Below are 288358 nucleotides of genomic sequence, written 5' to 3'. Positions count from 1 at the left end.
TTACCTATCAAGGCACATATTGGAGTTGATGCTTCCTGCTCCTCCCCCACCTTCTCTCTCTCACTCTCTCTCTCTCCTCTCTAAAATGAATAAATAAAAATAATAATAATAAAAAGAAGCAACACAGGCAGACTTTAGGAGAAAGGCCTTCTGGGACCTGTGGCAAGAAGGACCCCAGGACAGCAGGCACAGGGGGAAAGGAGGGCCTCAACCCCCCAGAGCAACTTCCCTAGCCAGGCAACAGCATCCCCTCTGGAAATGACAGGTGCTCCTGCCTTCCAGCTGCCTCCTATTGGGGCCTCTGGGCCTACGGGGTCTAGGAAGTATGTCATATCTCCCCATGAAGGTTCCAACCTCAGGGCCTTCAACCCAGTAGGAGGCCCTGGCCAAAGCCTCTTCACAACTAGCTCCTCCGAGTCCTCTGGCTATCTCCCCTTCCTCCAGCAGGGGTTCAATAGGGACCTTGCCAAAGGCACGACCTTCAGCTCTCCAAGAGAGAACAGAGTCCGTTGTCCTTTCAATCATCTCTCTCAATGATTCCAGAAGGCAGTGCAGCATGGCAGCCCCACAGGCCTTGGATCAAATGCCACCAGCACACTGTGCAACTCTGCAAGGCACTCGGCTTCTCTGAACCACAGTTCTCTCCTCTGTAAAGTGACAATAATAGTAGTACCTGATGAGATTGCGGTGCAATTCCATGATTGCTGTAAGGGCTTGGAAAATGATAGCTATTATTTTAGTGGGTGGGAAAATCTGGGAGGAGGAAGCAGAGTCAGAGACAGCAGGCTACAGAGCAAAGAGCACAGGACTGAGATCAGAAAATCTGGATTTAAATCTAGTTCTGTTTCTTAATAGCCAAGTGTCCTAGACAAATCGCTTGATCACCACACAGTGGTAAGGACAACCTCTCTCACAGTGCTGCATTAATAATGCACGGGAAAGCACAATGTTCAAGGACTGCCACAAGTCAGGCATCATTTTACAGATTCACAGAATGTTCGAGACTGGAAGTAGCCTTTGAAATCATCCTCACAATGTCATGTGCAGGCTTTATTTAATGTCTCATCCCCCTAGGATAGAGAGTGCCGTCTAATCAAAGCTCAGTAAATGTTTATTTTTGAATGAATAGAACTAGCCCAACCCTCTGCACTTAATAGAGGGAACAGTCTTGAAGCATGAGGTGACAAGACATTTGTGGAAGAGCTGAGGCTGGTCCCAGGTTTTCAGTTTCTTACCTCTTGGTTCATTATAGAAAACGCCATCCTCAGTACCAAGAGCATCACCACAACCCATTTTCTGTGTCCAAGGTTGTTGCATTCAGTGTGGGTCATTCATCTCCAAATATGACCCTCTGAGAAGCAAGGCTAGTCAGGGTCTTTAAGAGGCTCCTGGCAAAGTCCCAACTCCTCCCTCCCAAAACCAGTCTTCAGAGAGCCCCAAATCACCCTGCCAATTGAGCCTAAGTTTTGGATTAAAAAATTGTCATTCCCACCTTACCTGAAGTTGATGGGGTTTATGGGGTTGCTATGGTCCTGGTGAACTACCATTCCTTTCTCAAACACCAGGACTTGTGAAATGATAGAAATACGGTTGCCTGAATGGAATTTGGAGAAGCAGAAAGAGGGAGCAGTTGGCTACAGAAAATAAAAAGGCACCCATTTTGAAAGTCACAAAACATCCTCAAATCAATGACAGATTCCCAACTGTGCCCTGAGGCAGATCAGCCGTCCCCAGGAACTCAGGCCCCTGCCCAGCCCCCATGTCCTTCCGCCAGTAATCACTTCAAGCCCTCCGCCTGTCAGGCACCAAGAGTTAATAACAAACCAGGCAACTGGCCAAAATCATGCCAATACCTGCTGTTAGGTATAAGCTAAAAATTGTTGCCAGCAGCTTCCAGTTTCAGTTAAAATTACAAAAATAACTGACCCTAATAAAACAATAGCGTAGCCTCAAGCCAGTTACAGCCAGTTTGTAAAAATAACTAACTCGACATGAATCATGATAGTTTCTGTTAGTTCTAATCTCAGGCTGGAAGGAATCTTCATCCCCAAAGGAACAAAGGAACCACCAAGAGAACGTCCACTGGACGGATGAACAAGACTAACTGTATACCAGCAACCCACACCAACCATTCCCCGATTCAACCTCTCCCCTACCTTTGCTCAGGGAGATTGTGGTCCTTAAGACACGACCTCCTGCAGCTCAAACGAGCCTCAAATAATATTCTTCTTGATCAATATTGCTCTCCTGTGACTTCTTTCTGGCTGTACCTAACACCTGCCAGGCCACAATAATCAAACTCTCACCTCTGTGTTTACAGGGACTTCTAAAACACAGCTCTACGGGCAAATTTAATGAGGATATGAAAATTGAACCATATTGGTTGTGTGTGGTTGTTTTTTGTTTATTTTTATACTTTTTGTTTGAAAAAGAAATCAATGTGTTATTCCACTTATTTATGCATCCATTGGTTGATTCTTGTGTGTGCCCTGACCAGAGATCAAACTCACCATCTTGGCATATTGGGTCAGTGCTCTAACCAACTGAGCTACCTGGCCAGGTCTATTGGTTTTATGTTGTTGCTACTTTGGAAGAAGTATACCGCCCATTTTTGGAAGCTGGGAGACCAGCTATGGCATTTCAAAAGACTGAGCTCTTTCTACCCCCAGGAAGCTTATCAGGCCTTTGTCCCAATATCTAGGCCAGTGCTCATCAAAGCATAGCCAGAACTGACTGTATCAGACACCTGAGAAGCTTGTTCTGGGTCCCGCTCTGCTACGGAATTAGAACTTCTGGAGACAGAGCCCCAGGTTCTTCATCCCCTATCTTCCACGGAACTGAAGTTCGATTACTGGTCCTCACTCCCCTCACCCAAGTGTTGGTTCTGGATCACTAAGAGCCAAAGGAGGAAGGGATGGAGGCATTGATGCATTGAAGTTAGAAACAGAAATGATTCGGCCCTGGCCGTTTGGCTTAGTGGTAGAGCATGGACCCAGCATGTAGAAGTTTCGGGTTCTATTCCGGTCAGCGCACACAGGAGAAGAGACTGTCTGCTTCCCCCCCGCCTTGTCCCCCCCTTTCTCTCCCAGAGCACTCAGTTGATTGAGTGCATTGGCCCCAGGCACTGAGGATGGCTCTGTGGAGCCTCTACCTCAGGAGCTAAAAATAGTACAGTTGTCAGCATTGGACCTTGACAGGGTTGCCCGGTGGATCCCCGTGGGGGCGCATGCAGGAGTCTATCTATCTCTCCTCCTCTCACTTAAATTAAAAAAAAAAAAGAAACAGAAATGATTCCATGTCAAATGTGGTTGGAGTCCCAGAGCCTGGGGAGGCGAGCGGCTTCTGCAGGGCTGTCATGAGTTTCCAGTGTGCCACTCACAGGCAAGACTTCAGTTTAGGTTTGCTTTCATGGTGCCTGCCAAGAGGGGATGCTAAGAGATTTGGAGAGCCAAACTGAGAATACCACACTGAGCATAAAGTCAAGAAAGAAGAGCACTGTGGGGCATCTCAGGAATCCATCCAGAGTATCAATGCTCAATGCATGATGTGGACTAGCATGGGGGGGGGGGGGGTACTTGTGTTTTACACAGAACAATAGGTCCTGGCCGGTTGGCTCCGTGGTCGAGCATCGACCTGGCGTGCGGAAGTCCCGGGTTCGATTCCCGACTAGGGCACACAGGAGAGGCGTCCATCTGCTTCTCCACCCCCCGCCCCTTTCCTTCCTCTCAGTCTCTCTCTTCCCCTCCCGCAGCCGAGGCTCCATTGGAGCAAAGATGGCCCGGGCACTGGGGATGGCTCCTTGGCCTCTGCCCCAGGTGCTAGAGTGGCTCAATGGGCAGAGCATCGCCCCCTGGTGGGCGTACTGGGTGGATCCCGGTCGGGCGCATGCGGGAGTCTGTTTGACTGCCTCCCCATTTCCAGCTTCAGAAAAAAAAAAAAAAAGAACAATAGTGATAAGGGAGACCATTCTCTAAGTCTCATGATGTCATGACTAATTCGAAGGAATAGAAGTCTCCTGCTCAGGTAGGGCTGGGTTAAGATTTAGTTTTCTTTAAAAAAATAAAGAAATGAGTTATTTTTTGCATCTTAGTGTCACAGAGAAATATGTACCCATCACAGAGATAATATTTGTACCCCAAAAAATCATGAACTGCATTTTAGCTTGGCTTATGTGAGGTCATCATGAAAGCTGTGAGTTCATGAAAGAGGTTTACTTGAACCTGACTTCTAGCTCCCCAGTATGAACTTGGAAGTCCAGACCCACTTCTTGGTCTCTCTTTTTTTTAGAAAATTAAATCTAGCAGGCTGACATTGATGAATAAGAGTATGTAGGTTTTAGGCAAACATTTCTATAGCATTTGAACTGTTGATTATGTTGTATATCTATCACCCAAAGTCAAATCATTTTCCATCACCATGTATTTGTCCCTCTTTACACCCTTCCCCCAACTCCCTTGCCCACATCCCCATCTCCTTGGTAACCACTCCACATTTATCTATGCCCATGATTCTTTGTTTTATATCCAACTTAAGTGTGAAATCATATAATTCTTAGATTTTTCTGATTTACTTATTTCACTCAGTTAATGTTCTCAAGGTCCAACCATGTTGTTGTAAATGGCAATATATCATTTCTTATGGCTGAGTAGTATTCCGCTGTATAGATTTCTTTATCCAATACTCTACTGAGGGACACTTTGGTTGTTTCCATGTCTTGGCCACTATGAATAACACTGCAATGAACATGGGGGTGCATGTGTCTTTATGTACCAATGTTTTTGAGTTTTGAGAGTAGATACCCAGTAGAGGGATTGCTGGGTCACATGGTAGATCTCTTCTTAATTTTTTGAGGAACCACATTTTTTTTCATAATGATTGTACTAATTTGCATTTTCACCAGCAGTTAATGAGGGTTCCTTTTTTTCCCATAACCTCTCCAATATTTGTTATTACCTGTCTTGTTCATAACAGTCAATCTAACAGGTGTGAGGTAGTATCTAATTGTAGTTTTGATTTGTATTTTTCTACTAGCTAGTGAAGATGAGCATCTTCTCATATATCTGTTGGCCATTTATATGTTCTCTTGGGAGAAGTGTCTGTTCAGTAGACCCACTTCTCAATATGTGGATGTATGTGTGTTTGTCTTCACTTGCTCTTTGTGTAAGGTGAGTCTAATTTTCACATTAAAGAAAAGAGCCAACCAGGATTGAACCTGCTATTAAACAAGTACAAAATTCTTTCTATGACAGCGTTTCTCAAAACACATTCTATGGAACATGAATCTTGTATGATGCATATAAAGGTATATTGGACAAATAGATATAGATAACATTACATACTCTATTCCTCTCTGCCCAAGATTTACAATGCAATATCAACAGCTCTGGGAAACTTTTTAGTGAAGAAAAGTAGTTGTATTTCCAGTCAAGATGGAAAAGTAGGTAAACACTGCTGTGCTCACTTCATCTAATGATCACATCAAAATTACAACTGAATTATAAAACAAGTAACCTGAAGAACCATCTGAAAACTAGCCAAAGAGTTCTATGATTAAAGATATACAGAAGCAGCCACATCCAGGCTTGTAGGAGAAGTAGTGATACAAAAGAGACAGCTATACCCCCATGTATGGCAGTTGAGAATCAAAAGAGATATCTCGTAAAGACACATGCAGCCCCATGTTTATTGCAGCATTGTTCACAGTGGCCAGGACATGGAAACAACCAAAAAGCCCATCAATAGATGACTGGATAAAGAAGATGTGGCACATATACACTATGGAATACTACTCAGCCATAAGAAATGATGACATCGGAACATTTACAGCAAAATGGTGGGATCTTGATAACATGATACGAAGCGAAATAAGTAAATCAGAAAAAACCAGGAACTGTATTATTCCATACATAGGTGGGACATAAAAGTGAAACTAAGAGACATTGATAAGAGTGTGGTGGTTACGGGGGGGAGGGGGGAATGGGAGAGGGAAAGGGGGTGGGGAGGGGCACAAAGAAAACAAGATAGAAGGTGACAGAGGACAATCTGACTTTGGGTGGTGGGTATGCAACATAATTGAACGACAAGATAACCTGGACTTGTTATCTTTGAATATATGTATCCTGATTTATTGATGTCACCCCATTAAAAAAATAAAATTATTTTAAAAAAAAGATATCTAAGTTGCAGAGGTCCCCACTTAAGAATGAGAGATCCCAGCCCCACAGTGAGCTCCCAACCCAAAACACCAGTGCTGAGAAAAAGAGCCCCCTGGACGTCTGGCTGTGGAAATCAATGGGGCTTCTGTCTGTCTGGGTAAGATGCAAGGCTGCTAGAAACCCAGGTTTAAAGGGCCTGCGCACAGACTCACTCACTTGCAAGTACTCACCCTGGGCTCTGACAAAGGGACAGCAGCTCAGGGGGTGCCAGTGATATACAAGGAGTAACTGTGTTGTGTGGCTTTAAGGCAAGGGCTGGAGGAAAATCTGCCATTGTGACTAATTTGAGCCCTTCTCCCACAAAGCCAGCAGGCAAGCGCTATCTTTCAGGTGTTTCCACACAACAAAATCTGAATCTGCATTAGCCAGGTGAACACCAATCACTCCACGTTGATGATGCCCTGAGACCCCACCCTACGAAGTTGTGTACCACTAAAGGCTCTTTCTATAGTAGGCAGCTTGCCTTGGCCCTTACTGAAGTCGTTCTTAAATACTCTCAGTGTGCCTCTTGCTGAGTGGTACCTGGCCTGGCACCAGTGCCAAGTCTAAATCTGCATTAACCTGGTGAATATCACTCCACACTGGTGACTCTCCAAGACCTTTTATCAGCCAGTTTGTGTACTGCCTGAGGTTTATTCAGTGGCTAAACCTTCCCAGCAGGGGACAAGCAGTGGCAGGCCTTGGGGTGAACTCTCAGCAAGGTGGGTATGGACGGATCATACCTCAACATAATAGAGGCCATATATAGCAAACCCACAGTCAACACCATACTCAATTCAAAAAAGCCAAAAGCGTTTTTTAAATTAGAAACAATACCACATTGTCCACTCTCACCACTTTTATTCAACATAGTAGTGGAAGTCCTAGCCACAGCAATCATATAACAAAAAGAAATAAGAAGCATGCAAATTGAAAAGGAAGAAGTAAAACTGTCATTTTTTTGCAGATGATATGGAACTTTATATAAAAAACCAAAGGAAACACCAAAAACTACTAGTACTAATAAATGAGTTCAGTAAAGTAGCAGAATACAAAGTCAATATTCAGAAATTAGTTGCATTTTTATACAAAAATAACAAACTCTCAGAAAAAAAAATCAAGAAAACAATCTCATTTACAATTGCATCAAAAAAATAAAATTCCTTGGAATAAATTTAACCAAGGAGGTAAGAGACCTGTACTCAAAAAATTATAAGACATAGAAGATAAAAACTGAAGAAGATACAAATAAATGGAAGCATAGCATATACTGTATCCATGGATAGAATTAACGTCATTAGAATTTTCATACTACCCAAAGCAACATATAAATTCAAGGTAGTTCTATCAAAATACCAATGGCATTTTTTACAGAACTAGAACAAATAATTCTAAAATTTATATGTACCATAAAATATCTCAAATAGCCACATCAATCTTAAGGAAGAAGAAAAAAAGGCGATCTGATATCAAACTATACTACAAGATGATAGCAATCAAAACAACATGGTACTGGCATAAAAGCAGATGCATAGACCAATAAGACAGAATAAAGAGTTCAGAAATAAATTCAAGCCTATATGATCATTAATCTATTACACAGGAGGCAAGAATATACAATCAGGTAAAGACAATCTATTCAATAGTGTTGGGAAAGTAGACAGATACATGCTGAAAATGAAACTAGACAAACTTCTTACACTGTATACAACAATATACTCAAAATGAACTAAAGACTTAAATGTAAGACCTCAAACCATAAAATTCCTAAAAGAGATGATAGGCAAACTCTTTGATATTTCTCTTAGCAATTTTTTTTTGTATATCTCCTCTGCAATAGAAACAAACAAAAAATAAAATAAACAAATGGGACTACATTAAACCAAAACTATTTTGCTCATAAAGAAAACCATCAACAAAAAGAAAAGACAATACTAAATGGGAGAAGGTATTTGCCAATCATGCATCTGATAAAAGGTTAATATCTAAAATTAATAAAGAACTCAGACAACTCAACACAAATAAAACAAACAATCCAATTAAAAGTGGGCAGAGCAGGAAGAAATACAAATGGCCAACAGATATATGAAAAGATGCTCAGCTTCATTAGTTATTAGAGAAATGCAAATCAAAACTACAATGAGATACCACCTCACCCCTGTTAGATTAGCTATTATCAACAAGACGGATAATAGCAAGTGTTGGAGAGGCTGTGGAGAAAAAGGAACCCTCATACACTGTTGGTGGGAATGTAAAGTAGTACAACCATTATGGAGGAAAGTATGGTGGTTCCTCAAAAAACTGCAAATAGAACTACCTTATGACCCAGCAATCCCTCTACTGGGTATATACCCCAAAACCTCAGAATCATTGATACGTAAAGACACATGTAGCCCCATGTTCATTGCAGCACTGTTCACAGTGGCCAAGACATGGAAACAACCAAAAAGCCCTTCAATAGAAGACTGGATAAAGAAGATGTGGCACATGTACACTATGGAATACTACTCAGCCATAAGAAATGATGACATCAGATCATTTACAGCAAAATGGTGGGATCTTGATAACATTATACAGAGTGAAATAAGTAAATCAGAAAAAAACAAGAACTACATGATTCCATACATTGGTGGAACATAAAAATGAGACTAAGAGACATGGACAAGAGAGTGGTGGTTACCAGGGGTGGGGGGAGGGAGGACACAGGAGGGAGGGAGGGAGAGAGTTAGGGGGAGGGGGAGGGGCACAGAGAAAACTAGACAGAGGGTGATGGAGGACAATCTGACTCTGGGTGAGGGGTATGCAACATAATTTAATGACAAGATAACCTAGACATGTTTTCTTTGAATATATGTACCCTGAATTATTAATGTCATCCCATTAACATTAATAAAAATTTATTAAAAAAAAAAAGTGGGCAGAGAACTGATGGACATTTCTCCAAAGAGGACAGATGGCCATTAACATATGAAAGAATGCTAATGTCACTAATCATAAGAGAAATGCAAATTAAAACCATATTGAGATATCAGCTCACACCTGTCAGAATGACTATCATTAATCCAAAAACATGTTGGTAAGGATGTGGGAAAAGGGAACCTTTATTCACTATTGGTGTGATTGCAAATTGGTATAGCCACTATGCAAAACAATATAGAAAGTCCTCAAAAAATTAAAAATAGAACTATTTTATGACTCAGCAATTCCACTTCTGGAATTTATCTGAAGAGATCAAGAACATTAATTTGAAAAGGTATATGCACACCTATGTTTATTGTAGCATTATTTGCAATACCCAAGATATGGAAACAACCTATGTACTCATCAATAAACAACTGGATAAAAAATTTGTGGTACATATATAAAATGGGATATTACTCAGCCATAAGAAAGAATAAAATCTTATTATTTGCAACAGTTTGATGGATTAATTATTTTAAGCATACTGAAGAAGACAAATACTATAAGATTTCACTTATATGTGCAATATAAAGAACAAAATAAACAAAGAAAAGATATATAGAGAACAAACTGATGTTTGCCAGATGGGAGGAGGTTTGGGCAGCTGGGTGAAAACAGAAAGGATTAAGAAATACTGACTGATAGTTACAAAATAGTTACAGGGATGTAAAGTACAGCATAGGGAATATATTCAATAATATTGTAATAACTATGCATGTTACCAGATGGGTACTAGAATTATGAGGGTAGGTCACTTCATAAATTATGTAAGTGCCTAACCACTAATGTAATGAATGTTAACTATAATTGACAAATAAAAAAAGGCAGGAAATAACTAGTGCTGAGAAGGATATAGAGAAAAAGGAACCCTGTACACCATTGACAGGAATGCAAACTTGGTATAGCCACAATGAAAAACAGTCTAGAAGTTACCAAAAAAATTTCAAAATAGAACTACCATATGATACAGCAATCCCACTTCTGTGTATATATCTAAAAAAACTGACATCAGAATTTTAAGAAGATATCTATACCAAGTAGGTACTGAAAATATCAGGGGAAACACTTTGTAAAGTATATGCTATACAGCTGAAACTAATACAAAATAATGTAAACTGTAATTAAAATAAAAATAATGATTAAAAAACATAATAAAAGGAAAAGAGATATATCTATACTCTTATGTTCATGAAAGCATTAGTCATAATAGATAAGCTATAAAAACAACAGAAATGTCTACGAACAGATGAGTAAAAACAATGTGATAATAGTCCTTGCTGGGTAGCTCAGATGGTTAGAGTTTCAACCCAATATGCCAAGGTTTCATGTTTGATTGTGGTCAGGGCACATACAACAACAACCTAAGGAATACATAAATAAGTAGAACAGCAAATCAATGTTTCTCTCTCTCTTCCTTTCTCTCTCTCTCTCTCTCTCTCTCTCGTCAATAAAAAAAATTTTAATATGATCTAGACATTCAACTGAATGTTATATATGCCTTAAAAAAGAAAATCCTGGCATTTACAGTAACATGAATGAAACTGGAAGACATTATGCTAAATGAAATGACTCAGTCACAAAGTACAAATACTGCATGATTCCAAAGAAATAAATTACCTGGAGCAGTGAAACACATAGAAGCAGAGAATATGATTGTGGTTGCCCAGATAGATCTGGGCAGGGCAGCAGGAAATGGGGAGTTGCTGTTCAATTGGTATAGTTTCAGTTGTACAAGATGAATTAGTTTTAGATATCTGCTGTACAATGTCGTGCTTATAGTTAACAATACCATATTATGCACTTAAATGTGTTGAGGGTAGATTTAATGTTACATGTTTTTATAGCAATAAGAAAAAAACCTTGAGAGAGAAAAAAGTAAAGTAGTGGGCATTTGTTTGGCCTGCCAATACCCCTTTCTTTCTTCTTTTGTAACAGAATTCTTTTTAAAAACTTTTTCTCAAAGACTTAATGTATTTATCTTAGAGAGGATAGAGAGAGAAGGAGGGAAGAGCAAGAAGCCTCAACTCCAATATGTGCCTTGACCAGGCAAGCCCAGGTTTTCAAACAGTGGACCCCAGGATCCAAGGTTGACGCTTTATCCACTGTGCCACCACAGATCAGGCTGTAACAAAATTCTGGTTTTCCTTTGGGGATCTACTTCCTCCTTTCCATCCACCTTAACCCTACATTTCATGTGGTCTTGTTCGTTGAAACCAGTCAGTGACTATGCTATCTCACCCTCAATACACACACACACACACACACACACACACACACACTTCAACCTACAGGACTCCAGCAAAATATGATATCCAACACCAAAGTACACATATACAGATTAGTGAAGCTAAGTCTCTCAGATCTCAGCCTCATTAGAAATAGTTTATCAGTTCCTATTAATGTACTAAGATTCCTAAAACTTGGCCATATTCTGTAGTTTCAGAGATTTTTACCATTCAAATTTTCCCTTAATTCCTGTAAACTATCTAAAATTAATCCAATAATTAGCCTATCTCAGTTTCTGTTACTTGCAACCAATGAACTTTAGATGAGGTAAGAAGCCTATTTCACACATACAAAAAAAAAATGAAGTTGGGCCTTACCTTATACCATATACAATAATTAATTCAAAATAGATCAAAGATCTAAACATAAGAGTTAAAACTATAACACTCTTAGAAGAAAACAGAACCTTTATAACATCGAGTTTAGCAATAATTTCTTGGATATGACACTAAAATCACAGGCAACAACTTGACCAGGTGGTAACACAGTGGATAGAGCATCAACCTGGGATGCTGAGGACCCCAGTTTGAAACTCCAAGGTTGTGAGCGCAGGGTCATCCAGCTTGAGTGGAGGTCTCTGGCTTTAGAGTGGGGTCATAAACATGACCCCATGGCCTCTGGCTTGAAGCCCAAAGTTGGTGGCTCAGCTGGAAACCCCTAGTCGGGACACAAATGAGAAAGCAATCAATGAACAACTAAAGTGCTGCAACTACGAGTTGTTGCTTCTCATCTCTCTCCTTTCTTGTCTTTCTCTGTCTCTCTTCCTCTCATGCGCACATGCTAAAATAAAATAAAATCGCAACAAATAAATAAATTGAACTTCATCAAAATTAAAAATGTTTGCCTGACCAGGCAGAGGCACAGTGGATAGAGTGTTAGACTGGGATGCAGAGAATCCAGGTTTGGAACCCCAAAGTTGCTGGCTTGAGCGTGAGCTCACCAGCCTAAGCATGGAGTTGCTGGCTTGAGTGTGGGATTATAGAAATGACCCCATTGTCGCTGACTTGAGCCCAAGGTCACTGGCTTAAACAAGGGTCACTCTGCTCTGCTGTAGTCCCCAAGTCAAGCCATATGGGAAAGCAATCAATGAACAAGAAGGAACCACAACAAAGAATTGATGCTTCTCATCTCTCTCCCTTCCTGTCTGACTGTCCCTATCTGTTCCTCTCTCTGTCTCTGTCACACACACAAAAAAAAATACAAATATTTGTGTATCAAAAGACACTTTAAGCAAAGTGAAAAGGCAACCCACAGAATGGGTAAAAATATTTCCAAATCATATGTCTTATAAGAGATTAATGCTCAAAATATATAAAAAAACTCTTACAAACCCAAGAACAAAAATCAAATAACCCAATTTAAAACAGGCAAAGAACTTGAAAAGACATTCCTCTGAAAATGGTATATAAATGCCCAATAAGCACATGAAAAGATGCTCAACATCAGTATTCATTAAGGAAATACAAATCAAAACCAAAATAAGATGTCTCTTCACACCAAGTAGAATGGCTAATTTAAAAAAAAATCAGAAAATAGAAAATGTTTTCAAGGATGTGGAGAAATCAGGACCCCTGTACATTGCTGATAGGAATGTAAAATGGTGTATCCACCACAGAAAATGGCATGAGGTTTTCTCAAAAAATGAAAAATAGAATTATATGATCCAGCAAAAATAAATTGAAAACAAGGACTCAAACAGATATTTGTACACCCATTTTTCTGACAGCATTTTTCACAATTATCAAAGGTAGAGGCAACCCAAGTGTTCATTTATCTGTTTACCCATACAGGCTGGATGATGAAGAATGCTATTTTTAGGAGTTGAAAGTGAGGATGTCTGACTCATTAAAAAATTAGGTTGATAGAGAGTGGCAAGATGGTGATGGAGTAGGCGGACATATCAACTTCCACCTCCCAGAACCAAAGTGGATTACAACTTAATTTTAAGAACCATCATCTGGAAAAACCAACTTTAGACTAAACTAAGAGGACTCTTTAACCGAGGAACACCGAAGAAGCCACACTGAGACTGGTAGGAAAAGCAAAAACACTGAGAGGGCTGCCCAGCTCCTGAGAGCGAATGGCAGCCCAGAGAGACTTGCGTGGTGGAAAATGAGTTTAGCAGAGAGGGGAGGGTCCTGGGCCCCAGGAATAAAGCCCCAGCCTGCAGCCCCAGAGCCTAGAAGAAGCATATGGACAGTATTTAGCTGCGAAACAAGTCAGGATACGGTTTGTGAAAAAGACACAGATTTCGGCCCTGGACGGTTGGCTCAGTGGTAGAGCATCGGCCTGGCGTGCAGAAGTCCCGGGTTCGATTCCCGGCCAGGGCACACAGGAGAAGCATCCATCTGCTTCTCCACCCCTCCCCCTCTCCTTCCTCTCTGTCTCTCTCTTCCCCTCCTGCAGCAAGGCTCCATTGGAGCAAAGATGGCCCGGGCACTGGGGATGGCTCCTTGGCCTCTGCCCCAGGTGCTAGAGTGGCTCTGGTCACAACAGAGCGATGCCCCAGAGGGGCAGAGCATCGCCCCCTGGTGGGCAGAGTGTCGCCCCCTGGTGGGCGTGCTGGGTGGATCCCGGTCGGGCGCATGCGGGAGTCTGTCTGACTGTCTCTCCCTGTTTCCAGCTTCAGGAAAAAAAAAAAAAAAAAGACACAGATTTCTCAGACCCAGGATTCTTCTTAAAGGTATCGCGCAGAAAACCTCTTTCACAACCACTCACCTGGGACTCTGAGGGATGGGGAGAGAGGAGAGGACCAGAGTAGCAGGAAGAGATTGTAATCTAGGAGGCACAGGCCACCCTAACCACTGGGCTGAGTCACTCCCCAAATCTGAAGTGAATATTTCCCCTGAAACCAGCAATACCAGGAAAGGGAAGCAGGACACCAGCCAAAAAAGCCCTTCCGCAGCACTCAGAGCAGAGTCACTTAGAAAGAGGGAACCTTCAGGAATATAGTATTGAGTGCTAGGGTCTGAGCTGCAGTGCCCCCTCCCACACTGCAGAGGGCTCACCAGAGGGCAGGTGGCAGTGGGACATGAAAGCACAATCCCATCGGCAGGGGCGAAGCCAGGACAGCCACCACTGAGGCCCAGCATGAGCTCAGTCTCACCCAGGATGGGCGGAAGGGGTGCACAAAAGCAGTGCAGTGGGCTGCGGGCCCACCTGCAATCCCACCTGCAGGGGAGAGGCAAAAGCCTGGGAACTGCAGAGACCCGAGGCAAGCACCCGCACACAACCCCACCCAGCCCGTAGAGCCAGGGCTTGTGGCCCAACTCGCAAGCACAGATCTGACTGTGGGGACAGGGCAAAAGCCTGGAAACTGGTAGAGACCTGCAGCTGAGCGCAGGCATGCAGCCCTGTCCAGCCCCAGAGCTGGGGCTTGCAGGCCACGAGGGAGTGCAGCTCCTCCCATGGGGGGGGGACGAAAGCCCAGGAATAGGTTGAGACCTGTGGCTGAGCAAAGGTACTCACCCCTGCCCATGGTGCCAAGGCTTGCATCCCAGGGCGTGGCATGCAGCCCCACCCACAGGGACAGGGTGAAGGCCGAGGCTTGTAGACTCAGGCATATGAACACAGCCCCTCCCATGGAAGAGAGGTGGAAACAGAAACCACAGTGACAGCCGCAGCCAACCAGCACCAGAAACGCCCATACTCAAATGCCGGAGGCAGTGGCAGAGGGGGAGGCAGGCCTGCAGACAGATCACATCTAGGGAACACAGAGGCCACACCCATTGGACTCCAGTGGCCACACACTTTTTATACACAGACAGACTGAGAAGGCAGAGAAAAGCAACCCAAATGAATCAAGAGAAATCCCCAGAAAAGGACTTGTATGAATCAGATATTACCAAATTACTGGATGCAGAGTTTAAAATAATGATTGTTAGGGTACTCAAAGATCTTAAAACAACAATAGATGGTCATAATGAACAACTAAATAAAGAGATAGCAAGTATAAAAAAGGACATGGAAATAATAAAAAAGAATCAGTCACAAATGACAAATACAATATCAGGAATGAAGACCACAATGGAAGGAATTAAAATCAGGATGGATGAAGATGAGGATCGAATCAGCAAGTTAGAGGACAAGATAAACGAAGGCATGAAAGCAGAGCAGCAAAAAGAAAAGAGACCCAAAAAGTCTGAGGAAACTCTAAGAGAGCTCAGTGACCACATGAAGAGAAATAACATCCGCATCAGAGGGGTTCCTGAAGAAGAAGAGAAAGAACAAGGGATAGAGACCTTGTTCAATCAAATCATAACTAAAAACTTCCCTAAATTGGTTCAGGAAAAAGTCACACAAGTTCAAAAAACACAGAGAATTCCATAAAAGAAAAACCCAACGAAATCTACACCAAGACACATCAAAATTAAAATACCAAAGCTAAGTGATAAAGAGACAATATTAAAAGCTGCTAGAGAAAAAAAAAGACTATCACCTACAAAGCAGCCCCCATAAGGATGACATTTAACTTCTCAACAGAAACACTTGAGGCCAGAAGGGAATGACAGAAAATATTCAAAGTAATGCAGAACAAGAGCCTACAACCAAGACTACTTTATCCAGCAAGGTTATTGATTAAAATTAAAGGAGAAATTAAAAGTTTCCCAGACCAAAAACAAAAAAACAAAAAACTAAAAGAACTTATTACAACCAAACCAATACTGCAAGAAATGTTAAGGGGCCTGTTATAAACCCATCAAAGGGAAAAATATATAGCAAAAGAGGAATACAGCTTTAAAGAATAAAATGACAAGAAACAACTACATATCAAAATAATCTTAAATGTAAATGGATTAAATGATCCAATCAAAAGACATAGGGTAGCTGCGTGGATAAGAAAACAGGACCCATACATATGATGTCTACAAGAGACACACCTTAAAAAAAAATGCACATAGACTGAAGGTAAAATGATGAAAAAAATATTTTATGCAAATGGAAGTGAAAGGAAAGCTGTGGTAGCAATACTTATATCAGACAAAATGGACTTTAAAATGAAGGCTATAGTAAGAGATAAAGAAGGCCAATACATAATGATAAAGGGAGCAATCCAACAAAAAAGATATAACCATTATAAATATATATTTATGCACCTAATACAGGGGAACCTAAATTATAAAGCAGACTTTGATGGATATAAAGGGCAAGATCAACAACAATACTATAATAGTAGGAGATTTCAATATCCCACTAACATCACTAGATAGATCCTCAAGAAAAAAAATTGACAAAGAAACAGCAGACTTAAAGGGTACACTAGATCAACTGGATTTAATAGATATCTTCAGAACCTTTCACCCTAAAGCAGCAGAATATACATTCTTTTCAAGTGCTCATGGTACATGTTAGGGCACAAAAATGCTCTCAAAAAATTTAAGAAGATTGAAATCATATCAAGCATTTTCTCTGATCACAATGGCATGAAACTAGAAATCAACCAAAACTGAAAAATACTCAAACACTTGGAAACTAAATAGCATGTTATTAAATAACAAATGGGTTAACAATGAGATCAAAGAAGAAATTTTAAAAATTCCTAGAAACGAATGATAATGAACATACAACAACTCAAAATTTATGGGACACAGCAAAAGCAGTACTGAGAGAAAAGTTCATAGCATTACAGGCATACCTTAAGAAGCTAGAAAGAGCTCAAATAAACAACTTAACCCTCTAACTAAAAGAACTAGAAAAATAACAGCAAGTAAAGCCCAGAGCTAGTAGAAGGAAGGAAATAATAAAGATCAGAACAGAAATAAATGACATAGAGGCTAAAGAAACAATACAGAGGATCAATGAAACCAGGAGCTGGTTCTTTGAAAAGGTAAACAAGATCGATGAACCTTTAGCCAGACTCACCAAGAAAAAAAGAGAGAGGACTCAAAATAAAATTAGAAATGAGAGTGGACAGATAACTACTGACACAACAGAAATACAAGGATTATAAAAAAATACTATGAATAACTGTATGCCAAAAAATTAGACAACCTAGATGAAATGGACAAATTCCTTGAAACACATAATCTTTCAAAAATCAATCTGGAAGAATCAAAAAACTTAAAAGACAGATTACAACAAATGAGATCGAAACAGTTATCAAAAAATTACCAACAAACAAAAGTCCGAGGCCCAATGGCTTCATAAGTTCTACCAACTATTCAAAGAAGAACTAATTCCTATCCTTCTCAAGCTATTTCAAAAAATACAAGAAGATGGAAGACTTCCAAGCTCCTTTTATAAGGCGAGCAAAATTCTGATTCTAAAACCAGGCAAAGACAACACAAAGAAAGAAAATTATAGGCCAATATCCCTGATGAATATAGATGCTAAAATCCTCAACAAAATATTAGTCAACCGGATCCAGCAAGATATGAAAAAAATCATACACTATGATCAAATGGGATTTTTTCTGGGGAGGCAAGGCTCGTACAATATTGGCAAATCAATCAATGTGATTCATCACATAAACAAAAGGAAGGAGAAAAACCACATGATAATTTCAATAGATACAGAAAAAGCATTTGATAAAATCCAGCACCCATTCATGATCAAAACTCTCAGCAAAGTGGGAATACAGGGAAGATATCTAAACATGATAAAGCCCATCTAAAACCCACAGCCAACATCATACTCAATGGGCAAAAATTAAAAGCAATTCCCTTAAGATCAGGAACAAGGCAGGGGTGCCCCCTCTCACCACTCTTATTCAACATAGTACTGGAAGTTCTAGCCAAAGCAATCAGACAAGAAGAAGAAATGAAAGTTATCCAAATTGGAAAAGAAGAAGTAAAACTATCATTATTTGCAGATGAAATAATATTGTATATAGAAAAACCTAAAGTCTCAGTCAAAAAACTACTGGACCTAATAAATGAAATCAGCAAGGTGGCAGGATATAAAATTAATACTCAGAAATCAGAGGCATTTTTATTCACCAAAAACGAACTGTCAGAAAGAGAAATTATGGAAACAATCCTCTTCACTGTTGCAACCAAAAAAATAAAGTAATTAGGAGTAAATTTAACCAAGGAGATTAAAGATTTGTACTTGGAAAATTATAAAACATTGATAAAAGAAATCAAGGAAGATACAAACAAGTGGAAGCATATACCATGTTCATGGTTAGAAAGAATAAACATCATTAAAATGTCTGTATTACCCAAAGCAATCTATATATTCAATGCAATACCAATTTAAAAACCAATGACATACTTCAAAGACATAGAACACATATTCCAAAAATTTATATGGGACCAAAAAAGAACACAAACCGCCTCAGCAATCTTGAAAGAATAAAGTGGGAGGCATCACACTTCCTGATTTCAAGTTATAATATTAAGGCCATTGTACTCAAAACAGCTTGGTACTGGCAAAAGAACAGGTATATAGATCAATGGAACAGAACAGAGAACCTAGAAATAAACCCACAGCTTTATGGACAACTGATATTTGACAAAGGAAATAAGAGTATACAATGGAGTAAAGACAGCCTCTTCAACAAATGGTGTTGGGAAAATTGGACAGCTACCTGCAAAAAAATAAAACTAGACCACCAACTTACACCATTTACAAAAATAAACTCAAAATGGATAAAAGACTTAAATGTAAGCCATGAAACTATAAGCATCTTAGAAGAAAACATAGGCAGTAAGCTCTCCGACATCTCTCACAGCACTATATTTGCTGATTTATCTCCATGGGCAAGGGAAATAAAGACAGGATAAACAAATGGGACTATATCAAACTAAAAAGCTTTTTCACAGCTAAAGACAATAAGAACAAAATAAAAAGGCAAACTACACAATGGGAGAATATATTCAACAATATGTCTGATAAGGGGTTAATAACCAAAATTTATAAAGAACTTGTAAAACTCAACACCAGGAAGATAAACAATCCAATCAAAAAGTGGGCAAAAGAAATGAATAGACACTTCTCCAAAGAGGACATACAGATGGCCAATAGGCATATGAAAAAATGTTCAACATCACTAATTATTAGAGAAATGCAAATTAAAACCACAATGAGATATCACCTCACACCAGTCAGAATGGCGCTCATCAACAAAACAACACAGAATAAGTGCTGGCAAGAATGTGGAGAAAAGGGAACCCTCCTGCACTGCTGGTGGGAATGCAAACTGGTGCAGCCACTGTGGAAACCTGTATGGAGATTCCTCAAAAAAATAAAAATCGAACTGCCTTTTGATCCAGCTCTCCCACTTTTAAGAGTATACCCCAAGAACACCATAGCACTGTTTCAAAAGAGAAATGCACCCCCATGTTTATGGCAGCATTGTTCACAATAGCGAAGATCTGAAACAGCCCAAGTGTCCGTCAGTGGATGAGTGGATTAAAAAGCAGTGGTACAGCCTGACCAGGTGGTGGCGCAGTGAATAGAGCATTGGACTGGGATGCGGATGACCCGGGTTCGAGACCTCGAGGTCGCCAGCTTGAATGTGGGTTTATCTGGTTTGAGCAAGGCTCACCAGCTTGAGCCCAAGATTGCTGGCTTGAGCAAGGGATCACTCAGTCTGCTGTAGCCCCCAAGTCAAGGCACATATGAAAAGTCAATCAATGGACAACTAAGGTACCGCAACGAAGAATTGATGTTTTTCATCTCTCTCCCTTCCTGTCTGTCTGTTCCTATCTGTCCCTCTCTCTGACTCTCTTTGTCTCTGCCACACACACAAAAAAGGCAATGGTACATATATACAATAGAATACTATGGGGCCATGAAAAAGAAGGAAATCTTACCTTTTGTGACAACATGGATGGACATGGAAACTATTATGTTAAGTGAAATAAGCCAGGCAGAAAAATAAAAATATTATATAACCTCACTCATTTGAGGAGTCAATGAACAATGTGAACTGAAGAATGGAATTGAGACAGAGGAGAGATCAAAGGGACCAGAGGAAAAGAGAACAGAGGGAAACGGGCTGATAGGATGGGATAAACCTGAAGGGAAGAGGGAAGGGCGCTATGGGGAGGGGGCAAGAGAGATGTTGAGGGGAGTACAGGGGAGGGGGATGCATTTAGAGCAACACTAGAATCTATGTAAACACAATAAATTAATATCAATAAAAAATTAAATAAATAAATAAAAAAATTAAAAATTAGGTTGATAAATGGTGATGGAAGGAGACTTGACTTGGGGAGATGAACACAGAATACAATACACAGATTATGTATTATAGAATTGTACACCTGAAACCTATGGTTAATTTTATTAACCAATGTCATCCCAATAAATTTTTTTAAAGTGAAGTTGATGGTGACTAAACGGATCAAGGATAAACATTTGTAGATACCTACAATGGAACATTATTCAGTCTTAAAAAGGAATGAAATTCTGATAGATGTTACAATGTAAATGAATCTTGAAGATATTATGCTAACTGAAACAAGCTGGTCACAAAAGGACAAATACTGTGTGATGCTCCTTACACAATATACCTGAAGTAATTAATTCATAGAGACCAAAATTAGAATGGTGTTTGCCAGAGGCTGTTATTTTTTAATAGGTATAGAATTTCAGCTGGGGAAGATGGAAAATGTTATGGAGATGGAGAGCAGTGATGGTTGCACAACAATGTCAATGTGCTTCATAATGCCACTGAAGGCCTTGGCTGGTGGCTCAGTGGATAGAGTGTCAGCCCAGCATATGGACATCCCAGGTTTGATTCCTGGTCAGGGCACACAGGAGAAGTGACCATCTGCTTCTCTCCCTTTTCTCCTTCTCTCCCTCCTCTCCTTTCATAGCCAGTGGCTTGATTGGTTCAAGTGTGGCCCCAGATGCTGAGGATAGCTCCATTGGAGTGCATTGATCTCAGGTGCTAAAAATAGCTCGATACTACAGCATCAGGCCCAAATGGGATTGCCAGGAAGATCCCGGTCAGGGCAGATGTGGAAGTCTGACTCACTATCTCCTCTCCTATCACCTAAATAAATAAATAAAGCCACTGAAGTATACACTTAGAAATAGAATAGTACATTTAATTTATGTTTATTTTATCACAATGAAAAACTTAAGCCAATTTAACTTTCTGTTACCGAATTTTCTTTGAATGTATTCTCCCTTTTCACCAGAACTCACTTGAATACCATGGAGAACAAGAAGCCAAGGGAACATACTTTGGGAAATGTTGGCATGTGACATTGTGGCAGGACCTTAAAGAATAAAATCCCATGGTGGAGTAGGTGAGGGTTTCTCCTAATCTGGGGTGAAACATATTGGGCCCATTATTTAAGGAAGGAAGATGCTAGTATCTCAGTCAGTAAACTAGGATTCAGAGGTAAACCACTAAACTACAGCAGAGATAGGATCAGCTTCACTGAGACTTGGTATCAAGACAGATGTGAGGTAATTCCTGAGTAGGAAAATTTAGGAGAACCCTTTAATCAAGGCAAGCTTTGGAAGCTTAGAACCCAGAAATCAAGGCAAGAGACCCGAAACAATACAGACCCAACATGCGCCTAACATACACCCCTGGGAACCAGGAGCTAAATATTTTCACCATTATAGATTCTACTGTTTATATTCAAGATTCAGATTGCTCAGCAACCTCAAAATTTAATAGTCCTTTTCAAGTTTTTAACCTGTTTTCAGTTGCTAAGGGGAACTCCTTTGGGGTAGAGTTTGGTCCAGTCTTTGGCCAGGGCATTAAGACTGGATTACTCACCAAAATGGTGTACTAAGATAGCCCAGGAAAGATGACAATCTATATAAATAAAAATGTACATGTTTGTTTGTTCAAAATCTTAAATCTCTGAAAATTCTCCACCGATTGCTTTGAAATTTTGATATAATGTTGCATTCAAATATGCATGTGTTTTTATGTTTTTATATACCTACTATTATATAGATGTCACACCTGTGACAGGTAAAAACATGCTTTTTTGAAAAAGCGCCATCTGTTGGACATAAAAGGAACACACGCTATTCTAAATATTTTACAATTCCATTTCAATGTTGTGGGAGAAATATAAATCACACATGGCTGAAGATAGTTTCTGTTGAACACGCAAGAAAAATTCAAATATGAACATGGATTTCACAGCAGAAATCTACAATGAAGCATTGATGATGATTGAAGATTTGTGCTTAGAAATTTCTAACCAAGTTCTCAATTAATTGGGAATGCCATCACTGAATCAATCTGCTGCTGCTTTGTTCGATGTAGGATTGCGTTGTGAACAAAATTACAACACAGGTGATCTTTTGTCATATGTGCAATCAAATATTCCTAAACTAATGCTTGAGCAAAAAGGCATTTACGATCAAATAATGCAAACTGTCAATAATGAAATTGGGAAAATTTTCTTCTTAGATGTGCCAGGAGGAACTGGTAAAACATTCCTAATTAGATTGATTCTGACAGCAATTCAATCTCAAAATGACATAGCCTTAGATCTTGCGTCGTCCGGAATAGCTGCGACATTGCTACCAGGTGGAAGAACTGCTCATTCCACTTTGAAATTGCCATTGAATATGCAATTCATTGAAACTCCCACGTGCAACATTGCCAAAGCATCCAGCATGAGAAAAGTATTGCAGAAATGTAAACTTATTGTTTGGGATGAATATACAATGGCGCACAAAAAATCGCTCGAGGCTCTTGATAGATCATTGCAATATTTGCATGGAAACATCAAACCATTTGAGAATGCATTAGTATTGCTTGCCGGAGATTTCGGGCAAACATTACCTGTAATTCCTCGATCAACACCAGCAGATAAAATAAATGCTTACCTGAAATACTCTACTTTGTGGCGACACATAAAGACATTAAAATTAACTACAAATATGTGTGTCCAGCTGCAAAATGATCAATCAGCTGAGATATTCTCACATTAATTGCTGGAAATTGGGAACGGAAAGATACCGGTTGATCTGACCTAAGGACAAATTTCATTGCCTCATAACTTCTGCAATTTAGTGACATCAAAAGAAGAATTATTTGAAAAAGTATTTCCCAATATTCAAACTAATTTTAAGAATCATGATTGGCTGAGTGAATGAACTATTCTTGTGGCCAAGAACAAGACGTCTACGAACTTAACAATATTATTCAGTCTAACATTAAAAGCGAGGCAGTCATATACAAGTCCGTCGACACTGTTGTGGAAGTAGATGAAGTGGTTTATTTATCCAACAGAATTTTTGAATTCACTCAATCTGCCAGGGATGCCACCACACGTATTGCAATTGAAAATCGGTGTGCCAATTATCATGTTGCAAAATATCAACCAGCCAAAGCTTTGCAACTGCACGCGGCTTGCAGTAAAAAAATTGAGCCACGTCGTAGAAGCAACAATCTTGACAGGACCTTTCAAAGGTGAAGATGTCCTCATTCCTTGCATTCCTATGATTCCAACAGATATGCCGTTGCAATTTAAGAGATTGCAGTCCCCAATTCAATTGGCATTTGCAATCACCATCAACAAAGCTCAGGGCCAATCTTTAGAATTGTGCTGTTTAGATCTAGACACGGATTGCTTCTCACATGGACTATTATATGTTGTGTGTTCTAGAGTCGGCAAACCAGACAATCTCTATATCTGCACAGACAATGAAACAACAAAAAATTGGCCCTGGCCGGTTGGCTCAGTGGTAGAGCATTGGCCTGGCGTGCGGGAGTCCCAGGTTCGATTCCCGGCCAGAGCACACAGAAGAAGCGCCCATCTGCTTCTCCATCCTTCCCCCTCTCCTTCCTCTCTGTCTCTCTCTTCCCCTCCTGCAGCCAAGGCTCCATTGGAGCAAAGTTTGCCTGGGCGCTGAGGATGGCTCTGTGGCCTCTGCCTCAGGTGCTAGAATGGCTCTGATTGCGGCAGAGCGATGCCCCTGATGGGCAGAGCATCACCTCCTGGTGGGCATGCCGGGTGGATCCTGGTCGGGCACATGCAGGAGTCTGTCTGACTGCCTCCCTGTTTCCAACTTTGGAAAAATACAAAAAAAAAAATTGTATACCCACAAACATTGTGAAATTAAACATATTAGAAACGTGTGCTTTCTCTTTTCTTTCTTTTCCATTTAACCAGACTGAGCCACAGCAACACGTGGCTGAGTACAGCTACTTTAGAATAACAGATTAGGACAGTCTTTTTTTTTTTTTTGTATTTTTCTGAAGTGAGAAGTGGGGAGGCAGAGAGACAGACTCATGCATGTGCCCAACCAGGATCAACCTGGCATGCCCACCAGTGGGCAATGCTCTGCCCATCTGGGCCATTGCTCCATTGCAACTGGAGCCATTCTAGCATCTGAGGCAGAGATCAGGGAACCATCCTCAGCACCCGAGCCAACTTTGCTCCAATGGAGCCATGGCTGCGGGAGAAGAAGAGAGAGATAGAAAGAAAGGAGAAGGGTTGAGAAACAGATGGATGCTTCTCCTGTGTGCCCTGGCTGGGAATCGAAGCCAGGACTTCCACAGGCTGGACCAACGCTCTACCACTGAGCCAGCCAGCCAGGGCTAGAACAGTCTCTTACTATACAGCCCCTCCCTACTTCCTTGTAGCAACTAACTTCAGAAAGCTCTTAGTTTTTATCTGAATAAAGAAAATAATAAAAAATAGCTAAAAGTTTTTGAGCTTTCATTATGTGCCAGGGCCCTCACTTTATATGCATTTTCATATTTATTCACCTTAAAAACTCAAGAAATAGATAACCTTTTTATTCATTTACTCAATTTTTTACTCAGTTGAAAAACTGAGCTTTAGAAAGATTAAGCTACCTGCCCATATTACCCACACAGGAACAGGAGCTGGGATGCAGACCTGGGCAACAAGACACCAGAATGCCCCCTCCTCATGGCCATGTCAGCTTGTCTTTTCAGCCACCCTTTCACAAGGCTACACAGTCTGCATCTGCCTTCTCAGTCACAAAAGAGGTGGCTTCTTTGTGTGCACTTCTCTCTCCTTTCCTATACTCACAGTTCAACTGGAAGCACCTGTGAAACTCTAGCGTCCCATGTATGTGTTGAGTGGAATGCTGTTCTGCATAAACACAGGGCAATGGACAAAATCAAACTGGTTTTTTATGAGTCAAAACCTCTTTCATCTTCAAGACCTAAAATAGCAGTTCTCATTGCCCAGTCTGTACAGAAACTCTCAAAGACACAATAAAGGAAATAAAATTAAGAGTTCCTTCTTTTGCTGCCAGAAGAGAGTACTGGCATTTTCCCCGACTGCTTATGGTTTTGTTTTGTTTTGTTTTGTTTTGGGGGGGGGTTGTATTTTTTTTTTTCTGAAGCTGGAAACGGGGAGAGACAGTCAGACAGACTCCCGCATGCGCCCGACCGGGATCCACCCGGCACGCCCACCATGGGGCGAGGCTCTGCCCACCAGGGGGCGATGCTCTGCCCCTCCGGGGTGTCGCTCTGCCGCAACCAGAGCCACTCTAGAGCCTGGGGCAGAGGCCAAGGAGCCATCCCCAGCGCCCGGGCCATCTTTGCTCCAATGGAGCCTTGGCTGCGGGAGGGGAAGAGAGAGACAGAGAGGAAGGAGGGGGGGTGGAGAAGCAAATGGGCGCTTCTCCTGTGTGCCCTGGCCGGGAATCGAACCCGAGTCCCCCGCACGCCAGGCCCACGCTCTACCGCTGAGCCAACGGGCCAGGGCTGCTAATACTTTTAACTGGCTTTATACATTTCCAGGGACAATGATCAAGGCCAGTCCAATATATCAGCAAGTAGGTGAATGTCTACACGCTGGAATCCAAATGGTGAGATGGAAATGGGCACGGAGACACCTCCTACTCCAAAAGATGCACACCTATAATTCTGCCTCAAACATTGTTTAAGCCATTTGTATGCAAATAAGCCTTAATACTCCCTCATATGTGCATAGGCCTTTAGTAACACTGTAGAGCAGGGGTCGGGAAACTTTTTGGCTGAGAGAGCCATGAATGCCACATATTTTAAAGTGTAATTCCATGAGAGCTGTACAACGACCCGTGTACGTTACACATTATCCAATAAAAATTTGGTGTTGTCCCAGGGGACAGCTGTGATTGGCTCCAGCCACCTGTAACCATGAACATGAGTATTAGGAAATGAATGGATTGTAATACATGAGAATGTTTTATATTTTTAACATTATTATTTTTTTATTAAAGATTTGTCTGTGAGCCATATGCAGCCATCAAAAGAGCCACATCTGGCTCACAAGCCATAGGTTCCCGACCTCTGCTGTAGAGATTTGGATACTCTTGAGAGTTTACCAAGCACTTTTACTTGACTCTTCCTGTCATTTTAAAAACCTTAAGGGGTTGGTATCACTTTTCTTATTTTTTTTGTAAAAATTTTCAAGCTCATTAGTGATTAGCAAATCCAGGGCTATCATCTAAGGCTCTTAACTCAAGTCCCTTGTTCTCTGGATGTGAGATATTTGCAGCTATCAACACCTCTTACACAATTCCTGCATTGGTCAAATAAGTTTGTAAATATGATATATATGTTTGCTCGCTTATAGTTTGCATTGGGTGTGGGGGACAGGCTGTAAGCAGCAGGGTCGTTATAGCCTAAGGCTTAGTTTTAAGACTAAGTCTTTCCCACCCTAAGTGACTTTGTATCAGAGATTTCCTTGTTTGTATATGGGATTAAAGGTTTTGATTTCTACACTATAAAATGGGCAGAGAAGCCAATGCTGGAGGAGAGCAGAGAAAGGCCACGTGGAGGGGAGGAGAGGCAGCCAAGATGGCAGAGTGAGGGAGAAGCCAGTTTGTGCAGAGTTTGTGCAGAGAGAAGGAGATGGGGAACAGAGGTGAATAAGTCTGGTGAGGTAGAAACCTTTGATTCTAGGAATACTCAGATAAGTCAGTGGCTTTGGGAGCCCTGAATGGAAAGGGAAGTGTTTTCCCACTGTGTGTATTTCTTGCCCACCAGGTGCAAGCTAGGATTAAAGCTAATGGCCCACCAGTTCTTGGCTCCGTTGTTTTATTACCGTCTGTCTGAATCAAATGCAAACCTGCATGGTCCAGGCGGCTGTGATGGTAGCCATGGCAACTGGCCATACATCCTGCATCTGGCAGAAGCCTGAGCCCGAGGCAAGGTACTTTCGGTAGGTGTACTGCAAACAGCCAAATCTAGAGGATGGCATAGGGAAGAAGATAGTGTGACAGGGCACCTCTCTGAGCTGAGGAGGTGGGCAACTGCCTGACGACTGTGGGGAGCCCTGGATCACAGCATGCACTCTCTGGAAAGGCATTAAACTGGGATCTGGAGCCCTGGGGTCCAACTCAACTGGGTTACTAAATCACCCTGAGCAAATCACACTTGTCAGGGTCTCAATTTCTCTCTGTGCAAAAAGGGAAAAGACACCTAGTATTTCAAGTCCTCTGAAGCTCTAAATTTGAATCATCTTTCGGATGCAGTAGGCCTGAACATAGAACCTTGGGACCGAGGATAATCAATAAACATTATTGTTGCGAGTTTAGCTATGCTACTACTCCATGGTATTACTGCCTCAGTATCATTTTGTTTTGGCCAAGAGACCTGCTGGGGGCCTTAAACTGACACTAGCCCCCTCATGCAAGTGTGTGCCTCAGATAGCAGCCCACAGAGTCACAGGCAAATAGGAGTTCCTGATGTTACTTCACCAGCAGCCCTTGTGGGCAAGTTTCCCCAACCCCCTACCCAACCCTGCCCCTTAGATAAGACCCTCTTGCAGTTTACCTTGCACTGTTTCATTGGAAATGACCAATCCTGCCTCAGCTGGAAACCCCAAAGCATTCCACTCAGTACTCTAATAAAGACATGTACCCTCCCTCTGTCTGAAACCTGTCTTGATCTCCCCTTTTGGCCCCTCAAAACGTGCTGTGTACTTCCTCCTCCGCGTGTGAATAATAAACTTCTCTATTTCAATTTCTCTTGCAGTCTTTTTATTTTTTTATTGCAGCTCTCCGTCTGGCACCCCATACCCCACTTAACAAATGTTCACTTAATATAATCATAATGTTTAGCTACTACCATCTAGGCTGTGACTCAAATAATTCATACGTGACAGTGAAAATGTGCCTCTCAGCCAGTGCTGAGTGAAGTTATATCTAGGCTGCCCACCTGCTTCCTTGGGTTGCATTTTATGGTGTTACAATTCTTATCAAAAACACATCCGGATGCCCTGGTTTCACTTACTTTTTTTCCACCTCAACTCAAAACTACTTTTGCCCAATCATTCCTCAAATAATCCAAGCTCCTCATGCTGCTGTTTCCAGATATTGGACGGAATGGTAGGTTGTAGAGGCCCTGAGCAGGAACATAGAAACCGAGTTCAGTGCCCTGAGGCAAAGGCCACAGTGGCTCCACTGACAAAAGGACTGAACGCAGTTCCGTGCTGTCACAGCACAATAGGGATAGAATTAGCAATTCTCGTTAATCCGTAGGTGGAGACATTTGAGCTATTTTGCTTGCCCTTTAATCTGCTCTAAAGAAATTCCCCTTCCTGACTTCCTCATTCTCTACTCTGCTTCTGAATTCTTCATTCTTGTCCCTGCTTCTTTCTCATTTGTGTGTATCAATAAATACCCGTAAGGTCTGGGGGTCAGGGCCATCTCATGAAACCTGCATAGGGGATTGTGAAGGGGTCTCCCCTAGGTCCCTGGGTGCATGCCATGTGGTCTCCAAGTAGTCATTGTCTCCATGGTGACCGGTCCTATCTCATAATCAAATAGAAGAATCATGAGGTAACTTCCTCTGGATTTTTAAATAAGATTTTCACTCTCCCTTGTTGCCTTTTCCAGCTTGATGTTAACAAAAAAGAAAATACTGCTTTCAACTCTATCTGATTGTGTGTATTAGTCAAGTAATAGCTGACTGACTGAGTTAAGCTGCACTCCTCACAGTTCTGCACCTCGCCTGTTTTCTGATATTCGCACACTTGCTCTTGTTTTGTGTCTGTGGGTACTCCTGATAAGGTATACCGTGCCAACATTCACGTGAGGGCTGTAATTCCCTCATCAGCTGTTTATTTTAAAACATCAGTCATCTTTACTACAACTATTCTCTGCATTTAAATGAGGCTGGTGTAAATATATGTATGCGTATCACATCTATATGTAAGCAAAAGTGTGCATGTATATGTACATGTGTATGTATACCTATATAAAATTGCAAATGTCTTTCAAGAAAGTACCCTCCAACACTGTTTCAAATTACCCACAAGGCAGCCAGATTTCTCCAAGTCAAATAATTGTCATGGTGGTATCTAGTATCTGGTGATAGTAAAGAAAATATTTTTTCTTTTATTTTTCTTTTATTTTTTTATTTTTTATTTTTCCAAAGTGAGAAACAGGGGGAGGGGCAGACAGACTCCCCCACATGCACTTGACCGGGCTCAATCCAGCATGCCCACCAGGGGGCGATGCTCAGCCCCTCCGGGGCGTTGCTCTGCTGCAACCGGAGCCATTCTAGCACCTAAGGCAGAGGCCACAGAGCCATCCTCAGCAGCATGGAGCCTTGGCTGTGGGAGAAGATGAGAGAGATAGAGAGAAGGGAGAGAGGGAAGGGTGGAGAAGCAGATGGGCACTTCTCCTGTGTGCCCTGGCTGGGAATCAAACCTGGGACTTCCACATGCCAGGCCAATGCTCTACCGCTGAGCCAACTGGCCAGGGCCCGAGAGAATACTTCTCAGTTCTCCTGCACTTTGGTTTTTCTAAAAACTTCAAAACAAGTGGTTAAAAACTTCAGTAAAACAGTAGACACCAGCCCACATTTATTTTGACTTAAGTCGACCACAATCTCAGCAAACTTAAATTACCACCTGTGTTGAGTTTCAGAAATGGCATGTACCCCTTGACTACTCTGTTTCCTCGGTAGATACTGAAATAAAAAAGACCACTGACGGCAGTCCCATTTTTGTAATATACTGGAAGATGGAGCAAGATGAGAGTCTAGTGATATTTGAAGTTATTCTAATTGTAGTGCTATACTTTTCCCTTAACTGGAAACCTTCTCTTTCCCACCTCTAACCCTCCCCAAAACACACGTGCGCATGCACACGCACACACACACACACACACACAGGCACACAGGCACACATACACATGCATGCACATACAGAGACATCTGTGCAGACAACAGTATTCCTTTGCTAAAAACCTCAAGTCCTTGGTTTACATACATTTTTCCTTAGCCAGATTACAAGAAAAGCAGATATATAATACTAACTTTCTTTGCCCAGGCTGGTTGGCTCAGTGATAGAGGAGTGTCAGGCCAGCATGTGGATGTCCCAGGTTCAATTGCCAGTCAGGGCTCACAGAAGAAGTGCCCATCTGCTTCTCCACCCCTTCTCCTTCCCTTCCTTCTCTCTCTCTCTCTCTCTCTCTCTCAACCTCCTACAGCCATGGCTCGATGGTTCTAGGAGGGCATTGACCCTGGGTGCTGAGAATGGTTCCATGGAGCTTCCACCTCAGGCCCTAAAAATAGCTTGGTTGTGAGCATTGCCTTAGCTGGGCAGAGCACTGGCCCCAGACAGGGGTTGCTGGGTGGATCCCAATCAGGGTGCTTGTAGAAATCTGTCTCTCTATCTCCCTTCCTCTCACTTGGAAAAAAAATAATAATAATAATAATAATTTCTTATTTCCCCAAGAGTTAGACTGACAATGGTTTAGGGTCTCTCGCTGTCTTATGGTTATTTTCTAGGCAATCACAAAGGTGGAAGTCACACCCTTACTCTAGTGTAATCCTGTTATCAGAGCCTTGGCTAACACTTGGTTCTGCCCCACTCTTCTGCTTCTCTCTCTCTCTCTCTCTCTCTCTCTCTCACACACACACACACACACACACACACACACATACACATTTGCATTGCTGTCTGGCTATTGTTCCATCAGGCCTCGTTGCTTTGTGAATTCACCTTGTACAAAACTTTAAACTGCCAGATATGTACCCTCTGTAAGTCCAATGAGCATGTCAAACGGACTTCCTCAGGGAGGCTTCCCAGTTACGGACTTTCTTCCCTCTGCCTGGAGTGTTACTCAGTATACTAGGCTAGGCGTTCTTGTGGCTTCTCCACTGGTCTCCTCATGGGGGTCTCATACCTTCTGCTCTTGCCAGGTCAGCTCTCCTGGACAATATCCTGAAGCAGCAGCACTCCATTTCTTACACCCCCGTTTGAAAATATCTAAGCCTTCTGAAGCAAATCCAAACTTCTCAGCCTGCAAATCAACATACTCCACAGCTGCTCTCCAACTTATTTTCTGGTTTAGTCACTTTCCATCTCTTAGAATAAATTAAGCGCTTTACATTTAATCCTCTGAGATGGGTATTATCCTTGTTTTTCAGATAAAGAAATTAAGCCTTATAGAGGCTAAGTAACTTGCCCTTAATAACCTGATGTATTTTGTTTTCTAGGGTTTCTGACATAACCATAAACCTGGTGGCTTAAAACAACAGAAATATTTTTTTGCAGTTCTAAAGGAGGCTATAAATCTAAAATCAGATGTCAACAAGCCATACTCCTTTTGAAGTCTTCAGCTGCTGATGGTCCCAGACATCCCAGGTGGTCCTGGCTGGCAGCTGCATCACTCCAATCCTTACCTATGTCTTCACATGTCCTTCTCCATGTGTGACTTCTGAGTTTAAATATCTCTTTGTCCATCTTCTCTAAAGGCACAACTAATTGGATTTAGATCTAGGGTGAGTCCTAAATTCATATGATTTCATCTCAGGATCCTTAACTAATCACATCTACAAAGACCTTCTTTCTTTTCAAATAAGGTCACATTTTGAGGTGGACATGAATTTTGGGGTTGGGGGCACAATTCACCTCAGTATACCCAACAAGTAAGAACTTTAAACTATGTCTATCTGATTCTAAGCCTTGTACATTTCACTGCACTTAAATACCTCCCAGAAAGAAAGTCCTAGCTAAATTGGACTTCTCTCATTTTTCTAAACAGATCTTCCTCTTTCCTGCCTCTCTGCCTTTGCTCATGTTATTTTTCTTTATATAGACCAACCTTTTCCTTTTCCTTTCCTTCAGCCAAACCTACCTGTAGAAATTTTGAGTGGTCTTCAAGATCCAGGTCAATGCCACTTCCTCCAAGGAGACAGCATGATTGCATGAGTCCAGCAAGGATTTCTTTCTCCCACCCAAGTTCTAACTGCCTTATGTCACATGTCTCTGCTGGCCCTTCTATCTTTCTCACATTATAGGAGTTTGTGCAGTCGTCGTTCACCACAGGCCCACTTCCCACTGTCATGTCACAGCTACATCACAAGCTAACCATACCCTAAGATTCCTAATGGCAGAGCCGCCTTCTCCATCAGAGCTCTTTGCACAGGCAGTGGCTCCACAAATTTAGCCGAGTGAAGTCATAATCATCTCTTTCCTTGTATTGAAAAGTTCACGTGGCCCTGGCCGGTTGGCTCAGCGGTAGAGCATCGGCCTGGCGTGCGGGGGACCCGGGTTCGATTCCCGGCCAGGGCACATAGGAGAAGCGCCCATTTGCTTCTCCACTCCCAACCCCTCCTTCCTCTCTGTCTCTCTCTTCCCCTCCCGCAGCCAAGGCTCCATTGGAGCAGAGATGGCCCGGGCGCTGGGGATGGCTCCTTGGCCTCTGCCCCAGGCACTAGAGTGGCTCTGGTCGCAGCAGAGCGACACCCCGGAGGGGCAGAGCATCGCCTTCTGGTGGGCATGCCGGGTGGATCCCGGTCGGGCGCATGCGGGAGTCTGTCTGACTGTCTCTCCCCGTTTCCAGCTTCAGAAAAATACAAAAAAAAAAGAAAGAAAAGTTCACGTATTAGTAACCCAAAATGTAGGATGCTTAAAAACCAAACTTTCCCAGTGCTCCCACTTCCCCAAAATGGAATTTTTACAAACAGCCTAATTTACTTTCCACATCAAATTCAATCATTTAAGTAATCAATTTTTCTTTACTTAAATTTTATCTAACAGCAGCAAACCCAGTGCCTTCTAGGTATAATTCTCCCACAGTTTTTTTAAATTTTTTTCATTATGTCTAATAACACCCCTTTTGGTTTTTCAGAACAGTCAAATTTACTATTCTCAAGTGCTCTGAGGAACAAAACAATATCTTACTTACCGTTCATTGTATTTCCAGCACCCAGCACGCAGCACCCAGCAGTGGCCGGATGCCCGGTAACATCAGAAGATGGCGTGACTCTATGAAGGTGTGAATGCTGCCTGGGTAGGAGTGCTGGGCACTCAGCGGGGATGACGCTGACACTTTTGCATGTCTCACGGTATCCTCACCACACCCCTGTGCAGCCGGCATGACTGCTATTCCCATGTCCCACATGGCAGAACTGAGGCTGAGAGGGTAAGGAAGTTACTCTTGGTCACACCTCTAGTAGGTGACGAAACAAGATTGAAACGCAGGTCTGTCTGACCCCAGAACTGTGGCTCTTTACCAAAAAGCCTCTCAGGCTACAATGCAACCTGCATTGTCCTGCCCTTGCTGAAGCTGAGGGAGCAGGGACAATTCTAAATTCGCCCTTAAGGTTGGGAGGCATGGGAGCTGTTAGCCATTGCCTGGGAAGGTCAACTCTGTGAGAGAGAAGTGTAGATCAGAAATGTGTATATGTAGGGTTAGTGTATGTGTGGTATGCTTGGTGTGCAAGGTGTATGTGCTGTGTTTGCTATGTGTATGTTGTATGTGTGTGCTGCGTGTAAGGTTGTGATGTGTGTGTGTGTGTTAGTGCAGGGATTAAAAGGGCTGTGTCAATAGGAAATTTTTCAATACTAGAATACAGGGGTTCCTCGGGTTACGGTAGTCTCAACATACATTTTGAGTTCACGACACTCACTCCCATAAAAACTTTAAAATTGAGACATTAGTGTTTCAGCTTATGCCGTGAGCATCAACTTTTTTTTAACGTTCATTTTTTTGTCATTTTTTCTGTTACTACAATACAGTGTACTGTACAGTACAGTATATTTAGGTCCTTTTCCTTTTTCTGTGGCTTAGTTGTTTTTCTATTCTAGATTATGATTTTACAACTGTGTTAGCATAGGTAAGTGACTTAAGGCTAGGGTGGTTTCGACTTACACCAAAATTCGGGTTATGTCACTGTCGTAGGAACGGAACTGTCGTAACCCAAGGACCCCCTTATACAAATTCTAGTCACATCTGGGCTCCAGTCCTGACCCAGAGACTTAACATCTGGAAAAACTTGGACAAGTCACTTAACCTTCTTAATATTTTTGCTGTAAAATGGCCTACCAACTTTGCACAGCCTTTAAGAGAATCCATTCAAGGTGAATCTATGAAATTCCCAATAGATACATGCAAGGCACCACACTGAAGAAAGAAGAGAGAGATGAAAAGGAAAAGAAGTAGTGGTCCCTGACTCTAAGGAGTCCCATTCCAAATGTGGGAGGCAAATTCTAATTTATGCACAACGGAAGACAGGTGACAATGAAAACTGACATCTCTTAGAGCTCTTTACGGTACAGCACACTAAAAGATAGGTATTACTAGCAATCCTATTTTGTGGATGAGAAAACTGATGGCTTTAATCTTTACTCAAAAGACACACTCATGTTAAAGAGCTCAGCCAAGATTCACCTCAGGTCTGAGTAACTTGAATCATTACTTATCACTTCCCTATACTGTTTCCTTTTGCAATTCAAATATGTAAAGTACACAGAGATGGGAAGCCTTGCTCTCAACTAAGAAAAAAGAGGAGAAAGGGCCAATAAAGCTGAGCATCAACATCTTTTAAACCTCTGTCGCTTTAGTCAGTAAGGCCCCATGATTGTCACTATTAGTGTGTCTGATGACAAACTCAGTATGATAAAGAGTTACGAGAGAGGGAGCAGGTAAGTGCAGAGATGTGAAAGGGGAACACAGGGACGTTCCATTTCAGCAAAAGGGTTCCACCACCACTGGATAGATGCCACATGACTTAGCGTCAAACCATATTAATGTCAGACAGGGGAATTTAGTTCAAGCCTTGCCTATTTAGATCTCAGGCTGAAAATCATCAGCTTCCTGTTTTCTCTGAATCCTTTATAATTTTCTCTAATGCTTTAGTCAAGCTTAGGACCATGAGCCTTCAGGGAGCAAAGTAAGGTCCATCTGTTCAACCAAATATTTGCCAGACCAAAGTAAAAAAAAAAATCAATCTGGCTTTTACTGTAATTTAGCATTCAGATGACCCCCCATTCTTCCTAACTGTATCTGCCAAAGAAAACTGCCATTACTATGAATCATGGTTCCGAAAAGAGAGATGTCAGGGACATTTTTTAAAATAGATAAAAACTGGGCTACTGCTAATAAAAAGAAATAAAATAATAGGTATATTTCTTTAGAATGTGTTTATTCTAAAAGCTATATCAAAAGATATAATCATAATCATCTTGCTTGTAGAGGAAAAACATTTAAGAATGACTTTTTGAAAGATTTTATTTCTTTTATTATAAGACATAGGCAAAAACTTGCATATTCTGAAAAACATAGAAAATGGTAATAAAATGAACATTTTTCTTAAGAAACATCATAAATATGCTTTATCAAATGTTAAAATGGTTATTATTTTGCAAAATAACAATAAATAGAGCAGAGCTGTTGCATACAAGGGTCAACTCAAAGTACTGAAAGTATTTATGTTTTGTGTATTGTAAAACTTCAGACCTTTGATTGTATTCAAAAAGTTGGCATTTTGAACTCCAGATTATCAATAATTCAGATTTTGAAAATATTTTTATAATGGCCCTATGATTGTAATAATAATAAAACATAAAAGGTGACCTAAATTAAATTTAATTAAAATATATTCCCCTGAATTATGAGACACACAAGACATAATCTTTGAACCCATGATGGTACCTGTATCACTTCCCAGTTCCACAAAGTTTTGGACCCCCAGCTGTGGGCACTGAACAAAACTGTTTGCAAGCTTGACCTTCTACCAAGGTCCATCATTTCCTTTCACAGTATGATGGAGCAGTAACAGTTAAGATGATGATGAGACTAATTCCACAGTCTTAGCTCCATGAATATAACAAAGAGGAATTTCTCCCTCCTTTGAATAAACCTTTTGACACGTTCCTATATTTGTTTTAAGACCCATTGGCCTCAAATTCACTTATCAGAACACTGGGGAAATTTTTAATAATGAAAAGTTCTTTTTCTAGGCATTCTTTTAAGGCTTCAATTCTCTACTATCCAAAAAAAAAAAAAGAGGAAACACAGGTAAACACCAAACACATCCTCTAATGAGCCTGGGTGTTCAAGTAGCAAGGTCAGGCTTTTCCTGTAAATAAATACTGACTCTGGACAACAATCTGTCATTTCTCATGCATTTTCTTGCCCAATAGGCTAACACATTAATTCCCAGGTGCACTAGGGGAAGCCACATCTAACAATATTTAAGGATCCAATCTAATATAGATTATCGGTCCCAATGGACTTCAACGATGTCCCTCAGGTGGACATCCGGGTGACGCTGGGTTCCTAGAGCACAGAGAGGTCGTGGCAGGATTTGGACTTGAGCTTGAAGGCCATGTTCTTGTTTTTAGCCACAATCTTGCCCCAGAAGCGCCTGGCTTTCCTGGGGATGCTCTCCTTCCTCTTCTGGTAGGCCAGCCGTCGCTCGTTCTTCTCCTTACTGTCCCGCCGGAGGCGGACCTGCCGCACAATGCCCTCAAACAGCTCCTTCACATTGTGCTGGACAGCCGCAGAGGTCTCAATGAACTTGCAGTCGAACACTACAGCACACGCTCTCCCTTCTAGGAGGGGGAGGAGGGAAGAAAAATTTAGAAAGGCTGCAGTGTATGATCCCACACAGCGAACAGCCAAACTGGAGGATTCCTGATTTTAGATGGCCCTCACAGTAACTCTGAGTCAGTCACACATGCAATGAGTATGAGAGGCCACTGTGACACATGTCCTCCCAGGGCATAAATAGAAGCAAAGAGTTTCACAGGAAGCAAGAGAGGAGGGCTTTGATCTGGTCCACCAAATTGACTATGAAGCTACTAGTTCATCAAAATAGCAATATTTATTTTAACAGTAAAAACCACAGCCTTAATTTCTTGCACTTTCTATGTGCTGGGAACTGCTTCATATACATTTTTTAATGCTCTCAATCTTGAAAAATACATTATCCCTCTCAGATAGATAAAGAAACTTGGGGGAAAGGAGGTCCTTTAAAGACCTGAGGGAGTTCACACAACCTATGGATAACAGATGTAAATCCAGGCCTGCTTCATTCTCAAGCTCATATTCTTAAGTCTTTCTCCTGACCCAGTCTCCTGAATTGAATATAAGAATCCTACTCCTTGGCTTTCTCTCTTTAAAAAAAAAAAAAGCATTTGGAAATTATGAAAAAATTTTGAGGAATTCACAAATATACAACACAGTTACAGCAAACTATACAAACAAGCTTTTCTGGAAGTCTCAATTGCAAATGTTCCATTGTGTTTAATGATAATGTGTCCGAGGTTTGGTTAGAAAAACAATAATCACTGTAGACATTCATTTTTTAAGAATAAGACATTCGCAAACAAGCTGTGTCTGTTATGCCTTTAACAGGTTTCTTTTCTCCTGAGCAAGCCTGACAATGCAGTATTTTTTTTTCTACTATTGTACCAAATCCAATAAAACATGTCTTAATTGAAATTCAGGAAGCAAAGAGTGTTTCTAGGGTCTATAGAAGTAGAGAAAGCCTGAGTAGAAGTCTTATCCTCAGTGAAATTTTCTCACAGTTCCCCTAAATCGAAGTTACCATCTTTCTTGCATGAAAATGCTGCTTCTACTTCTCTGAACTATTGAGCTCTCCCTGGAAAATAGAAAGGACCAAGAGAAAATGGTCTGGGACTGCCAATAAACCCCTGAGAATATCACCCCTGAAGGAATTCCAGGGAAACCTTCCAGTGTGGAGAGAATGGGATCCTGCAGGTAGACCAGATGAACAAGGGAGCAGCACCCAGCACAAAGATGATGGCTGGGAATGTAGGAGTCTTAAAGAGTATACATAAAACTCCATCACGTATTTTAATGAGTCCCTGGTTCCAACTTCATGAAAGAGGAAGGGAAGAATACCTATTGGAAAGAAAATGCAGGTGACCTGGAAACTGCTCCCATGGTATTAGTATTAGCACCACTCCTCTTACCTGAAATAGACACTTCCCGGCACCGTACCAGGTCACTTTTGTTGCCAACCAAAATTATAGGAATATCCTCTGTCTGCCGGGCCCTCCGGAGCTGGATTCGCAGCTCAGATGCCTTCTCAAAGCTGGCTCGGTCTGTGATGGAGTAGACAATCAAGTAGGCATCCCCAGCTTGCATGCAGTGGTCCTGGAGCCACTCATTCTCCCCCTAATGAAACGAGAAGGTCTTCCATGAGTGAAGCTTGGCCTGATAAATGAGGCATCAGTTTGCAAAGAAACAATACGTATATACTATACACGTATACCTGCTGATATGAGAAAGAAAGAGAACTATTCCAGCCCTGGCCAGTTTGCTCAATGGATAGAGTGTTGACCTGGCATATGGATATCCCAGGTTCGATTCCCAGTCAGTAAACAAGAGAAACAACTATCTGCTTCTCTCCCTCTTCTCTCTCTCCTCCCTTCCCACAGCCAATAGCTCGACTGGTTCAAGCGTTGGCCTGGGTACTGAGTATAGCTCGTTTGGTCCAAACATGTCAGCCTTAGGCACTAAAAATAGCTCAGTTGATTTGAGCATAGGCCCCAGATGGGAGTTATTAGGTGGATCCCAGCTGAAGCACATGCGGAAGTCTGCCTCACTATCTCCCCTCCTCTCACTTAAAACAAAAAAAAAGAAAGAAAACTATTCTAATGTCCCAAAATGCTGCATTGGTCTTGCATGCCTGCAAGACACCTCGTGGCTGTAGAGACTGTTGGCCCATAAAGCACTTATGCCAAAAGGATTTTACTGTCCAACTGAGCTGATAAATTATACAAGGACTCTGTCAAACATTATTTTCACTTTCTATTTAAACTACTAAACATGTGCCATTTTTAACTTCCAAAAAACTCCCTTTCCCTTTCCCAAGTGATAAAACTAAGAATCCTCTTGTAAGAGTGAGGTGAGTTCTCAATGAACAGTCTAGCATATATGCACAGAAGCCCAAGATTTTTAAAAAGCAAATGTTGAAGGCTAGTACTAAGACTGTCAACTTCATATAATGTGGCTTATATCGTTTAAAATTACCATTCGTATTTGTTGGTACTTTCCCTAAAACAAATAAATATACTTTTTTGTATTTTTGAGTAGACTAAGGGCAAATCACTGCAACTTTCCTATTATTCAGAATTCATTGTGAAATGACCTGTTCCTTAGAACAGTCTCATACTTCAGAAGTAAAAGTTTTTAATCAAGAAAATGAGCACTCCTCATTTGGAACACCAACAAGGGCAAGGTCACACTCATCCCAACGGCCTGTTGGAAGGCAAACCTTGAAGGCATTTACAGAGCTCTGGGCTCCACATACCTTATTTTCCCACATGTCCAGGAGGATAATTGTTGCACATTCACCATCAACAATCAATGTTCGCTCATATGTATCTTCTAGAAAAGAAAGAACAGTGATATTGATGTCAGGCACACAGTAACACTTTTATATAAGAGGATCATATAAAAACTTACTAGAAAATAAATATACTAAACATTTAATTGATTATGTAAATATCCAGATAGTCTTAAAGGCAAATTACTATTTTTACCACCTTCAACAATATTCTACATATATTTCTCCAGTACTTACAAGCTGAACACCTAAGTCCTCTGAATCAGTATCATTAAACCACTTACAGTGAAAGTATTCATTTTTATCATTCCTGGATCTTTTATATAGGAAAATCATGTATGAGTATACACTTCCTTTAGAGGTTTTGACTCAGATTCAAGCTCCGATGCCATGAGGAAACACTGACTGCCCAGTGGAACCGTAAGCTTCGTCTGCAAGCCTTACATGGAAGTCCGCTATACCTTGCAGTGGCGTGCTTACTGAACATTCACCGGCAACTTCAGGAGCTTTGAGCTCAGAGACATTTCTCTTTCTTTGCGACATGCAAGAAAAATATCTTGAGACTATTCCTGTTTGGGCTGAAGTTTTCCTCCTTAAAAAAATAGTTTCATTGGTATAAACAGGCTTGTTTTTCTATCTCAAGTGCAGCACTACAGCCTCCAGCTCTACTCTGTAACAGAAACTTTCCTCTCTGCACTTGAGTCCAGACTGCTGAAGGGCGAACACAGTACAATGGGCCAGAGCAGCTTCAGCACAGAAAAATCTGTGGGGCAGGGGATTAACTGAGTTAACCGGAATTTTTGCAAGAAAGATTCCCATCAACTCCATAACTGAACCCATCTCATTCTATTTCCACAATGAAGTTTCCTATTTTGAATTTCCTCTTTCGAAACATAATTTTTACAAATTTTTTAAAAAAAAATAATTTTCTGTTCCTTTTGCCTGGAATCTATTCCCTCAAATACTGTATCCAAAAAGACTTGTTCCCTTACCTCCTTCTGATTGAGGCATTCTCTAACCATATATCTAAACTGCAAAACCTCTTCTCTACTAATATTCCTTACTCCTGTTTAATTGCTCTTTGTTGTGCTTATCTCCATCTAACATGCAATCCATTTAACTTACTTTATTTTACTATATTATGTCCTTCTCTCACCCCAGAATGTTAAGGCATAGATGTGCATCTGTGCTGTTTACTGCTCTAACCCCCAGCACCCAGGACAATGCCTGGCATATTGTAAGTGCTCAGTCAATACTTCTCAAATGAATGAATGAACTGTAAAGATAGCATTGTGGCTGTAAGTACAAGCAAAGCGAAATTAGAATCCGAGGGCCATTCCCTACTAACTATGTGGCTCTCGATGATCTACTTAAAATTTCTGGGCCATCAGCTGTGAAGTGGCATTGATAAAAAGCATCCACACCTTAGGGCTAATGACAATGGCATATATTAGCCTGGCGCAAAGTAGAAATGCAATAAATGTTCGCTGTTATCATCACTTCTTCAGATGGAGGCAGTTGGCTCTTGCCATACTTGGTGTTTCCTGCTATAGGTAAATCCTAGCTTAAAAGAATTACTACTGTGGGGAAGCCAAGACATTTCTTTTCTTTATTGTAGTGAGGGGTTTCTAAAAAGCAATGTTCCTGGTTTAATGTTTATTTAGGAACTAGAATCAGAAAAGGAAAAGAAAGAAAAAAAGTGAACAAGTGAGAAGCAAGTTAACTGGGAATGGCTCTGTCTTTCTGTCAGTTTCCCCACCTCCTTTAGGTACCATTCTTCTAATCAATGGTCATTGTTTCCCACTGGGTCATTAAAAACCTGTTATGCCCATCACGTTTGCCTTCCATAATGTTCAGCATGAGTGGGATCACAGTGGGCTGCACAATTTGGCTTACCGGAGAACGGGGCCTCATGACCTCAAGAGGCAAATTTATATAACCAAATAGCTGGATAAGTCAAAGCCAGAGCAGCACAGATGGAGAGTTGGGGGCTTTCTCTAAAAGCTTTCCCTGCACTCAGCCTACCACTCAAAAGCAGGTACAAGGGACTTGCTTGAATCCCTAGTAATTAAAATAGAACATACTATATTCCAATAGCTAAGGAAAAACAAAACATCTCTTGGTTTAAGAGATATCAGAACAAGTCAAGAAAAAGTGGACTAGACCCTGGCCGGTTGGCTCAGTGGTAGAGAGTTGGCCTGGTGTGCGGAAGTCCCAGGTTCGATTCCCGGCCAGGGCACACAGGAGACGCATCCATCTGCTTCTCCACCCCTCCCCCTCTCCTTCCTCTCTGTCTCTCTCTTCCCCTCCTGCAGCCAAGGCTCCATTGGAGCAAAGATGGCCCGGGAGCTGGGGATGGCTCCATGGCCTCTGCCTCAGGCGCTAGAGTGGTCTGGTCGCAACAGAGCTACGCCGGCCAGATGGGCAGAGTACTGCCCCCCTGGTGGGCATGCCAGGTGGATCCCGGTCGGGCGCATGCAGGAATCTGTCTGACTGCCTCCCCGTTTCCAGCTTCAGAAAAATACAAAAAAAAAAAAAAAAAAGAAAAAGAAAAAGTGGACTAAATAACAACAACAAAGAAATATGGACTAAGGGTTACAGCTGTAAAAGTAGAGCCAAATGGCTTGCCATTCTGGAAGGTTCTTGACAGGTGCATTCTGTCCAAACTTACCTCTACCTGAAAATCACTGTGCTGGAAACTTTGGAACCTAAAACAATACATGTCCACCCTGCTTTGTGCCCATACCTGGGTTTCTATACTGCTTCTGGCTGCACACCCCAAGGAGTAGTCAAACACACAAAGCATCCTACTTGACAGCCTTCTGGATAACATGGAGAGGGCCTGCCAGCAACCAAAACTCTACTTTCTTTTCTTCCTTTAATCACTCACTTTTCAGCTGTTTTACCTGCTAATCAGGTGACAGAGGGGAAATAGGAACTTATAGAAGAGTCCTTTGAAATTCGCCCTGGGTTAAGGTGTGTGGAGAAAGGGTTGAAGCCCACTGATTGCTACCGCTTCTCAGTAACCTGGGTCTGGGGAAGCCATTGCTCCAGTGCTGTCCATGAAAACTAGGGGTGTGCACTCACACTCTGTCCTCAGAGAGGTCATCCTGATGGAGTAGAATGGCTCTATGACTGGGCAATTGTGGTCAGTAGCCATTTCCCCTGGGTTAGTGCACCTTTGTTTTTCCTCAAGTGATCCCCATGGTGCTTGGAGGACCTCCCTGCCCAAGACTGGTTCAAGTGCTATGTTTGGACTGTGCACAGTTGTCTCACACTCTGAAACTGGATCCTGCAGCCCCTCAAAAGTTCTAAGGCTCCAGCATTCCTCTCCCCTAAAACCCTCAACTGCTCTTCATGTTCATAGCCCAAGCGATCCCAAGGAACTCTGGAAGGAACACCTACTCCAAAAATACTGTCTTCTTCCATTAGTGGCTCGTGTCTCCTCTGCATTTCTCAGGGCCCCAGCTAAGAGTGACCAAAGTGAATGGGGATTACAAGCAATGAAAGTGCCAATTTTGAAAGAGAAGCCCTGGGAAAGGAAATGTTAGATTCAGAATCATCTTTATGTTCATTTCATACCTGCTATGTACCAGGCACCATGCTACATGCTTAATGTTATCTCCCTCAACCCTCTTAGTATCCATGAAATAGCCTATCATGAAGAGCACACAGCTAATTCAGTGTCGAAGCTGGGATCCAGAACCACATCATCAGCCTGCAAATACAGTGCTCATTCAGGTACTTAGTGCGTGCATGTATGGTACTTTCTCGCTTATCTGAAAACTTCCAGGTCCTAGTTGTCCTTAGGGTCCAGCTCAGAGACCACCTATTCCATAAACCCTTCTCTGATTTCCGCAGCCAGGAGTAATCTTTTCTTCTCTGAATTCCCACAGCACTTTCCTGGACCTCTTTCAAGACATTTATCACACTCTATCTTGACTTATAGTAGGTGTGTATCTGATCTCCATTGCATATACCGTAAGCATCATTAGGGAAGTAGCCCCAAGACCCTGCATATCCCCACAGCACTTCACCGAGTTCCATGGTAAACGTTCATAACTGTTTAGAAATGAATGAATGGATGAATAAATGAGCAGCACTAAATGTGTACACAGTCGCACAATTATTGCAATATAACCATATAATATCCATCTTTATTAGGAGAAAATAGTGATGAGAGTATTGTGTAAATTTTTTAAGGTTAATGCTGAAGAAAGAACGATGTAGGGTGTGCCTTGGAAAATCCTCCCGTTGGGAAACATAAAGCCAACTAGTGATTCCAACAGCCACCTACAGATAAGGGACATAATCCTATATGGCACAAATTAAGTTACTCAAATAGGACACATTAGATGGTCACCTGAGAAGCTACTTGTCAAAGATTCTCTATTTAAGGAAATAAAGGAAACTACACACACTCCCTAGCCAGTGCCACACACACACACACACACACACACACACACACACCATTAAACAAAGAGGTTTCCCAAATATAGAAGGCTGCCTTCCCAAATTCCAGGTACAAGTTGGTCTTCTTAACCTCCATGCCCACAGAAATACTATCCTCCACATAATACCACTCCACTCCAATTGACAAACATTTCTGAAAGTCTGTTATTCACTAGTTTTTACAATTTCTTCCACTTTAAAAAAAAATACTTTCAGTTAATCTCTTCCTTATGTCAATCCCAAAGCACTTAATTGCTACTTCTTAAGGTATCCATGAATTTTATCCTGCTCTGAATGATAGCCACTGGCACTTGGTGGCTCCCTAAGAGAATATGCTGTGCCTTATTCATCACTGGGAACCACAGAGCCTCAGACAGAGCCAAGCATGTAGCTGAACTCAGCCCAAAATGCTGTTGTACTTAATAGCTAACTCCAAGGGCTGCAGGGTGCAGTGAAGGAACACAGGATTTGTGTTTAACAACTAGGTTTGAATCCTGGCCATACCATAGACTAGCTTTTTTACCCTAGGAAGGTCACTTAACTTCCTAAGCTTCCATTTCTTTACCTGTAAAATATGGATAATAAGTAACAAGTTGATTCAGTTTTCATAAGCATGATCAAAAACATTTATTGGAAGTATTTAGCACCGTATCTGGCACATAGGTTCCCTGTCAATGCTAGAATGAGAACACCACCAAAATAAGGTAATAAACCCACATGTTCTAATCCCAGCTAACCAACTTGGTACTCCTGAGACTCAGTTTACTCATATGAGTACAGAAATTTTGTGAGAACCAAAATAAACAGTAGCAAATATAAGGTACCCAAATAAAGTGCCTTTCCCATTGCAAATGCACACTCTAGATGTTAGTTACTCCCTTTCTTCTATGGCCACGGTCATCCACCAGCCTTCACAAAGAGAAAAGCAATTGTACAATACTGACACTATCTCTCCCTTGATTCTTGTTTAGCTATATAGTCCCTGAGGTTTCAGCGTGAGAAGAGAAATCAGTGTTCTTAAGAGTCATCATTTATAACCCAGTTCAGGAGCATGACTTATGAAGCAGTGAATTCCCTGACACTGGAGACAGTCAAGAACAATAAACCTTTAGTGGAAGTAGGCAGACAGTACTAAGGATGGAAGAACAAGACTCCTATGCAACAAGTGCAGGCCAGAACTGAGTCATCACTAAGGTGCCTTCCTACTCTCTGGAGTTTGTGATTCCGCTGTGAGTCGCAACTGAAGATTAGAGACAGACTATGCCATTTGGGCAAGCACTGGAGGGTTCTTTCTTCATTTCTATAGCTGTGAATAAAGACATGCAACCACCCTGATCAGATAGCTAAGATGAAAGCCATGGCTAAAAGACACTATATGAATACCATTGACAATGAGGGTCTTCATCTCACTTGCCAGAATATAGCACTATGCCTTACCCATATTTGAGGCATACATGCACTTTGGAGACTATGTCACCTCAAATCTGTTTTGGAAATAGGAGGGACTTAAATAATAAATATTTTAAATGAGCTCATACAAGGATAATTGTCTTGAAAAACTGTAAGACTCTATACAAACATATGTATCATTGTTATAATTCAAAATTTTTAAAAATTGTACTATTTCAAATACAGATTTTAAACTATTTTACATCCTCAAAAAAACTCTAATATTTGTAGAAATAAATTGATGAATTGGTTTTTCAAATCAATTTGGTTCTAGGAATAGCCATGAAAAAAAGCTGCATCTACACTGACCTCTGGAAAGGTCCAGGGCAGAGCTGGCAAAAGCTAGAAGTGGGAGCCTGACCCTCTACCTCTGCTCTCTTTAATCAGTGCCCCCAAGTCCCTTTGGAGCTGGAATCTAAGAAATGAGCCTTCTGGCCCAGAGTTTTCTCTATGAGCATTTTCATTTTATTATCACATGGGCTTGTGCCAGGGCTTTTCTGGGGACTTAGCTCCCTAGCCAGTGCCAAGAATTCCTAACCGCAATTCTGAACCCTGCAGATAAATGACCCACCCCCTGGCTGTTTCTGCCTGACCACTGCTGATGGACAGAAGCCCACTGGGGCTGGACGACCTACCTCCCAGCACCTCGCAGTCGCTGTCCATGCTGTCATGCACACCCGCAAAGATGTTGGCCAGAGTGGACTTGCCCACCCCCTGCTCCCCTATGAGCACCACCCGGTAGTAGGTGTTCCCCAACTCAGAGGAAATGACTGAGTCCGTGGAGTCAGAGGACCAACTCCGGCGGCAGTGATCTTCGGGGGCAGCAGGGTGATGGTTGTGCCGGCTGTACTGGTAGGGCTCTCTCTGGACCATCAGATGCCTGCCGTCAGCTGGGATGCTCCAGCGCTGCTGCTGTGGCTGCATGCCCACAGTGCCCTGGCGCATGGTGACATTATTCAGAGTCATCGTTGGGTCCTGGAGAGCGAAGTGATCAAAATGTTAGCAGTAGTAAGCACGAGCAAGCGCTCAGGGGACTTGAACACAGTCATCAGCAATATTCTATTAAGTGGGGTGAGACCCAAGTCGTCCTTACATGAGGAACACCAATGAAACAGTCCCCAAATCAAACAGGCTTTCAACTAGACATACATACACGCATGCACACGCACAACTAGTAACCAGCTCCCCAGGCAGACCGTCACTGGCAAAGACAGAGAAGTACCGTTAGCATCGCCCACTGTCTAGAAGTTTGCTCCATCCTCATGAAAGCCTTGGGACCCCCACTCAGAGCTGACTGAGAAGCAGCAAGAAGTAACCACACACAGCCTTCAGGCTTGAATATCCACTAGTTAATGAAGCTGGGAACCAGTGGGCTAGGTTAGCTGCTCTTGTCTAAACATGACTCTTAATTGTGCTAGCATCCAGCAGGCTTTTGTGCCTTGGTGGGAAACACGTGGCAATGACATCACTCCCTTGGCTGGACTGAACAAGCACTTATTGGAATTCCATGTTTAGTAAAGTTGCCCTGATGCTCCCCAGCTGCCTGAATAAGCTATTCTTTGGTGCGGGGATAAGGAATTTCTGTTTGAGGTTTATGCCTCAGCTCTACCCACTTGCCCACAAATACCACATTTAAAACATCCCAGCTCCAAGCCTTGTCGTTCTGGCAGGGAATTAATTTGCTCACACTCAGACCTATCCGGTTTGCAGAGAAAAGATTTAACTCTTATGAAACCTTCTCCGCTCCCAGAGTCCTTTAATTCAACTCAGATTTCCACCTTCTTGAAGCAAACCAGAGGGCCAAAGACTCTCCTAAAATGACATTCAACAACTTGGCAACAATTTTCCCTTTGCGAGAGCCCCCCTCCCCTGGCACGGAGGTCTGTTCTGCCAGGCTACTTGAAATAAAGCAGATGCATTCTCATTTTAGTCAGCAAGATTCACTCAGGAAAGTTAGAGAGCGCAGACACTCCCCTTCCCACACTCTCCCCACACTCCACACCCCAACACGTCGGCCTCTAGACAGGATGGCCGGCCGGTTTTTAAATCCTATAAGCAGTGCCTCAGTTGACACACCTGCATTCAAACAACAGAAGCATTAAGAATCACTGAGGGCTGCCCTCTGACCACTCGGTCTGTAAGAGGAGGTGACCCTTCTACTGAACTGAACTAAAGAACCTGCTGATAACAAATGGCTCTCTCTGCACCTTAAAGTCTGCCTCTGCCCAGAAAACCACAGCGGCAACAGCAAGTTCCAGGGGCTCAGTTCTCAACTTAGGAAGTTAGGGGCTGGGAACGCCCACTCCCTCCCCAGTCTCTCCCTGGCGGCGGCCGGAGGGTCCCTCCAGAAGCGCCCCTTACCTGGCTCTGCCAGGTGGGCATCCGCGTATCTGTGCGTCCGCGGCGGGTGCGAGCCACGAGCCCGGGCCGCAGAGCGCGGGGTACTCCACGGGGCGCTCGTCCGTGCCGCGCCCGCACCGCCGCCGCCCCGCGGTTTATGGTCCGCCGGCCCACGCGGGGCTTTTCCGTGACGTCAGCGCCCCGGGCGGGAGGACGGCTCTGCAGCAAACGAGTTGCAGCCGCTTCGCTAAATCAGTTACTCGCAGTCATGTGACCCCTCTCCCCTTTTAAAAAATAACGACAGTTTAATGCCGGGCCATTTTATTTTTTATTATCTTTTTTTATTGTTATTTTACCTAGTGGACGCGGGAGGATGGAAAAATACACTAAGTGCTACTTCATCGAGCTTCCCCGCGAAATACTTGCAAGCTGTACAGGAAAGGATGGCGGAAAGTCAAATTTGAACTGGGACCCCAGCTTTGAAAACAAACAAACAGGGATTCTGTTAGCCGGATCTTCTGCGAGAAAAACTGCCTGTGCTCGCCCCTGTCACCTTCTCAACGGAAGGGGTAGGAAGGGGAACCCTGCACTACTTTTTTGTTTCCTTCTCGGACAGGGATCCAGAGAGTGATAAGAAAAGGGGAAAGACCTCGAAGGGGGCAGTTTAGAAAAATTACTTAATTTGGCTCTACCAGACTTCGCTAAATATCAGCGCTCCTGCTCTGGGCCAGGACGCTGAGGCTCCTCAAGCAGGGAATTTCGTCAGGGTCCGAATCAGCAACACCTCTGTGCCAGGAGCGTGGGCAAGAAGCCTGGGCGTGGAGCCAATCAATGCCTCCCAGACATGGGGAGGAGCCCTGAGCCAGACCCTGGGGCCCACCGACCCCCTTCCCACCCACACACACAGATTCCTGTGCATAAAGGGATGGAGTAGTAGTAGATGATAAATACTACTACTACCACCATTTACCAAGTACCTCTGAGTACGTGTTATCTGTAGGTACTGTTAGGCCTCTGCAGTACCTCAGTCCTTACCACAGTTCCGCAAGATGGATATACTAGCACCCCCATTCTATGGAGGAGAAAAAGGACACTTGGCTAGAGAGCTTGCCCAAGGTCACACAGCTCATCTAAGTGGTAGAGTCAGTATTCAAAACCTGGTTTGCCTGACACTTTGCACTGCACCACCAGCTGAAGGATTTCAGTGACCTCTTTTTGGGGACATGGGCACCTCCCAGATGCTGTGTTGGGAGATGACACTGGCCTTTCCAACACTCCCAGCCTCTTTTCCAGCCAGCTTCATCTCTGTTGGCTGGTGGCTCCAGGAAGCAGCCAAAGGCACCAGCATCAATTTGGCCAGACTGCTGTCAAAAGAGTCCATTTTGTCATCCTGCAGGCAATTACCTGCTTTGGGGATTATCCAAGTAACAGCCGCTGATACCCACTGAACCCTACGCTGGCAAAGGTGGAGTCCACAGATTTTAGAGTTCCTTCAGTTCCAGGTGCCCTGACCCAAACCTTCTGTTTAATTTATTCATAAGGAAGCTAAGACCCAGAAGGATGACTACCACTGAGTTAGTAGATGGCAGAGCTGGAACTAGAACATTGGATATCATCATTTCCTGGATGATGCACTGCATTTCCATTAAGTTTTCCTTCTGGGCTTAGCCTGGAAGGGATGGCAACATATGTGGGGAAAGAAAAAGAGGATGGAGGGATTGAGGAAAGAGAACAAGAGATCTCCAAAGAGTGTATTTCTAAAACACAAGAAAAGTAACTTGTGAATTATCTGCATTTCAGAATTATCCATGCTTTCTCCTAGTCTGCCCACTGGTCTCAAAAGAAACATTATGTCGGTAAAAATTAAGCATATCATAGAGCCTCTCAATTCTATAGTACTTTTTCCCATTGATAAAAACCTAACTCTTCACTCTAAAAAGAACTGAATTTTATGCCTAGGCAATAACCACTATGAACTGTTTTTCATTGGTCTGCAGGAGGCACACAAAGAAAAGAAACTAAGCCCTGGCCGGCTGGCTCAGTGGTAGAGCGTCGGCCTGGCGTGCAGGAGTCCCAAGTTCGATTCCCGGCCAGGGCACACAGGAGAAGCACTCATCTGCTTCTCCACCCCTCCCCCTCTCCTTCCTCTCTGTCTCTCTCTTCCCCTCCCACAGCGGAGGCTCCATTGGAGCAAAGATGGCCCGGGCACTGAGGATGGCTCTGTGGCCTCTGCCTCAGGCGCTAGAATGGCTCTGGATGCAACAGAGCGACGCCCCAGAGGGGGGCAGAGCATCGTCCCCTGGTGGTCATGCCGGGTGGATCCCGGTAGGGCGTATGCAGGAGTCTGTCTGACTGCCTCCCCGTTTCCAGCTTCGGAAAAATGCAAAAAAAAAAAAAGAAAACAAACTAAGTAAAGATTGGAGAGGAAGGGTGCATTCAATCCATATTGATTGGGTAAGTACAATAATATTGTTATTGAATAAAAGAAGCTGGCTTCTTAAATTTTCTGTCCCACAAGAAGCCAAATAAGAAAACAACTACTTCAAAAAAGTTTCAACTGAATAACATTTAAGTTTGAGTGAATATTTAGACAAAAAAAATCTGTTACACCCAGCAAAAAGCATATTTGAAAGACAAATTTTATCCAGCGGAGTCCCAGCTACTTTGCCCAGGATTCCACCCACCGGGACCATCTGAGAGTACAAAATTGGAGGGGAAAAAAGTGGATTGGGCATGCTAAATCAATGTTATTTTTGTCTGATTTTTAGATGTACAAGTAAATAAGCAATAACAGAAACTAGATAAATAAATAAATGGATAGAAATTTAGACCTTATTTCTACATGAACTGTACTATACTCTTATTTTCTTCCACTTAATATTTACCCTTCTGTGGAGAAAAGGTAGAATTGGGGGGAGGGGGAATCCGAGAGAACTTCAGCTTTGCTTCCACATAGGTATTTGACACTACCTTGGGGAAAAAAGTGAAATCAGGGCATTTGGACAAGTGGCAAGTTCTTAAGAGGAAAAATTGGCAGAATATTGTAGTTTGATCTATAAATTATTCTGTTCCTATTCTTTCTGCCGCCATTTGAAGGTTTTTTCAGGTTCTAGCTAACATGAAGAAGAATAATGCTAGGAGACAGAACTCAAAGTAACAAAAATAACATTTACTGGACTCTATGCGTGCCTTATCTCAGTTTACTCTCATCATCACTTCACTTACTCATGTTTCATGGAAGAAGATGCCGAGGAGTGAGGCAAAATAACTTGTATGAAGTCACAGAGCTAGTGGGTAGCAGCGCTGTTCTCCCCATGGCCATAGTCTTAACTACTGTTCTATTTAGACTAGGGGATACACTTCAGTCTGGTTCCCATGCTAACAGCACCTCTACCCACTCCTAACTCGCCTCAAAAGAGCAGTTTTTACATGATTGGCCAAAGCCCAGGAACTTCACTAGGACATATTTCACTAATGAGAAAGATTTCTCTACTTAAAGGCATAATCCATGCTCTTTGCACTCTTCTTCAAGTCTTGTGTCCTGGATGAGTTTCCTTTAGGACCCTGACCATAGTCTCTGTCTCTGATACTGTCACTCTTTCTCTCAGCATATGGACCTGAGCAACCAGGTCCCATGAGCTTGTTGACAAAAGAATATCCAAACCTATAGAAAAGTTTTATAAGAATTTGAGACAAATTTTTGAGGAAATGCCAGAAAACAAGATCTCAGTAGATTGAGAAAATGTTCCAGAATTGACCTGTGGTGGCACAGTGGATAAAGTATCAACCTGGAATGCTGAGGTCGCCAGTTCAAAACCCTGGCCTTGCCTGGTCAAGGCACCTATGGGAGTTGATGCTTCCTGCTCCTGCCTTCTCCCCTCTCTCTCTCTCTCTCTCTCTCCTCTCTAACATGAATAAATAAATAAATAAATAATCCAGAGAATGGCAGTTTTGCCATTTCTTTTATGCATTTAGAATCAAAGGAGAAGACATAAGGAGTGTAACTTGAAATACATTGGTGGTAGATTAAGGGGGTGGTGAAGCAAAGCAGGGAAATCTTTAGGACTGCATAAAAACCAAAATGGGGAAAAATATTTATTTTACGTTGGTGGGTGCATAATAGTTAACGTTTACAGTACATAGAGAAGTTATATAGGGAACAAGCTAAAAATGAGGGGTTCTGTGGTCTCATGCTCTGGTGCCTGCAGCGGTGTCATTGAGCAGTCTAGGAAAGAAAATTACTCTACATTTCAAAGGTATGCTATCCTAGATGCGTAAGAACAGTGGACAGGGCTCACAATCTCTGCTAAGGAAGCTACAGGCCTGGGACCTGACTACACACCACGGCCAGTCCAGTTATGAATTTGTAATCAAACCATCCTGTGTGGTCACTTTTGGTCACTGATCTTGTCAGATGGAAGTGTATCCCCTACTCTAAATAGAACAGTAATTAAGATGGTGGCCATGGGGAGGACAGCACTGCTACCCACTAGTTTTGTGACTTCAAAGAAGTTATTTCACCTACTCCTCAGCATCTTCATCCATGAACATTTCCTCTTAAGAATTCATGTAGTCCCCCTGACTCTGTCAAATTTATTACATAAAGCCTTTTTTTTTTTTTTTCATTTTTCCGAAGCTGGAAACGGGGAGGCAGTCAGACAGATTCCCGCATGTGCCAGACCAGGATCCATCTAGCATGCCCACTAGGGGGCGATGTTCTGCCCCTCTGGGGCATCGCTCTGTTGCATCCAGAGCCATTCTAGCACCTGAGGCAGAGGCCACAGAGCCATCCCCAGTGCCCAGGCCATCTTTGCTCCAATGGAGCCTCGGCTGCAGGAGGGGAAGAGAGAGACAGAGAGGAAGGAGAAGGGAAGGGGTGGAGAAGCAGATGGGTGCTTCTCCTGTGTGCCCTGGCCGGGAATCGAACCCGGGACTCCCGCATGCCAGGCCGACGCTCTACCGCTGAGCCAACCGGCCAGGGCCTACATAGCCTTTTCTATTCACAAATTCAAAAAGGCCTGAGAGAAAGGAAAGGGGGTGGGGAAAGAGGAGTAGAGTCTGACAAGGACTATGGATTAGAGCACCAGGGACTCACACAACCATTAATATAATATTACTTTGAATCTCATTGCTTGAAAACTCTAGGCCCAGGTTCTGTACAACTGTAATGCTATCTATCCTAAAAGCATTAGAACCACTCACTTACTCTTCACCATGGCATAACTGCCTCATCTATAAACTCACCCAACCAAGGTCATACTCACTTATTCCAAGTCAATGCTACACAGTGATAAAGGTGACGCCATTCACAGGTCCTGCCTTTTCCAGCAACAAAGAGGAGGATTATAGACTGAGTACTGAATAGGTGGCATGATAAATGGTTTTTAATTGCTTTTATATATATTTCATTGTGATGCCTTTAGGGGCTTACCTGGCCTCAAGGGCATTTGATTTTATGACCCCTACAACAGCTGAAAAACAGAGCATGATTTAGCATAAAGGAAGTTCAAACCTATACCTTTCCTCTTCTTAGCAACGTGATGCTGGGGATGTCACCAAATCCCAGAGACCCTGGCTTCTGTTCTGAGGACTACAGAGCTACTGAGTGTGGTAGCGCTTTGTTAACCACAGAGTACTGGCTCAATGCAAGAGATTATGATTATGACACAGGAGCCAAGAACTGGAGCTTGGCTACCTGCCCTCAGTTTTGCTGCCTGTTAAAACTCCAGTTAAATTAATCCAGCAGCATTCAGGACACATGAAGCAGAGGAAGGAAGGTTAGAAAATGTGCTGATATTGCTGTTAGTAAGAAAAAATAATTAGCAACTAGAATGGTATGGTTAAGTTCTTTGTAAACAAACAAATCCCCAACACACAGTATAGGTCTCCACCAGTCACAAAAGCGCTGGGGAGGAGCTGGGTGTAAAGCAATGTGCAAAGTGTTTGAGCACAAAAAGAACAACCCATTCCCCTGGGAAGTCTAAAGAAGGAAAGAATTACTATCTGGAAAATCATTGCTTTACAGAAGAGGGGGAAAAAGCTCCAATTGCAAAATCAAGACAGTTCTAATTAAGAGAAAACAAGGACTGAAGAAAAGATGGCTAAGAATAACCTCTTCAATATCTAGAGGCCTGTGGGATCTGGACAGACGCCTTCCAGCTGCAACCTCCTTTAGGCCAGCCCCAGCTTCTCATCAGACTCCTGCTGAACAGATCTAATTTTCCATGGAAAAAAATTGTAGCTTTCACCCTTCTTCCAGTCCATTAGTCCAGCCTGCTGCAAGCCTTTAGGGGTCCTTCTAAAATGCTGCAGGGGAAGTACAGAAATGCTGAATATATCTCAAAAGGCCAAGAGGAACCTCCTGGAGAAAGCAGACATTCTCTGCCCAGTTTCTCTCATTCCCTCATTCCTGAACAATAATAACTCCTGAGCCTCTACCTTATGCCAGGGCATGTTCTAAGGTTCGGTGATAAAGTACTTACTCTTGTAGAATATATGGCCTGGAAGGAGAAATAATAAATTAATGAAGTATCACCATATTCATTCATTCATTCACTCATTATCTGAGCATGTCACTCTTTAATGTCAGTATTCTGTAAAAAGAGAATGATAACACTGGACAGGTTATGCAAAGTAAGGTTCAAATAAAAGCCCATTCAGAAATTTAACAATGCCCCAGAAAGAGTTATTTAAGACCAAGTTCCTGTCCTCGAGGAACATAAAGTCTGGTGTTATTTTCCCCAGAAACTACTGTCTACAGGATGCAGGCATTCCAGGAATCCAGGTATACAAAGGTTCGTCATTCATTGTCTTCTCGGTTTCAAGCAGGAAAGAATTCATGGGCAAGCCCGCATAGTATTCAAAGTGAAAGAGAGTTTATTAGTGAAACAGTAAGACAGAGACAGAGACTGCTTGCTCCACAGACCGAGCAGCCTCTCCCTAGTGGGATTTACTTCTTTTATTGAACCTCATTTAATGAGAGGTAGAGCTTTCAATAAGGGGAAGGAATATCCAAAACTTTTCTGGGAAGAGAGTGGACACTTCTCAGAAGAGCCCTGCCAGCCATTTTGCATTCTTATGTGGGCTCTCCATTTCAGATCATGGTGGCATGGGTGTGTCATTTAGTATGCTGATGTATTACAGCAAGCGAATAATGAGGCTGGAGGTTATCATAAAGTGAAATTAGTCACCATGGTGGATCAAACTGGTCTTCTGCTGGTTCTAAAGCCATAATTCTTTGGGGATTGGTCTTCTATCTCCTTGACAGTCCCTGTAGCTCTATTGGTTACAGCCGTTTTGCCACATGCCCTATCTGAGATGTAAGAAATATCCAAACCTATAGAGAATTTTTATTAGTTTATTTAAGCCAAACTGATAATTGCCAGGAAGCAAAATCATAACAGATTGAGAAAATGCTCCAGAGAATGACAGTATTGCAGTTTATTTTATATATTCCAATCAAAGGAAAAGGTGCAAAACGAATTCCATGAATTCACTGGTAGAAGATTAAGGAGGGAAGAGAAAGCAAAGTAGGGAAAGCTCTGAGATTGGATAAGGAGTAAAATGAAGAGACAAATAGTTCTCTTGCATTGGTGGATATAGGATAGTTAACAATGAACATTTATATCCCATAGAGATGGTATTGGGCCAACAAGGTAACAATGAAGGGCTCTTTGATCCCCTGCTCTGGTGGGAGATTATGCCTTGAAGGGTCTGGAAAAAAGGAGGATTACTCTAACATTCCAAAGGTATGTTGTCATAGATGCAAAAAGACAATAGATGTGCTCAGTTAAGGTAAAGAATGATCTTTGTCAAGGAAGAGACTGGCCTGGGACATGACTACCCAACACGACTCAGTTTTAGTTAGGAAATTTTTATTTCCAATCATTCTATGTGGTTACTTTAGGTCTCTAAGGTTTTAAAGCCCACCATGAAGGCCTCCTCTGAGCCTGACAGGTTTAGTATCATGTGGCCCCTTTTTTGTTCACACTACCAAATTCATGAGAAAATCATCCAAGAGCTGCATTTAAAACCTCAGCTCAATGTACATTTGGTTTCCCAGCCAATGCAATATTTTCCCTGGGGTCCCTTTCATCAACAACAGAAAACTCAATGAGCCTGACCAGGTGGTGGCGCAGTGGATAGAGCGTCGGACTGGGATGCGGAAGGACCCAGGTTCGAGACCCCGAGGTCACCAGCTTGAGCGCAGGCTCATCTGGTTTGAGCAAAGAGCTCACCAGCTTAGACCCAAGGTGGCTGGCTCCAGCAGGGGGTTACTCGGTCTGCTGAAGGCCCGCGGTCAAGGCACATGTGAGAAAGCAATCAATGAACAACTAAGAAGTCGCAATGCGCAACGAGAAACTGATGATTGATGCTTCTCATTTCTCTCCGTTCCTGTCTGTCTGTCCCTGTCTATATCTGCCTCTGTAAAAAAAAAGAAAGAAAGAAAGAAAACTCAATGAAGCTATTTAACTCAAAAAGTCAAAACCAGACTGAGACAGAGGCCTTAATTTAGCCAATTACAGTGACACAGAATTCTTCAGTGATAAATTTAGAAAGACGAAAACAATGAACAGTTGGATTAAAGACATGATAGTTAACACTTTACATTCAGGATTATAAATATTCCTGTTTGCCTGACTTGTTTGCCTAATTTCACATCTTCCACATTTACTAGGTCTTATTAAACAATTGAATCATTTCTCCAACACTTAAAAGGGAGACTTTTGGCATTGGTAGGATGCATTAAAGCAGGGGTAGTCAACCTTTTTATACCTACAGCCCACTTTTGTATTTCTGTTAGTAGTAAAATTTTCTAACCACCCACCGGTTCCACAGTAATGGTGATTTTTAAAGTAGGGAAGTAACTTTACTTTATAAAATTTATAAAGCAGAGTTACAGCAAGTTAAAGCATATAATAATAATTACTTACCAAGTACTTTATGTCAGATTTTCACTAAGTTTGGCAGAATAAATCTTTATAAAACAACTTACTGTAGTTAGATTTATCTTTTTATTTATACTTCGGTTGCTCCGCTACCGCCCACCATGAAAGCTGAAATGCCCACTAGTGGACGGTAGGGACCAGGTTGACTACCACTGCATTAAACTCACCCCTACAATGACTATCATCCAGAATTTTTTTGAAAAAGAAAAATGAATCAAGCCCTTTAATGATAAAAAGTTATATCTAGGTTACTATTATTTTTTAAAGATTCCTTCAGAATTTAAAATTTGACAAAAGTCTTTAATTAACAAATATATTATTTTAACCCAAAATAGATTAACAGCATAGATTAGAAATGGTAAAGCTAGTAGATGGAATAACAGTGGCTAACATGTGTGCCAGGCATGGATATACAATATCTAACTTAATCCTCACAATCATTCTGTGAGGTTGGTACCACTATTCTTCCCATTTTGCAGATATGGAAATTGAGATTATGAAAAAAGTTACATGGCTTGGAATTGGCAGATTTAGTCTGTTTAACTCTTATCTACCACTGTGGCCTTTGTGATGATATTTTCCACAGCTCCTAAGGACAGACATGGCACTACCCTCACCCCTTTGGGCAGTGGAAAGTAAATGAACAGAACTGCATAACCAGTGTCTACCATATCTCAGCCATGGTGCCAGCTTATAGTTGACATTTAATTATTACTTAAATGATTTAATAAAGAATGCAATAACTTCACCTAGAGTGATTGAGAGAGAGTTCATAGTAATATTTAATATGAACTTTTAAATGTTGTAATACTCATAACCTGAATGATAAGAGTGTCAACTTACATTTATTGAAATATTTCCATACTTCAGGCCCTGTGAATGTGGGTTTATTTTTATACAACTACTCTATGAGCTCTAGGTACTATTATAATTACCATTTTACAGATGAAAAAGCTGAAATATATAAAGTTTAATTTGCCCAAGTTCCCAATAACTAGAAAGTAATAAAGTAAAATTTTTAACTCCAATTTCTGATTCCAGAGAGCATGGACTTAATTCAGTGGGCTATAGGGAGCCACCAATTCTACAGTTCAACTCAATAAACAGATGTGTAATCTTACCTCTTCAGGAGAGGCATTTTTAGGATCTAGGAATACAGGGTACATAAGAAACAGTCTCTGTACAAGATGGCTAAGAAGAAGAATTGAGAAGTTAACACTATTATTTCTTTTTATTAAGCTGGGTATTTTGAATAGCAATTTACATGTATTATGTCATTTAATTTTTTCAACTCTATCTCATCATTATTAATAGTATCCCCATTTACAAAATAGGAAATGAAGGCATAGTGATATCAAGTAACTTTATCAGGATTACACAGCCTGGTGATGAAGCTGTGATTTATAGCCAAGCAACTTGACTTCAGAGCCAAAACCCTCCTATCCAAAATCATCTAAGCGACATGACAGCACACGTCACAGAGCATGTGTGCAGAACAGTGGGGTAACCAGAGGAAGAGGATGAACTGTGCTTGAGTAGGTTGGAGAATACCTCACAGGAGAAACTTCAATCTTAATTTTGAAGTATGAAGAGAAATTGGCAAGGTGGCATGTGTATGTGCTCACATGCGTGTTCTGTGCACATGCACGTACCACCGCATGAACATGGGCTGGGAAATATGAAGCATTATGTTACCCCTCCAAAGTCCATGTACACATGGCTTTGAGAGGTCAAAACTCAAAAAAGTCAGAGTTTAGAATAAGGAATGGCTTGTTAATTGAGAAGGCACCAACTAAGGAGATGGGAGACCTAATCCTCAAATCCATCTTAAGGAAGGAAGTAGAGAATTCAGACATCTTTTATGTCAAGGGAAAGGAAAACAAGAACCGAAAGAGGTGATTGATGACTACAGACGTCTGGGTTCCAGCAAGGTCTAGGAAGATTGTCCTTAGTCTGTTGACCCTAGGTAATATGATTTCTATCACAAGGTTCCTGAAAATCTTTGATAAACAATATACTGTATATCTCTTCAGATGAGACATTTTCTGGTAAGGGGCTGTTTTTGTAAAACTCAAGCTGCCAGTAGAATTCCTCTAATGATTAGTGAGTGTGTCTGTGTGCAAGACTAAGCAGAAACTATTCGCATGAAGACCATGGTAGCAAAGCAGGTTTGAACAAGATGGAGTCAGAGAGACCAAGCATTTCACTCTATTACAGTCCCAGTTTTAAGAAATAGACAAAGCCAAGACTCAGAAGGGTGGGCATTTGGGTGACTGCAAGTCACCTGGGGCGGCTGGAGAGCATGGAGAGCGGCAGGAAGGGGGGTGAGGAACGGAGCAGGAAGGGGGGTGAGGAACGGAGCAGGAAGGGGGGTGAGGAACGGAGCCAGAGAGGTGGCGGAGGGTCCTCTCAATTCTGAACTGTGGAGGGACAAGTCTCAGTTCTGTTTAGTCCTACCCCACTAAAATTTCCAGCAAGAGCTCAGGTGATGGGAGGAGAAGAAATATCTCAAGGTACAGGAGCAAACAAGAAGTCAGCTGTGTCAGCCTCAGGGCCCAATGGGCATGGGAGCCACGACAGGCTCTTGCACACCCACCTTTTCCCATATATGAGACACCTACAATTTTATGAGGGATCAGCCTCATAAAATGGAGCTAAGAGGCTCAGCAGGCCTGCTGGTTGTGTTTTCCGAGGAAGAGGGGAGGCCTGAGTCACACCAGGAGCAGAGAGACCACCCAGGAGGGACAGCCACACACGGTGCCTCCAGCTGGAACAGGGAGAGATTTCCTGCCCAAACACTCACCTTCTATTCACCACTCCACTTTGTCCTCCTCAATCATGTCACTTCTCTCCATTTCTTTTTACTTACTCTCCACTATTTTTCTGAGCATCCAATACCCAGCATATATGGTTGGTGCTCAGCCAAGAAATTCTCCTCTATACCCAAGGCAAAGCATCACAGTTGGATGGGGAACAGATGTTCTGCCCATTAAATTTTATATCAAAGCTATAAACATTCCTCTGACAAGTGAAATAAGTAGAAGCTTCCGAGAAATTGTGAAGTCATCTCCCTGGGGACTTCAGCAGGAGTGATACACAACCCAGTGGACACTGAGTTTGCCATTTTTCTTTCCAAATTAAAGCACTGTCTGGGGTAGAGAAAAGAAATTTCCTGCAAACAACACTGTTAGGTTTAAATTCAGGGCTCCTTTAAATCCAGAGCCACTTTAAAATACAAATTCTCCTCACCAGACTTCCCACTAGAGCTCAAAACAGAACACTCTCATTCCCCACTGTGAGGTTATAGTTAATTTGCTTGCTGTTCTCTTTTAATGGCTTCCTGGCCTTCACTTTGAAAGGTAGCAAAAAGTTTACCTTTGCAGAAGTGTCAGGGAATGCTTACATTGGGAAGGGACCTGACAATTTGGGAAGTTTAAATCACAATATCTGTAAAAGCCTAGCCACAGGCCCAGAGACGCTGAATTCTGGTAGATTGGTCCCATCCCAAGGGCAGTGAAAACTGTGGGAGGAGGGGGGACTGGCTTGCTTGAAGCCTCAACCCAGGACCTTTGACCAGCCCAGGCTTTCTTTTATAGACAGTTGAGCAGAAAGATCAACAATTTGGAGGAGCTGTGGCGACACTCCAATCCACATCCAAAAAAATATTACCTTGTACCTACAGAGGCAGTGACGTCAGCTTGCTTTTTCCAAGACCCCTGACTAATCTATGATATATAAACCCTGCTTCGTCCCTCCCTGGGCCGACAAGGCTTTGTCTGTCTTGGCCACCCGCACCCAGGCATTTTAAATAAATTTTCCTTTTGGAACATACCAGCCTTGTGTTTTCAGCTGGGCTCTCCCCAGTGCCCACCCTCAGACCTGGGAAGGGGTTTAGCCTGTCAGCTATCTCATACGGGATAAGGCAGTCCAGCTCGAGTCCCTCCAGGTGACCTAGTTGGGGGTTTATGCCAACCTGCCAGTTGCCAAGGGAGACTGAAAATAGGCTTTTCCCCTTCCTTAGTGGACCGGCCCTCCGGTTTCAACCTCTCAGATGATATTCTTATCTATGTTTCCCATTTGAGGGATTCACCCCTGGAGGATTATGAAATTGTATAGTGAAGCTACCATCAGTGTAATTAATACCCTAAAGAATTTTGTTAGGCTTCTGTCCATTTGCATGCTCAGATTATATGAATTTACTATGTGGTTGCGTTTCAGGTTTTATATTCTGGTTTTTTGTACCTCCAAATTGCCATTGAGAAAAGCAATGTATTCAGTCTTTCACTCAAATTTTGATGGAAGGCCGATTAGGTTTGGGGCCAGGTTCTAGGCTCCAGGGTAAACAAATGAAAGCAACACATTCCTTGCCCTCCATAAACTCATAATCACTGAACCCACATTTTCGACTGAAATGTCTGTTCATCAACAAGGCCAAATTCTGTTAACATGGATGGGCAGAAACATAATGAGGCTTAAATTGGGGAAAGAGGGAACTGTGAGCCTGAGAAATTGAGCAGGGGCTCCCCATTCCTACTGCACCAAGACAGCCCCTGCCTTCCGGAGCATTGCCATGTACAAACCAAAGGTAATGAGAAGAGAGTATAGCAGAACTATCCTCAAACAGATACCAATATTTGGTGTTTGAAGATCCAGTTCCATTTGTTCCATTATGTCAGATTCCTCAGGTAGATGTGTTTGTTAGTCCCTTCCAGATTGCAAGAAAATAAGAATGCTCAGCAAGAAGCTAACTGTAAGAGAGAAAAGAACCACTTTGGCAATTGCCCTTCTGGGCTTCATGGAGCATAATTTTATAAAGGTTACCTCACTAGCACTGTTTTCATAGAGACTCTTTATTGCAAAAATTGGACACCACTTCAAGCTGCCTTAATAAAAAACAATGGTGGTGAATATTATAAAAACACAGTTATCTTGAGGCACTAGGGGATTTCTTTGAGTGATCATAGCCAGGAAATGGAAAAGAGAAATCAGAAGCCAAGACTCTTACACTGTCTCCTCCCTCTCTCCACATGGTCTCTCTAAGTCTGCTTCTTGATGTGCATGTGTCTTTCTCTTCTCTCCACACGCCAGCTTTGTCTTTTTATCCTATAGCTTCCTTTTGCTCCAGGCACAGGCAGAGACAGTCTCTCAAACCCAATTCCAAAGTCCCAAGATAGAGCATCTGATTGGATCAGCTTGGATGAAACTGCCATCCTTGGTTCAATCAACTGAGGCCTGGAAGGTGGAGCTTTGGAGCACAATCATGGCTGCCACTAAGGAACCTTAAGAGTGTGAAAGAAGGGCATTCTCAGACGAGAGGGGTTGCTGTGAACTAAGCTATACCACAAAAAAATGTCCACTAATCTTTGAGTATTTTGTCATCTCTCCACAGAATTCTTTCCTTGCTTCCTGTACTGGGGCACTGCTTTATGGTGACACAGAAACTGATAGCCTCTATTGTAGTCACTAAGTTTCTCCCCTCTCTTATTCTCTACCTCATGGCTTCCACTTACTTATCACTGCCACTGTTTCTACTTACTGCCTGCCTCCATGTCTCTTAGCTCCTTTGCCAGTTTCCTGCTAACATTTCTCCTAGTGAATGAAATTCACGCTCTCCAAATGTAGATTGGATTTGATCTCAACTGACCTGTAGCTCTCTTTGAATCAGTCATTAATCCCACCAGTTCATCAATCCCTGGTCCTATGAACTTTGGCCAGGGTAGTGGGGTTAACAAGGCTACAGAACAGAAACAAGAATTAAGAACTGTCTGCTTCTACTTTTCCCAGAAGAGAGGTATGGGCCTGACAGTTTTTCTCAAAAGATACCATGAGCTTCTAGTACTCAAACCATAAAAGATCTGTCCTATCTCCAAATACTCTTTGGACATAGAATGAGCTACTTAAGAATCTCTCTGAACATTTTAAATTTTCAAACAATAGCTAGTTAAGCACTTCTTATATATTTACTAAAATTACTACTATACTACTCAGTGTACTATTATACCCTCAGTTGGTATTTTATAGACTCTATACTCCTCAGTTATCAACTTCTGAGAATCTTCAGGTAAAAAGGGCAAGTAACTGATAGACTGAAGGAAAAAACTGCTCACATACCACAAAATTTTTGTGAGTGCTCTAGTACTACTTGGTGACTCAAGCCTTATGATCTCTGTGATAAGATTGTCATTCTTGTAAAATCCTCTGCAAATTGCTTATTTAAACAAGTAGAGATGGTATCTCCTGCCCTGCATTGAGAAATATGAGCTAATTAACTTTAAATGTTACAATGTTTCAACTTTCCCCATAAGTTTAAAGAAAATATAACACAAAAATGAAGAGGAAAAAATGACACTGAGAACAAAAACTATATCATTGAGAACCAATGGGGCTTTTAGAAAGGGATACATCATGTTCACAAGATATGTAGGATCTTAGAAGATCCTAAATATTTTGATCTCCTAGATACAAGCTGAGCTTCCAATTCATTTATGGTCTAAAACATCCAGTCACTGGTAAGCACCTCCCTATACCAGCAATTTTCAACCTTTTTCATCTCATAGCACACAAACCAGGGGTCCCCAAACTTTTTACACAGGGGGCCAGTTCATTGTTCCTCAGACCGTTGGAGGGCCGAACTATAAAAAAAATCTATGAACAAATCCCTATGCACACTGCACATATCTTATTTTAAAGTAAAAAAAAAAAAAAAAAAAAAAAAAAAAACGTACAAATACAATATTTAAAATAAAGAACAAGTAAATTAAAATCAACAAACTGACCAGTATTTCAGTGGGAACTATGCTCCTCTCACTGACCACCAATGAAAGAGGTGCCCCTTCCAGAAGTGCTGCGAGGGCCGGATAAATGGCCTCAGGGGGTCGCATGCGGCCCATGGGCCGTAGTTTGGGGACCCCGATACAAACTATTACTAAAATCTATGACAAACCAAACAATATATTTTTTGCCAATATGACAAAAAAAATAGGTGTAAATTTGATTCATTCACGCCGGACAGCTATTGTTGCGTTGGCTGTGTCATTTTTTCATCTGACAATCTAAGAAAGTAAATAGGCAGATATTGAATGTTTTAAAAATTCTTGTAGCACTCCAGTTGCAAGTCGCTGCTCTATAGCAAAGAAGCAGATCTCTTGCCATCAGGAGGCTGTCTTATCCAGGACTAGAAACAAGCTAACCCGAGGCGCACCCTCCCAGAACAGGCCTGTCACTGGGGAAAACTCCATTCAGATGTGGTGAGTTTGATCTGACTGGTAACTGCAAAAGGGCAATCTCTTCTATATGCCACTCAAGGAAGATTCCCTTTGATGGAGCTCATCCACATCCCTGAAATATAACGTTCTATTATTGTAATGGAGTGTGATCCAATTTCATACATTCTTTCTACAAGGAGAAACACTGGTCAGAATCACTCTCATGCTCAGGCCCAGAGGGAGGACGTTAGAACAGCTAGGCTCCGAAGTCAGGAGAAGTAACCTGTCCTAAAACTATAGCTCTGTTTCTTGCAATGACCTCAAATCTGGTTTAACTAGTCCTTCCCTGTCACAGGTTCCTCCCTCCCATCTTGTGGTATAAAATAGTTTTTGCCAAGTAGGAGTCTAACATAAACCCAATGGTAATTTCTCTTGAGACACTGGATCTAAATTGAATCAATTCTTATTAGTGGAATCCCAAAGTAGCACATGATATACAGAAAATTTGGACTAAAACTGTAAAGTAGAATATGTAAATGTAAGAAACCAAATGCATTGAATTACCACAGACATAAATATAAAATTCCTAGGTAAATCTTTTAGAATGAAAACACCCTCATAGGACAGTGAGCTCCCCAACAGTAATCATATATTGTGGTGTAACAAACTACCCCAAAACTTAGTGGCTAGATTCAGATGGGTGGTTCTTCCCTGGTCCTATCGGGGCTTATTCATGTGGTAACTATCAGCTGGTAATTCATCAGGGACTGGATGATCCAAAATGGTCTCACTCATATGCCTGGAAATTAGTGCTGGCTCTCAGCTGGAGTCAGTCTCTCTCTTTCCACGTGGTCTCATTACCAAGGAAGCTGGCCTTGACTTCTTCCCATAGTGGCCGCAAAATTCCAAGAAAGCAAGACTGGAGGCTACAAGAACTGGGAATAATACCCAAGCTGAGAACTCCCACAAATATCTTCCTTCTCACATTCTGTTAAATAAAATGAGTGACAAGGTCAACTCACAATCAAGAGTTAGAAAACAGATTTCATCTATTGATAGAAGGAAAGACAAAGTCACGTTGCTAAGGAAATAGTAGGGCACAAGGATGAGAAAAATGTGCAACCATTTATTGTGCAACCAGTCTACACAAGCAGAAACACATATTAATGAGCTCTATTCTCTCTAGTATGTGTATAAGGTTTGGCATACATAGAAGATATTTAAAATTTGTTGTTCAATAAATGCACAAATCTTTGGCAAAATAGTCAATCAGTTGCTAATAGTTGCTAATGAGGTGAAAGATGAGTTTCAAAATTAAAACTGCCAGTACTTTTTAAAAACTACATCATGATCAACTCTACGCTTATGAAACTGTATTTTAAAATCCCTTCTTTCTACTTCCACTAGCATGAAAACTTGTTTTATCCAAATAACTAAGCTTGAATGAAGCTGTTTGACATCCGCTTGAAAAATTGTGCTTGTTCTCTACACTACCTTCTAGTATCATTAAAACGACATAGATAATTCTAGAAATAACTGTATAAACTGCTTGTAAATATAACTCATGTTCTGTTCCTCAACATCTGGAAGCAAACACAACCACAATCTAATTTTTTTTTTTTAATTCAGGCTTACTTATAACTCATCACAAATAATAGTGAACCTATTTTACAGAGTCTAAGAAGGAAACTCAGAAATACTCTTCCTTTAAATTCTTCATTTTCCATCCATATGCCCTTCTCTTTTTATGAAAGAAAACATGTTTATATCTGAGTAATATGTATTATTAGCCTGTTTCCCACTTCTAGAAATTTGGAGGTCCAACTGCTTTTTTTCATTTCACTCTGTCCCTTTTTTTAATTTTTTTTTTTATTCATTTTAGAGAGGAGAGAGAGAGAGGAGAGAGAGAAGGGGGGAGGAGCTGGAAGCATCAACTCCCATATGTGCCTTGACCAGGCAAGCCCAGGGTTTCGAACCGGCAACCTAAGCATTTCCAGGTCGACGCTTTATCCACTGCGCCACCACAGGTCAGGCCTCACTCTGTCCCTTTGAGTTCAAACTGGCAATGTTTCTGCTGGTGGGTCTTCACTCCATTAGGCAAGAGGCTTGTCTACAGATCTTTGGTAGATAATCCCATCTCTGTTTTTGCTTTTGCTGAAATAGCTAAGAGACAATGACCTTAAGCTTTCTCTATGCTTTCTGGTTTGATTGAGAGGATCAGTGAGCCACACTCTTCTAAAAGCGTTTTGAATGGCTGAATACTCTGATCTTTTGATCTTATTGAGGTATTAGCAAAAAGTTGTATAATTTCAGCTCTTTCTTTAGAGCATGCTTTTCTAACAATAAATCTCTCAATTTGTGAATGTTTTTGCAATCTAGGTAGGTTTTAGAGGGCCGGACTATAAAAAAAACTATGAACAAATCCCTATGCACACTGCACATATCTTACTTTAAAGTAAAAAAACAAAATGAGAACAAATACAATATTTAAAATAAAGAACAAGTAAATTTATATCAACAAACTGACCAGTATATCAATGGGAACTATGCTCCTCTCACTGACCACCAATGAAAGAGGTGCCCCTTCCGGAAGTGTGGTGGGGGCCGGATAAATGGCCTCAGGGGGCCGCATGCGGCCCGCAGGCCGTAGTTTGGGGACCCCTGTTTTAGAGGTTCCCAAAACATCCAGTGTTGGATGTCTTCTCTTTAACCATTATCTCTCTCTCTTCTTGCATTTTACTATAAGCAGCAAGAAAAAAAACAAGGCCATACCAAAATATTTTGCATGCAGATCTCCTCAGCTAAACATTTGAGTTCATCATTTACAAGCTCATATTTCTATATAAAACCAAGTCAAAATTCTGCTAACCTCTCTGCCGCTCTATAACAAGGATCCGTGTTCTTCTCGTTTCCAATACATGTTCCTCATTTCCTTCTGAGTCTTCTCCAGAAGCGTCCTTGAAGTCCATATTTCTATTTAATAGTCTGTTTACAACTCTTTAGGCGTTCTCTAAAGTTATTCTTCAGAGTGCTCACTAACGGAGACTTTAATATCCATATTTCTACCAAAGTTTGTTAAAGACGATCTAATCTAGTCTTCTCAAAATTCTTCCAGTTTTTGCCCATTGCTCAATTCTAAAGCTATTTCATAAGTTTTAAGTATTGGTTACAGCAGCATCTCACAAATACCAAAATCTTTATTAGTTTTCTATCGCTTCTTTAAATATTACAACAAACTAAGTGGCTTAAGACAAAACAAGTTTATTATTTACAGTTCTATAGGTCATAACAGGGGCATGGGTCTCACAGGGCTAAAACTGAGATACTGGCAGGGTTAGGTTTCTCCCTGGATTTAGGGAGATTTGCTTTTTTGCCTTCTCCGGCTTCTAAAAGCCACCAAATTCTTTAGTTTGTGGTTCCCTTTCTTCATCATCAAAGCCAACAGTGGTAGGTTGGATTTTTCTTTAGTCAAGCGCTCTGATACTCCTTCATATCACATCCTTCTGTGGCCACACCAGGAAAGAGTCTCTGCTTTTAAAAGCTCACCTAGCTAATACAGGATAGTCTTCCCATCTCAAGGAGAGAAAGAGAGAGAGAGAGAGAGAGAGAGAGAGAGAGAGAGAGAGTTGCCATGTAAGGCAACATTCACAGGTTCTGGAAATTAGGATATGGATATCTTTGAGAGGTCATCACTCTGCTGACCATAAAAAGAAACTTCTGGCCCTGGCCGGTTGGCTCAGCAGTAGAGTGTTGGCCTAGCGTGCAGAGGACCTGGGTTCGATTCCCAGCCAGGGCACACAGGAGAAGCGCCCATTTGCTTCTCCACCCCTCAGCCGCGCCTTCCTCTCTGTCTCTCTCTTCCCCTCCCGCAGCCAAGGCTCCATTGGAGCAAAGATGGCCCAGGTGCTGGGGATGGCTCTGTGGCCTCTGCCTCAGGCGCTAGAGTGGCTCTGGTCGCAACATGGCGACGCCCAGGATGGGCAGAGCATCGCCCCCTGGTGGGCAGAGCCTCGCCCCCTGGTGGGTGTGCCGGGTGGATCCCGATCGGGCGCATGCGGGAGTCTGTCTGACTGTCTCTCCCTGTTCCAGCTTCAGAAAAATGCAAAATAAAAAATTTAAAAAAAAAAAAAGAAACTTCTGTCTTGTCTAAGCCATTATTATTTTGGCCATTGCAATAGCAACCAAAATAGTGTCCTAACTGTTCAGTTTCAAGGTTTTGAGTGATTTCCTGCCTTTTTTAAATGCTGTATACAGTGATGGGTACACATATTTCTGAATATATTAAAACCAATTTACACTTCAAAAGAATAAATTGTATGGTATCTCAATAAAGCTGAAAAAAATGCTGTGTACGAGTCAGGACACAGTAACAGACCACTGAAAAGGAGAGATAATAAACAATATCCTATGTAATCTAAGTGTATCTGTACTTCACTTTATGTAAGAGTTACCTGAGATCATATATATAATTATAATTGCTAGAAACTGAATCATTTTAAATACACTACACTTACTAAGGAGAATCATTTATAAAGTGAAACAATTTGTAAATTAAATAAGTATTACTTAATATACCTTTGAATCCATATTTTTATGTATTTTATTTGACAAAGATAAGACATATTTATTAAATAGCTATTTTTTATTTTTGAATGCTTATAACATACTAAACTCTGTATTGGTATTTTATAGAACTCAAGCAATTTTAAATAGAGTATATAATGTGTGTTTTATTACTAAGAATATTCAACCCTGCTAGAAAAAAAAGAGAGAGAAACAAGGGTTGATGAAACTTATAATTATAATGCAAGTAAGCTATATAAGATATAAGTAAAACTCATAGGAGGTATTAAACATAGATAATGAGCCAATAAGTAGCTTGTGACAATTATGCAGAATGCTTAACATATTTAAATACAAAAGGTAAGTAAATCAGTAACCTGTCAGATCTGTTCAAAATAGTGAGAATAAATAGAATATATGATGGGACAAGCAAGAGTGTTACTTATAGATTAAAAAAGGGAAGAAAAGGCCAAGTCATAAGGTATGATTACACCACCTTTAAGCGGACAACTATGATACCCCCAAATTGGCCAGCCATTGGTGGCACTCATAATGCTCCCCTCCTGGCTGATACATGCACAGATAAAATCCATAGTGATTGGTCAGCTATGGTGAACTACAAGGGTGGTCAGGAGTAGTTGCCCCTATGTCTTGTGATGGGACAAGTATATGTGTTGGTCCTAGGTACCTTCTGTCTACTGTTACTCAACTTCAACTTGGTCTTTGTAACCACACCGGAAAATGTTAACATGGAAGAGAGAGACAGGACATGCAAACATTGCACAGCCCAGGACTCGGGCTGTGTTGTCCTTGCATCCTATCTTAAGTGCATAACCAGCCCCATCTCTCTCTTTGTTCTTGCTGTGTGTTTTTAAATGCTATAATAAATCATATGATTTGAGCATTTCAATTTGTTCAGTAAGCCTTTCTGGGTTCTGGGATAGCTTGTTTGGATTCTTAGAGGTAAACCATTGCATAACAGAATAAAATCAGACAAGGGTGGCAAGAAGAGAGGACTATAAGAGAAAACCGTAAGACAGATTCCTGAACTTCCTCTAAGGGGTTACGCTGTCAGAAGGTAGTGTTCACAAAATACTCAGGATCAAGCTTAACTTTTCCATTCTCACATCCAGTCCATCACAAAGTCCTACTGATATTACTTCTAAATAGTTCGGATTTCATACACTTCTTTCCATTTCTTCTATAATGACCCTAGTCCAAACTACTGCCCTCTGTTGAATTTCACGCAGGGGTCCCCAAACTTTTTACACAGAGGGCCAGTTCACTGTCCCTCAGACCGTTGGAGGGCCGCCACATACAGTGCTCCTCTCACTGACCACCAATGAAAGAGGTGGCCCTTCCGGAAGTGCGGTGGGGGGCCGGATAAATGGCCTCAGGGGACTGCATGCGGCCCGCGGGCCGTAGTTTGGGGACGCCTGTCAGAATTCACAGACCACAGAGTTACTGTTTAAAATAAATCTCAACCTTACCTTCCTCTTCTCAAAGCCTGTCACTGGCTTCCCGTTGCTCTTTGGATAAAGACTACAACCCTTTTAAAATTCCAAAAGTACCTGTGAGACACAGTCCTTCCTTCTCCGTTCCAGTTTCCTTCCATGTTTCCGCCACCTCTCTTTCCAGGCTATTCAAATACTGCACTCACTTCCTTTCAGTTGCCAGAACATGCCCAGTTCTTTCCTCCTTCAACCCTGCATTTAAAACGCTCCTTCCCCACCTCTTTCAAGGTAATTTTTACTCATCCCTCAGATTTTGGCTCGAATATGATTTGCTCAGGGAACCCCTCAAATCCCAAGGCTACATTAAGTCCCTAGCATTTACTCTTGAGCCTTTCTGGACTTTTCCTCCCCAGGAATTGCCACAATTTTAACAAATATTTACTAAGGATATATTGAGCATCCTAAGCACTTGGGCACAGCAGTAACAAAATAAAATCTCTGCTCTCATCCTGTTTACATTCTGCCGTATTAATTAGGTGAGTTTTTCAATAATGTACATCTCCCCCTCCGATCTAGAAGCCCAAGAAGGCAGGCACCATACTGATTTATTCACCATTATCTCTCCAGTGCCTTGCATTGTGACAGGCAAGAGCAGGTGCTTAGTGAATATTTGTTAACAAATACAAGTACCTTTAGAACCAACACTCCCTATGGCACAGATCATACCTTCCTACTAAAATCTGGTTTCTGCCCCAGATTCACATGAGCTTAAGAGAATTTTAAGAATTGCTTCAACAGCGCTGACCCTTCAGAACAATATCTTTCATTGATATAATAATTTATAAAGTGCCTTTTAAAATCTTTATGACGGTCAGGTGAAGAAAACTAAGGCAATATTCTTAGCCCCATTTTTCAGATGTTCAAACCAAAGTTCTAGAGACCTCTTGAAAGTCACACACTAGTAAGGAACAAAGCCAGAGCTAAAGTTTTCAGTCTTCTGCTTTCTATCTTTTTTTATATTTTATTTATTTATTTATTTTGGGGGAGAGAGGGAGAGAGGAAGAGAAAGTGAGAAAGAAGGAGGAGAAGCAGGAAACATCTACTCATATTAGTTGCTTCCCACATGGGCCTTGACCTGGCAAGTCCAAGGATTTCAACCGGCAACCTCAGCATTCCAGGTCAATGCTTTATCCACTGCTCCACCACAGGTCAGGCGGGCTTTCTATTTTTTAAAATAACTATTCTAATCTTCCTCCATTTCCTAAAGTTAAAATTTTATTCAGAATAGGGGGAACATAATTAGTGGTGGGATTCAGTCACTTAGCCCCAGTTAGGCAGAACCGATACTTAGTTTTTTGTTAAGATAGGTGAACCAGTTGTTAGAATGACACTTGTAATCAGGGTTCTCTCTAAGGTGGGCGCTGGGCAGCCGCCCAATGTAGAAATCACAAATTTATATAATTTACTCTTTTTTAACATTCATCTGCACAATAGCATATCCTAAACACCTGTAGTAATGTTCATTCCATTCATAAGTTAAAAAAAAATTAAGTGAGGATACCAATCAGGAAGCAAAATGGAAATATCTTAAATAACAGTTTTATTGTTTTTTGTCAGGTATTAGTTAATATTTTTTCATTAATATTTTAAAACTCATAATGTAATCTAGTTTTGTCTATCTCTTTTATTGGTTTTGTATAAGTATTAAGTGCATGAAATCATAAACTACCTTTAGCTATATCATTTTTTTATACTTAAAACAGTCATTAGGACAGAGAACTTGTTGTTAAATTATTTAAATCCCACCACTGAACATAATCCTTTGAGAATTTTATAAATGAGGGAAGGCAGTTTTCCTTACAATTTACCATCCAGGCAAGCACAAAAGTCAAGGGAGAGCTCTGTCAGCAGAGTTCAACCCAGTTGGCAGAGAATAGCTGAAATACTAGGGCACTTTGTGCCTTGATCTATGGAGTGCCAGATGATAAAATTTGAGCATTAAGTAAATAATAAGTCTTCCTTACATCTTAAACAAGGAGAATTCCCAACTAACTTTCACCAAGAGCCCAGAAGGTACAGCAAAGAAAGCTGTAGCTAAAGTGGAAACCATTTTGGAGCACTCTGAGTTCAAGTTCAGCAGGAACAAAGTGGGTGGGAGACGGAGAACAGAAATCAGCATGATGAACTGAAAGCTATCGTTGAACAGTTGGTGAGTCAGAAGCATCCCCATTTTTACTTTTGGAGAACAAGTGTCAGCTGGAGGACTACTTGGAAAAAAACAAGATACACTTACTATGGAGAGAGACTGATCTCTTCAGGGGGCATCGAACTTGCTGGCCCATGTGCTGGAACTGGTAGTGGGTACCCGGATCATTTGCCTGCCCTGCATTCATTCTCCTTTCTTTTAGAATCCCAATCTTGCTTTACAAAAACCACTCATCTTGAATCGGCTCAATCAATCAAGAAACTGTGGGCCAACACGCCTTCTTCTCTTGGTCAAGGGGTGGACACTTGACCAAAACGAGGCAAATCAAATCATCTCTAACAAATTTACAGAAAGACTAAATGAGGCTCTTTTTCTTTCCCTACCCTGAAGAAACTGTTGGTTCTGTAAACTGCTGATTGTTAGCACCGAGTCAACACCAACAGGAATCTGCAGTTTGGGGTGTGGTAAAGAAGTAATCATTATTCAGTGCAAACAGCTCAATTATGATACAGCCTGGCTGTGAGACCAGCATGACTGTGGAAAAGCTTAATAGTATTACAGCTCAATTATGAAGCAACACACTGTGAAACAGCATGACTATGAAGAGACCCAAGCGTGAGACAGCCTTGGGGCCAGGCCCCTTTCCAGCTAGACAGCTCTGCTCTGGTTTGCTCCACCTGCTCCAGGGAGACATCTTTGGTGTTTCAGCTGGGGAAACCCACAATCTTTAGTGAAAAGGGAAAGTGTGCTCCAAAAGCCAGATGGGAGCTGATTCATATAGATAGAAGTCCTCACCCTGGGTCTCTGATTGTTCCATCTTCTCGCAAATGAGGACTCCAAATCCTCAGAGTTTGAGTGATCCAAAAAGCACTGTTCTGATTGGTCATAATAGAGCTGCTCTGATTGGTCAGTGACAATGCTGATGGGGAACTAGCTGCACAGCTCTAACCGGGCAGAGAGTTGCAGTCCTATTAGTTGAAATACAATTTCAGTAACTCTTATATATTGGCTGGCTCAGATGGCAGAAACATAGTACAGGCAGGCAGTTCAGTACCGGAAGTAGACAGCTTAGTTCAGGTTTCTCCCTAAAGTATAGTTTGCATGAGAGGCCCCTGTTTAGATAATGCTTTTAGGCTCTGATTTTAAATTTGAGCCCAATTAGCCATGAAAACGTTTTGTTTGTTTGTTTGTTTGTTTGTTTGTCTGTTTCTAGCGAGAAAGACAGATAGGGACAGATAGGCAAGAAGGGAGAGAGATGAGAAGCTTTAATTCTTCATTGCAGTACCTTAGTTGTTCATTGATTGCTTATTCATATGTGCCTTGACTAGGGAGCTACAGCCAAGCCAGTAACTCATTGCTCAAGCCAGCGACCTTGGGCTCAAACTAGCAACCTCGGGCTTCAAACCAGCAACCTTGAGGCTCAAGCCAGAAACCATGGGGTCATGTCTATGATTCCATGCTCAAACCAGATGAGCCTGTGTGCAAGCTGGCAACCTTGGGTTTTCCAACCTGAGTCCTCTGTATCCCAAGCCAGTGCTCTCTCTACTGTGCCACTGCCTGGTCAGACATGAAAAGCTTTTCTTAATAAGTATCTTCTTTTGGGGGGTCCACAGTTCCTAAACCTTGGTTGTTGCCTGAAGGTAAAATCCTGGAAATGTTCTGGTTTCTGTGGGTCCTGGCTCCTTTCCTACTCTGATGCTGGTTCTTCCACTTTACCCTGAACTTTATGTGCTACCTCATATATTTCTTGTAAGTTTCCCTTGCATCCTAATAACCATGACTAATATATAAACCCAGAGTCCAGCCCTTCTCAGTGAGCATTTCCCTCCTTGCCTATCTACCATATAGCAAAGGCTGCCAGTCCACACACAGTAGTTTCAGGTTGACAATGACAACTTCCGTTTAAAGGAGACAGACCTACACAATAGTGGGAAACCAGAAGCATAAAATAGAAGAACCAACATGATCAAACATCTGACCTCAAAGAAAATAACTAATTAAGTAAAAAGAAGACAACCTGCCTGACCAGGTGGTAGCGAGTGAATACAGGGGGATCCTGGGACACCAAAGACCCAGGTTCGAAATCCCAAGGTCGCTGGCTTGAATGTGAGCACATCTGGCTTGAGCACAAGCACACTAGTTTGAGCACAGGGTTACCAGCTTGAGTATGGGATCATAGACATGACCCCATGGTCACTGGCTTAAAGCCCAAGATTGCTAGCTTGAGCCCAAGGTGTTGGCTACAGCAAGGAGTCATTGGCTCAGCTGGAGCCCCCACCCACATCCCCAACAAGGCACATATGAGAAAGCAATCAATGAACAATAAAGTGCCACAACTACGAGTTGATGAGTGTCATCTCACTTCATGTTTGTCTCTGTCTCTCTATGTCGCGCTCTCTCTCTGTTTCTTGTAGTGGAAAACCTAAATAGACCCATAAGCAGAGAGGAAATAGAAACAGCTATCAAAACTCTTCCCAAAAATAAAAGGCCAGGACCAGATGGCTGCAACAGTGAATTCAACCAAACATTCAAATATTTTGTATCTATTCGTCTCAAAGTCTTCCAAAAAATAGAAGCAGCAGAATACTCCCAAACACATTTTATGAGACTAATATAACCCTGATACCAAAACCTGGGAAGGACAACACAAAAAAGAAAACTACAGACCATCATCTCTTGAATACAGATGAAAAAATTCTAAACAAAATACTAGCAAATTGAATACAACAACATATTAAAAAAAATAATACATCATAATCAAGTAGGTTTCATTTTAGAAACACAAGGGTGGCTCAACATACACAAATCCATCAACATAAAAATTGGGCCCTGGCCGTTTGGCTCAGTGGTAGAGCGTCGGCCTGGTGTGCAGAAGTCCCGGGTTCGATTCCCGGCCAGGGCACACAGGAGAAGCACCCATCTGCTTCTCCACCCCTCCCCCTCTCCTTCCTCTCTGTCTCTCTCTTCCCCTCCCACAGCCAAGGCTCCATTGGAGCAAAGATGGCCCGAGTGCTGAGGATGGCTCCTTGGCCTCTGCCCCAGGCACTAGAGTGGTTCTGGTCTCAACAGAGCGACGCCCCCTGGTGGGCAGAGCGTGGCCCCCTGGTGGGCGTGCCGGGTGGATCCTGGTCCGGTGCATGTGGGAGTCTGTCTGACTGTCTCTCCCCGTTTCCAGCTTCAGAAAAATACAAAAAAAAAAAAATTGCTTTCCTATATGCAAATGATAAAACTTTAGAAAACAAACTAAAAAAATTCCTTTTACAATTGCAACAAAAATAAAATATCTAGAAATAAACTTAACAAAGGATGTGAAGGACCTATATACTGAAAACTGCAAAGCATTACTGAAGGAAATTTAAAAATACACAATGAAATGGAGAAATATTTTATGTTCATGGATTGGAAGAATCAACATAGTTAAAATGGCATATTAACCAAAGCAATATACAAATTTAATGCAATCCTCATCAAAATCCCAATGTCATTTTTTTAAAGAAATAGAAAAAAAAATCACCAGACTTGTAAGAAATCATAAAAACTCTGAATAGCCAAAGCAATCCAGAAAAAAAAAAAAAAGAATGACTTCAAAATATACTATAGAGCCATAATAATCAAAACAGCATGGTATTGGCAGAAAAAAAGAAACAACAGACATATAGACCAATGGAACAGAACTGAGAGCCCATAAATGAAACTACATAAAAATGAACAAATAATTTTTGACCATGGAGCCAAAAACACACGATGGAGAAAAGACAGCCTCTTCAATAAAAGGTGCTGGGAAAATTGGAAAGCCACATGCAAAAGAATGAATCTTGACTACAGTTTGTCCCCTTGCACAAAGATTAATTCAAAATGGATCAAAGAGGGCCCTGGCTGGTTGGCTCAGTGGTAGAGCATCAGCCCGGCATGTGGAAGTCCTGGGTTCGATTCCCAACCAGGGCACACAGGAGAAGCTCCCATCTGCTTCTCCACCCTTCCTCCTCTTCTTTCTCTCTATCTCTCTCTCTTCCCCTCCCACAGCCAAGGCTTCATTGGAGCAAAGTTGGCCCAGGCGCTGAGGATGGCTCCATGGCCTCTGCCTCAGGCTCTAGAATGGTTCCAATTGCAGCAGAGCAACATCCCAGATGGGCCAAGCATCACCCCCTGGTGGCCATGCCAGGTGGATCCTGGTCAGGCACATGCAGGAGTCTGTCTGTCTGCCTCACCCCTGCTTCTCACTTCAGAGAAATAAAAAATTTTTAAAATTTGATCAAAGACCTAAATAGAAGATTTGAAACAATAAGTTACGTAGAAGAAAACATAGTTACTAAACTCATAGACTTGGCTATAAAGAACTATTTACAAATTTGCCCCTGTAGGCAAAGGAACTAAAGGCAAAAAGAAGTGAATGAGACTCTATCAAACTAAAAAGGTTCACAGCAAAAGAAACTGACAACAAAACAGAAAGACAGCCAACCAAATGGGAGATGATATTTGCAAACAACAGTTTCAATAAGGGTTTAATAACCAAAATATATAAAGAACTCACAAAGCTCAGCAACAAACAAGCAAACAATGAAATTTAAAATAGAGGTCCTGAACAATCACTTCTCCCAAGAAGACATACAAATAGCCAACAAATATATGAAAAAATACATATCTTCACTAGCTATTAGAGAAATGCAAATCAAAACTACAAAAAGCCTGACCAGGTGGTGGTGCAGCAGATAGAGTGACAGACTGGGACGCTAAGAACCCAGGTTCTAAACCCCAAGGTTGCTAGCTTGAGCACAGGTTTATCTGCTTTGAGCAAGGCTCACCAGCTTGAGCCCAAGGTTGCTGGCTTGAGCAAGGGGTCACTCAGTCTGCTGTAGCCCTCCTCCGGTCAAGGCACATATGAGAAATCAATCAATGAACAAGTAAGGTAGCACAACAAAGAATTGATGTTTTTCATCTCCCTTCCTGTCTGTCTGTCCCTATCTGTCCCTCTCTATGTCCTTCTCTGTCCATCTCATAAAAACAAAAAAATTACAATGAGATACCATCTCACACTTGTTAGATTGGCTGTTATCAACAAGACAATAGGTGACCCTGGCTGGTTGGCTCAGTGGTAAAGCGTCAGCCCAACATGTGGAAGTTCTGGGTTCAATTCCTGGTCAAGGCACACAGAAGAGGCAACCATCTGCTTCTCACCCCATCTCTCTCCCATCTCTTTAGCTCTCTCTTCTCCTTCCACAGCCATAGCTCGAATGGTTGGAGCAAAGTTGGCCCTGGGTGTTAAGGATGGCTCAGTGACCTCACCTCAGATGCTAAAGTAGCTCAGTTACCAAGCAACAGAGCAGCAGCCCAGACAAGCAGAGCATCGCCTGGTAAGGGGCTTGCCAGGTGGATCCTGGTCAGAGCACATGTGGGAGTTTGTCTCTGCCTCCCCGTCTCTCACTTAATAAATAAATAATTTTTAAAAAGACAATAGGTAATAACAAGTGTCAATGTAGAGGTTGCAGAGAAAAGGGAACCCTCATTCACTGCTGGTGGGAATGTAAGCTTGTATAGCCATTATGGAAAACAGTATAGTGGTTTCTCAAAAAATTAAGAACAGAACTACCTTATGATCGAGCAATCCCTTTACCGGGTATCTGCCTAAAAATCTCAAAAACATTGGTACATAAAGACACATGCACCCCCATATTGATCGCAGCATTATTCACGGTGGTCAAGACATGGAAACAACCATGTCTTGGATTGGATAAATAAGATTTGGTACATAATATACAATGGAATACTATGCAGCCATAAGAAATAATGACCTAGTGCCATTTGTGATCATATGGATGGACCTTGAAAACATTATGCTGAGTGAAATAAGTAAATCATCAAAATGCTAAGAACTATATGATTTCACACATAGTTGGGATATAAAACTGAGACTCATGGAGAAAGATTAAAGTAAAGCAATTACCAGTGGAGGAGGAGGTAGGGAAGGGCGGGGGAGGAGAGTAAAGAGAGACGAATATGCAGTGATAGAGTGATTTGACTCAGGGTGATGGGTACATAACACAGTCAACAGTTCAAATGCTATGGAGATATTTACTTGAAACTTATGTACTTTTTTTTATAAATAAATTTTTATTAATTTTAATGGAGTGATATCAATAATCAGGGTACATATATTCAAAGAAGACATGTCCAGGTTATATTGTCATTCAATTATGTTGCATACCCATCACCCAAAGTCAGATTATCCTCCGTCACCTTTTATCTAGTTTTCTATGTGCCCCTCCCTCTCTCTCTCCTTCCCTCCCCCCCCCCAACCACCACACTCTGTCCATGTCTCTTGGTCTCGTTTTTATGTCCCACCAATGTATGGAATCATGCAGTTCTTGGAAACTTATGTACCTTTATTAATCAATGTCACCTCATTAGATTTAATTTTCTAAATAAAAATCTTTAAAAAGAAAGTTTTTAAAATATAAAAAATTGAAAATAAAAATGAAAACCTTCTTTATCAATATTTATGCATATTTATAAAGGTTTATGTGTTAATAGCTTTATAGCAAAGTATTAATTTAATACTTTATTGTATGATTTCCTTATGTGCTAAGATTTCATAGCTAAGAATTCATTGTAAAAATCACCAGGCACATCATGAGAGGGGAATCCAATGCAACAGCTAAGACTTCAGGGTTTGAGGCCATATACATGTGGGTTTGAGTCCTGATTGTGTAGCCAAAGCAAGTTATTAGAACTCTGTACACAGTTTTCCTAGCTATAAAGTGAAAACAATAAGATTACTACTTCCTAGGGTAATTGTGAAAAGCAAATATAATAACTCGTGTAAAATTGTTAGCACATTGCCTGGATGGAGCATTGTAAATTATTTGCTATTACTTGAGGAGGAGGCCACAACCTATGTTCATGACCCCACAAAGCGCCTAGTATTCTGCAGATTCTCAGTAAAATAGTAAGTGAAGTGAATCAACCACAGCTACAGGAGAAAGAAAAAGGGGGATGCAGGAGACCTAAATAAAAAGTCAATATGTCACCCCATTAAAATTAATTTAAAAAAATCACAAATGCAGTTAAAAACTAAACTGTATAATCACTTCTGCAATAAAAAAATAACCAAACAATTTAAAATAAAACAAAACAAAAAAGCCAATATGTTCAAAGGGAAGCAATTAAAGAAAATAACCCCAGCTAATATCAACCAGCTACTAAGACTTGCAAACTACCTACAGATTTCTTAACAATTAGCCCTTGTTTCTTGGGTAGATTCTTAGGTTTATTTGATTACCTTAATTCTGGTCCCAGGTCTTGGCAATATTCTTCTGACATTCTCTGCTTCAGTACAGGCAAGCCCAAACACAGTCTTTGAGAATTTTTTATTTCCCCGAGCAGTAACCTCCCTATTGTTAATTATGGAGGATTTTAAAGAAGATACTGTTTAAGGGATAATTCTGTTTAGCTTTGTAAACAGCCTTGAGACAGTAGAACTAGAGGCTAGCCTGTATCAAGAACTAGGTCAGGAAGGAATCACCCTGGGGCTGGGGAGAATTCCAGAATGAGCAAGTTTGATAATGGCCTCTATAAACCCAGACTGTAACATTTCTAGAAGAGAGCATGTATGGCTTGAATTCAAGGATTAAATTAAATTCTGATCTTAATTCAGAAATCCATAATATCTAACATCTTCAGTGAATCTTCACTCATTCATTCATCCATTTATTCAGTATCTGTTACCAACCATGCCAAGTAGTAGAACTACAAAGATGAATAATTTAAGTTAAATTATATACATAAATATTCTTTTTTTTTTTTTTTTTTTTTTTTTTATTTTTCTGAAGCTGGAAACGGGGAGAGACAGTCAGACAGACTCCCGCATGCGCCTGACCGGGATCCACCCGGCACGCCCACCAGGGGGCGACGCTCTGCCCACCAAGGGGCGATGCTCTGCCCCTCCGGGGCATCGCTCTGTTGCGACCAGAGCCACTCTAGCGCCTGGGGCAGAGGCCAAGGAGCCATCCCCAGCGCCCGGGCCATTTTTGCTCCAATGGAGCCTTGGCTGCGGGAGGGGAAGAGAGAGACAGAGAGGAAGGAGAGGGGGAGGGGTGGAGAAGCAGATAGGCGCTTCTCCTGTGTGCCCTGGCCGGGAATCGAACCAGGGACTTCTGCACGCCAGACCCAAAATGGATAAGCCTGCTAAGCCACACGGCACCAAACAGTTTTAATGAGTTTCAGCTCTCTCAGAAATGGAATCTTAAACCAGAAATGCCCTGGCCAGTATTAATTAAGGTAATCTGCCTAACAGACCCCTGCCATTCCCTAAAAGGAAAGTGACCTTGCAATTACCAACTGGCTTTTTTTTTTTTTTTTTTTTTTTTTTTTTGTCTATTATAACTTTCTTGTTTCTGCTCTCATGTGCCTATAAAAGTCTTTCATTTTGTACTGTTCTCAGAGTTACTATTTGCTAGATTGGATGTTTTCTGATTTGAATTCATTTCAGCTCTATTAATCTCTTAAATTTTAAAAGTATGCCTCAGTTTTATCTTTTAACAGGTGCTATCAGTCCAAAAGATGACTAGATATGAACCACAACAGGAATTGGTCTAAAATTCCAAAGATGAATATAATAAATTGAGAGGAAAATTTGCAAACATGACAGATGAAAGCTGACATATAAGAAAGATCAAACATCAATGAGAAAAAGATAGACACAGTGCTTAAGTGGGCAAGAGACCTGAGTAGAGAGCCCTGAAAATGGAAAATAAAAGTGATGTTCAACTTCAGTAATGATCAAAGAATTGCAATTTTATAATAATAAAACCACCATTCTGCCTATCAAATGGGTGAAGATCAGCCAAAGTATGTGGCAGTGTAGGGTAATAGGCCCCTCGGGGGTTCATTGTGGGAGTGTAAACTGGGTCAATGATTTTGCAGAGCTATCTTTAAATAAGTCTCAAGAACCTTTAAATGTTTATATTCTTTGGCCTAATATTCACACTTGTAAGTATTTATCCCAAGAAAATAGAAGATGTAAAAATATTTCTGTACAAAAATATTCATTAGAATTGAAGGCTGCTCTTGTCTCAACACTTTCCTTCCCTAGTCACAGATCCCACCACATCTTCATAGTCAATCGAGGTCCCAAGTACATCTTCACACTAAATGCTGTCCCATTCCCCAAAAGATACTGGCATTTAACATGAATTTCAGATATATATGTAAAATAGAGACATCTCCTTACAATCTTATTTTAAATCATGAGAGACATCTTTTTCAATTGTGTTCAATATTTTGTCTATCTCTAATGAACAGAATTATTTAGAAAGCATAATGTTTTTATAGCAAGATTCTGTCTCCAAAGAAGAGCTAAAGAAAACAAAAACAGAGCTGGGTTAGTTAAGTTTCTATTCCTTTGGAGGTTTGGGACAATAGTGGACTATATTTCCATTTTTAATATGATGCTCCTTCTCAAAACAAAAAAGTCAAACTCAAAAGATTTGATATAAGATGATAGGTAAATTTTAGCCTAGTTAAAAAAATACTTAAGAAATAATACAAAAGATCATTCATACACTCTTTCCAATTATGAAAAATATAAAGGATTTTTCAAACTATGCAAAAAGTGTGAACAGCTTTTTTCATGGATTGTGTTACACATAGCTAATATGAGAGAAGAAAGAAAATGTATTCATGACCTCTGGGACTCTCAGGCCTGTGGACAAGTCCTGCCAGGGGTGAGGACAACGGAGACACAAAGACCCGACTCCAGGGACCAGGTTCAGTGATGCAGATCCACTTTATTCAGGAAGTAAGCTAGCTTATATACATGGGTTCAGCCTATAGGGTGTTACAGCGTGTCCTTCATACTGTGGCTGAAAAGATCAGGGAGCTGCATAGTTGGCATTAAGTCACTTCCTTATAGTGGACGAGCTTCCTTCCTGAGTGTGCCCAGGAGGGTTCTGGGAGCTGGAGTATTCTCACAGCATTGCATCAGCCACAGCTGCTAGGAATGCGCTCTGCACTCCACCCACAAGGCCAAAGATGTAGAGATGCAAGCTGGAAATAAAAGAAAAGGAAGGAGACTGTCTCTAGTTGGGACAGACTGACCATTGCTAACCATCTGTGGACATCAGCTGAGGCTGCCCCAAATACAGCAATCAGAGAGCAGTGCTGTGATTTAAGGTCCTCGTGATGTCTTCCACATACCATGAAGAGGACATGGCGCACCTCTCATGACCCGACTTTTACTTCCAAAGATTTGAAGAAATACATACTCAAACTATGACAATGAGTGAGAGTTACAGCTTTGATTGCCAGCACACCAGGCTAAGCTTAGAGCTGTTTCCAGCAAAGTCTAAACTGTATGTCATCAACAGTCATTACTGAACAGAGGGAATTCTCAAAATTTGGTAGGGGTTTTGGGTGTTAACAACCAGAAAGACCAACAAATTACAAAAATATCCATACCAGGGAACACCTAATCCAGTCTTGGGTAAAGTCATGTTTAAACAGATCCAAAGAAATAGTAGTTAGCTGTGGGTGTCTGTAGAGTTAAATCATTTCTCTCTCTCACTCTCACTCTCTTTCTCTCTCCCTTCTTTCTTTCAAAGCCCAGATATGTTGATATTTTAGCATTAAATAGCATCAGTCCCCTCTCCATTTGTGTGAGTGTGTATATATATGTGTGTATATGTGTGTGTGTGTGTGTGTGTGTGTGTGTGTGTGTGTATATATATATATATATATCTTTCTATTTCACTCCCGGTTACCTGTGAAGTCAATCCTAAGAATTTGGGGAAGAAAAAGGGAAAATTTGGAGTTGAAACCAAAAGTGAACATGTATGACCCTTCTGAACTTCACTATACTAGGTCCCAGATCTTTGGCTTGTAATTGGAACCCCCCATATATGACCAACACTGAAAGCAAAGACGCCATTGTTGCAACTCAGGAAGTGTGTATTATATTGCTTAGCAACCTGTATTGTTTGTGTGACTAATTCCTTGCTTGGACACATATGAGTATAACTGTCTCTCTGGAGATTATAACTGTCATACTTCTACTCTTATGAGATCAGAGAAGAATAAAAATATTATCTGAATAGGTGGCTGCCTGTTGCTCCTGAAACAAAGCAGAGTTCTAAGAGCTTCAGGTGAGATGACTAGGAAGACAACAGGGAGGATAATGAGGATGCATGGAGATGGCAAGTTTCAAGAACAGACTGGAAATAAATCCTATTAAGATCCTTCTTCAAAGGGACAGAGGAGGTCCAGGCTAAGGGTCAGCCAGTGCTGGGATGAGCTGGTCAGTAGAGTCGATAGGATTCATTTCAGACACAATCTCTTGCCACTGTTCCTAAATTGGGCCTTTATACCCAGAAGTTTACTAAGAAGATGTAAAACTCATGATCTATGAATAAGATTAAAAGAAAATATACTGAACTTTATATAAAGCATATGCAGTGATTTACATATATCCTACGTTGCTATTGGTATAAATAAGCCTATAAGCAAGCAATTGCCATTAAAGCCACTAAAATTTGCTCACTTTGCATCACAGGCTGCTCTTTGGCATCTTGGTCTATCTCCTCTCTTGCCCTGACATCTTGTCCATTATCGAGAGAAGCACAATCAAGGAAAGGTACCAAATTCTTTAGATCATTTAAATAAGAGAATATATATAAAAGAGACTGGCACAGAATGTGTATTTAATTAATATTCATTAATCAGTGAAATAACTTTTCTGTTTATACTCATTGTTCCCTCTCATGTGAATGAAGCTATTGCTTGCATAGTTGGGTTTATCTGGCTCTTTTTTTCAAAAACATAAATTTCTTTAAGTTACCAAGACTTTTATAAACAACTTATATAGAGAGAGGTCATTTATTCCTACAGCTTGGTGTCCATGGTGCCTGGCACATAGTAAATACACAATAAAATAAAAAATAAATTAGAACTCTCTTGTGTCCCTGACTTCTTGCCCTGCACTACCTCCCAGTAGTCCCTTATTCTACTTCATACCATTTCTTGATATCTTATTTATTGGATTGATAAAATAGAAATAGGTTCAGAAAGCACTATGTTTACTGCAAAGATTAAATTCTGAATCATATAGGTTGTTTCTTTTCCTGTGACCAGCATTAAGAGAATATTTTTAAACTTTTTCTTTAAACTATATAGTTAAGTAACTAAAACATTATGTAGAATTGGTGTGATTGGGAGACAGGATGTGTTTATGCATTCCAAAAAGTATACAGGTCGACCCAATAGGATAGGGGAAAGTATTAGAACTTTAATCAATTAGTATAGTAGTAAATGTATACAACAGGGGTCCCCAAACTACGGACCGCGGGCCGCATCCGACCCCCTGAGGCCATTTATCCAGCCCCCTCCACACTTCCGGAAGGGGCACCTCTTTCACTGGTGGTCAGTGAGAGCATCCTGTGCTCCTGGAGTACTGTATGTGGCGGCGTTGCAAAGCACAGCATCGCTCATGTACAGTACTATTTACGGTGACATGGGACGCAGGCGTCACGGCTCCGGAAGCGCATCATATCACTTGTTACGGCTAGCAGTGACAAATATGGAACCGGACATTGACCATCTCATTAGCCAAAAGCAGGCCCATACTTCCCATTAAAATACTGATCAGTTTGTTGATTTAAATTTACTTGTTCTTTATTTTAAATATTGTATTTGTTCCCGTTTTGTGTTTTTACTTTAAAATAAGATATGTCCAGAGTGCATAGGGGTTTGTTCATAGGTTTTTTTTATAGTCCAGCCCTCCAACAGTCTGAGGGACAGTGAACTGGCCCCCTGTGTAAAAAGTTTGGGGACCCCTGGTATACAGTGTATAAATAAATAAGTTCTATATTGAAGGGTGCATACCCAAAAACTGTGGTGGAGTTACAACTTACACAATCAAAATGAAGATCATTACATTAAACCATGTAATGTTATAAGTTGTGATTATTCTCACACCCCAAACTTAAAACATTTTAACTTTATTACTTTCGATGTGTAGTGTTATCCATATAAAAACTATATATACAGCTTTTAAAGGTCCAATACTTTCATTATATTTATAGGGGAAGGAGAAGAAAAACAAAAGGGAAGGAATGAGAAGAAAAAACAAGCAAAGAGGGAAGAGAAAAGACCAGGGGTTTAAACTTCTAAAATCTCAAGAAAATAATTTAATTACTTTATGCAACCTGCCATCATTCCTACACCCCAAGTGATAGCCAATGTAGAAAAACGCACAAACAAAACCCAAGTTTTGTCAGCCAATGTAGACAAAACTGGGTCCAAATGGAATCAACAGAAACCAGCTCTGTGTGGTTCTGGCCGTATGTCTGATTTGTGCTCTCTTTGGTTATCCATTCTTTTGTTCCTTTTTTTTTTTTTTTTTTTTTTTTTTTTTTAGATTTTATTATTGGGGGTTTTTTTTGGTTTTTTGTTTGTTTGTTTGTTTGTATTTTTCTGAAGCTGGAAACGGGGAGAGACAGTCAGACAGACTCCCGCATGCACCCGACTGGGATCCACCCGGCATGCCCACCAGGGGCGAGGCTCTGCCCACCAGGGGGCGATGCTCTGCCGCGACCAGAGCCACTCTAGCGCCTGGGGCAGAGGCCAAGGAGCCATCCCCAGCGCCCGGGCCATCTTTGCTCCAATGGCCTTGGCTGCAGGAGGGGAAGAGAGAGACAGAGAGGAAGGAGGGGAGGAGGGTGGAGAAGCAAATGGGCGCTTCTCCTATGTGCCCTGGCCGGGAATCGAACCCGGGACTTCCACACGCCAGGCCGACGCTCTACCACTGAGCAAACCGGCCAGGGCCTTATTATTGGTTTTAAAGAGAGGAGATAGAGAAAGATGGGGGAAGCAGGAAGCATCAATTCATAGTAGTTGCTTTCATATGTGTTTTGACCAGGCAAGCCAGGGTTTCAACTCGGCAACCTCAGCGTTCCAGATCAACACTTTATTCACTACAGGTCAGGCTCTGTTTGTTCATTCTTTAAAAAATCATGATCAAAAGCCTCAAGGTGCCCAAGGCATGTACTAGGCAATAGGCCATTAATTCAAATTTGTTAAATGGCTAAATTACAAAAGACCCTCCTGTTTGAGGAATGTTTTTTGTTAGATATTAAATATTAACATTTTCTCCACTCTATTACTGAAGCTTCTCATTTTCCTACCAAGCCACAAAGGCACAAATTTATGTGCCAGATATATTTTTTATAACTACATAGAGGGTAGGTTATACCCCATTACCAGGGCATTCTTCCCCCAATATTCAGGACTACTCAAGGCCCTTTAAAGCTGCTTTCTAGACACAGTCATCTTCTGAGAAATATTATTCCCTTTCTGTTAGCCAAGTAACCATTATTAATAAACAGTCCACTAATGAGTCAACCCAAGTCCTGTCTGGACAAGTCATGAGAAACTAAGTCACTTCTCAGACTGGTGACCCAAGGGTTCAGTGGCAACATGGAAAAATTGCTTTCTCTTCTTTGTCACTTTAAGTCCAAAGGCTTAGCTAGCTGGAATATGAAGTTAACTAGTACCTGTAACAGATATAAAATTTATTTATTTATTTATTTTACTTTCTATTTTTTAAATTTTATTTATAAAATTAAATTTAACAGGGTGGCATTGATCAATGAGTATCTAGGTTTCAGGCAAACATTTCTGTAGCTTTTGAACTGTTGATTATGTTGTATACCCATCACCCAAAGTCAAATCATTTTCCATTACCATATATATATTTTTTTTTTTTTTTCTGTATTTTTCCGAAGCTGGAAATGGGGAGAGACAGACAGACTCCCGCATGCGCCCGACCGGGATCCACCCGGCACGCCCACCAGGGGGCGACACTCTGCCCACCAGGGGGCGATGCTCTGTCGCGACCAGAGCCACTCCAGCGCCTGGGGCAGAGGCCAAGGAGCCATCCCCAGCGCCCGGGCCATCCTTACTCCAATGGAGCCTCACTGCGGGAGGGGAAGAGAGAGACAGAGAGGAAGGAGAGGGGGAGGGTTGGAGAAGCAGATGGGCGCTTCTCCTGTGTGCCCTGGCCGGGAATCAAACCCAGGACCCCTTGCACGCCAGGCCGATGCTCTACCACTGAGCCAACCAGCCAGGTCCCCATTACCATATATTTGTCCCTCTTTACTCCCTTCCCCCCTACCCTGCCCCACATCCCTTTTCTCCCTGGTAACCACTTCACTTTTATCTATGTCTATGAGTCTCAGTTTTATATCCTACCTATGTGTGAAATCATATAGTTCTTAGCTTTTTCTAATTTGCTTATTTCACTCAGTATAATGTTCTCAAGGTCCATCCATGTTGTCATAAATGACACTATGTCATCATTTCTTATGGCTGAGTAGTATTCCATTGTATATATGCACCACATCTTTTTTATCCAATCCTTTATTGAGGGACACTTTGGTTATTTCCATGTCTTAGTCACTGTAAATAATGCTGTGATGAACATCAGGGTGCATGTGTCTTTACATACCAATGTTTTTGAGTTTTTGAGATAGATACCCAGTTTAGGGATTGCTGGTACAGACACAGAATTTAAATATTTTTTTATTACAAATAAGATTTTTTTTTATTTAAATAAAATTTCAAATTTTATGTCAGTTATGTGCCACTTAATGATGAAGATATACTCTGAGCAATGCATCATTAGGCAATTTAGTCATTATGCAAACATCACAGAGTGCACTTACAGAAACTACATGGAGTAGTCTACTACTGTAATTGTATGTGCTATACTTTTATATGACTGGTGGCACAGTAAGTTTGTTACACCAACGTCACCACAAAAATGTGAGTAGTATGTTATGCTCCATTATAATCCTCTAGGACCACCATGGTATAAGTGGTCTGTTGTTCATTGAAATGCCATCTTGTGCATGGCGGTCTTGTTAAAAATGCTTTCATGATTTTTCAACACTCCATTAAGGTACTTCTTAAAGACTTTTATATGTTCCCCTACCGAACGTCTTACCCTTGGATTTCCACTCTTTCAAAACATTTCCCCTCTCCTCCTACACCTTGAATACTGAGCCATCTGATCCACCTGTCCAAATCTACCCAATCATCACAGCGTAATTCACTTCACTCATGCTCCTGACGCTTTAGCTAATGTTTGCAGCCCACATTGATTTTCCCCTCCTCCATGCACAGCCCGAATCAATGTAAGCCACTTGGGCTGTTTTCCAATGATATAGGGAAATCTTGGATGTGTTAAAAAAATTATGAACACATTTCTTTTCACCATATGACAAAACTCAACATTCAATATCATACTGTGTATAATGCTGTCTATAGTCAATCAGTGTATTTAGAACTTTGACCTTATGGTTGCCTGTTTCTATGTGAATCAGAGATGTGCTACCATGCCCAGTAGAACCTTGGTATGAAGGAAACACAATGTTTCCAGAAACAAAATGTACCAGATATTGGGTTATTAACTTAATCTACCTATATATTAATAATTATTACTGTTTATTGAACTTTTTTTTTTGACAGAGAAAGAAAGTCAGAGAGGAACAGATAGGGACAGACAGGAGAGATGAGAAGCAAAGCAATCTATTAAGTCAATGCAATTTCTATCAAGAAACCAACATCATATTTCACAGAACTAAAACAAATATTCCAAAATTTTATATAAAAACCACAAAAGACCCCAAAATAGCAATAATGATCATGAGAAAGAAGAAAAACATCGGAGGACTCACACTACCTGTTATCAACTATACTACAAGGCCATAGAACTTAAAACATCATGATACTGGTATAAAAACAGACATAAATCATGGCACAAACTTGAGTACCCAGAAAGAAATCCACACTTTTATAGTCAATTAATTTGACAAAGGAGGAAAAAACATACAATGGGGTAAAGACAGTCTATTCAATATATATTGTTGGGAAAATTGGACAGATATATGCAAAAAAAAAAGAAAGAAAGAAACTAGACCATCTTCTTACACCATACACAAGAGTAAACTCAAAATGGATTAAAGCAGGGGTCTCAAACTCGTGGCCCGCCGAACAATTTTGTGCAGCCCGCAGACTAATCCACGAAGTTCAAAATATTTTGGATAAAATTAAGTAAGCCTAGGGGCCTACTTGTATTTTTCATTTCTCTAGCATCCTAGCTAGATATTAGCTTAGTTAACAGCAGTTGTGATGCGAACTACAGTTTCTGGTCGTTTTGTGACACTGAAAAGTGTTGCGTAACAGTTGCCTTTTATAGACCTAGTGCGGCCCACCAAACGGCTGTGATCTTGCTCTGCGGCCCACATGCTGAGTTGAGTTTGAGACCCCTGGATTAAAGGCTTAAATGTTGAACTTGAAACCATAAAAATCCTAGAAGAAAACATAGGCAGTAGAATCTCAAACTTTTTTTTCTTCTTTTCCAAGTGAAAGAAGGGGAGATAGAGACAGACTCTCACAGGCACCTCAACCAGGATCCACCTGGTGATCCACCTGGTAATCCTCGTCTGGTGCCAATTCTCTGCCCATATGGGACCATCTCACATTTGAGCTATTTTTAGTGCCTGGGGCAACACTAAAGTGCCAAGGCACTTGAACCAATCGAGCCAAGGCTGTGGGAGGGGAAAAGAAAGAGAGAGAGAGAGAGAGAGAGAGAAGGGGAAGGGGAGGGGAAAAGAAGCAGATGATAACTTCTCCTGTGTGCCCAGACCAGAAATCAAATCCAGGACATCCACACACTGGGCCGATGCTCTATCACTGAACCAACCGGACAGGGCCTCAAATATTTTTTGTAGTATTATTTTTTCTGATATATAACCTCGAGCAAGGGAAACAAAAATAAATAAATAAACAAATGGGACTCCATCAAACTAAAACATTTTACACAGCAAAGGAAGCCATCAACAAAACGAAAAGACAACCCACTGAATGGGAGAACATATTTACCAATACATCTGATAAGAGTTTAATATTCAAAATTTGTAAGGACCTTAATAAAGCTCAACACACAAAAAAAAAGACCCCAAATGTTCTAATTTGGGCAAAGGACCTGAATAGACACTTCTCCAAAGAAGGCATACAGATGGTCAATAAACACATGAAAAGATATTCAACATCACTAATCATCAGAGAAATGCAAATTAAAGCCACAATGTGATATCACTTCACAGCCATCAGAATGGCTCTCATAAATGAATTGATAAACAAGTGTTGAGGAGGATGTGGAGAAAAGGATACCCTCGTGTACTATTGGTGGCAATGCAGATTGGTGCAGCCACTTGAACTATTGGTACTATTGGTAGAAAACAGTATGGAGTTACCTCAAAAAAATAAAACAAACCCAGCAATTTCCCTTCTGGGTACATATCCAAAGAAACCCAAAGACTAATCTGAAAGAATATACGCACCCTTATGTTCATTTCAGCATTATTTACATATCCAAGATGTGGAAGCAACTTGTGTCCACCAGTAGATGAGTAGATAAAAAAAGCTGTGGTACATTTACACACTGAAATACTACTCAGCTGTAAAAAAAAAAAAAAAAAAGAAGAAGGAAATTTTACCTTTTGCAACAGTGTGAATGTACCTGGAGAGCATTACACTAAGTGAAATGAGGCAGTCAGAGAGAGACAAGTACCATATGATTTCACTTACGTGTGGAATCTAATGAACAAAATAAACTATTCTGTTTGTCATAGAAACTGACTCATATATAGGGAAACAGACTGACAGATGTCAGAGGGGGAGGGGGTTGGGAAGCTGGGTGGAAAAAAGTGAAGGGAATAAACAAAGAAAATCTCAGACACGTGCAACAGTATGGTGGTTACAAGAAGGGAGGGGTTTGGGGAGAAGCAGAAGAGGGGAAGTGGAATAAATGGTGATAGAGAACACTTGACTTGGGCTGGTTAACACACAGTGCCATGTACAGATGATGTGTTGTAAAATTTTACACCTGAAACCTATATAATTTTGTTAACCAGTGTCATACCATTAAATCCAAAGTAAAAATAAAATAAAACATACTATGCATAACCTAAAATATACTATACAATATCTCAATTTGAGAGCAGGTGACCCTGGAATAACAGGTAGAGGTTCGCAGTCCATCAGGCTGCATGACAACAAGATATTCCTTAAATTTTCATCTAGCTTACAAATTTAAGTGATTTCTAAAGCCACATGGACCAAAATTAGGTCCAGCTTCTACCACTAACCAGCATTATGCTCTTGGGAAGTAGTTATCTTTTCTAGGCCTAACTTTCCTCCCTGTGGAAAAAGAAAAGATATCTTTAAAACATTATCCAATAATTAGATTCTTATTATGTATCCTTTTCTATTTGAACATTAATCATTCACAATTTGCTATTGCATCAAATGCTAAGTAATATATATTAATTTTTTCCAATGTCTGCAAATGCTATCTAACCAACAATCTTTACAGGTTTTTCCATACTTTAAAGTTAACTATATGGAAATTAAATATTGGAGGTAAATGACTAGAGAGGAAACTTACAGGTTTTGCATTTTAAACTAAATTTATTAGGCTAGAGAGTTTATAAAGGGCCATGGATAGTTAGCAAGTGGTAGAAAATTCAATTGATCTCAATTCCATCTCAGTACACACACCAAAGCCTTCTTTATTACTCACCATGTTTTTTAAAGCAGTGGTCCCCAACCCCCGGGCCGTGGACCGGAATAGGTCCATGGGCCATTTGGTACCCGTCCGCAGAGAAAGAATAAACAACTTACATTATTTCCATTTTATTTATATTTAAGTCTGAACGATGTTTTATTTTTTTTAAATGACCAGATTCCCTCTGTTATGTCCATCTAAGACTCACTCTTGATGCTTGTCTCGGTCACGTGATACGTTGCCGCTAAAATTAAACCCATAAACTAGCAAAATGAGTGAAAAACAAAATTCCATCGAAAGTTTTTTTGCGAAGTGGAAAAGGGCCAGTGAGGAGACAGAAGAAGAACCTACAACCTCGAAGAAAAAGAAGGCTTCATTTAACAGACAATACCAGGAGTCCCACTTGAAGTATGGATTTTTCGCAACTGGTGATTCTCACGCACCAAGGCCGCTCTGCACAATATGTGGCGACCGGCTAAGTATGAGGCAATGAAGCCTTCAAAACTGCTTCGCCACTTGGAGACCAAGCACCCTACTTTAAAAGACAAGCCTTCTGAATATTTTGAAAGAAAAAAGCATAAACAAGAAGGACAGAAACAATTACTGATGGCCACTACATCAATAAATGCGAGGGCACTGAGAGCATCATACTTGGTGGCTAATCATATTGCTAAGGCTAAGAAGCCATTCACCACTGGTGAAGAATTGATCCTTCCAGCCACTAAAGACATTTGCCGTGAACTTCTAGGAGAGGCTGCAGTTAAAAAGATAGCACAGATGCCTCTTTTGGCTACCACTGTCACACGGCGTATTGAGGAAATAGCAGAGGACATTGAATCACAGTTGTTGGAAAGGATTAATAAATCACCGTGGTACGCTCTCCAGGTTGACGAATCTACAGATATTGACAACAAGGCAATGCTACTTGTTTACGTGCATTATCTTTATTAAGAAGATGTGCATGAGGATATGTTATGTGCACTATCATTGCCAACCAAAACCACAGCCGCAGAACTATATAAATCGTTGGATGACTATATATCAGGAAAACTGAAATGGTCTTCTTGTGTCCGCATATGCACAGATGGAGCTGATGCCATGACCGGAAGGATGTCTGGTTTAACTACTCGGATTAAGGAGGTTGCACCTGAATGAGAGTCTATGCATTGTGTCATTCACAGAGAAATGCTAGCTAGCCGAAATATACCACCGGAACTTAACAGCGTATTGAATGATGTCGTTAAAGTTATTAACCACATCAAAGCACACGCCCTTCACTCGCGCCTGTTCAAGCAGCTTTGTGAGGAAATGAACGCGGAGCACAGATGCCTTCTCTTATACACAGAGGTAAGATGGTTATCCCGAGGGAGGTCCCTGGCCAGAGTGTTTGAATTACGAGAGCCACTGCAGAGATTTCTCTCAGAAAAAAAGGCACTGCTAGCCTGACCTGTGGTGGCGCAATGGATAAAGTGTCGACCTGGAAACACTGAGGTTGCTGGTTCAAAAAAAACAACAACCCTGGGCTTGCCTGGTCAAGGCACATATGGGAGTTGATGCTTCCTGCTCCTCCTTTCTGTCTGTCTGTCTGTCTGTCTCTCTCTCTCTGTCCTCTCTAAAATGAATAAATAAAAAATATTTTTAAAAATGGTCACGATAGTAAATTAAAAAAAAAAGTCACCGCTAGCAGCACATTTCAGTGACAAGGAATGGGTCTCAAAACTCGCTTACTTGTGCGACATATTTAACCTCCTCAATGAACTCAGTCACTTCAGGGGAAAATGACAACTGTCTTCAAGTTGGCAGATAAAGTAGCTGCATTTAAAGCCAAACTGGATTTGTGGGGACAACGCATGAACAGGGGTATATTTGACATGTTTCAAACATTCGCGGAAAGTTTGGAAGAGACTGAGCCCAAGCCTTCATTGTCCCAGCTGGTGCATGTGATCACCTGTGTTTGCTTTTAAAAGTGTTTGAATGCTACTTCCCAACCACAAAAGACCCATGAATTGCCAAGGAATGGATCCACGATCCATTTGTCAACAAACCAGGTGAATCCAGCATGTCTATGCAAGAAGAGAATCAACTACTGGAGATTGCAAAAGACAGCGGCTTTAAAAATATGTTCGAGACTACAACTCTGCCAGTGTTCTGGATTAAAGTCATGGCAGAATACCCCGAGATTGCCACAAAAGCACTAAAAATCCTGTTGCCATTTCCGACATCCTATTTGTGTGAAGCAGGATTTTCTGCAGTGACAGCAACCAAAACAAAATTACGGAATAGACTGGACACAAACAACACACTTCTGGTGTCATTGTCTCCCATTACCCCTAGATGGGACCGTCTAGTTACAGAGAAACAAGCTCAGGGCTCCCACTGATTTAGCGTTATGGTTGTTGAGAGATAGGCTACTATCTCTCATTCAATATAAACATTATAATAAATAACCCTTAACTTACAATATTCATAACAATGCTGAGTTGTATTTTTCATGCATTTTATATTTGTTTTTGTGTTGTATCTTATTTTTAAGGCATGTTTAAACATTACCATAGCGACTGGAAAGTGTTTGGAGGCAGAGAGGATGTTCCTCATGTTATGTTGTTGGTGCGATGTTAAGGGGACGCGTCTAATAAAGTTGCATATGAGTACACAGTGGATTCATGTTTATTTTTATTGTCGTAGGTTCATGATTGGTAGCGAGCCTGAACCTATCATCTTACATATTGATGTCAGACATGAAACGTTGTCAGAAAAACAAATTTAAATACAGCCTGAATAATGAGGACATGCTTGTTCCTCCTTTAACTTAGCCCAATAAATATCATAAGTTCGACAATTATATTTTAAAATACCACAGTTTTTACGCTGGTCGCATAATTTTATTTTGTGCATTTATCCGTCCCACCCTAAAGGCCGGTCCGTGAAAATATTTTCTGACATTAAACTGGTCCGTGGCCCAAAAAAGGTTGGGGACCATTGTTTTAAAGGTTCTAGTTCTCCATAGTGGGTCTCTTATCAGTGGGTCCTAGTATATAGTGGGTGGGGGTTGTGGGATAGGGATCAATGCTCTTTGGCATCTGATCAACCCTCTAAATTGTGTAATTTTTTCTTAACTACTTCTTTTTTTTTTTTTTTTACAGAGACAGAGAGAGTCAGAGAGAGGAATAGATAGGAACAGACAGAAACAGAGAGAGATGAGAAGCATCAATTACTAGTTTTTTCCTTGCAACACCTTAGTTGTTCATTGATTGCTTTCTCATATGTGCCTTGACCATGGGGCTACAGCAGACCAAGTGACCCCTTGCTCAAGCCAGCAACCTTGGGTCCAAGCTGGTGAGCTTTGCTCAAACCACATGAACCTGCGCTCAAGCTGGCGACCTTGGGGTCACGAACCTGGGTCCTCCACATCCCAGTCTGACGCTCTATCCACTGCACCACCGCCTGGTCAGGCCTTAACTATTTCTTTTTTTTTTTTTTTTTGCATTTTTCTGAAGCTGGAAACAGGGAGAGACAGTCAGACAGACTCCCGCATGCGCCCGGCCGGGATCCACCCGGCACGCCCACCATGGGGCCACGCTCTGCCCACCAGGGGGCGATGTTCTGCCCATCCTGGGCGTCGCCATGTTGCGACCAGAGCCACTCCAGTGCCTGAGGCAGAGGCCACAGAGCCATCCCCAGCGCCCGGGCCATCTTTGCTCCAATGGAGCCTTGGCTGCGGGAGGGGAAGAGAGAGACAGAGAGGAAGGTGCGGCAGAGGGGTGGAGAAGCAAATGGGCGCTTCTCCTGTGTGCCCTGGCCGGGAATCGAACCCGGGTCCTCCGCACGCTAGGCCGACGCTCTACCGCTGAGCCAACCGGCCAGGGCCCTTAACTATTTCTTAAGGGTATAATCTCACACATATAAATTTGGTCTCCAGAGACAATGTGATAATATTTGTAACTGATCGTAAAAGCCATTTTTAGTTGCTTTACTGCAATTGTGGGGATGGAAGAACATGGATTTGGGGAACAACTTAACAAGTCATGATCTATATTAATACACTAAGATTTGTATTCATATACATATATAATGCATCCTCATTAATAAGTATAAATACATTAAATGAGATAATATATAAAAGCACTTCAAAAAGTCCTTGGTACACAATAAATACTACATGGGTACTATTTACTAAAAATAATTAATGAGTGGTGTGATGGTTAATTTTGTGTCACCTTGATTAGACTATGGTGATCAGTAGTTTAGTCACTAGTGACTATGGTGACTATTATGGTGATCACTAGTCTAGAGGTTGTGGTAAAAGTATTTTTTAAATATGATAAACAATTATTTGACTCTAAATAAATTTTATCCTCCATACAGTGGGTGGACAGATGACCTTAAGAACAAAACTGAGGTTCCCTACAGAAGAAAGAATTCTGCCTCAAAACTACAACATAGAAACTCAGCCTGCTTCTCCATTGCTAGTTAGCCCTAGAGATTTTAGACCTGCCAGCTCCCACGATCACATTGTCACAGGACAGGACTGGGCCTGGAGCGGGTCTGCCTCGGGCCGGCCTGTAAGGCGTGGGTTCTTAACTTCATGCAGGAAAGATTTCACAACACGAGTCCAGGTGATTTTGACAGTGTGTTTACTAAAGCTGAGGACAGAGAAACAAAGCGAGGAGCAACAGGAGAGAGCCTAGGTGGCTCTCTGCTTGGCTCCCAGCAATGTTACAGGGAAGGAGTGAGCCAAAGCAGGGCTGCTGTTAGCTTATGTCCTCTAGCTTCCTGACCAAGGTGATTTATGCTATTTATTCTCCGGTCAGAGAGGATAAGTATAGACCAGGGGTCCCCAAACTATGGACCGCGGGCCACATGCGGCCCCCTGAGGCCATTTATCCAGCCCCCACCGCACTTCTGGAAGGGGCACCTCTTTCATTGGTGGTCAGTGAGAGGAGCATAGTTCCCATTGAAATACTGGTCAGTTTGTTGATTTAAATTTACTTGTTCTTTATTTTAAATATTGTATTTGTTCCCGTTTCATTTTTTTACTTAAAAATAAGATATGTGCAGTGTGCATAGGGATTTGTTCATAGTTTTTTTTATACTCCGGCCCTCCAACAGTCTGAGGGACAGAGAACTGGCCCCCAATGTAAAAAGTTTGGGGACCCCTGGTATAGACCATTTGTTCTCAAAAGTCCTTGGTTAGGGAAGGTAAAGTCTTACCATTCACTAGTTGGCTATAAATTGATCAAATTATTTGGCCTTGTTTAATTATCTCATCTCAATTTCCCCATTTCCCTTGCCCAGGAATTTTTCTAGCTTTTAACTCTTCTGCCTCAATATGAGTCAACTTCTTAAAATAAAATAGGTTATATTAATAGACAGATGGTAAGACAGACAGATGATAGATAGATAGATGCATAGATACATAGATAGAGACATAGATACACCAGTCCCTAATTGGTTCTGTTTCTCTTGAGAACCCTAATACAGAGTTAAAATGGAACTGTATTAGAAACCACTGGAATTTCTATTTGTTGACAACTGGGAGGTGGGATGAGTTGCCAGAGTCAACAGGACTAAATGACTTGCTCAGCAATCATCAGTCCCTACTACCACTCTCCTCCCACTGCCCTGAGGAATAACTTCTCAGGACCCCAAATCAGCAATGGGATTCAGCCTGTTCACACAGGTTCCACAGAACTGATACTTAACTTTTTGTTGAGTTCGGCAAACCGGTTGTTAAAATGGCACTTATAATCAAGGTTTTCTCCAAGGTGGGTGCCTGGGCAGCCATCCAATGTGGAAATCACAAATTTACATTCTTTACTCCTCCCCCCCCCAAGTGAGAAGTGGGAGGAGGCAGACAAACAGACTCCCAAATGCACCTGACCGGGATCCACCCAGCATGCCCACCACGGGGTGATGCTTGGCCTATCCGGGCCATTGCTCTGCTGCAATCGAAGCCATTCTAGCGCCTGAGGTGGAGGCCATGGAGCCATCCTCAGCACCCAGGCCAACTCTGCTCCAATGGAGCCTTGGCTGCAGGAAGGGAAGAGAGAGACAAAGAGAAAGGAGAAGGGGAAGGGTGGAGAAGCAGATGGACACTATCATAGTCCTGTGTGCCCTGGCCAGGAATTTAACTCAGGACTTCCACACGCCGGGCCGATGCTCTACCACTGAGCCAACCGGCCAGGGCCCTTACTCTTTTTTAACATTTATCTGTGCAACAGCCCATAGTAATGTTCATTCCGTTCATGGGTGAAAAAAATTGCAAGCGAAGACACCAATCAAGAAGCAATATGGAAATACCTTAAATAAGTTTTATTGTTTTTTGCCAGGTATTATATATTATTTTTTCATTAACATTTTAAAACTCTTCTAACAATCTAGTTTTGTATACCTCTTTTATTGTTCTTATTTAAGTATTAAATGCATGAAATAATAAACTACCTTTAGGTATATCATTTTTTTACACTTAAAATAGTCATTAAGGCAGAGAACCGGTTGTTAAATTATTTGAATCCCACCACTGCCCCAAATGTTTAGTCACTCTCCTTCCCTTGCCACTGGTTTTGAGCAGAAGATGAAAGGAAGCAAGATGATAAGAGTCTCATCCAGCATTGGGAGTCAATGCTTACAGGCATGGGGTTTCTTTTTTGGGATGATAAAAAATGTTTTAGAATAAGATAGTGATGATGATGGGTAGGCACATTGTGACTATACTAAATGCCACTGAATTGTTCACTTTAAAATGTTATGTGAATTTTGTCTCCATAAATTATTCTTTACAGGTGAACTTTAAATCAATAAAACAATGCAAACAAACAAACAAACAAAAGGAAATATCTCCACCTTCTTACTTCTGGGAAGGCACTCTGACCCTGCATATAAAAAGCACGAACTCTCCTCTGTGCCTCCACATCGTAAAGCTAACCTGGGAAATACTTCCTGGTGGATTGGCTCCCCTCCGCCTTATCTCCCATAACCACATGTGTCCCAAGTGCAGAAGGACTGGGGCATTTGAGAGCCTTCTTGCCTGGGGTCATGAAACTTCCATTCTGCTTTTTTCACACGTGCTTTCTTGCTGCCTGTCCTGTATGCTTCCTTGAAGATAAGTAAACCTAAAGCTGGATGCAGCTCATTGTGCCTTGGGAGTTTAATGATCAATCTTAGCAATCTGGACAAAATGGCTAGGACAATGAAATCAACTGCATCAATTGTGAAATGTCGCTTCCATTGTTCTGTGACAGTACACACATCTATGGGTAGCAAGCATTTCCATCAAGATAAATGTAAAGATTATAGCAAATATGAAGGATTAGATGTTGAAATGTGCTTCAACTTGCAACCAGTGCTATATTATACATATTTAATCTGTGATGTTACACATAGAGAAAATGTCTTTCATATTTTGTTTTTTTCCAAAAAATAAAAATAAAGGTATTGTTTATTTTGGCCTGCTTTGTTGGGTTTTCATTATATTCTTACTCAAAAGAGATTTATAATTATTTCTATATCCAAAAATATTATAAAAATTAAATTACCAAAAGTTCATGAGGGTTCTCTTTCCTCCACATCTTCTCCAGCACTTAATATGTTGATTTATTGCCTGACCAGGCGGTGGTGCAGTGGATAGAGCGTCGGACTGGGATGCGGAGAACCCAGGTTCGAGACCCTAAGGTCGCCAGCTTGAGCACGGGCTCATCTGGTTTAAGCAAAGCTCACCAGCTTGGACTCAAGGTCACTGGCTTGAGCAAGGGGTTACTCGGTCTGCTGTAGCCCCACGGTCAAGGCACGTATGAGAAAGCAATTAATGAACAACTAAGGTGTCGCAACAAAAAACTGATAATTGATGCTTCTCATCTCTCTCCGTTCCTGTCTGTCTGTCCCTATCTATCCCTCTCTCTGACTCTCTCATCTCTGTAAAAAAAAAATACATATATATATATATGTTGATTTATTGATGCTAATCATTTTGACTGGTGAAGGGTAATAGATTTTGTAATGTTGAACACCTTTTCTAATGTCTATTGGTCATCTGTATGTCTTCTTTAAAGAAATGTCTATTTAGGTCCTCTGACCATTTTTTAATTGGACTGCTTGCTTTTCTTTTTTTCTTTCTTTTTTTTTGTTTTGTTTTTGTTTTGTTTTTTTGTTACAGAAGCAGAGAGAGTCAGAGAGAGGAACAGAGAGGGACAGATAGACAGGAAGGGAGAGAGATGAGAAGCATCAATTCTTTATTGTGGCACCTTTGCTGTTCATTGATTGCTTTCTTACATGTGCCTTGATGGGGTTTAGGGGGGGCTACAGCAGATCGAGTGACCCCTTGCTCAAGCCAGCAACCTTGGGCTCAAGCTGGTGAGCCTTGCTCAAACCAGATGAGCCGAGCTCAAGCTGACAACTTCAGGGTTTCAAACCTGGGTCCTCCGTGTTCCAGACCGATGCTCCATCCACTGCACCAGCACTTGGTCAGGCTGGACTGTTTGCTTTTCTAGTGTTGTCTGAGATTTGGGATATTAACTTCTTATTGGATGTATCATGAGCAAATATCTTCTTCCATTCTGTAGGTTGTCTTTTTTTGTTGTTGATTATTACATTTACTGTGCAAAAACTTTTTAGTTTGATGTAGTTCCACTTGTTTATTTTTCTTTTGTTTCCCTTGCTTGAGGAGCTATGTTAAAGGAAAAAACATAAGTACCAGGAGAAATGTCAAAGAGTTTACTGCTTATGTTTTGTTCTAGTTTTATGGTTTTGAGTCTTATATAATCTTTAATTAATTTTGAGTTTACTCTTCTATATGGTAGAAGAAAGTCATCTAGTTTTATTTTTCTTTGCATTAATCTCTGCAGTTTTCCCAAAACCATTTATTAAATAGGCTGTCTTTGTCCCAGTGTATGTTCCTGTCTACTTTGTCATATATTAATTTTCCATTTAGGTGTGTATTTATTACTAGCTCTCTCCTTTGTTTTATTTATTTATGCCAGTACCATGCTATTTTGATTACTAATGCCTTGTAGTATAGTTTGATATCAGGTAGTATGATATCTCTGACTTTGTTAATCTTTCTCAAGATTGTTGAGGATATTCAGGGTATTTTGTGGCTCCACATAAATTTTAGGATTATTTGTTCTACTTCTTTGAAAAGTGCCATTTGTATTTTGATAGAAATTGCAGTGAATCTACAAATTGCTCCCCCTCTTCTCCTCCTGCAGCCATGGCTCAAATGGTTTGAGAACGTTGGCCCTGGGCACTGAGGATGGCACCATGGCCTCACCTCAGGCATTAAAATAGCTCAGTTGTCGAGCAATGGAGCAGTGGCCCCAGATGGGTAGAGCATTACCCCATAGGGGGCCTGCCGGGTGGATCTCAGTCAAGGCGTATGCAGAAGTCTGTCTCTCTTCCTCCTACCTCTCAATTAAAAAAAAAAAAGAAATATGTATGTGACTCAAGTAACACCCGTCTCACTGACAGCTTTTGTCAGCTCACAGGGCAGACTGATAGAAATAAGGAAACAAAAAGGAAAGTCTGTATACATTGCCAGAAGGCAATAAAAAACTGCTGGCTCTTTTTCCTTCAGTGTCAAACACAGCTCCATGCTCAGCAATTGTTTTTTTTGTTTTTGTTTTTTTTTTGTTTGTTTTTTTACTTTTTTCTTTTTTTTTTTTTCTGAAGCTGGAAACAGGGAGAGACAGTCAGACAGACTCCCGCATGCGCCCGGCCGGGATCCACCCGGCACGCCCACCAGGGGCGATGCTCTGCCCACCAGGGGGCGATGCTCTGCCCATCCTGGGCGTCGCCATGTTGCGACCAGAGCCACTCTAGCGCCTGAGGCAGAGGCCACAGAGCCATGCCCAGCGCCCGGGCCATCTTTGCTCCAATGGAGCCTTGGCTGCGGGAGGGGAAGAGAGAGACAGAGAGGAAAGCGCGGCGGAGGGGTGGAGAAGCAAATGGGCGCTTCTCCTGTGTGCCCTGGCCGGGAATCGAACCCGGGTCCTCCGCACGCTAGGCCGACGCTCTACCGCTGAGCCAACCGGCCAGGGCAGCAATTGTTTTAATATACTGAGATCTATGAGCAAGAAATCAATGATGGTATGGCTAGCTGTGGTGCAGTAGATAAAGTGTCGGCCTGGGATGCAGAGGATCCAGGTTCGAAACCCTAAGGTCGTTGGCTTGAGCGCAGGCTCACCAGCTTGAGCACGGGGTTGCTGGCTTGAGCGTGAGATCATAGACATGACCCCCTGGTCACTGGCTTGAGCCTGAGGTCACTGGCTTGAGCAAGGGGTCACTGACTCAGCTGGGGGCCCCTGGTCAAGACATATATATGTGAAAGCAATCAACAAACAACACGGCGCCACAACAAAGAATTGATGCTTATCATCTCTCTCCGTTTCTGTCTGTCTGTCCCTATCTGTCCCCCTCTCTGACTCTCTCTCTCTCAGTATAAAAAAAAAATATATCGCCTGACCAGGTGGTGGCGCAGTGGATAGAGCATCAGACTGGGATGCGGAAGGACCCAGGTTCGAGACCCAAGGTCGCCAGCTTGAGCGCAGGCTCATCTGGCTTGAGCAAAAAGCTTGCCAGCTTGGACCCAAGGTCGCTGGCTCCAGCAAGGGGTTACTCGGTCTGCTGAAGGCCCGCGGTCAAGGCACATATGAGAAAGCAATCAATGAACAACTAAGAAGTCGCAACGAAAAACTAATGATTAATGCTTCTCATCTCTCTCCATTCCTGTCTGTCTGTCCCTGTCTATCTCTGCCTCTGTAAAAAAAAAAAAAAAAAAAAAAAAAAAAAAAAAAAAAAAAAAAAAAAATTAGGGAAATAAAGGAAGAAAAAGCAGTGAAGTGCTTCTTTCCTTCCCCCCCTTCTTCTTTATTTCCTTTCTTCCTTCCTTCTTTCCCTCTTCCCCTTTCTCCCTCCCTCTTTCCCTCTCTTCTTACTTCTTTCTCTCCTTCCTCCCTCACTTCCGTCACTCATTCATTCTCACTGAAAAGTAGCTGTTTTGTGTCATGGCGCAAACAAGGTGTTGTAGTAATATAATGTTATAGTAATTAAATATATAGAAATGTAAAAAACAAAAATATGGAAGATATAGAAAAGTAATTAAAATGATATTTAAAATAATTATTAAAATTAAATAAAGTTATGCCATTTGGATAGGAATTAATATAGTGGGTGCAGATGTGATAAACAGACTCTGACTTTCAAGCAGGGCCCAGTTAGTGTGTGTGTGTGAAGTTATATCTAGATAAGAAGTGGCTTGGTGTCCTAACTTTGTAAGTTAATGTAAATAAGAACATCTTAAAAAGTGGTTTGATGTAGATTAACATTTCAGTAGATTAACATAAAATGGGTTCCCTGCAAGGAACTCCCAAAAAGGTGGTTTGAGGTGATAATCCTGTAGATTGACACCTGTTAGAAGGTATTGGCCAGAAAAGGTACTAAAGCCGAGGGGCCCTGTGCAGAGGTAGTTACCCAGACTCCAACGTTGATGTGGACTGTCTCCATGCCACTCTGAGCTCTGACCAAAGCCAGCCGAGAGGAGCAAGCCGACGGGGGCCCCCTTAAACTGTACCCAGGCACACCAAAAGGATTTGTGAGTAATAAATTGCCTGTGTGATTATTGCAACTAACTGTGTGTCGGTCGTGTCTTTCTTCCAGTGGCAGTTAGTGTCGGCACTTAACAGTAGCATCCTCATAGCCGCCTCAAGGGTAGTCTCGAAGACGCTGCCAGCCTTGCAGATAAGCAGGAAGGAGAGTCCCACTGCACAGGGAAGTTGAATCATGTTCGCCTGATCAACGTAGAGCTTGGGCTCTACTGGGACACAAGGTCCTGAGATACTAACATGAGTAAAATAAAACTCCTGTCCTCCAAGAATTTAGCCTAGTGGAAGAGGGAGCCAGGTAAACAGTTACAGCAGTTACAGACATGTTAAGTGCTACATAGCGAGCTATAAACTGGGCACACAGAGAAGGCAAAAAAGAGAGGGGAGGACCCGGTTCGATTCCCGGCCAGGGCACACAGGAGAAGCGCCCATTTGCTTCTCCACCCCTCCGCCGCGCTTTCCTCTCTGTCTCTCTCTTCCCCTCCCGCAGCCGAGGCTCCATTGGAGCAAAGATGGCCCGGGCGCTGGGGATGGCTCTGTGGCCTTTGCCTCAGGCGCTAGAGTGGCTCTGGTCGCAACATGGCGACGCCCAGGATGGGCAGAGCATCGCCCCCTGGTGGGCAGAGCCTCGCCCCCTGGTGGGCGTGCCGGGTGGATCCCGGTTGGGCGCATGCGGGAGTCTGTCTGACTGTCTCTCCCTGTTTCCAGCTTCAGAAAAATGAAAAAAAAAAAAAAGAGGGGATTCTTATAAATTGAGCATCTGCCACAGGAAAACATCTGCTTTCTATATGCAACCCAGATGAGAACCTGGTACCCTCTAATATCTATCTGGATTAAATGAATTTGAATCTCCGCCACAAATCCCTGGCTTGTCAAAGTTTAAAGCTATCCTCAATTCGCAAGGGTTCATATGCTTTTCACCTTTTCTGCTTTACGTCACACATGCTACATTTGTCCCATGTCACAAGGATACATTCCCTCAGGAAACTCAGCCTCTTCTGAAATTTTGGAAAGACCTCAGGGTGGGGCAGAGATGAAGGAAGGCCAACTCACACTATAGCAAACAACTAAATGAAGAATTGTTTGAATATCCTCCAGATCCCATTACTGGAAAGTTCTCTTCTCTACCCAGTCCCAGCCTCCCTCCACATTCTCATTTTCCTCTCCTCTCAGACTACCTTTAAATTTCCAAAAATTCCTCCCTCTATCACACTTTAACAGCAACCAACATTCAAGGTCTTGAGAGGCTCACCTAAGTTTTATAGGGTGTTTTTCCAAATAACGACAAGAGGAATTGTGAAACAAGCAGTCCAGATCGTATTTCTCTACATCACTACCCACATATTATTTAAGTTACACAACTACTCTTGAACATATTATTGAACATGGGAAAAGTCAGTTCATATAAGTCAATAACCTATCTCATAGGTTGCTAATGCATGTAAAAGCACTTAGCATGCAGAACAGTGATGAGCATTTAATGTTAGCCATTATTGTTATCATTATAATATTTAGCTGTTTCATCTCTTTTCTACCTATACTTACTACCCAGGTAATATCCAATCTCATGACCATCCATATAAATCCCAAATTTATCTTCAGCCTTGACCAATGATTCTGAACTCAACTCATATACTATACTGCTTATATGACACATCACTGGATATCTAACAGGTATACCAAACAGGACATAATCAAAACTGAATTTCTGATTTTCCCTTTAAACCTCTTCTCACAGTTTTCCCATCTTAGTAACTGGCAATATATTTCCTCCTTAGGCTCACGTCAAAAGTCTTGGGAGTCATTTCTTGATTTTTCTTATATCCAACACTCTATTCAGAAATTTTGGTGGCTCTTCCTCCAAAAATATCCAGAATTCAACCTGTCCTTAACACTTCACTGCTACCCCCTGATCTCAACACTATCACCTTTTTTTTTTTTTTTTACAGAGACAGAGAGAGAGACAGACAGACAGACAGGAACGGAGAGAGATAAGCATCATCAATTATCAGTTTTTCGTTGCCACACCTTAGTTGTTCATAGATTGCTCTCATATGTGCCTTGACCGTGGGCCTTCAGCAGACTGAGTGACCCCCTGCTCAAGCCAGCGATCTTGGACTCAAGCTGGTGAGCCTTGCTCAAATCAGATGAGCCCCGCGCTCAAGCTGGCGACCTCAGGGTCTCGAACTTGGGTCCTCTGCATCCCAGTCCGACACTCTATCCACTGCACTACCGTCTGGTCAGGCACTATCACCTTTCAATGAGATTATTCCAATTGCCTCCTAATTCATCTCCTTGCTTCCACCCCATGTTCCGCCAGTCTGTTCTCATCAAGGAACAGTTCAGATCATGTCTTTCCTCAGCTCAAATCCCAGTGGTTTGCCACATCCCTCAGAATAAAAGCTAAAGCTCTGAAAATGGTCTTTAGTGCCCTATGATATTTGATCTCCCCCTTCATTATCACCTTTTTTGGACTTCATCTCTTAACACTCTTTGAAATCTCTCCACAATGGCCTCAGGCTGTTTCTCAAACATGTCAAACACGTCTTCACTTGGTCTCAGGCCTTTGCATCTGAGGTGCCCTCTGTCCGGAACACTTGTTCAAGAGGATGTCACGGTTCTCAATTCCTTTCGGTCTCTGCATTAAGCCACCCTCTATACATAGTAATCACCATCTCCACTTTGGTATCTGCCTTATTATGGCCTATTTTTCTTAAAACTTAACCATAATGTGCTATAAAATATATGTGTATTATTCTCTGTGTGCTACAATGGAAGCACCAGGTAGGCAGAGACTTTGCCTGTTTTATCCACTGTTTTAAGCACAATTCCTAAGATGATGTTTGATATGCACTATGTACTTGATAAATACTTGTGGAATGACAAAAGAATTTAATCAAAATAAGGAAGGCAAGTTTCAAAAAGGAAGTGTTCACCAATACCTAATTAGAACAGTAGCCAAGATAAAGACTGGAAAGAGTTCACTGCATTTGTCAACTAGGGAGTCTCTGGGAAAGAGGCCTTGAGTGAAGGACAGAGGCCAATAGCTGTGAGGTGACTGTGACCAGGCAGTGGGAAAGGGAGAACTCGCTTCTGAAAACGGACAGTGGTGACAACTGTTCAACACTGTGAATGTACAAGTGGTAATTCTTTTTTTGCATGGTTAATTTTCTTAATGAGTATAAAGCAAAACTTATATTTTAAAAACAAAAAATTCCATGCCATCAGCTCATTTCATTAAATGATTAGTCTGTCAATAAGTATTTACAACTGGATGCATCAATTATACCTAATTAAAATGCTTTTCCTCAGTGATACCCCTCTGAATAGCGCCTTGGGTCAGGCTCCCTGGAAAAGAGACCGAGACAGACTTGCAGGCAGGAGCATGTTGGGAAGTGCTCTGAGGAATACCTGCAAGGGAGGGAGGGAAGCAAGATGGACAGAACAGCTGAACAGCAGTGACGCTTCATCAGAGGCCTGATCCGAAGACCCCGGGAGCTAGAATGGCCCTTCAGAGTTGTCCCAAATCCCTGGATGCCAGCCACCCCTGGGTGAGGCAGCTCCATCCAGCTGAAGCTGTTCTCAGGGAAGGATGTGGCTAGAGTAGTCACAAGCACAGAAATCAGCATCTTGGTCCTGAAGGAAGCAATCTAGGCAGCACACTCTAGCATGTACCAGAGTTGAGACAAAGTCCTAGGCCCTTATCTTTGTAATTTTTTAAGGTTTTTACACCTATATGGGCATACAACACAATCAACAGTTCAAACGCTATAGAGATGTTCACCTGAAACCTATGTACTCTTATTGATCAATGTCACCCCATTAAATTTAATTTCTAAATTAAAAAAAAAAGGTTTTACCTAAAATAATACGATGCAAGATAGATATTGAAAGATGTTTTACACATCAGCTTCATAGATGAGGCCTCTACCTAAGGCCAAGAAACACCATTTTTACTTATTATTAGTTGACTGACAAATTTGGTCCCAAACTAGTTGTTCATAAATTCTAGATGTACAACTGCCCAGGTATGGCACTATAAAACTCTCAGATTTGATAATACATAATTCAGTATTTACTCAACACCTCAAGATAATATTCAGTCTAAAAATATTTTCCTAAAAAACAAAAGCTGATTACAGAAGCCTCAATTGGAGATTAAATTAGTGACCCTTTTTTGTAGACTTCAGTCTTCTAAAGCTTGCTTTGTGCATTAAAACTTTTTAATGTCAAAAATTACTAGAGACATCCTCAACCTGACAGTTAAAAATTCATTCAATGTACAAACATTTGGTGGACATAACTTTATAGATGTCATGTCAGTGCCCCATGAGTCCGAGGTTCAGATGAGGAACTATTGCTCTGAAGTACATTATCCTTCATCTCCTGCTGACCAACCTACTGACTAGCTGCACTCCATCAGCCCAGCAGCAACTGTTACTTCTAATGTCTTTAACATCTGCAATTCTAGTCTCTGATTCTCTTACTCCCTTGAGCTATAGTTTAAATTTATTAAGTTTCTCAATTATCTGACTTTCCTAATCAAACTTTCCTGATCAGATTAGATTTTTCTCAAGATAGGCATTTTACCTTTTTTTATATTCCTTATGAAAATTCCTTAGTGGGTACTTGATAAAAGTGCATTAATTATAGAATTACTAATAAACAATTACATGATGACAAATGTCTTTAATGTTTCAACACTTAAGTATACAAAAAATAAAACAGTGTGTATCAAAACTATAATATAGTTTATAACAAATTTATTACTGTAAATAATTCTATTCATTTTCAAAAATTACGTTTACTGTTATTTCTTTAAAGGCGGAGCAAGAGAGTGTTATGAAGTACTTCTTCATTATAGAGCAGCAGTTTGATTGGTTATATTCTGAAAAAAGAATGACACATTCTCTCTTATTCTTTCAAGAAAAGGATCTTTAAGATTTAAATGATCTCCAGAAAAATGTTTCCATTGCTTCAGCTGTGACATGGAGAGTGGTTTCAGGGAGCTGGATGTCTTGTGAGCTAGACCACGCTGACAATTTCTAGAGACAGGGAATTTTTCCAACGAATCACCTGCATAAGTAGAAGAATGAAAAAATCCTTAAGCCAATCAACATTCTAAATATACATTACTTTTTTTATTTAATGATAAAACGAGTTTATGCAATTTATTACATTTTGGTCTCTGACTTCAAGGACTCTATGGTCTAATGGAAGACATACACATTAAACAAATAATCATCCAAAGAGATATGTTACAGGTCTGCGATCCCTTTTCTAAAACCTTTGGGACCAGATATATTTCCAAAATCAGAATATAATTGGAAAGATCTGGGGAGCACTCCTTAATTAAGCCCGTTAATACTCTGCAGCAAGTCATATGAATAGTATTATGAAATGGGTTAAAGACTATTGATAAATTCACATCAATTTCGGTAAGGTTTTTGCCACCAAATGAGTTTATTGCAAATTTATAAAGATAAAACAAGTTTTAGATTCAAAACTGAAGAAAAGGGACTATGGACCTGTATTATAAACAGAGGTAAAGGTATGAAGTGATATACACGGGACGTAGAAGATACAGGGATCTGAGAACATATAACAAGATAAACTGACTTGTTTTTATTAAGATCTGAAAGATGAGAAGGCAAGAACTATATGGGAAAGGGAAATAAAGCACTCCAGAAAAGTGATATAAAAAGGCTATGAAAGGGAAGGGAAATACGCACAGCTGAGGGACTCAGAGGAGCCTACTGCAGTTCGGGCTGAGAGAGCAAAGGCGAAGAATAATGTGAGAAGAGGTCAGGTAATGCAAGGTGAAGTACACATTCAAGGGCTGGTTTATGCAAAATGCTGTAATCAAATTATGAATGGAAGAGCCTAGCAGTTATTCAGTAAATCTATTTCTCTTTCCTAGGGCACTTAGGCACATTTCCCAGCCTCCATTACAGTTAAATGCAACCACTGAGTCTAGCCTATGCAATATGTATAGAAGTGATCTATGTCACTTCCAGGTCTGGCCTATAAAAATCCCCTCTGCCACATGGTTTCCTACTTCTTCTCTTTCCTCACCTGCTGGCTGGCAGACGCTGGGATCCCAGAAGGGAACTCTAACACCTAAGGGGATGGTAGACCGAAGTGGAAGAAGCCTGGATCACTGAATCACCTCACAGAGGGCTGTCCATCATGTTCCTACCACAGGACCTGCTAGACGAGTGAGAAATACACTTCTGTGGTGGTAGCACTACGCTTCCTGAGGTTCCTGAGCACTTATCCTACCCCAATAACTCACCACTTTAAAGACTTTATACTTTAGCCTAACAGCAATGCAGGCTATTGAAGGTTTTATTTTTTTAACCTTTTAATTATAAGAAATTTCCAATATATATAAAAGTTGATAAGATGGAAAAAAGAATCGACAGGTTTATAGTCCCCACCTTCAGTAACTTTCAACTAAGAGCCAATCCTGTTTTACTGAGATCTCACTTCCTCCATTTCCTTATTATTAAATATATATCATATATCATTTCAGTGTAACTATTTCAATCGCATTTATAAAAGATAGACTTCTCTTTAAATTTTATCACATCTAAAAAAAATTGATGGGCCTGACCAGTGGTGGTACAGTAGACAGAGTTTTGACCCGGGACATGGAATTTCCAGGTTCAAAACCCCAAGGTCACCAGCTTGAGCACAGGGTCACCAGCTTGAGTGTGGGATCATCGACATGATCCTATGGTCACTAGCTTGAGCCCAAATGTTCACTGGCTCTGCTGCAGCCCACCACCCCCTATAAAGGCACATATGTAAAGCAATCAATGAACAACTAAAGTGTTGCAACTACCAGTTGATGTTTCTCATCTCCCTCCCTGCTTGCTTAAAAAGAAAAATGGTGTTCTTAATATCATCAAAAGCCCCTCAATGTTCAAAGTAACTGAGGTTTTAATAAAAGAGATGACAAGATTACTTTGAGAATCCAGCAGACAGAATACCTTCAAAGTATTGACAAAAAAAGAAAAACTATTAACTAGAATTGTACACCTAAAAAAAAATACATTTTGAAAAATCAAAGATTGAGAATGTTAACCACCAATAGGACCTGTTAGAAACAAAAAACAACATAAAAAGACAGTGGAAATCAATAAAAATATGTTAAAAATTATAATAAAAAATTATAGAAAAAAGAAAATCCAGCTTTATGCTATTAATAAGAGAGATACCTAAAATATAAGAATCCAGAAATATTTATGGTAAAGAATGGGAAAAGATACAACAGACGAATACTATAAGAAAGCTGAGGTAACGTGGATAACATGTTAAGACAAATGAAAGCAAAAGCCATTAAGGATAAAGAAATCACTACATAATAAAATAGACCATAATAAAAAATCACTAAGATGATATAAAATATATGAAGCAAATCTGACAGAACAACAAGAAACTTTGTCCACTGTAATAATGCAAGATTTTTAATATCCCTCAGTAACAGATATATCTAACAATAAATTAGGTTATTAATAAAAATGGGCAATTAATATGAACAGATTATTTATATCAAGGAAATATGGCTATTAAATATAGGAAATTATGCTCAACTTCACTCATAATAAGAAAAAAGCAAATTAAGACTAGGCCAATATACGTTTTTTACTATCAGATTGGCAAAATCCAAACAATCTGATCAAGCACTACACTGGCAAAGCTGTGGGGAAGTAATCATTTTGGTACATTGTTATGGGTGTAAATGATACAGCCCCCAATGAAGAGCATTTTAGCAATATCCATTAAAACTACAAATGCATATATTCTCTGACTCAGTAGAACTGATAATTTACCTTATAATTATACTTGGACATATGAAAAAAGATGTATCAAGATAAATATGAACTGGAAAGAACCAAACTGTGTATCTGTGAGAGAGAGATAAATATACAACATTCTATACAGTGTGTCTATAAAGTCATGGTGCACTTTTGACCGGTCACAGGAAAGCAACAAAAGACAAAAGAAATGTGAAATCTGCACCAAATAAAAGGAAAACCCTCTCAGTTTCTGTAGGATGATGTGGCAGCATGTGCGCATGCGTAGATGATGACGTAACACCGTGTATACAGCGGAGCAGCCCATGGCCATGCTAGTCCAGATGTGGACGGTACAGAGGAAAGTTCAGTGTGTTCTGTGGCTCACTAAATTCTAATCCATGACCAAAGTGCAACGTGAATATCGGCGCATTTATAACAAAGCGCCACCACATAGGAATAACATTACTCAGTGAGATAAGCAGTTGAAGGAAACCGGCAGTTTGGTGGAGAAACCCCGTTCTGGTAGGCCATCAGTCAGTGATGAGTCTGTAGAGGCTAGGCTATACGGGATAGCTACCTAAGGAGCCCTAAAAAATCTGTGCGTGAGCCCACATCGAACTGCACTGAATAGGTATGAAACTGGGAGAGTTTTCCTTTTATTTGGTGCAGATTTCACATTTCTACCGTCTTTTTTTGCTTTCCTGTGACCGGTCAAAAGTGCACCATGACTTTATGGACACACTGTAGATAAGGGGGAAAAGTGAGGAAACTTTCTACAATGATGCAGAAAGATCTGAAAATACACTATTAAATGAAAAAGGTATAGTTTATACACATACTATGCTACCCTTTATTGGGAGGGGAGGGAATGGACAAGAATATGTATTCAGAATTCCTTGCATGTGCATAAAAATATATCTAGGACACACAAAAAAATAATTCTAGTTACAAGGCAGGAGGGTTAGAAATTAGGCAGGCGGGAATACTGTGGAAGTTTTCACTATATACAATTTATATATTTTTTCAATTTTTTATTTTTTGCTTGATCTTAGAAGAAAGGAAGGAGTAAGAGGAAGGAGAAACATTGATTTGTTGTTCCACTTATTTATGCATTCATTGGTTGATTTTTGTATGTGCCCTGACTGGGGATCAAATCCACAACCTTGGCATAGTGGAATGCGCTCTAACCAATTGGGAAGGACTACAATCTATATTTATATTTTAAGTGACTAAGCCATATAAATATCTTACCAATTTATGAGCTAAAACAGGAAGTTTTTAAATACATAAAATAAGAAAAAATTGATTTGGTAACAACATTTTACTAATATGGTAAAACTCTAAACTAAGTAATTAGAGAACAGACATAGTTTTCGTGCACAAAGAAACATTTATAAAGTGACCACGTACCAGGCCACACACCAAGTTTGTATAATTATCAAAGAATCAATATTATGCAGACCATATTTCAGACTATAATAATGCCATAGTCAGAATTCAATAACAAAACTAAAATACATTTTAAAACACATTTTGAAACAATTCATGAGTTAAAGAGGATATCATTATGGAAAATACAAAATTATTTAGAACTGAATAATAAAAAGACTGCATGGCAGAATTATAAGATTCAGTTTAGAGAAAAATTTACAGCCTAAGTATCCATTTCATAAAAGAAGACTGAAAATCATTAAGCTAAGCATTCAATTTGAAAAATAAAAACAACAAAGTACAACAAGAAAAAGAAATAAAAGAATTAAAATAGAAAACAAAGAGAATCAAGTATTAATTTATATGAAATATAAATTCTTCCATGTCAGTCTCAACAGTTTAACTTCTTAAACCTACTCAATAAAATTGATCAAGTGACTTCGAACTCTTGAACATTGCTCTCTCAAGGTCTACTTCTCATTCAGTTCCTATTTAAATGGTGTTAATTCCAGAGAATTGACGTTTTTAGCTTCACTTAACCAGCACTAGCAGTTCATTGAGTACTGAGAAGTATAGAGGCCCATGCTGTCTCAGAAAATATGACCCCATTATAATTAATGTCTACATAAAACACAAAGAGTAAAATTATTCTGTCAAGTGTATATTTTTCTGAAATAGAAATAAGGATTAAAAATATTTTCTAATCTGACCAGTGGTTAACAGATATCTGACAAAGGACAGAGCATCTACCTGGGATGCTGAGGTCCCAGGTTTGAAACCCCAAGGTTGCTGACTTGAGAGCAGGCTTGCCAGCTTGAGTGTGGGGTCGCCAGAGTGGTCACTGGCTCAAGCCTAAAGGTCACTGACTTTAAGACCAAGCCTTAGGCCCTGGCCGGTTGGCTCAGCGGTAGAGCGTCGGCCTAGCGTGTGGAGGACCCGGGTTCGATTCCCGGCCAGGGCACACAGGAGAAGCGCCCATTTGCTTCTCCACCCCTCCGACGTGCTTTCCTCTCTGTCTCTCTCTTCCCCTCCCGCAGCCAAGGCTCCATTGGAGCAAAGATGGCCCGGGCGCTGGGGATGGCTCTGTGGCCTCTGCCTCAGGCGCTAGAATGGCTCTGGTCGCAACATGGCGACGCCCAGGATGGGCAGAGCATCGCCCTCTGGCGGGCAGAGCGTTGCCCCATGGTGGGTGTGCCGGGTGGATCCCGGTCGGGCGCATGCGGGAGTCTGTCTGACTGTCTCTCCCCGTTTCCAGCTTCAGAAAAATGAAAAGAAAAGAAAAAAAAAAAAAAGACCAAGCCTTGAACACAGGGTCATTGGCTTGGATTGAGCCCCGCCCCAGTTAAAACAGGCCTAAGCAGCAATCCACAAACAACTAAAGTGACGCAACTACAAGTTGATGCCTCTCGTCTCTTTCCTTTCCTGTCTCTCTTAATAAAAATTTTATCGCCAGACCAGGTGGTGGTGCAGTGGATAGGGTGGTGGCCTGGGACACTGAGGACCCAGGTTTGAAACCTCGAGGTCGCCAGCTTGAGTGCAGGCTCATCCAGCTTGAGCACTGGGTTGCCAGCTTGAGCATGGGATCATAGACATGATCCCATAGTTGCTGGCTTGAGCCCAAAGGTCACTGGCTTGAATCCCAAGGTTTCTGGGATTGAGCCCCCACCCCCACCCCCCACCCCCGGTCAAGGCACATATGAGAAAGCAATCAATGAATAGCTAAGGTGGTGTTGCAACTATGAGTTAATGCTTCTCAACTCTTTCTCTTCCTGTCTGTCCCTCTCTCTCACTAAAAAAAAAAAAAAATTAAAAATAAATGAAGCCATTAGACCAGGATTTGAAAAATTTCTCTAAGTTAAAATTTTTACAACTAATTTAGAAACAAGACACTAAATTGAGATTAAGGTTCTAATTAATATTTTCTCAAATACTGATCTGGTGGTTATCCTATGACCTAAGGAAGAAAGAAAATCAACATTTACAAAGGTTATATATTTTAGTTATTCTGTATTTAAGTATTTTCAACTGCTGAAGAGAAACAAATTAACTTTACCATCATAACAGAATTAAAATAAACAGACCTGTCTGATCTTGTTCTCCTGTACAGTCACAGTCAAGCAGGTCATGAGTGACACAAGGTGAACTTTCGTGTAATGTGAACAAATTTTTAAGTTCCTCTACTGAAAACTGAATATGCTCGGATGTCTTCGTTGGGTCTACAACTGCCCCGGAAAGACCTTGCTTACTGATTTGCCTTTGATAGATCTTTTCTTCTATTGTACCTGAAGAGAAAACACTCATTAGATTTACCTCAAGTCTTTGTCTTTTTTTTTTTTTAGGGTAAAATAGGTTTAGCATTCTAGTTAACAAAAGAACAATTAATTCCTAACACTGAAGCACAGTTTAATAACAAAATTTTTTAAATATTAAAAAAAAATTTTTGATATATTTATTTTAGTGAGGGGGGTAGAAAGAGAGAGAAAAAGAGAGAGAAGGGGAGAGGAGCAGGAAGCATCAACTCCCATATGTGCCTTGACCAGGCAAGCCCAGGGTTTCGAACCGGCAACCTCAGCATTCCAGGTCGACGTTTCATCCACTGTGCCACCACAGGTCAGGCCAACAAATTTTTCTTTTAATTATTGAAAGGGAATTCCTTTTTTGTCACATTGAAGGATTATTACCTGTGGTTAGGAGTCTATAAATATGTACAGGATGTTTCTGACCGTCTCTCCACACTCTAGACATTGCCTTAGAAAATAAATGAGAATTCTCAGAGTCTAGTTAAAACTAATCATCTTTTCCACATAAGCCATTTGCATTAATACAGTTAAGATTAGGAATTCTAGATTTTACTTATAGCTTAAAAAAAGAAAAAGCCCAGGCCTACCTAAGCATTCTCCACTTCCTGTTTTTTTCCTGGGAAAAATAAAGGGACAGACACCCACTGTGGTACTGTAAAGTAACTGCCAGGGTAGCAGCAAGAGGGGGCTGGCCTAGCTGCATCAGAGAATGGCACAGTGAGTTTAAACAGCAAGAATGCAAAGAACTGTATATATGTCGTTAGCATGGAGGGTTTATTTCCAGTCAAAGTAGCTCATGATTTGTCCCTAAGGAATCCCTAGGATACCTGCAATCACATCAAGCTCTAGGCAGTTCCTTGTGGTTTAAGGATCAATAATATTGTACAGTAAAAGGTTGACACTTAAACCCTGCACATTCCAAAGAAAAGTCTGGCTTTCCAAGCAGCTCCTGGGAGATAACCTCTAAGCTCTTGCCTAATAAGAGGATTTTTGTTTACCTGGGGCCCTGAGCCACACTGGATAGTTTATGCTACCATTGTGATTTAGATGACAGCCTTGGACTATGTCCCGTCAGTTTGACCTCTGGTGGGTCTGGAGACTGAATACCTAAAGTACTGCATGCTTATAGGACCAATCACCAACAAAAATCTAGACACCAAGATACAAGTGAACTCCTCCATTTGACAATACTTCACAATTATCACTTGTTGATGCTAAGAGAACTAAGTGTGGTCCTTACAATTCCAGTACAGGAAGAAGACTGGAAGCTCCTGCCCGGTCTCTTCAGGACTCTGCCCTATGTACCTTTTTACTTTTACTGAGTGTAGTCTGTACCTTTCACTGTAATAAAAACACAGCTATCAACTGAGGTGCTAATCTTTAAGTAAAAATCTCAAAATACATAAAGATGGACTGTATTCTGAAGAAAACTAAAGGCTTCTTCTGAAATATTTTCCTAAATAAGCTAATTTTATATCTTTACTGTATTCTGCACAAAAACTGATTATAGCATCTATAATACTTTATTGTCTTCCCCTGATGGTAATAAGCATCCTGAAGGCCCAATTGTGCAGTAAATTAGAGTGTAGAGACATACAGATTTAGATTTGAATCCCTGCTCTGCCTCTTATAAGCTATGTGACCTAGAACAAGCTTCCAAATCTTCATCTGGAAAATGGGACTAATAATATCCACACTTGCAAGGATTATTGTGAAGAATGAATACATGTAATCATACATTGTCATCTTTGTATTCCCACCAGGCATATCCCTAGTAGGCATTCTATAATGGTTTTTTTATTTTTGTTTTTATTTTTTTTATTAAGTGAGAGGCAGAGATGCAGAAAGACAAGACTCCCACATGTGCCCCTGACTGGAGTCCACCTGGCAAGCCCCCTACCTGGCGGTGCTTTGCCCATCTGGGCCACTGTCCCATTGCTTGGAAACCAAGCTATTTTAGTGCCTGAGATGAGGCCATGGAGCCATCCTCAGTGCCTGGGGCCAACTTTGCTCGAACCATTAGAGCCATGGCTGCAGGAGGGGAAGACAGAGAGGGAGAGGGAGAGGGAGAGGGAGAGGGGGAGGGGGAGGGGGGAGGGGGAGGGGGAGGGGGAGAGGGAGAGGGAGGGGGAGGGGGAGAGAAGGAGATGGTTACTTCTCCTGTGTACCCTGATCGGGAATCGAACCTGGGACTTCCACAGGCCAGGCTGATGCTCTACCACTGAGCCAATGGCCAGGGCCTATAATGTTTATTTAATGCATAAAAAATAGTCCTACCTGGATATCAGTGGCTGGGTTCCAGTCAATGTCATAGAGAATTAAGTGAGATCCTCCAATAAGGTTAAGTCCCACACCACCAGCTTTTGAACTTAACAACAAAATAAAATCAGAAGAGTATTTACTGTTGAAGCCATCAACAATTTGCTGCCTTTGAGAAATTGGTGTTTGTCCATCAAGTCTTGTATAAGCATATCCATGACGATTACATATTTCTTGTAAAATATTCAAGGTTTGTGTGTAGTTGGATACCAACACCACCCTATCAATCAAAAAGAAAGACTCTTGATATATACAATTTTAAGGCAATATTTGATTATTTTAATTAAAGGTAAATACTAAATAATATTATCCCTGATCTTTATAGAACATGCAACAATGACCACATACATTAAAACACTGGTTTCTCCTTCAAATTCAACTTTGAAGTCAATATCTAAGAGACTTCCTGTTTTAAGATCGTGAAGTAAATACCTGTCTGCCTTCTTCACCTCTCTGAAGTCACCCTAAAAACAGCAAAAGAATAAAATCCAGAAATACAAATTCTATCTTTGATAAAACAAGGAGACATCAGACTTCTCAAAAACAACTCCAAAAGCTAGAATATGTATAAAGCTATCACTTCAAAATTCTAAGAGAACACTATTTCAATCTAGAATCTTATTACCAGGCTAGCTGTCAGTCAAAGGCTAGGGTAGAATAAAGACAGTTTCAGACAGAGAAGAAGTCAAAAAATATTTACCTCTCATCTTCGCTTTCTTAGAAAGCTACCACAGGATATACTCTAGCAAAACGTGACACACAGGAAATAGGAAATCCAACACAGATGAGAAGAAAAAGGCATTTATAGGTGACAGTTAAGCAAAGTTCCAGGATGGTAGCTATGTAGCAAGATTAGAGAACAACCAGTTCAAATTGTAGCAGGACAGCAGAGCACTCCAAGATAAGAGACAAAATATACTGCTTACAAAAATTAGGGGATATTTCAAAATGAATATGAAATGATAAAATATCCCCTAATTTTTGTGAGCAGTATATAAAGGAACTTAAAGACTGATAGGAACCATGTACATTACTACCAGGTACTGAAGGGTATGAGAAGACTTTGTAATAGAAAATAAAGTAAATGGGGAAGAGGGATAAAAAGGCAATCAATAGCTCCAGGAGAGAAAAAGTTGTTCAGTAGGCCCTGGCCGGTTGGTTCAGTGGTAGAGTGTCAGTCAGGCATGTGGAAGTCCCAGGTTCGATTCCCGACCAGAGCACACAAGAGAGGTGCCCATTTGCTTTACCACCCTTTCCTCTCTCCTTTCTCTTTATCTTTCTCTTCCCCTCCCACAGCCAAGGCTCCATCAGAGCAAAGTTGGTCCCAGGCACTGAGGATGGCTCCATGGCCTCTGTCTTAGGTGCTAGAATGGCTCCAGTTGCAACTGAGTAACGCCCTAGATGGGCAGAGCATCGCCTCTAGTGGGTCTGCCAGGTAGATCCCGGTCAGGCGCTTGCGGGAGTCTTTCTGCCTCCCTGCTTCTCACTTCAGAAAAACACAAAAATAAAAAGAAAGGAACTGTAATCATGTGAGCTGTTTGTCTTAGAGGTAAACAAATTAATTGTGATATCATAGTTGTAAACATTAATTAAACCAGAATTTATTTAACTGTCTTGGAAGGATATAAGGTGAAGGGAGGACACAGAGTGCTAAATTCTCATGAACCATAAGAGGTGGTCATTAGATAATATCAAAAACAATGAGATGAGTGATATCAGCAAGATGTCACTGGACTAAGACATCTTTCGTTATCCCATGGAAATATTAAATAAATATCTGGAAATTGATGAAAATAACTTTATAGGAGCTCTGGGAATTAAAGATCTATAGCAACTAAGCGAATGCTCAATCAAGAAAAAAACCACATTGAAAACGATAGGGAATTTCATGGTGTTGTCAGTTATTCTTGCCCTACTGATGTAGGTAGAAATGAGGCTCTTTCACTGAGTCTAAAAGAAAACATCCCAGAGACTCAGGGGGCTCTAAAAATTTTCACAAGTCAAATGATACTATAAATCCTCTGAAGATCTTAAAACTCCTTGACAAACATAATCACTAATTTGCAGTTTTTCTATGTATTTCTGCCTTAATTCACTGAGGCAGTTTGAAGGTTTCCTACCTAAAGATAATCAAGACAGAGTCACTGCACTACATGGACTTATAAGAGAAATAATGATTAAATATTAACTATAATGTGAGAAACACTCCCTGAGATGCTACAAAGAACAGAAGAGAGATGGCTAACTCAGTCTGAGGCTAGGGGCTTCCGAAAGGAGGCAGAGTGTGAGCTGAGTACTAATGAAGAGAAAAGGCTGGCCAGAGAATGAGAAGAGGAGGTAACGGTGACAGGAAACCACAACAGGGAAGAGTGCAGGGTAAGAAACAGAGCAAATGACAAGTTCTGCAGGTAGTTTGGTAGGATTGGACCACGTGACAGGAATGAAGGAATGGTGAGAGATGAGGCTGGAAAAGAAGGTATTAGCCAGGCCATAGAGAATCTTGACCAATGTGCTAAAGTGCTTAGAAATTTCTGGAAGACAACTGGGAGTCTTTGAATGGTTTTTTTTTTAAGGAGTAACATGTCACATTTCTATTTAGAAATATGATTTAGAGCAATGTTGATATGTAATGGGATTGAAAGTAAGAGGGAAATATATAGTTTATAAGAGACTATCATAACCCAAATCAGTAACTGTAAGAAACAAAACAAAAATCTCGGTACTAGGAGGAAATGGAGTCCCAAGATCTGAAATAAAATCCATAGAATTCAGTGACTGATAATGACGAAATGAAGGAGAAAAGTTGAGTCTAAAATGATAAGGTTTTTGCCTGACCAGGCGGTGGCACAGTGGATAGAGCGTCGAACTAGAATGAGGAGGACCCAGGTTCGAGACCCCAAGGTCGCCAGCTTGAGTGTGGGCTCATTTGGTTTGAGCAAAGCTCACCAGCTTGGACCCAAGGTCACTGACTTGAGCAAAGGGTTACTCAGTCTGCTGAAGGCCCACGGTCAAGGCACATATGAGAAAGCAATCAATGAACTAAGGTGTTGCAACAAAAAACTGATGATTGATGCTTCTCATCTCTCTCCATTCCTGTCTGTCTGTCTGTCTCTATCTATCCCTCTCTCTGACTTTCTCTCTGTCTCTGTTAAAAAAAAAAAAAAGAAAAGATAAGGTTTTTTGTTTGTATTATGTACCACTCGTCAAGCCAAGGAAGAATGAAGAGGATCGGGCTTGCAATGGCAAAATGATGAAGTTGCTTATATTAAACTTAAAGTCTGGCAGGAGATCAGGATAGATTTAGGTGTCTATTAAACAATTAAAAAGAAGGATGTGGAAACTAGAAGAGAGAGTTGAACCAAAGAGACCGATCTGTAATCAATACTAAATGGATGACAGTTAAAAACTATGGGGAGTAAAGATAACCCAAAAAGGTGTTCAGAGAAAGGAGGCTCAAGAGAAAACCCTAAGGACTATCAACATTTAAGGGGCAGTAAAAGAAGGACTGTAAAAGAGATTAAGGTACAAGCTAGGTATTATATACCAAAAGGCATTTCTAGAGTTTAAAAAATATATGTATTTACTTACATTTAGTTTTCTCTTAAATAAAAACTTACAGACACATTGGTAATGATGAGTTTAACGAATACTGAGAGTTGACCATGCCCCCAAAGAAAACAACTTCTTTTTAAAGTTTTCTTCTTTAAAAAAGAAAAAAAAGGAAGTGTTGGGGGAATAAGAACATACTCTAAGCCAAACTTCCACGAACACTTGAAGCAGTTCATGAGACTGACCACTTACTTTTCGGTAGGACAAAGTTCGTGGATGACGGCTAAGAGCTTTGTCAGCACCTGTAGTTTTCCTGACTCCTCCTCCGTAAACATGAGAGGGTTGTAATCAGCAGGGAATGCACTTATCAAGCCTTCGTACAGACTCCTCTCTTCATTTTCATCCCAAGTTGAACTACATTCTTTTTCCTATTCGAAAGAATAATTAACACTGGTTCGTGATTTTTTTTTTATTGGAAGGGGAAAATGCTAAAATTATGGAAACAAAAAAGGGGGTGAATATTAATAGCTACTTGAAAAGACCAAGCTAACTATCATGTAAATCTTTACAGGTTATAATTTGGTCATTAAAAAAAAAAAGTAACATACATCCTACTAAGTTAATTACAGAGCAGTTCTAGTGTAGTCTCCTAATGCCTGCTGCCTTTACCCTTTAAGTACATTATCATTGTCTAGATGTAACTTGTGTGTGTGTGTGGGGAGGGGGAAGCAGAGAAGTAAAGGAGAGAAAAACAGAGGACAAATAGTGCTACAAAATCTATCCTCTCCAAAAACCTGAGATTTCTCATCATCGATACCTCTTTTTCACTCTTCCCTTTTCCCCTCCCTGCTATACTTTTCTCTCCTGGTTTGTGGGTTTCACACAGCACCTCCCAGGTGATACTCAAAAACAAGCACAGCAGTTCCCTCAATCTTATCAATTTCTTCTGCAAGAATGAGCAATTCTGCCAATCAGTTAACAGAAATGTATTCTTACACCAGTATTTTTTATCTTTCCAATAGTTTTTAGAATAATTTTATTCCAGAGTGATTATCAATACCTCTGCAATTCCCATTCCAAAACTGGCTAGTTGACATGTGGACATGTAAACAAAGATTATATTTATTAATGACTACCTCACTTTTTAGGTTAAGTTTCTGGGACTGGCAGGTCTCCTCACTTTCTCCTAATTTACCATATTTATCACATGTGGAAGGCTCATTTCAGCCATTTTATATATATTGATCTTTTTTTTAATTTTTTTTTTATTATTATTACTTTTTTACAGAGACAGAGAGTCAGAGTGAGGGATAGACAGGGACAGACAGAAAGGAACGGAGAGATGAGAAGCATCAATCATTAGTTTTTCGTTGCGCGCTGTGACACCTTAGTTGTTCATTGATTGCTTTCCCATATGTGCCTTGACCGTGGGCCTTCAGCAGACCGAGTAACCCCTTGCTTGAGCCCGCGACCTTGGCTCCAAGCTGGTGAGCTTTTTGCTCAAACCAGATGAGCCCGTGCTCAAGCTGGCGACCTCGGGGTCTCGAACCTGGGTCCTCAGCATCCCAGTCTGATGCTCTATCCACTGCGCCACCATCTGGTCAGGCTATATATTGATCTTTATTTGTAGTATCCTATGTAGTGTACTATGCCTGTTATTAGTTAGCTGCTACATTCTGGACCATTATAAGGTCTTCTTTTTTTTTTTTTTTTTTGACAGAGACAGAGAGAGGGACAGATAGGGACAGACAGACAGGAAGAGAAAGAGATGAAAGAGACGAGAAGCATCAACTCTTCGTTGCAGCACCTTAGTTGTTCATTGATTGCTTTCTCATATGTGCCTTGACCATGGGGCTACAGCAGACCGAGTGACCCCTTGCTCAAGCCAGCAACTTGGACTCAAGCTGGTGAGCCTTTCTCAAATCAGATGAGCCCCGTGCTCAAGCTGGCAACCTCGGGGTCTCGAATCTGGGTCCTCCGTATCCCAGTCCAACGCTCTATCCACTGTGCCACCGCCTGGTCAGGCTATAAGATCTTTCTTTTAAGGAAAAATTTTTGGCTTCTATTTTTGCTGGGCATCATGTATATGTTTCTTAAAAGGTTGCTTAATAGCCTGACCAGGCGGTGGCACAATGGATAGAGCATCGGACTGGGATGTGGAAGAACCAGGTTTGAGACCCCGAGGTCGCCAGATGGAGTGCGGGCTCATCTAGTTTGAGCAAAAAAGCTCACCAGCTTGGACCCAAGGTCGCTGGCTCGAGCAAGGGGTTACTCGGTTTGCTGAAGGCCTGCAATCAAGGCACATATGAGAAAGCAATCAATGAACAACTAAGGTGTCACAAGGAAAAACTGATGATTGATGCTTCTCATCTCTCTCTGTTACCATCTGTCCCTGTCTATCTCTCTCTCTGACTCTGTAAAAAAAAAAAAAAGGCTTAATAAATAATCATAATCCTGTCTATTACAGAGTTACAGCAGCTGGCAGCTGACTTTTATAATAAACCATGTAAATATAATAACCCATTGCAGGATAAACTTAGGAGACTTCTCGTACAACACGGCATTTTATAAGTATGTGATTAATGACCTCAGCATCTTGTGTTTGAAAATTATGATTTTACTGTTTGAAGAAAAAAATATAAGGCCGTGGCTGGTTAGCTCAGTTGGTTAGCATCATCCCAAAACACCAAGGCTGTGGGTTTGATCCCTGGTCAGAAGCAACCAATGAATGCACAACTAAGTGGAACAACAAATGAATGCTTCCTTCTCTTTCTTTCTCTCTCTCTAAAATCAACCAATCAATTAAAAAAACAAAATATATAAGAATAAAAATTGTTAAGGGCAAATTGGAGGAGATAAAAGGCTATTAATAGTTTCTGTGCAACTTTGCATATTATTTTATCAAACTGCCCAATAACATTACCAGGAAACTATTATTGTCTCTGCTTTCCAGTTAAGAAAGCTAAGGCTCACAGGTGTAACCTGACCATAGTTAAAGAACTAGCAAGTAGTACAGTAGGGACTGGTAGTCAGTTCCAACTCCAAAACAGAAAACTCTCACTATTCTTCATTAAATATCCAAATGGTCAGCTCAACTATGTAGCCATTAAAAATCATACTTGTATAAGGTATCTTATTTTGGAAAATGTTCACAATTTATTAAGTAGGAAAACATATATCAAATAATAAGCACAGCATCATTAAACTTCAGTTTCTCTAAAAGATCAAAATACTTGGGCCCTGGCCAGTTGGCTCAGAAGTAGAGCATCAGCTCGGCATGTGAAAGTCCCAGGTTCAATTCCCAGTCAGGCCACACAGGAGAAGCGATCATCTGCTTCTCCACCTCTCCCCTTCCTCTCTGTCTCTCCCTTCCCCTCCCACAGCCATGGCTGGAGCAGGTTGGCCCAACCGCTGAGGATGGCTCCATGGCCTTGCCTCAGGCACTAAAATATCTCAGTTGCCAAGCAACAGAGCAGCAACCCCAGATAGGCAGATAGATCATCGCCCAATAGGGAGCTTGCTGGTTGGATCCTGGTCTGGTCAGGGTGTATGCTGGAATGCCTCTCTGCCACCCTGGCCTGTCACTTAATTAAAAAAAAATTGGGGATGGTAATAGTACTTATTACATAAAATTTTATAAAAAATACATAAAATAATTCTAAAAAAGTACTTCATATTTAGTACATGATAAGTGCTTAATAAGTGTTAACTAAGATTATTATTATTAATACCAATATCTGGTTTTCTCTGGCTGGAGAGCTTTATTTCTTTATAATAAATTCGTGAAAGTGGTATGCCAGGTAACAAAATATACAAAACTATAAGGCTTTTGATACATATTACCAAACTATCTTCAGTTTTAGCAATTTATATTCTAACCAGTATATAATTTTTATTTTCTTCTTTGTGACTTTCTGAATTTCATACATACTTTTCTAATGAAAAACTTAAATTATTTTTAATGGCAAATTTTATGTTTGCTGGCACCAAACAAACAGGACTGAGTGGCTATATTAATATACAATAGGAAGGGAGACCAGGACAAAGTACTAGACAAGGTACAAAGGGCACAGGGCACATATGGAGCAGAGCCTCAACCCATTTCATCCCTAGTTCAGCTCTGTGAATGGGGACATACTCTGGAGAACAAGCAGGAGACTGGACCTGCTCTGTAGCAGAACCATACTGAAAAGACTCAGATCTTTGGGAAAACCCACAAAATGCAACCCCAGCGATTAGTCATGTCATTCACATGACATAGAACCTTCAGCTCATATCCTGACACAGTCTCACATACAACTTACCTTTATAGAGTTGAACAAAAGGCAGGGGTGATTGCACAGTTTTTTAAGAGCTCCTATACATATTAAGTGAGGACTATTTTCCAACAGCCCTTGAAGGCAGAACCTGACGGCTTGAGAACTCAACAGTTTTTTATAAAGTTCCATCTGTAGTGCTCCCAGTCGGCAAAAGACTACAGTCTCTATTTTCGGTGGAAGATATCTATTTATTATTTCTTGGGTTCTTCTAAGGAAAAAGCGTCCAGTGAGGCAAATAAGCTCAGCTGTTCTTCTCTCTCCTAATTCCTTTTCTTCCTATGAAAAAATAGCAGACTTAAAGTATTATAGACAAATAACTGCAATTAAAATGAGCATTAAATATTTTGTAATGATAAACTAGTTACTTCCTTTCAGATTTTTTATTTAACAATAAATAGAATACATGTTTGGGAATGAAAAACCAACCATCATCTCTTTAAATGTTCAGTATAATGATTTAATTAATTGAAGCCACAAATTTTTGTTTGTTTGGCTATTTGGCATCGATTAGATCCATCAAAAATAAATAATCTACAAACTAAATTATTCTGTAAGCTTTTATGTAAATATTGTAATGATACATAGTCTTAAAATAAAAGCAAAGAACTGATACAGTAAATTCTACTAAGCAAATATTTAGACAAGCTATTGATAATAAGATTAAGCCTACAGAAACTTATTGGTACAAAGCACTGCAGATTCTTTCAAAATCATTATACATTATTCATTAAATAGTACAGTTTTTAAATCAAAATATGGTAGGAATAAAATATATATTCAACTTCTCTATAATCTTTAGAGTATACAGAACTTCACAATAAAGCTTAAAATAAATACCACATGTATATATTTGTTTATATGTAAATTAAAAATTTCCTTTATATTTTAAAACTGTTTTCAATTTTTATTACAAAACAAAAAGAAATAGGTTCAATGAAGAAAAGTCATTAAATACAACTAGACAAATATAAGAAAATTAAAACCAGCTTTAGCCCTGGTTGATTAGTTCAGTGGTAGAACATCAACCCAGCATGTGGAAGTCCTGGGTTCGATTCCTGACCAGGGCACACAGGAGAAGCACCCAGATGGTGTTTCACCACCCTTCCCCCTCTTCTTCCTCTCTCTGTCTTCCCCTCCAGCAGCCAAGGCTCCATTGGAGCAAAGTTGGCCTGGGTGCTGAGCATGGCTCCATGGCCTCCACCTCAGGCACTAGAATGGCTCCAGTTGCTATCCAGCAATTCCCCAGATGGGCAGAGCATCACCCCCTAGTGGGCTTTCTGGGTGGATCCCGGTTGGGTGCATACAAGAATCTCTTTGTCTCCCCACTTCTCACTTCAGAAAAATACAAAAAAAACCCCAACAAAACAAAACCCAAAAAACAGCTTTAATCAACCAGAAACAACCACTATTGTCAAGACTTATGTATATCAACTTGGCACAGGTACTCTGGTGGGAGCTGGTACAGAATGGGGGTGTACATCCTGCCTAGAGACAGCAGGTGTCTGAGACTGAAAGCAGGGCCAAAAGGACCAATGGGGTCTTCTAATACAGCCCCTGCTCTTACCAATAAGAAGGTAAGTGTGGAGGAATGCTGGCCAAGATGGCAGAGTAGGTAAATGCAGTATTCACATCCCCCCATGACCATATCAAAAGTACAGCTAAACTACAGAACAACCATCATTAAGAACAGACTGCTGGCCTGTGGTGGAGCAGTGGATAAAGCATCGACCTGGGATGCGCGTCGCTGGTTCGAAACCCTGGGCCTGCCTGGTGTCAAGGCACATACACTAGCAACCAATGAACAACTAAAGTGAAGCAACCAAGAATTGATACTTTTCACTACCCTCTCTCTCTCTCCTCTGTCTGTAAAATCAATAAATAAAATCTTTAAAAACAATTACTGCCTGATATCAAGCTGAACAGAAGTCCTACAACTACAAGCCATGTCGAGACTCATAGGGGTAGAGATGAGGCACAGGGTGGTCCCATGCCCATGTGTGGAAGTTACAAATCAGGAAGTATTCTCAGCTGCAGAAGGCCCCCTTGAGGAGCAAAAAGTCCCAACCCCAGACCAGGCTCCTCAACCCAGCATTCCAGTGTCAGGAAGATAAGTGTCTATAAATTCTGGCTTTGAAGACACAGAGATTGGGGCTCAGTGATATGGAGAGCTGCTAAACTCCCACACATTCCTCTTAAAGGGCTCATGCATGGACTTACTCTAAGTCACTCGCTCTGAGTTCCAGTGTCTGGAACAGCAGTTCCAAAGGCACCAAGAATAAATATATGGGGAGGAACGGAATGGTCTGGCTACAAGGCAAAGACTGAAAGGGCAGCTTTCTCAGATAGAAGTGCTGGCAGAAGTCACTGTTCGGTGAGCCCTCCCTTTATAGGCACAGGTGGCCACCAAATCTAAGTTTCCATCAACGTGGCTAAGCTGTTCACCCTTGCCCAGGACCATCCGAGCCTCTACCAGTACCACTTCCATAATAGCCTGTCTTGCTTTGCTCATGCTGCAGGCTTTCCTAAAATCACTCAAAGGTTCACAAACCCCAAACAAACATCTGGTCTCAACATGCCTGTACCTTTTACTAAGCAATCACAAGCTCAGTACTAGTGGCAACCATTTGCAAGTCACTCTGTAGCTCATACCAGATGGCCCTGGACAGGGAACAGGCAGCAGTTGACCTTAGCCTACACCTCTAGCAGCCAGTGGCTCAATCACTTTGAGCATTGGCGTAGGTGCTGAGGATAGTTTGGTTGGGCCAAGCATCAGCCCCACGCACTGAGGGACAGCTTGGTTGGTTCAAGCATTTGGCCCTAGACAGGGGTTGCCAGGTGGATAATGGTCTCAGCACATGTGGGAGTCTGTCTAACCTCCTCTCATTAAAGAAACACACAAACAAAAAAAACAGAAGTGGTACATATATGGACTATGACTCAGCCATAAAAAAGAATGAAATGTTGTCATCTGCAAGAACATGGTGGATTTAGAGGGTATATTATGCTAAGTAAAACAAATCAGACAGAAAAAGGCAAATCCGTATGATTTCATTTATATGTGGAATCTAAAAAGCAAAACAAAACAGAAACAGACACGTAGATACAGAGAACATGCTGATGGCTGCCAGATGAAGGGGGCTTCGGGATGGGTGAAAAAGAAGGTAGTAAAAAGTAAAAATTGGTAGTTTCAAAACACTCATGGGGATGTAAAGTATAGCATAGAAAATATCGTCAATAATATTGTAATAACTATGTATGGTATCAAATAGGTACTGATTTATCGGGATGATCACTTTGTAAGTTACATAAATATCTAATTATTATATTGTACAGCTGAAACTAATATAATATTGTATGTCAACTGTAATTAAAAAAAATTTTTTTTAATCATTAAAAAAATGGCTTATGTATATCTTCCAAATTTCTTTCTTGGCATAAATATGCAAATATATTCCATATTTTATATGTTTAAGTTTTTTATAACAACAACAACAAAAAGATCTCAAGCTATGAACCTTCATGGAAACAAAAAAACCAGCCAGTTTAGCTTATTGTTGTATTCCAAATGTTCAGTACTTAATTAGCATTTGGTCAACTTTTAACATGTAAGTGTTGGATAAATAAATGAATGCAATTTTATCTTTAAATAATGTATCATAAGCATTTCCCATGCTATAAAAAACTTATATAAACGATTGTTTTTATAGTTCCTGATCTGGGAAACGCTCAATAAATATTTGTTGACTAATTACTGTATTTTATTAATTCTGAGACTTTTTTTTCACTCAAGATTCTCTGAAATAGGATGCTTTTTACAGCTAGTGACTTCTTACATAATTGATAACATCTTTTTCTTGTTGGTATATATAATAATGATGCATTTTAGAATTGTTAAGTGTCTTAGATTTACTGAAATAGTCTATACAACATGTAGACACTATTTTCTTACCTCAGAAATGTTTATTTTCAATTAGTTTGTTTCCTTTAGTATGCTTCTAATTTTAACCTTTACAACTAAATCTTTCAGCAATTTTTACAATTCCTAAAAGTTGCACAAAGCTACAAGATATACACAATTTTAAGTCTTTCAAAACACATTGCCATTTGTACGAACTTACATTCCGACCAGTAAAGGACACTACTGTCATCTACACTTACCATTACTATTGTAAATCTAGTCAACTAAAACATCTATAGAAAACTACAAAAGTTACTTCATGATTCTTTTAGTTTAGTTTTCAATGCCAGTAATGATTAGTATTTTTATGTTTATGGTCATTTAAAATTCTTTGTGAAGTACCTATTTATAAATTTTTAGAAAGTGATAATGTTATTTTCTAAAATAAGAAATGAGTCAAAAGATCATGAGAAAAAATATTTAGTATACTAATTTAATTTTTCCTAGATTAAAATTACCCATTATAGATAATCTTCCCAGACATACTGCTCTTTTTCAACCTAAATTTATTAAAATAAATTATACCTCAGAAGCAGAAGGTTGTTTTGATATAAGGATGGGTTCTTCATATATTTTTCTGTAGGATGACAAAGAGCCTAATACTCCTGGGTTTACAAAATCAATTAATGCAAAAAATTCTTGCAGATCATTCTGAACTGGAGTACCTAAAGAGATAAAAGTGATGAGGTCAAGTTTGTGTTTTACCATCACAGGTCTGTATAGAAATTTGTACTTTCTTCCCTAAGAGGACTAAATGAAATGTAAGTAAAGTCCCTAAAACTGAGGACAAAAGAGCAGCCAAATCAAGTTGAAAATAATATGTTAATAATATATAAATTTTCTATTCTAGTTTTAACTGTGCACTAAATTCTTATTTAGTGCAGCACAGTAGCTGCTTGTAGGTTCTGGAGTCGGCTTGGGTTCCAATCCTACCAGCAGCTCTGAGTGACCCTGAGCAAGTTATTTACCCCAGTTTTATTGTTTGTAAAATGGGGATAATAATAACAGATCCTAGGACTGTATGGATCAAATGATCTAATCCATATACTATACTTAGAATAGAACCTAGAGCACAATAAATGTTCCATAACTCTTAGTAATTCTTAATATTATTGTAACTGTGACTTTGGACATATTGCCTTAGCTCTTTAGTTAAACTCAGATTTTTTCACTTATAAAAGTGAGAAGAGCCTGACCAGGTGGTGGCGCAGTGGATAGAGCGTCAGACTGAGATGCGGAACCCCCAGGTTCAAGACCCCAGGATAGGCAGCTTGAGCATGGGCTCATCTGGCTTGAGCAAAAAAGCTCACCAGCTTGGACCCAAGGTCACTGGCTCGAGGGGGGGGCGGGGGGTGTTACTCAGTCTGCTGAAGGCCCGCGGTCATGGCACATATGAGAAAGCAATCAATGAACAACTACGGTGTCGCAACGAAAAACTGATGATTGATGCTTCTCATCTCTCTCCATTCCTGTCTGTCTGTCCCTATCTATCCCTCTATCTGACTCTCTCTGTGTCCCTGTAAAAAAATAAAAATAAAAAAATAAATAAAAAAATAATAATAATAAAAGTGAGAAGATAATGATTTTCGTATTATCAAAAAAAAAAAAAAAAAAAAAAGGAGAAAGAGCGTGAGTGAGAGAGAATGTATGTGAAGTGACCAGCACAGTGCCTGACATTTAGTAGACACTCAGTGAATGGCACCTTTCAAAGTTATCAGATCAAATTGGGATCTTCACATATCCTAAATGTTGACACAGACTGAAATGGATTAATATATCCTGCATATATTACATACTCAATAACTCTGGCTAACTAATTTTCAGAAAAAATATCAGCATGTTTAATAATTATAGTATCAAAAGAACATATAAATCAGCATAGTCCAACTGTACACTGTCAGATGACTTTTACATAAAAGACTAGGAAAAGTTGTCCAAAGATATAAATAACAAAACTCGTTTTAAAAATGCATTTATTTTATTAACATAAAGAATATGAATTTTGCAGTGTCAGGGAGTTTAATGATCACTTCCCTCAAAACTAAATGGGTCAACCCTAGGTTAAACTTACAATTTTTTTAATACATTTAATCAGTTCTACATTTTTAGACATATCATAGGACTAGACAAAATATATTTATGTTGGTATGCATTTTGTTAAGTAATCCTTTAAAACAACAACTATGACAATGACTAATAAAAATAGAGAGAATGGGTCTAACCAGGCAGTGGCGCAGTGGATAGAGCGTTGGACTAGGCTGCGGAGGACCCAGGTTCGAGACCCCAAGGTTGCCAGCTTGAGCACGGGCTCATATGGTTTGAGCAAAGCTCACCAGCTTAGACCCAAGGTTGCTGGCTTGAGCAAGGGGTTACTCGGTCTGCTGTAGCCTCACGGTCAAGGCACATATGAGAAAGTAATCAATGAACAACTAAGGTATCGCAACAAAAAACTAATGATTGATGCTTCTCATCTCTCTCAGTTCCTGTCTGTCTATCCCTCTCTCTGACTCTCACTATCTCTGTAAAAAAAAGGGGGGGGGAATGGGAAAAGAAGGAAAGAGAAGAGAAAGGTGTAAAAGAATCATTGTGTTTGGCTTCCAGTCATCCAGTTCCAACTGATAAACCCAAGCCAATCATGATAGTCCCACCCTTTGCCAATGACTGGTGTATTAAGGGTTTGTCTCCATACTGGGTCCCCCAGAAGCAGAGCCTATCTTAAAGGATCTGGCTGCACATGATTCATGGAAGGAGTGCTCTCAGGAGAAAGGGAATAATGGAACTAGAAAATAGCAGGGGGAGGAACTAAGCAAAGATGTCCTTAGCTATAAATATAGCTCAAGCTAAATTATAGGGAGCCTTATAGCATAAATTGTGCCATAAAGTTGTTTCTGAAATTATCAGAAGTCAATCACTTACCAAGTTATAGGTGAGAGAGTAGGCTCTTATTCTATTGATACCAGGGGTGATTCTCCAGAAAAGACAGGAGACATGAGTTGTTTAATCAACAGTCCTAGCAGCTAAGAGATAGGTGCTACTAGAAAAGGGTAGCTCAGAAGGGTGCAACTGTTTCTACCAACATCATGTGTCCCACCCTGTCTAGTGAGACAGGAGAGGAAGTGAGGGAGGAACTTCTGGAAAAGTTTCCTCACTCTTGAAAATAGATAAACAGGAAGAGCCGATCCCTGCTCTCCTTTGGATATCACCACATCTAGATGTGATGTCTGGAACTGCTCCAGTCACCTGCCACCAGTATGAGGATGAAGCCAACACCAGCACAGTGGAAGACAGAAAGAACCAAAATCCTTAATGATATTGTTGAGTTGCTGTATCACCACCACTGAGCCTGCACTAGCTCTAGATTTCCAGTTATGTGGGAGAATTAGCACATTTAATTCAGACGTCTGTTATCTGAAATCACCCTAACTGAAATATAAGAGAATGAGGCAAAAGCAAAACTGAAAAAAAGAACACTTCTCCAAAGAGGACATATAGATGGCCAATAGGCATATGAAAAAATGTTCAACATCACTAATTATTAGAGAAATGCAAATTAAAACCACAATGAGATATCACCTCACATCAGTCAGAATGGCGCTCATCAACAAAACAACACAGAATAAGTGCTGGCGAGGATGTGGAGAAAAGGGAACCCTCCTGCACTGCTGGTGGGAATGCAGACTGGTGCAGCCACTATGGAAAACAGTATGGAGATTCCTCAAAAAATTAAAAATTGAACTGCCTTTTGACCCAGCTATCCCACTGTTAGGAATATACCCTAAGAACATCATAGCACTGTATGAAAAGAAGAAATGCACCCCCATGTTTATGGCAGCATTGTCCACAATAGCGAAGATCTAGAAACAGCCCAAGTGTCCATCAGAGGACGAGTAGACTAAAAAGCTTTGGTACATATATACTATGGAATACTACTCAGCCATAAGAAATGATGACACCAGATCATTTACAACAACATGGATGGACCCTGATAACATTATACTGAGCAAAATAAGTAAATCAGAAAAAACTAAGAACTCTATGATTCCATACATAGGTGGGACATAAAAATGAGACTCAGAGACATGGACAAGAGTGTGGGGGTTACGGGGTGGGGGGGAGGAGAGGGGGTGGAATGGGAGAGGGGAGGAGCACAAAGAAAACCAGTTAGAAGGTGACAAAAGACAATTGGACGTTGGGTGATGGGAATGCAGCATAAGCAAATGGCAAAATAACCTAGAGCTGTTTTCACTGATCATATGTACCCTGATTTATCAATGTCATCCCATTAAAATGAATCAAAAAAAAACTGAAAAAAAGAAAAAAGGCAAAACACAAAAAGGGGATAATAAAGAAGGATTTATGGAAGAAAAGAAAAAGGAGGAGAAAAAAAACAAGAGAAGGGTATGTGGCTAAAAGAAAGCAATACACTAGCACAGTATCATTCTGAGAAGTTGTAACAAAGGTTGTATAGAGGTAGTTCAATCCCTAATTCAATGCTTTTAGTACTCATCTCTAATTCTAGATTAGACAGAACTTGTTAAACAGCAATGTCCTATGACAAGAAAAAAGGAAATATCAATGATTTTCAAGTCAACCTGACATGTTTATTAAAACGATATTCAGAGCTTTGGAAGAAAAACTTCTAGGGAAATGGAAGACCTCTTTCTTTTTTCCTCCCTTTAATCCAACACACATACACACAAAATACTTTTTCTCTGTTCTGCTGTTATTTTCTAAGACATAAATCTACCACTCAATGCAAGTACTAGAACTCTACCAATAACCTACACCTATATGCTCCTCTATAACCCCCATAAAAGCTCTAAGAGCACTTTATACATATTAATACATAGATTTTTCCTTTAGGTCCTATAGTTCTCTTTCTTGAAATCTATATAAAGTATAGGTTTATAGATATCCATCACCACATTCGTTTTCAATATTATACAGTATCACAGAAAAATGTTTACTTTAAGTGCATTTTGATATGCATGTGTATATGAATAAAACTATTTTATATGTACATATAAAGAAATATTCTGTGTGAGAGTGTGTATAAGGGGTTATTTTTAATTTTCAGTCTTTAATAAGAATTTTGCTTCAAATCTCAGATTCCTCTGTGTAATAATGAAAGGACAGCCAACAGCTTGTAATAATCATTTGCCTTGTGTTAGGAACTGAATTACATCCTCCCCAAATTCATATGTTGAAGCCCTAACTCCCAATGAGACTGAATTTGGAGACAGAACCTTTAAGGAGGAAATTAAGATTGACTGAGGTCACAAGGGTGGGGCCGATGTCCTTTTCAGAAGAGAAGGAGAAAGGCACCAGGCATACCCATGCACAGAGGACAGGCCACGACAGCACCCAGTGAGGAGATGGCCATCAACAAGAACAAAGGCCTCAGGAGAAACCAAATCTCTTGACACCTTGATCTTAAGCTTTCAGCCTCCAAAACTTTGATAAAATAAGTTTCTGTTGTTTAAGTCACACAGTCTGTTCTATTTTGTTACGGTAGCCCTAGCAGTCTAACACAACTCTATTAATCAAAGTAAATCCTAACCATTTCCCAGTAACTATGAACTAAATGTGTTACACACAGCACTAAGAAATATAATACCAGGCCCTGGCCGGTTGGCTCAGCGGTAGAGCGTCGGCCTGGCGTGCGGGGAATCCGGGTTTGATTCCCGGCCAGGGCACATAGGAGAAGCGCCCATTTGCTTCTCCACCCCCACCCACTCCTTCCTCTCTGTCTCTCTCTTCCCCTCCTGCAGCCAAGGCTCCATTGGAGCAAAGATGGCCCGGGTGCTGGGGATGGCTCCTTGGCCTCTGCCCCAGGCGCTACAGTGGCTCTGGTCGAGGCAGAGCGACCCCCCGGAGGGGCAGAGCATCGCACCCTAGTGGGCAGAGCTTCGCCCCTGGTGGGCGTGCCGGGTGGATCCCGGTCGGGCGCATGCGGGAGTCTGTCTGACTGTCTCTCCCCGTTTCCAGCTTCAGAAAAATACAAAAAAAAAAGAAATATAATACCAGAAAACAAAATCAAAGTTCTTTCCATTTGATTCTTAGATAGTTTCTGAACACCTATTATGCATGTAGCATTCATTGCACATACTCACATACGAGGGTTACTTCCACAATAAGAAACAAATCACCTTGGGAGTCAAGTATCCTGCCTTTATAAAAAAGAATTCATTGAGGCAATTCTAAGCAGATCAAACAAACTACAAGTATTTCTAAATATAAGAGGTTGGGGCTAGTTTTAACCTAAATTCATAGCTCAGGGAACAGCAGTGATAATGACAGGAAAACAGAAACAAGCTAAAGACCAAGTAAGAGCAGGAGCAATGCTCTAGTCCAATGAAACTATCTTCACTAGTCAGGCCCTTCCTTCTGAATAAAGTCCCAAATCAATTTTCTACTGCACGTATTAAATTTAATTTGGAATGCTAGTTGAATTAGCATTTGCTTATGATTGAGAATATTAGTAAAATTGTCCATGTTTGCTAAAGGAAATCATCTGATTTTCAAATGAGAGAGAACCTATTTTTATTCCTTACCGTCAGTACGGTTCAATAACCCCTATTTCTCACTCTTCTTTTTTATCTTTTTCTTCCCCTTCTAATGCCCTTTAATTTCACAACTCCTACTACTCTTCCAATAAAGCAATACTGAGCAGTAAGAAGGAACAGTCTCCATTTTCCTCTTCCAACACAGCATAACTGTAACAACATAGAAACTTCATTTTTTTAATATGACCTTTTCTCTTTTCTTTCCTTTTGATTGAAACTGGCTTCAGCCAGCACTATGATTTACCTGCCTCTTTCTTCCTTGCATGTCCACTCCCTTGATCGTTAAGGCTTCATGACAATGAGGTTCTGATCAGCGCCAAATAATCTTAGGAACAAAGCCTCTGGTCTGTTGACTCCAGAGACAGAGTATCAGACCTCAGTTATGTTTCAGTTCCAGGCCCAGAAAAGCAGTGGAAATCAGATGAAGAGACACCATGGCTGACATCAGGCCCGGATGCACTGATAAACCACCCCCTCCCCTAGCACCAATCAATGCGTAGAGAACATAACCCTGACCATAGCTCTGACTCCTTAGTCCCTATGATTAATTACATAGTAATTAATTATATAGTAACTCATCCCCTGGAAGCCATCGGGGAGCCAGGTCTTTGAACTATTATAGTGCTCACCTGTCTCTGGGAATGGGCCACTTCCTGAAAATAAACCCTTACTTTCTTTGCTGCAAACTACTGTTCATGTCTTTTTAGGGCTCTGATACAAGCAGGCAAACAGACCCCTTAGTCCAGTAACATAACCAAATATTTTTTCCTTCACTTTTTTTGGCCTTAAGGTTTCAAAATAAAAGGGTAGTGAAAAAGTTTAACTGCTACTTTGGGTGTTAAATATAAAGAATCCACTCAGTTCTTCAAACAACCAAAGATACATAAACTACTTGATCAAGTATTCCATTTCCTCAACTCATTTTTTTTCCTTTAAAAATAGCCTTTTATAAGTATGCAACACTAGTTTTTCTATCACCGGATTCCACACTGCTATTATCACTGGCAAACAGTTGCTGTGCATCTACTAAATCTTGGGGGTATAAATACCTAAGAGATTCGATCCCTGTCCTTTTTACCTTTATAATCTTTAAGTGATTAAATTTAAAGACTATAAAGGTCATTTAACATTTCTCAAAATCATTTTTAAAAAGCACAGGTAGCCTGACCAGGCGGTGAGCATCAGACTGGGAGGTGGAGGACCCAAGTCCGAAACCCTGAGGTGGCCGCTTGAGCACGGGCTCACCAGCTTGAGCACAGGGTTGCTGGCTTGAGCGTGGGATCATAGACATGACCCCATGGTTGCTGGCTTGAGCCCAAAGGTCGCTGGCTTGAAGCCCAAGGTCACTGGCTTGAGTCAAGGGGTCACTCGCTCTGCTGTAGGACCCCCTCCAGGTCAAGGCACATATGAGAAAGCAATCAATGAACAACTAAGGAGATTAACAAGCCCCAATGAAGAATTGATGCTTCTCTTCTCTCTCCCTCCCTGTCTGTCCCTATCTGTGCCTCTGTCTTTCTCTGTGTCACAAAAAAACAAACAAACAAACAAAAAAACACACAGATAGTTTTCAGAGTCACTTTTGGTAATGGTTAATACAATCCTCCTACACAAAGTCAAATGAACATGAATTAATTAAAGATGGATTATCCTCCTTACCCCAACTCAGGGAGAACAGAACAGGAGTTTTCTTTTTTGCACTGAGGCACAACACTACTCTATAGCTGTTGACTGCAGGAACAAGCTATTGATCATACTGTTTCCTTCTCTAAATTTAACTTCAAAGAATAGCACTGATGTGCATAAAGAAAGCAAGAAGAGCCTGGCCTTTGGTGGCAGTGGATAGTGTCACCTGGAATGCTGAGATCCTCAGATGGAAACACTGGGCTTGCCCAGTCAAGGCACGTATGACAAGCAACAAGCAAGCAATGATTAACTAAAGTGAAACAACTATACTTATCACTCCCCCTGCCCCTCCACTCTCTGTAAAATCAATAAATAAAATCTAAAAAGAAAAAAAATGAACATAGGAAGAACAAAATGACACAAGAGATCATGACACAATAAGAACAAACATTCCCCGCCTATTTGTTCCAAAAAACATTGAGATGACAGAGAAATGAAGCCTTGAGTAGAAAATAAAAGGGCTGTAAGTATTAGTCTTAAATAGAACTCTCTTCTTTCTTTAGTTGCCAGAACAGCAAACTGAAAGGGCCACACTAGACCAACATGAGGTATAGAAGAAAAACTATACTGAACTAGTCAGGCCTGAATTTAGTCTAAGCCTTACGCTAAAATGGAGTAGGTAGAAAAGGACAGTCCACCCCACCTTTCCCAACAGCGTGGACCAGAAACTTTGGCTAGCAATAAACTATGTGCACGGAGCACATACATAACTCTGACCATGTGTCAGGCAGTCTTCCAAGAACATTACATAGAATAATTTCTTTACCCTCACAATAACTGGATGAAGTAGAAGGTATTATCCTTATTTCAGATTTTAAAATAAATAATAAAAATAAAAACTGAGGCACAGAGAAGTTAAATAACTTACCCAAAGTTGCATAGCTGTAAATGTAAGACTTGGGAACCAAGCAAAGCCAGTCCAGCCCCATCTCCTATATTCTTTGTCATGATGCCATTGTTTATTCCTCAAAATCCCCAAATCTGGGTTGTAAAACATTCCATGTGCACTTGAAAATTTAATTCTACCAAAGCTCAATTATCACAAGTTTATTAGTAGGAACTCCATCCAACACCATGGATTCTTTGGATGCCTAATATAATATTACAAGTCTTATATGTTCACTAGGCAACAATTTCATCACAACTCCCCCAAAGTAAATACTGACCAGTTAGAATTACTCTTTTCTCACAAGAGAGGCTAGTGAGGGCTGTAGTTGTCTTAATGGTGCTGTTCTTCAAACGATGTCCTTCATCACAGATTAGAAGATCAAATTTTATATTCTTAATTTGACACAGGGAGCGAAGTAACATTTCATAACTGATGATCAGAACAGAATGAAATGGAGATTTGATGAAATCTTCTACTTTGTGGTCCTAAAAAAAAAAAAAAAAAAAAAGGAAAATATTTAACAAAACCTAAGCAGAAACTGTGTGAAATGAAATTTAAGCAACATATTTCACACAATCATTAATCAAGTATTAGAATACATTAACTCAAAAGCAAATTGTATGCCAAGATTCCATTTTTATGCAAAGGAGATAGTTACATATACTTGGAAAACTGCTATATAGTGAAAATTGCAGTACTGATTTGTAAAACTACAAATTTAGAAACTGACTAAGGCTAAACGTTTAATTCTCTTACCTGATCAACAGTAAATATCTTGATCCTTTCATTTCCTAACCATTTTTGAAATTCTTTCCTCCAATTATTCACCAAGCTTCCAGGTGTGACAATAAGCGTCTTCTTTATTACTGGCTTGCCTCCACAGGGTCCTTGGCACTGAAGAGTCCAGATGAGCGAAATACATTGCAATGTTTTCCCTAAACCCATTTCATCAGCAAGAATAGCTCCACATCTGCCATTCACTCTGTTAGAAATATTTATACTTCTTTAATCAAAATAGGAAAATATTTTATGTCCCTAATATCATCACTTATTAGTCAAGAACCAGATGCTGATATTTTGTAATTAAAACAAATTCTATCCCCAATACACTTTTTGTAGTTTTTCTTTTTTCTTTCTTAGGTGAGAGGAGGGGAAATACTGAAGCAGACTCCCATATACGCCCCAACTGAGATCCACCTAGCAACTTCATCTTGGGCCCATGCTTGGCTACTGAGCTATTTTTAGCACCTGAGGCTGATTTGCTCCAATGGAGCGATCCTCAGTGCCTGGGGCCACACTCGAACAAACAGAAACACGGGCTATGGGAGGGGAAGAGGAAAAGAAGGGGTAAAAGGAGGGGTGAGAAGAAGATGGTTGTCTCTCCTGTGTGCGCTGATCTGGGATCCAACCTGGGACATCCATATGCCAGGCCAATGCTCTAGCTTTTCATTCAGCTGATTTACAACATATCTCTTTTGTATCTTTGATAATTGTATTCATTATATATTTGTCTATAAAATTACTAAAACAAATCTCAAATTAGAGAGTTGAATTTACATTATTAATCTATCACTATTATATGTATATATGTAAAGCCAGCAGGCAGGGCCAGGGCCACTATCACAGCAGCCCGGCCTATGCAGGTTCGCATTGGATTTGGACAGTCGGTAAAGAAACAACAGAGCCACAAACTGGTGGGCCATTTTCTTTAATTCTAGCTTGCACCCGGCGGGCAAGTAAAAACACACTCTGGGCTCCAAACCCACTCACATTCAGTGCTCTCAAAGCCACTGACTTATCCGAGTTTTCCTAGAATCAAAGGTTTCTAGCTCACCAGCCTTATTCTCCTCAGTTCCCCATCTCCTTCCTTATCCCAGATACAAACTCTGCACAAACTGGCATCTCACTCAGCACTCCGCCATCTTGGCTGCTTCTCCTGGCCACATGGCCTCTTTCTGCTCTCCTCTCTGCTCTCTCATGCTAATCATCCCAGGAACCAAGAGAGTAAGCTCTCGTTCTACCCTCATTTTATAGTGTAGCTTCACAACCTCTAATCCAATATATAAAATAGGGAAGTCTCTAATACAAAGTTACTTCTCTGAGGCATGATTGGATTGTACCACCCCACATCAAAAAGGGTGGGAAAGGCTTAATCCCAAAACCAAGCCCCAGGCTACAAGGATTCTCAACACACATTAATATCACCTGGGCAACGGCCTCCATCTTTAACAAAGTGAGCATAATACATTTTATCTGCCCAACAATATATTTAGAGAGACAAGAAACAAAATCTCAATTTTATTTCATTTTTTATTTTAATATTTATTTTATTTTTTTAGAGAGAGGAAAAGAGAGAGTAAGGGAGAGACATGAACATCAATCTGTTCCTGTATGTGCCCTGACTGGGGATCAAACCAGCAATCTTTGTGCATTAGGACAATGCTCTAACCAATGAGCTATCCAGCCAGGTCTCAAGTCTCAATTTTATATCTATATTTGAATACTTTAACTGAGCTTCTCATCATTAACAGGTCAGCAATTTTTATCAGTTTTGGTGTTAGATATCAAAACAGTTTAAAATATATTGTAATCTTAACCATCAAGGGCTATCAAGTGGTATTTATGATTCTCTGTTAGTAAATAAAAACTTCAAACAATATATATCCCAACACTATGGGAAATATTAAACACTAAATACTTAATAAGTCTGTTTTCTTACAGATCTACAAGGTTAATGAAATTCAAAATTTAATATTATAAGAAATATTATAAGTCATGTTTCATACTACTTTATAGTTTTTAAAGTCCTTTGACATATATATTTTAAATATATTTAAAGTTACAAAGCCCAACGGAAATAAGGATATTACCAAAACATAAGTATACTTTATTAATCATTCTATTCCTTATTGCTAGAATAATCAAAAAGTAATTTTAAATGTTTTCCATTTCAAGATATAGAGATAAAATGACAAACATGAATTGTAGCCACTATTGTCATTTTTTATCAACAGTTTGCCAAGGCAAGACCAAATGCCAGTTGAAATATATTGAGAGCAGAGAGAAAATAGTGACCCATCCTTTCATGGTCAAAGGAAGAAGAAAAACTTCACTAAGAAGATGCACCTTGAGCAGAATTCTAAAAGGTGAATAGGAATTCACTACACAAATTGAGTAGTTCAGTATACTTGGAACTTGAACTGATTTCTAAGCAAGAAAAGACAAGGCTATGAACCTGGCGATATAGGAAGAGGACAAAATATGAGGATATTTATTCTTGAAAGCCTCAGACTGCCTGACCTGTGGTGGCGCAGTGGATACAGCATCGACCTGGAGTGTTGAGGTTGCCAGTTCAAAACCCCAGGCTTGCCTGGTCAAGGCACACATGGGAGAGTTGATGCTTTCTGCTCCTCCCCACTCCCTGCTACTCTTTCTGTGTCTCCTCTCAATAAATAAATAAATAAATAAATAAATAAATAAATAAATTAAAAATAAAGCTCATACTATATCTTCTGGTCAGTGTCCCCAATTCACGATTATCACCACAATTTTTGCCATGTGTTATTATTTTTCTTTAAATCAGCATACATTTTAATTTAGATTTACTTGAAAAGAAAACTCTTTCTAAGAATAATTTATCTGCGAAACCAAAAGTTAAATGCACTATTTTCTAATAATTTATTAGCTAAAATAAGCTATTAAAATTAAAAAACAAGACTTGCTCATATATACCTAAAATGACCCAACTTACCACCAGGGGAGTGTATATCACAGATCAGAAAATACTAAAGTCTGAGAGTCTAAATAATATTAAGCAAAGGAATGCCATGTTCAGAACTGTTTCACAGAAATAGCAAACTGGTGGTAATAAGCAGAATGCATTTAAGGGGCATGAGAAGCTGGTACATAAGTTAGGAGTCACTGCAATAATCCAGATAAAATATAATTTTATGACATCAGTTACTACAGTAGCTGCAGTGGGGTACCAGAAAAATCAGAAATCAAATGATACTTAGGAATTCAAAATAATTAAAAGTTTGGATGTGGTTAGATTGAGAAGGTGGAATGAGAAGAGATCAAAGATATTCCCAGGCCAACTGAGATAAGATCTCCAAAGGGAAGGGCAAATATGAGAAAGAACATGAATCTGGACAATTTCCAGGAAACCCGTCACCATTCGAGGCGCTCTTAGACTTTGTGAAACTCCCTATTAAGTGACCAATTTAAAAATCAAGAGCCAATGCATTAAAAACAAAACAAAAATCAGAAGGAAATGGTATATTTAGCAGGGATCTTTGATTCATTTTTATTTCCTTTGTTGTTGTTTTGTTTTGGCTCAGCGGTAGAGCGTCGGCCTGGCATGTGGAAGTCCCAGGTTTGATTCCCGGCCAGGGTACACAGGAGAAGCGCCCATCTGCTTCTCCACCCCTCCCCCTCTCCTTCCTCTCTGTCTCTTTCTTCCCCTCCCGCAGCCAAGGCTCCATGGGAGCAAAGTTGGCCCAGGCGCAGAGGATGGCTCTGTGGCCTCCGCCTGAGGCACTAGAATGGCTCTGATTGCAGCAGAGAATCGCCCCCTGATGGGCATGCCGGGTGGATCCCAGTCGAGCACATGCGGAAGTCTGTCTACAACCCCTGATTCTCACTTCAGAAAAATACAAAATGAAAAAATAAATAAATAAAATAAAATAAATAAAAGAAGGGGAAATCCTTTTTTTTTTAGAGGTGAGATAAGAAGATAACTTTTTTCTAAAATTCTCATAAGGAGAATAAAGGCTTCTTCCATTTTGCATGCATACCCCTTTATCATACTACTAGTGTACTTTGATTGTATCACACTAAGGTTGACTGTATTTATTTGTTTCTTCAAATAAAGAGTAAGGACAAGGGTCCTAACTCTTGTGTGCCCAGCTGCTAGGACTATGATCCTAACTCCTGTATACCCAGCTCCTAGCAAGATATTTAACACATGGTATCCATCAAGCACCACTTTTGAAATAAATGCACGAATGAAGTGTCACTCACCATTCTAACTAAATTCATGATGGACCCTCTAAGAATCATTGTATCAGAATCTTCCTAGAAAACTATTATGTTACAAGCTAAATCAAAACTCAGATTAGACTCAACAAATGATTTCTTTTCCTACCTCATTCCCATCACACATTCATAAAGGAATATGATTCCTTCTTTCTGATGTGGTCGAAGATGATATACAAGGTGAGGATCAATCACAACATCCACAATAGGGAAACAGTTCTTACTGAACATCCACTGATGATTATTTTCTGGTCGTGGCATAACAAGGGAATCTTAAGAAAAAGGTAAAACCACAATTAAAAATAAATTGCAATTTTACTTTGTTAGCAACTATATTATCTTGTTTTAATTACTCATAAGATAGGACTGCTTGTCATCATTTATGGCAAAAAAACAAAAGAAAAGAAAAAAAGAACCAAAACTTCAAATTTAGTAACACTGATAAGTAAGCAAGGGTAAAAAATTTAAAAATAAAATCTCATGCCTCACTGATGTAAGATTTCATGCAAAGAATTACAAAGTTTTCCAAACTTTAAATACTCAAAATGCTCTGAAACCACTGAAATTAACTATTGTGTAAAAAGAAATCCACTAAGCCACAACATTTAATAGTTCAGTACTAAAAGCAGAGAGAACTATTTTCAAAAGAAATCAGAGCATGGTAATGGATTTATGGTGGACCCTTGTCTGTGGGCCTCTCATAGTGTACCCATGCCAGAGTAAGTTGCAGCCTTGAACCATTGCCCAGCCTCCTTACCTGTGGGCTGTGAGCACTGAAGTGGCTTGTACAGTGTGAAAAAAAAAAAGAAAGAAATCATTGGCCTGACCCGTGGTGGTGCAGTGGATAAAGCATCGACCTGGAATGCTGAGGTCGCTGGTTCAATACCCTGCACTTGCCTGGTCTAAGGCACATATGGGAGTTGAAGCTTCCTGCTCCTCCCTCCTTTCTCTCTCTCTCTCTCCTCTCAAAATGAATAAATTAAAAGAAAAAAAGAAATCATTGGTCAAATTTTGCAAGATACACTTACTAATGCTCACAGCTTCTTATTCTGGAAAGATTCCCTATATTTAACATAAAGTCTCCCTTTATGTTCAGTACTATACATACTTAACAATCACCACTACTCCTATTAGAAGAATTAAATATTTTCCATTGACTTGACCACCATTATTTGCATCAACTTAATTTTTAACTATCAATACATTCATGAATGTCATACTAATGAATCTCTGCAAAGTAGCATGAAGTAACCATAGAATAATGTAATTCTTCAGAAATATGTTAATATAATTTAAAAGATTAAAAAACCACCAAAAATCACAAAATAGAATACAACTAAATAGCAGGTCTTAACTGATAAATCTGAAGCTATATAATAACCTAGTCGAAATTATTTTTTATTATATTTATGTCTACACCATGGATAAAAATGAACGATTTTAAAAATAAATAAATAAATAAAAATAAACAAATGAAGCCTGATTAGGCGGTGGTGCAGTGGATAGAGCATTGATAGGCCTGGGATGCAAAGGATCCAGGTTTGAAACCCCAAGGTCACCAGCTTGAGCACAAGCACATCCAGCTTGAGCGGGCTCATCAGCTTAAGTGTGCCATCGCTGACTAGACTGTGGGATCATAGACATGACCTGATGGTTGTGGCTTGAAGCCCAAGGTTGCTGGCTTGAAGCCCAAGGTTGCTGGCTTGAGTTCAAGGTCGCTGGCTCTGCTGGATACCCCAGTCAAGGCACATATGAGTAAGCAATCAATGAAGAACTAAGGTGTCACAATGAAGAATTGATGCTTCTCATCTCTCTCCCTTCCTGTCTGTCCCTGTTTGTCCCTCTACCTGTCTTTATCTGTCTCTGTCTCTCCCGCTGAAAAATAAATTAATAAACAAATGAAAAAAAAAGAGAAAGACAGGAGATGAATGGGGAAGATAAAAAACAGGTTCTAGTAGATTAAATAAATATTCATCCATGAGGAAATAGATGGTAAATGGAATGCAAGTTTGGTCATGTTTACCATTAACAATTTGCCCAGTGGAAAGTTTTCTATGGATCTTCCTAATTTTGAGCAAGTAAAAAGAATTCATTTTTATGTTAATTCTTGGCAGGTAGGGAATTTTAGGGAGTGAAAATGGAAAACGTAGCACTTGGCTTTACTCTATATCCCAGTAGCAAAGCAAGGGTACATTGTTTATGGATTTCCAACCCCAAAATGGACCCATTTTTTTCTATCTTTTAAAAAAGACAAAAGGGCTTGACCAAGTGGTAATGCAGTAGATAGAGCATCAGTCTGGGACAAAGAGGACCCAGGTTTGAAACCCAGAGGTTCCCAGCTTGAGCACAGGCTCATCGGCTTGAGTGCACGCTCACCAGCTTGAGCACAGAGTCACCAGCTTAAGCGTAGAATCATAGACATGACCCCATGGTCAATGGCTTGAACCCAAAAGTTGTTGGCTTGAAGGCCACAATCATTGTCTTGAGCAGGGGTGACTGGTTCAGCTGGAGCACCCTGGTCAAGGCATATATGAAAAAGCAATCAGTGAACAACTAAGGGGCCGCAACTATGAGTTGATGCTTCTCATCTCCCTTCCTGTCTGTCTGTCCCTGTCTATCTCTCTCTCAAGCAAGTTAAAAAATAAAAATGACAAAGGGGAAAAAGAGAAGACAAGGAGCATACAGTGCTCAAGCAAAATGGACCATAGCATAGTCATCTAACAAAGTGCCCATCGTCAAGAAAGAAAAAGCCATCATGATAATGGGACACCAGTTCAAATTTTAAGATGCCCTCTACCTTCACAGTGAGGTACCATTTAATACTAACAAACTCTCTCATGTTTTAGTTTTAAGTCGATAGCCTAATTCTACCCTTGGCAAGATAAATTAAATAAATGAGGATAATCAATGATTTATCATTTATACAAAGGATTTTCATTCACATACATACACACATATATAAATTATCACAATAAAACTTTTCACTCAATCAACAAATATTTATTTTATACAGTATATATCAAGTACTATAAGTCTCTATAGTAGTTATTAAAATTCACATTTTATACATGAGGAGAAAAATATTTGAGAGGTAAGAGACTACCCTGCGAGGTCAAAGAACCAGCTAGTTCAGTAGCAAAACCAGGATTCTAACTAAGATCTCTGAATAAGCATAGTATTCTTTCTCATTCCCCACAGTCCTTTGTTATGCAACAGGAAGGTGAAGAGAAAGAAGCATAAAGGAGAGAAGGAAATTTGTTAAAAGAGCTGGTAAGGCCTCGCTTATGGCGATGCAGTGGATAGTGTTGACCTGGAATGCTGAGGTCTCTGGTTTGAAATCCTGGGCTTGCCAGGTCAAGGTACATGCTATCATATTTTAATATGACAATGCATGTAATTAAGACACTGTCTTAAAAATGGAAGTATAGCCTGACCAGCCAGTGGTGCAGTGGATAGAGCATCAGATTGGGACACGGAGGACCCAGATTCGAGGCCCTGAGGTCGCCAGCTTGAGCACGGGCTTATCTGATTTGAGAACAGCTCATCAGCTTGAACCCAAGGTCACTGGCTTGAGCAAGGGGTCACTTGGTCTGCTGTAGCCTCCTCCGCCCCCTGTCAAGGCACATATGAGAAAGCAATCAATGAACAACTAAGGTGCTGCAACGAAGAATTAATGCTTCTCATCTCTCTCCCTTCCTGTGTTATAAAGTACCAATCCATAATCTGCGGGTTTTCGTAGAGGCATGTAGTCCAAATAAATTTTGAAAAGTTTTATTTAAGGAGGAAATTTATTAAATATGCTGTACACATATATCTTACATGAGGCAACAGTCCCAAATCGTGTGTCTCATTAATATTCTAGGGGTTGGTTATATATATTCTTAATTATACATGGGTGGGGGAAAAGCATGACATCACAACCTTTGTCTTTACCTACATAGGTATGGGAAAAGGATGAAGGGAGGGGGGATGGGACACAATTCATTAGCAAGTTTATAACATCTGTCTATAGGATTCATAAAAAGACGCTTCTACACATTAAAACTTACAAGGCAACACAATCGTAAAAATGTCACTTTACATACTAAAATACATTCCTATATTTTCTAGGGTTCATTTGCTACTCCTTTGCCCAGAGATACATACATTAACTACATGCTTTCAGGAGGGGGAGAGGTAGTTTCCATGGGGACAAATGCCTGTAAATGGCCCATTAATATAAAGGTTTGATTTAATCTTTCTCTGCCTGCACCTGGCTAGCTATTCACCCATTTCCCCATAGATGTAGGGGAAGGTCAGAGAATCCAAGTCTCCTTCCTCTTCTGCATTTACAACACAATGCCATCGGCAATCTTGGTTTTATGCTAATCACACAAGTACAGAGATCATTTACAAAATCTCTCTGAATGCCTAGCCCAAATTAATAAAATGTTCTTTAAGCTTCTTAAAATATTAATATTAATTCTGTAGCCTTTGGTACCTTACAACACCTGTCTGTCTGTCTGTCTGTCTCTCTCTCTCTGTCACAAAAAAAGTATAAAAAACATAATGCTGAATCATGAATTTACTAATTTCTCTCCTTACTAAATGTCCGATTTTATCCAAAATCATACACGTGTATGTATATGTGTTATAAAGTAGCATACCTTAATTCTGCGCGTTATGCAGAGACACCAAGGCAGGATACAGAATAAATTTTAGGAGGAGATTTATTAATAAGCCGGCTACATATGACTTACACGGGGTATAGCTAACCCAAATCATGTCATCTCCAATATAGCCCTGAGGCTAGTTATATAGACTTGATTACATACAGGTTGGGGGGGAAAGGAAGGGGAGCATGACACAATAGTCAATCACTAACAAGCTTACAACATTCGACTATAGCAGTGGTAGTCAACCCAGTCCCTACCGCCCACTAGTGGGCGTTCCAGTTTTTATGGTGAGCAGTAGCGGAACAACCAAAGTATAAATAAAAAGATATATTTAACTATAGTAAGTTGTTTTATAAAGAGTTATTCTGCCAAACTTAGCAAAAATCTGACATAAAGTACTTGGTAAGTAATTATTATTATATGCTTTAATTTGCTGTAACTCTGCTTTATACATTTTATAAAGTAAAGTTACTTCCCTATTTTATAAATCACCATTACTGTGAAACCGGTGGGAGGTTAGAAAATTTTACTACTAACAAAGATACAAAAGTGGGCAGTAGGTATAAAAAGGTTGACTACCCCTGGTCTATAGGATCTATTAAAAGGAAAAAACATTCTTACATATTAAAACTTACAAGGTAACACAATAGCAAAAAATGTCATTTTACATATCAACACAGTAGCAATAAATATCGTTTTACATATCAAAAGACATCCCCAAATCTTCTAGTGTCTACCCCCTATCTCTGTCCCCACAGTGAAATGGCTAGCTTAAGATAAGGCCAAATGAAAAATATCCTTGGAAATCTAACAAGCTAGTCCCTGCTTGTTTAGTTTAGAAGTGTTTATACATATAAAGGATTTCAAGAGGGATGATTATTAGAAAGCATATAAAATATTATAGAATGCAGGTTTTACAAGCAAGGGGGGGAGTTGGCTCGTGATCCCTTTGTCTAGAAGTATATATCACTCCAGGAGAGGAGAAAGAGTTAGAATCAGTGTAGGATATGTAAACATTGTCTCCTAAAGGATCTTAGTGAAGGGGAAGAGGAAGTTCCTTGTTGTCCAGCAAGTAGTGGCCCCAGTCCTTCCAGAGAATATAGTTAAACTATGATTAGTTACTAACTTTTGCTTCTTTCTCTGGCGTTTTTTTTTTCTTTTCAGAAAGGAAGAGTAAGGGGGCCTGACTCTTCCTTCTAAAATACTAGTGTTGCCTGACCAGGCGGTGGCGCAGTGGATAAAGCGTCGGACTGGGATGCTGAGGACCCAGGTTCGAGACCTCAAGGTCGCCAGCCTGAGCGCGGCCTCATCTGGTTTGAGCAAAGCTCACCAGCTTGGACCCAAGGTCACTGGCTCCAGCAAGGGGTTAGTTACTCAGTCTGCTGAAGGCCCGCGGTCAAGGCACATATGAGAAAGCAATTAATGAACAACTAAGGTGTCACAATGCGCAACAACAAAAAAACTAATGGTTGATGCTTCTCATCTCTTCGTTCCTGTCTGTCTGTCCCTGTCTATCCCTCTCTCTGACTCTCTCTCTGTCTCTGTAAAAAGAAAAAAAAAAATGAATAAATAAAATACTAGTGTTAATTTTTGCAATTCCTTGGCACCTTATCATATATATATATGTGATAATATATATATATTTCTATAACTTGCATATTTTCCTTCAATGCATGTACAGAATTTTGATTACTGTTTCTTAGAATTGTGAATTTACTTATAAAATAATTCTCAAACTATATTGTTACTCAACATCAATATTACCCCTTTCATCAGATTACATAGCTGAAGAATAATACATACTTTCATCTGAAAACTTGAAAAGAAAATTTAAATTTTAAATTCATATGCCAAAATTTGACAGAAAAAAAAATATTCAAACTATTTTTAACATCTTACTTGGTGCATGTGGGTCATGTCGTGGTTTGCAATTTTGCAAACTATTCTGCCTATTTCCCTTTGAACTTGGTTTATAGACACCTTTTAAAGGGTTAGAAAAACACTTCTTAGCAGCTTGAGAAGAATTTGATATAGCAGGACTTCCTCCTCCACGCTGAAAACATCTACCACTGCTGAAATCCTCTGGGGAGATCACACCCACAACTTCTATTTCTTTTCCACCAATCATCATTGTTTGGCCCTCTTCGATCTTTTCAAGCTCTTTGAATTTATATCCAGTGCCTTTAAATTGAGAACAAATAAAGTTAAGTTACTTTACTGACACTCTGAGTTAATTGGTGATACCATAGCCACCTTCCCATAATTGTAAAGCAGGTGTCGGGAACCTATGGCTCGCGAGACAGACGTGGCTCTTTTGATGGCTGCATCTGGCTCACAGACAAATCTTTAATAAAAAAAAAATAATGATGTTAAAAATATAAAACATTCTCATGTATTACAATCCATTAATTTCCTACTGCTCATGTTCATGGTTGCAGGTGACGGGAGCCAATCACAGCTGTGCTCCAGACAACACCAAATTTTTATTGGATAATGCATAACATACATGGGTTGTTGTATGGCTCTCATGGAATTACATTTTAAAATATGTGCATTCATGGCTCTCTCAACCGAAAAGGTTCCCAACCCCTGCTGTAAAGGAAAACTGCTTTGAATGCAAATAGCCTTGCATAACCCATTAGCCAGAATGTAAACCTAAAATCATTTTGGAAAAAGGGGAAAAAAAGGCAATAAATATGAAGAAATAAAATATAAATAATAATATAGCTAAAAAAATCAGCTTAGTTTTAGAGAAAGCAAGGCTTTTTTCTATTGTTGAAAATAGAGCTTGCTATATTCTTATAGTTTTACCATCTCTATAGAAAATCAAGCCAAAAAAAGAGTTTGGTATGCTATATAAATCCTCCTTCCTTCAGTACAAAATAGATAAACACTATGGCATCCCTATTTCCACTTAGAAATGCTGGAAATGGGCCTGATCTGTGGTGGCGCAGTGGATAAAGTGTCAACCTGGAACGCTGAGGTCACCAGTTCAAAACCCTGGGCTTGCCAGGTCAAGGCACCTATGGGAGTTGATGCTTCCTGCTCCTCCCCCCCTTCTCTCGTGCTCTCTCTCTCTCTGTGTCTCTCTTCTCAAAAATGAATAAATAAAAATAATTTTTAAAAATTAAAAAAGTTACAAAAAAAGAAATGCTGGAAATGTAAAGGATAACTAGCAATAAAAGCAACTGCTACCACAAGAATGACCTACTATTCCATAAGAGGAAAGCTAAAATTTGGTTGTGGCAAGAGGCCACAATCATCCAAGTTCTAGCTCTATATAAGAATTGGGATAGTTGGCCCTGGCCAGTTGGCTCAGCGGTAGAGCATCGGCCTACCGTGCGGAGGACCCGGGTTCGATTCCCGGCCAGGGCACACAGAAGAAGCGCCCATTTGCTTCTCCACCCCTCCGCCGCACCTTCCTCTCTGTCTCTCTCTTCCCCTCCCGCAGCCAAGGCTCCATTGGAGCAAAGATGGCCCGGGCGCTGGGGATGGCTCTGTGGCCTCTGCCTCAGGCGCTAGAGTGGCTCTGGTCGCAACATGGCGACGCCCAGGATGGGCAGAGCATCACCCCTGGTGGGCGTGCCGGGTGGATCCCGGTCGGGCGCATGCGGGAGTCTGTCTGACTGTCTCTTCCTGTTTCCTTTTTGCTTCAGAAAAATGCAAAAAAAAAAAAAAAAGAGTTGGGATAGTTTATGATATCAAGCTTGTTTGAATTATTATTAGTTCAACAAACATTTATTAAGTGTTGCCATGTGTAAGGTGCTGATGGATTGTAAATGAGTAAGTTAGTTACAGTTTGCTCAAAATGAATATATTAACCAGATAGATAGTGGTGAAGTTTTAGACTCCTATGCTGTGTCTACATTAAATACATTGTTATCGTGTTGTTAAGGTGAGGGGGGCAAGAACTGTGTATACAGCCTGATCAGGCGGTGGTGCAGTGGATAGAGCGTCAGACTGGGATGCAGAAGACCCAGGTTTGAGACCCTGAGCTCGCCAGCTTGAGCCCAAGGTCACTGGCTCGAGTAAGGGGTTAATCGGTCTGCTGAAGGCCCACGGTCAAGGCACATATGAGACAGCAATCAATGAACAACTAAGGTGTTGCAACGCGCAATGAAAAACTGATGATTGATGCTTCTCATCTCTCTCCCTTCCTGTCTGTCTGTCCCTGTCTATCCCTCTCTCTGACTCTCTCTCTCTCTGTAAAATAAATAAATAAATAAATAAACTGTGTATACAATAAACTTTTTCTTAAGACTTTATTTATTCACTTTAGAGAGAAGAGAGAGAGAATAGGGGAGGAGATTGAAGCATCAACTCCTATATGTGCCTTGACCACGTAAGCTCAAGTTTTGAACCAGCAACTTCAATGTTCTAGGTTGATGGTTTATCCACTGCACCATCACAGGTGGTCAGGCTTTTTTTTTTTTTTTTTTTTTTTTAATAAGTGAGAAGTGGAGAGGCAAAGAGACAGCATCTGACCAGGATCCGCCCAGCAAGCCCTCTACCGGGACCATGCTCTGCCCATCTGGGGCCGCTGCTCCGTTGCTCAGCAACCAAGCTATTGTATTTTACCACCTGAGGGGAGGCCATGAAGCCGTCCTCAGCACTTTGAGGCATCTTTAGAAATCTCTGTAACTCTAGGATATCTCATTTCACTTTGGTTCATAGTGATATCTCTCAAGCTTATCTCTAAATCCCTAGAAAACTTTCTTAAAATTCTTAAACTTTGTTTCCCATATTTGTTTTTCTGGGTATTGTATAATAACAGCCAATAGAGCATGCCTACATTATCCCAAACTATCAGCAATTTCAGCACTCCAGCCCTCAGTTTTCTTGGCCTCGATCCCTATACTAACAATATTTAAATACTGCATATCCAATTTATTTTTTTTAAAAAACTGCCTGGCCTACAGGCCAAAATTTGCAAAATTAACTCCAGATTGACCTATTTATTACTATTATAATTAACCAAACAAATCTTATGTTTTAATGTTTTCATTTTGAAAGCCAATAAAATTACCTTTAATGTTTAAATCCATGAATCACAACCCCTGTCGGATATTTATTTAAGTACACCTAAATAAACAAAAAGCACCTGGAAACTTAAAATATACTTATACTCACTTCCTTTCCCCACCATTTGGGCCAAATAAATTATAGCCTCAGAAGTCAGGGTCTAAGCACTGTTATTTTTTTAAAAGCATCTTAGGTGATTCTACTTAAACCGATAGGGTAAAAAACACTGGTTTTAAACCTAATTTGCATTTTTTGCTACTTGCAGCAAAATCATCATTTTATTATGAACTGTACATACACAAAATGATGTATACTGTAACTTATGGGTAAAAGACATTTCAAGGTAATTTTGATAATTTTACCTCTCTAGATAGCTTTGGAATTTTACTAAAGCACAAACACATTCTCCAAAAATCTAGCCTCTATCTACCTTAACCAACTACAGTGAATGTGTGCTCTAACTTTTTAAATTTCTCCAACCACTGAGTATGACACTGTATATATGTATAGTAGTTGTTAATTTTTTTTAAATTTTTATTTATTGATTTTAATGAAAGAGGAAGGGAGAGAGAGAGAGGAAGGGAGAGAGAGAGAGAGAGAGAGAGAGAGAGGAACATAGATCTGTTCCTGTATGTGCCCTGACCAGAGATCATACCAGCAACCTATGCACTTCGCGAGACCATGCACTAACCAACTGAGCTATCCAGCCAGGGCCAGTAGTTGTTGAATATTTTTATAATTGAAAAATATGTTGCGGATTATTCAGGTCAGTCTCAACTCTTGTCACTGTCAATGGCCTTCATGTATTACATCCTTGAAACCTGGAACTACTTTTAAATCTCTCCTGCTTTTGTGCTTTGGTATATGTTACTTCTTCTTGTATATGCCCCTTTCTCATAGGAAACATAAAACTATTCATCCTTCATATATTACCTAACATAATAACTCCTATGAAGTTTTCCCCTGACCTCCTAGGCGGAATTAAATGGTCGTTCCATACATGACTGCACTTAGTAATGATATTCTCATGGAAACAACTATCTTATTGCTTCTTAATTATCAATTACATTGGCCGGTCCCACTTTAGTTTACTCTGATACCCATCTTGTTTATTCTTAGCATAGTGCTTGACACATAACAGTTACCAAAAACTATAAACTATGAAAAATTTAGATGAATGAACACACAGAACAGATTTTATACATATGAGTCACTCCTAAAATTGAACAATAAGAGGCAACAGTGTTAGGCATTCTGAATCCATGAGCTAATTTATATTAGTTCAACTCATGCTGGCAACCTTTTAAAATAGAAATAATGGCAACCTCCAATTTAAATGAATACTCTAGGTCAGTGGTCCCCAACCTTTTTTGAGCCACGGGCCAGTTTAGTGTCAGAAAATATTTTCACGAACCAGCCTTCAGGGTGGGACAGATAAATGTATCACATGACCGAGACAAGTGTCAAGAGTGAGTCTTAGACGGATGTAACAGAGGAAATCTGGTCATTTCTTAAAAATAAAACATCATTCAGACTTAAATATAAATAAAACGAAAATAATGTAAGTTATTTATTCTTTCTCTGTGAACCAGTACCAAATGGCCCACAGACCGGTACCGGTCCGCGGCCCGGGGGCTAGGGAACACTGCTCTAGGTGATGTCTAGCCATTATCTCCTTGCTTTTCTCAAAATTTTATTTGACATTATTGAAATCAGATTTCATTCCACTTCTGATATCAACATCTTTTTAACTTTTACTCAGCATTCTTCAAAGAAAAAGGTGGAAAAGTGCACTAAGACAAACTGGTTAATCTCAGAAAAATGCCAAACTGTACATACCTGGCCAACCATTTGATTTTTTTAAGAAAATCATTTTGGCCCTGGCCGGTTGGCTCAGCGGTGGAGCGTCGGCCTGGCGTGCGGGGGACCCGGGTTCAATTCCCCGCCAGGGCACATAGGAGAAGCGCCCATTTGCTTCTCCACCCCCCCCCCTTCCTCTCTGTCTCTCTCTTCCCCTCCCGCAGCCGGGGCTCCATTGGAGCGGGGATGGCCCGGGCGCTGGGGATGGCTCCTTGGCCTCTGCCCCGGGCGCTGGAGTGGCTCTGGTCACGGCAGGGCGACGCCCCAGAGGGGCAGAGCATCACCCCCTGATGGGCAGAGCCTCGCCCCTGGTGGGTGTGCCGGGTGGATCCCGGTCAGGCGCATGCAGGAGTCTGTCTCACTGTCTCTCCCCGTTTCCAGCTTCAGAAAAATACAAACAAAAAAAAAAAAATCATTTTTTGGAAAAAATGAAACCATGAGATAAGATTTGCCTCACTGAACTAGTATACATGAGACTAAATATTGTGAGATAATTTTATGTTTATGAGATAATTTAGACATAAGTCAATTAAAGAACATCTTAATCTATCCCTTTATAAAACCCAACTAGATTTCAATTATGTAACAAGATATATATATATATATATATATATATACACACACACACACACACACACACACACAAAGTTTAGGTCAAATCATAAATATTAGGTAATATCACATACCTCTTCCAATGTCTTTGCCTTCCAAGTCCTTTAATGTAAATGACATTCCTTTGACAATGAGAATAGCATCACCTTCCCATGTTTTGTGCTTTTTCTTTGAAGCCTTACACCAAACAACAGTGAAATATTTAACCAGACTATCCAATTCCACTTCTTGTCCCTTAGGCACTGTTATTTCTTTAGAGGCTAAATAAACGAGAATAAAAAAAGTAAAATAACAACATTATTTTTGTGTGTTTGTGACAGAGCGAGATGAGAGAGAACAGATAAGGACAGACAGACAAGAAGGGAGAGAGATGAGAAGCATCAATTCTTAGCTGCAGCACCTTAGTTGTATATTGATTGCTTTCTCATCTGTGCCTTGACCAGAGGGGCTACAGCAGATTGAGTTACCCTTTGCTCAAGCCAGCGACCTTGGGCTCAAGCTGGTGAGCCTTGCTCAAAGCAGATAAGTCCGCGCTCAATATGGCAACCTCAGGGTTTCAAACCTGGGTCCTCCGCATCCCAGTCTGATGCTCTATCCACTGTGCCACCGCCTGATCAGGCAATAATAACCACACTATTAAAGATCACTTCAATATTTAAAAGTAAGGCCATTTAAACAAACAAAAAAATCACAAGAAAATCAGATTGTATTAAGTATGAAAAAATATTGTGCAATGAATGTAATCTAAAAGTCATATAAACTCAGTTGAAGCAGAATATAATAATCACTACAAACATTTTGAAACTCTAAAATTAAAAAAAAAAGAAACTCTAAAATTTAAAACTATGTCAACATCCATGGGAAAGTATCTAAAATCACCTTTTTTTAAACAACTGATTTAATTAACAATGACACAACAAACCAGAAAAACTAAAATAAGATCATGGAGTTCTCAATAAAAAATCTGTAGTTTTTTCAAGTATGAACAAATGTACAACAGCAAAGTAGGAATGAGACTAAATTTCACTAAATACTTTTGTGTCTGAGTTAGGGATAATCAGGCTGGGCCACTGATTCTAAGAATTTCGTGGCATATATTCAGGAATTAAGTTCCTTCTTACAAAATCTTGTACTTTTCTTGAAAACATTTTCAAAATCACTTTATAACAACATATCCAATGTTAACTAGACTTATTGTGGTGATTATTTCCCAATATATATAAAACATTACTTTGTAAACCCAAAATTAATATAACATTATATGTCAGTAATTTTCAACAGGTATGCTGCAAGAATTTTTAAAATATGTAACACCTAACTATTTAGTCAGGAACATTGACCTCTTTTCCCTTAGACTGTCAAATAAAAAAATAACAACAGCCAACACAATAATAGCTTTTGGAGGAATGAGTAAATTATACCTAGTTTTATTGTCAGATCAGCAAAAAATGTATTTTTTTGGCGTGCTGCAGTAGTTTAATAATTATGTGGCTTATATATGCCATGAGATGAAAAAAGTTGAAAATTGCTGTTATATGTCAATTATACCTCAATTTTAAAAACTCAAAAAAAAAATAGAACAAAAATCTGTATTATATATATATATAGAAACACCAGAAAATTCTCCAGCCACTACACCACAGGGAACCTGATCTTGATGACAGAGACCAAAAAGTAGTTGCCACCTCTGGAGTTGGGAGATTAAATGAAAAAGAACAGGAGAGAAGAAATTGTTCTGAATGTATACAATTAACTAAAATAATCACTGATAATTTTAGAATTACTGTATGACATTTTACTGCATGTAAATATACTTCAACTTTATAAAGATAAAACAGCCTGACTAGGCGGTGGCGCAGTGGATAGAGCATTGGACTGGGATGCGGAAGACCCAGGTTCAAGACCCCCAAGGTCGCCAGCTTGAGCGCAGGCTCATCTGGTTTGAGCAAAAGCTCACCAGCTTGAGCCCAAGGTGGCTGGCTCAAGCAAGGGGTTACTGGGTCTGCTGAAGGCCCGCAGTCAAGGCACATATGAGAAAGCAATCAATGAACAACTCAGGTGTTGCAATGCGCAACGAAAAACTAATGATTGATGCTTCTCATCTCTTCATTCCTGTCTGTCTGTCCCTGTCTATCCCTCTCTCTCTCTGTCTCTGTAAAAAAGAAAAAAAAAGATAAAACAATAAAACAAATATAACAGCTGGTGGGAATATAAAATGAAATGAAGTGCCAACTTTAGAAAACAGTCTTGCAGTTCTTCATATTAAATAGTTACCATACAAGACAGCAATTCCCCTCCTACATATATGCCTGAGGAAAAAACATTTATCTACATAAATCTTATACATGAATATTTACAGCAGGATTACTCATAATAGCCCAAAGGAGACACAACCCAAATGCCCATTCAACTGACAAATGGATAAACTAAATGTGGTGCAGCCATACAATAGAATACTACTTGACCATAAAAAGGAATATAGTACTGACACATGCTACATCATGGATGAACCTTGAAAACATTATGCTAAGCAAAAGAAGCCAGTCACAAAAGACCACATATTATGATCCCATTCCTATGAAATATCCAAAACAGGAAAATCTATAGGGACAGAAAGTAGAATAGTGGTAGTTTAGGGCTGGGGATTGAAAGTAGGAGCAGAAGGTAGGGGAGTGGGGTGTGAGAGCTATATACAGGATTTCTTTTTGAAGTGTTGAAAATGTTCTAAAATTGCCTGTGGTGACAGTTGCACATACCAGAATATACTAAAAAAACATATACACTTCATTTGGGAGAACTGTACAGTATCTAAATTATATCTCAATAGAGTTGTTAAAAAAAACCCTGACCTGTGGTAGTGTAGTGGATAAAGCATTGACCTGGAATGCTGAGGTCACTGGTTCAAAACCCTGGGCTTGTCTGCTCAAGGCACATATGGGAGTTGATGCTTCCTGCTCCTCCCCACTTTTCTTTCTCTCTCTCTCTTTCTCTCTCTCTCCCCCCCAAAAAATAAAGTCTTAAAAACAAAGCTGTTAAAAACACACAATGAGATAACACCACACACCCACTAGACTGATTAAAAGCAAAAAAACAAACAAACAACAAAAAAAAAACCCTGACCTACCAAGTGTTAGCAAAGATATAAAGCCACAGGCAATATCATACACACTGATAGAAGGAATGTAAACAGTACCACTTTGGAAAGCAACCTGGCAGACTCTTAAAAAGTTAGACATATACCTACTATAACCTGTCTTTCTACTGAAAGTATTTACCAAATAAAAAAGAAAATTTAAGTACACACACACACACACACAGAGGCACCTTATACATCTTCAAGCCAGGTAAACCAATCTCCCAAAATTCTAAAAAATCCACCGTGACTACTAGAACTCAGATTATCCATATCTTTTTCACTGGCATTCATGAATTTAAAGAGTGAGTCTTGACTGTCTTCTAACAATATATATATTATCCTCAGAACTATGACTTTTTTTTTTCTAAGACAGCAATTGATTCATATGCAGCCTAAATTAACTGTGCCCAGAATGCATGGCCCAATGAACCCTTACCAGTCCCTGAAAGGATTCAAACTGCTGTAGCCCTAAGCAGAAGCCAAGCATCACCATCTCTGAACTATTCTACTCTTGTAAGATCTTCCCAACAGGTCCACTGAGACACTTCTATTCCTTAATACCATTTTCCATATTTACTATATATCTAACTTTAAATGTAAGTATGATCATGAACCATTCTTGCTTACAATCCATTAGTCTTAATGATCTTAAAGAAAACATGCGGGACGTCAGAGAAATGGCGCCGTGAGGAGCGATACCAATAATCTCCCCAAAATTTCAACAAGTTCTTCAACCAGAGACAGAAAAATCTATCCTTGGAGCGTCTAGAAGTACCACACATTGAACACGAAGGTATGATCGAGTGAAAAATTGACTAAATATATAATCAACCCCGAAGGAAATAAGATGGAGAAAGGAACACTCTGCCTTCCTCACTAACCTGAGCTAGGGCTGCTTTCACTTGGAACTGAGATAGAGAGCTAAGGGTGCGGAGGAAGCTGGGCAGCGGCCAGACGTCCATGCCGAGGGAAGGCTGTGCCTGTGGTGACTCAGCCAACGTGAGCTAACGTCCGTGCCAGACCCTGACAAAGACAGGCGGGTTGTGGCCTCCATTAGCTCCGATATCCTGGTTGGCGAGCACGGATAATGTGCGAGAGGTTCCTCCTGGCGCCCCAGGAGTGGGCGCCCGTGTTACAAGACAGAGGGGCAGAGTCAGAGGCTTTTGTGTGGGCTGTGACAAGAGTCTCGGTGTGGCCCCTGCACCCTGAACAGCGGCACGGGGAGTGCAATAGAGCAAACGTCCCTACGCCAGAACTTTTCCAGGCGGCGGGGCACCTCACCCTGGGTGAGTGGTCGGGAGCGCGGATAGTGTGTGAGAGGTTCCTCCTAAGTACCCCAGGAGTGGGCGTCCGTGTTACCCAACAGAGGGGCAGAGTCAGAGGCCTTTGTGTGGGCTGTGACCAGAGTCTCAGTGTGGTTCCTGCACCCTGAACAGCAGCACGCGGGGAGTGTGCGAAAGCGAACTTACCTACGCCCGAACTTCTCCGGGCAGTTGAGGCACGTCACCCAGCCATTTAAGCTAACAGCCCCAGGAAGGATTAGCTTAACCCACAGTCTGCCCACCTCCGAACTGACCTATGCAGCTCTAACTGACAAGATCTCTCTCAGTTCAACGATCTAAGACAAGAGGCGTGATATTTTTTAGTGCCTCTTGCTAAAGGGGTGGGGGGAACTTCTGATTGGCAGAACTTTCATACTCAGGCCTATACGTTAAAAAAAGGGATTTGGCAGCTTGTAAGACCTCCTGTTTTGCAAACAGCGACTAGGGCATCTTCTACCAGCCAAAACAGGTTACAATGTGCAAAAAGCCTGGGGAGAGCGGCCCCACAGAGTGCTGAGGCATACTGGACACGCCTGGAGGCGCACAGAAAAGCACCTTGAGAGCAATTGGATCCCAGCCCTGCCTGATTATGCTAGCGGCTCTAAAGACTAACAGAGCCTTATCAAGAGCCCTGCACTGAGTGGGGAGAGAGTGGGGATTTGCCAGCTCTTTAGCCTCTTACTCTCCAGGTAAAGGGAGCAGCAACCCCTTAGCTAGATCATCAGGCTGCTAATTCAGGAAGGAAAGACTAGGAGAGAGGCTCCGGGAAAACGGACTCTCTCATTGTCGGAGCCTGCAAATGCTAATGAGCCTCAACTGCCAACAAGACTGAAGCCTAATATATGACATCGCCATAGAGACTTAGCAACTGCAAATCTCTACCTAAGCGTGCCACAGGGGCAGAACCTGGGGTACAGAGTCACCAACCAGGAAGGAGAGAAAAGAAAAAGGAAGAAGATAGCCTCTCAAAATCAAGAAAAATCCACAGACTTTATAACCTTTTCCATTTTTTCAGTTTGTTTGTTTGTTTGTTTCTCTCATCTTCTTGTCTTGATTATTTTCTTCTTCTTCCACTTTGGTCATTTTATTCTCTGTCAGTCTTATTCTTTCCTCTTCTTGAACTACACTACCCATAAGTGTTACATTTCCCATTTTCTTTCTTTTCTTTTTCCTTTCTCTCTATGAGGGTCGCACTCCAAAACCCTTAACTCTCTCTCCTTTGTTCTTTTTTCTTCTTTTTGTTTTTTCCTCTTTCTTTTTTTCTCCCTCTATATTAGTTTCTTCTTTTATCTTTTACTTTTCCTCTCATTCAATCCTCAATCACGAACAAATTATTTTTATTTGGGACTCAAATTTTTCTTTGTGGCATTTTGGGTGCTTCCTACTTCACTTTTGAACTCATAAGCATTCCTCCCAACCCTGGCCCTCCATTTTATCTAGTTTTTGCTCCACTTAATACAATAGTAACTTTCTAATTTTTTTCCCTTTTTCTTGTTTCCCTCTTATCCCTCTCATTATATCTCTTAGTTGACCACCACTTACAAGCAAATCATTTTATTCTTAACCCAAATTTTTTCCTTTTTTGCATTTTGTAGGTCCATACCTCCTTTTTTGCACCTTTATCACTTCTCCCCAACTCAGGCCTTCCATTATAGGTAGTTTTTGTTCCATTTAGCACAATATAATTCACAGTTCATCACAATTTTTTCTCAAGGAGGAGGGGAGAGGAGTGGAGAAAAAATAAGGGAAAAATTTTTTTTTTTACTTTTTATTTTTTATTAATTCCCATTAGTACTATCAACAAAACCACCCTCAGATGCCATTAAGAAAAAGAAAATGGGCCCTGGACAGTTGGCTCAGTGGTAGAGCGTCGGCCTGGTGTGCAGAAGTCCCAGGTTCGATTCCCGGCCAGGGCACACAGGACAAGCGCCCATCTGCTTCTCCACCCCTCCCCCTCTCCTTCCTCTCTGTCTCTCTCTTCCTCTCCTGCAGCCAAGGCTCCATTGGAGCAAAGTTGGCCTGGTCGCTGAGGATGGCTCTATGGCCTCTGTCTCGGGTGATAGAATGGCTCTGGTTGCAACAGAGCAACGCCCCAAGATGGGCAGAGCATCGCCCCCTGGTGGGCGTGCCGGGTGGATCCCAGTCAGGCGCATGCGGGAGTCTAACTGCCTCCCCGTTTCCAACTTCAGAGAAATACAAAAAAAAAGGGGGGGGGGAGAAAAAGGAAATGAATATCATGGATACAAAAGACAGAGATGTAGCACAGATAGATGAGGAAAAAATCTATGGAGAAAAAATTTAATATATTGGAAACCTTGGAGCTAAATGACAGAGAATTTAAAACAGAAATCCTAAAAATACTCAGAGATATACAAGAAAACAGAGAAAGGCAATTTAGGGAGCTCAGAAAACAACTCAACAATCACAAAGAATATATTACCAAGGAAATTGAAACTATAAAAACAAATCAAACAGAATAGGTAATTTCAAAGAGAGCTTACGGGACCCAAACCAGGAGCTCTTAATGCTGTGACCTAAGATTGACGTTCTCCATAGGATGTAATAGACACTCAGTACTGCTATGTTTCCCTGAGGAGAACACATTTAGAAAGAAAAAAGAAAAATAAACCAAATCAAACAGAGATGAAAAACTCAATTCATGAACTGAAAAATGAGGTAACAAGCTTAGCTAATAGAACAGGCCAGATAGAAGGTTGGATTAGTGAAATAGAAGACAAGCAACTTGAGGAAAAACAGAGAGAAAAAGAAAGACTCAAAAATTTTAAAAAATGAGAAAGCCCTACAAGAATTGTCTGACTCCATCAAACAGAATAACGTAAGAATAATAGGTATATCAGAGGGAGAAGAGAGAGAAAATGGAATGGAGAACATATTCAAACAAATAAGAGATGAGAACTTCCCAAGCCTGTGGAAAGAACTAAAGCCTCAAATTCAGAAGCAAACAGAACACAGAGTTTTCTTAACCCCAAGAAACCCACTCCAAGGCACATCATAATGAAATTGGCACAAACCAACAACAAAGAAAAAATTCTCAAGGCAGCCAGGGAAAAGAAGAATACAACATATAAAGGAAGGCCTATTAGATTATCATCGGATTTCTCAGCAGAAACTCTACAAGCTAGAAGAGAGTGGACCCCAATATTTAAAGTCCTGAAAGAGAGGAACTTTCAGCCAAGAATACTATACTCATCAAAGCTGTCCTTCAAATACAAAGGAGAAATAAAAATATTCAGATACAGAAAAGATGAGGGAATTAATCATCAGAAAACCCCCACTTCAGGAATTACTAAAGGGGCATTTCCAACCAGATACAAAAAACAAAACAAAACAAAACCACAGGTAAAAAGCTCCACCAAGAACATAATAAAACCAAATTTAAACTGTGACAACAAAAAAAAGGGGGTGAGAGGACGGAGATTAACAGTAGCAAAGGACAATGGAGTACAGAAGCACTCATAAGATAGTGTACTACAATGAACATAGTAGGTACCCTTTTCATTACTTAATGGTAACCACCCTCGAAAAAACCACCACAGAAGTACAGGACTTAAAAAAAAAGGCAATAGAGGAAAGAAGTATTGAATACAACCAAACAAAAATAAAGGATAGCCTGACCAGGAGGTGGCACAGTGGATAGAGCATCAGACTGGGATGTGGAAGACGCAGGTTCAAGACCCCGAGGTCGCCAGCTTGAGTGCGGGCTCATCTGGTCTGAGCAAAAGCTAACCAGCTTGAGTCCAAGGTCGCTGGCTCAAGCAAGAGGTTCTTCGGTCTGCTGAAGGCCCACAGTCAAGGCACATATGAGAAAGCAATCAATGAACAACTAAGTTGTTGCAACACGCAACGAAAAACTAATGATTGATGCTTCTCATCTCTCCATTCCTGTCTGTCTGTCCCTGTCTATCCCTCTCTCTGTCTCTGTAAAGAAAAAAAAGAAGAGAAGAATCAAGCAAGATATAAAACTAACAGAAAGCAATTTATAAAATGGAAATAGGGAACCCACAAGTGTCAATAATTACACTAAATGTAAATGAATTAAACTCACCAATAAAAAGACACAGAGTAGCAGAATGGATTAAAAAAGAAAATCCAACTGTATGCTGCCTACAAGAAACTCATCTAAGCAACAAGGATAAAAACAAATTCAAACTGAAAGGCTGGAAAACAATACTCCAAGCAAATAACATCCAAAAAAAAGCAGGCATAGCAATACTCATATCTAATAATGCTGACTATAAGACAGCAAAAGTACTCAGAGACAAAAATGGCCATTTCATAATGATTAAGGGGACACTGAATCAAGAAGACATAACAATTCTTAATATATATGCACCAAACCAAGGAGCACCAAAATATATAGGACAGCTACTTATTGACCTTAAAACAAAAACTGACAAAAATACAATCATACTTGGAGACCTCAATACACCACTGACGGCTCAAGATCGTTCATCAAAACAGAAAATCAATAAAGATATATTGGCCTTAAACAAAACACTAGAGCACCTGGATATGATAGACATCTACAAGACATTTCATCCCAAAGCGACAGAGTATACATTTTTCTCCAGTGTACATGGAACATTCTCAAGAATTGACCACATGTTGGGCCACAAAAATAACATCAGCAAATTCAGAAAAATCAAAATTGTACCAAGCATATTTTCTGATCATAAAAACTAGAATTCAACTACAAAAAAGAGGAAAAAAACCCACAAAAATGTGGAAACTAAACAACATACTTTTAAAAAATGAATGGGTCAAAGAAGAAATAAGCGCAGAGATCAAAAGATATATACAGACTAATGAAAATGACAATATGACATATCAGAATCTCTGGAATGCAGCAAAAGCAGTGATGAGAGGGAAGTTCATATCACTTCAGGCCTATATGAACCAACAAGAGAGAGCTCAAGTGAACCACTTAACTTCACACCTTAAGGAACTGGAAAAAGAAGAACAAAGACAACCCAAAACCAGCCAAAGAAAGGAGATAATAAAAATCAGAGCAGAAATAAATGAAATAGAGAACAGAAAAACTATAGAAAAAAATTAATAGAACAAGGAGCTGGTTCTTTGAAAAGATCAACAAAATTGACAAACCCTTGGCAAGACTCACCAAGGAAAAAAGAGAAAGGACTCATATAACCAAAATCCAAAATGAAAGAGGAGAAATCACCACAGATATCATAGATATACAAAGAATTATTGTAGAACACTAAGAAAAACTATATGCCACTAAATTCAACAATCTAGAAGAAATGGATAAATTCCTAGAACAATATAACCTTCCTAGACTGAGTCAAGAAGAAGCAGAAAGCCTAAACAGACCAATTAGCAGGGAAGAAATAGAAAAAACCATTAAAAACCCACCCAAAATAAAAGTCCAGGCCCAGATGGTAATACTAGTGAATTCTATCAAATATTCAGAGAAGACTTGGTTCCTATTCTACTCAGAGTCTTCCAAAAAATTGAAGAAGAAGCAATACTTCCAAACACATTTTATGAAGCCAACATAACCCTTATACCGAAACCTGGCAAGGACGGCACAAAAAAGAAAACTGCGGACCAATATCTCTAATAAATATAGATGCTAAAATACTAAACAAAATACTAGCAAATCGAATACAACAACATATTTAAAAAAATAATTCATCATGATCAAGTGGGATTCATCCCAGAATCTCAAGTATGGTTCAACATACGTAAAACGGTTAACGTAATACACCATATCAACAAAACAAAGAACAAAAACCACATGATCTTATCAATAGATGCAGAAAAGGCACTCGATAAAATACAACACAATTTTATGTTTAAGACACTCAACAAAATGGGTATAGAAGGAAAATATCTCAACATGATAAAGGCCATATATAATTACCCATCAGCTAACATCATATTAAATGGCATAAAACTGAAGGCTTTCCCCCTTAAATCAGGAACAAGACAGGGCTGTCCACTCTCTCCACTCTTATTTAACATGGTGCTAGAGGTTCTAGCCAGAGCAATCAGACAAGATAAAGAAATAAAAGGCATCCATATCAGAAAAGAAGTAAAGGTATCACTTTTTGTGGATGATATGATCCTATACATTGAAAACCCCAAAGACTCCACAAAAAGATTACTAGAAACAATAAGCCAATACAGCAAGGTCGCAGAATACAAAATTAACATACAAAAGTCCAAAGCCTTTCTATATGCCAACAATGAAACATTATAGAACAAAAAAATAATCCCCTTCACAATTGCAACAAAAAAAATAAAATACCTAGGAATAAACATAACAAAGAATGTAAAGGACCTATATAACAAAAACTACAAAGCATTGTTAAGGGAAATCGGAAAAGATTCAATGAGATGGAATAATATTCCTTGTTCTTGGATAGGAAGAATAAATATAATCAAAATGGCCATATTACCCAAAGCAATATACAAATTTAATGCAATTCCCATCAAAATTCCAATGACTTTTTTTAAAGAAATGTAACAAAAAATCATCAGATTTATATAAAACTATAAAAAAACCCCAAATAGCCAAAGCAATCCTAAAGAAAAAGAATGAAGCTGGGGGCATTTCAATACCTGACTTCAAACTATATTATAGAGCCATGACAATCAAAACAGCTTGATATTGGCAGAAAAATAGACGCTCAGACCAATGGAACAGAATAGAAAGTCCAGAAATAAAACCAAATATATATATATATGGTCAAATAATTTTTGATAAAGAGGCCAACAACACACAATGGAGAAAAGAAAGCCTCTTCAACAAATGGTGCTGGGAAAACTGGAAAGCCACATGCAAAAGAATGAAACTCGACTACAGTTTGTCCCCTTGTACTAAAATTAATTCAAAATGGATCAAAGACCTAAATATAAGACCTGGAACAATAAAGTACATAGAAGAAGATATAGGTACTAAACTCATGGACCTTGGTTTTAAAGAGCATTTTATGAATTTGACTCCAAAGGCAAGGGAAGTGAAGGCAAAAATAAATGAATGGGACATCAGACTAAGAAGTTTTTGTTCAGCAAGAGAAACTGACAACAAAATAAACAGCCAACTAAATGGCAAATGATATTTTCAAACAACACTCAGATAAGGGCCTAATATCCAAAATATACAAAGAACTCATAAAACTCAACAACAAACAAACAATCCAATAAAAAAATGGGAAGAGGACATGAACAGACACTTCTCTCAGGAAGAAATACAAATGGCCAACAGATACATGAAAAGATGCTCATCTTCATTAGTTATTAGAGAAATGCAAATCAAAACTGCAATGATATCACCTCACACCTGTTAGATTAGCTATTATCAACAAGACAGGTAATAGCAAATGTTGGAGAGGCTATGGAGAAAAAGGAACCCTCATACACTGTTGGTGGGAATGTAAAGTATTAATAGTACAACCATTATGAAAGAAAGTATGGTGGTTCCTCAAAAAACTGAAAATAGAACTACCTTACGACCCAGCTATCCCTCTACTGGGTATATACCCCCAAAACTCAGAAACATTGATACGTAAAAACACATGTAGCCCCATGTTCATTGCAGCATTGTTCACAGTGGCCAAGACATGGAAACAACTAGAAAGCCCAATAGAAGACTGGATAAAGAAGATGTGGCGCCTGACCTGTGGCAGCGCAGTGGATAAAGCGTCAACCTGGAATGCTGAGGTCGCCAGTTCAAAATCCTGGGCTTGTCTGGTCAAGGCACATATGGGAGTTGATGCTTCCTGCTCCTCCCTTCTCTCTCTCTCTCTCTCTCTCCCTCTCTCTCTCTCTCTCAATCCTGTCTAAAATGAATAAATAAAGTCTTTTAAAAAAAATTAAAAAAAAAAAAAGATGTGGCATTGCCTGACCTGTGGTGGCGCAGTGGATAAAGCGTCGACCTGGAAATGCTGAGGTCGCCGGTTCGAAAACCTGGGCTTGCCTGGTCAAGCACATATGGGAGTTGATGCTTCCAGCTCCTCCCCCCCTTCTCTCTCTCTGTCTCTCTCTCACCCTCTCTCTCTCAATAAAAATAAATAAAAAATTAAAAAAAAAAAAAAAGACTAGCCCTGGCCGGTTGGCTCAGCGGTAGAGCGTCGGCCTAGCGTGCGGAGGACCCAGGTTCGATTCCCGGCCAGGGCACACAGGAGAAGCGCCCATTTGCTTCTCCACCCCTCCGCCGTGCTTTCCTCTCTGTCTCTCTCTTCCCCTCCCGCAGCCAAGGCTCCATTGGAGCAAAGATGGCCCGGGCGCTGGGGATGGCTCTGTGGCCTCTGCCCCAGGCGCTAGAGTGGCTCTGGTCGCAACATGGCGACCCCCAGGATGGGCAGAGCATCGCCCCCTGGTGGGCAGAGCATCGCCCCTGGTGGGCGTGCCGGGTGGATCCCCGTCGGGCGCATGCGGGAGTCTGTCTGACTGTCTTTCCCTGTTTCCAGCTTCAGAAAAATGGAAAAAAAAAAAAAAAAAAAAAAGACTAATGTCTCATTTAAAAAAAAAAGGATGTTGCACATATACACTGGAATACTACTCAGTCATAAGAAATGATGACATCGGATCATTTACAACAAAATGGTGGGATCTTGATAACAATACACGGAGTGAAATAAGTAAATCAGAAAAAACCAAGAACTGCATTATTCCATACGTAGGTGGGACATAGAAACGAGACTAAGAGACATGGACAAGAGTGTGGTGGTTACAGGGGGGGTGGGGGGGAGGAAGGGAGAGGGGAAGGGAGAGGGGGAGGGGCACAGTGAAAACTAGATAGGTGACAGAGGACAATCTGACTTTGGGTGATGGATATGCAACATAATTGAATGACAAGATAACCTGGACATGTTTTCTTTGAACATATGTACCCTGATTTATTGATGTCACCCCATTAAAATTAATAAAAAAATTTTTAAAATTTAATTTAAAAAAAGAAAACATGCTAATTCCAGTCAAAGGATCTTCTATTCCTCCCACGTATTAGCTTCTATTCTACTCAACCTTCCAAACAGTTGAAATTTCCTTGACTGCTAAACTAGATCCAATTACCTTATTATCTCAGCAATTACTTGTGTGACAAATTATTTAACGTCAGCCTTTCCCATTAAACTATAAAGTTCTGACAGGAGGGTCTGTTTTGATTCTGTTTATCACCACATTCCCAGAATAGATACTTTCAAAACCACCATTTTGATCCTAGGTACATTTTGACAACATGTTTATAAAAACTTTTCATTCAAAGAGAATAATCTTAAAACTAATTTTTCATTTGAGGGTGTAGCTTTTGAAATTAACTTTGAACTTATCTTCATTATTGTCTTATTTTTTTTAACTGAAGAGTTTCCTCCAGATCAAACCAGGAAAACACTTTCATTTTTAATGTTAATTTTATTTTTTAAGAGAAAGAGAGGAACACTGATCTGTTCCTGTATGTGCCCTGACCGGGGATCAAACTGGCAACCTCTGAGCTTCAGAACAAAGCTCTAATCAACTAAGGCACCTGGCCAGGGCATATTTTCATCTAATAAAGTATTACCTTCAGGATTACTTTTCAAGTAAACTTTATAAGAGATTTAATTCATCAGTCAGTCACTTTTTTATGTATCATATTTTAGTGATTACTGTTTTGCCAACATGAATTTTCTCTCAAACTATAATTTCTACCAAATGCACTTTTGCTAAGTCAAATTTTGAAAAGCTAAATATTACCAAGAACTTATCACTCCATCAGTTTTTAGTTAAGAAAGTGTGCCAATTTTTGGACAAATTGGCAGTTGTCATGAGTTAATTTGGCTGTTTTACCAATCTTGATTTTCCTAGAAAAAGTTTTCAGTTTATAGCATTAACAAAAAAGACAGGATGTTTTGATTAATTTTTTTTAACTGTAAAAAACTTTGTGGTGTGCAATCTCAGCCAATTTTAATTAGTTTTCTTTTTGCATTATTTCTACCAGAAGCTGTTACTGTGCATTGAATCAAAGACTGAAAATACATTTCTGCATTTTTAAAATTTGTTCCTGTTTTTTTTTATTTGGTTATCCAAGAGAAAAACGTAATTCCTTAGGATTGCTGTAAAACGGGGTAAAAGGAATATCTTTCATCAAATGACTGGGGAAAACATTCTACGTAGAGTCAAATATCCTGTTGTATTCCCAGAACCAAAAAAGATTGTTAATGTCTAAGACCCTCACCCTGCCAAAAAAAAAAAAAAAAAGAAAAAAGGCAGGAAACAAGAAAAGACAATAAATTCTGAGAATTGAGAAATTACCTATAATTTACTTTGAAATACCATTAGATTATCAGATATATCCTTTCTTTTGTAGAACAGAAGATCAAGAGCATCAACTAATCTGGCTGGGTTTGAATCCTGAGTCTGCCATTTCCTAGTCATTTGACTCTGGATAAATTACCAATCTATGCCAGTTTATGATCTGCAAATAAATGTAATACTAATACCTCCCTCATGGACTTGTTGTGAGCATTAGGTTAGTTAATATATGTAAAACACTGAGAACACTTGCAATGTAAGTAACTCCCTAAATGTTACCTACTATTAACCAACTTCTTAAATTCTCCCTTTCCCATTTAGTCTCATTTTAAATACTGAGCTTAGGCTAGAAAAGGGAGAGTAAATAATTCCAAAAAGTAGAATAAAGAGAATTAGAAATTAAACATTTATCAAACATAACCTCATATCTATCTACCCTACTTCTATTACATAAAATATTAATTTGCAACGTACCAGACTAACCATCCCTAACAATTCCATCATAATTGGAATCTTTTTTGTTTTTTAGTGAGAGAAAGAGAGAGGGACAGGAAGGACAGACAGACAGATAGGAAGAGATGAGAAGCATCAATTCTTCATTCAGCTCCTTAGTTGTTCATTGATTGCTTTCTGATATGTGCTTTGATCAGGGGGCTACATCAGAGCGAGTGACTCCTTGCTCAAGCCAGTGACCTTGGGCTTTAAGTGAGCGACCTTTGGGCTTAAGCTAGTGACCATGGGGTCATGTCTATGATCCCACTATCAAGCCGGTGACCACACATTTAAGCTGATGACCCCACACTCAACCTGGATGAGCCCATGCTTAGGCCAGTGACCTCGGGGTTCCAAATATGGGTCCTTAGCATCCCAGACTGACATTCTACCCACTGCGCAACCACCTAGTCAGGCATAATTTCTATTTCTAAACTTGGTTCTTAACTACTTCCCCCTTAACCCTGTAATGTACTTCCCATATCAGTAACAAAAAAATGTTCTACATAAACAAAATCCTTGAAGCCCTAACAGCAAAATTCGCAAAGTAAAGATGGTTAAAACCATGCTTTGAGCCTGATTTGTGGTAGCCCAGTGGATAAAGCATTGACCTGTAATGCCAAGGTTGCTGGTTTGAAACCCAGGGCTTGCCCAGTCAAGATACATACAACAAGCAACTACTACTAGTTGATGCTTCCCACTACTCCTCCCAGCCCCTGCTCTCTCTCCTCTCTCTAAAATAAAAGCAAAAAGAAAAATATGCTGTGAAAAAACAGAAAGAGGTAGATAATGTCATTTTAATATTGATAGTAGACATTATAATCTTAATGATTCATAAGCAGTGTCACTCTAGGTATGGAGAGTTTACTTATATATTACATAAATGCAAATCTTTAATATTCTCTTTCCATTCAAATATTCTAAATAAACTTTTCAATTAAGCATATAAAGTTTTAAAGATCTAATATAATCATATTCAATAGAGAATGTACTCTCACAGACTATATAATCTTTTTAGTTTTAAAATTACCAAAACATATCAAATTTTAATATGCATTAATATAACTGCAATGTAAATTTTAAATTTTAAGTTATTACACTAAAAAATATAAAAGTATTAATATACAAATTCCATTACACTGTAATCATCCATTGTTTTACCTAATAAAATAGATTCAATGTCAACTAAGTACAAGTTCATTACACATAGAAAAAACTTAGGGCCCTGGCCAGTTGGCTCAGTGGTAGAGCGTCGGCCTGGTGTGCGGAAGTCCTGGGTTCGATTCCCGGCCAGGGCACACAGGAGAGGCGCCCATCTGCTTCTCCACCCCTCCCCCTCTCCTTCCTCTCTGTCTCTCTCTTCCCCTCCCGCAGCCGATGCTCCACTGGAGCAAAAGATGGCCCGGGCGCTGGGGATGGCTCCTTGGCTCTGCCCCAGGCGCTAGAGTGGCTCTGGTCACGACAGAGCGACGCCCCGAATGGGCAGAGCATCGCCCCCTGGTGGGCGTGCCAGGTGGATCCCGGTCGGGCGCATGCGGGAGTCTATCTGACTGCCTCCCCATTTCCAGCTTCAGAAAAATACAAAAAAAAAGAAAAAAGAAAAAACTTAGAAGATATTTCTTTGCATTAAAGGTTATTTTCAGAATGATACATTATAAGCATGACAGGAATTACACTTTTTATCATATTTCTCATAACCTCTTATCAAAGCATATATACAGCAAGTACTAAAATAGAAAAAATAAAACTACAATATGTTCAGATATCTAAACTATCTGTCTAGCATTTTGAATTCACTTAAATATAAAAAAAAGTTTTCAGTTTCTTCTGACCAGGCAGTAGTACAGTGGATAGAGCATTGGCCTAGGATGCAGAGGAGCCAGGTTCAAAATCCCAAGGTCACTGGTTTGAACCCAAGCTCATCCCGCTTGACTGGGGGTTCACCCAGCTTAAGTGCAGGGTTGTTGGCTTGAGCATGAGATCATAGACATGACCCCATGGTCACTGGCTTGAGCCCAAGGTTGCTGGCTTGAGCAAGGGGTTACTTACTCTGCTGTAATACCCCCTCTCCTGGTCAAGACACATATGAGAAAGCAATCAATGAACAAAGGAACCACAACAAAGAATTGTTATTTCTCATCTCTCTCCCTTCCTGCCTGTCGGTCTCTATGTATTCCTCTCTGTCTCTCACTCTCAGTCACAAAAAAATAAAAGTTATCCATTTCAATTGACATTCCAATCATTGAACATACAAAACTTAATTTAAAAAAACAACATACACTGTAAATGGAAGTTTGAATGGTACAATCATTTTGGGCAAAAAATCTGGGAGTTTCTTAAAAAGTTAACCATATCAACTTACCATATCTAATATTATGTTTATAACAAATTTATATAAGAATATTCATAGAATCTTTATACACAATAGCAAAAATCTGAAAATAGCCCAGAAGTCCATCAAAAGTTAATGGACAGAGTGGGCTGATGCCAGCAAAGCCCATTCCCAAATACCTGAGGCAGTGGCAGAGAGGGTGACAGGCCTGCAGACAGACCACATGTAGAGAACACCGAGGCCACACCCATTGGACTCCTGTGGTGACACCCTTCTTATACACAGACAAAATGGGAAGGCAGAGAAATGCAACCCAAGTGAATCAAGAGAAATCCCTAGAAAAGGACTTGAATGAGTCAGATATAACCAAATTACTGGATGCAAAGTTTAAGATAATGATTGTTAGGATGCTAAAAGATCTTAGAGCAACTATTGAAGGACATAATGAGCACCTAAATAAAGAGATAGCAAGTATAAAAAAGGACATTGAAATAATAAAGAATCAGTCAGAAATGACAAATACAACATCAGAAATGAAGGCCACAATGGAAGGAATTAAAAGCAAGATGGAAGAAGCTGATGATCGAATCAGCCAGTTAGAGGACAACATAAACGAAGGCACAAAAGCATAGCAGCAAATGAAAAGACACTTAAAAAGTCTGAGGAAACTCTAAGAAAGCTCTGTGACAACATGAAGAGGAATAACATTCACATCATAGGGGTTCCTGAAGACAAAGAGAAAGAACAAGGGATAGAGACCTTGTTTGAAGAAATCATACCTAAAAATTTCCCTAAACTGATGCAGGAAAAAGTCACATGGGTTCAAGAAGCACAGAGAATTCCATTAAAGAGAAACCCAAAGAAATCTACATCAAGACACATCAAAATTAAAATACCAAAGCTAAAAAATAAAGAAAGAATACTAAAACTTGTAAGAGAAAAGTAGTCTATTACCTACAGAGGGGCTCCCATAAGGATGACATCTGACGTATAAAGAGAAACACTTGGGCCAGAAGGGAATGGCAAGAAATATTTAAAGTAATGCAGAACAAGAGCCTACAACCAAGACCTCTTTATCCAGCAAGGCTATCGCTTAAAATTGAAGGAGAAATAAAAAGCTTCCCAGACAAAAAAAAAAAAAAAAAACTCAAGGAATTCATTACAACCAAACCAATGCTGCAAGAAATGTTAAGGGGCCTGTTGTAAACAGAACAAAGGGGAAAAAGAATATAGAAAAAGAGGAATATAGCTTCAAAGATTAAAATGGCAATAAACAACTACATATCAATAATGACCTTAAATATAAATGGTTTAAATGATCAAATCAAAACACATAGAGTAGCTGCGTGGATAAGAAAACAGAACCCATACATATGCTGTCTACAAAAGACACACCTAAAAACAAAAGATACACATAAACTGAAAGTAAAAGGATGGAAAAAAATATTTCACGCAAATGGAAACGAAAATAAAGCTGGGATAGTAATACTCATATCGAACAAAATAGACTTTAAAACAAAGGCTATAGTAAGAGATAAAGAAAGTCACTACATAATGATAAAAGGAGCAATCCAACAGGAAGATATAACCATTATAAATATCTATGCACCTAATATAAGAGCACCAAAATATATATAGCAGACTTTGATGGATATAAAGGGCGAGATCAACAGCAATACTATAATAGTAGGGAATTTCAATACCCCACTAACATCACTAGATAGATCCTCAAAAAAGTAAATTAACAAAGAAACAGCAGACTTAACACACTAGATCGCCTGACCAGGCGGTGGCATAGTGAATAGAGTGTCGAACTAGGATGCAGAGGATCCAGGTTCAAGATCCCAAGGTCACCAGCTTGAGCGTGGGCTTATCTGGTTTGAGCAAAACCTCACCAGCTTGGACCCAAGGTCACTGGCTCGAGCAAGGGGTTACTCGGTCTGTTGAAGACCTGCAGTCAAGGCACATATGAGAAAGCAATCAATGAACAACTAAAGTCTCATAACAAAAAACTGATGATTGATGCTTCTCATCTCTCTCCGTTCCTGTCTGTCCCTATCTCTCTCTTTCTGAATCTATCTTTCTGTCCCTGTAAAAACAAATTAAAGAAAAAGAACACACTAGATCAACTGGACTTAATAGATATCTTTAGAACCTTTCACCCTAAAGCAGCAGAATATACATTCTTTTCAAGTGCTCATGGTAGATTCTCTAGGATAGACCACATGTTAGGGCACAAAAGCGGTCTCAACAAATTTAAGAAGATTGAAATCATATCAAGCATTTTCTGTGATCACAATGGCATGAAACTAGAAATCAACCAAAACTGAAAAATACTCAAAACACTTGGAAACTAAATAGCATATTATTAAATAACAAATGGGTTAACAATGAGATCAAAGAAGAAATAAAAAATTGCTAGAAACAAATGATAATGAGCATACAAAAACTCCAAATTTATGGTACACAGCAAAAGCAGTACGGAGAGGGAAGTTCATAGATTTATAGGCATACCTTAGGAGCTAGAAAAAGCTCAAATAAACAATTTAACCCTGCATCTAAAGGAATAAGAAAAAAAACAGCAAGTAAAGCCCAGAGGTAGTAGAAGAAAGGAAATAATAGAGATCAAAGCAGAAATAAATGACATAGAGGCTAAAGAAACAATACAGAGGATCAATGAAACCAAGAGCTGGTTCTTTGAAAAGGTAAACAAGATCGATGAACCTTTAATGAGACTCACCAAGGAAAAAAGAGAGAAGACTCAAATAACTAAAATTAGAAATGAGAGTGAAGTAACAACTGACACAGCAGAATTACAAAGGATTGTAAGAAAATTCTATGAAGAACTGTATGCCAAAAAAATTAGACAACCAAGGTGAAATGGATAAATTCCTTGAAACATTATCTTTCAAAAATCAATCTGGAAGAATCAGAAAACCTAAACAGACCGATTACAACAATTGAGATCGAAACAGTTATCAAAAAAACTCCCAACAAGCAAAAGCCCTGGGCCAGATGGCTTCACAGGTAAATTATACCAAATATTCAAAGAAAAACTAACTCCTATCCTTCTCAAGCTATTTCAAAAAATTCAAGAGGAAGGAAGATTTCCAAGCTTCTTTTATGAGGTGAGCATAATTCTGATTCCAAAACCAGGCAAAGACAACACAAAGAGAGAAAATTATAGGCCAAAATCCCCAATTAATTTAGATGCTAAAATCCTCAACAAAGTATTATTAGCAAACTGGATCCAGCAATCCATGAAAAAAAAATCATACATCATGATCAAGTGAGATTTATTCTGGGAGGTAAGGCTGGTACAATATTCACAAATCAATCAATGTGATTCATCACTTAAACAAAAGGTAGAAGAAAAACCACATGATAATTTTAGTAGATGCAAAAAAAGCATTTGATAAATTCCAGAACACATTCATGATCAAAAGTCTCAGCAAAGTGAGAGGCAATACAGGGAACATACTTCAACATGATAAAGGTCATCTATTACAAACCCACAGCCAACATCATACTCAATGGGCAAAAATTAAAAGCAATGCCCTTAAGATTAGAAACAAGGCAGGGGTGCCCCCTTTCACCACTCTGATTCAACATACTCCTGGAAGTCCTAGCCACAGCAATCAGACAAGAAGAAGAAATGAAAGGCATCCAACTTGGAAAAGAAGAAGTAAAACTATCATTATTTGCAGATGATATGATACTGTATATAGAAAACCCTAAAGTCTCAGTCAAAAAACTACTGGGCCTAATGAATTCAGCAAGGTGGCAGGATATAAAATTAATACTCAGAAATCAGAGGCATTTTTATACACCAACAATGAACTGTCAGAAAGAGAAATTTTAAAAATCCCCTTCACTATTGCAACAAAAAAAATAAAGTACCATGGAATAAATTTAACCAAGGAGGTTAAAGACTTGTACTCAAAAAATTATAAAACAGCCTGACCAGGCAATGGCGCAGTGGATAGAGCGTCGGACTGGGATGCAGAGAACCCAGGATCGAGACCCCGAGGTCGCCAGCTTGAGCACGGGCTCATCTGGTTTGAATAAAAGCCCACCAGCTTGAACCCAAGGTCGCTGGCTCCAGCAAGGGGTCACTCGGTCTGCTGAAGGCCCATGGTCAAGGCACATATGAGAAAGCAATCAATGAATAACTAAGGTGTTGCAACCTGCAATGAAAAACTAATGATTGATGCTTCTCATTTCCCTCCGTTCTTGTCTGTCTGTCTCTGTCTATCCCTCTCTCTGACTCACTCTCTTCTCTGTTAAAAAAAAAAAAAAAAAAATATATATATATATATATATATATATATATAAAACATTAATAAAAGAAATCAAGGAAGATTCAAACAAGTGGAAGCATATACCGTATTCATGGATAGGAAGATTAAACATCGTTAAAATGTCTATATTACCCAAAGCAATTTATAAATTCAATGCAATACCAATTAAAATACCAATGACTTAATGACTTACTTCAAAGACATAGAACACATATTCCAAAAATTTATATGGAACCAAAAGAGAACACAAATAGCCTCAACAATCTTGAAAAGGAAGAATAAAGTAGGAGGTATCACACTTTCTGATATCAAGTTAAACTACAAGGCCACTGTACTCATAACAGCTTAGTACTGGCATAAGAACAGGCATATAAATCAATGGAACAGACCTGACCTGTGGTGGCACAGAGGGAAAAAGCATCGACCTGGAACACTGAGGTCACCGGTTCAAAACCTTGGGCTTGCCTGGTCAAGGCACATATGGGAGTTGATGCTTCCTGCTCCTCCCCCTTCTCTCTCTCTCTAAAAAAATCTATAAATAAAATATTTTTTTAAAAAAATCAATGGAACAGAACAGAGAACCCAGAAATAAACCCACACTTTTATGGACAACTGATATTTGACAAAGCAGGTAAGAGCATACAATGGAGTAAAGACAGCCTCTTTAACAAATGGTGTTGGGAAAATTGGACATCTACCTGTAAAAAAATGAAACTAGACCACCAACTTACACCATTCACAAAAATAAACTCAAAATGGATAAAAGACTTAAATGTAAGTCGTGAAACCATAAGCATCTTAGAATATAAGCAGTAAACTCTCCAACATCTCTTGCAGCAATATATTTGCAGATTTATCGCCACAGGCAAGTGAAATAAAGGGATAAACAAATGGGACTGTATCAAACTAAATAGCTTTTGCACAGCTAAAGACAATAAGAACAGAATAAAAAGACAAACTACACAATGGGAGAACATATTTGACAATACGTCTGATAAGGGGTCAATAAACAAAATTTATAAAGAACTTGTAAAACTTAACACCAGGAAGATAAAAAATCATAAAATGGGCAAAAGAAATGAATAGACAATTCTCCAAAGAGGACATACAGATGGCCAATAGGCATATGAAAAAACGCTCAACATCACTAATCATTAGAGAAATGCAAATTAAAACCACAATGAGATACCACCTCACACCATTCAGAATGGCGCTCATCAACAAAATAACACATAATAAGTGCTGGAGAGAATGTGGAGGAAAGAGAACCCTCCTGCACTGCTGGTAGGAATGCAGACTGGTGCAGCCACTGTGGAAAACAGTATGGAGATTCCTCAAAACATTAAAAATCGAACTGTTTTTTGACCCAGCCATCCTACTTTTACGAATATATCCCAAGAACACCATAGCACTGATTCAAAAGGAGAAATGCACCCCCATGTTTATGGCAGCATTGTTCACAATAGCGAAGATCTGGAAGCAGGCCCAAGTGTCCGTCAGTGGATGAGTGGATTAAAAAGCAGTTGTACATATATACAGTGGAATACTATGGGTCATGAAAAAGAAGGAAATCTTACCTTTTGTGACAACATGGATGGACCTGGAAACTATTGTTAAGTGAAATAAGCCAGGCAGGAAAAAAAACTATCATATGACCTCACTCATTTGAGGAATCCAATGAACAATGTGAACTGAGGAATGGAACAGAGGCAGAGGAGGGATCAAAGGGATCAGATGAAAAAAGGACAGAAGGAAAAGGGGTGTTAGGATGGGATAAACCTGAAGGGAAGGGGGGAGTGCACTATGGCAAAGGGGGTAGGGGAATACGGAGGGGGGGATGCATTTGAGCAACTATGTAAACACAGTAAATTAAAATCAATTAAAAAAGATAATAATTAAACCAACTGTGGTATATTAACACAATAGATACTACTCAGCAGTATATTAATACAATGAATACTACTCAGCCATAAAAAGCAATTAACTAAGGACAAGAAGATTACTGAACATGAGTGAACATTAATAATGTTAAGATGGGTGAAAGAAAACAGAAACAAAGGGTACATACTGCATGATTCCAAGTACTGCAGTTCTAGAACTGGCAAAATTTATTTAGGGTTTGTTTGTTTTTTTAATTAGAACAGTAGTTCCACCTGACCAGGCGGTGGCGCAGTGGATAGAGCATCGGACTGGGATGCAAAGGACCCAGGTTCGAGACCTCAAGGTCACCAGCTTGAGCGTGGGCTCCTCTGATTTGAGCAAAAGCTCACCAGCTTGAACCCAAGGTCGCTCACTCAAGCAAGGGGTCACTCAGTCTGCTGTAGGCCCGTGGTCAAGGCACATATGAGAAGCAATCAATGAACAACTAAGGTTTCGCAACGAAAAACTAATGATTCATGCTTCTCATCTCTTCGTTCCTGTCTGTCTGTCCCTGTCTATCCCTCTCTCTGTCTCTGTAAAAATAAATAAATAAATAATAAATGAATGAGTAAATAAATAGAACAGTGGTTCCCTAAGGTGCCAGAAGACTTATTAAAACGGGACAGAAGAAAACTGTCTGGGATGTTGATAATGTTCTGAATTTGAGGTTTTTAATCTTACACAGGTGTGGTCATCTGTTAAAACACATCATTTTTGTGTATTCACCGTTTGCAAATCTTACCTTAAAAAACAGACATAAATAGCCTGACCTGTGGTGGCGCAGTGGGTAAAAGCGTCGACCTGAAATGCTGAGGTCACTGGCCTGAAACCCCAGGCTTCCCTGGTCAAGGCACATGTGGGAGCTGATGCTTCCTGCTCCTCCCTCCCTTCTCTATCTGTCCCTGTCTCCTCTCTCTAAAAAATGAATAAATTAAAAAATTTAAAAAAACAGACATAAATATTAAACGTCAGTTCATAATACTCATGCTGAAGTGTCTAGATGTCTTGTAACCAATTCTGCAAATCGTTATTTTTTTATTACTTTTTTTAAGCAAGAGGAGGGGAGATAGTGAGGCAGACTCCTGCATGCGCCTCTACTGGGATACATTGGCAACCCCATCTGGAGCTGATGTTCAGATATCACGCTATTTTTAGTGCTTGAGCCCACACTCCAACAGTATTATCCTCAGTGGCAGGGGCCACACTCAAACCAATATAGCCACTGGCTACAGAAGGGAAAGAGGGGAGAAGGGGAAGAAGGTGATAGTTGCTTCTCGTGTGTGCCCAACTGGCAATCAAACCCGGACATCCATACTCCAGGCCGACGATGGTCTATCCACTGAGCCACTGGTCAAGGCTGCAACTAGTTCTAAAATAAGTTTTACTTAGGATTGTCTATATACAGTATCAAGTCATCTGTAAATGAGTTTTACTTATTTCTTTCCAACTTGGATGCCTTTTCTTCTTCTTGTCTGATTGCTGTGGGTAGAAATTCCAGTACTATGTTGAATAAGAGTGGAAAGCAGGCTCTGTCTGGTTGGCTCAGTGCCAGAGCATCAGCCCTGCATGTGATTGTCCTGGTTTCAATATCCAGGCAGAGCACACAAGAGAAGTGACGATCTGCTTTAACCTCCATCCCTCCCCGTTTTCTCTTTCTCTGGCCTTCCCACTGCCATGGCTTAATTGGTTTAAGTGCATTGGCCCAGGCGCTGAGGATGGCTCCCTCGATCCTCCACCTCAGGCAAAAAATATAGCTCAGTTGCGAGCATCAGCCCTAGGAGGGGTTGCCAGGTGGATCACAGTCAGGGAACATGTGGGAGTCTGTATATCTCCCCTCTTCTGTTGGAAAAAGAAAAATAAAGTGGAAATCAGACATCTCTGTCCTGTTCCTGATCTTACAGGAAATACTGTACTTCTTTTTGCCCATTATAAAGCTATGGTTTTGTAATATATGGCATTTATTATGCTGAGGTATGTTTCCTCTAGTCTCACTTTGCTTAGTTTTTATCATAAATGAGTGCTAGATTTTATCAAATGCATTTTCAGAATCTATTGATATGATCATATGGTTTTTAATCCTTCATTTAGTTTATGTGGTATATCATGTTTGATTTGCGGACATTGCACCAACCTTAAATCTCTGGAATAAATCCAACTTGACCATGCTGTTAAGATCTTTTTAATGTATTGCTGGACTCAGTTTGCTAATATTTTGTTAAGGATTTTAGTATCTATGTTCAGCAGGGATAATGGCCTATAATGGAGGAGGCTGGGGGCCAACTGGGGACAGGGGGTGGAGAGATTGAGTAAAGAAGAAAAAAAAGAAAACTCAAAAATAAAGTTCTCTTTATTTTTTTTAAATAATTTTATTTATTTATATATGTATTTATTTATTGGTATTTTTCCGAAGTGAGAAGCGGGGGGGGGGGGGGGGGGGGAGGCAGACAGACTCCCGCATACGCCCGTCCAGGATCCACCTGGCATACCCACTAGGGAGCGATGCTCGGCCCATCTGGGGCGTTGCTCCACTGCAACTAGCACCTAAGGCGAAAGCCATGGAGCCATCCTCAGCACCCGGGCCAACTTTGCTCCAATGGAGCCTTGACTGCGGGAGGGGAAGAGAGAGACAGAAAGAAAGGAGTGGGAAGGGTGGAGAAGCAGATGGGCGCTTCTCCTGTGTGCCCTGGCTGGGAAACGAATCCGGGACCTCCACACGGCAGGCCAACACTCTACTGCTGAGCCAACCTAAAAAGTTCTCTTTAAGAAATGAATTAATGAATGGATAAATACTATGTATGATAAAATACAGCAAAAAATTAATTGTAGAAATTAGGTAACAGTCATACAAATGTTTACTGTAAATGTTTTTGAGTTTTTCTATATGTTTGAAAAGTTTCTTAATCTTTATAACAAGTGAATTCACACATAATTTTAAAAGGCTTTATTTACTGACTTTTTAGAAAGAGGAGAAAATGTAAGAAAGTGAGTGAGAGAGAGAGAGAGAGAAAGGAGGGGAGAAGCTGGAAGCATCAACTTGTAGTAGTTGCTTCTCATGTGTGCCTTGACTGGGCAAGCGCAGGGTTTCAAACTGGCGACCACAGCATCCAGGTTGACGTTTGATCCACTGCACCCCCATAGGTCAGGCCACACATAATTTTAAAACATGAAAGATCTACTCACAAAGTGTAAGTCTAATAAGATTAATTTTAATTTCAAGTTTATGGGCAGATTTGGGTAGTATTTTATTTTATTTATTTTGCTTTCCACTATTTACAAAGCCATTAAAAACTAAAATTAATGTAAATTCCAATTATACCTGCTAGTTTTAATCAAATAAAAATCATATGCAAAGATTTAGCATAACTTAACGATTAACTAGGCTGCATATTTTAAGATTTTAATCTTCTGTATTAGTACTGTAACCATATTTCATCTAATTATTTTTAAGTATTTACAATCAAATCTACTATCAATTGATTTTGAGAATTTATGGACCTTAATACTTGAAAAATAAATATAATATATATATATATTTTTTTTTTTTTTTTAATTCAGTAAGAGGAGAGGAGGCAGAGAGACCAACTCCTGCATGTTCTCCCAACTCTGCCCAACTGGGGTGCTGCTCCATTGCTCAGCAACCAAGCTCTACTTAGGGTCTGAGGCGGAGGCCATGGAGCCATCTTCAGTGCTTGGGGCCAACTCGCTCCAATTGAGCGAGAGGGAAAGGGGGGGGAAGCAAGAGGGGTAGGGGTAGAGAAGCAGATACGCACTTCTCCTGTGTACCCTGACCAGGAATATAATTCGGGACATCCACACACCAGGTCGACTCTTTACCACTGAGCCAACTAACTGGCCAGGGCCTAAATATAATGTTTAGACATGGTACATTTGCTATCTACTATAACACATCCCCTAAATAAGTTTATTTCAGTTATGCCTTATCATAAATTACACCTCAACACTACTAAATTCTTTGTCTTATGACACTTAAAATGAGTACACAAATGAGTACAACATATTATTTTATATTTAAAAGAATATATTCAGGGACTTTAGCTCAGCTGTTCCTTCGAGTCAAGTTCGCTTGTCAAAAGGACGTGTGTTAACAAAATACTATAGTTAACCACCATTATCAACAGTATATATTACATTTTATCACACTCTAAATTATTTAAACATGTCTATTTAAAATTTGGCATTACTCTATAAGGTACATAGAAAATAATTCATATTTTGAACATTTCTATGTAAGATGCAACAGGATAGAATGAATCTTTCAAAAATGAAATAACACCAAGTTGACATCTCATTATACATAAAAGTACTTGATTTGAATAATTTTTAAATCATTTTTGCTGTCATCGTTAGAAATAAAAGCACTCCATTATCTTTTAGGATGCCATTATAAATCATACCTAGTTAAGAAAATCCTAAATTGTAAAAACAACAATGTACCATTTAAGTTCATATAGATAAGAAAAAATATAAAATGGTGGCAAAAATAACCTATTGGATAAAATAGTATTTTGACTTAGAATATTCCCAAATTTAATATATGTATTTCTACAGAATCAAGTCTATATATATATATTTTTTTTAATTTATATAAGTCTTCCCTGTTTTCCCAGAATTATATTTCATAGGTAATGCTCATGGCCCCAAACAGTTCTCTACTGTATGGAATGTCCAGTGGCTTCAGCTGTATTCTGTGGGTATTAGCAGAATTTGCCCTTATACATTCTCTCTAGTAAAATTTATTCTCAGCAAAAACTGCTAATGTAAGTTACTCACTAAATCAAAAACCTCAAAAGTCTCAATATCAAAACAAAAAAAGCTTTAATTCAGAATTTCCCTAAGATACTCCACAAAATAATAAAAAACACCTCCAAAAAGAGCTCACCAAATTCCAATATAAGAAAACTTTATGTTGGAATTTTTATAAACTACACTATTCTAATTATAGTCGCATGGGTTAAGAGGTGGTTATACAATGGAACACAATCATAAATGTTTATATTTCTGCAAATTAAAAATACACAAGGTCACCTGATCAGTGGTGGCACAGTGGATAGAGTGTGGACTGAGGTCCCAGGTTCAAAACCCTAAGGTTCCTGGCTTGAGCATGGGCTCATCCACCTTGAGCGCAGGATTGCTGGCTTGAGTGTGGGATCATCAATATAATCCCATGGTCGCTGGCTTGAACCCAGACATTGCTGGCTTGAACAAGGGGCCACAGACTCAGCTGAAATCCCCCAGGTCAAGGCATGTATGAGAAAGCAAACATTGAACAACTAAAGTGCCACAATCAGTTGATGCTTCTCCTCTCTTGCACTCTTCCTCCCTCCCTCCCTCTCTAAAAAAAAAAAAAAAAAAAAAAAAAAACCACACAAGAGTGACAGGAGCCTGACCAGGCAGTGGTGCAATGGATAGACTGTCAGACTGGGACAGGTTTGAAACCCCGAGGTCGCCAGCTTGAGCGCAGGCTCATCTGGTTTGAACAAGGCTCACCAGCTTGAGCCCAAGGTCAATGACTGTGCTTGAGCAAGGGGTTACTCAGTCTGCTGTAGGCCCCCTGTTAAAGCACATACGACAAAGCAATCAATAAATAAATAAGGTGCTGCAACGAAGAACTGATGCTTCTCATTTCTCTCTCTTCCTGTCTGTCTGTCCCTATCTGTCCCTCTCTCTGTGTCTCTGTCTCTGTCACACATAAAAAAAAGGGGTGGGGGGAGTAACTGGAAAAAACTGCAACTGTAAACTCACTGCAATGAGTGAGATTTTGGTATTTAAAATTATGTAAAAATAAGGTTTTTTAGTGTACTCAGTCCCTAAGTGCTAGTAAATATGCCACTTGACACAACCAAAAAAAACATTTTGAACAATGCTGGAGAAAAGTCTGACTGTAGCAGACTATGTTTACAACTATTTTATGGGCAACAAAAGATTTTTCAGGGGCAATTTTGTATATATTCAATATATTTTTACCTTCACCAAAATAGATCTTGTACTTTTATGAACACAGAATTCTTTCCTATAAACATCTCACAAAATTAATCTCACAGAACACACTTTGGAAAACTCTAATTTAGCTGCACAAAGTCAATATACAAATTAAACATTCATCATCAATTCTGAGTAGGAGCATGCTCAAAATTATAATAGGAATTACTTTATAGTAACTTTCAATAATCTCAAGAAGTAAAAGCTGACTATTGTGAAAATGCATTTACTAGAATTACACTGTAAAAACATTTCAAATTAGAATTATAAAATTCATCAGACTCAAAGAAGTCATAGGACAGATTAAAGATAATGAAATTATCAAAAGGATGTATCATACTATATTCAAGGCATTTTTATAAAATATTTAACTCTAATAGCAGATATAAATACCAATGAAATTAAGGAATTAACAAGCTAAAACACTACTACTATATATAATCCATTTTATTTTTATTTCTAATTATATAGCCATTACCTAAATTTCAAACTTCTTTACTTTCACTATAATGCCCATCCCTAAAAGATGCTATTGTAACACTAACTTGGAGTTCTAATATATATCCCCCTAATCAAAAGTATTCATTGGCTTCCCATTGTATATTCAAGTTTGATTCCTTAAAAAGTTTATACAGTAATCTATAATCTGGCAACAACCAACTTCCAAATTGATATCCCTAATATACCTTCACTCATTCCTCTTTTCAACAAGATTTTTTTTGAGAATCTAGTATGATTTAGGCACCAAGCTAGGTTTCAAAATACTCTATTCCAGTGGCTCTCAAACTTTAGAGGGTTTGATAAAATAAACTGCTAGACTCCACCTCCGGAGTTTCTGATTTCAAAGGCACGAATTTACATTCCTCACAAGTTCTCAAATGATGCTGATGCTATTAGGCAGTGTCTACTCTTGGTGAACCACTGCTTTACTCCAAAGACCACAACCTGAAAGACCACTGGCTGAATGAGGCCTACTTACAAATTTTGTCTGGGTAGTGTTTTAAACATTTTGAATTACTTGCAGACATTTTAAAACTGGCCATGGCCAGATAGCTCGGTTGGTTAGAGCATCATCCCAAAGCACAGAAATTGATGGTACAATCTCCCCATCAGGGAACATACAGGAACAGATCTATGTTCCTGTTTCTCTCTCCCTTCCTCTCTCGCTAAAATCAGTAAATAAAATTTAAAAAATTTAATTGGAAGTGTTTTCACATAAAATGCAAATTTCTGACTTGTTCCTGCAGGTAAAATTCTCCTGGAGGCCCTGGCTACTTGACCCACTGGATAGAGAGCGTTGGCCTGCGTGCGCACAGCCCAGGTTCAATCCTCAGGCAGGGCACACATAAGAAGCAATCACCTGCTTCTCTTCCCCTCCCTCTCCCCTTCTCTTTCTCTTCCCCTCTCGCAGCCGGCTTGGAGCATTGACCCCAGAGGCCTGAGGATGACTCAGTTGTTTCAAGCTTTGGCTCATAGACAAGGGTTGCGTTGATTTAAGCATAAGCCACAGACTGGGGTTGCAGGGTAGATCCTGGTTGGAGAGCATGGGGGAGTCTATGTCCCCTCCTCTCACTTAAAAAAAAAATTTCTCATGGATCTAAAACAGTATCTACCCCTTTACTCAAGCAAAATGTCTTAGTTCAGGTTACTACTGCCCTAATCAGTCCTCTACAACTCACATAAAATCATCTGGCTTAGCATTATTTGTGCTTGTACACTATGATTCACTTTTCCCCATTCTCTAGGCCTTTTTCATGCTGCTCTCTTTGACTTAAACATCTCTCCATTAAACTGCTAAAATTCTACCTATCCCATTCTAAAGCTTCACTTAAAATTCCTTCCTCAACAAAACCCCAGCAAAAATAGCAATCTTTAATAGACACACTAAAGATTTAATATGTATGCTTTAACAATGTTTTATTTCCACAAATATGAAAACAGCAATATTTACAGAAAACACACATATTACATCATAAACTATAAACATTTTTTGCTATTTTAATCTATGTAAAATCTTAACTTTGTTCATTAAAATTTTTATTGTGAAAGAAATATTTTCTCAGAATAAGACATTCAAAATGAACTAAGACAAAAAAGGGAAGACGGAGTAATTGATATAATTCCCCGATTTCATAACCTCTCAATCTTTAAAAACAATTTCAATGAAATCAACACTTCCAATTATTTTTTAATATGGAGTATATTTTAGTGGATCTTTCCTTCTATGGAATAACAGGGGGAAAATTACAAATACTCAGTGCTGGTCCTCACTCTGCCATAAATAGCTTTGTTATATCAAATAAGTCATTGAGTTCCCCCTGGGCCTCAGTTTTATTAGATTCTAAATTAAAGAGGTGGGAAAAACTGATCTCAAAATACCTTCATCACTAAAATCGTAGGACTTACTACTCCTTTAAAAAATTAAAGTATAAAAACCAATGTCATGCTTGACCAGGAGGTGGCACAGTGGATAAAGCATCAGACTGGGATGCGGAGGACCCAGGTTTGAGACTTCGAGGTCGCCAGCTTGAGCACAGGCTCATCTGGTTTGAGCAAAGCTCACCAGCTTGGACCCAAGGTCACTGGCTCGAGCAAGGGGTTATTCAGTCTGCTGTAGCCCCACGGTCAAGGCACATATGAGAAAGCAGTCAATGAACAACAAAGGTGTCTCAATGAAAAACTAATGATTGATGCTTCTCATCTCTCTCCGTTCCTGTCTGTCTGTCCCTATCTATCCCTCTCTCTGACACTCTGTCTCTGGGGGGGAAAAAAACAACCAAAAAAAAAAACCAATGTCATAAAGACAAGCTTCTCTTATTAGCCTAGTATTGCTTCTAAATTAGATTGACTTAAAAACCTTGAACTAGGCCCTGGCTGGTTGGCTCAGCGGTAGAGCATCGGCCTGGTGTGTGGGGGACCCGGGTTCAATTCTGGGCCAGGGCACATAGGAGAAGCGTCCATTTGCTTCTCCACCCCCCCCCTCCTTCCTCTCTGTCTCTCTCTTCCCCTCCCACAGCCAAGGCTCCATTGGAGCAAAGATGGCCCGGGCGCTGGGGATGGCTCCTTGGCCTCTGCCCCAGGCGCTAGAGTGGCTCTGGTCGCGGCAGAGCGATGCCCCGGAGGGGCAGAGCATCGCCCCCTGGTGGGCAGAGTTTCACCTCTGGTGGGCATGCCAGTGGATCCCAGTCGGGCGCATGTGGGAGTCTGTCTGACTGTCTCTCCCCGTTTCCAGCTTCAGGGAAAAAAAAAAAAAAACCTTGAACTACAGCTTTCATAGTTCTATGTTAAAATGTTGAAGACTCTGAGCTTTGAAAGAATATATATGTTTCTGTATATATTCTGTATTTATGTATGTTATATTTTGATGATCAAAATATAACATCTTTTGTAAGGCCAACAATTAAACATTTCAGAAAAAGTTTTAGGAAAGGCAAAATATATACAACCATGCCATCTAATCAGTGTTTTAATATATTTCAAAAGAAAATTAAACAATGTGAAAAACATTTTTTGAATAATAGATGTTAACATATTTAAAGAATATGTATTCTGCTTTAGGATATTCCCAAATGAAAGCAATTTGGCAAAAATTAAAATTATCAAATTGTGAGACTAAAAAAACACTTAGAAACTATTATATTCAGGCAGATCATGCCGTAAGCGAACTGCTTTCAGCTTCTCCACTTCAATTTTTGCTTGTAGCAGCTCTTCTTCTAGCTGCTGCCTTCTTTTCAATCCATCCCTCTTCTCCTGAACATATAATCCAAAATTTTTTTGATTTTCTAAAATTATCTGATGCTCCTTTTTCATCATTTGCAGAATCTGCGGATCATACCCTAATTGTGATCTAAAGTGTCCTTCATTCTCATGGTGAAAAAAATCATCTCTCCTTGGGATAGAAGATGGAGACGATGTCATTGTCATATCAACAGTGGAAAGTGACGGCGACACAGATCTTTCCATAACATGTACTAATTCCTGTTCTTCTCTTTGATCTAATGTATAATTCTGTTCAGAATTTAAAACCAGTGGAAGAGGGGGCTTAATGTCTTCTTCTTGCTTCACCTCCACCGTAATAGCAACTGGACGGTGATCCAACATTACCTGTAGTGAACTGGTACCAGCCTGTGCTTCCTCATCCAAGTTTGTACTACAGCACACAAAAAAGCATTATAAAGCGTAAATAAAATGAAGAAAAGAGTATATTTATACCATAATTTCATGTTTAATATACATTAAATTATCAAGCTTTAAAGCTATAAAGAAAATTATAAAACAAAAAAAATTTTTTAATTTTATTTAGACAATTAATTTTAAAGGGGTGACATTGATCAATTAGAGTACATAGATTCAGAGAAAACATCTCCAGATCATTTTGACATTTGATTGAAAGAAAAAATTTTTAACCCTTAGAATAACAAATTAAAAGTGGTGAGTGACTAAGTGTAGGATTTTAATGACACATACATACAGTCCTCTCCTAACCTTAACTTTAAAATCGGACTATTAAAAGGATAGCAAATTACAAATACTATGCAAGAGCAATGAGGTAAATAAAAAAGAAAAGCCATTTTTAATGGTCTCAAAGAGGTACCGATTTTTCCTATATGCCTGATGTTCTTTAATAGTATAAAAGGCCATTCAATGCGTTCTGGGCCTCTCCACACCATAGCCTTTCCTTGACCTACTTCTGCTCTCTTGGACTTATCTAAAAATCACCAAGATACAAGATTTCTAGGAGGACAATGGAACAATTTCTGAATTTGTGTGTGTTTTGGTGGTGGTGTGTGTGTGGGGGGGGGTGTAATAAGATTTTTAGTCTTACCTATCCTAAACCACAGAACTCGGCTGTTCTCTCAGTCTTTCAACCATTGGTCAGGTAAAGTTCACAGGCCAAGGTTTTATCTGTATTTACAACTATATTCCCAGCAGATAGCATAAGATGGTACTTGAAACCTAGTAGGTGCTCATCATGTTGAATGACTAAATATAAATAAAATAGTTTTTATAATGAAAGGTTTTTAAAATAGCCTATATACAGTATATTAAAAGTTTACTAAATTTACATAAAACATGCCTTCCTACTAGAGGGATCTAGTTTTAGCATAATTTATTATTTGTTATGTAAATATAATGTACCTTAAATTTGTCCTGTATTTTAAAAAATAATTGTATGTATAATATGAAGCTTTTAATTAAGAATATATAATCTTGTTTTTTAAAGGTTTATTTTAATTTTTGCTTTTGTATAACTAAATTAAGGGGAAAGAGACTATTGGAATATTCATGAGTAAATGCTATATTAATATCAGAAAACATTTAATTAATTATAAATAAGTAAAATAGGTAAGATATATTTTACATGGACAATTAATATGCTGAAACAAGTTAGAGTAGAACATAGGAAAAAAATTTAAATCCCTATTTGTCACTCACTAATGCCATTAAATTGCCAAAAATATCAGATATTTGTCTAAGGGATACAAAAAAATAATAAATTCATTTTTATTCTTGACTTTTTTGTCATCTTATGATTTTCAAGAGCAAAACAATAGAATATAAATGTAATTCAAATTAGTGAGATTGCTTTTCTTATCTCTAAAACCTAGAGTTGGAAAATATTAGAACTACAGATGAAAACAAATTTTTTATTATAAAAACTACTGTCGAAAAAACATTTTTAAAGTTAAAATAAGAAAATAAATGTTTTAAGTCTATACAATTACTATTCCAAATTAGTATGTATAATAGAATATAATACAATCAGATATAGACATTACATTCTCATGTAAACTTAAAATATGCCTTATATCTGGAATATTCCATTCTATTTTAGTTGAAACATTACAAGATTATTAAAAAATGCTTTGGGAAAAGTCACAAAAATGATAAACAGATGGACTTCTAAAATTTAAAAATGTGGATTTTAAAGATCAAATAGGCTACAAAAACACAAAATATAATTTGATATTACAGAGAAATAAACACATAAAAAATAAATACATAAGTCAATGTGTTATAGAGATAGCTTTACAAATAGGTGTACATTTTTAAAGTCATTAAATAATATAAGCAATAAGATTTTCCTTATTAAGAAGAGTATGGTAGTAGGTATATTTATATAGAAGCATAATTAAAATCACAAAATAATTATAAACTTCTGAGATAATTATTAAGATTCAAGATGATTTCAAGTAAGTGTAAGCACATTAAATATATATTCAATGAAAATGCTAATATAGAAAAAATGGACAGTATAGACACTAACATAAGCATTTACTTATTTCTAATATTCTTCACTTTCAAATCTGAAAAGTTGTTATTGTGTAAACAGTAGGTATAAAAATTTGTAAATCAATTAACTCCTTTTATCAGAGAAATGTTGTCCCAAAATATTATGTATATATAACACATACAGTCAAAATATTTTTCTATACTCACTGTATTTTTAAAATATGCAACTAACTAAAATTACAGTTTCTATGTGTAGTTTTCAAATTATAAATGCTTATACTTAATAACCCCCCAAAATTAGTTTACCTACAATGCAAAAGCCTCTTTTCTCTAGGGTTTAAGAGGGAATTTTTTTTTAATAAGTGGCACAATATAAAATAGTATTACTGTGGTATTTTTTGAACATGCAGCATATTAGAATTTAATCATGTCATCACAATGAACATTTTAAGCATTAACCCTGTGATTTAATACACTGTATCCATGTCCCAGATTCCCACTAGTGATGCTTTTTACTATTCTATCAACTAGAAATAAGCAGTAAATGGTAAGAAGCTGGGCTCAAAAAAACTATCCTAGTAAATTATCAAAATAACAAATATGTTTGGCTAAAAAGTTTCTTTTCCCCATTTTTCTCCTAATGTCAAAAAGATTTCACTGGTAATCAATAATTTTCCTTATATAATGGCCCTTCCACTAATAAGAAAGCACCTTGTAAAGGTTTGTTTGAAAGGTCCCTCAAATAACAAGAAGTTGACAACTTGTTTAAATTACCCTAAATGGAACGGTTCATTAAGACTGTCGCTGCCATTTTTACTTTTGCCAGGGGTAAAATTTGAATCAGTAGTAAGACAATAATTTTTAAGATTCCCAGGCAAGTAGTTTAATATAGAGAATAAATTAACCCCCCTCCAAAAATGTTTCTAACCCTTTATGAAACAAGTTGCTCTCCTTGATATATTAAAATGCAGTTTGATATCCTTGCAAAGCAGTTTGAGAAAGCCTGCCCTTTCCTATGTGACCCAAGATCAAAGTGAAACTATACCATTAATAAAGACACAAAAACTGTGAATTTTATTAAGTAACTGAATCCCTAATTAGGCATTAACACTTTTCTTGTTTTTTATTTTAAATATGTTAGAAAAATAATTAAAATTGTCTTAATATATACAATACCATTAATAAGTTTACTTAATTATTTATTTTAATTTTTAGCTCAAAGAATATTCAATTAAGTGGAGAGAATGACAATTTCATATAAAAGCAAGGTTTCATTTCTTCTGCAATTAAGTTTTTATAAAACTGAAAATTCCAATGAAATGTAATCTTAAATGAAATTTTAAAAGGTCTCATCTAATTAAAAAATTTAATTTTAAAGATTAAAAAGTTTATGAGCTAATGCTACAAATTTTATCCCATTTCCCTAACCTTTACTTTGTAGGCTCGTGAGAGAGGGAAAGGAGAAGGGAAGACAATAAAAAGTGGCTTAAATGTAATGCAGCAGAAAAATTCCTTATAGCCTCACTTTTCTTTTTTTAGAATGTAAAACAAAGACTCCATTCATTGCTCCCGAGTGGGGATGCTTACTATGCATATCTCTATCACAACTAAGCCAGAGCCCAATAGACAGGAGGCGCCATAATTTTCCACAACAAATAAAATAAAGCTTACCTTTGTATGTGGTTCCTGTCTCTTATCAGGCAAGAACTGGAAATGTGGGGAATCATCTCCATAACTTTCTTGGTTGGCTCAGAAATGTTGCTTGTAAAATCTGATTGGGTGTCTTTTTGCTGCAATAGCTCTTGTTTGGCATATTCTTTGAGCCTTTTGTAAAGGTTGCGTAGGCCCTGCGCTGTTCGAGGAGGACGATCTACTCCAATTGCATTATAGTTAACTGCTATGATATCCCAACATCTATTTTTTTCCACTATTACTGAATGTTTATTAGTGTGCTCTTCGAGAATTTTCACATATGGCTTCACAAGCTTTAGCAAATCAAGCTTTTCAGTTAAGGTAAAATTGGAAGATCTAGCCTTTCCTACCATTGTTCTTTTCAAATTAAGTAAGCAGTTCCAGAAACCACCATGCAGCCGTCAGCTCTGCTCAGCTCTTTTCACAAACGGAAAAAGATCAGGCTTAACTAGGCTAGCCTCATTTAGGCCCACGCCTACAGGGGAGGGTTTATTAAAATTCCTCCAGCTTAAGCTGACGCAGGTTCAGGAAATCTGCTTAAGCCAAGCCTGACCTACATAAAGCTTCTCACTGAAAAAGACAGGAAGGCACAAGCAAAACACACTTGTGTATAAAGAGAACAGCTCAAGATAGAATTTAATACACAAAGGTCTGGAGATAAGCATGGAAAACAGCTAAAAATTAGCTAATTTGGTGAGAATATCAAATTTCCACACGTCTGTCTAGCTGACAGATTGAACCTGCACTGCACTGTCACTTTAATAAAAACAAAAGAGGAACTGTTTTGTGGTATTTATTTACAAATCTAGTAGACAGAAAAATAAAAAACTAAAGAGATGAGTGGTGAATGTGGTGATTCCTAACTGAGCAGGGCCCTCCCTAATCACTGTTTCTGAGCAGCTATTCTCTAACAAAATCTGCATAATGCTGTTCCTGCTGTCAATCAGGAATTGCATATCCTCTAGCTAGTTAGGTTACACCCAGACTCAGGCTGCAAAGTAAAGCTAAGCTTCTCCTTTTCACAATCTCTAGTATCCATTGCGCATTTTTTTCAGTTACTTAAGAAGAAATTTTTGTCAAACACTGAATCTAAAAAGCAGATAAAAAATGTTTTTAAAGTAACAGATTATTCTAGCTGTAACATATGTTAATATGCTAGCCTGCTTTATCATGTGTAAAATCACCATCTATGGTGAGAACAGCATAAATCTTGCCTTAAGATTGCACACAACAAAATTACATATGCTATTATTAAGGGGTGAGGTTTTTTTAGCTTTATCCACACAATCTGGAGTATGAAAGGAAACAGCTAGTCTAGTCATTTGCAAGGCCACCAGTTTGCATGCTTAACATATATTTTCTATTTCCCGTCTGAAAATATGATAAATAACAATGTAAGCAACATACGCCTGTTTTCTCCTGATATACATGTTTCTCTAGATAGAAGAATGAATTAGAACCTGCTTGAACACAGTTCCATTTGACCAAACAATTACTGAACACCCATTAAAAATGCTCCCAAGCACCGCACAAGGCCCAAGAAAAACAAAGTTGAATCTAGCTAGCTCCAGCCTCTATCCAGTAAACTGTAGTTCTACAGAAACACCATAAATTTTCAATTTCTTGTTTTTCAATCTTTCAACGGAAGAGAAGAAAATTAAATGTGGTGAGTGCTCACTAGGAGGCAGACAATGTGCAAGGAGCTTTAAATATGTACCCATCAGGAAAAAGGTGAAAGGCTGCTGGGTGTCCCAAGGAATGCTGCATGTTGTTTAGCATACCCTACTAAGTAAACAGATTTGTTAGTAGCCTAGCCTTTCATTGCCTTTGGGGAGTTTGATTGTTCAGTAAGTTATGGCAGATAGTAATGCAAATGATTCTTTTCCACAGTGATGAAAACTGAGACACTAACCTGCCCCAGCAAACTGAACACAGGTACTCCAAGAAAAATGAGAACACGAGATATATACTATCTTTAACTACTGCTTCGCTATTTTTGGAAGAAATATAAATATTGTGTTAAACAAAATACTGATCAAATTATGAAAAACCATTTAATCTCATTAAATTATCAAGGAAACGATACTAAAAATAAATTTCATCCAGATTGGCAAAATTCTTAAAGATTGAAAATGTCAAGAGTTGGATAAGGGGACAGAGCAAGGAGCACCATTCTGTCCTGTTGGTGCAGAGGGCACTCTTGTCCTGTTGGTGGAAGTGTAAAATGGCATTCTGGATATCCATCTGTGGGTACCCATTAATATTTTACATGTATAAAACCTTTCAAAACTGTTAACCTAAAAATAAATGACCAAAGGAGAGGCAGTAAGAGTTTGGGATCCAAATTAATAGCTATTTAGAAAGCAGTGATTTAGTCAGAAACCCGAATAGTCTTCTGAATCGAAGGTGAAAGCAGGAGGTATTTATGAGACAGAAAAGGGAATCGTCGTATTTTTCGCTCCACAGGACACACATTTTTTCCCCCAAAAGTGGAGGGAGAAATGCCCATGCGTCTTATGGAGCAAAAAATACGGTATTTTATTAAATATTTTAACACACCATTTGGTTCAGAATATTTTTTTATTTTCCTCCTTAAAACCCTTCGTGTGTCTTATGGTCAGGTGCAAAAAATACGGTACATAAAAAATGAAAGGGTGTTAATAAGCTAAGAAAAGAATTCCTGTAAGTGCAGATAAGCTAATACAGAGATGCTGATTCTAAAAAATATCTTTAATTATCAGTACAGTCGTAACATCTGCTTTCTTGTTCTTTGCACACAAGTCTTTGAAACATGTTGCTTTAAGCTCAGCCCAAATGTTATTTTGCCCAGTTTTAACATTCCAAAGGTTTAAGGAGTAGACGAAGCAAAGGATCCTATCAGCAACTTCGAAGAGAAGGCAAAAAACACCCAATCTTAAAAGCAAAAACAGAAAATAATACGAAAATAGTTTAAAGCCTCTAGGGCTATTTCAAACAAAATTCATGTCATGGGGGTGACAGAAGAGAGAATGCAAGGAACTGAAAATCTATTTGAAAAAATAATGATGAAAATGTCCCTAACCTGGTGAAAGAAGTCAACATACAAGTCCAGAAGTACAAAATGTTCCAAACAAAATAAACGCAAAGAGGCCCACACCAAAGAACATCATCATTAAAATGCCAAAGGTTAAATACAGAGAATCTGAAAAGCACTTAAGTATAAAGGAGCTCCCATAAAACTGTTAGCTGATTTTTCAACAGAAACTTAGCAGGCCAGAAGGGATTGACGCAAAATATTATCAAAGTAATGAAAACCAAGATTACTCTACCCAGCAAAGCTATCACTAGAATCAAAGGAGAGATAAAGAGCTTCCCAGACTTCTTGAAGGAGGAGTAGGAGGAGATGGCACAGTGGATATAGCATCAACCTAGAATGCTGAGGTCACCAGTTCAAAACCCCAGCCTTGCCTATACAAGGCATCTCAGAGTTAATGTTTCTTTCTCCTCCCCCATTCTCTCTCTCTCCTCTCTAAAATAAATAAAAACATTAAAAAAAAAAAAAAAAAGACATGGCTGAACAAATAAAAAAAACAACAGGAGCCCACCTTATGCTGTTTATAAGAGACTCACTTTACATTGAAAGGCACACAGACTTAAAGAGATGGAAAAATATATTGTATTACATGAAGGTAGAAACAAACAAGCTTACCAAAAAGTAAGCTAAAAGTAGCAATACATATACCAGACAAAACAGACGTTAAAACAAAGGCCATAACAAGAGATAAAGAGGAAGCAGCCATTCTACTTCTGGGAATTTATCCAAAGAAACCCAAAATACTAAATGGAAAGACAGATACATACATATATTCACTGCAGTATTATTTACAATAGCCAAGATTTGAAAGCAACCTAAGTGTCCACCAAGGATGAGTGGATGAAGAAGAAATGGTGCAGGCTCTGGCTGGCTGGCTCAGTGGATAGAGCGTTGGCCTGAGTATGGACATCCTGGGTTTGGTTCCTGGTCAGGGCACACAGGAGACGTGACCATCTGCTTCTCTCCCCACTTCTCTCCCTCTTCCCCTCCCGCAGCCAGTGGCTCTATTGGTTCGAGCATCACCCCGGGCACTAAAGATGGCTCAGATGATTACTCGATAGTAAGCCTTGGACACTGAAAGGTTGTGAACATCCGCCCAAGACAAGGTTGCCAGGGGGATCCAGGTCGAGGCAGGATCTGTCTCACTATTTCCTCTTTAAGAAGAATACAAAAGGAGAAAAAAGGATAAAGAAGGAAGAAGAAGAAAAAGAAATGATACATATCTATAAGATAATATGACTCAGCCATAAAAAATAAAATGTTGTCATCTGCAACAACATGATGGACCAAGAGAGTATTGTGTTGCGTGAAATAAGTCCAATAGAGAAAGACAAATTCCATATAATTTCACTTACACTGTATGTGGATTCTAAAAAGAAAACTAAACAAAAAAGCAGAACAGAAACTCACTCATAGATACAGAAACATTTTGATGGCTACCAAATGGATTGGGTGGCTGGGTGAAAGAGGTGAAGGGATCAAGAAGTACAGATTAGTAGTTAAAAACAGTCAGGGAGATAGATGTAAAGTACAGCATAGGGAATGTAGTTAATAATATTGTACCGTATTCCCCATATGTAAGATGCACCATTTTTCAAAAAAGTTGGGGTCTAAAAACTGGGTGCATCTTATACAGTGGTTGTAGATTTTTTTATTTGCATTTCCCGCTTTTCCCGCTTGTATGAATTTTATGATGAATAAAATTTGAGCCTTACCAGGCGGTGGCACAGTAGAGAGTCAGACTGGGAAGCAGAGGATCAAGGTTCGAGACCCCGAGGTCGCCAGCTTGAGCACGGGCTCATCTGGTTTGAGCAAAGCTCACCAGCTTGAGCCCAAGGTCGCTGGCTTGAGCAAGGGGTCACTCTGTCTGCTGGAGCCCCCCAGTCAAGGCATGTGTGAGAAAGTAATCAATGAAAAACTAAGGTGCCACAACAAAGCACTGATGCTTCCCATCTCTCTCCCTTCCTGTCTGCCCCTCTCTCTGACTCTCTGTCATAAATAAATAAATAAATAAATAAATAAATAAATAAATAAAATAAAACTTGAGTTCAATAACTTTTTTTTGAAATTTCGGGCCCCAAAATGAAGGTGCATCTTATACATGGGAGCGTCTTATACATGGTAGTGTTTTATACATGGGGAAATACGGTAATTATGTATAATGTCAGATTGGTACTAGATTTATTGGTGTGATCACTTTGTAAGTTATATAAATGTCTAATCACTGATTTGTATGCCTAAAACTAATAAATTTGTATGTCAAGGGTAATTAAAAATTTTTTAATTATTAAAAAAATTTTCAACACCCTAGCCAGGTAGCTCAGTTGGTTAGAGTATCATCCTGATATGCCAAGGTTGCAGGTTCGATCCTGGGTCAGGGCACATACAAGAATCAACCAGAATCAACCATTGAATACATAAATAAGTAGAACAAATCAGTGTTTCTCTATCTCTCTAAAATCAATCAATAATATTTTTAGTTTTCAAACAGTGCAGACTTGTATAGAATTAAAAGTCAAAAGCAAAAAAATAAAAAATAGTAATATGTAAATTTTCAAATTACATATGTAATAGTAATATGTAATAGTAATATGTAAATTTACACAATGGGGGCGTGTCACTGCTCCTAATCCCTGAGTTGTTCAAGGGTCAGCTGTACATACAATATAATCCCATTATGTTTGCCAAAACACCCAAAGCTGGAAGTACAGAAAATATATATGTAGATATAGAAGGTAGGTACATAATTATGTATGAAAATGCACTTCAAAATGTCTAAAACTCCACCATCCAATACCAGTACAGTTCCCATGAACCACATGTGGCTACTGAGCATTTTAAATGTGGTTAATGAGACTGAAGAACTGAATTTTAATTTTAATTTAATTATAATTAATTTTAACTTAGAATTTTTAAGTTAAAGCACCATATCTTTCCATTAAAACATAACTTTATTGTTTTGGTAGAATTACATTTTACTTAACTCTGTCATCACATATACTGCTGTTTCTAATCTTACTGACAAGAATCTTCTCCTTAATGAAACTTCAGTCAGGCTCCTCTGAGTCCTCTTCTCAGAAAACTACACTTGGCTGCCTGCCAGGCCCAGATATGGCAAGAATTCTGTTAAACCAACTTATGGAGAATCCCCCTAAGTTCCTCTCAGCAATTTTTCACCCACTCACTCCTTCACTCTGCCCTTTTGACTATAAATCCCTGTATATTGGGAATTCTCTCTCCCCCTTATTATAATTATGCTGAGTAAGGTCTTCTTGGCAGTTTAACCTGTCCAGTGACATTTTTCTTTGATGTTACACATAATCACATCACCAGTGTAGTCAATCCTAACAAAATTATTTTTTCTTTTTCTTTTTTTTTCTCTTTTTTTTTTTTTTTTTTTTTAAGCTGGAAACGGGGAGAGACAGTCAGACTCCCGCATGCGCCCGACTGGGATCCACCCAGCACGCCCCCCAGGGGCGACGCTCCGCCCACCAGGGGGCGATGCTCTGCCCCTCCGGGGCGTCGCTCTGCCTCAACCAGAGCCACTCTAGCGCCTGGGGCAGAGGCCAAGGAGCCATCCCCAGCGCCCGGGCCATCCTTGCTCCAATGGAGCCTCGCTGCGGGAGGGGAAGAGAGAGACAGAGAGGAGGGGGGGGGTGGAGAAGCAAATGGGCGCCTCTCCTGTGTGCCCTGGCCGGGAATCGAATCCTGGTCCCCTGCACGCCAGGCCGATGCTCTACCACTGAGCCAACCGGCCAGGGCCACAAAATTATTTTTTCTATGCACTGATGTAACCTTCAGTGAATTTGTTTGAATATTTTATGCACACAGCAGAAATTAACAGTGATAGCCTATGTAAGTTGTAATTGATTAATCTAAAATACTTATTACCATGTAATTTATAATTAAGTTATTTCTCTAGCTGTAAAAATAAGAATGTGCGCCTGACTAGTGGTGGCACAGTAGAAAGAGCATCGATCTGGGACAGTGAGGTCACAGGTTTAAAATCCCAAGGTTGCTGACTTGAGCACAAGGTTGTCAGCTTTAGCTCTGGCTTGAGAACGGAGTTGCTAGCTTGATTGTAGGATCATCAACTGGCTATATTCCATCCATGGCTACTGGCTTGAGGCCAAAGGTCGCTGACTTGGGCAAGGGGTTAATGGCTCTGCTTGAGTCCCCCAGTCAAGGCATGTATGAGAAACAATCAATGAACAATTAAAGTGATGTAACTAGGAGTTGATGCTTCTTACTCTCTCCCTTCATATCTCTCTCTCTCTCTCTCTCTCTAAAAAATAAATAAATAGGCAATTTTTTTTTTCTTTTTTCGTTTTCTTTTCCAAGTGAGAGGAGGGGAGATAGAGAGACACACTCCCGCATGTGCCCTGACCAGGATCCACCCAACAACCCCCGTCTGGGGTCAATGTTCTGTCCATCTGGGGCCATGCTCACAACCGATCTATTTTTTAGCTCCTTAGGCAGAGGCTCCACCAAGCCATCCTCAGTGTCCAGGCTGATGTACCCAAACCAATAGAGCCTTGGCTGTGGGAAGGGAAGAGAGAGAGAAAGGGAAGGGGAAGCAAATGGTTGCTTCTCCTGTGTGTCCTGACCAGGAATCAAACCCAGGACTTCCACCCGCCAGGCCAATGCTCTACCACTGAGTAAACCAGCCAGGACCAAATTTTTTATTAAAAAAAAATCTACTACTGCCTGACCTGTGGTGGCACAGTGAATAAAGTGTCAACCTGGAATGCTGAGGTCACCGGTTCAAAACCCTGGGCTTGCCTGGTCAAGGCACATATGGGAGTTGATGCTCCTGCTCCCCCCTCTACTCTCTCTCTCTCTCTCTCTCTCTCTGTCCCCTCTCTAAAATAATAAGAATCTAAAAGAAAAGACAATCTACTACTGATGCAGAATCAAATAGAGATGCAGAAGCTAGTACTCTTTTTGGAAAATCTTTAAAAAAAAAAGAGAATGAATTAAAGCACATTACCAATTTCACGAAGAACATCAAGCGCAAGTCGCTACACCAAACAGTAAGAAACTGTTCACTGTGTAAAAAAATTTTTAAGATTATAAACTAGACAATATTAAGAGACACTGTCAACAAATACGTAGCAAATTTGAGAAGTTTCCTCTCAACAAACAAGAACTGATAAAGTTTAGTCACTTCAAATCAGAACTAACTATTGACAGAAATTTTTGGTCGAGTATAAAATAGCATGGTTTCTTGCACAAAAAAGTAAAAATAAAAATAATAAGAAAACACATTTTTAGATGAAAAGCTGCTTCAAAAATATTTGTTATAGAAGTTTTGTTAGAAAATTATAGGGGACAGATTAAAAGACATTTTTAAGTGAGAGGAAGGGAAATAATGAGACAGACTCCTAAAACAACCCAACCAGGATCCACCTAGCAACCTCCATCTGGGGCCAATGCGTGAGTACCAAGCTATTTTTAGCATGTAAGGCTGAGGAGCTCACACCAAAAGAGCTCTCATCAGAGCCCGGTGCTCAAACCAATTGAGCCACCAACTGTAGAAAGAAAAGAGGTAGAGAAAGGAGAGAGAAAGGGGAGAGAAGCAGATGGTCACTTCTCCTGTGTGCCCTGACCAGGAATTGAACCCTGGATATTCATATGCCAGGCCAACACTTTATCCACTGAGCCAATGGCCAGGGCCAAAAAGATTTTTTTTTTTTTAAATGAGAAGATGGTAGGTAGAGAGACAGACTCCTGCATGTGCCCCAAACAGGAGATCCACCCAGCAAGCCAGCTAGGAGGCGATGCTCTGACCATCTGGGGCCATTATTTTAGCACCTGAGAAAAGACCATGGAGCCATCCTCAGCGCCCGAGGCTAACTCACTTGAGCCAATCGAGTCATGGCTGCAGGAGGGGAATAGAAAGAGAGAGAGAAAGAGAGAGAAATAGAGGGAGAAGGGGGAAAAGAGAAGCAGACGATCACTTCTCCTGTGTGCCCTAACAGGGAATCAAACCCAGGACTTCCACATGCTGGGCTGCCGTCTCCACCACTGAGCCAACCAGCCAGGGCCCAAAAACACATTTTAACAATAAAAAATGTTCAACTGAGTAACAAATAATTGCCTTTGAAATACAAGACCTAGCCATGGCTGGTGGCTCAGTGGATATAGCGTCAGCCCAGCATATGGATGTCCCAGGTTCGATTTCTGGCCAGGGCACACAGCAGAAGCAAAAATCAACTTCTCGCACCCCTCCCACAGCCAGTGGCTCAATTAGTTCGAGCATCAGCATTGGGTGTTCAGGATAGCTTCCTTGGTCAGAGTGCATCAGCCTCAGACACTAAAAATAGCTCCATACTCAACATCAGCAGCTTCCTCACACTTTACTATTTTCCCTCCAGGAAGGAAGGGAAGAAAAAGAAGGAAGGGAAGGGGAGGGAAAAAAAAGGGAAGTAGAGGGGAAGGGAGGGAAGGGAAGGGGAGGGGAGGGGAGGAGAGGAAAGGAAAGGGAAGGGGAGAAAGGGGGAGAGGAGGGGAGGAGAGGAAAGGAAAAGGAAGGAGAGAAAAGGGGAGAAGAGAGATAGAGATAGAGATAGAGAAAGAGAGAGACAGAGAGAGAGAGAAAAAAGAGAAAGAAAGAGAGAGAGGGAAAGAAAGAAAGAAAGAAAGAAAGAAAGAAAGAAAGAAAGAAAGAAAGAAAGAAAGAAAGAGAAAATCAAAGTTTTAATGCATGTACATGAGGAAGTCACAGAGGCATGTGTAAAGCCAGTAGCCACGGCTACTATCACAGCCATCTGGCCCATGCAGGTTCACATTTGATTTGGACAGATGGGTAATGAAACAACGTAGCCAAGAACTGGTGGGCCATTAGCTTTAATCCAAACTCACAACCAGCAGGCGAGAAATAAACTCAGTAGGAAAACACTTCCTTTTGTATTCAGGGCTCCCAGAGCCACTGAATTATCCGTGTATTCCTAGAATCAAAGGTTTCTACCTCACCAGCCTTATTCACCTCTGTTCCCCATCTCCTTCTCTTTGCATAAACTGCACAAACTGGCTTTTGCCTCAGTACTCTGCCATCTTGGCTGCTTCTTCTGTGCAATGCTAATTTCAGGAACTAAGAAAGAGAGCTCCTGCTCTGCCACCATTTTGTAGTGTTGAAATTAAAACCTTTAAGCCAATATACAAATAAGGAAGTCTCTGATACAAAGTCACTTATCTGAGTCACAAATGGAATTGCTCATAAGAGTGCACCACCCTACATCATACAACAGTCAAGGGTGTGGGGAAAGCTTAGTTTTGAAAAGATCTTAGTATTAAAAGGGCGGGAAAGGCTTAGGCTATAATGACATTGCCAGCTTACAGCCTGTCTCCCACACCCAATGCAAACTATAAGAGAGTAAACATATATATCATATTTACAAACTTATTTGACCAACATTCCACCCCGTTTGCTCGCTTTACAATCTAAAGCACAGGTATTCCTGCACAAGGAAATTAGGCACATTACACAAATTACAACACCACAAATCATACAATTTCAATTATAAAGGTACATTTCACCAGTATCTGAGCACTTTGCCAAAAGCACAAAATGTCCTTGGACTTCTTTCTACCCTTATGAAAAGTTTCCCAGGGCAGGGGGAGGGACTCCAGCAATGATGCCACCACCCCTATCAGGGTATTTCACATTGTCCAAAATCCGTAAGTCCATCCAACAAAGGAGCCAGTGCCCACTCCGGTCGTAGTCCAGGAATCAGTCCAAGCACATGGGTCCTCAGTCCCCCCACCCACCTCATTCATGCCATCCTGGCATGTCTTACACTGTTCCAAGGAGGAGCACATGGCAATGGCAGTCAGTATTTCCATCCCTGCTCCAGAGAGCGTGATGGTGTCCACCCCTATGTCCCAAAAATCACAGACCGATCAGGGGCATAGTAGGTATTCCTTACTGCTGGGGTCTCACCTTCTGGAGACTGCGGATCGCAACTCCAGCCTGATTCTCCTCATCCTCCAAAGAGGAAGTGAAAACACCAGCTCCTGCTGCCGGGCTGGAGCCCCGGGCCACTGCCGTGTTCTGCTCCGTGTGCCTTGCAGTCCTGGCCCCAGCCTTGGCCTCAGCCCTGGCCTCCCACAGCTGCTTGCTCTCCACAACGTCAAGTTCATGCTGCAACTCTTGAACCTGCAATTCCTTCTCCAGCGGTTGCTCCATTTCCAGGTGAATATCATGAACCTGGTCAGCCTCCTTCTCAGGTGCTTGCTCCAGCTCCAGGGTTGGCATTTCTTTCTCCCACGTATGCTCCAGCTCCTTCCACTGCTCAGTTTGCAGGTCCTGGGCAGCCTTTTCCACAAAGCTCTCAGTTTCCTCAAACACGGCTATAAAAGTCAGCACCCTACGGCCCTCAAAAGGACAGCCATGGGGAACCATAACAGCAACCAGTCCTCTACTCCACTGCTCAAAGGTGCTGGTGGCTCCGTACCAAATTAATCCAAATCCTGCCACAGATTATGCCAAATGTAAAGCCACAGCCACCATCACAGCCGCCTGGCTCATGTTGGTTCGCATTTGATTCAGACAGACGGTAATAAAACAACAAAGCCAAGAACTGGTGAGCCATTACCATTAATCCTAGCTTGCACCTGGTGGGCAACAAATACACACAGTGGGAAAACACTTCCCTTTTCATTCAGGGCTCCCAAAGCCACTGACTTATCTGAGTATTCCTAGAATCAAAGCTTTCTAGCTCACTGGCCTTATTCATCTCTGTTCCCCATCTCCTTCTCTCTGCATAAACTCTGTACAAACTGGCTTCTCCTTCAGCACGCCGCCATCTTGGCTGCTTCTCCTGTGCAATGTTAATTTCAGGAACCAAGAGAGAGAACTCCTGGTCTGCCCCATTTCATAGTGTAGTTATCAAAACCTTTATGCCAATATACAAATAAGGAAGTCTCTGATACAAAATCACTTAACTGAGGCATAAATGGGATTCCTCATAAGAGTGCACCACCCTGTAAAGCCAGTAGCCACAGCCACCATCACAGCCGCCTGGCCAATGCAGGTTCAGGTTTGATTCAGACAAACGGTAATGAAACAACGGAGCCAAGAACTGGTGGGCCATTAGCTTTAAATCCTAGCTTGCCCACGGCGGGCAAGAAACACACACAGTGGGAAAACACTTCCCTTTCCATTTAGGGCTCCCAAAGCCACTGACTTATCTGAGTTTCCGAGAATCAAAGGTTTCTATCTCACCAGCCTTATTCACTTCTGTAAAGCCAGTGGCCAGGGCCACCATCACAGCAGCCTGGCCCATGCAGGTTCGCATTGGATTCAGACAGTCGGTAAAGAAACAACGGAGCCAAAAACTGATAGGCCATTTTCTTTAATTCTAGCTTGCACCCGGCGGGCAAGTAAAAACACACACCGGGCTCCAAAACCCACTCACATTCAGTGCTCACAAAGCCACTGACTTATCCGAGTTTCCTAGAATCAAAGGTTTCTAGCTCACCAGCCTTATTCTCCTCAGTTCCCCATCTCCTTCCTTATCCCAGATACAAACACTACACAAACTGGCATCTCACTCAGCACTCCGCCATCTTGGCTGCTTCTCCTGGCCACATGGCCTCTTTCTGCTCTCTGCTCTGCTCCCTCTGCTCTCTCATGCTAATCATCCCAGGAACCAAGACAGCAAACTCTCGTTCTGCCCCCATTTTATATTGTAGCTTCACAACCTCTAATCCAATATACAAAATAGAGAAGTCTCTAATACAAAGTCACTTCTCTGAGGCATGATTGGATTGTATACCCCACATCAAAAAAGGGTAGGAAAGGCTTAATCCCAAAACCAAGCCCCAGGCTACAAGGATTCTCAACACACATTAATATCACCTGGGCGATGGCCTCACGTGGGCAGCGCCATTTTTAACAAAGTGAGCATAATACATTTTATCTGCCCAACAATCCACCCCTATGCTCACTTTACTACCTACAATCTACATCACCGGCATCCCTGGGCAAGGAAATTAGGCACATTACACAAATTACACAGCACAAATCATACAGTTTCAACAATTACAAAGGTACTTTACCAGTCTCTCAGCATTTAGCCCAAAGCGCAAAATGTCCTTGGCCTATGGGAAAAGCTTCCCGGGGCAGGGTAGTGCTCCCAGCAAAGCCGCCCCCCACCCCCATCAGGGTATTTCACATTGTCCAAAATCCGTAAATCCATCCAACAAAGGAGTCAATGCCTACTGTTGGGCAGAAAAAATGTATTATGCTCACTTTGTTAAAGTGGCGCTGTCCACGTGGAGGCCGTTGTCCAGGTGATATTAATGTGTGTCTCTGTGGGCAGGCAGAATCCCTATAGCCTGGGGCTTGGTTTTGGGATTAAGCCTTTCCCACCCGTTTTGATGTGGGGTGGTACAATCCAATCATGCCTCAGAGAAGTGACTTTGTATTAGAGACTTCCCTATTTTGTATATTGGATTCAGGGTTTGGATTTCTACACTATAAAATGGGGATGGAGCGGGAGCTTGCTCTCTTGGTTCCTGAGATTATCATTAGAGGAGAGAGCAGAGCAGAGAGCAGAAAGAGGCCATGTGGCCAGGAGAAGCAGCCAAGATGGTGGAGTGCTGAGTGAGATGCCAATTTGTGTAGAGTTTGTATCTGGGATAAGGAAGGAGATGGGGAACAGAGGTGAATAAGGCTGGTGAGCTAGAAACCTTTGATTCTAGGAAACTCGGATAAGTCAGTGGCTTTGAGAGCACTGAATGTGAGTGGGTTTTGGAGCCCGGTGTGTGTTTTTACTTGCCCGCCGGGTGCAAGCTAGAATTAAAGAAAATGGCCTATCAGTTTTTGATTCCACTGTTTCTTTACCGACTGTCCGAATCCAATGCGAACCTGCATAGGCCAGGAGGCTACTGTGATAGTGGCCTTAGCCATGCCTCCTGGCTTTACACCCACTCCGGTCATAGTCCAGGAAATCAGTTCGTGCACATGGGGCATCAGCCACCCCCCTCATTCCTGCCGTCCTGGCAGGTCTTACACTGTCCCAAAGAGGGCCACATGGCAATGGCAGTCAGCATTTCCATCTCTGCTCCGGAGAGCATGATAGCGTTCAACCAAGTGTCCCAAAATCGCAGACCTACCAGAGCCGTAGTAGGTGCTGCTTCTAGCTGGGCTTTCATCTTATGGAGACTGCAGATTGCAACTCCAGCCGGATTCTCCTCATCCTCCAAAGAGGAACTAGAAACACCAGCTCCTGCTGCCAGGCTTGAGCCCCGGGCTGCCGCAGCCTTCTGCTCTGCAGACCTTGCAGCTCTGGACCCGGCCTCAGCTTCAACCTCAGCCCTGGCCTCCCGCTGCTGCTGGCTCTCCACAGCATCCAGGGTAATCTGCAACTCATGAACCTGTGAATCCTTCTCCATCGGCTGCTCCATTTCCAGGTGAATCTCACAAACCTGGTCAACCTCCTCCTCCAGCACTTCTTTCAGCTCCAGGGTCAGCATCTGATTCTCCCACGTTTGCTCCAGCTCCTTCCACTGCTCGGTTTGCAGGTCCCAGGCAGCCTCTTCCACAGAGCTCTCAGTTACCTCACGCATGGCTGTAAAAGTCAGCCAGCCTACGGTCCCCAAAAGGACAGCCATGGGGAACCATAACAGCAGCCAGTCCTCTATTCCACCACTCAAAGGTGGTAGTGGCTCCTTGCCGATCTGTATCGAATCCTGCCACAGACTACGCCAAATGTAAAGCCAGTGGCCAGGGCCACCATCACAGCAGCCCGGCCCATGCAGATTCGCACTGGATTCGGACAGTCGGTAAAGAAACAACGGAGCCAAAAACTGATAGGCCATTTTCTTTCATTCTAGCTTGCACCCGGCGGGCAAGTAAAAACACACACTGGGCTCCAAAACCCACTCACATTCAGTGCTCACAAAGCCACTGACTTATCCGAGTTTCCTAGAATCAAAGGTTTCTAGCTCACCAGCCTTATTCACCTTTGTTCCCCATCTCCTTCCTTATCCCAGATACAAACACTACACAAACTGGCATCTCACTCAGCACTCCGCCATCTTGGCTGCTTCTCCTGGCCACATGGCCTCTTTCTGCTCTCTGCTCTGCTCCCTCTGCTCTCTCATGCTAATCATCCCAGGAACCAAGAGAGCAAACTCTCGTTCTGCCCCCATTTTATATTGTAGCTTCACAACCTCTAATCCAATATACAAAATAGAGAAGTCTCTAATACAAAGTCACTTCTCTGAGGCATGATTGGATTGTACACCCCACATCAAAAAAGGGTAGGAAAGGCTTAATCCCAAAACCAAGCCCCAGGCTACAAGGATTCTCAACACACATTAATATCACCTGGGCGATGGCCTCACGTGGGCAGCGCCATTTTTAACAAAGTGAGCATAATACATTTTATCTGCCCAACAACCTCTGTTCCCCATCTCCTCCTCTCTGCTCAAACTCTACACAAACTGGCTTCTCCCTCAGCACTCTGCCATCTTGGCTGCTTCTCCTCTCTCCACGTGGCTTTTCTCTGCTCTCCTACAGCATGGGCTCCTCTGCCCCATTTTATAATATAAAAATCAAAACCTTTAATCCATTATACAAACAAGGAAGTCTCTGATACATAGTCACTTAGGGTGGGAAAGGCTTAGTCTTAAAACTAAGCCTTAGACTGTAACGACCCTGCCTGCTTACAGCCTGTCCCCCACACCCAATGCAAACTATAAGCGAGCAAACATATATATCATATTTGCAAACTTATTTGACCAACACACCCCACATCAAGCAACAGTCAAGGGCGTGGAGAAAAGCTTAGTGTTGAGAAAATCTTAGTATTAAAAGGGTGGGGAAAAACTTAGTCTTAAAACTAAGCCTTAGGCTATAATGACTTTTCCGGTTTACAGCCTGCCTCCTACACCCAGTGCAAACTATAAGTGAGCAAACATACATATCATATTTGCAAACTTATTTGATCTACAGTTGTTGGACAGATAAAATATATTATGCTCAGTTTGTTAAAGATGGCGTTGCCCAGGTGGAAGCCCATCACCCAGGTGATGGTATTGGTTGCCCTTTTTGCTTGGGATGGGTGTGATTATATTAATGTGTGTGGGGGGTGGGCTGTGGGCAGACAGGATCCTTGTAGCCTGGGGCTTGATTTTGGGACTAAGCCAGGGGTCAGGAACCTATAGCTCGCGAGCCAGATGTGGCTCTTTTGATGGCTATATCTGGCTCACAGACAAATCTTTAATTAAAAAATGTTAAAAATATAAAACATTCTCGCCCTGGCCGGTTGGCTCAGTGGTAGAGCGTCGGCCTGGTGTGCAGAAGTCCCGGGTTCGATTCCCAGCCAGGGCACACAGGAGAAGCGCCCATCTGCTTCTCCACCCCTCCCCCTCTCCTTCCTCTCTGTCTCTCTCTTCCCCTCCTGCAGCTGAGGCTCCACTGGAGCAAGGATAGCCCGGGCGCTGGGGATGGCTCCTTGGCCTCTGCCCCAGGCGCTGATGTGGCTCTGGTTGCAACAGAGCGACGCCCCGGAGGGGCAGAGCATCGCCCCCTGGTGGACAGAGCGTCGCCCCCTGGTGGGCGTGCCGGGTGGATCCCGGTCGGGCACATGCAGGAGTCTGTCTGTCTCTCCCCGTTTCCAGCTTCAGAAAAATACAAAAGGAAAAAATATATATATATAAAACATTCTCATGTATTACAATCCATTCATTTCCTACTGCTCATGTTCATGACTGCAGGTGCTGGAGCCAATCACAGCTGTCCTCCAGGGGGACAACAAATTTTTACTGGATAATGTGTAACGTACATGGGTCGTTGTATGGCTCTCATGGAATTACATTTTAAAATATGTGGTGTTCATGGCTCTCTCAGCCAAATAGGTTCCCGACCCCTGGATTAAGCCTTTCCCACCCTTTTTGATGTGGGGTGGTGCACTCATGAGGAATCCCATTATGCCTCAGATAAGTGACTTTGTATCAGAGACTTCCTTGTTTGTATATTGGATTAAAGGTTTTGGTTTCTACACTATAGAGTGGGACAGACCGGGAGCTTGCTCTCTCTTGGTCCCTGAGATTAACATTAGAGAGAGCAGAGAAAGGCCATGTGGAGGAGGCCAGGAGAAGCAGCCAAGAGGGTGGAGTGCTAGAGGAAAAGCCAGTTTATGCAGAGTTGATGCAGAAAGGAGGAGATGGGGAACAGAGGTGAATAAGGCTAGTGAGCTAGAAACCTTTGATTCTAGGAAATTCAGATAAGTCAGTAGCTTTGTGAGCACTGAATGAGTGGGTTTTGGAGCCCAGTGTGTGTTTTTACTTGCCCGCCAGGTGTGAGCTAGAATTAAAGCTAATGACCCACCAGTTCTTGGCTCCTTTGTTTCATTACCATCTGTCTGAATCCAATGCGAACCTGCATGGGCCAGGTGGCTGTGACGGTGGCCGCAGCTACTGGCTTTACAACAGTATATAAGACATTTTAGACAAAGGAGAAGGGAATAGTGTATTTAAAATTGCAGATGTGGGAATGGGGGATTTATAGGTAGTTGAGGAAAGGGGGAACATACTGGGCAGACAAATTGTTGCTAGGGAAATCAGAAACAGTGGAACACAGGCAGTATCTGCCTTAAGTCCTCTGTTTACCATACTTAATTCAAATTAGGGTAAGGTGACATCACCCAGGGTCCATATAATTCTGAATTCATTTAAATTGTAGTTTTAAAACAATCATTCTTTTTTCAGCAAAAAGACACAGAGAGGGAGAAAAAGAAAAAGAGGGTGAGAAGCATTCATTTCTTGTTCTACTCAGTGGCGCATTCACGGGTCACATCCCTTTTGTGCCCTGACCAAAGATCAGAGATCAAACCTACAATCTTGGTGTTGCAGTTGTTTCAAGTGGATGCTCTAATCAACTGAGCTAATAGGCCAAAACCCCATCTTGATCATCCTTGAATCCTGAGACAACAGAAGACAACAGCCCAATTCTGACTAAAGGTCACGAAGTTTAAGCCCCTTGCAGGCTAAAGATAATAGGTCCTGAGCCCTAAGGCAGAGAGGCAGAGAGAGAGAGAGAGAGAGAGAGAGAGAGAGAGAGAAAGAGACAATGATTTGTGCAACTTATCTATGCATCCACTGATTGATTCTTTTATGTGCCCTGTCCCAGGATCAAACCTGAATCTTGGCATATTGGGATGATGTTCTGACCAACTGAGCTATCAGGCCAGGGCTTGGCTATCAGTTCTAGAAAATGGTTCTGGACACCCAGCTAGCCTCGGAGTTATCCTCAAGACCTGAAGAAATAATTTATTACACTTATCTCACCACTGACCAATCATCTCCTAACATGATCTTCAACTTATAACCCATTGTTTATGGTGATTTTGTCCTACATAAGCTGTAACCACAAGCCATCCAGAGTCAGGTATTTCACAGCAGGATCCTACGTGCCTCCAGAATGGCCAATTCAGATAAACTAATTAATTCCTTTCTTTAAACTCCTGCTCTTGCATTTTTGGGCCAGAGCCCACAGGCAGAACAAATTTTATTATTAAACTTCAGTAACAATAATTTTTAAAATTTCAAGTACTTTTCCCTAGACTTTAATGAGTTTTGTAATAAAAGAGATACTGCACTATTAAGTACTTGTCACAATTTATCTCAAAGGATTTCAAATTTAAAAATAAACGCTATCAATTCACAATCAAATATATATAGGAACTAATGGTATAAATATTTTTTTATTTTTCTGTAAAAGAAGATTTTCAGCTAGACATGGGGAAAAAAGAATCCTACCACAATAGATGGTGCTCTGTTAGGTTAGATTTTAAAAAAACAAACAAACCGGATTTATTGAAATTTTTAAACAAGAAACCAATGTTTTACTTATTACTTTGTTCCACATATAATATTGAAACATTGTGCTCAACTTTCTGAAGCAAAATCTATGAAACGTATCATCAGTACAGTTGTTAAAACTATCTGGAATATGTTTGCAAATGTTATTAATTATCAGTTTATGGAACTGGTAAAAGAAATAGAACATAATTAATTCTTTTATTTTGTTCTTCACCAGTGCTCATTGGTTGAGTCCTGAAAAGTTTTATAAAGAATTATTGTACTGTTAACTCCAATATTTTTTTAACAAAAGGAATGTTTGACAAGCACTCAGTAATCAAAGATAAAACATGACAATGAAATTTTGCTCAGTTTAAGCAACAGGTCGGCCTGCAGGGCACCACAGGTAGGAGACATATGGTGTCAAGAGGATCTGAGGAGGCATGTAAGACTATGTTTAACATATCATAATGTAACATGTGAGGAAGATAAGACTTAAAAATATTCTGCCACATAAAAGTAGGGTAAAAACTAGGGTGAGTCCAAACTCTTAAGAAAGCACTCAATTTATATCTTACTTCATTACTGTGGTCTGGTAATAATGTTGTATGATGTTAAGCATCCAACACAACTAAACCTAAGTTTCAGAGATCTTGAAAATCCTTACAGAACTGAAGGAGTAGAAAACCTCAGTCCCCCTATAGTCCTCCTTTACTTTCACACTACCACCACACTAACTCTTCTGACACAGATGTGTGGGTTCTCCACACACCAAGCAATTCCCCAACACCAGCTCGGTATCCTACAACTCACCTCAATTCTGACACTATCTGCCTGGAAATAACATCAGTCCCACAAAACTGCCCCCAATATACTTCACATGACGGTCAAATAAGTTTGTAAATATGATATATATGTTTGCTCGCTTATAGTTTGCATTGGGTGTGGGGGACAGGTTGTAAGCAGGCAGGATCCTCATATCCTAAGGCTTAGTTTTAAACTAAGCCTTTCCTACCCTTTTAATACAGAAGGTCTTCTCAACACTAAGCTTTCCCCACACCCTTGACTGTTGCATGATGTGGGGTGGTGCACTCTCATGAGAAATCCCATTTATGCCTCACATAAATGACTTTGTATCAGAGACTTCCTTATTTGTATATTGGCTTAAAGGTTTTGATTTCTACACTATAAAATGGGACAGACCAGGGGCATTCTCTTTCGAGGTTCCTGAAATTAGCATTGCAAGGCGGGGCAGCCAAGATGGCGGAGTGCTGAAGGAGACGCTAGTTTGTACAGAGAGAAGGGGATGGGGAACAGAGGTGAATAAGGCTGGCGAGCTAGAAACTTTGATTCTAGGAAACTCGGATAAATCAGTGGATTTGGGAGCCCTGAATGGAAAGGGAAGTGTTTTCCCACTGTGTGTATTTTTCGCCCGCCAGGTTTGAACTAGGATGAAAGGTAATGGACCACCAGTTCTTGGCTCCGTTATTTCATTACCATCTGTCCGAATCAAATGCGAACAGGCACGGGCCAGGCGGCTGTGATGGTGGTCGTGGCTACTGGCTTTACAACATGCCAATCACAAGTCCAGATTGCTACCTGTTTCTGAAAATGGCTATAAATCAAAGGTTCCCACAACCCCTACCTTTGGGGTCAACTAATTTACTATAACAGCTCAGAGAACTCAGAAAAGGTTTAATATTTACCAGTTTGTTCCAAAACGATATGAAAAAGAAAAAAGGTATGATAAAGGAATCAGACGGAAGAGGACAAGATATATGGGAAGGGGCAGCCAGGCTCCACGCCGGCTCCGGGCCTGCCACTCTCCCAGTGCCCCCACACGTTCACCGATCCTGACGCCCTCCAAACTCAATACTGCTGGGAGTTTTATGAAGGCTTCACATCACCTAGTCATGGCTGAACATGAATTCCATTTCTAATCCCTCTCTCCTCTCTGGAAAATAGGGATGAATCCATAAATTCTAAGCTTCTAAACATGGCTTGTTCTTTCCGGGGATTGGGCCCCATCTAGGAACCCACCAAGAGTCACCTCATTAGAACAGAAGACATTCCTATCACCAAGGAAGAATTCAGAAACTTGTCAGAAACCAGAATCAATGACCAAATATTAGAACAAAAGATGCTCCTGGTGCTTCTTATCACTGAGGAATTACAGGGGTTTTAGAATTCCATGCCAGGAACTAGGGAAAGAGACCAATATAGATATTTTCTATAATCTCAGAGTCAAATCATAAAATTTACTGCAGCATGCTACATGAATTACAGATTTCCTCTATATAATCTAAACTGACATACATCTTCATAGAATAGCTCCTAGCCATCTATCAAGAAACTCAGTTTGTCCAAGCCTTGCCCTTTGTGTAAAAATATTTTGAGCTGGCCCTGGCCGTATGCTTGGTTGGTCTGGAGCATTGTCCCAAAGCACAGAGGTTCCCAGTGTGGTAAGGAACTGTAAAATTTAGCATTAGCAACACCATTTTATTTTCTTTTTTTTAATGTTTATTATATTGATTTGAGAGAGAGAGGAATGGAGAGAGAGAGAGAGAGAGAGGAACATCAAGCTATTCCTGTATGTGCCCTGACTGGGAACTGAACTGGCAACCTCCGTGCCTCAGAACGATGGTTTAACCAACTGAGCTACCCAGCCGGGGCATTTTTTTTTTTTTTTTTTTTTTAGCAACGCCATTTTAAAGAGGAAGTCAGGCCTCTTAACCCCTCCTTTCTGTGGAGAAAGGAAAGCAAAGAATGTAGGAGCTTCCTGGCTTACAAGGGCAACTGGGTCATCTAGTCATAGTTTAGCTAATTCCTAGAATTTTCTGAAAGAGTGCCTGGGCCACTTGCCACACAAGGCAAAGAAGATGGAACTTATCTGAAAACCTTAGAAAACAATGTTTATGTACCTTAATCAAGAATTGCTATACTCAGACTCACCCTAAAGTCATGAGAGTAACTACACCTCTAGACCAGTGGTAGTCAACCTGGTCCCTACCGCCCACTAGTGGGCGTTCCAGCTTTCATGGTGGGCAGTAGAGGAGCAACCAAAGTATAATAAAAAGAGATTTAGGCCTGACCTGTGGTGGCACAGTGGATCAAGCGTCAACCTGGAACGCTGAGGTCGCCGGTTCTAAACCCTGGGCTTGCCTGGTTAAGGCACATATGGGAGTTGATGCTTCTTGCTCCTCCCCTTCTCTCTCTCTCTCTCTCTCTCTCTCTTTCTCTCTCCCTCTCTCTGTCTCTCTTCTCTAAAATGAATAAATAAATAAAATTTTTTTTTAAAAAGGATAGATTTAACTATAGTAAGTTGTTTTATAAAGATTTATTCTGCCAAACTTAGCAAAAATACGACATAAAGTACTTGGTAAGTAATTATTATTATATACTTTAACTTGCTGTAACTCTGCTTTATACATTTTATAAAGTTACTTCCCTACTTTATAAATCACCATTACTGTGGAACCGGTGGGTGGTTAGAAAATTTTACTACTAACAGAGATACAAAAGTGGGTGGTAGGTATAAAAAGGTTGACTACCCCTGATCTAGACATTGAAGAGGGCTCAATCGCCTAACCTCAGGTGCTGAAACAGCCCAGTTGAACTGCGAAGAAGCAATGGTTTCAGATATGCTGATTATCTACTGGTGTTAGGCTTCCAGTGATAATCCAGGCTGGGAGCTTGCAGCCATGTGTCTATCTACATCTTCCCTTCTGATTTAAAAAAAATAAATAAAAAATAAATTGTAGGACACTAAATTAGGTAGAAAAGAAGCAAAGGTCCGAAATTCATGAACAAGTTATAAATTTGACATGGAAAGCAAAAGCAGTGCAGGCAAAATGAAATGAATGGTACTATATCAAAATAAATAGCTTCTGCACAAAACATACTGTAAACAAAACAAATAGGCAGCCAAGTAAATGGGAGATAATATTTTCAAACTACAGCTTTAATAAAAGTTCATATCCAAATATATCAAGAACTCACAAAGCATAGCAACAAACTACCAAACAATCCAATTAAACAATAAGATTATTAATAGACTCTTCTTTCAAAAAGACATATACATAGCCAACAGATATATGAAAAGATGCCCATCCTTTAGGCCTGACCTGTGGTGGCGCAGTGGATAAAGCGTCGACCTGGAAATGCTGAGGTCGCCGGTTCAAAACCCTGGGCTTGCCTGGTCGGGGCGCATATGGGAGTTGATGCTTCCTGCTCCTCCCCCCTTCTCTCTCTGTCTCTCTCTCCTCTCTCTCCCTTTCTGTCTCTCTCTCTCCTTCTCTCTCCTCTCTAAAAATGAATAAATAAATAAAAATTAAACCAGGTAGGCCTCCTGATTCCCAGTTTAGGGTTTAAAAAAAAAAAAAAAAAAAAGAAAAGATGCCCATCCTCAAAAGATCTTAAGTGAAAATCAAAACTTCACTGAGATAACACTACAAATTAGTTAGATGAAATCATATCAAGACATGTCATAACAAGTTTTGAAGTGTCTGCTGAGGAAATGAATTCTCATTTGCATGTGAAAGGCAACTCGTACTGCCAGTATGTAAGATAGTACAGTTATTTTGTAAAAAATGTAAGACTAGACCTATCATGTTATTCAGCAATCTCTCAACTGGGCATTTAGCCCATTAACTTCAAAACAGTGGTACATAAAGACATATGCATTCACATGTTCAATGCAGAGTTACTCAGACAGGCCAAGAGAGGGTATCTACCATAGTGTTCATCCATAGATGAATGGATGAAAAAGATGTGTTACATATACACAGTGGAATACTACTCTGCCATGAAAAATGATGAATTATTGGCATTTACAACATAGATGAAACTTGAGAACATTTCACTGAGAGACATATGTAAATCAGCATAAGCTAAGAATGATATGATTTCACAAATAGGTAACTTATAAAACTGAGACTCTTAGAAATAGTTTAAGTTATGTGGTGATCAAGTTCTGAAAGAGGAGGATGACATAAAGATGGATAAATACACAGTGACAGAATATGATTTGATTTTAGGTAATGTGTAATGACATATTCAACAGTTTATATGCTATAGAGGTGTTTGCTTAAAACCTATGTATATATATTGATCAATGTCATACTTTCATTTAGTTTTATGATAAAATATTTGAAAATATATTTGTAATGAAGACAATTTTTCTGATTTAACTCTTAGTACTTAAGCTGTACCATACTAAATAGTTATCATGTAACTAACAAAATGCAAAAGTAGATACCATGTATTTATCACTTCTGTAATTCACAATATATTTCACTTAATATTAAAGTAATTTGTTCCTTCAACTGACTGGAGTATTTCAGTAATTACTCTAATGTTGTTGTTCAGGGCAGCTTTTAAAATTAGAGCCCTATTTAACACTAAAATTCTTCTTAAGCAAGTACTTAGCCAGGCTTAATGCAACACCTTTTCCTCTTCCACTGTGAAGATGTAGTGAAAATGATCAATATTCTCTCTTTAATGTCTATTTGTCCTTCATTTTGAAATGCAACAAAATTTAACTTTAGTCAGAGAAATGGCCCTGACAATCAGATGAGTTTAAATCTCAATAAGTGTTTATAAAAGCCTAGCTACAGGCCCCACATTGGGCACTACCTTCTGATAGGCAGTCTTCTGAGAGACGAGATGCCCTGCCCAAAGGCAAGGCAAACCAGAGGGAGACGGGGGGACTGCTTTGCTTGAAGCAAAGACCTGCATGGCCGCACCAGGCAGGAACCTTCGAACCAGCACAGGCTTCCTCTGGACAGTTGAGCCAGGAGATAAACAATTTGGAGGAACAGTGGTGACATTCCAAGACATACAAAAAAATATTACTTTGTACCTATAGAGGAAGTGGTGTCACCTACTTTTTCAAAGATCCCTACTAAAATATAAATACATTTCTCCACCACTCTCTGGAGTTAACTTGGCATTTGGGTTGATTTGAATGAGCTTGCACCCAAGCATTTGAAGAAAATAATCTTTTAAAATACACCAGCCTTGTGTTTTCAGTTTGGGTATCTCCAGTACTCACCCATTGTCCCGAGAAGGAGTATAGCCTGTCAGCAATTTCATATGGGATTAGTCAATCCACAACTGCCTGACTTTCAAGGTCAGACCTAGTCATGATTATATTGACCTGCCTGTTGCCAAGAGAAAGTGAAAGGGGGCTTTCCCCTTCCAAAGATTTAAACATATAAACATCTTCTATGCATTTTCTTTCACCTTTGGCCAAATAATTTTTTTTTCATTTTTGAAGAGTTAGTTAGCTCTAAACTGCTTATTAAAAATACATAAAAATTTTGTAATGATGAAAATCATCTATTATCTTTATTATATGCGGCTTAAGTGTCTGTTTGTCGCCGATAGCTTATTGGTTGCTTGCGTAACTGTACTGGCCAATGGGGTGAAGTTGCCACAGCTGAACGCAAATTGAGCGGGTCAGGGGGAAGGTGAACATTTGTTTGCATTGGCAATCATCTGCTTTTGAAACAATTTAAGGCTGAACGCAAATTGAGCATGTCAGGGGGAAGGTGAACATTTGTTTGCATTGGCAATCATCTGTTTTACATAAAAACTACGTCTTAACGTAATTTCTTTTAAGAATGCCTCCTAGAAAATACAGCACTGAAGAGGAGAGAAAAGGAGCTAAAGCTGCACAAAAACGGCTTTCTCGACAAAAAGAAACCACTGAGCAGAGAAAGACAAGGCTTGCTTCAGTCGCAGAGCAAATGCGTCTTTCTCGGCAAAATGAGACTGATGAGCATAGAGAAACTAGAGAAACAAGGCTTGCCTCAGATGCAAGACAAAAAAGCCTGTCTCGACAAAATGAGTCCCTTGAACAAAGGCAGGAGAGAAATGCACAAAAACGACAGAGTAATGCTGACCGAAACACAAAAAAGATTAAAACAGTTTCAAACGGAGAAACTTTAATTTTTGAGCATTCCTCTGGTGACATGAATATTAAATGTGAACACTGTCAGTCCTTAAACTTCAAGTTAGAAACTAATCGATTTGACCATGGCAAGAAAGGATTTTCTCAATGTTGCAAGTACGGAAACATTGTAGTTCCACTAATTGAGAATTATCCACCACTCTTGAATAAATTATTGACTAATCATCATTATTATTTAAATCACCTTTATTTATTGAGCTAGCGGTGGCTCTTAAGAAATGTACTGCCAGTGGTTTCCTTCATTCCACTCTACTTTAAGCAATTAAGCAAGTAGAAGGGGGAAACCCTGTGGGGCACTAAGCAAAGGGGCGTCCTCGCTGCCTGCCCTGGGTAATTCAGTTTGAATTAGCAGACACCTTTGCACAAATCATTTTAATTACAATTTATAATATCTAGAACAGCGGTCATTTCGTATGACCGCCGGGCTTTCTAGTAGTAAATAACCTGACATTGAGATAAGACATCATTTTACTCCTAAACTGACGATGTCCTACGTTCAATAAAACCAGAATTGTGAACATGTATGTTTATTGTTCAGCAAGAGAGTTGCAGGCATGTTGCTATTTACCCACAAACAGTTTAATTGTAGCCATTCTGCTTCATCTGGAAGTTCTATAAGTCAGTTATAGTAACTGTTGTCTGTATAGAGAAAGTGTTTTCAGAGTTGACCTTGAAAAAGATGTAGAAGATGTATCAGCCAGCATTGATGTTGTGATATTTTGGTTGCCTACTTCTTGCAGGGTAGTAGGAAGGGCACTGTTGGCTGGTAAGATTGCATATCAATTTATAAAGGTAGAAGGCAGAACCATCCCTTGCTGACTTCTCTGTTGTAAAGAAATCACTTGACTCTGAAAAGTAGAACTTGTGGTTGTGGTTGTAATGAAATTCACAATGTGGGCAGGATCTTGCATGTAGACACTAAGAGACAGTCCAGGAACACTAGTCAACTGATTTGAAATAACATATTCATCCATTACCTTTTGTTCTGAAGTTTGACATAAAGTGAGTGGTGGAGGAGACACGTCACCTCTAACTGGAGCTGTTGTCTTAGCAATTATCAGGCTAGTAGCAGGATTTACTATTAGAGGCATACTTAAGTTTGAGCAGTGTGAAAATACACTTTCAGAACTTGTTTCAGAAATGAAAATAGATTTACGATTATCCACAGGAACCTCTGCTCCAAAGTGCTCCTGTTTGAAATCCAAAACTGAAGAAGATGATGTCGAAACCTTTTTAATCCCAATTCTTCTTTTTATTTGTACTAGAAGTTGGGGACATCTACGTTTAAAATTAGGGTTCTGATAAAACTGTAACTGAAACCAAAAATCAAAATTATTTACTGATATTTTAAAACAAGGGTCAAGACTCTAACAAACCTAGTCCATTAGATATTAATTTGCTTTTATCACTCAAAGTTAGTGTTAGTAAATAATACATGCATACCCTTAATATAGTTTAAATAAAGTTACAGGACACTGACATTCAATTATGTTTCTCAAAAAATGTTCTGGGTTTAACAGTAAATTTAAATGCCACTTCAAATGAGTTCAGGAACTTTATTTAAACAAAGCTTATTGGTAAGATACTCACAAGAAAAATTTCTTATTCCCTTACAATTTTATGATGTTTTCCTAATTTTAACAATTTATATTTATCACTGTTTAATAAAATTTCAAAGCTTGTTTTAGTTGTTATATATATGAAAATACCAGTATGCAAAATAAAATTTAACTGTGCCCTGTAAACATGTAATTAAAATTTTCTGAATACCTTGCTTAAAACAGAGACTTTTTTTTCTTCCTCCAGAAACTCAGCTAAAGATGCAGATCTTGAAATATTTTTCCGTATTTTACGAAAGCCATAAAGGTTAAGTTGTCTCACCAAACTCTTCATATTCTTAGTTCCAAATATTTTGAAAGGGGCCTCTTTCTCCAAACATTCTTTCTTAAAGACTTCTTCATTAATCACTATAGAAGTTCCATTCTCATCCCACCAAATAGACTTAAATTGATCGCTTTGAACTATTTTCCACAGTTTTCTGGGAAATGTCATAGCAAGATACTCATTCTGTACTTTTGGTTCGGAGGGACAAACTGTGTAACGTTGTCTTTTTATTAAGGGTCCATCACATAAAGCCTGAAAGGCACTTTTTTCAATCAAGGATCTCAAGAATAAATCAGAGTATATGTCATCACACAAGGCAGTATTAATGGCGGTTTCTGAATCAGTACATCCATTTTGAGAAGAATCCTCTTGAGTTCCTGAAGAAACATGTGCCATCTCAAATCAATTCTTCTGTGGCTGTTCTGATCTCACTATTTTGAATATGGCAGCTTCTAAGAACATTCATACCATCACAATGTTTGTCAATTTGAGAAGCTGTGACATCACATAAAGAAGTTTCTTAGCAATGAGAAGTAACATTCACCCAGGGTTTTATTCTCACTCTAAAATGTTTCATCAGTTAAATATATAATATATAGGTCAGATGCATTCAAAATCATCAAAAGTAAGAGCTGCAAATTCTCATAGGTATAGAAATTTATTTAGGGATCTGAATAAATCACCTCTTATTTTCTTATCTTCTTATCATTTTTGGATTTTATTCTTACTTTTCCTTTATTTTTATTAATTTTTTTTCATTGTGGTAACATGGATTCAAGTGTCTTACTCAATATAACTCCCTCACTTCCCATCATCATATCCCCCATTATACACCTTTGGCCTTTTTTTTCTAACTCCTTATTTTCTTCCCTCTCAGATTTCCAGATCTGTTATCAGTATCTATGTGTTGTGTGTATTTAATTTTACTAATCCCTTCACCTTCCCTGATCTAATCTTCTGAATTCTCTTCCATGTGACAGCTATTCTTCTCTTCCATGTCACTGTGCTTCTACCTCTATTTTATTCCTCAGTTCACTCAGGTTTCCCAGGAGACCTGAGCTACACCTCCCCCTTTTGGTAGGGAGAATGCGCCCCACCCACGGGGAGTATCAGGGCAGACCACACCTTCCGGTTCTCAGAGGTCACCCCCACTGCATTCCTGTAGACTTACCATACAGAATAAAAGAGGCCTAGAGGCCCTGGCCAGTTGGCTCAGTGGTAGAGCGTCGGCCTGGTGTGCAGAAGTCCCGGGTTCGATTCCCAGCCAGGGCACACAGGAGAAGCGCCCATCTGCTTCTCCACCCCTCCCCCTCTCCTTCCTCTCTGTCTCTCTCTTCCCCTCCCGCAGCGAGGCTCCATTGGAGCAAAGATGGCCCGGGCGCTGCGGATGGCTCCTTGGCCTCTGTCCCAGGCGCTAGAGTGGCTCTGGTCGCAACAGAGCGACGCCCCCTGGTGGGCAGAGCGTCGCCCCCTGGTGGGCGTGCCGGGTGGATCCCAGTCGGGCACATGCGGGAGTCTGTCTGACTGTCTATCCCTGTTTCCAGCTTCAGAAAAATACAAAAAAAAAATTTTTTTTTTTTAAAAAAAGAGGCCTAGATATAATTTCAACTGGGGACAACAAGCAAGATGCTCACTACCCCCCACCCCGGAAATTAAGACTTTTATGCAGCTCACCTTTTTAGAAAAAATTAAAATCCTATCAACCAGCAGAGGCTGAGGTATTAAGCCCTGAAGGAGGGGCCACATTTCATGTACCAACCTCAGCTGTTCTACTCCAACAAGCTTATAAACCGCAAAAAGAAAAAGTGGGAAGACAGAGAAATGTAATCCAAATGAACCAACAAGAGAAATCCCCAGAAAAAGAGTTCAATGAGATGGAAGTAACCAAATTACTGGATGCAGAGTTTAAAATACTGATTGTTAGGATGCTTAAGGATCCTAGAGCTACAATAGATGGACATAATGTGCACCTAAATAAAGAAATTGCAAGCATCTAAAATGAAACTGAAATAATAAAAAAGAATCAATCAGAAATGACAGTTACAATATCAGTAATGAAGATACACTAGAAGGAATCAACAGCAGGCTGGATGAAGGAGAGGATCGAATTAGCAACTTAGAGGACAAGATAAATGAAAACACAGAAACAGAGCAGCAAAAAGAAAACGGGCTCAAAAATCTGAGAAAACGGTAAGAGAACTCTGTGACAATATAAAGAGAAATAACATCCACATCATAGGGGTTCCTGAAGGAGAAGAGAAAGTACAAGAGATAGAGAACGTGCTTAAAGAAATCATAGCTGAATATTTTCCTAAATTGATGAAGGAAAAAGTCACACAACTTCAAGAAGCACGGAGAGTCCCACTAAGAGGAACCCAGAGAGGTCTAAATCAAGACACATCATAATTAAAATACCAAAGTTAAGAGATAAAGAAAAAATACTAACAGCTTTAAAAGAAAAGAAGTAAATTACTTTATACAGAAGCCCCCATAAGGATGACATCTGACTTTTCTATAGAAACACCTGAAGCTAGAAGGGAATGGCAAGAAATATTCAAAGTAATTCAAAACAAGAGCCTACAACCAAGACTTCTTTCTCCAGCAAGATTATCGTTTAAAATTGAAGGAGAAATAAAAAAGTTCCCAGACAAAAAAATAACTCAAGGAACTCATTACAACTAAAGCATTACTGCAGGAAATGTTAAGGGGCTTGCTGTAAAAAGAGCAAAGGAAAAAAAAACTGAGAAAAAAAGAATTATAAAAGAAATCGAGAATAAAATGGCAATAAACAACTCCATATCAATAATAACATTAAATGTAAATGGATTAAACGCTCCAATCAAAAGACAAAAACTCAAGTTAACAACTTAACCCTACACCTAAAAGAACATGGATAAGAAAACAGTACCTGTACATATGCTGTCTACAAGAGACCCACCTCAAAACAAAAGATACACAGAGACTGAGAATAATGAGTTGGAAAAAATATTTCATGCAAACAGAAAAAAAAAGCTGGGGTAACAATACTAATATCTGACAGAATAAACTTTAAAACAAAGGCTATAGTAAGAGATTAAGAAGGTCACTACAGCCTGACCAGGCGGTGACGCAGTGGATAGAGCATCGGACTGGGACGCGGAGGACCCAGATTGAAGACCCCGAGGTCGCCAGCTTGAGCGTGGGCTCATCTGGTTTGAGCAAAAGCTCACCAGCTTAGACCCAAGGTCGCTGGCTTGAGCAAGGGGTTACTTGGTCTGCTGAAGGCCCACAGTCAAGGCACATATGAGAAAGCTGTCAATGAACAACTAAGGTGTCACAAAAACAAACAAACAAAAAAAAAACCCTGATGATTGATTGATGCTTCTCATCTCTTTCCGTTCCTGTCTGCTGTCTGTCCCTATCTATCCCTCTCTCTGACTCTCTGTAAAAAAAAAAAAAAAAAAAGAAGGTCACTACAGTCTGGCCTGTAATGGAGCAGTGGATAAAGCATCAACCTGGAACACTGAGGTGGCCGGTTCAAAACAGATTTTGATGTACAAGAAGGGCGAGATCAACAGCAATACTATATAAAAGTAGGGGATTTTAATACCCCACTAACATCAATGGATAGAACCTCCAAACAGAAAATTAAAGAAACAGAGGCCTTAAATGACACACTAGACCAGGGGTCCCCAAACTTTTTACACAGGGGGCCAGTTCACTGTCCCTAGACCACTGGAGGGCCAGACTATATTAAAAAAAAAAAAAATGAACAAATCCCTATGCACACTGCACATATCTTTTTTTTTTTTTTTTTTTTTTTTTTTTTAGTTTATTCATTTTTAGAGAGAAGAGAGAGGAGAGCGAGAGACAGGGGGGAGGAGCTAGAAGCATCAACTCCCATATGTGCCTTGACCAGGCAAGCCCAGGGTTTTGAACCGGCGACCTCAGCATTTCCAGGTTGATGCTTTATCCACTGCGCCACCACAGGTCAGGCTCATATCTTATTTTAAAGTAAAAAAAAAAAAAAAAAAAAAAGGGAACAAATACAATATTTAAAATAAAGAACAAGTAAATTTAAATCAACAAACTTACCAGTATTTCAATGGGAACTATGCTCCTCTCACTGACCACCAATGAAAGAGGTACACCTTCTGGAAGTGTAGCAGAGGCCGGATAAATGGCCTCAGGGGGCCACATGCGGCCCGCAGGCCGTAGTTTGGGGACCCCTGCACTAGGGGCACACAGGAGAAGCACCCATCTGCTTCTCCACCCCTCTCCCTCTCCTTCCTCTCTGTCTCTCTCTTCCCCTCCCGCAGCCAAGGCTCCACTGGAGCAAAGTTGGCCCGGGCGCTGGGGATGGCTCCATGGCCTCTGCCTCAGGCGCTAGAATGGCTCTGGTCACAACAGAGCAACGCCCCAGATGGGCAGAGCATCGCCCCCTGGTGGGCATGCCAGGTGGATCCCGGTCGGGCGCATGCAGGAGTCTGTCTGACTGCCTCCCCGTTTCCAACTTCAGAAAAATACAAAAAAAAAAAAAAGAAAGAAAAAAATCTAAATACAAGATATTTACACAGTTTCAAAGTATCCTCCCATAGATACTTAACAGGTACAAAGGCAAAAATAATTTTATAGTGATGAAACCAATTTATGCAAATAAACTTACTATAGCAATAGTAAATTTATCCAATAACTGGATAAATTGACATCATATTCCTCCTGATGGTATACTAAGAGTTATTCCTGTGATATTCTTGCCCAAATATAAGTCAAGTATAGCTTGACTCTACTCATTAGAAAAACCAACCCAAACTGAGGAACACTTCTATAAATGATTAGCCCAGTGTTTCCCAACGTGGGGCCCACGCTCCACAGGGGGGCAATTCGATAGTTAAGGGGGGCAATTTGAAAATGGACTCTACATGACTTTAACTCTTTTGCCCTGGGCCATTTAAATGAAATGCTAGATATCGGTGCCAAATTTAACAAAAAATGCAATTCTTAAATAATTGCGATAAATAATTATTAAGTATAATTTTGTTTGACGAGACCAAAATATCAACTGGGTGATTGGCGTTGTCAAGTAAACTTCGTCCTGGGTTCACCGCAGAGCGTGCCGTCTGCCGCGGGGAACCCCGGACGTTTTAAAAACTCGCTAAACAACGCAGTTATTCTCACCTAATTGGCCCATCGCAACTTCTGTAGTGTTTCACATCATTCAGTTGGTGTTAATTTGAAATAAGTGTCAGTCAAAACTGTTGTAAAAGCTCATTGATTTAATAAATATACATATATATATTGTATAGATATAATTGGTAAGTATTTGATTTTATTTTTATCAATATTAAACTCTTTATTAAGTACTTCTTGCATCGGGGCTAGAAAGCAATAATATTTTATAAATATTATTGGGGCTATAATAGTGCATGCACGACAATTTTAATTTTAGAAGCATAACTTTCCAGAAAATTTTGTCAAGTGGAAAAAATATAGATACCTTTTGATTTGCAGTGGTAGTGTAGTAAATGTGTTATATACATTTAAATAAATATGAATTTTTAGTATACGTTTACTCTATGTCACATTAAAATATTTTAACACATATTTTAATATTAGTTTTTAACTGATCTTATTTTTATTATAGCCCATAGTAAAATGAGTGGTGCAAGCAAGAAAAAAACTCGTCAATATTCGGAGGAATATTTAAAATTTGGGTTCATACCCGCTGTTCATGATGAGCGGATTCCTTTTTGTCTTTTATGCCAGCAATGCTTGACCAACGAATCAATGAAACGAGGTCGTCTGGAGGCGCATTTGAAGGCGAAACATAGTGCTCATATTAATTCAGATTTGAGTTACTTTAAAACTTTAAAGAAAATTTTTGAAAAAAGAACAACATTAAAGTCTCTATTTACTGCTCATACTTCAACTAATAATCGTGTTCTTGAGGCTAGTTATCAAATTTCTTTATTCATTGCTAAAACTGGAGAAAATCACACTATAGGAGAGAAGTTAATAAAACCGTCAATATCAGCATTTCTTAAAATGGTTCTTGAAAAAGATGACAAAGATGTAAAAGCTATGCCACTCAGTAACAATTCTGTTAGCAGAAGAATAGACGAAATGAGTGAGGATACTGAAAAACAACTTAGTGAAAAGCTGAAAACAAGAAAATTCTCCTTGCAAATGGATGAATCAACTTTGAGAGACAGTGAGGCAGTATTGATAACTTACGTAAGATATATTGATAAAGGACATTTTGCTGAAGAAATGTTGTTCTGTAAAAGATTAGAAAGCACCACTACCTCCAAAGGTATATATAAAAAGCTAAAAAACTACTTAGATGTCAATGATATACCAATGAAAAATAGAACATCTTGTGCTGCAGATGGTGCTCCCAATATGATGGGCAAGAAAAATGGCTGCTTAAAATTTATGAAAGATGCGAATCCAGAAATGATTCTTGTGCATTGTTTTATTCATAGGGAAAACTTGGTAGCTAAAAACATCTCACCTGTTCTGAATGAAGTATTACATACAGTAATAAAGTGTGTTAATGCTATTAAAGCTAGTGCCAAATGTGAGCGTCTTTTCAAGCTATTTTGTGAAGAACAAAATGAAGACCATGTGAGACTTTTACTTCATACTGAAGTAAGATGGCTATCTAAAGGAAACTGTTTGAAAAGATTTATGGAACTGTTTGATACTCTTAGTGATTTTTTAAGCGACAAACCTGAAATGAAGTATCTGTTAACAATAGATGGTAAAGCATTTGTGAGTTATTTAGCCGATATCTTTGAAAAACTAAATATATTAAATAAGCAACTTCAAGGAACAAATAAAACTCTTGTCAATGCAAAAGCAAAGATATTTGGTTTCATTACCAAAATTGAGTTATGTCAGAAACATATTAACAACAAAAACTTTAAACAGTTTCATTGGCTCCAAAAATGTGAAGTAACTGATACCGCTTTACTTGTTATTGTCAATCATTTGAATATTCTATTGGCTGATTTAAAAGAAAGATTTTCTGATTTAAAACAAATTGATTTCCCAACATGGATGATGCCGCCAATGTTAGTGGATTTGTCTGATATATCAAATATGCAGTACCAAGAAGAACTCGCAGAAATGCAAAATGATGAGTCAGTTAAAGCTTTATTTAATATCAAAGGAGCGATGGCATGGCTTTGTGAGGAAACAGAAATCAAATACCCAAATTCAACCAAATGTGCAAGAAAACTATTGCTACCGTTTCCATCTTCATTTTTAGTTGAATGTGGATTTAGTGCTATAAATGATTTACTGGTAAAAAAAAGAAATCAGCTGGATATAACACAACGTGGAGACTTGAGACTAAAGCTAACCAAATTGGAACCTAATATAAAATCTCTGTGCAGCAAGCATCAAGCGCAAGGATCACACTAAATTAAAATAATAAATTAATATAGAAAAATCTGTATTAAAATTATTTGGAATTTAAATTTGTTTTTCATTATATGTTTTGAAATTTTACTTACAGTGTTTTGTTAATAATTTCATAGTGATTTCTTCCTAGAACCTATCATTTATGTTTATTAAGTGAACAAATCAATTTTTTAATGTTAAAAATTATGTATGTTACATAGGGGTGGACATAAAAATTTTAGAAAGGTTAAGGTGAGGCATAGCACAAAAAAGGTTGGGAAACATTGGATTAGCCCGTACTCTTTCAGAATATTAAAATTAGGCACAAAAGACAAGAAAGACTAAGAAGTTACTCCAGATTAAAGGTGACTAAAGGGACACAACAACTAAATACAACAGAGAATCATGGACTAGCAGGCATGAAAATAACATTAATCTTGGACATGTCCATCAGAGCTCTTGAGTGACCAAATTAATTGTCAGTGAGAAGTAATATTTTGAAAGGAAGCTTTTTCTTTTAGCGAGTCTTAAGAGTGGGCTTAAAATACTCAGTAAATCATGTTGTCATTCAGGCTTTCTTTTCCATTTATAGAACACAAGCAGAGTACATTTAGCATAATTCTTAATGGCCCTAGGATTTGGTAAATGAGCATTGGCTTCAAATTAAAGTCACCAACTACATTAGCCCCTAACAAGAGAGTCTGCCAGTCCTTTGAAGCCAAAAATTGATTTCTCTCTAGCTATAAAAGATTCTTCTTCCAATGTAAGTCTATTCTGTCTACACTGAAAACCTGTTAAATGTAGCCACCCTTGGCCCTGGCCGGTTTGCTCAATGGTAAAGTATTGGCCCACATGAGCATCAGCCCAGCATGTGGATGTCCCAGGTTCAATTCCCGGTCAGGGCACACAGGAGAGGTGACCATCTGCTCCTCCACCCCTCCCCCTTCTCTATCTCTCTCTCACTTCCAGTCCTGCAGCCATGGCTTGATTGCTTCAAGTGAGTTGGCCCTGGGTGCTGAGGATGGTTCCGTGGCCTCCACCTCAGGCCCTAAAAATAGCTCAGTTGCAAGTAACAGAGCAACCACACCAGATGGGCAGAGCATTGCCCCATAGGGGCTTGCCAAGAGTCTGTTTCTCTGCCTCCCCTCCTCTCAATAAAAAAAAAAAAAGTGTAGCCACCCTCATTTAATTATCTTAGCTAGATCTGGATAACTTGTAACTTCTCTATCAGCACCTGCTGCTTCATCCTGGAGGTGGCTTCTTCCCTTAAACCTGCTAGCTTCAAATTTTTCTTCTGCAGATTCCTGTCTCTCAGCCTTCACAGAATTGAAGACAGGGCTTTGCTCTGGATTAGGCTTTGGCTTAAGGGAACATTGTGGCTGGTTTGTTCTTCTGTCCAGACCACTAACTCTGTCCATATCTCCTTTGCATTCACAACTTGGTTAACTGTCACGAGTCCAAGTTTTTGGCCTACTGCGGTTTTCAACACGCTTTCATCACTAAGCTTAATCATTTCTAGTTTTTGATGTAAAGTGAGTGTTTCACTTGAACACTCAGAGAACATCATAGGGTTAGTAACTGACCTAATTTCAATATTGTTGTCTCACAGAATAAATAGGAAGGCCCAAGGAGAGGGGGAGACAGTAGAACAGCTGGTCAGTAAAGCAGCTGGAACACATACATTTATGGATTAAGTTCAATGTCTTATATGGGTGTAGTTTATGGCACCCAAAACAATTTCAACAGTAGCATCAAAGATCACCAATCACAGGTCACAACAAAGATAACAATAACAAAAAAGTTTGAAATATAGCATGAATTACCAAATGTGACACAGACACAGTGAGCAAATGCTTTTGAAAAATGGAGCCTACAGACTTGCTCAACACAGGGTTGCTACACACCTTCAATTTGTAAAAAACACAGTATTTGCAAAGCTCAATAAAACAAAGTATGCCTATAGGTCCTTTGACATAGATTAAGCAAGCATCACAATAAGTGATAAACAGTGTTCATACATTGCTGATGGGAGTATAAACCTGTAGTAAACTCTGCAGAAAACAATTCATTACTACCCATCAAAATGACAAACGCGCATACCCTGACACCAGTATCTTGCTCCAACGTATTTATCCTATGGATATAGTCTCACATATATGTTTATAATATATAGATATTCATTATAGCTTTTTTTGTAATAACAGAAAATGCCAAGGAACCTAAATATCCAAAAATAAGGCCTTGGTTAAGTACATTTGGCAAATCCATACAACAGAGTATTTTTTGTTTTGTTTTGTTTTTTAACAGGGACAGAGAGTCGGAGAGAAAGACAGACAGGAACAGAGAGAGATGAGCAGCATCAATCAGCAGTTTTTCGTTATGACACCTTAGTTGTTCATTGATTGCTTTCTCATATGTGCCTTGACTGCAGGCCTTCAGCAGACCGAGTAACCCCTTGCTCGAGCCAGCAACCTTGGGTCCAAGCTGGTAAGCTTTTTGCTCAAGCCAGATGAGCCCTTGCTCAAGCTGATGACCTCAGGGTTTCAAACCTGGGTTCTCTGCATCCCAGTCCAACGCTCTATCCACTGCGCCACCACCCAGTCAGGCTACAAGAGTATTATATAATTTTTTTTTTTTTTAATTTTTAGTGAGAGGAGGGGAGCCAGAGACAGACTCCGGCATGCACCCCAACCACGATCCACTGGCAAGACCACTAGGGGGCAATGCTCTGCCCATCTGGGGCCCTTGCTCCATTGCAACTGGAGCCATTTTTTGCGCCCAAAGTGGAGGCCATGTACCCATCCTCAGCACCCAGGGCCACTCATTCTAATCGAGCCATGACTGCAGGGGGAGAAGAGAGAGAGAGAGAGAGAGAGAGAGAGAGAAGGGGGAGGGGTGGAGAAGCTGATGGGAACTTCTCCTGTGTGCCTGGACCGGGAATCGAACCTGGAACTTCCATATGCCGGGCCAATGCTTTACCACTGAGCAAACTGGCCAGGGCCTATAATTTTTAAATAGAGATAGTTCTAAATGTACCGACAAAAAGATTTCAATGATAGACTGTTACAGTAAAAATGCATAGTATAGGAAATGCAGCAAAGGAATAATCATTTGTATGGGGAAAATATATTCAGTATAAATGTCTCCAAATGTACAGAATACCTCAAAAATACTCAAAATACTGATAACTAGTTACCTGTGGGGAAAAAAACTAGATGGCTAGGGATCAGGGGAGAGGGTCTTCTTAATATATTATTCATGACTTCCTGAACATTTTACCATATACATTCATTACCTATTTTTTCTTTAAAAAAAAAAAGTTACAAGGGACTGTATATTGTAAGATTCTATTCATATGAAATGTTCAAAACAAGCAAAACCAGAGACAGAAAGCAGCTTAGTGGTTACCAGTGCTGGGAAGAGAGTGGGAAAGAGGGAGCTGACAGCTAACTGTCCCAGGTTTCCCTTCAGTGTGAAGAAAATGTTCTCGAACCAGATAGTAGTAATGGTTCCACAACACTGTAAATGTGCTAAATGTCACTGGATTGTACACTTTAAAATAAAATAAAATAAAATGGTTAAAATAGTGAATTTTATGTTATGGATATTTTATTACAATAAAAAAATCAAACATTTTAAGTTAAATATAAATTCAAAAATTCAAAAATTACATTAATTTGATAATGATACATTACTGAAATTAAACTGCTAAGCACAATATAATTACGGCAAGGCCCTGACCAGTTTGCCTAGTGGATAGAGCATCAACCTGGCGTGCAGATGTCCCAGGTTCGATCCCCAATCAGGGCACACATAAGAAGTGACCATCTGCTTCTCTTCCCCTCCCTCTCTCTCTTCTTTTTCTCTTCCCCTTGCACAGCCAGTGTCTCAGCTGGGTTGAGCATCAGCCCCAGGCGCTGAGGACAGCTTGGCTGATTCAAGCATCGGCCCAAGATGGGGGTTGCCAGGTAGATCCCAGTTGGAATGCATGTGGGATTCTATCTCCCCTCCTCTCACTTTTTAAAAAAAAAGTTATCAACAGATTTGGCACAGGTTCTTCTCCAATAGGGCATATGATGGCTCAATTCTTTGGCCAACCCTATTTGAATATGTGCAAACTTCATTTGGTAGACATCACTTAGACATTCTGTCCACCTCAGTCATATTTACACACATGAAATCTTATAGTAATACTCCAAAAGATTCGGCATATGCTAACTTTTATTCATATTATCTAAAAGAAAACACAAATGAGGCAAAATTGTAACAACTACTGAATTTAGAATAATTGGATTATTCTCTTCTATATATGAAGGTTATTTTTCAAAATAAAAAGGCAATGAGGAAAAATGAAGATAGATTTTTAACTAGGACACATAGCTTGGACCTTACCTCAAGGTGGATTAGATCTAGGATTGAAAGGTTATCAAAAGATTAAGTGCATACTACATGGGTCTCTTACCTCCATACTTCCTATATACAGCATCCTCCCCCTTCCAGCAATAACCATAGGAACAAGAAGGTTCTTACAGTGTTCTTCCCCCAGTGATCTCTCTCTCTGAATGACAGGCAGGAAGGTATCAGGAAGCTGGCTCAGGTTCCCCAGTCCAGTGAATATATCGCATCAGAGGAAGATTTAGGGATTACGAATTGAGTAAAGTAACTCCCTCTTCAATTTATCTTAACTTTCTTCTCATATTTAGCAGGGAAAAATATGAAACCACAGAACACAAATAAAACCCTAAATCAGTAACACAGAGTGTATTATACTGTAGAATCTAAATATCATTCTTTGGTAAAAAGATGATTACCAAATTACCATGATTAAAAAAATAGAAAGAAAATAGGTACATGAATCATTATCTGCCACAGGCTTGACAGTGGAAAAGAAAAGCTAAAAAAATGGGATATGCACCTAACAAAGATGGAAGGAAAGAAAGAGGGAGGAAAGTAAGGTGGAAAGAAATAGGAGAGAGCAAATGAGTGACCGTGGCAGCAGCTAGACTGCCATGGCCCTGCCTGAGCTGTTTCCACGAATCTCCCTGAATTGGTGCCAGCTCCAAAAGTCCTTCCCAACTTTTCAAGTTATGAGGAGACTAAATGGCATCAAGGAGCCTGACCCGGTTGGAAAAAGACAGAATTCTTTTCTGCTCCAACAAGAAATGAACCCATTTATAGGTAAAATTGATAAATCATCACCAAGCTCAAGAACTTCCTTCAAAAGGGTTAAGTGCTTAAGGCATTTTTTGTTGATTTACACTGATATCTTAAGGATGACAGTTATAATTCTAAAGACCAGCAGATGGGGCTGTCTCCCTGAGTATGTTTATTATTCAACCAAAAATTTAGAAAAATGTAGTCTTGATGTTACCTTTCACAAGGCCAAATAAACATCAGTGAACAATCCTAATTATTTTTTAACTACCTGAAAAATACCAATTTTTCTTTTTTTGACAGAGAAAGAGAGGGAGAGAGACAGGGACAGACAAGAACAAAGAGAGATGGGAAGCATCAACCAATAGTTGTGGCACCTTAATTTTTCATTAATTGCTTTCTCATATGTGCCTTGACCGGGGGACTCCAGCTGAGCCAGTGACCCCTTGGTGAAGCCAGCAACTTTGGGCTTCAAGCCAGAGACTTTTGGGCTCAAGCCAACAACCATGGGGTCATGTCTGGGATTCCACACTCAAGCCAGTCACCCTGTGTTCAAGCTGGATGAGACCACGCTCAAGCCGGCGACCTCAAGTTTTGAACCTGGGTCCTCAACATCCCAGGCCATTCACTGCGCTACAGGCAAAAAATATCAATTTATTACAGATATAAAAAGAACTATAATAAATATTTTAACTCAATTCAACAAAGAGGGGAAGAAACATTTGTTAAATGCTTGGGTTTCCTGCAATTAGAAACTTTTATAATTCTCATCTAACTGATCTGAAGTTACTCCATAAATTAAAAGGAATTAACAATTTTACTCATTTCAAGTTCACCTCTCCAATTTTAGTCCTGTGAACACGTTCCTTAGAAATTTCTTTTCAAATCTTTAAAACACACTTTGGTAGTTGAGGAAAAGTCCATATTTGACCAATAAGTTTATAATGAACACTAGTAGTCATACACCTTTTATAAAGTACAAGATTTTAATTGCATGGTTATTAATTCAATCATTAAAGATAAATTATAACAAAAAAATCTGAATTGCCAACAATCTAACAGTACTTTATCAATAACTTTTTTTTTTTTTTTTTTTGTATTTTTCTGAAGCTGGAAACGGGGAGAGACAGTCAGACAGACTCCCTCATGCGCCCGACCGGGATCCACCCAGCACGCCCACCAGGGGCAACGCTCTGCCCACCAGGGGGCGATGCTCTGCCCCTCCAGGGCGTCGCTCTGCCGCGACCAGAGCCACTCAAGCGCCCGGGCCATCTTTGCTCCAATGGAGCCTTGGCTGCGGGAGGGGAAGAGAGAAACAGAGAGGAAGGAGGTGGGGGGGGGGGGGCAAATGGGCACTTCTCCTATGTGCCCTGGCCAGGAATCGAACCCGGGTCCCCCGCACGCCAGGCCGATGCTCTACCGCTGAGCCAACCGGCCAGGACTATCAATAACTTTCAAATGTAACATATTCATTCTTATAAATAATCAATTTAAATAGTAATGTTATAACACTGGTCAAGGGTAAACCTGATTAATAAAAAGTACAGTCTTACCTGTATGATGTAAATTTAATGTTGCCATTGTTGCAGATGTTTCAAAATAATCTTTTCCCCTGTAATTATCCCTGTGATTCGTTTCTCTAGCATTTTCTTCAGCAGACAGAAGATTTAAACTACATATTCTGGGATCACTTTGTAGTTGAAGGGAAGTTTTATTTGCAGCAACCTAAAAGAACAAAATATGTATTTTATGCAGAAATTCAATCTAATTTTCCATATTTACATAATAGATTTCCTAAATTAAAACATGATCAGTTTTATACCTATACCTATCTACAAATAGGGGATATTTAAAAATAAATTTAAAATCCAATTCTTATTTTTTTAATTACTTTTAATTATATCTAAAAGCTAAAAGACATAAGAGAACAAAAATGTACTTATAATTTGAGTGTATTTTTTTTTAATTCTTCCATTGATAGAGAGAGTGGAAGAAAGAGAGAGAAGCATCAACTAGTTCCATTTAGTTGTCTACTCAGTGATTGCTTCTACTACATGCCCTGACCAGGGATCCAACCTGTGACCCTGTGCGCTGAGACGATGCTTTATCCACTGAGCACCTGGCCAGGGCCTGTAGTGTATTTTAAACAAGGCATAACATGCTATTCTCGTAGTCAATTGCTCTTTTTCTTGCTAAATTCCTCAATATTAAAATCAACACTAGGCCCTGGCCGGTTGGCTCAGCGGTAGAGCGTCGGCCTGGCGTGCAGAAGTCCCGGGTTCGATTCCTGGCCAGGGCACATAGGAGAAGCGTCCATTTGCTTCTCCACCCTCACCCCCTCCTTCCTCTCTGTCTCTCTCTTCCCCTCCTGCAGCCGAGGTTCCATTGGAGCAAAGATGGCCCGGGCGCTGGGGATGGCTCCTTGGCCTCTGCCTCAGGCGCTAGAGTGGCTCTGGTCGCGGCAGAGCGACGCCCCGGAGGGGCAGAGCATCGCCCCCTGGTGGGCAGAGCGTCGCCCCTGATGGGCATGCCAGGTGGATCCCGGTCGGGCGCATGCGGGAGTCTGTCTGACTGTCTCTTCCCGTTTCCAGCTTCAGAAAAATACAAAAAAAAAAAAACAACACTAAAATACTATAATTTTATATACTGTCAGTGTGTTATTTTTTTAAAGAGCCCTTGTATTTTAGAGACAAATACTAAAATATTTACAAATGAAAACATATTCCTGGGATTTGCATCAAAATAACGAATGGGAAGGAACTGGGGAGGAAGCTGGAGAGGTAAAAATGAAGCAAGACTGGCTATGATTCACAATTGTTGAAACTAGGTAATGGTATATGGGACTTCTTTATACACTATTTTCATTATTTTTGTACATGTATTAGTTTTCTGTTGCTGCTGTAAAGAATTACAAAAATTTAATGGTTTAAAACAATGCAATTTCTTGTTTTATACTTCTGTACATTAGAACTCTGACCTAGCTCTCACCTGGGCTAAAAGCAAAGTTAGCAGCAGGGCCACATTTCTCTCTGAAAGCTATAAGGAAGAATACATTTCCTTGTCTTTTCAAAACCACCCAGACTCCTTGGCTTGTAGCCCCCTTTTCCACTTCAAAAACAGTTATGGTGCATCTCCTCTCTGATTCTAACCCTCTCTTTTGTCCCCCATCTCAAGACGCTTAACATTAATCACTTAATCAAAAAGTTCCTTGTGCCATGTGAGGTAACATATTCACAGGTTCCAAGGATTAGGACATGAACATTATTAGGGAACCATTTCTTTGCCTATCACAGTATGTCTTTTTTTTCTTTCTTTTCCAAGTGAGAAGAGGGGAGATAGACTCCCACATGGTCCCCAACCAATACTTGCACAACTGAGCAATTTTTAGCACCTGAGGCAGAAGCTCCAGGGGGCCATCCTCAGCGCCTCGGGCTGATGCACTTGAACCAATGGAGCAATGGCTATGGTAGGGGAAGAGAGAGAGAGAAAGAGAAAGAAAGAGAAGGGGGAGGGGTGGAAAAGTAGATGGTCACTTCTCCTGTGTGCCCTGACCACATGCCCGGGAATCAAACCTGGGACATCCACACACACACACCAGGCTGACAATCTACACTGAGCCAACAAGCCAGGGCAGTATGTTTAAATTTAAAAAATAATAACACACAATTGTCATACCTCTATAAATATTCATTATAATAAATTTCAGAGCCCTGGTCAGTTGGCTCAGTGGTAGAACGTTGGCCCAGCATGTGGATGTCCCAGGTTCAATTCCCAGACAGGGCACACAGGAGAAGTGCCCATCTGCTTCCCCACCCCTCCCCCTCTCGCTTCCCTCTCTCTCTTTCTCTCTCTCTTCTCCTCTCCTCCTGCAGTCATAGCTCGATTAGATCAAGTTGGCCCCGGGGCGCTGAGGATGGCATCAGGCGCTAAAATATGGCTCCAACTGCAATGGAGCAAGGGCCCCAGATGAGAAGAGTATCAACCCCTAGTGGGCTTGCCAGGTGGATCCTGGTCAGGGCACATGTGGTCTCTGCCTTCCCTCCTCTCACTAAATTAAAAAAATATATAGAATAAAATAAAAAATAAATTTCAGAGACATTAAAAAATCTATCTGATATTTTAAAGTAAGTCAGAGTAATAAACTAATGGAGGTCATAAATTTTATTTTTTGCAACATTTTATTTTGATATAATTTCAAAGTTATAGAAACACTGCAAAAATAAGATAGTAAAGTCCTATATACCCTTTACTCAGATTCACATTTGATTACATTTTCTTTCATTTACTCTCCCTCTCTCCCTGCCTGCCTCCCTCCCTCCCTCTGTCAGTGTGTGTAAACATTTCAAGGTAAGCTGGAGGCACTGTGCTCCCTTCCCTTTAAATACTTCAAAGTGTTATAAAAGGCCACATTGTAGTATGATTCTATTTATATAAAATGTCCATAAAAGGCAAATCCAGAGACACAGAAAGCAGATTAACGGCAGCCAGGAGCTAGGGGACTCGGGAATAACGGGGAATGAGCACCACTGAGGGTAAGCTGTCTTTGTGCAGTGATGAAAATGTTTTAAAATTGATTTTGGTGATTTCTATACTATATGTGTATAGTGAAAACCACTGAACTGCAGTAGGTAGATTGCAAAGAATGTAAACTGTATTTAAATAAAGCTGATTGAAAAAATAAAAATAATTTTGAAAAAGAAAATCTTATTTAAAACAAACAACTATGTATTCTCCTTACATTGTGGCCAGAATTCTAAACAAATGTAGGGTAAAACATAAGCAAAGGCAAAGTCATAAAATAGTAGATATTTACAATAACAAAATGACAACCAATTAAAAACCTGAAAGGACTGAGTAGACATTTCTCCAAAGAAGACACAGACGGCCAATAAGCACATGAAAAGATGCATAGCATCACTAGTCATTACCACAGAGAAATCCCACTTCACACAAACTAGAACTGGATAATGAAAACAACAAGCTCTGGCTGGGTAGTGCTGTTGGTTAGAGTATTGTCCTGATATGCCAAAGTTGTGGGTTAAGGTCACATACAAAAATTAAACAATAAATACCAGAATTAACCATGAACAGTGAAACAAAAAATTGATGTTTTTCTCTGTCCCTCTTCTCTCTCTAAAATCAATCAATAAATAAAAATTAAAAATTTTAAAAAAAAATTAAAAAAACACTCCCATAGTGATGGAAAGAACACTGATTTAAAGAAGGAAGGGAGGAAAAAAACCTGACTGCTGGTGGCACAGTGGACAGAATGCTGACCTGGGACACTGAGGTCACTGGCTTGAACACAGGATCCCTGAAAGGATCCCATGGTTGCTGGCTTGAGCAAGGGGTCACTGGCTCAGCTTGAGCCCCCACCCTCACCCCAGTCAAGGGATGTATGAGAAGCAATCAATAAACAACTAAAGTGATACAACTATTAGTTGATGCTTCCCATCTCTCTTTGTTCCTCCCCATCTCCCTGTCAAAAAAAAAAGAAACAGAAAATAACAAGTAATGCTGAGAATGTGGAGAAAGTAGGACCTTTCTACATTGCAGTAGGAATGTAAACTGGTACAGCAGCTGCAGAAAACAGTTTGGTAGTTCCTCAAAAGACGCCCCAGCAATCCTACTCCCAGGTATATACCTAAAAGAATTGAAAACAAAGGCCCAAACAGAAACTTGTATGGCAATGCTCATAGCAGCATTATTCACAATAGCCAAAAAGCTTAAACAACCAAAGTTTTATCAAGTAACAAAAAAATAAAAAAATAATAGAAAAACAAAATATGGTATATACATACAATTGAACATTATTCAACCAACAAACAACTAAGTTCAAATATGTTACAATATGAATGAACCTTGAAAACTTTATATTAAATGAAATAAGACAGACACATAAAGGGCTAATACTTTATGACTCCACCTATATGAGGTACCTAGAGTCATCAAATTCATGGAGACACAAAGTAGAACAGTGGTTACCAGGGGATGGGTAGAAGGGAGAACATGGAGTTCTTAATGGTTCTAGTTTCTGTTTAGGGTACTAAAAAAGTTTTAAAAACACATAGTGGTGATTAGTGCACAACAGTGAACTTAATGCCACTTACCTCCACACTTAAAAATGGCAAAATTCCTGGCCTGTGGTATTGAAGTGGATAAAGCATCAGCCTGGAATGCTGAGGTCACACTGGTTCAAAACCCTGGGCTTCCCTGGTCAAGGCACATATAGAAAGCAACTACTAGGAGTTAACACTTCCCACTCCTCTACTCCTCTCCCCCGTCTCACTCTCTCTCCTCTCTCTCTAAAATCAATAAAAATGAAATCATAAAAAAAAAAGAAAAAATATTAGTAGACTTTAATCTCCATAGTATAAATGGGTTAGAGAATTGTTGAGCAGAAGTGTGGATAGCCCATTTTATATACTCTCAATATATCTTCTATATACTGAAGACCAAAAACATCCTTTCTCTTAGTAGTAAAGAGCTTATATAATAAGACTGCTTCAATTGCCCCACAGGGGCTTACCAGGTGGGTTCTGGTCGCAGTACATGCAGCAGTCTATCTCTATGCATCCCCATTTCTCACTGAAGAGAAAAAAAAGACTGCTTCATTTACTTTTTTACAAGAAAAATGAAAGAGAATGCCCAGAATAGTGACATAAATCCTTATTTACATATTTCTTCTTTCAATTGCCTTCTCTAAAGTTTTCACTTATTTATATGATATCTTTAAAAAGAACACTAATCAGAATAATTTTTTTACAAGAACCTCCACCCCTTCCCTCACAGAGGTATTTTTCACTGCTACGAAAAGTTCATTTTGTGGACTCAACTGTGTGTTATTCCTTAAAAAATTTTTCTTTTGTCTTTATTTCTAAGGTTTGCGGAGGACTTTGTCAGAAATGCTGAAAATTCTTATAGGCAGTAGTATTGTTAATTCTTTTTTCTTTTTTTTGTGGCAGAGAGAGAGAGTCAAAGAGAGGGAGAGATAGGTACAGATAGATAGGAAGGGAGAGAGATGAGAAACATCAATTCTTCATTGTGGTTTCTTAGTTGTTCATTGATTGATTTCTCATATGTGCCTTGATGGGGGAGGGGGACCAGCAGACTGAGTGACCCCTTGCTCGAGTCAGCGACCCTGGGCTCAAGCTGGTGAACTCAGGGTCTTGAACCTGGGTCCTCCACATCCCAGTCCGATGCTCTATCCACTGCACCACTGCCTGGTTAGGCGGTAGTATTGTTAATTCTTTAAATGGCATTTTTTATAAACACATCCTTCTCTATATTATGCTTCCTTTACTTTTTCTTTTTTTTACCTCAATTAATTGTCCACCTGGATCCAGCTTTGTAATATCATTCAGACTTGGATTACTTCTTGCTGGTGGTATAAATTTTGGTTTTTTGAAGGGTTTCCCCTGCAACTGACTTGGCGCTGCGGATCGTCTCATATTCAGCAACACTAACCTGAAAAATACCAAAACCAAAAATCACCCATAAATCTGATTAGAATAACCTCCAAATATAAAAATAGCTCATCACAACCATGACATGTTTAAAAATACAAGAGAATAAGCCAACAAATAATTTTAAAAAACAAATGTAACAGCTCAAGATATCATTTTTCATCATAAAGGGCTTCTGAAAAGAATTTAAGATTTATATTGAATAGTGTAAACTTGAGTATATGTCAATTTTGATAATACTACTCAGGGTCTATCAATTTTGATAATACTACAAATTAGATATGATGATATAGTCTTTAAATGGAATTTATACAGTAGTTTCCTTTTTCACTTCTTTTCCAAGTGAGAAGAGGGGTGATAGACTCCCGACTGCACCCCAACCAGGATGCACCGAGCAACCCCCATCTGGAGACAATGCTCTGCCCATCTGGGGCCATGCTCCCAACCAATCTATTTTTAGCACCTAAGATGGAGGTTCCACAGAGTCATCCTCAGCACCTGGGGCTGGTGCACTCAAACCAATCAAGCCATGGCTATAGGATGGGAAGAGAGAAAGAGAGGGAAGAGAGAGGGGGAGGGGTGGAGAAGCAGATGGTTACTTCTCCTGTGTACCCTGACCAGAACTTGAACCTAGGACATCCACATAAGAGCCGACACTTTACCATTGAGCCAACCAGCCAGGGCCAGCCAGTAGTTTCAAAATCAAAAGAAACATAATTATTGACATACATATATGAAGCAGGTTGTTTTTCTTCTTATTCCACTAATCCATAAACTGCATGAAGGTAGCAACCATGCTTGTTGCTTTCATCATTCTATAAGCACCATCAACCATTATGCCAGATACATTACAATTACTAACAAATATTTTTGAATGAATGAATAAAATCCTGGCAATTCAAAAAACAAATTTACAATTCAATTTATTTTTACTATCCTATTTCTGTTCAACACAGTGGAATTTTTTTAAGTATATAAATCAAGAGAATAACACTAGGTTTCCTAACTTTTGTTCAATATTATTTCTACCAGAACTGGACAGGGGAAGACAGATGGAAGACGAGATCATTCCATACGTACATCATGCTTCTGCAAGCACTCCAATTCAAAGCTATTTCACAAAACACTATACAAGATTAGCCATCACCAAGGATGTACATGGCTACAAAATTTTTTTTTTAATTTTATATTTTTTGTATTTTTCTGAAGTGAGAAGCGGGGAGGCAGAGAGACAGACTCCCGCATGCACCTGACCAGGATCCACCTGGCTTGCCCATCAGGGGGTGATGCTCTGCCCACCCAGAGCATTGCTCCGTTGCAACTGGAGCCATTCTAACACCTGAGGCAGAGGCCATGGAGCCATCCCCAGCACCTGAGCCAACTTTGCTCCAATGAAGCCTTGGCTGCGGGAGGGAAAGAGAGAGAGAGAGAGAGAGAGAGAGAGATAGGCGAGAGGGGGAGGGATAGAGAAGCAGATGAGCACTTCTTCTATGTGCCCTGGCCAGGAATCGAACCCAGGACATCCCACACCAGGCTGACACTCTACCACTTAGCTAGCCAGCCAGGGCTCGCTACCAAAATTATTTAACCCAGAAATTCCACTTCTGGGAATTTATCCTAAGGAATAATCAAAGATATACTCAAAGATTTAGGTATAGGCCTGACCAGGTGGTGACGCAGTGGATAGAACATCAGACTGGGATGCAAAGGACCCAGGTTGGAAACCTCGAGGTCTCTGGCTTGAGCACAGGCTCACCAGCTTGAGCAGTAGGTCACTGGCTTGAATGTGGGATCATAAACATTACTGCATGGTCACTGGCTTGAGCCCAAAGATCATTGGCTTGAGCAAGGGGTCACTTGCTCTGCTGGAGCCCCCTGGTCAAGGCACATATGAGAAAGTAATCAATGAACAACTAAGGTCCCGCAACAAAGAATTGATGCTTCTCATCTCTCTCCCTTCCTGCCTATCCCTCTCCATATCCCTCCCTCCCTTCCTCTCTCCCTCCCTCTCTCCCTCCCTCCCTCTCTCTCTCTCTCTCTCTCTAAAAAAAAAAAAAGAAAATAAAGATTTAGGTATAAGAATAATTATGCTAGCATTACGTGTAGTTGAGGGGGATATACTTAAATGTCCATACACAGTACTAGATAAGTGAATTATGTTATACCCACACAATAGAATATACTCTCTTCACACACTACGAAAACTGTAATACAGCAGTTTCCCAAGCAAGACATGTTCTCTTTCCCTCTAGGCCAGGGGTAGTCAACCTTTTTATACCTACTGCCCACTTTTGTATCTCTGTTAGTAGTAAAATTTTCTAACCGCCCACCGGTTCCACAGTAATGGTGATTTATAAAGTAGGGAAGTAACTTTACTTTATAAAATGTATAAGCAGAGTTACAGCAAGTTAAAGCATATAATAATAATTACTTACCAAGTACTTTATGTCAAATTTTCACTAAGTTTGGCTGAATAAATCTTTATAAAACAACTTACTATAGTTAAATCTATCTTTTTATTTATACTTTGGTTGCTCCACTACCACCCACCATGAAAGCTGGAACGCCCACTAGTGGGCGGCAGGGACCAGGTTGACTACCACTGCTTTGAACAAACTTTCCCCTATAGTGTTCAGAATATGATTTCCCATTTTTCTTTGCTTGATTAATTCCAACTTATCCTTTAAAACATTTAATACTTAGCCCTCTTTACTTCCTCCTAAACACTTAAAGGCTCTTCCTACGTGTGCACTATCCAAGCACTTTTCACACTAACAAAATTTCTTATTATTTACCCTAAGCTGTAAATTCCTGGATCAGACATTAAGTCTAATATTCCATTCATCACTATACTGGCCAGTATCAAACACAAAGATATTCAGTCTCTGTTATGTGAATGACTCCCTATTAAAGGGGGAAAAATGTTTAATAACATCAAAAATGTCTTTGATATATCAAATGAAAAATTCCTAAAAGTGATTATAGCCAGGTTGTAGAATACAATGTTGATATACAAGTCAATCACTTTTCTATATACCAGTAAAAAACAAGTAGAAATTAATATTAAAAGCACAATACCAAACCACTTCACACCTATCAGATTGGCTATTATCAACAAGACATGTAATAACAAGTATTGAAGAGGTTATGGAGAAAAAGTAACCCTCATTCACTACTGGTGGGAATGTAAACTGGTACAACCACTATGAAAAACAGTATGGAGGCTCCTGAAAAAATTAAGACTAGAGTTACTATATGACCCACCAACCTCTCTTCTGGATATGTACCCAAAATTTTGAACATTTATTCACAATGATATATGCACCCCTATGTTCTCTGTCACATTATTCAGGGTGGCCAAGACATGGAAACAGCCAAAGTGTCCTTCAACAGATGACTGGATAAATAAGGCGTGCTACATTCCGTATTTTTCGCTCCATAAAGCACACCTAACCATAAGATACACCTAGGGTTTTAAGGAGGAAAATAAGAAAAAAAAAATCTGAACCAAATCGTGTGTTAAAATATTTAATAAAATACCGTATTTTTCGCTCCATAAAACGCACAGGCATTTTCCCCTCCACTTTTGGGGGTAAAAGTGTGTCTTATGGAGTGAAAAATATGATACATACAGTGGAATAGTACTCAGCCATAGAAAAGATGAAATACTTTCTTTTGTGACAGCATAGATAGATCTTGATATCACACTAAGCAAAATAAGTCAAACAGAAAAAGTTAAAGACCACATGATTTCACTCACTTGTGAAAAAAACTGAAAGCCACAATTGAACAAACAAGAAAAACAAACAAACAAAAACTCAGAAACACAAACAACAACAGTACACTGGTTATGTGAGGTAACAGGGATGGGGGAATAGCAAAGGGAACAAGGAGTCAAATATGGTGACAGAAGAAAATCTGACTTTGAGGGATGAGCACAAAATGCAATATACAGATGATGTACACTTGAAACCTATATAATTTTAACCAGTATCACCCCAAAAATTTTAATTTAAAAATACACAATACTGCCTGACCTGTGGTGGCGCAGTGGGATAAAGCATCGACCTGGAACACTGAGGTCACTGGTTCGAAACCCTGGGCTTGCCTGCTCAAGGCACATATGGGAGTTGATGCTTTCTGCTCCTCCCCCTTCTCTCTCTCTCTCTCTCTCTCTCTATCTCTTTCTCTTCCTCTTTCCCTCTCTCTCTCCTCTGAAAATTGAATAGTCTTTAAAAAATAAAAATAAATATTGGGTTAGGGAATAAGTTCGTAGCGTTTTTATATTTTATTTTACAACGATTTGTTTGCTGTTTGGCAAAGGGTAAGTATTCATTCGATAAAACTCTTTCTGCTCTACAAAACTATGTTAATTGTATTTCTGAGTTATTTAATTTTTTATTAGTTTTGAGGCTTAGAAATGGAATACCCAAGAGGCAAAAATCAACATTTTCGACATCTGCTCTTCTTTGCTTTTCATCGAGGTCAAAAAGCTGCCAAAGCAGCCCGGGACATTTGCGACGTGTATGGAGAAGGTGTCATAGGCGAGTCTACAGCACGGAAATGGTTTGCAAAGTTCAAAAATGGCGACTTTGACGTCGATGACACGTGCCGCAGCGGAAGGCCTTCTGAATTCGATGAAGAACTGGGAAATGCTCGAAAAGAATGCCACGGTCAACAAGGAGCTCTACATTGCCCAGCTACACCGCGTGAATGAGGCTATTCCACTGAAAAGACCTGATCGACATGGTCAAACCATACTCCTTCACGACAACGCCAGGCTCCATGTTGCACAAGTCGTCAAAGCCGCACTCCAAGAGCTCGAATGGGAGGTCCTTCAGCATCCGCCATATTCTCCGGACCTTGCACCGACCGATTACCATCTTTTCCGCTCCCTGTCAAACCATATGAAGGGCGTTACCTTCGATAACAAAGAGGTCCTTAAAAACTGGCTCAACAACTTCTTTGACACCAGACCAGGCGATTTTTGGCGGAACGGCATCAACAAATTGGTCGAGAGGTGGGAAGAGGTTGTAAACAGCAACGGCGAATATATAATTGATTAACTTATTGATATAATAATTGTTTTTTGTTTAAATAAAAGTATTCGGTAAAAACGCTACGAACTTATTCCCCAACCCAAAAAAAATACACAATACCATTTACATTAACAACCCAAGAAATGAAATAAGTATATATCTAACAAAATACACATAAAATCTAGATGAGGAAAACAACAAAACTATGCTAAATGAAATCAAAGAACTAAATAAATAGAGAGATATATTCTATGTTCATGGATAGGAAAACTCAGTATTGTCAAGATATCAATTCTTCTCTAATCTATAGATTCAATGCAATTGCAACCAAAATCCCAGCAAGTTATCAACAAACTGATACTGAAGTTTATCTGAAGAGGCAAATCATCCAGAGTAGCCAAAGTAATATGGAAAGAGAAGAACAAAGTTAGAGGACTGATTTCAACATTTAGAAAACTATAGCAGTGATTTTTAACCTTTTCCATCTCATGGCACATAAAATTACTAAAATTCTGTGGCACACCAAAAAATGTACTTTTTGCTGACATGACCAAAAATATAGATATAATTTTGATTCATTTACACCAGACAGCTCTTGTGTTGGCTGTTGTCATTTTTTTATTTGACACTCTAAGGGAAGAGGTCAGTGCCCCTGACACAATAGTCAGGTACTGCCCTTTTTAAAAATTCTTGCTACACACCGGTGTGCCACCACACAATCACTGAGCTACAGCAACCAAGACACTGTGGTATTGGTGAAGTAATAGACAACTGGAACAACAGAATGGAATACAGGGCTCAGAAACAGATCCACATGAATATAGTCAACAGATCTTTCATTAAAGGAGCAAAAGCAATACAACGTGGCAAAGACAATCTTTCCAATAAATGATGATGAGACAACTGGACATCAACATGGAGGGAAAAATAAGGAATCTAGATAAACTTTATACTCTGCACAAAAATTAACTCAAAATGGATTGTAAACCTAATTGTAAAATGCAAAACTATAAAATTCCTAGAAGTTAACATAGGAGAATAACTAGATGACCTTGGGTATGGCGATTACTTTTTAGCTACAACACCCGACACAATCCATAAGAGAAATAATTGGTAAGCAGAACTTCATTAAAATTAAAAAGTTTTGCTCTGCAAAAAGGTAATGTCAAGAGAATTGAAACAACAAGTCACAGACTAGGAGAAAATATTTGCAAAAGCTACATCTGATAAAGGGCTGCTATCTAAAATATACAAAGAACTCTTAAAACTCAACAATACTAAACCAACCCAATTAAAACGTGGGCCAAAGACCTTAACAAAAAGCTCACCAATAAAAAAGATGTAGAGATGGCAAACACACATATGAAAAGATGTTCCCCATCTTTTATCATCCAAAAAATGCATACTAAAACAATAAAAGAGAACTAAAAACCTATTGGAACAGCCAAAATCTTGAACACTGACTACACAAAATGCCAGTAGAAGAGCAATAAGAACTCTCATTTTTGCTGGTGGGAATGTATCAATAAAATAAATAATACAGCCACTTTGGTAGACAACTGAGCACTTTCTTACAAAACTAAACACACTCCTGCCTGACCAGCAGTGGCACAGAGAATAGGACGTCGACCTATAATGCTGAGGTCCCTAGTTCAAAACCCAGAGGTTGTCAGCTTGAGTACGAGATCATCAACACTATCCCTTGAAATCCAAGGTCCCCAGCTTGAGCTGTCCCTCCCACATATGAGAAGCAATCAATGAACTAAAGTAAAGCTACTACAAGTTGATGCTTCTCCTCTCTCCTCTCCCTTCCTGGCTCTCTTAATCTCTCTCAAAAAAATCAATTAAAAAAATTTTTTTAAAGTAAACATTCTCTTTCCATACAATAACTCCTTTCAACAAGAAGTTGAAAATACAAATCCCGTGCCTGACCTGTGGTGGCGCAGTGGATAAAGTGTCGACCTGGAAATGCTGAGGTTGCCGGTTCGAAACCCTGGGCTTGCCTAGTCAAGACACATATGGGAATTGATGCTTCCAGCTCCTCCCCCCTTCTCTCTCTCTCTGTCTCTGTCTCTCTCCCTCTCTCTGTCTTCTCTAAAAATGAATAAATAAAATAAAAAAAGAAAATACAAATCCTGCACATGATATTTATAGCAGCTTTATTCACAATTGCCAAAACTTGGAAGCAACCAAGATATCCCTTAGTAGAAAAAATGGATATTTAAACTGTGGTACCATCCAGCAATGGACTATTATTCAGCACTAAAAAAAAAAAAACGAGCTGCCAAGCCATTAAAAGACATGGAGGAATTTTAAATGCCTATTACTAAAGCGGAAGAGCCAGCCTGAAGGGGTACATACTGTTTGATTCTAACTACATGACATCCTAGAAAAGGCAAAACTATGAAGACAATAAAAAGATCAATGGCTGCCTGACAAGGTGGTGGCACAGTGCATAGAGCATCAACCTGTGATGCTGAGGACCCAGATTCAAAGCCCCAAGGTCACCGTCTTGAGCATGGGATCATAGACATGACCCCATGGTCGCTAGCTTGAGCCCAAAGATGCTGGCTTGAGCAACGGGTCACTGGCTTGCCTAAAACCCCCCAATCAAGGCATATATGAGGATAATCAAGGGACAACTGAGGTGCCACAACTATGTGAGTTGATGCTTCTCATGTCCCTCGTTTCCTATCTGTCCCACCCCTTCTCTCACTTAAAAAAAAAAAAAAATCAATGGTTGCCAGGAGTTGGAGGCAGGATAATAGAGAATTTTTAGGGCAATGAAAATATTCTGTATGATACCATAATGATGGATATGTGTTGTTATACATTTGTCCAAACCCATAGAATGTACAACTCCAATTGTAAAACACAAAACTATAAAACTCTTACAAGATAACAGGAAAAAACCTATGTAAACCATGAACTTTGGGTGATTGTAGGTTCATCAATTGTAACAAATGTAATATTCTGATGAGGGATACTGATAATAAGGGAGGACAGACATGTGAAAGGATAGGATGGGTATACGGGAAATGTATGCTTTCCCCTTAATTTTATGAACTAAAATTACTCTTAAAAAAATAAAGCCATTTCTGAGAGTGGGATCATAGACATGATCTGCTGGTTGCTGGCTTGAGCCCAAAGGTCACTAGCTTGAAGCCCAAGGTCACTAGCTTGAACAAGGGCTCCTGGTACGGGTGAAACACCCTTCCCACCCAACCCGTCAAAGTACCTTATGAGAAGCAATCAATGAACAACTGAAGTGCTGCAACTACAAGTTGATGCTTCTCATCTCTCTTCTCTCCTCTAAATAAATAAATAAATGAAGCCATTTCAACTTAAAAAATGATTACAAAAAACTTCAGCATAACTTCATTTCATAAAAAAAAAAGCACATGAGCATGCACTATTTATTTATTTTCCCCCTTTAAGCAAGAGGAGGGGATAGAGAGACACAGACTCCGACAGGCACCCCGACCGGGATCGAACTGGCAACCCCTATCTGGGGCTGATGGTCAAGTCAACCATGCTATCTATCGTCAGAACCTAAGGCCACTTCTCAGACCAACTGAGCTATCCTTAGCACCCAGGGCCAACACGCAAACTAATCAAACCAGATGGTCACTTTTCATGTGTGCCCTGACTGGGGATCGAACCCAAGACGTCAGCACACTGGGCTGACACTCTATCCACTGAGTCAACAGGCCAGGGTTATACATGTACTTTTTAAAAGGCTATAAAGCAAAAGTGCATGTTTTTGTGGGTGAAAGAAGTAATTTGTATCAGATTGTAGTGTGGTTACAAACTTGTCAAAACTCAAACTGTACACTTGGAACCATACACTGTAAATTATACTTCCGAAAATATTTTTAAAAGACTAGAAAAACACACGCCAGAGCATTAACATTGCTTATATCTGGGTTTTAAAATTATCAATAATTTTTATTTCTTCCTGAATTCTTTTCTGTATATTTCTAATTCTCTAAAATGAAAATGTTACCTCTGTAATAGGAAAAGTGCTATTAACAAGATTTTTTTAACTTACTGTATTTCATTAAATATAAGATGCCATCAATTCTAAGATGCACTATTATTTTATGTACTCAAGAAATAAGTGCATGCCCTGGTTGGTTAGCTCAGTTGGTTAAGAGCACCGTCCCAAAACAACAAGGTAGAGGGTTCAATCCCCGGTCAGGGCACACACAGGAAGTAACCAATGAATGCAAGACTGAGTGGAACCAACAAATGAGTGTTTCCCTCAGCCCCTCAACCCCTGTCTCTACCATAAATAAAAAAATAAACTTGGCCCTGGCCGGTTGGCTCAGTGGTAGAGCGTCGGCCTGGCGTGCAGAAGTCCCGGGTTCGATTCCCGGCCAGGGCACACAGGAGAAACGCCCATCTGCTTCTCCACCCCTCCCCCTCTCCTTCCTCTCTGTCTCTCTCTTCCCCTCCCGCAGCGAGGCTCCACTGGAGCAAAGATGGCCCGGGCGCTGGGGATGGCTCCTTGGCCTCTGCCCCAGGTGCTAGAGTGGCTCTGGTCGCGACAGAGCGTCGCCCCCTGGTGGGCGTGCCGGGTGGATCCCAGTTGGGCGCATGCGGGAGTCTGACTGTCTATCCCCGTTTCCAGCTTCAGGAAAAAATAAAAAATAAAAAAAAATAAATAAACTTAAAAAATTAAGCCCTGGCCAGAGAGCTTAATTGGTTGGAGCATTATCCAAGAGCACGAAGATTGCCAGTCTGATGCACCAGTCAGGGCACATACAGGAGCAGCTCAATGTACTGTACCTGCCTGTCTCTTCCTGCCTCTCTCTCAAAAACGGAAAATAAATAATTAAAAAATAAATAAATAAAAATTAAGAAAGAAGTGCAGCAAATTAAGCTGTGACATATCATCACTGATAGTTGGACAATTCCTATTTCAGCAATGTTAAAATAATAAAACATATGAGTATTTGATAAATAATAAGGCTTTAGATAATTTGAGGGGTTAATAGTAGTGGAGGGCATGTTCTACTATTTCTTATTCAAGGGCAAACAAGATCTCTATTAGCACAATATTAAATTCATTTTTTTTTATATTTTATTCATTGATTTTACTGAGGGTTTGGGGGGGGGGGACGGGGACGAGAAGTATCAACTCATAGTTGCTTCACTTTAGTTGTTCACTGATTGCTTGTCCTATGTGCCTTAACCGGGCAAGCCCAGGGTTTCAAACCAGTGAACTCAATGTTCCAGGTTGATGCTCTATCCACTGCATCACCACAGGCCAGGCTAGCCCTGGCCGGTTGGCTCAGTGGTAGAGCATCAGCCTGGCGTGCAGAAGTCCCGGGTTCGATTCCCGGCCAGGGCACACAGAAGAAGCGCCCATCGGCTTCTCCACCCCTCCCCCTCTCCTTCCTCTCTGTCTCTCTCTTCCCCTCCCGCAGCCAAGGCTCCATTGGAGCAAAGTTGGCCCGGGTGCTGGGGATGGCTCCTTGGCCTCTGCCCCAGGCGCTAGAGTGGCTCTGGTCACGGCAGAGCGATGCCCCGGAGGGGCAGAGCATCCGCCCCTGGTGGGCGTGCCGGGTGGATCCCGGTCGGGCTCATGCGGGAGTCTGTCTGACTGTTTCTCCCCGTTTCCGGCTTCAGGAAAATACAGAAAAAAAAAAAAAAGCACAGGCCAGGCTAAATTAATGGTTTTAATTAAATTATTTTAAAAATGGTTTCTAACTGTGTTTACTTTAGAAGCAGTATTTACCAATACCAGTAATAGATTACTTCTATCGCCCAGCAATACCACAATACAGATTGTGTCTAAACAAGTTATATCAAAATGATCTCATAACCTCATTTCCTTTTTATACAGGTCAACAGAATATTACATGTCCCTAGATACATAATTGACATAAATTTGAAAATGACACAAGCTAACTGCAACAAGATGATTTAAAAACACAAATGTTAGACCCTGCCCTAACACTCACTTAATGGTCAAATGAAATACAATAATATGAACTTTAGATGAAAAACTCTAGGCTTTTAGATGACAACAGCTCAACTGAAATAAGATAATGATGCCTGACCAGGCGGTGGTGCAGTGGATAGAGCGTCTGACTGGGATGCCGAGGACCCAGGTTTGAGACCCCGAGGTTGCCAGCTTGAGCGCGGGCTCATCTGGTTTGAGCAAAAGCTCACCAGCTTGGACCCAAGGTCGCTGGCTCAAGCAAGGGATTACTCCATCTGCTGAAGGCCCGCAGTCAAGGCACATATGAGAAAGCAATCAATGAACAACTAGGGTGTCGCAATGCGCAACGAAAAGCTAATGATTGATGTTTCTCATCTCTCCGTTCCTGTCTGTCTGTCCCTATCCCTTTCTCTGACTCTCTCTCTGTCTCTGATAAAAAATAAAAAAAAAGATAATGATGAGTCTACTTAAAGTAATTAATTCTAGATATCATTAATAAAAATGACATCCACATCATGAAGTGTAATTGGTTTTATTTTCTGCATTTAGTCAAACCCCTTATAAAACTATGAAAATTTGGACCAAAACCATTAAAAAAAAAAAACTAGAAAAATTGAGTAACTAGAAACTTGGGCAAACTATTTAAAACCTCTGGATATCATTTTCCTCGTTTGTAAAATAAAGAGAATGGACTAGATGGTAAAATTTCTTTCATCACCACCTTAAATCCTGAAAGCCTTCTAGACCTAACACACAATTTCTAATTTTTCAACCCTATTTATTTCTGTAAACTAATTTTTTAAAAAATAATAATGAATTTAAGAATATAGGCAAGTGAGAAGCAGCAGTGTGGTGATGGTTCAGAAAACAGACTCTGGAGCCAGCCTGAGCGGCTTGAATTCTAGCTCTGCCATTAACATCCATCAGCCATTTAATTTGTTAATGCATTTAAAAGTAAATGCAGCCTGACCTGTGGTGGCGCAGTGGATAAAGCATCAACCTGGAAACACTGAGGTTGCCAGTTCAAAACCCTGGCTTGCCTGGTCAAGGCACATATGGGAGTTGATGCTTCCTGCTCCTCCCCCTTCTTTCTCTCTTTCTCTCTCTTCCCCCCTCCTCTCTAAAATGAATAAATAAAAATAATAATAATTTTTTTAAAATAAATAAATAAAAGTAAACTGCAGTCATCAGTGCTAAATACTTCAGCATCCCTATTACCTCTTAAATTAGAACTACTTGACCCCTCTTCCCAGGCCCTCGAAATAATGCCCACTTGGCAGCCCTGCTATGATGCTACTACATTTGCTGAGATAACTCGAACATCCTAGCTGCTTCTGTCCTTCCAAGTAAAATGGCAAGTCCAGGCTGACAGCTGCAACACATCAGAAAGCCTAAAATGTTTGGCAATTCAGTGTAATAATTAAGAAAACAGCTTTAAAGGTAAATACCTGGATATAAATCTGGACTGACACTTCCTAGAGTGTGATCTTACACAGTTTATTTAAGCTCTCTGTGACTCCCTTTCTTCATCTATAAAATGGAGTACAATAATCATAATTACTTATAGAGCTGTTGGACTAAATTAAACACTTAAAACACTGAGAACAAAGCTTACACATAGTAAGCACTCATTGTTACCCTTAATATTATTATGTATAATTATTACTGGATGTTTAACACATAGGTCCTATCAGAGTAGAGATGATGAAGGACCCATGAGGTGAGACTGTGAAGGATGTAATTCAACAAAGGGGATCATGACCAAAATCTATGTATTTGTTTGGGCTTTAAAGGGGGGAGGAGGGAAGAGGTGCAATTATCAAACCTTTGGGAGCAAAAATGTAAATAAAGCAACCAAGAACCAGCCTGGACTGTGGTGGCAGTTACTAAAGCATAAACCTGCAACGCTAAAGTGTAGGGTTCAAAACCCTGGGCTTTTCCAGTTAAGGCACATAGCACAAGCAACAAAGAAGGCAATGAAGCAATTTGGAGTTGACACTTCTCGCTCTCCCCCCTCCCTCTACCCAAAGCAATATATATAACAGCTTTAAAAACAAACAACAAAAACAAAACAAGACCAGCAACAAATCTCTCCCGCTGTTTCTGCGTTTCCTAGCATAAACTGCTCCTTTGACTTCACGGCCCCTCTAAGCCGGCCTACAAAAATCTCCCGTTCACTGGTCACCCGGCGCAGGAGAGCGTGTGCAGACGAGCCTGGGGAAAAGAAACCCAAGCACCGCAGAGCAGAGCCAAGCCCGCAGAGCTGGCGGGGAGGTAGCACTGCCCCCGAAGGCGCTCTCGCAGAGGCCGCGCGACCACAGACGCGCCCCACCGCCGCGCGCAGCCAGCAGCGAGGCTGTCCTTCACATTCCGGTCGCGCTCCCGGACCCGCAGGAGGCGAACTCGACCGCCTCGCCGCCTACCTTCCCTCCCTCCTCGGAGGCCTGCTCTGGCGCCTCTCCCCACGTTGACCTGCACCAGCCTACGGGCTGTGGCAGCCTCACCTGGAGGTTCTCCTCCCAGGAGGCAACGGCTAAAACCCGTGGGAAGCGGCAATCCAACAGGAAGGACCCGTGTACACTACACTTCTCGCCAGAAAGCTCAAGGAGCCCGCCAGCCCGTAGCCAATCGGGGAAGAGCCGACAGGCCTGCGCACTACCTCCCGCCTGCGTCAAGCCGGACTCTGATTGGATGACCTTACAGCGCATGTTCCTTTGCATTTCTCTGTAAATGGTTCCAAGTTTCTTCAACTTTATGATTCAATTCAAAAAAGTATGTAGTTACAGCAGTTCTGTTCTTAGGACAGTGATGTAAACTGATTTTTTTTTTTGTAACCTGAATTTTGGTGTTAGTCAAAACACACCCTAGCCTGACCAGGCAGTGAGTGGCACAGCGTTTAGAGCGTGGGAGTGGGACGTGTGGGACCCAGATTCAAAGCCCCAAGGTCGCTGGCTTGATTTGGGGTTCATCTGGTTTAAGTAAGGCTCACCAGCTTGAGCCCAAGGTCGCTGGCTTGAGCAAGGGGTTACCTAGTCTGCTGTAGCCCCCTGAGTCAAGGCACATATGAGAAAGCAATCAATGAACAACTAAGGTGCTGCAATGAAGAATTGATGTTTACCCCTCTCCCTCCTGTCTGTCCCTATCTGTCCCTGTCTGACTCTGTCACACACAAACACACACAAAACACACCCTAGCCTAACTTACCTATCCTAACACAGTTATAAAGTCATAATCTAAAACATAAAAACACAACTAAGCCACAGAAAAAGGAAAGAACATAATAAATATACTGTACTATAATAACAGAAAAAATAACCAAAAAACGAGTGTAAAAAAAATTCTCTACCTTTATTCCTGTGTTGGCTTGTGCACTGGAAGGGGTATTACAAGGTGGGAGAAAAAGCTGGAGAGGCAGGAGAACCTGCCGTAGATGCTGGGGATACTGGGTCAGGTGAATTAGGATTTCCTAAGGAACATGCAGGAGACGCTGGAGATGATTCTACCTGTACTACAGGTGTTTCATCTCAAGCAGAAGCTGATGGAGAGGGTACAGGATCTGTTGCAGGCTTCTCTACCTAGTCTTGAAGGGTGATGACTTCTCTTCCAGAATCGCCTATAGCATTGTAAGACATCCATAACAGCTCTGTAGACCTTACTGAATCTGTCATCGCTCTATGGCACTAATGTCATAAGCTGAAACACACATGTCTCAATTTTTTAAGTTTTTATGGAAGTGAGCGTGGTAAGCTTATAAACTTGAAATGTCATATGTCAAGACTGTTGTAACCCAAGGACTAGCCCCCTGTATTTGGTTGGTGCCTACAGTCAGACTTAATTAAAGGCTGAGGCTGCAGATCTCATTTTATTTATTTTTGTGACAGAAACAGAGACAGACAGAGAGAGGGAGAGAGAAGGAGAGATAGGGACAGACAGACTGGAAGGGAGAGAGATGAGAAGCATCAATTCTTAATTTCAGCACCTTAGTGCCTTAATCAGGGGGCTACAGCAGACCACCAAGTGACGCCTTGCTGGTGCCAGTGATCTTGGGCTCAAGCTGGTGAGCTTTGCTCAAACCAGATGAGCCTGCGCTCAAACTGGCAAGCTCGGGTTTTCAAACCTGGGTCCTCGCCTGACCTGTAGTGGCACAGTGGATAAAGCAGAGGTTGCTAGTTCGAAACCCTGGGCTTGCCCGGTCAAGGCACATACCACAAGCAACCAATGAACAGCTAAGAGTGAAGCAATAACTTCGCGTTCCCCCACCCCCAGCTCCTCTCTATGTAAAATCAATAAATAAAATATTTTTTTAAAAACAACTTGATTCCTCCGCATCCCAGTCTGATACTCTATCCCAGTCCAACACTCCATCCACTGTGCTACCTCCGGTCAGGCTGCAGACTTCATTTTAGAACAGATGACACACACTTCTTAAGTCTGAGAACATCTATATAGATATATGTCTGATGGTCTGCATAGTAGTATTTACTTTGAAAAAAAAAAAGGTATGCATATAAAGTGGATTTTACCATAAAGTTCTTATATTATGTCTCATTTTAAGTAAAATGACTGGCCTGACCAGTGGTGGCGCAGTGGATAAAGTGTCAACTTGGAACGCTGAGGTCGCCAGTTTAAAACCCTGGGCTTGCCTGGTCAAGGCACAAACAGGAGTTGATGCTTCCTACTTCTCCCTCTTTCTCTGTCTCTCTTTCTCTGCCCACTATCCAAAATGAATTTTTTTTTTTTTTTTGTATTTTTCTGAAGCTGGAAACAGGTAGAGACAGTCAGACAGACTCCCGCATATACCCGACTGGGATCCACCCGGCACGCCCACCAGAGGGCTACGCTCTGCCCACCAGGGGGCGATGCTCTGCCCCTCCGGGGCATCGCTCTGTTTGGACCAGAGCCACTCCAGCGCCTGGAGCAGAGGCCAAGGAGCCATCCCCAGCACCCAGGCCATCTTTGCTCCAATAGAGCCTCCCTGCAGGAGGGGAAGAGAGAGAGACAGAGAGGAAGGAGAGGGGGAGGGGTGGAGAAGCAGATGGGTGTTTCTCCTGTGTGCCCTGGCCGGGAATCGAACCCGGGACTTCTGCACGCCAGGCCGACGCTCTACCACTGAGTCAACCGGCCAGGACCCAAAATGAATTTTTAAAAATTAAAATTAGCCTGACCAGGCAGTGGTGCAGTGGATAGAGCCTCGGATTGGGATGTGGAGGACCCAGGTTCGAGACCCCGAGGTCATCAGCTTGAGCGTGGGCTCATCTGGTTTGAGCAAGGCTCACCAGCTTGAGCCCAAGGTCACTGGCTCGAGCAAGGAGTCACTTGGTCTGCTGTAGCCCCCGGGTCAAGGCAAGGCACATATGAGAAATCAATCAATGTACAACTAAGGAGCCGCAATGAAGAATTGATGTTTCTCATCTCTCTCCCTTCCTGTCTGTCTGTACCTCTCTCTGACTCTCTCTGTCTCTGCCACAAAAAAACAAAACAAAAACAGAAAAAATATTTAAGTACTTGGCTCAAAAACGCAAACTGGCATTTTAAAAATGGCCCAACACCTTTTAATATGGTGACATCACATAGGTCATGGACCTTTTAAAGTAAAAGTATCTCCAAACCAGGCCACCAACTGTAATATCGAGAAAAAGATTGCAGTTTGAACAAAACACTTTAAAAGGCATGACTAGAGGGATGTGATGGTGATCTGGCTGTGACATCTGTCACCGCATTGATTGCCAGGGTTGATTCGGCTGATCTGGCTGACTAGGCAACTGTCCCTTCCTCCCTCACTGCTCCACGGGCGTCCCTCCTGAAGCTTCGGGCTTGGTCAAAGAGGATGACCTTCCCCAACAGAGGAGAGGACCATTCTTCAGTCAAGGGTATAAAATAGCTGTGCTCCCCTACTAGAACTCCCCCCAAAAAGGTGTGACTAAAATAATTTTCATCTAGCCTGATTTTCAAAAGCCATAAAAACTCTAAAAATATGTGGTGAATTGGAGAGTATTAAATTTTACCAAATTGTGGTAGCATAGCTATAATTTTTTTATATACTAAATTGTTACAATTTTTTAACTTTATTTTTGAAAAATTGGTGTTTCAAATAAAAAATGTTATTAGTTATATAACAACATAAGTTTATGTGTTCATGTTTTATTTTATTTACTTATTTATTTTATTGATTGCTCCTAGAGAGACAGAGGAAGGGCAAGAAAAAGAGAGAGAGAAAAGCATTCATTTGTTGTTCTACTTAGTTGGGTCTTAGTTGTGCAGTCATTGGTCACTTTCCGTAGGCATCCTAGTCAGGGATCCAACCTACAACCCTGGTGTTTCAGGGCAACACTCCAACCAACTGAGTCAACCATCCAGGGCCTCTATATTCATGTTTTAAAAGTTAGGGCTGCCTGACCTGCGGTGGCTCAGTGGGTAAAAGCATCAACTTGGAACACTGAGGTCGCCAGTTCAAAACCCCAGGCTTCCCTGGTCAAGGCACATATGGGAGTTGATGCTTTCTGCTCCTCCCTTCCTTCTCTCTCTCTGTCTCTCTCTCTCTTTCTCTCTGTCTCCTTTCTCTAAAACTAATAAATAAAATCTAAAAATAAATAAATAAAAATAAAAAAATTAAAAAAAAAAGTTAGGGCTAATTTTCTACAATAAAGGTGTGGGTAAACAGTAAAATTATAACTGAGAGTATAACCCAAAAGAAATATAATCCTAGTTAGAACAGAGCAAATAAAATACTTTTTTTGAAACAGTAAATTTCAAAAGCATTCTTTATATTTCATAGTAATTATCTATGAGGGGAGAAATCAACCTCATTTTTTATTTTTCCTAATCAAAATTATCATCATGAAATATTTATATTACTTCATTTTATTTTATGATATTAGATAAAGATAAGCTAGAAAGATACCTTCATTTTGTCAGGAAAAATAAAACTATTTCTTAATGCTAACATAATTTATTACATAAATATGTGATTTTTTTTTTTTACTATCTGCATTTCAATCACAAAGTAAAGACAACCAGTGATGTCAGATATCTTCATGCAGTTTACAAATATTGAGAGCCACTATGTGCCAGTCACAATAGTTGCTGGGGATATAGTAATGGGTAAAACAGACAAAAATTCCTATATTTATGGAATTTGCATTCTAACAGAGAGACAATAATACTATATAGTTGTTAGATAATGAAAAATGTTAAGGAGAAGAGTAAAGTAGAGATAGAGGTATTGAAATCTTAGATAGGGTAGCCAGGGAGCCTGACCAGGCGGTGGCGCAGTGGATAGAGCATCGGACTGGGACGCAGATGACCCAGGTTCGAGACCCTGAGGTCACCAGCTTGGACTCAAGGTCGCTGGCTCCAGCAAGGGGTTACTCAGTCTGCTGTAGCCCCACGGTCAAGGCACATATGAGAAAGTAATCAATGAACAACTAAGGTGTCACAACGAAAAACTAATGATTGATGCTTCTCATCTCCGTTTCTGTCTGTCCCTCTCTCTGATTCTCTGTCACTGTAAAAAAAAAAAAAAAAAAAAAAAAAAAAAAAAAAAAGGGTAGCCAGGGAAGGCCTTTCTGAACAAAGGTTCTGTGGCAAAAATATACCAGTAGGGGCCCTGGCCGGTTGGCTCAGTGGTAGAGCGTCGGCCTGGCGTGCGGAAGTCCCGGGTTCGATTCCCGGCCAGGGCACACAGGAGAAGCGCCCATCTGCTTCTCCACCCCTCCCCCTCTCCTTCCTCTCTGTCTCTCTCTTCCCTTCCCGCAGCCGAGGCTCCATTGGAGCAAAGATGGCCCGGGCGCTGGGGATGGCTCCTTGGCCTCTGCCCCAGGCGCTGGAGTGGCTCTGGTCGCGACAGAGCGACGCCCTGGATGGGCAGAGCATCGCCCCATGGTGGTCGTGCCGGGTGGATCCCGGTAGGGCGCATGCGGGAGTCTGTCTGTCTCCCTGTTTCCAGCTTCAGAAAAAAAAAAAAAACCAGTAGGAACAGTAAAAAGGTGAGTTCAGAAGCAGTGAGTTCAGACAATATAGATGAGGTAAAAAAGATAATGAGTTGGGAAATCATATAGAAAGTTGTGGATCATTGTAAGAACTCTGGCTTTTCTGAAATGGAAGACCACTGAAAGGTTTTGAGCTGAGTTAGGAGGGTATTGCCTAAGTTAGAAGGCAAGAGACAATGATGGTTAGGCCCAGGGTGGCTGCAGCCAAGGTGGTAACACTTGGAATCCAGATGTGTTTTGAAGAGAGAAGCTAGATCAGAGGTCGAGTGTTTGAGAAGCAGAGTAGGTAAGACTGTCTCTAAGGATTTTGGCAAAAAGGATAGCAGAAAAGTAGTTACCATGAGGAGAATATCAGAAGCTCAATTTGGGTACGTCAAATTTAAGGTGCTTTCTAGACATTAGATAGAAATGTCAAACATGTAAATCTGGCCATACCTGTGGGGCACAGTAAATAAAGTGTCTACCTGGAATACTGAAGTCACTGGTTCAAAACTCTGGGCTTGCTGGGTCAAGGTACACACGACAAGCAATTACTATGAGTTGATGCTTCCTGCTTCTCCCCTCCCCCCTCTTTTCTCTCTAAAATAAATAAAAGAAAGAAACAACAAAATTGTAAATGTTGGTGTCACAGGAGAGGTTTAGGTTGGATATTTAGAGGAATCAGTGTGTAGAGATGCTATTTAAAGCCATGACACTGAATGAGGAAAAGAGAGTTAATATAGTTATTTTTTAGAGTCAATTTTTTTATTTTTTATGAATTTACTGGAATGACATTGGTTAATAAAAGTATTCAGGTTTGAGGTGTACAATTCTATACTACATCGTCTGTGTATTGCATTATGTTTGCCACCCAAAGTCAAGTCTCCCTCCATCACTATCTATCTCCCATCTACCTTCCTCCTGCTCCCCAACCCCCTTTCCCTCCTGCAATCCCCACACTGTACTCTGTGTCTGTAGTGTGTGTGTGTGTGTGTGTGTGTGTGTGTGTGTGTGTGACAGAGAAAGAAACAGAGAGAGGGACAGATAGGGATAAACAGACTGAAAAGGAGAAAGATGAGAAGCATCAATTCTTCATTGCAGCACCTTAGTTGTTCATTGATTACTTTCTCATATGTGCCTTGATGAAGAGGCTACAGCACAGCGAGTGACCCCTTGCTCAAGTCAGTGACCTTGGGCTTCAAGTCAGCAACCCCACACTCAAGCTGGTGAGCCTGCATTCAAGCCGGTGACCTCCGGGTTTCAAATCTGAGTCCTCTGCGTCCCATTCCATCCACTTTTTTTTTTAATTTTGTTTTATTTTTTATTTTTTTACAGAGACAGAGAGAGAGAGTCAGAGAGAGGGATAGGGGCAGACAGACAGGAACAGAGAGAGATGAGAAGCATCAATCATCAGTTTTTCATTGTGACACTTAGCTGTTCATTGATTGCTTTCTCATATGTGCCTTTGACGGTGGGGCTACAGCAGACCGAGTGACCCCTTGCTTAAGCCAGCGATCTCGGGTCCAAGCTGGTGAGCTTTTTTGCTCAAACCAGATGAGCCCGCGCTCAAGCTGGCGACCTCGGGGTCTGGAACCTGGGTCCTCCTCATTCCTGTCTGATGCTCTATCCACTGCGCAACCGCTTGGTCAGGCTAGTGTGTTGCATTTTAAAAGTTATCTACAAAAATAAGTTTTAAAAATATCTAGTCAGCTTTACATAACATTGGGTGTAAATGTTTCCACTGCTACTTATTGGCTATATGATTTTGAACAAGTTTTCTAGCATTTCCAAATATTATGTATCTTTTAAAATTTAAACTTCAAATGAGAGAGGTGGTACAGGTACCCTGGTGCCCTACACAGTGTTACTGACAAAGTAAACAACAGTGCCTGGTGTCTTAATTGCTAGACTTCTTGAGATACTAGTGTTATGACCAGGTTTTTCCCTTCCTCAACTTATTTTGCAACCAAATCCAACATATTTGTCTTTTCTGAAACTAATTGTAGAAGTAAATTGTAGCTATTAATGTCCTATCCTCCTTTTTTCCTCCATTTTTTTTTTCTACTTAAATTTTCCATAATACTGACTGACCATAGATTACCTCTTAATTCCGCTAACTCAGGGGTCGGGAACCTATGGCTTGCGAGCCAGATGTGGCTCTTTTGATGGCTGTATCTGGCTTGCAGACAAATCTTTAATTTAAAAAAATGTTAAAAATCTAAAATGTTTTCATGTATTACAATCCATTCATTTCCTACTGCTCATGTTCATGGTTGCGGGTGACTGGAGCCAATCACAGCTGTCCTCCGGGACAACACCAAATTTTTATTGGATAATGCCTAACGTACACAGGTCGTCATATGGCTCTCACGGAATTACATTTTAAAATATGTGGCGCTTATGGCTCTCTCAGCCAAAGTTTCCTGGCCCTTGCTCTAACCTGATTTCAAACATTGCTTGCTCCTGATTCACTTCTTATCTCTCCTAGGCCTTGCCTTTTTATTGTTGTCTTATGAGAAAGTTGCTTAACTACCTCTAAAACGTAATAATAGTATGTATCTACTGCATAGGTGATTGTAAAGATTAAATGATCCATAGTAAGAACTAGGTTAATGTTAGCTTTATTTCCTAGGTAACCTCTCTTCTTGATTTATGATCTCTTCCTGGGAGATCTCCTTCCTGTGTCTTGGCCTTAGCTGCTTCCCAAACACTGATGAATCCCAGTTTATCCCCAGTCCAGACTTGTATATTCATCTTCCTATTAGTCATCAGTCATCATCACTGGGCTAACACATATGCACATCATATTATGCCTATTCTTTTCTCTTCTCCTATAGTTACTTGGTGTAATGGCACACTCATAGCCTTAGCTGAATTAGAAAACCCACTTGGGATCTACATATATTTCCAACTGCCTTCTAGATGTAGCCACTCAGATATCTTACAGATACCTCAGCTTAATGTGTATAAATTTATCTCCATATTTCTTCTTTCTTCATGAAATCATTTACTCATTCAGTAAACTCATGTCATTTGAGCCTTACTTCAGGCCTTTACCATTTTTTGTATGAGCTCAATGTTCTCCCTACCAATCTCTCCTTTCTCTGGCACATGCTTCATCTTGTCACCCGATTTGTCTTACTAAAAGACAAATATCAAGTGACCTTCTTGTTTAAAAACCTCTGCCTGACCAGGCGGTGGCGCAGTGGATAGAGCGTCAGACTGGGATGTGGAGGACCCAGGTTCGAGACCCCAAGGTTGCCAGCTTGAGCGTGAGCTCATCTGGTTTGAGCAAAAGTTCACCAGCTTGGACCCAAGGTCGCTGACTCAAGCAAGGGGTTACTAGGTCTGCTGAAGGCCCGCAGTCAAGGCACATATGAGAAAGCAATCAAGGAACAACTAAAATGTTGCAATGTACAACAAAAAACTAATGATTGATGCTTCTCATCTCTCTCTGTTCCTGTGTCTATCCCTCTCTGTCTCTGTAAAACAAATAAACAAACAAAAACACAAAAAAAAAACCCTCTAACAGACCCTGGCCGGTGGTTCAGTGAATAGAGCTTTGGCCAGCATGCAGACATCTGGGTTTGATTCCTGGTCAGGGCACAAAGAAGTGACCATCTGCTTCTCTTCCCCTCCCTCCTCTCTCCCTCTTACCCACCTACAGCCAGTGGCTCGATTGGTTTGAACTTGGCCCCAAGCACTAATGATAACTAGTCGGTCAGAGCATCAGCCCCAGATGGGGGTTGCTATGGGGTTGCTGGGTGGAACCTGGTCCGAGTACAGGTAGAAGTCTGTCTCACTATCTCCCCTCCTCTCACTTAAAAAACAAACAACAAGCAAACAAAGGCCCTCTAACAACTCTTTGTGGGTTAAGTTTCAGATTCCATAGGATCACTTTGAAAAGCTCTTGACTTTTTGTTTTTGCCCTTCCATATTCCTTGTGCTCAGCATTATTTCTTTTCTTCAAGATTTTAATTTTACCTTTTTTTTTTTTTTTTTTTTTTTTTACAGGGACAGAGAGAGAGTCAGAGAGAGGGATAGACAGAGATGAGAAGCATCAATTATCAGGGTTTTTATTTATTTATTTTTTTTGTATTTTTCTGGAGACAGTCAGACAGACTCCCGCATGCGCCCGACTGGGATCCACCCGGCACGCCCACCAGGGGCGAAGCTCTGCCCAGCAGGGGGCGATGCTCTGCCCCTCCCGGGCATCGCTCTGTCGAGACCAGAGCCACTCTAGCGCCTGGGGCAGAGGCCAAGGAGCCATTCCCAGCACCCGGGCCATCTTTGCTCCAATGGAGACTTGGCTGCGGGGGGAGGGGAAGAGAGAGACAGAGAGGAAGGAGGGGGCGGTGGAGAAGCAAATGGGCGCTTCTCTTATGTGCCCTGGCTGGGAATCGAACCCGGGTCCCCTGCATGCCAGGCCGACGCTCTACCGCTGAGCCAACCGGCCAGGGCCAATTATCAGGTTTTTTTGCAACACCTTAGTTGTTCATTGATTGCTTTCTCATATGTGCCTTGACCGGGGGCCTCAGCAGCCCGAGTAACTCCTTGCTGGAGCCAGCAACCTTGGGTCCAAGATAGTGAGCTTTTTGCTCAAGCCAGATGAGCCCGCGCTCAAGCTGGTGACCTCGGGGTCTCGAACCTGGGTCCTTCCGCATCCCAGTCCGACGCTCTATCCACTGCACCACCGCCTGGTCAGGCAGATTTTACCTTCTTAAGAAAACCTTTTCTAATTGGCCCTAAGCTCAATTAGCCATCATGCCAGTATTCCCTTCATACTCTATATCAGTGGTTCCCAACCCCCGGGCCGCGGACCGGTACTGGTCCTCAGAGAAAGACTTACATTATTTCCGTTTTATTTATATTTAAGTCTGAACGATGTTTTATATATTTTAAATGACCAGATTCCCTCTGTTACATCCGTCTACGAATCACTCTTGATGCTTGTCTCGGTCACGTGATACATTTATCCGTCCCATCCTAAAGGCCGGTCCGTGAAAATATTTTCTGACATTAAACCGGTCTGTGGCCCAAAAAAGGTTGGGTACCACTGCTCTATATGACCTCTCAGTTACTGTTCTGTAATACCATTAGATTTTTTTTATTTATTTTTGTGAGATAGGGACAGAATAGGGACAGACAGGAAGAGAGAGAGATGAGAAGCATCAATTCTTCATTGTGGCACCTTAGTTGTTCATTGATTGCTTTCTCATATGTGCCTTGACCCGGAGGGCTATAGCAAACCAAGTAACCCCTTGCTCAAGCCTGCTGACCTTGGGCTCAAGCTGGTGAGCCTTGTTCAAGCCAGATGAGCCTGCGCTCAAGCTGGCAATCTCTGGGTTTCGAACCCGGGTCCTCTGCGTCCCAGTCTTGATGTTTTATCCACTACACCACCACCTGGTCAGGCTACCATTAGATTTTATAATTGTTTTTCTTTTGCCCACTACATTTACACTCCTTTAGGGCACAGATGGTTGTAGTAGTCCATGTGTCCCCAGGCCTGGTACATAGTAGACCTCAATAAAATAGTGAATCTGTCCACCAAGATGTATACTTGTTCATGTTTTTCATAGCATGCTCTCTTCCTCCCACCTTATTTTGATGCCTTGCAAACTTCTATTCCTTCTTAAACTCTGGTTCTAATGTTACCTCCCCTACAAGGATTTGACTTTCCTAGTTATCCCTTCTCTTGACACGTTGTGTGTGTGTGTGTGTGTGTGTGTGTGAGAGAGAGAGAGAGAGAGAGAACAATGTAATGGGGTAGAACTCAAAAATTAAAAAAATATATTGCTCTGTATATAAAAAATTTAAGTACATACTTTTACTATCCCAAACCCAGTGAGGTAGGTAAAGCAGATAGACTTTTAAGAGAAGAGATTGAAATTGATTAAAGTTGCATAGCTAGTAAGTGATGAGCCAGTTCTCAAACCCAGGCTTCTTGGCTTCAGAAAACTCTTCTGTAACATCATTTTTTATCACAAATTTACTTGTTGAATTTCACAGTCCCAAATGAATTGTTTTTCTAGTAATCCAGTTCCATTTCTAAAATAGATCATCTTCAGGCTGGAACCCTCTGGCTGCATTTTGCCTTGCACCCATGTTTTGTTTGGCTAATATGTTTTTAGTTTTTAAATTTTAGTAATTGCCATACTTGAAAATAAATTAGGCCCTGGCCGGTTGGCTCAGCGGTAGAGCGTCGGCCTGGCGTGCGGGGGACCCGGGTTCGATTCCCAGCCAGGGCACATAGGAGAAGCGCCCATTTGCTTCTCCATCCCCCCTTCCTCTCTGTCTCTCTCTTCCCCTCCCGCAGCCAAGGCTCCATTGGAGCAAAGATGGCCCGGGTGCTGGGGATGGCTCCTTGGCCTCTGCCCCAGGCGCTAGAGTGGCTCTGGTCGTGGCAGAGTGATGCCCCGGAGGGGCAGAGCATCGCCCCCTGGTGGGCAGAGCATCGCCCCTGGTGGGCGTGCCGGGTGGATCCCGGTCGGGCGCATGCGGGAGTCTGTCTGACTGTCTCTCCCCGTTTCCAGCTTCAGAAAAATACAAAATAAAATAAAAACAAAAACAACAAAAAAGAAAATAAATTATACATTAATTCTCTTTAAGAGTCAGAAGAACAACCCATGAAGATGGCTACTATTAAAAAAAAAAGTAACAAATGTAGGCAAGGATGTGGAGAAATTAGATCCTTGTTGGAAGAAATGTAAAATGGTATAGGCACTATGGGAAAACACTGTGGCAATTCTTGGAAAAAATTAGAATTACCAGCCAGCGGTAGAGTGTTGGCATGGTGTGTGCAAGTCCTGGGTTCGATTCCCAGTCAAGGCACACAGAAGCGACCATCTGCTTCTCCACCCCTTCCCCCCACCTCTCTCTTTCTCTCTTCCCCTCCCACTAGGATGGTTCAAGCAAAAGTTGGCCCTGGGAGCTAGGGATGGCTCCATGGCCTTGCCTCAGGTGCTAGAAGAGCTTGGTTGCCTAGCAATGGAGCAGCAGCCCAGACGGGCAGAGCATCACTTGATAGGGCGCTTGCCAGATGGATCCCGGTCTGGGTGCGTGTGGGAGCCTGTCTCTCTGCCTCCTCACCTCTCACTTAAAAAAAAAAAAATTAGAATTACCACATGAGCCAGCAATCCTAATTTTGTGTATATACCTCAAAGAATTGAAAGGAGGATCTTGAACAGATAATTATACATCCATGTACATTGCAGCATTATTCACAATGGCCAAAAAGTGGAAGTAATTTATGTCCTTCAACTGATGAACAAAATGTGGTGTGTATATATATATATATATATATATATATATATATATATATAATGAAATATTATTCAGGCCTATAAGGGAATATCTACATATGCTACTAGACTGATGAATCTAGAAGACATTATGCTAAATGAAATTACCAGTGATAAAAAGATACTTATATAGGTTATCTAGGCAAATTCACAAAGTAGAACAGTGGTTGTTAGGGGCTGGAGATGGGAATGACAGTTGTTTAATGGCTACAGCATTTCAAATTTAAAAGTTCTGGAGATTGTGTAACAATGTGATATATATTTAATCCTAACGAACTGTATGCTAAAAAATGATGAAATGGTATATATTTTTACCATAATTATAAACATTTAAAAAATTTATTGATTTTAGAGAAAGGGAGAAAAAAAACATCGACTCTTGTTTTACCCACTCATGTATTTGTTGGTTGATTCCTGTATGTGCCTGTGGATCAAACTTGCAAGTTTGGTGTGAGATGATGCCCCAACCACTTGAGCCACCATACCACTAGAGCCACCCAGCTAGAGCTATAAACAATTTTAATGTACAATTAAGTTTAAACACACACACTTCTTTTTAAAGAGAGAGAAGCAGGGAGAGACAGGAGCACCAAGCTGCTCCTGTATGTGCCCTGACTGGGGACAAACCAGCAACCTCTATGCTGCGGGAGGATGCTCCAACCGACCAAGCTAACTGGCCAGGGCTTAATTTTTTAATTGATTTTTAGAGAGAGAAAGTGAAGGGAGAGAGAGGGGAGGGGGAAGGGAAACATTTGTTGTTCCACTTAGACATGCTCAATCTTTTTCAAAAAGTTAAAAGATGCATCAGAACTGGACCCAGCAGTCTTCCGTGGTATCAATCAGCTGAAGCTGAAGAGTGGATTGTTACCACTGCAGGCACTCTCCAAGGCTAACAGAAACATCTCTGCCAGTTTTCTCCCTAGTATTGAGGCCAAAATATCAAATGCCAAATCTTCTCGTTTTCACTGGCTATTCTTCACCTGATTCTCCTCTCTCATTTTACTTTCCAGGCCACTGCTAGTGCTTTCTTTTGCTTTCCCTTCTGTAGGTCATGATTTTATAGGACCATTTTAAGATCTGGTTCATTATGATCTAATCTATGAATTCAAGATAAAAATCACATATATAATTATTTCACTTTAGTCCTTATGTAAAAACAATTCCAAAGGTGTTCTTTATGGTCAGACATACAATTGTAACATCAAGTCTTTATTTTTTCACTTAGCTATTTTAAAAATACTATTACTTGGGCCCTGGCTGGTTGGCTCAGTGGTAGAGCGTCGGCCTGGCGTGCAGGAGTCCCGGGTTTGATTCCTGGCCAGGGCACACAGGAGAGGCGCCCATATCTGCTTCTCCACCCCTCCCCCTCTCCTTCCTCTCTGTCTCTCTCTTCCCCTCCCGCAGCCAAGGCTCCATTGGAGCAAAGTTGGCCTGGACGCTGAGGATGGCTCTGTGACCTCTGCCTCAGGCGCTAGAATGGCTCTGGTCACAACAGAATGACGCCCCAGATGGGCAAAGCATTGCCCCCTGGTGGACGTGCCGGGTGGATCCCGGTCAGGCGCATGCAGGAGTCTGTCTGACTGCCTCCCTGTTTCCGACTTCAGAAAAATACAAAAAAATAAATAAAAATACTATTACTTGTAGTGACATCAGCATGTTTGTATCTCGCCTTCAATCTAAAACTAGAAGGACATTTTAAAAAAATTTATTGACTTTAGAGAGAGGGAGAAAAAGAGACAGAAACATTGATCTGTTCCTGTATGTGCCCTGACCAGGAATTGAACTGGCAACTTTCACATCTTGGACGATGCTCAAACTAACCAAGCTCTCCTGCCAGGGCTAGTAGTACACTTGTAACCCAACGAAGTTTTCTATGCTCAGCATACCGGGTTGCCTCAAATATCCACACATTGATAGAGGGAAGAACAGGATGAAGCTTGAAATCCTGGTTTCCCAGACACCATGACTAAGCCTGAAGGCCCAGCAACACAGTAGCGGCAGAGGAGTATGGGTGGCCCCCACAGCATTTCTCAGTAGATGGAAAAGGGGGACAGCAGCAGGGAGGCACTGAAGAATCCAACTACCTCCCCCAATTGTGGCAGTGCTTACACCTCCAGAGAGCCTGAAAGCAGCAGAAGAGGCGTATCTTCCGTCTCCCAGCCATCGCACAGCAGCACCAGCAGCCACAGGGTACCACTCAGGAGTGCAGTGAGATCACAAACTCCACTCCCTACCCCAACCTGTCACATCACACTGCCACAGTAGTGGTGCAAGACCCAGGTGACCAGGACACAGCGGTAACAGCCACCACTCCAGTCACCCAGACAGCAACTGCTACAACCACAGGGCACAATGAATTCCAGGGGTGGGAAACCTGTGTATTTACTACACAGGTTTGTTAAGAAAATAAAAATTGCACTGTAGCACCCCTAATGGCAAAAAAAATTATCAGCCTGCTGAACTGATAATTTTTTAAATTATCAGTTGTTGTTTTTTTTAAACAAAAAAGGGTACCTAAATAAGAAAAGTATTTACTATTTTCACTATTTCAAATTTGGTGGCAGAGGAACATCTCACACACCATGAGCAACCAAGGTTAACATGGTATCACAAAAATAAAACAACACTTCTCCAGAAATAAACTCAAAGTCATGGATGATTGTGATCTAAATGACAGAGAATACAGGCACTGGCCGAGGGGCTCAGCAGATAGTGTCATCCCGGCACAGTGAGGCTACAGATTCAATCCCCAATCAGGGCAGAGAAGCAATCAATGAGTACACAACTAAATGGAGCAATTAAGTGATGCTTCTCTCTCTCTCTCTCTCTCTCTCTCTCCCCCCCCCCGACCTCCTCTCTTCCTATCAATGGAAAATTTTTTTTAAATGATAGAAAATTCAAAATAGCAGTAATGAAAACCTCAATATTTAAGAAAACTCAGGCAGTTCAATGATTTAAGGAATAAAATCAATAAGCTAAAATAAGTACTTTACCAAAGAGATTGAAACTGTAATAAATGAAACAAATTCTGGAGTTGAAAAACTCAAAAAATGAAATAATGTATTAGAAAGCAGTGCAAATAGAACAGATGATATAGAAAGGAGAATTAGTGAGCTCAAAGATAGAAATCGAAAAATTATTTAAGGGACAAGGACAGAAGGTTTTTTTTGTTTTTGTTTTTACAGACAGAGAGAGAGAGAGTCAGAGGAATAGACAGGGACAGACAGGAACGGAGAGAGATGAGAAGCATCAATCATTAGTTTTTCATTGCGCGTTGCAACACCTTAGTTGTTCATTGATTGCTTTCTCATATGTGCCTTGACCACGGGCCTTCAGCAGACCGAATAACCCCTTGCTCAAGCCAGCGACTGTGGGTCTAAGCTGGTGAGCTTTTACTCAAACCAGATGAGCCCACGCTCAAGCTGGCGACCTCGAACCTGGGTCCTCTGCATCCCAGTCTGACGCTCTATCCACTGTACCACCGCCTGGTCAGGCTGTTTTTTTTTTTAATGAGTCCATCTGATTCCATTAAAAAGAACAACATAGGGCCTGACCAGGTGGTGGCACACTGGAGAGAGTGACGACTTGAATGCCGAGGACACAGGTTCAAAACCCTGAGGTCGCTGGCTTTAGTGCAGGCTCATCTGGCTTGAGTGTGGGCTCCCCAGCTTGAGCATGGGATCATAGACAGGACCCTATGGTCACTGGCTTGAGCAAGGGGTCACTGGTTCAGCTGGAGCCTCCTAGTCAGGGCACATATGAGAAAGCAATCAATGAACAATTAAAGTGCTGCAACTATGAGCTGATGCTTCTCATTGTTCTTCCTTCCTGTTTGTCCATTTCTTTAAAAAATATATATACACACACACACACACGTGTATATATATGTATACACACACATATATAACAAGAAATCAACAAGTCAGTAGATCAAGCAAAGGATCAAATCAGTGATTTGGTATATACATTAGCAGAAAACATCAAATCAGAACTGCAAAAAAAGAAAAAGAATCCAAAAATATAAAAATAGTTTAAGAAGCCTCTGGGACACAGTATCAACAATTGCATTATGGGGGTGCAGAATGAAGAGGGCAAGCAAAAAGTTGAAAACCTATTTGAAAAAAGATAAAAATTTTCTCTAACTTGCCTAAGGAAGTAGACACAAAAGTTCAGGAAGCACAGTCTTAAAGAGGCCCACTCCAAGATACATCATAATTAAAATGCAAAAGGTTAAAGACAAAGAGAATATTAAAAGCAGCAAGGGAAAAGCAGTTAAATTACCTACAAAGGAGTTCCCATACGACTGTCAGCTGATTTTGCAACAGAAACTTTGCATGCCAGAAGGGACTGGCACAAATTATTGAAAGTGATGAAAAGCACCTACAACCAAGATTAACACATACTAGCAAGGCTGTCATTTAGAATTAAAAAAAAAAAAAGAGATTCCCAGACAAAAAAAGCTACAGGAGTTCATCACCACCAAATCAGTATTACAAGAAATGTTAAAGGGTCTTCTTGAAGAAAAGAAAGATATAAATAATAAAATGGCTATAAATATATATCTATCTTCAATTATTTTAATATAAATGGGTTAAATGTCCCAATCAAAAGACATATGTGGCTGGAGGGATAACAAAACAAGACCCTTACATATGTATCTACAAGAGACATACTTTAGATGGAAAGACACAGACTGCAAGTAAAGAGATGAAAAAAAGTGCTTCATAAAAATGGAAATAAAAAAGAAAAAAGCTTGGGTAACAAGTTATTCTATACTGCTCACAAAAATTAGGGGATATTTTATCACTTCATATTTACTTTGAAATATCTGCTAACTTTTGTGAGCAGTATACATAAAATAGACTTAAAAACGAAGGCTTTAAAAAACTGAGCCTGACCAGGTGGTGGCTCAGTGGATAGGGTCAGACTGGGATGTGGAGGACCCAGGTTCGAAACTTTGAGGTCGCTGGCTTGAGCGTGGGTTCATCTGGTCTGAGCAAGGTCTTGAGCCCAAGGTCGCTTGAGCAAGGAGTCACTTGCTCTGCTGTAGCCTCCCCCCCACCGTCAAGGCACACATGAGAAAGAAATCAATGAACTAAGGTGCCGCAACAAAGAATTGATGCTTCTCATCTCTCTCCCTTCCTGTCTGTCCCTATCTGTCCGTCACAAAAAAAAAAAAAAAAAAAAAAAAAGGAGACAAAGAAGGACCCAGTAATTCCACTTCTGGGTATTTATCCATACAAATCCAAAACACTATTCACTGCAGCATTATTTACAACAGCCAAGATATGAAAGCAACCTGTGTCCATGACATGAACAGACCTAGTGTGTACTGTGCTGAGTGAAATAAACCAGACAGAGGACAAATGCCATGATTTCACTTATACATGGAATGTGAAAAAGAATGTACGAATAAGCAGAACTGAGGCAGACTCAGATATAGAAAACATTTTGATGGTTGCCAGATAGGAGGGTTGGAGGGATGAGTGAAAAAGGTGAAGGGATTAGGAGTACAATTTGGTGGTTGTAGAATAGTCAAGGGGATGTAAAGTATAACAGGAAACACAGTCAATAATATTCCAATAACTATGCATGGTGTCAGATAGGTATTAGATTTATCAGTGACCACTTTGTGGGTTATACAGATGTCTAATCACTGAATAGTACACCTGAAACTAATAAAATATTGCATATCAACTGTAATTGAAAATCTTTTTTAAATTAGGAACTAACTAGCTAACATGATTTTTTTTTTTTTTTTTTTTTTTTACAGAGGTAGAGATAGACAGGGACAGACAGACAGGTACAGAGAGAGATGAGAAGCATCAATCATCAGTTTCTCGTTGCGACTTCTTAGTTGTTCATTGATTGCTTTCTCACATGTGCCTTGACTGTGGGCCTTCAGCAGACCGAGTAACCCCCTGCTGGAGCCAGCGACCTTGGGTCCAAGCTGGTGAGCTCTTTGCTCAAGCCAGATGAGCCCGCGCTCAAGCTGGTGAGCTCGGGGTCTCGAACCTGGGTCCTTCCGCATCCCAGTCCGACGCTCTATCCACTGCGCCACCACCTGGTCAGGCGCTAACATGATTTTTAATCCTGTTTCCATATTTTTTTTAAAATTCATTTTAGAAAGGAGAGGGAGAGACGGAGAGAGAGAGGAGAGACAGAGAGAGAGAAGGGGGGAGGAGCTGGAAGCATCAATTCTCATATGTGCCTTGACCAGGCAAGCCCAGGGTTTCGAACCGGCGACCTCAACATTTCCAGGTCGACGCTTTATCCACTGCGCCACCACAGGTCAGGCTCCATCACTTTTGAGTCAAGCTTCAGCTTTCTACATTTGTAAAATTAAAATAATACCTCTTTTGCTGCACTGTTATAAAGACTGAGTAAATGTATGCATGCAAGGGATAATCAACACGTTGAATTCCTTCCCTTCTTGTTTATGTAAGATCCTTAATCAGCACATTATAATTTACTAATTTTAGAGAGACAGAAGGAGGGAGAGGAGACAGATTTGTTGTTCCACTTACTTATGCACTCATTGGTTGATTCTTGTATGTGCCCTGGCCAGGGATTAAACCCCACAACTTTAGCATATTGGGACAATGCTCTAACCAACTGAGCTCCCTGGCCAGAACAATCAGGGTATTTTTAATCTGCATGGTATTACTTTGCTTCTACAGTAATAATTTATTACTTTGGCTGGCCTGAATTCCTGAGTGTTACACTAATAGTCAGGTAGTATCTGTAACTGCCTTATATTTCTTAAAGATTATGTTCAATTTAAAGCTAAATAACAAATCAAGAAATGTACCTAGCTCTGGCCGGTTGGCTCAGTGGTAGAGCGTCAGCCTGGCGTGCAGAGGTCCCGGGTTCGATTCCCGGCCAGGGCACACAGGGGAAGCGCCCATCTGCTTCTCCACCCCTCCCCCTCTCCTTCCTCTCTGTCTCTCTCTTCCCCTCCCGCAGCCGAGGCTTCATTGGAGCAAAGATGGCCCAGGCGCTGGGGATGGCTCCATGGCCTCTGCCCCAGGCACTAGAGTGGCTCTGGTCACGACAGAGCAACGCCCCAGAGGGGCAGAGCATCGGGTGGGCCTGCCGGGTGGATCCCGGTCCGTCACATGCGGGAGTCTGTCTGACTCTCTCCCCCCGTTTCTAGCTTCAGAAAAATACAAAAAAAAAAAAAAAGAGAGAGAAATGTACCTACAGTGCTTGCTTCAGTAGCACATATACTGAGGTTGGAACAATACAGAGAAGATTAGCATGACCCGTGTGCAAGTATGACACAAATTATGAGGCATTCCATAAAAAAGTACCTATATTATAGTCATATGTTCTTATTAACAAAGGTAATTACTTTAAAAACAATTATTTTTACAATATTTGCATCAGATATTAGGGACAAACTTCTAATTCTTTCTGTGAAAAAATGAGTATTTACAGATGAACTTAATAGGTTATAAATAATACAGTATTTAGTTACAATATCCTTTCCTTTCCCATTATATGAATATTAGTCTGTAACACTAAGAATTACATTATCTTGGGTTTTTTAAGGCCATTAGTTATGGAAAGATTTGCTTTACTTTTCACTTAAACATCAGAATCTTTATAGCAGAGGTGTTTTTTTCTTTTAGTGAGAGAGAGAAAGAGAGAGAGATAGAGATTGAAAGGGAGAGAGATAAGAAGCATCAATTCTTTGTTCCGGCATTTTAGTTGTTCATTGATTGCTTTCTCTTATGTGCCTTGACTGGGGTTCTCCAGCAGTCAGTGACCCCTTGCTCAAGCCAGCAACCCCAAGCTCAAGCTGGTGAGCCTGAGCTCAAGCCGGCAACCTTGGGGTTTTGAACTTGGGTCCTCAGTATCCCAGGCTAATGCCCTATCCACTGTGAAACCACCTGGTCAGGCTATAGCTAAGCTTTTATTAAAGGTGTTTTCCTAACAAATTTCTATTCACTCACAAATAGTTCAGCAAGACAGATAAAGGATAAAATGAGACTCGTGCACTTCTTTGCACATTTTATGTCAGTTTTATAGGTTCAGTGTGCTTTCTCTTGGGAAAAACAAGGCCATTTTCTGCTTACCTTTACTCCTATATATAAAATTCAGATTTTATTAGATATTTCGGGTTCCCAAAATAACTATTAGGATACACCTCATTTTAGGCTTTAAATAACTGTGTAATAAAATAGCATGTGTAGGTATAAAGCTGAAACACAAAGTATGTACACATTTCTAATGTATAGCAGAAGAGTGTTGTGTTTCTATTTTACATCTAAAAGGGTTCCCAACACCATGCACCAGCACATCTAGTAAATTAACACAAGTGCTACAGTTTATTTTAAATTTTTGAGGTGAACACATCTGTTGGACACAAACTACTGTAAGTTTGAGGTAGTTTACATATTCAAAATTAGCACTGTATTTCCTTCAATGACAGTATATCTTTGCAAAACTGGGTTTTCAGCAGTTGTGATAAAAAGTACTGTGCAAATAGCATAATGGAATAGGAAATGATAATGGCAGTCTCAGTCCAAACTGATCCCAAGTTTGAAAGTTGTGCAGTGTCCATCGTTACTAGTGCTTATAATATAAATTCTTAAGTTGTTTAGACCTGACTGCTTAATAAATGGAAGTATTATGCATTTCTTTGTCCTAGATGTGCTGTAAAAAGAAATTACTGTAACACTAAAGGGCACCATGAGCCTTGGCCCAGTACTCAGTGGACAGAGTGCCATGCCAGTGCACTGAGGTTAATCACTGGTCAGGGCACATATGAGAAACAACCAATGAGTACAAAACTAAATGGAACTAAGTAGAACGAGTTGATGGTTCTCTCTCTCGCTCGCTCTCTCTCTCTCAAATCCAAGGAAAAAATATTTTAATATTAAATAGGTTATTTAAAAAAAATAAAATAAAGGGCATCATGAGCAGAGAAAGTATTGAGAACATCTGTGGTGTAGGCAAGATACACACTAAGACAAAAGTCATTTCCATCATTCATTTTCTACCTAAGAAATTTTTAAAATAAGTCTTATAAGGAGAAAAAGATATATAAAAACATACATACAAAGTTTGGATTTTTATTGAAATCTTGTGTTAGGTATCAAACAAAATCTGCTTTCTTCAGATAAAAATATTCTCTCAGATGTCTCCAGATAACTGCTAAGTCTAAATTGGTCCTTCAATGTCTTATTTTATTTTTGTTGTCATGAAATGCTCATATACACTTAGGATATTCCCCCAGAATTTTTATCGTGTAAAGGACCGTACATGACGACCTCTACCACTGCCTCCACTAACAAACTTTCCTCTTGAGCCTCCACTGCCACTATTTGCACTTGCCCAGGAAGGTCCAAGACCCCCACGACCTCTGGAAGCACGGTCACGAGGACTTGGGCGGTAGCCTGTAAAACAAAGAATACAGTAGTTAGTTGCAATATCCTTTTCTTCCCCATTATATGAATACTCATCTATACACTGAGCTCGAACCAAGATAGAAATTACTTTGCTTTTATAAAATTCATGTACAAGTTCTGTGAATGTGTAAAAGACAGTGTGAATTGTTCTCTTTAAATAGGTACATTGTTTTATAGGTTAGAATATTTCAAACAAAGCTGTTAAGGGTTATATGCTTATATACATATGATAATACCGTAACCAGAAATACAATACACTTTATGAAGAGACCTCTGTTATGAAAATACTTTGGTCAAAAATATATCTTAAAGATTGGCTTTCATTATTGAAATATAAAAACAGAGAACATCACCATGAAACTGCAGGTTGTACACAAAGTTCAGAATCTAATATTTTGATTATTTCTATAGAACATGTACATTGGGAATTCATTCCGATATAAAATTAAATTGACTTTAGAATTATATGCATACATTTTAAAATATTCTTCCTAGAATCAGAGTACATGACATTCAACAATTTGAAAAAGATTATTCACCTCCTTCTCCTAGCAATATCAAGTAGGAAGAATGTATACCTGTAGAACTAAGTGGTCGTAATGGTGGAAGAGGCCCCCTATTAAAATTGCTCTGGCCTCCGCGACTTTCATTGTAAGTTCCTCGAGGAGTATTCTGAGCACTCCAACTAGAGCCTCTTGTTCCCTCCCGACGACTGTAGTTTCCTAAAGGTAACACAATCAAAATATTTTTTCACAATTTCAGTTGGATTAAGGAAGATTGGACAAGTTTTCCATAATCTTCAAAAGTATGCAAAGAGAAACTGAAATTTTTGTAAATGAAATATACTGTAGAGTGGCAGCATCATATGTAGTTAGGAGCAAAAGCTCTGGAGAAAGACTTAACAGACTTCTACCACTTACACTTATGTGTCCTGGTCAGCTGACAGTTTTCTCTTCTGTAAAGTGGCTGTAACACCAGAACCCATGTCATGGGGTTGATGTGAGAGTATTATTTGTCAAGTGCTTCTAACAGTTCCTACACCACAGTTATGTGTTTGCTATTAATGGAAACTCTTATTCTCTTTCATTTCCAACCTCCTCACTCAGCAGCAGGAAAACATGTCATCAATCTACTAGCGAAGTATAATTTCTATGAATAAACTCAGTTTCTAAAATTTTGAAACAATTTAAAACAGATTAAATATAACATTAGGAATCAAGTAGGCAAGAGAATTACTGGTGACAATCTTAAAGAAATTGATAAGTATACCTGTGAAAATAATGTATTAGACACAATTCTCACCGTAAAGAGAAAAATAATTAGCCAAGACTTAAACTCATCACTCATGTACAATTAAGCAAAGGTTAACTTAAAAAATACTTTTCTATCTAATAAAGTACTCTGCAAATAGTACCTCTGGTCTAGAGGCAGCTTAACTGTAGTCAGAGAAAAATACTTCAGCTGACTCACTACCACCTTAATCACTTCTATTCAATATTCTAACCCAGCGACTTTCAACCTTTCATCTCATGGTTCACATAAACTAATTACTAAAATTCTGTGGCACACCAAAAGGAATCCTTTTTTTTGTGGTTCATCTGACCAAAAAAAAAAGTAATTTTGATTCATACACACTGAACATCTATTGCTGCTGTCACTTTTTTATTTGACAATCTAAGGCAGCGAGCGGTTCTCAACTTGTGGGTCGATGACTTTAGGCGACCCCTGTGTTTTGGTCCTTCGACCCTCGCCGGGGTCACGACCCACAGGTTGAGAACCGCTGATCTAAGGGAAAAAAAGGTCCGTCTGTACCTGACTAAATAGTCAAACACTGCATGCTTTGAAAATTATTCCAGCACACCCACTGAAAATCGTTGTCCTAATCCATTAGAGAACAAATGTAAGTAGTCACCTTTTGAGGCAGGCGGTGTGAAAAACCTATTTTGACTGTGAAAAGCACCCCGTCCTCCTCGATTGCCTGAAAAGCCACCACGAGAAGAAATCTTCTGTGATACTTTGAGTGGCCGTTTTGGTGGAGGAATTCCATCTTGAGGAACCACTTCTTTACTTTCAGCTGCAACAAAGTCATCCACATGCATAGATGGTGGTCTGCTTGTGTTCTGTTTTCTCTGACGAAAAATATCATGTGGTCGTATACCCTGTCCAAATCCTCCCCTGCCCCTTCCTCTTGGTGGTGGTACAACATGAGCTCGTTTGGCAGGTTCAATGTATTCAGATTTTCCACTATTAAGACAAAAATACTCGATATAAACATTTTTTAAATATCTATTTCCAACGAAAATGTAAGTCAATCTTCGCAATATTGAAAACTATATTTTAATTATTTCTTATTCCAACTGTGGTAACTTTGTAAAATATAAGAGGCAAATCTTGCTTTAATATGCTTTACTGAACTTTACAGATACTGATTTTTTATAAGCTGAAGGCAAGAAAGATCCTACAGCAGCAAAAAGATTATGACTCACTGAAGGCTCAGATAACAGCACTGTTTAGCAAGCAAATATTTACTAATCTTTTAAAAAAATGGGGAGAAGAGGGGAAGAGAAGGGGACAAGTGGAGAGGAAGGGAGGGAATAGAGGGGAATGGAGGGGAGGGAAGAGAGGAGAATCAACTCATAGTTGCTTCACTTTAACTGTTCACTGATTGTTTCTCATATGTAACCTGACCTGGTGAGCCCAGGGGTTCAAACCAGCGACCTCAGCATTCCAGGTTGACATTCCATCCACTGAACCAGCACAGGTCAGGCAGTAATCAAGTATGCTTTTTGGAATTTAAAATTTTTATTTATTTATTTTTGTGCATGAGAGAAACAGAAAGAGTGAGAGGGGAAGAGATATGAGAAGCATCAACTCCTAGTTGTGGCACCTTAGCTGTTCACTGATTGCTTCTCATATGTGCCTTGACCAAGGGGCTCCAGCTGAGCCAGTGATCCCTTGCTCATGCCAGCAACCTTGGGCTACAGCCAGCAATCTTTGGCCTCACAACAATGACCATGGGGCCATGTCAATGATCCCATGCTCAAGCTGGCAAGCCCCGTGCTCAAGCCAGTGACTCAGGGTTTTGAACTGGGGACCTCAGTGTCACAGGTCTACATTCTATTCACTGTGCCACCACTGGTCAGGCAAGTATTTTTAAATTAAGGTATGTTCACTGATTTTTAGACATAATGACACTGCACACTTAATATGACTATTGTATAGTGTAAACATAACCAAGAAACCAAAAATTTCACCTAACTCACTTTATTTACTTTATTGCAGTAGCCTGAAACTGAACCTGCAATATCTCCACGATAAACCTATACTTCGCATGAAAATACAACAAAACTAGCTAAGAATGGTACTTACATTTTAGTGATATGACTAGCAAATATTTAAATCAATCCAGTTCACTCTTGTTGAAACCTTCCAAACTCTCATGAAGTAGAATAATAAACAAATCTAATGGGTGTGTCCCAGTCAAATTATTATCTACAAATTCTCAAACAATATTTATGATTCAAGTAGTATGTCAACTTCCTTTATCCTTTAATAGTCATGTGTCTATCTTAAAACACCTGAAAATAAATAAGCTTACATGACCACAATAAAGATCTTCAGTAAAATAAATTTTACCTTGAAGTTATAAAGGTCTCATGTTTGTGCTTCCCAAGTTTGAATCCTTTAGTAGTCTTGGTTCTCCCTGGAGATGATGGTTCTGACAAAAATGAGCGTTCTAATTCTGAGTGCAAGTCAAAGTCACTACAACATTTTTCAGAGAGCTCAATTAAGTCGACTTTTACCTGTGGTCATAAAAATTAAAATAAAAAATACGCCTTAAATGTAACTAGTAATGTAACATTTGACTACAAAAATTCTTATTTTTTATAATTTATATGACTCAAATAAATTATAGGCCTGCCTCTTTCCCTTATCTTTACAAAAAGCAACATCATTGGTAGTTAAAAAATATCATCTTAGGAATTCAGTTGTGGTTTTTCGTGTGTGTGTGTGTGTGGGGGTGGTGGTGGCATTCCTCCTCAAAGAAGTGTAATTAATCTAAGAGATCTCTGCTGCCTGACAAGAAACTCAGAATTTCTCTATACAAATTAACGATGTAGTATCCTCATAACTTTTTCAGAAGAATATGAAAATAACATACTCTGCAAGCCTTGTATAGTCAATATAGCTATTGTAAAAAAATTCTGTGGCACAGATCTCAAAGTTCTATGCATTTAATGGTGTTCCAACCTAAGTTTAATTTCAGAGAAATGACAATTACACTTACTTAGGTTTTAATTCAAACTGTCAAAACTAAAATTTCCCCCAGCCATGTAAGGTCACATCATTATCACAACACAGTTGAGACTCAAAGTAAAGTAATAAAAAGAGTAATTTGTAACATATGTTTTAGATCTGTGAGGCCAAAACCACTAATTACATGTGCCTATTTAATTTTTTTTTTGAGAGACAGATAGGAAGGGAGAGGGATGAGAAGCATCAACTCATAGTTGTGGCACCTTAGTTGTTCACTGATTGCTTTTTCATATGTGCCTTGACCTGGGGGCTCCAGCTGAGCCAGTGACCCCTTGCTTAAGCCAGCAATCTTGGGCTTCAAGCCAGGATCCTATGCTCAAGCTGGCGACCTCGGGGTTTCAAACCTGGGTCCCCAGCATCCCAGGCCAACATTCTACCTACTACGCCACAACCTGGACATGCTATTTAATTTTAAGTTAATTAAAATTAAATAAAAACAAAATGTAGTACCTTAATCACATTAGCAGCATTTCATTGCTCACAAGTCACATTAGGCTAGTGGCTACTGTACTGGACAGAATATAGAACATTTCTGTCACTGCATAAAGTTCTACCGGACAGCACACTTCTAAAGAATCAATGACCAATTTACAATAAAAAACAAAATTAATTCTTAAATGAAATTTAAATGTAATTGTATGTGATATTTTAAAGAAGAAAAGAGTACCCTTCAATATACTAAATAAACTTTAATGTGAATCACTGTTTTAGTTTTATGCACATGATATATATTAGCATTTTTTAAACTAAGAAATATCAAACATATTTACTTCTTTGATCAAGAAAAAAATAATATATTGATATATGGTACTCTAAGATGTGGCCGTAATTATCCTCCTTAAATACATCTCTGAGATACATGAAACAGACTACATAAAATTTTTAGTCTTAGTGGAATTATATTCAACCCTACTCCATATTAAGTATGTCAATTCACATAATAAGTACTACATTATTCTAACAAACACAGTCTTTACATTTCTCCAAATTAAGAGCAGAAATCACAACACAAATACAGAAAAAAATGACAGTTTTGAGATAATTTTTATACTGTACAAATATATTTTTTAAAGTACTTCAGAGTACATCTGCAAAAATATAACTTTCCCCTAAAATGTCTCATTGTCATATAAGATAAATAATCAGAAAGGAGTAAAACAAGTAGCATAAAACAGTCCTGGACACCACTTAAGTGGGTGACTGACATAAAAATTACGCAGTACTGGTCCCCAAAGAAACTTTTTTCTTGTTTTGTTTTGTTTTTTGTTTGTTTTAATTTACAGAGACAGAGAGAGAGAGTCAGAGAGTGGGATAGATAGGGACAGATAGACAGGAACGGAGAGAGATGAGAAGCATCAATCATTAGTTTTTCATTGCGATACCTTAGTTGTTCATTGATTGCTTTCTCATATGTGCCTTGACCATGGGGCTACAGCAGACCGAGTAACTCCTTGCTCGAACCAGCGACCTTGGGTCCAAGCTAGTGAGCTCTGCTCAAACCAGATGAGCCCGCGCTCAAGCTGGCGACCTCGGGGTCTCAAACCTGGGTCCTTCCGCATCCCAGTCCAATGCTCTATCCACTGCGCCACCCAGGCCCCAAAGAAACTTTTAACAGCTACATAGTATGGAACCTATCTTAGAACTAATACTACACAGAGAAACAAAAAATCAACTTTATTCTAAATATGTAGTAATAAAATTATACCAAATCCAGATCTGTGTCAATCTCCTCAGCCTGAAATGGAGTAAACCACAGAGATTTCAACTGATCATCCATGACATCAGCTAGTACATATGCAGTCCTGGAACAGAAAAGGTATTTGGTAAAAAGCAGAATTCCAAAATCAAGTTTTTAGGTTATCTTCTAAGTAAAATCTGTAGAAAGTACAATTAAAAAATGATAGCCTGTAATAGTATTAGAAAATTAGCACTTAAAAAGTCTCCTTCAGGCCCTGGCCGGTTGGCTCAGCGGTAGAGCGTCGGCCTAGCGTGCGGAGGACCCGGGTTCGATTCCCGGCCAGGGCACACAGGAGAAGCGCCCATTTGCTTCTCCACCCCTCCGCCGCGCTTTCCTCTCTGTCTCTCTCTTCCCCTCCCGCAGCCAAGGCTCCATTGGAGCAAAGATGGCCCGGGCGCTGGGGATGGCTCTGTGGCCTCTACCTCAGGCGCTGGAGTGGCTCTGGTCGCGACATGGCGACGCCCAGGATGGGCAGAGCATCGCCCCCTGGTGGGCAGAGCATCGCCCCTGGTGGGCGTGCCGGGTGGATCCCGGTTGGGCACATGCAGGAGTCTGTCTGACTGTCTCTCCCCGTTTCCAGCTTCAGAAAAATGAAAAAAATAAAAATAAAAAAAAGTCTCCTTCAAAAAGCTATTTAAGAATAAAATATCCTTAAAAAACCAGTAACTTGGAAACTAACCTGTTTTGACCAACTTTGACCTTTCAGTAAAATAAAACAAACCACTGGTTTTACTTCCAAAAAGCCAAGTTTATTACACTGTACCAATGTGTACAGAAACTGCCCATATTTAATTTTTCTAAATTTAAAGAATAATTCCATTACAATAAAAAGTTATTATGCTCCAAAGATCAAAAGGCATGTATCAGGGAGCAATAAACTATGACTCCCATTCTGCTGGCCTGTTTTTGTACAGCCTAGAGGTAGGAATGGCTTGTATTTTTTAAGTTTTTTAAAAACAAAAGGAACAAATGAAAAGCTACAGAAGAATATGCAACAGAGGCTTACTGTGACCTGCAAAACCTAGAATTTATACTACTATGGTTTGTTACAGAAAAATAGCAAGCTGGCCCTCTCTAGACCCCAGCCACTACTGCTCACAAAAATTAGGGGATCAGGGAACATGCAGATACTCCAGTACTTTCAGCCTTGTGTATAGTGTATCTTTACCAATAAAATAAGTTTCTTTTGCATCTCATTTGCATAATTGAACAACTTTCTTTGACTTGTCGTTTGCTTTTCTGATGTTCTTGTTTAATAAAAAAAAAATCAAACGCTTTTTTTATCACTTCATATTCATTTTGAAATATTCCTTAACTTTTGTGAGCAGTATATATAATATCTACTCAACCACAAAACACTGATTGTTTTACCTATTGTTAAACAGATTCTGGAGAGATTCTGGAGCTGAAAGTACTGGTTCTACGTCCTGGTCACCGAGAGGTAAAGGATCACCTGATGATTCCAGCATCTGCTTAAGTCCAACTACATTGTCCAACAATGATTCTAGATTGTCATCATCTTTTGAATGTTCCTAAATACAAAGAAAAACAGAATAAGAAAATGCAGGTAAAATAGAACATTTATGCCCCAAATCTATTAACTCTCTAGTAGAAAAGTCTGTATTATTTCATTACTCAAAAATTTGGAGCACCATCAGGGAATTATAAACTTAACATTCAAGATATTAAAATAAAACAAACACCAAAACCACTTGGCATTTAATTTCTAAAGAATGGTAGCAGGGGGCACCTGCATTCAAACAAAAAACAATTAAAAAAGTTCTGCTCTTCATTTATTCCTTAAGATTCATTAACAAGCCCTTGGCTGGGTAGCTCAGTTGATGAGGGCATCATCCCAATATGACAAGGTTCAATCCCTCATGAGGGTACATACAAGAATCAACCAATGAATGCATAAATAAATGAAACTACAATCGATGTTTCTGTCTCTCTCCTCCCCCCTTCTTCTCTCTCTCAAGTCAATAAAAAATAAAAAAAAGATTCATAACAGTATGAAGGATTCCAGTCCAAATTATTAACTCAAAGAATTATTTCAAATGGTATATAAAGACCAATCTAGAAACACTTGTACTAGTCAAATGAGAAAAAAAAAATACGTCTTAGAACTGCTATTTTTATTTTGTTTTTGTTTTTTACCAAAACAAGTTTCTCTAATTCAAGGAACAAATTTTCTGGACTTTCTTCTTTGCTTTGGAGAAGCTGTTTTAACTCTGCAGCATTAATACTCATTGTCCGTGATGGATGAGCTCCCTCTATTTCCATGAGACCACTATCATCTCCACAACATCCCTGTAAATGTCACACATAAATTAAATTTGAGAACAACATAATTTGCAAAGATGTTTCCAAATTTATTTACATATTTAAGCTACTTGCTGCAATCTTTCCCTTAATGGTTTGGTTTTACATCAGTATAAATGGCTAGTTTCAAGGATTTAGTCAGCTCAAGCTGAAATAAGTTTTCTTAGATTAAGACTCACAAAATTCATAGGTAAACACATGCACTTAATTTATTGTCTCTAAGATTTCTCAACAAAAATATCCAATGGCAAATACACTGGTACATGCAGGACACATATATCAATACTGATTGATACTCAGTAAAATGCCTGCTTCAACAAAGAACTAATGAAACCCAAATTTATTTCTCTGGAGGTAAGTCAAACAACTAAAGAAACAGTAACTGTTGTATTTAAGATTGTATTCTGTCATGAAGAAAAGAAAATATTTTCTGCTTTCAAAAGTATGAGACAATATAAAATAAATTTTGGAGTGATAATACTAGGAAAGTCATCCAACAAAAGAAATCCTGGATCATGACAATATCACCATGTATATTGTCACATATGAAAGAACACTTAAGTAGTTTCAAAACATTAGAACAAGCTCTGTTTTAAATAGATCAAAATTAATATGGTTTCTTAGGAAACTACACACCAATCCAGATGCAATATTTAGCATTTGAAAAAAACATTAACAATAAAAATTTTGTTTGGAATACCAATAAGTGGACATATTTCAATGAAAATTATTTTTGAATATTAACTGTAATTAAAAAAATTAAAAAAATTTAACTTATTTTTAATATATTCCCAAACTGATAAATGTGCCTAAAAGCACACTGTTCTTTTCAGAAAACAACAGACTAATGAAGTCCCTTACAGTGTGTTAAGAAAGAGGGTATACAGTTTTAATAAGAAATTCAATAAACCACTATGGCTACAAGGGTTTTATCTGCTCTGTTTAGAGAGGAAGGGGTGAAGATGGTCTACCTCATGTTTTATTAAAATAAATTTTAAAGTAAATGAGTTAAAAATATGCAGAGTACACTGTCAGAAACAGAGTGTGAACAGTTCTCTTTAAAGGTACTGTCCCAAAAATATTGATAAAATGTATGAAATAACAGACTTAATATATTTCATAGAAATAAGGATATTAAATAGATTACAAATTATCAAGGCATCTATCTGGCCCCATTCCTCACTCACAGTCACTCATACATCTTTCACAAAGAGATGGGAAGTTTAGTATAGCTCAGGGGTTGGGAATCTTTTTGGCTGAGAGAGCCATGAACGCCACGTATCTTAAAATGTAATTCCGTGAGAGCCATACAATGACCCGTGTATGTTACGCATTATCCAATAAAAATTTTGTGTTGTCCCAGAGGACAGCTGTGATTGGCTCCAGCCACCCGCAACCATGAACATGGGTGGTAGGAAATGAATGGATTGTAATACATGAGAATGTTTTATATATTTTTTTGAGAGTGTTTTATATTTTTAACATTTTTTTTTTATTAAAGATTTGTCTGTGAGCCAGATGCAGCCATCAAAAGAGCCACATCTGGCTCGTGAGCCATAGGTTCCCAACCCCTGGTATAGCTGAATCAGAAAGTATTACAATGATGACTATTTTTAAAGATCACAGAAAAGACCAAAATATTCAATTTTTTTTTTTCTTTTTTCTTTTTCATTTTTCTGAAGCTGGAAACAGGGAGAGACAGTCAGACAGACTCCCGCATGCGCCCGACCGGGATCCACCCGGCACGCCCACCAGGGGCGACGCTCTGCCCATCCTGGGCGTCACCATGTTGCGACCAGAGCCACTCTAGCGCCTGAGGCAGAGGCCACAGAGCCATCCCCAGCGCCCGGGCCATCTTTGCTCCAATGGAGCCTTGGCTGCGGGAGGGGAAGAGAGAGACAGAGAGGAAGGCGCGGCGGAGGGGTGGAGAAGCTAATGGGCGCTTCTCCTATGTGCCCTGGCCGGGAATCGAACCCGGGTCCTCCGCACGCTAGGTCGACACTCTACCGCTGAGCCAACCGGCCAGGGCCCAAAATATTCAATTTTTTAAAAAGGGAGAGAGACAACCCATATCCACACAAAAACCTGATCATGGATGTTTGTTTATTTATTTAATTTTTTTAGTGACAGAGAGAGGGACAGACGGGAAAAGAAAGAAATGAGAAGCATCAACTCATTGTTATAGCACTTAAGCTGTTCTTTGATTGCTTTCTAATACCTGCTTTGACCAGGGGGATGTGGAGGGGGGGGGCTCCAGCTGAGACAGTGACCCCTTGCTTAAGCCACTGACCTCTGGCCTAAAGCCAGTGACCATGGGTCATGTCTTTGATCCCACACTCAAGTTGCCAACGCTGTGCTCAAGCTGCCAACCCTGCATTCAAGCCAGTGAGCCCATGCTCAAGCTGATGACCTTGGGGTTTCGAACCTGGGTCCTTAGTGTCCCAGCTCGATGCTCTATCCACTGCGCCATCACCTAGTTAAGCAGAACATGGATGTTTATAGCAGCTTTGTTCATACCTGCCAAAACTTGGAAGCAACCAGGATGCCCTCATAGGTGGGTGAATGGTTAAACAAAATGTAGTTTATCAAGATGGAATTTTATTCAGTGCTAAAAAGAAATAAGCTATAAAGCCATGAAAACAAACGGAAGACTTGCTACATACCATGTGATTCCAATACATAACATCCTGAAAAAGACAAAACTATGGAAACGCTAAAAATAAAAAGAGCAGTTGTTGCCAGGGGTAGGGAAGAAGGATGAATAAGTGGAGCACAGGTGATTTTTAGGAAAGTACAACCATCTGTAAGACATAATTCTGATGGATACATGTCATTACACATTTGTTAAAACCCACAGAATACTCAGTATGTAGAGTGAACCCTAGTGTAAAGCATGGACTTTGATATGGATTACGATGAGATAAGTTCATCAACTGTCACGTGTCACTGTAGTGCAGTCGTTGGTAGGTCAGTAGCAGGAAAGGAAAGGAGGTTGTGCATGGAAAGGGGGTGGGAGAGTTGAGGGGTATATAGAAAGTTCTGTACTTTCCACTCAATTTTGCTGTGAACTTAAAACAGCTCTAAAAAATTTATTTAAAATAAAATTGTTTAAAAGATTCTA

At 40.2% G+C, this 288358-nt stretch overlaps 5 protein-coding genes and 4 non-coding genes across 13 annotated transcripts in view; 4 read left to right on the top strand and 5 right to left on the bottom strand.

Moving 5' to 3' along the window:
* Window positions 1–35802: 35802 nt before the first annotated feature.
* On the bottom strand, window positions 35803–48279 carry GEM (GTP binding protein overexpressed in skeletal muscle). 2 transcript variants are annotated; one of them, XM_066266052.1, is made up of 5 exons: window positions 47021–47182; window positions 46434–46773; window positions 39862–39938; window positions 38519–38723; window positions 35803–37132 (listed from the first exon to the last, which is right to left on the bottom strand). In XM_066266052.1, the coding sequence occupies exons 1-5, from the start codon at window positions 47060–47062 to the stop codon at window positions 36858–36860; spliced, it is 939 nt and encodes a 312-aa protein (XP_066122149.1). In that variant the 5' UTR covers window positions 47063–47182; the 3' UTR covers window positions 35803–36857. The 2 variants fall into 2 exon arrangements, with proteins under 2 accessions (XP_066122149.1, XP_066122150.1); XM_066266053.1 differs by lacking the exon at window positions 47021–47182 and adding an exon at window positions 48160–48279 and having other exon boundaries at window positions 35805–37132.
* Window positions 48280–108467: 60188 nt separating this feature from the next.
* RAD54B (RAD54 homolog B) lies at window positions 108468–254764 on the bottom strand. 3 transcript variants are annotated; one of them, XM_066266063.1, is made up of 16 exons: window positions 254681–254749; window positions 245949–246082; window positions 241041–241188; window positions 235275–235446; window positions 155806–155991; window positions 150137–150418; window positions 143692–143854; window positions 139302–139527; window positions 138823–139030; window positions 129933–130072; window positions 125435–125725; window positions 121383–121558; window positions 117540–117801; window positions 115644–115710; window positions 115044–115244; window positions 108468–108802 (listed from the first exon to the last, which is right to left on the bottom strand). In XM_066266063.1, exons 2-16 carry the CDS (start codon window positions 246068–246070, stop codon window positions 108585–108587), a joined length of 2862 nt encoding a protein of 953 aa, XP_066122160.1. In that variant the 5' UTR covers window positions 246071–246082; window positions 254681–254749; the 3' UTR covers window positions 108468–108584. The 3 variants fall into 3 exon arrangements, with proteins under 3 accessions (XP_066122160.1, XP_066122163.1, XP_066122164.1); XM_066266066.1 differs by lacking the exon at window positions 245949–246082 and having other exon boundaries at window positions 254681–254764; XM_066266067.1 differs by lacking the exons at window positions 108468–108802; window positions 115044–115244; window positions 115644–115710; ... (8 more) ...; window positions 155806–155991; window positions 254681–254749 and adding an exon at window positions 189553–189662 and having other exon boundaries at window positions 245949–246248.
* LOC136332371 (small nucleolar RNA SNORA42/SNORA80 family) lies at window positions 144239–144375 on the top strand. The gene has a single exon (XR_010730642.1). It is a non-coding gene; the product is annotated as a small nucleolar RNA SNORA42/SNORA80 family (small nucleolar RNA).
* On the top strand, window positions 151537–151612 carry TRNAG-ACC (transfer RNA glycine (anticodon ACC)). Its single transcript has one exon. It is a non-coding gene; the product is annotated as a tRNA-Gly (tRNA).
* Window positions 162668–162794, top strand: LOC136332864 (small nucleolar RNA SNORA25). Its single transcript, XR_010730990.1, has one exon. It is a non-coding gene; the product is annotated as a small nucleolar RNA SNORA25 (small nucleolar RNA).
* Window positions 187011–193852, bottom strand: FSBP (fibrinogen silencer binding protein). The gene is made up of 2 exons (XM_066266068.1): window positions 193418–193852; window positions 187011–189662 (listed from the first exon to the last, which is right to left on the bottom strand). The coding sequence occupies exons 1-2, from the start codon at window positions 193789–193791 to the stop codon at window positions 189137–189139; spliced, it is 900 nt and encodes a 299-aa protein (XP_066122165.1). The 5' UTR covers window positions 193792–193852; the 3' UTR covers window positions 187011–189136.
* On the bottom strand, window positions 220077–221577 carry LOC136328578 (heat shock transcription factor, Y-linked-like). Its single transcript, XM_066264705.1, has 2 exons — window positions 221068–221577; window positions 220077–220610 (listed from the first exon to the last, which is right to left on the bottom strand). Exons 1-2 carry the CDS (start codon window positions 221575–221577, stop codon window positions 220077–220079), a joined length of 1044 nt encoding a protein of 347 aa, XP_066120802.1.
* A 19885-nt stretch (window positions 254765–274649) lies between the features above and the next one.
* Window positions 274650–274753, top strand: LOC136332720 (U6 spliceosomal RNA). The gene has a single exon (XR_010730879.1). It is a non-coding gene; the product is annotated as a U6 spliceosomal RNA (small nuclear RNA).
* Window positions 274754–275749: 996 nt separating this feature from the next.
* VIRMA (vir like m6A methyltransferase associated) overlaps window positions 275750–288358 on the bottom strand; it is an 80544-nt gene continuing 67935 nt past the window's right edge. Inside the window, exons 18-24 of one of the 2 annotated variants that reach the window (XM_066266050.1) lie at window positions 285073–285225; window positions 284287–284447; window positions 282883–282979; window positions 280497–280663; window positions 278773–279104; window positions 277439–277582; window positions 275750–276848 (exon numbers count right to left, since the gene is read on the bottom strand). In XM_066266050.1, coding sequence (XP_066122147.1) covers window positions 276694–276848; window positions 277439–277582; window positions 278773–279104; window positions 280497–280663; window positions 282883–282979; window positions 284287–284447; window positions 285073–285225 — 1209 coding nt within the window. In that variant the 3' untranslated portion in view covers window positions 275750–276693. The remainder of the gene's footprint in view (window positions 276849–277438; window positions 277583–278772; window positions 279105–280496; window positions 280664–282882; window positions 282980–284286; window positions 284448–285072; window positions 285226–288358) is intronic. The other variant, XM_066266051.1, reaches the window with a different exon arrangement.

This window comes from Saccopteryx bilineata, chromosome 3 (genome assembly GCF_036850765.1).
Source record: "Saccopteryx bilineata isolate mSacBil1 chromosome 3, mSacBil1_pri_phased_curated, whole genome shotgun sequence".
Classification (NCBI taxonomy): domain Eukaryota; kingdom Metazoa; phylum Chordata; class Mammalia; order Chiroptera; family Emballonuridae; genus Saccopteryx; species Saccopteryx bilineata.
Note: the sequence above shows the minus strand (reverse complement) of the source record. Positions and strands in the feature narration are given on the sequence as shown.

What these genes read in the sequence shown, in the direction of transcription:
- GEM (XM_066266052.1), bottom strand. Translation starts at nt 47,062, where the DNA reads ATGAGGATGGAGCAAACTTCTAGACAGTGGGCGATGCTAACG. An exon ending in GACAGTGGGCGATGCTAACG is followed by an intron (nt 46,774 to 47,020) that starts GTACTTCTCTGT and finishes TTCGCTCTCCAG; the next exon opens with GACCCAACGATGACTCTGAA. An exon ending in CGACTGCGAGGTGCTGGGAG is followed by an intron (nt 39,939 to 46,433) that starts GTAGGTCGTCCA and finishes TTTCTTTTCTAG; the next exon opens with AAGATACATATGAGCGAACA.
- FSBP (XM_066266068.1), bottom strand. Translation starts at nt 193,791, where the DNA reads ATGGTAGGAAAGGCTAGATCTTCCAATTTTACCTTAACTGAAAAGCTT. An exon ending in GACAGGAACCACATACAAAG is followed by an intron (nt 189,663 to 193,417) that starts GTAAGCTTTATT and finishes TGTGTGCTGTAG; the next exon opens with TACAAACTTGGATGAGGAAG.
- LOC136328578 (XM_066264705.1), bottom strand. Translation starts at nt 221,577, where the DNA reads ATGGCACATGTTTCTTCAGGAACTCAAGAGGATTCTTCTCAAAATGGA. An exon ending in AAGTCTCTGTTTTAAGCAAG is followed by an intron (nt 220,611 to 221,067) that starts GTATTCAGAAAA and finishes TTTTGGTTTCAG; the next exon opens with TTACAGTTTTATCAGAACCC.
- RAD54B (XM_066266063.1), bottom strand. Translation starts at nt 246,070, where the DNA reads ATGGTAATCGGTCGGTGCAAGGTCCGGAGAATATGGCGGATGCTGAAG. An exon ending in CCTGGCGTTGTCGTGAAGGA is followed by an intron (nt 241,189 to 245,948) that starts GTATGGTTTGAC and finishes GGTATTTTTCAG; the next exon opens with GTTAGTGTTGCTGAATATGA. An exon ending in ATTAAATTTACATCATACAG is followed by an intron (nt 155,992 to 235,274) that starts GTAAGACTGTAC and finishes TCGTTTATTTAG; the next exon opens with CCTCTAAAGAAATAACAGTG.